Source organism: Tenrec ecaudatus, chromosome 3 (assembly GCF_050624435.1).
Source record: "Tenrec ecaudatus isolate mTenEca1 chromosome 3, mTenEca1.hap1, whole genome shotgun sequence".
NCBI classification, from domain to species: Eukaryota; Metazoa; Chordata; class Mammalia; order Afrosoricida; family Tenrecidae; genus Tenrec; species Tenrec ecaudatus.
Window position 1 is genome coordinate 76880086 of NC_134532.1, and position 288358 is coordinate 77168443.

Sequence of the window (288358 nt, forward strand, 5' to 3'; positions counted from 1 at the left end):
AGCAAGAAGCATATAAGGGGCAGAGTTGATTTTTGATAGGGCGGTGAGCGCCGCCTGCCTAAGAAAGGAACTCCCGGCTAAAGGACTGAGGACGTCCAGGAGTGCTCGTCTAGAGGGACTCAGAGGAGGGTTATTCCAGAGAAGTACAACAGAACAGGAGCTGAAGCAGGAGAGCGGAGGGGCTGGGAGTGGGGAGGTTCAAGAAATTGCAAGGTTATGGTAAAATAATGATTCATCTTATAAATGTAGAATTATTTTTATAAATTTCATTGTTGACAATGTTTTTAAATGACTAGGTTTTCCATTTGTTTTTTTAATCGTTTTATTAGGGGCTCATACAACTCTTATCACAATCCATACATACATCAATTGTGTAAAGCACATTTGTACATTCATTACCCTCATCATTCTCAAAACATTTGCTCTCCACCTAAGCCCCTGGCATCAGCTCCTCAATTTTTCCTTTCCCTCTCCACTCCCCCCTCTGACTAGGTTTTCCATTTAAATGATAGTAAGAGTAAAGTTTTTTTTCTGAATAGTGATACCATATTATTTTACTGAACTTTCTAGATAAAAGTTTAGAATTTTTTTAAAAAGAGACCGACACTGCAAGGTGAGCAGCATTGCTAGAGTGATGTAAGGCAGCGGGAGACGATAAAGATGGTCTCAGAGCAGATGGAGTGGTATGGAAAGACGGCCAGATCATCTAGATCAGCGGCTCACGACCCTCACAGAGGTCACCAAAGACCACCAAAAAACAAATATTCCACAATATGTAATTACATATTGTGTGATTAATCACTATGCTCTAATTATATTCAATTTATAACAAGGAAAATGCATCCTGTCCAAGATATGACAAAATAATGATTTGTCAATTATCAACAGTTCATGAGGGAGGGCGGAGCAGGGAGGGAAAGGAAAAAATGAGGAGCTGATGCCAGGGGCTTGTGCTTTACACAATTGATATGTATGGTTTGTGATAAGAGTTGTATGAGCCCCTAATTAAATGATTAAAAAAAGAAATAAGAATACAACACACACAGACATAAAAAAGAAAAGAAGATATATCCTGCATATCAGATATTTACATTATGATTCATAACAGTAGCAAAATTACAGTTATGACGTAGCAACAAAAATCATTTTATGGTTGGGGTCACCACAGCATGAAGAACTGTATCAAATGGTCACGGCATTAGGAAGGTCAAGAACCACTGAGCTAGATCATGTAGGCTCTTGTCAGATTTTAGCTCGTACTTGGAGTCAGTTGGGAAATGGTAGTGGACATGCTGATGCTCTGCCTAGATTCCCTTTACAGTTCATCTACCCCCAGCTGCTATGCGGGTTACACCCCTACTCTCATCCCCTCCCCCAGCCCCACCCCAACAGCCCAGAGTCCCGTATGACTGCTGCTGCTGTCGTGTATGCAAGAGGAGGACGGTGATGGCATTGGCTGGCTTGATGCCTCTGGTATTTGGAAAGTACACAGAACAAGGTCTGTGGCATTAGGAGGCCCCTGAGCACGACTGAAGACAAAAACGGACAGGCGCAGGCCTCTCCATGAGCTATATAAACAAAGTGTCAAAGACCCTCAGGTTCTTACAGCAAGACAGAAGGCAGAGCACAGGCAGGTACAGGACTGAATTGCACGGCTGGTGGAACGGAAGAGAGCCTCCTGTTGTCAACCTTGGCAAGATCCTGTTCCAAAGCAGGGTCTTTATGGGTGAGGAATGAGACCATACGATTTGAAATGGAGATATCTGGAGAGTTGAACTTATGTCTTGATCGCCTAGCTTTTTCTCAACCCCCAGTCCCTGCAGAAAAGCCCACTCTCCCTTGTTGGAGAATAAAAGCCCTCCTTGTAAGAAGACCTGGAAGTGCTTTTAAATGAGCAGGCACCATAGAAATGAATGCAGGCCTGTCTTGTTAGGTAGCTCGCATAGGGACAGGGGCATCCATTGTACATGCTCAGAGGTCTGAGCTTCTGAAGGTGTGGTACACCTAGGTGGGCGTTACACCTAGATTGGCCTATCTAAGCCAGGTGAATTTGATTCAGCCAATGGGGTCAACCAGTATTGTCGACCATGCCTCCTAACAGGGCCCCTGAAAAGCCAAAGGTTTTGCTCTGGGCTCTCTCTCTCTCTCTCCCAGCGGCTGCTACTGGTCAGGAGCGGCCAGGCCGCAGTCCCACAACCGTGCAACGGACTCTGTCTGGCTTGTGTTCCATTCACTGTAGAACCTGAGACTGCTTTTTTTTCTCTATAAACCCATGTGGATCGCAAGCCAGGCTTCAACGTTAATTCTTTCTCGCGTGGAGCCAAGGACCGAGGTGTAACTCTCCCCCGAGGGATCTAACAGTCTCAAGATCAGCCTCTGCTCCTCCTCACTGAGGTTAAGTTGCCGCCCAGTTTGGAAGGCCGTGCTTTGCAATTGATGAGGAATTATATATACAGTCAACTCCACAGAGGGTTCACAAAACAGAAGAAAAAGGAAAAGAGGCCAGAAGAGAGAAGAAACAGCAGAGAAAGAGAGACAGAGGGAGAGGGAGAAAGAGCTGTATCCTGAAAGAGCTGTAACTCTGAGGACAGCAACAGGCCTGGGAAGGGCCTGAGGTCCAGAAAAGACCAAGAGCCGGTGGTGGTGCTAAGAGCACCCAGGGAAATTGTTACACAGCCGTGTCAACTGGTGGGCAGACAGCTCTGTCCTGAAGGGGCCAAGGGGAGGTCTGTCTTCAGACATTCTGCACGGCTCAGAGGAGGTGTGCTATATCCTGCTTGCTGTAACGCCGAGGGATCTGTTCTGTAATCTGCTCTGCAATGAGGAAGGGAGCCTTCCAGACTCTGCCGACATGTTTCCTGATCCTGATCCGGATCCTTACCCTGAGTTGTAGCGTGTAGATCCTTATCCCAAGCTGTACTTTTGCTTTATCTGGACCACTCCTACTCCTTGGTAGTTACTGTGTTGGTTGTACTTTTGTCTGCAAAACTGTCCTAAAAAAAGGCCTATTTCATTTCCTTTTCAAAGAAATGCTTTAAGATCTTGATGACCTCACTTGTGTAAAATCTGCCTGGAAAGCTCTTCTCTTGTCTGCAGCTGATCTCGGGGCAGCAGTGTTGGTATCCATCGAGTGAAAAGTTCCCTCAGCTTTATTTTTTCAGTCAGAATTACGTACAATGAACCAAGCGAAATTTCCATGGTGTTGACTATTATTGCTCTTTCTAATCTTTAGTCCTCTTCATTCGACCATGAACAAGGTGAATTGTGTCTTTTAAAATCGATGTGGGTGGTGTGCTACTGAAGGCCTCCTCTTCAATCTCATCTCATCCCATCTTAAAATGAGGTAGCCATTTGTAAACTGGCGACTATTTGATGTATTGTCCCGATAAACTATTCTTAAAGCATAAATGATTTCACCATTCTGCCACTTACGTTTAGAAAATTTGATGTTCATTCTTCTTTTATGTTGCTTTGAGACGGGGTCTTTTCAAATTGGTTGCTGTCCTTCTTAATGCCTCTAACGGGATCTTGTTCAGACTTGTTCTAGTAGTTGAATAGGAGTTTATTTTGGTGGAAAACATTTTTTAAAGCCTATGTTTCTTTTTTCCCCATAATATAAAATTTCCATGAATTTTTGAAGACCTTTCATAATGAAAGGAGCCCTGGTGGAGAAGCGGTTATGTGATGGGCTGCCAATGGCAAGGTCTGCAGTTCTAAACCACCAGCGGCTCCTCTGGAGAAAGGCAGGGCTTTGTCTTTCTCTTTGTCTAACTTTCAGAGACAAGTCACCATTTCAGAAATCCACAGGGGCAAGTCTACTCTGTCCTATAGGGTCGCTATGAACCTAAATCGACTTGATGGTAGTGAGTTTGGTGTTTTTCATACTAAAAACCATTACATTGTGCAACTTAAAAGGTAAACAGGGTAGAATATGGATTACATTACAATAAAGCTGTAAAAGAAATTAAGTTCCTAGCTACTTTGACTAGCATGATACTATGATACTCCACAAGATATCATATAGTTAATGTATTAAGCCACACTACTTCCAATCCTGCTGAGAGACAGAAAATGTTAATTTAAGGCTTTTTCTTTTGAGCAACGTTAAAGTTCTTATTTGAATTCAGACATATATATGAGAAGATTTTTTAAAGTTCATGGAAAACTTGAATGAAAAGGTAATGGAAATTTTCAATGCACTTAAAAAAAGTATCCTCATATAACCCTATTAAAAGTGAATTACACATAAAACACTATTTTTCCCCAGTGTGATGGTTATGGATTAGGTCAACTAGACATTCCTGGATAAGGGTAGGGATAGAGTTCAACTTATTCATCGAACCAGTCTGATGACACTTTGGGGATGAGAAGAGACCGAGCAGAATCATATACACTTTGGCCCTTTGCCTTCTGCTGGAGCTGGATCTTGTCTCTGGTTCCGTCAATGGACTACTCACTGTGGATTCATTTCGCTGACTTTGGGCGCATTTACTTCTGCATCCACCATCCTGTGCTCCCAGCAACCTCTGTTTTGTTATCCTGCTTCCTGTTCATCAGTTTCCACAAGTCACGAGAAGCCTGACCGGACTGGACTTACCTATTTCTACCACTATTTAAGCCGTTTCTCTATAAATCTCTTCTTATATTCAAACACATACAAGCATCACTGGTCTTGCTTCTCTAGCAACCTAACACACCCACAAAAACCTTAAAGTGATTTGATCCGACAGAGAGAGAGAGAGAGAGAGAGAAAACACACATGTATTTTTTGCTGATTTGCCAAAACCAAGGTCAGAGTTACAAGCCATAAAAGCCACTTGTTTATTTTTCGCATTGTGCAGAACTGTGCACTGAGATTTGTTCTGAAAGAAGTGTTACAATGAACTGAGGAGAAGAAAGCACTACAGACTCTCGGGCTGCTTAGAATCCATACGACGGTTAGTACCTTCTGCTTACAGACTAGCAGACAACACAGTATTAGTATGGACAAAGATGAATTTTGATTGCATACAGTGGTAGCTAATCTTTGCTAATTCCGTGTGCCTTTCACAGACCAGCCTGGGCTGTGCACGAGATTTTTCATGTGATCTGAAACTGTGCTTCAGGAATTCCATAAAGTCTGGCCTTGCTGCTTATGATCGTCTTGCTTCCGGCTGAACTTTGTTTCGTTTTTAAAAAAATCATTTTATTGGGGGCTCTTACAGCTCTTATAAAAATCCATTCATTCATTGTGTCAAGCACATTTGTACATATGTTGCCATCATCCATTTTAAAACATTTATTTCTACTTGAGCCCTTGGTATTAGGTCCTCAATTTTTCCTCACTCCTCCACCCTCCCACCCTCATGAACCTTTGATAAATTACAAAGTATTATCATTTTCCTATCTTACACTCTCTGCTGTCTCGCTTCACACATGTTTCTGTTGTTCGCCACCTGGGTAGGGGTGGGTTATTCATTGATCATTGTAATCGGTTCCCCCATTCTCCCGCCACCTTCTCCCTACCCTGATGGAATCACTACTCCCATTATTCTTGAGGTGTTTATCTGTCTGGATTCCATGTGTCCAGAGCTCTTATCTGTACCAGTGTACATGCTCTGGTCTAGCCACTAAGGTAAAACTGGGGTCATAATAGTGGGGGGATGAAGCATTAAATAACTAGAGGAATGTTTTGTGTTTTGTCGGTGCTATACTGCACACTGGCTGGCCCATCCTTTCCTTGTGAGGCTTCTGTGAGGGGATGTCCAATTGTCTACAGATGGACTTTGGGTCTTCACTCTGACCCCCATCATTTTCATCAATATGATTGTTTGTTTGGGGTCATCTGATGCCTGATACCTGATCCTATTGACACCTCATGATCACGCAGGCTGGTGTGCTTCTTCCATGTGGGCTTTGTTGCTTCCCTGCTCAATGGCCGCTTATTTGTCTTCAACCCTTTAAGACTCCAGACTAAGGCTGAACTTTCAATAATGTTTCACTCCATGCCTATCATTTTTCTTCCTTATATCCAGCTATCTTTTGTAACAAGTCTCTCTTTGATGAACTTAAACTTTTTTTTTTAAGAGTCCTAGTGGTATAGTGGGTTACATATAGAATCACTAACTGCAAGGTTAGCAGTTCAAACCCACAAGTACCTTGTAAGGAGACACATCTGCTTCTGTTTCTGAGATTTACAATCTCAGAAACTCAAAAAAAGGCATTTATACTCTGTCCTATAGGGTCACTGTGCATTGGGATCAATCCAATGGCAGTGGCTGGGAATTTTATATGTGCTGGCTAGGGAATTCTGGGTGGCGAAATGGTTCAGTGTTTGACTATTAGCTGAAAGGCTGGCAATTAGAACAGAGACAGAGGGGCCTTGGAAGGAAGCCCCAACCATCTGCTTCTGAGAGATCACAGCCTTGAAAATCCTCTGGAGCAGCTCCACTCTCTATGCATGGGGTTGCTCTGAGGGGGAGCTGACTTGTCAGCCACCAACTGCTATGTTCTATGTAGGGATGCGTAAGGCATTGTGGGAGAATGCAATGATAAATGAAATCTAGTAGCTGCACTTAGAGAACAAATGACACACTCAGGGATTTTAAAAGTATATATATATATATATATATATATATATATATATATATATACACATATATATATATACATATATGTGTGTGTGTCTATTTAACAGGTGTGACAACTAGAACATTATCTGAGAACCAGACATGCTTGAACTGTACTGGTACTATGGAAACATTTGTACATATTAGGGATTAAAGAGATTCCTGAGGGGAAATATGTCCTATGGGTAGGGGGGAACATGCAGCCTGATAAACTTGATCTTAAAACTTAATCGTTGCAGAGCAAGGTGACCCTGAGGAGCAGGACAGTACCTTGGAATTTCTTGACTTTATCTCAATATCAGCTCTGCATCCAAGGCTAAAACCTTCAATGTGCCATTAAAAGCACATTGTCACAGCAATTTCAAAGATTATTTAAGAGCCTTGGGGGTCAGTGAACTTGTGTTAGTACCAACCAAGCCAATTCAAACTCACTGCCAACGATTCAAAATCATGGCAACCCCATAAGTGGATAGAGCAGGAAGCATTGAGACACTAAGGTTGAGATTGGTTGCATCACCAGAAGAGTGCTATCAATGTCTCTGGGAGGCACATGTGGAAACGGGTGAATTGGTGTCTGTTTTGCTGCGTACATTCTCAACAACAAAAAGGGGATGCTGTTTTACTAAACAGTGTCAGGGCAGCAACTCTAAGCCTCTCACAGATCTTACACACACACACAGACACACACACACACACGATATACTCTTCTTCAAGGTTCTCATTAGGATTGTTTTTACTGAAAGTAACAGAAACCAGCTTAAAATGGATCTTCTTTTTTATTTGATAATGTTTACTATTTACCATACATCCAGAGGTCAGGTGGCTCCAGGATTGTTTTCTCCCATGGCTGCGCTGTTATGAACCAGGTTGTTTCTATTATTCTGCTCTGTTATCAAGAATGTTTTGGCTTCATCTTGGCAGCCTTTTCTCATAACTGCAGGATGAATCATCACAATTGTGTGCATTTTATTTAACCACATTAATATCCATCAGAAAGAAGAGCTTCCTGATTAAAAAAAAGCATTGAAGAAAACCCCAACCTTTTAATGTGGAAAATTTCAAACAAAGGTAGCAAGAATAGTATAATGAATCTGCTCCTTGGGAGAAAGACAGGCTTTCTGCCTGTGTCAAGAGTTAGTCTCAGACATTGGTCAGAGTAAGTCATGAAAAAAGAGTAATTTATAAATTATCAAGGGTTCACATATGAGGGAAAAAATGAGGAGCTGATACCAAAGGCTCAAGTAGAAAGAAAATATTTTGAAAATGATGATGATGGCATATGCGCAAATGTGCTTGACACAATGGATGTATGTATGGATTGTGATAGAAGCTGTATAACCCCCAATAAAATGATTTTTTTTAAAGTCTCAAAAACTCACGTGGGCAGTTCTACCTTGTCCTATAGGGTTGATGAGTTGGCATTGATTGGATGCCAGTGTGTTTGTTCTTTTTGTTGTTGAAAAATTCCAGTTAGTGCAGTTATTATTCAAATTATATATATATTATTCAACTAAAGCTACTGATGAAGAAATTGAAGAATCCTACCAACTTCTTCAGTCTGAAATGGATCAAACATGTCACAAAGATACATTGATAATAACTGATGATTGGGATTCGAAAGTTGAAAACAAAGTGGAAGTCTCAGTGGTCATAAAAGATGATCTTGGTGATAGAGTCGACCCAGGATACTGTGTAATAAAATTTCACAACACTAGTAACTTAGCAGTCCAGTTCATGACCACTGTGCCACCCAGGCTTATGGGCTTCCTGGTAGGTATGTAGATCTTATCCGGTATCTATTGAGAAAATCTATGAAGATCACGCCTATGGAATCTCCCTGTCACCACACCGACCCCTTGAGAAAAAAAACCTACAACTCCTGGTTGCCCACAGGGTTAATTAAGTTGTGTTAGATCGGTCATTTCATGATACCCACCTTCCCGACATGATCGCTGAAGACAGATGTGTGCATAAGCAAACGAGGTGAAGAAAGCTGATGGTGCCCGGCTATCAAAAGATATAGCATCTGGGGTCTTAAAGGTTTGAAGACAAACAAGTGGCCATCTAGCTAAGAAGCAACAAAGCCCACAGAGAAGAAGCACACAAGTCTGTGTGATCACGAGGTGTTGAAGGGATCAGGTAGCAGACACCAAAGAACAAAAACCATCATTGTGTGATTACCTTCCTCACATAAACGCTGAAGACGAATGTGTGCATAAGTAAGTGTGGTGAAAGGCTGATGGTGGCAGGCTATCGAGAGATATAGCATCTGGGGACTTAAAGGCTTGAAAGTAAACAAGCAGCCATCTAGCCCAGAAGCAACAAAGCCCACATGGAAGCAGCACACCAACATGTGTGATCATGAAGGGCTGAGGGGACCAGGATTCAAGCACCAAAGGCGGGGGGTGGGGTGGTGGAAATCATATCATTGTGAATGAGGGGACCACATGATGGGAACCCAATGCCCATCTGTGGACAACTGGACATCCCTTGAAGAGGGGTAGTGGGGAGGAGAGAAGTCACTCAGGGTTCAGTGTAGCAACAATGAAACTCTCAAAACCTTCCTCTAGTTCTTAAATACTTCCTTCCCCCAACTACCATGATCCCAGTTTTACCTTGCAAACCTGGTTAGACCAGAGGATGGACAGCAGTACAGTTAGGATCTGGAAACACAGGAAATCTAGAACAGATGAACCCCTCAGGACCAACGGTGAGAGTGGTGATACTGGGGGGAAAGGGGGTGTAGAAAGTTGGGAACCGATCTCAGGGATCTACATATAACCTCCTCTCTGGGGCATGGGCAACAGGAAAGTGGGTGAAAGAGACTCCTAGCAGTGTGGGATAAGATAAAATATTATTTATAAATCATTAAGGGTTCATGAGGGTGGGGGAGTGGGGAGGGAGGGGAAGGGAAAAAAGGAAAATGAGCTCATTCCAAGAACTCAAGTGGAGGGCAAATTTTGAGAATGATGAGGGCAACGAATATATAAGTGTGCTTTACACAACTGATGTACGTGTGGATTGCATGAGCCCCAATAAAATGATTTTTTAAAAAGTTATGTTAGATCCCATTCTCATCACGGAGTTGATTACATTGTTTTTGATCACATCATGGGGGATTGTTGCCAAACATCTGAGAACCTTGGCCCAGTCAAGTTGACACAAAACCTCCTTATAACAGGAATTTTAAGTCAAGCATACATGTAATTTTGTTAGCTACTGCAACATTTCTACTTTAAAAATCATACAGTTTTGTAGACACAAAATAGCAGTGTATGAAAATGTCTGCTTCCTGGCAAAAATATTTTGTAGAGCATTTAGACATTTGTTCAAATGATATCTTACTGTTGTTTAAATTTTTTCTGCTTAAAGAGTGAAGTTGAATATCTTTCATGGTTAAAGATCTTTTGCATTTATTTTTCTATCGCTTGTTGTGATAGTTTTATTGTGCCAACTAGGTCTCCATAGGAACATGTGGGCAGAGTTTAATCAGGTCATGGCTTGATTGGAGGGCAACCTAGATAAATGCTTTCCAAGGCTGGCATCCTTCCTGTCTCTCTTTCTCCCAGGTGATTGAACCAACAATTGGATTTTTCCAATTTGTTATTTATTACTTTATGTATGGTATGTTTTAGGTTGTGTTTTATAGAGAAACAAAATAATTGACATATATATATATGTATTTAGAAAAAGACTTATGTCAAGAAATGGCTTACACCGATATAGAAGTAAGTACATCCAGGCCAGTTCAAGTCTGTAAGTGGAAGGCTTTCCTGACTAGAGTAGCTGCAAGAGGTAAAAAACAGGTAGCAGGAAGATTAAGCAGGAGAGTCACAGACTGGTGGATGCAGAACTGAATGAATCTGAAGTCCGACAAATGAATCCAAGGTTGGTAGTCTACTGATGGATCTTGGGGAGATACTAAGAGGCTGATAAATCAGATGTAGGATGCAATCTGGTAAAAGTGGGAGGGACAGTAAAAAGCTTGGTTTTGCTCAGAGTCTCTCATATAAAACCTCACACCTCCAAGGAAGATTCATCAGACTGTGACGTGATTGATACGTCACACTCCACCCATATCCTCAAGTAGACATAAAAATCTCACCATCACATGGTATTTTTTTGGTGGCCTAAGATATTAAAATTTTTATGAACTCAAATTATTCATCTCTTTTCTTATTATTTCTTAAATTTTTGGAGCTCTTTTTCGTGGTGTAGACAGGAAAAGGGCAGCACACTGGGCAAAGGGCAGGAAAAAGAAGACGGCCTTCAACCAGATGGATTGGCACAGTGGCTGCAACAATTGGTTCAGGCATAGACCCCATTGTCAGGAAGTCTCAGGACTGGGCAAGGTTTCACTCTTTTGTGTGTAGGGTTGCTGTGGGTGGGAGTCAACTCAATGGAACCTAACAGACTAGATAAAAATGAAACTCCAGTGCCCTCCCTGCCTGCATGGTCCCTAGCAGTGTGACAGCAGCTCTACTCATGAGCTGGCGTCCATGTCTACTTGCACTTGAGTCTGAGGTGGACTTTTACTCTGCTTTCACAAGTAGACTGTTGAATAAGTGACTTTTTTTCCCTGTTTAAATCATTTTATTGAGGGCTCTTACAGTTCTTATCACAATCCATCCATCGTGGCAAGCCCATTTGTACATATGTTGCCATCATCATTTTCAAAGCATGTTCTTTCTACTTGAGTCCTTGGTAACAGCTCATTCCCCACCCCCGCTTATGAACCCTTGATAATTTATCTTTTTTTTTTTTCATGTCTTACACCAACCACTGTCTCCCTTCACCCACTTTCATCCCCCTGGTAGGGGATTATATGTAGATCATTGTGATTGGTCCCCCCCTTCTCTCCCCATCTCCCCCTTAGCCTTCTGGTATGACTACTCTCGTTATTGGTCCTGAGGGGTTTAACTCTCCTGGATTCCCTCTGTTTTAAGTTCTTTTGCTGTTGTTTTGTTTTGAGTTCTTATCGACACCAGTGTATATGCTTTGGTCTAGCCGGATTTGTAAGACAGATTTGGGATCATGATATTGGGGGAAGGAAGCATTAAAGAGCTAGAGTAAGATTTATGTTTCTTTTCTTTTCTTTTTTTTTGAAAGCTGTATGTTTCATCAGTGCTATACTCCACCCTGATTGGCTTATCTCTTCCTTGTGACCCTTCTGTAAGGGAATGTTCAATTGTCTACAGATGGGCTTTGGGTCTCCACTCTGCCTTCCCCCTAATTCATATCTGTATGATTTTTTTTTGTTGTGGGTCTTTGATGCTTGATACCTGAACCCATCAACACCTCATAGTCACCTAGGCTGGTATGCTTCTTTCATGTGGGCTCTGTTACTTCTCAGCAAGATGACCACTTGTTTATCCTCAAACCTTTAAGACTCCAGATGCTTTATCTCTTTTTTCTTTTTTATTATTTAATCAATTTATTGGGGGCTTGTACACCTCTTATCACAATCCATCCATACATACATCAGATCAAGCACATTAGTATATTTGTTGCCATCATCGTTCTCAAAATGCTTTATCCCTTGACAGCTGGGGATCATCAGCTTTCTTCACCATATTTACTTATGCAACCATTCTATCTTCAGCAATCATGTCAGGGAAGGTGAGCACCACAGAATGCCAGGGTATTAGAACAAAGTGTTCTTGCTTTCAGGAGTACTTGAGTAGAGGCCCAAAGTCTGTCTGCTGGCTTAATACTTAGCATATAAATATATGTACATAGATCTATTTCCCTATCATGTATATAAATATATCTACATATGTACATGCCTATATTTGAACCTCTAAAAATGCCATTTGCCTCCTAATTCTTTCTTTTATTTACTTTTATATTCCTCTTGTCCCACTATCATGTTCGGCCTTCATATGGGTTTCAGTAATGCCTATTGGCTACATTACCCTTGATCAAGTCCCACCAGGCATCCTAAGCCCTCTTCACCACCAATTCTAGATCACTTGTTGTTCCCCTATCCCTGGGTTTGTTGGCATGAATAAATGACCTTGTGAGAGTTCTGACCTTTGTAGAATCCTGAGAGTATCATGTAAAGAAGTTGAGACCGGTCTCCTTAAGAATGGGAAACAATATAGAAAAAGAAGATCAACTTGCCAGTTGTATACACCTAGATATGTGAGGCCATCTGTCAGGGTAGCCAATCCCTAACAAATCATCATGGGTCCAGCAGGCACAATTGTACAGCTTTAATATATAAAGTCTTTAGTACAGTTATAGAGACTAAGATAGGAGAGAAAGTAAAATGAAGGAGTCAGACTCATTTCATGGTAGCATGCTCACCTCAGCCTTGATGGTCCATGTAGAGATCTGGAGACCAGAGAGGAGCATGAGGGAGAGGGGACTGGAGGAGATGGGACAGGGCTGGAGAGAGGACAGGAGGAGAGGGGACTGGAGACCGGAGGAGAGAGTATCTTTATTGTTTTGGGGCTATTTGTAGGTAGCGATAAGACATGCATATTCAGTAGTTACATATGCCACAAGGTGGGTGGTAATCACAGTAAAGTCTCTGAGTTCAGGTGAGGAAAACTGATACCTGCACTGTGGGGAGGCATGAGGTGGGGAAGGGTATCTCGGTGGGAGGAGACAATCAGGGAATGTTTGCCTCTACAGGGAGACAGAATCAACCATGTGCTCACTTTAAGGCAGCATAGCTGTGAGGGGAGAATCTGTGGGAAGACATTTGTTAGATTCCCACAGTTATCAGAGATCATTCAGCTCCCATCACTGTGCCAGCAAACTATATGCATAACCCATACAAAATTAGTAAAGGAATTACCCAACTGAATCCAGCTCAGACTGTTGACCCACAAAACTGTGAACAAATGCGTGTCTTAAGTCATACATTTGCGGGGTAGTTGGTGGCACAGTGGGCTGCTAACCTAAAGCTCAGCAGTCTGGACCCACCAGCTGCTTTCTAGGAGAAAGACGGAGCTGCCTGGCCCCAGATATATTTACTGTCACGAAAACACTAGGAATGGTTACTCTGAATTGCAGTCAACTCAATGGCAGAGAGTTTGTTTTTTTGGTTGGTTGTCAAGCAGCAATAGGGCATTAGTTAGGCAATTAAGGAACCACTGAGCAGTGCAAATGATTCAGTAGTTCAAATCCAGGCAGAGATGTCTCAGAAATAAAGCCTAGAGGTGTGCTTCTGAAAGAAAATCCTATGGGGCCGTTCTTCTCTGTGTGCGTAGGGTCATCATGAGTCGGAATTGGATTTACGGCAGATGGATTGACACATGGCTGCTACCTTGGACTCACACATGAAAACAAGCCTGGCGTGGCTCAGCCTGGGTGGTGCTTCTTTCTGCTGTCTGGAGGTCCCTGTGAGTTGGACCGGACTGGATGGCACCCACAGCAAACTCAGCAGCCTTCATGCTGTTGCTTTTCACATTACCCAGAAGAATTAAGAAAGAACTAGCTGGGCAACAGAGCCAGAGTGCATCTTACTGGTCAATTATAGTATTCTCTGTAATAACTTTCAAATCAACCAAGTACTTACAGAAAGGGTTCTTTTTCTTTAAAAATTCTATCCTTCATGGGAACCGGAGGACTCTGTGGATGAGAGGCTGAGGATTGGAAAGAGAGCTGGCTACTGGTGGAAGAGAGGTGTTTCTGTGCACCAGTGACTGTATCCTTAGTGTTTATTGCTTTTGCCTGATAATAATTTGTTAACTTCCTTAATAAACCCCCATAATTCTAAGTAACACCTGTGAGTTCATTGCCATTGCAATGAACCATCTCACCCAGCAGAAGAATCGACTGTCGTGGAAGGAATGGCTGGTGTCAGAATAGGGGAAAGATGGATAGAAGATGCCTGATATCTGTCTCAGGGCACTCAGCCTTAGGTTTGTGTGGAGTTGAATTATGCATCTCACTTGTGTAGTCAGAGGATGTCAGATGTGGCCTCTACGAGGTTTACTGAAAATCACTTTTGAAAAAACACGTCTAAAAAAACAAAACAAAAAACAGAAAGACGAGTTTGAAAGCAACTTTGGCTTTATCAGACTTTCTTTAATTTAGCATCCAGTATAATGAAAATTTAACATCTGTACTCAACAAGCAGCATTTTTATCATCAGGCCATTAACGGATTTTAATAATTCACATTCTGTGATTCTAATTCACATTAGAAAAGCCATAGTGGGATCAGTAGAGTTGGGGGGTCAGTGAGGAGTGCTTGAAGGGAACCAAATGCAAAAGACAAACATTGGTAGCAGAAACAGACAGCAGGTTTCTTCTCTTTGATGAGTCAAAGAATATAAAGGAAGACTAAGTCTAGAAAAAAAAATGCTGATAACATTTAAATGTTACTTTAATTATTAAAAGGAATGTAGTGAGTAGTTGTAAACTATGGATTTGAGACAACTATTCCTTTCCATTTTGAGATGTCTGTTTTAATATTACAAAGTACACTTTGTTTCATAGTCAGCATTTGAGAGTTTAAGCTGGATTCAGGGAAGATTAGTTTGTGCATGTACCAGTTATTTCTGTGCCAAGTATTTGTCCTGTCACACAGCATTCACTGACTAGAAGCAACACTACCTATTATAATAAAGCATATTATATAATGCTTTCCCTCAGTTTAATAAAAATCACTAAGGAAATTTTTTGGTTGTATTTTATTTTTTAAACATTTTATTAGGGGCTCATACAACTCTTATCACAATCCATACATATATATACATCAATTGTATAAAGCACATCTGTACATTCTTTGCCCTAATCATTTTCTTTTTTTTTTCTTTTTTTACATTTTATTAGGGGCTCAGACAACTCATCACAATCCATACATATACATACATCAATTGTATAAAGCACATCCATACATTCCCTGCCCCAATCATTCTCAAAGCATTTGCTCTCCACTTAAGCCCTTTGCATCAGGTCCTCTTTTTTTTCCCCTCCCTCCCCGCTCCCCCCTTCCACATGTGCTCTTGGTAATTTATACATTGTTATTTTGTCATATCTTGCCCTATCTGGAGTCTCCCTTCCCCCCTCTTCTCTGCCGTCCATCTACCAGGGAGGAGGTCACATGTGGATCCTTGTAATCAGTTCCCCCTTTCCAACCCACTCACCCTCCACTCTCCCAGCATCGTCCCTCACACCCTTGGTCCTGAAGGTATCATCCACACTGGATTCCTTGTGCCTCCAGCCCTCATATGTACCAGTGTACAACCTCTGTCCTATCCAGTCCTGCAAGGTAGAATTCGGATCATGGTAGTCGGGGGGGAGGAAGCATCCAGGATCTGGGGGAAAGCTGTGTTCTTCATCGGTACTACCTCGCAACCTGACTGACCCATCTCCTCTCCTAAACCCCTCTATGAGGGGATCACTAAGGAAATTTTTATGAAAAGATTTGTTTTATTTGAACTCTGAGGTAAATTTTTAGTGAAAAAAATGAGAGGAGTTTAGAAAGACTAGTATATTTATTTAAAATTTCATAGACACATTAATCTCAAATAAACCTGATCTAAATTAATAATTAAATATAAAAATTTAGCTTTCATTTTCTGAGATTATTTTCATGGCTCATGATTTCTAGTCACTAGTGGGAGGGGAGAAATGAAGAGAAAATTAGCTGTCTTCTTTTGCAAATCATGTGAAGATAAAATGACTCTGACATTATTTAACTCCACCTTTAAGATACCAGAGATGCTATCTTTCAAAACGAAGAAAAGGATCCTTCTTCAAAATGAAGACTGTGAAGAATATGGTTCCATTCATTATGTCTCAACTGACTTGCTTTAAAAAACTGCCAGGGGGCTCAGTGAGTTAAGTGTTGGGATGCTGATTGAACGGCAGCTGCTCAGCTAGGGAAAGAGGCAGTCTTCTTAGAAAAAAATGTATAGTCTCTCGTGATCAAGTAGGGCTCATACCAGCATGGTTTAATATTAGAAAAACAATGTACTCCACCATACAAACAAAGAAAATATAAGAACCATATGATTATATCAGTTGATGCAGAAATGATATTTTATAACATTCAATATCCATTCTTGATTTTTTAAAACATAGAACCCGGTCTTTATTTATTTATTTATTTTAAAAAATCATTTTATTGGGGCTCATACAACTCTTATCATAATCCATACATACATCAATCGAGTAAAGTTAGCTTCCTGCCTGAAAGCACTCTGATTCACTTGCTCTGTGGGTTGGGAAGTTCACTGCTATGTCTCATGCTCTGGCTCTTGGTTCTACTGCTGCTATTCTGCCATTCCTCTGTTATTTCTCTGATGTCACTGCTGTTTTCTGGATTAAGGAGCTTCAATGTGCAGGGACCTTAGGGTCCAAAACACACACTACCCTCCTGGCTCTTCTCTCTTGCTGGTGATGAGATTCCCTGCCTCTGAGATGGCTATTTTATATCCCTCTGGCAGGCGGGCAATCACAAGTAATTCTGTTAAAAGTAAATTATAATTGTATCTTATTATCAGTTTCTTCTTCCACTTCCCCTACCTATAGCCCAGAGGTAAAGGTCCTTTGGTGGGAGTAACCAAGATGATGATTACAAGGCCATATTGAATAATTCACTGCATGGCAAAGGCAAGTGATTGTATCAATCATGCAGTGGTTGTTTTCTTGAGAAGATGTTAGGGGTCTCTGGGTGGCACAAACAAGAAGTTTGGTGAGTTGAACCCATCCAGAAGTAGCTTACTTTGCATATGTGGGGCAGCTAATTAACAATAAGGAAGGTGTTCAGAATACCAATTTTATGAAGCCATAATCCAGTTATTTCATTCATATCGAACTTTCAATAATTAAAACACGTGACATTTCATTTATTTATTTATAAGAAAAGGCTTTATATCAAAGAGCAATTGTATATCAAGAAAACATCCCAGCCCAGTCCAGATCAAGTCCATAAGTCTGATATTAGCCCGTAAGTCCTATACTAGGCCATAAATCTCTCTTCATACTCACACAGCCACAGGCAATGACGTAGCATGTAGGAAGATCACAGATCAGTGGGTGAAAAGTCTTGTGGATCTTGTGGCGGTGGAAGCATCACTGAACTGGTGCAGGTCTCTGCTGCATGGCTAGATCAGGTCTCCGTGTGGTTCCACATGGCCTGTCAGCAGGAAGAGGATGGCAGAGAGAGAGGAAGTTCTCTGAATCCTCATGAGAAGGCATGCCCACAAGGAGGCATCATCAGGCCGGGACCTGATTGACTGGCTAGACTCTACCCCTTCACTTTTTAAAAATCATTTTTATTAGGGACTCGTACAACTCTTATCACAATCCATACATCCATCCATTGTGTCAACCACATTTGTACATTTGTTGCAATCATCATTCTCAAAACATTTGCTTTCTTCTTGAGCCCTTGGTATCAGCTCATTTCTCCCCTCCCCCACCCTCCCTTCCTCATGAACCCTTGATAATGTATAAAAAGATTTTTCCATGTCTTACACCGACTGATGTCTCCCTTTATCCACTTTTCTGTTATCTGTCACCCTGGGAGGGGGTTATATGTAGATCATTGCAATCGGTTCCGCCTTTCTCCCCACACCTTCCCCTTTCCTTCCTGGTATTTCCATTCTCATTATTGGTCCTGAGGGGTTTATCTGTTCTGGATACCCTGTGCTTCCAGCTCTTACCTGTAGCAGTGAACATGCTCTCGCCTAGCCAGATTTGTAAAGTAGAATTGGGGTCATGATAGTGGTGGCGGAGGGGAGGCACATGACATTTTAAATGTAGAACAAGACTCAAATCCCTTTAGCAAGACCAGAGTTCCTGGACTGGTAGAGACCAGAGAAATCCCTGAAGCTATCACCTCAGATTCTCTTTAAACTAATAAAAGAGAAGTCACCTGGAAGTCACCTTTCAGCCAAATGACAGATTGATTCAAAAATAAATCATCTCACTCGGAAGTATAGTGCTTCTCTAAATAATAGTCTAATGAAACCAAACAGTGCACATTTACCCTAGCTCAAAGGAAATCTAGGGGAGCTAAATTAATAGAAACTGAATAACCAGAATGGAAATAATCAGAGTGCTAACAAATCGTGAAAAATACATCAATTGATAATGAACAATGTGTATAGAACTTGGTAAGTGAGAACCTATTTCACTGTGTGAACTGTGTGAATATTTGTTGCTAAGTGCCCTTGAGCCAGTTCTGACTCACAGTGACCGTACATATTCATATTCCAGAATGAGGACAGTGACCGTACACATTCGTATTCCAGAATGAGGAACTGCTGGTCCTGCATTAGCCTCACGAGTGTCTCTGTATTTCAGTCCATTATTGCAGCCACTGTGTTAATCCAGCTCATTTCCACTTTACCAAGCAGGGCGTCCTTCTCCAGGGACTGGCCCCTCCTGATGACAGGTCCAAAATGTGTGAGACGAAGTCTTGCCATCTTCACTTCTCAGGGGCATTTTGGTTGTATTTCTTCTAAAGCAAACTCATTTGTTCTTCTGGAAGTCCCCAGTACTTTCAATATTCTTCTCCAACACCATAATTCTCCTTTTGTCTCCCTTATTCATTTTCCAGCTTCCATCTGCACATGAGGTGATTGAGGACAAGAAGAAGAAAAACTGCATTACATTAAAAAATGTATTACATTTCAGAAAAAAACTCAATCAATAGCAAAACTTTTCAGGAACTAGGCCCTGTTGAATTCACCTCGAGCACATCTCACTTGCTTCTATGTTGTCCATTCAAAAAACTATTATCTAAGTTAAATCTATTATACTTCTAGCCTCCAAGCAAGTCTTCTGCTATTCGGTTCACAGTTTTCTTTATAAAATGGTGATTTGATGAATATTACCTTCAAGCTTAAAACTTTCCATTAACTCTCTAAGTTTTAATGACATTTAAGTTGATATAATTCTGCAGTCAAAGTCTTCATTCTAAGACATCCAGGAGCTTGGGTGGTACAGAGGTTATGTGTTGGGTTGTTATCTGAAAGGTCAGCAGTTCAAAACCACCAGCAGCTCCTCAGGAGAAACAGGGGGCTGTCTACTCACGTAAACAGTTACCCATAGGGGCAGTTTCACCCTGTCCTATAGGGTCGCTATGGGTCAGCATCGACTCAATGGCAGTGAAAATTTTAAGACATCCAGGCAGCCAAAACATATGAAAAACATGATTATTAGTTATCAGGGAGATGCAAATTAAAACAATGATAAGACAGCAGCTGCATTGATAGAAAAGTTAAAGAACAAGAAACACACAGAAAAGAAACTGCTGGAGAGGGTGCAGAGAGATTGGAATCCTCCTCCACTGCTTGTGGGACTGTAAATCTATGAAACCACTATGGAAAATGGTATGGCAATCCTTGAACAACTGGAATAAAAATGCCATAGGACTCAGCACCTTGACTTGGTATATACCCTAAGGAAGGTAAGAGACATCTAGTACAAATGGATCTATGCACACCCATGTTCACAGCAGCACTGTTCACAACAGCAAGAAGATGGAAGCACCCTCAAAGCTCAATGGTGGAAGGATGGACCCACAAACACACAATAGTATAGTCTGCATCCCTGAAGACTAATGATGACACTCTGAAGCACCTCGTGACTAGAACAGATTTGGAAGACAGTAGACTGACTGAAGCCAATTGACCACAAAAGGACACATATTGTATGAGATCATTGTTATAAAAGAAAAAAAATCAAGATGAAGGTTTTTCATACCAAAAGAAACAGAGTTTGATGGTTACTAAAAAGTAAAAGCAAAAAACACTTTTATAATATGACATGCAAGATCCTTCACAATCTTGACTTGTCTGATCCCTTGTCTACTTCCTGTCCTTATTCTTCTTCTGCAGCTCCATCCTAGCCCCTTCCCCATGGTCCAGCCATCTCAAAGAATATAGCAGCATCCCTCCTTGAACTTATCTCCTTGGTTTACACCTCAGAGATCTTCTGTGTGTAGTTCATGCCCTTGGAAAGAGACTCTCAATTCCTCAGCCAGCTTCAACTCTTTCCTTTTAAATAATAAAAATAAATTGAGCTTTGGGTGAAAGCTCACACAGCAATTGAGGTTCCCACTTGACAGTTTCCACCATTGCATGACATTGGTGACATGTAACACAGTATGCCAACATTCTCTTGAATTGTGTGTGTCCTGTTTGCTCCCTTCCTGTACTCTAGTGTATCTGCCTCCTTACCTTCTCCTCTTTGCTTCTTACATATCGGTAACCTTTCGGTCTCATGCCGGTGGATTTTAAGAAGGGCACTGATCTTAAGGGTAATGACCTTTATTTTGTGTGCCACTCTGCTCTTGGGCTAAAGGGTGATTTCAGAGGACAGACTCAAGTTACAGGGTTAAAGAGTGATGCAAGACTATAGTCTCAGTGTTCTCTACTGTTTCAGTCAACTCCTTTTGAATCAGTCACTTGGAGCTTTATCTGTCAAAGCCTACCCTAAATGACTGAGCTGACTATCACATCATTCTTTACTCTGTATCTTATTGTGTGATTGCATTTCTCATTCTGTTTTACTGCTATTGGTCTATTTTACAGACTACCCCACTTGGATGGGAGTTGCCTGAGAACAATAGCTATGTTAACACCCTTGATAAATATTTGTAGCATGAAATTATGAGGCTCAGGGGGCTACAGCCTGTTTTGTAGTATTGAGTCCTGTGAAATTGCTGAAACTTAGCTATTTTGACCTACAAAAGCCAGCAATTTCATGGTATTCAAACTAATTATATCCTAAGAGTTAAAACCTTGAGAAAAGTTAAGATTGGCTAACCTAACCCAACTAAAATAATTAGAGATTTTAATATAAACACAAAATTATCCCAAATTATGTACAAACCCAATTAAAGAAACCCCCCCAAAATATATTTTTAATAAAGAAATATACCCTGATTTCACTTGTATTTTTTCCTTCTCTCAATACGAAGGTCCCTTGTTATTCTAAATAGAATGGGCAGTCATCTGTACATTTTGAATTGTTTGAAGACAGCTGTGGGATACAGAAGGATTTCTCCCAAGCTGTCTCCCCCAAATATATGCCAGGCAGTTGCTTGGGAATGACTATACTTGGAGGTCATCAGAAGTAGGTCAGGGGTTATTCTCCCTGAGAGCTATCAACCATCTAGAGCAAGTAGTCACCACTGTTTATCCCACAACAAACAGGGCCCACTCCCTTCTGATAAGGATGGTAGCAGTCTGTTTCCTTGTAGGAGACCCCAGAGAGGTCAAACCTGCCCAAAGATGATCAAGGTTAAGTCGCCATCTTGAATCTAGGGTCCGCCCATCTTGTCACATGTATACCCCCAATCCCTCTTCCTATTGCATGTATGCCCCTAGACCACCCCTTCTGATTACTGTATTACCTAGTATGCCCTCACCTGTAATTAGGGGGCTTGCATGTCCCCAGAGAAGATAAAAAGCCTGGGCTAGCATTAAATCTCTCTCCTTCCACGTGAACCATCTAGCAGGGCAGAGGTGAGCATGCTACCATGAATTGTGTCTGACTCCATTTATTTCAATACCTCACTTCTATCTCTCATGTTCCCTATAACTTTACTATGATCTTTACTTATTATCACTGTACAATTGTGCCTACCAGACCCGTAATGATGTGTTCGGGGCTGGCTTCCCCTGACAGACAGCCAAGAGATTTTAATAGACATTTCACCAAAAAAGATAATAACTTATCATTATCTATAAAGAAAGATGCTCAACATCACTAGTAACTAGGGAAATGCCGATTAAAACCACGTTGAGATAGCAGTACATATTCACTAGAATGGCTACCATTTTTTTAAAGAGAGAAAGTGGGGTTGGTGAGCATGTGCAGGAACCAGACCCTTCATACATTGCTGGTGAGAATGTAAAACAGTACAGCAGTTTCTAAGTTTTTTAATGAAACATTATATTTATTAATATCCTGCTCAGGTCTCTATCAGAATCACTGCCCTTCAAACCTTTGTTAATAATCCAGAGTGAGCAAACGTTTGATTCAAGAGTGCTTTGGGAAGCTTTTTCAGCTTCAGCACAAGCCTCACCCCACTGATCAGTCTACAGAAGGACTGCAGCTGCAGGCAGATTCCAGAGCAATTACATGTGCCGCCTCACATTATTCTAGCTTCACTGCTCCTGAAGAGGTGGTGACACAAATATTTGAACATGACTTTTCGCATCAAATGAGTGACTGTCTCCTACAGTTGAACAGCAACAGGCAGGGCCGCCTTCTTATTCCATAAAAGAATTCTCATTCAAGAATCAAGTCATTACATCAAAACATTTATGAGTGTGGGTATAGGTTTTCCCAGGTGCTGTCCAATCAGACTGCATCTCAAAAGACTTATTCAAGAAAACAACAGGAATGAAGTAGGATTCTAAGTGCAAGTGTACACCTCTTTTTTTTTTTAAATTAAACCTACAGTTGCTTTTGGTTCTAGTCGCATTTCCTGGTTCCCTCCTAAGTTCCATTTCCTGTTTCCTCAAACTCCCTATTAATTGGAAGCAGAGGTCTTCATGTTTCTGTCAGTGCACACAGTTGGCCATCATCTGGATGGTCTGGAATTTCATGGCATGAATAAATTTTGTTGAGTTTAGTCCACATGGTTTGCAGTCTAACATACATTTCTGGGTAAAAACATGAAGGAAAGCGAAAGGGACAATAGAAATACTTAAAAAGCTACAGTAATTAAAATGATTACTATAGGTGATGGTTTGGCAAGTCATTGATAATAAAGAATAAGGAGAGAGAAATCCGCACAGGCATGGAAAAGGGCACATGACTTACGAATCTGTGAGGCAATGGTAGACCCTTCAGTAAATGATGCTGGGACTCTTTGAGGCTCTGTGCTGAAAAATAAAACAAAGTCAGACACTTACCACACGATAAAGTCACAAAAAGATCCAAAAGTATTGCTCATTTAAAAGTGAGGAGAAAAATTCTAAACATTTTTTGAAGAAAATATTATAACTTCAGAATAAGCAAAGATATCTCAAGACACAACATGTAGCAGGGAAAGAAAGAAATGTGTTCACTTCAATATAGAAATTTTTTGTGACAAAATTGACTATAATAAAAGTGAATATACAGGGTTTTTTTTAAAAGCTTCAAAAATGGAATCAAAAGGTAATAGATATTTTCCCCACCAACTGTTTGAAGTCCCCTAATACCTAGTACCAGCCACTGGCAGAAGAGACTTGCAAGATGTAAAACCAGTGAGGGATTAGGATCTACATTAGTTAAACCATTTCTATCTATGAATAAGGGAAAGAGAAATAAACTGAAAAAAATAAAAACAAATTCACAAAGGAGAAGAATCCATGAAAAAAGAAGACAATTTAATAGTTCATAAATACATGAGGAGTGTCTCATTACCATTGAGAAGCAGAGAAATGCAAATAAAACAGTAATAAGCAAAAATTTCCTACCCATCAGATTTGCAAAACATAAAATAAAATGAAAACCGAACTGTACCAAGTAATGCACTGAAATAAAACACAAACCCAACCAGTTCTATCCAGTTCATTCTATCAGTAGTGACCTGGGTGGTGCCAGTTGTTTGCAATTACCTGATAACCTAAAGGCTGCCGATTCAGACTCACCCAGTGGTTCTGTGCCCGAATGCCTGGTGAATTGCTTCTGTAAAGATTACAGTCAAACTGAATGCAGGCATGTACATATGCAAATATACTTATATATAATGATAGGGAAATAGAGCTATATACATATATTTATATGTTAAGTATTAAAGCAGCAGATGGACATTGGGCCTCAACTAAAGTACTCCCTCAACGCAAGAACACTTTGTTCTAATAACCTGGCATTGTGATGCTCACCTTCCCTGAAATGATTGCTGAAAACAAAATGGTTGCATAAGCAAATGTGGTGAAGAAAGCTGAAGGTGCCTGGCTATCAAAAGATACAGTGTCTGGGGTTTTAAAGGTTTGAAGATAAACAAGCGGTCATCTAGCTGAGAAGCAACAAAGCCCACATGGAAGAAGCACACCAGCCTGTGTGATCATGAGGTGTCAATGGGATCAGGTATCAGGCATCAAAGACCCAGAACAAAAAGTAATTATCAATGTGAATGAGGGGGGAGGTGGAATAGAGACCCAAAGCCCATCTGTAGACATCCCCTTACAGAGCAGTCACAAGGTGGAGAGGAGTCAGTCAGGGTGCATTATAGTACCAATAAAACATACAACTTTGCTCTAGTTCTTTAATGCTTCCTCCCTCCCCCTATCATGTTCCCAGTTCTACCTTACAAATCTGGGTAGACCAGAACATGTACACTGCTACAGATAAGAACTGAAAAGATAGGGAATCCGGTACAGATAAACCTCTCAAGACCAACAATGAGAGTACAGATACCAGGAGGGTAAGGGGAAGGTGAGGGGAGAAAGGGGGAACTGGTCACAATGATGGACATATTACCCTCTCTCAGAGTGACAGGCAATAGAAAGGTGGGTCAAGGGGGACAGTGGATAGTGGAAGACATGAAAAAAATAATTTATAAATTATCAAGGGTTCATGAGGGAGGGAGGGTGGGGGAGGGGGAAAGCGAGCTGATAGCAAGGGCACAAGGAGAAAGGAAATGTTTTGAAAATGATGATGGCAGCATATGTACAATGAATGTATGTATGCATTGTGATACGAACTGTAAGAGCCCCCAATAAAATGATTTTTAAAAAAGAGCCTATGGAACAGTTTATCTCTGCTGCACATGGGGGTCACCACAATATATTGATATTGAGAACACTTACTGATAAGTCCCAGTTTGGAAAGGAATGTGACAACATCTGATAAAGTTGCAGATACTCATATCCTATAACCCAATAATTCTATTTCTAGTGTGTACCCAATCGGAACCCTCAAGTACAAGAGAGCTTCTAAAGGTCTGTGGAAAATTGAATTAAAAGACAATGAGAACAGTCCTTTCCTACGCTGAAGACTGCATGTTCTGAATGTCCACGGAAACATTGCTTGTGATAGTAAAAAATTAGAATTAACCTAAACAAAGATGAATAGAAACCAAACCAAAACCAAATCACTGCATCTCACTGATTCTGATTTCTGTGGTCCTGTGTTACAGGGTAGATAGAACTGCTTCATCAGGTTTTCTAAGCTGTAGTCTTTTTTGAAACATCAGGCTATTTTTCCACGGTGTTATTGGATGGTTAGGTTAGTAGGTGAGAGCAAATTGTTGGAGTCATAGAAGAATGAAGTAATGGTTCAAACCAGTGTCTTTAGTGTAATAGCGCTAACTATTTGTACCACCTAGATATTCTTATAGATTCTATAGATATAGAATTCTATAGATATTCTTGATGGAATATGATTGACAGACCTTTATTCCATAGTGTCATTGGGTGAGTTTGAACCACAAACCTTTTTTTTTGGTATTCTTTTTTCTGTTAATCATTTTATTGGGGGCTCATAAAACTCTGATCAAAATGCATGCATACATCAATTGTATACAGCCCATCTATACATACGCTACCCCCATCATTCCCAAAACACTTGCTCTCCACATAAGCACCTGGCATCAGCTCCTCATTTTCCCCCTCACTCCCCGCTCCACCATCCTTAATGAACCCTTGATAATTTATAAATTATTATTTTGTCATATCTTACACTGTCTGACATCTCCCTTCACCCGCTTTCCTGTCGTCCTTCCCTCAGGAAGGAGGTTATACGTAGATCCTTATAATCGGTTCCCCCTTTCCACCCCACCCTCCTGGTATCGCCACTCTGACCACTGATCCTAAAGGGATCATCCATCCTGGATTCCCTGTGTTTCCAGTTCCTATCTGTACTAGTGTACATCCTCTGGCTTAGTCATATTTGTAAGATAGAATTGGATCATGATAGTTGGTGGGGAGTAAGCATTCAGGAACTAGAGGAAAGTTGTATGTTTCATCATTGCTACACTACACCCTGACTGGCTTGTCTCCTCCCCACGACCCTAAGTAAGATGGGCTTTGGGTTCCCATTCTGCACTCCCCCTCATTCACAATAATATAATTTTTTGTTCTGATGATGCCTGATACCTCATCCCTTCGACACCTCATGATCACACAGGCTGGTCTCCTTCTTCCATGTGGACTTTGTTGCTCTCAGCTAGATGGCCGCTTGTTTACCTTCAAGTCTTTAAGACTCTAAATACTGTATCTTTTGATAGCCAGCCACCATCAGCTTTCTTCACCACATTTGCTTATGCACCCACTTTGTCTTCAGCAATCGTTTAGGGAAGGTAAGCATGATGTAATGCCAATTTAATAGAAGAAAGTATTCTTGCATTGAGGGAGTACTTGAGTGGAGGCCCAATGTCCTTCTGCCACCTTAATACTAAACCTATAAATATATGCACATAAGATCAATTTCAAAAAAAAAGATCGATTTCACCATCCTCATATATTTACATATGTACATGCCTTTATTTAGACTCTATAAATGCCCTTTGCCTCCTAGCTCTTTCCATTATTTCCTTTTTCTTTCCTCTTGTCCCACTATCATGCTCAGCCTTCATTTGGGTTACAGCAATTCCTCTTAGTTACATTACATTACATTATGACTAATCATGTCCTACCAGGCCTCCTACACCCTCCTCATCACTGATTTGGATCACTTGTTGTTCCCTTGTCCTTGGGTTTGTTAACATGACTTCCTTTCCCCCCACCATCCCCTCTCCCATGTTCCTCCTGAACTATCGGTCCCTTGTTTTCTCCTCCAGATAGTTCATCCAGCCTATCTTATTTAGACAGACCTGTGGAGATAATAACATGCACAAAAACAAGGCAGACTAAAACCAAGCAACAAAAGAAAACAAAACAACAACAAAAAGCCAATGACAAAGCAAAAAAATACAATACAAAAACAAACGCTTGCAATTAGTTCAAGTTTTTTGGCCTTTAGAAATGTTTTCTGGTCGAATCTGATGGGGTGCCAAGACCTGGCCCCAAAGTCTATTTTTGGTATACCCTGGGGACTTTGTTGCTCTGTTTTTCTTGCTGTTCTGTTGCATGCCCTTAGTGTTGTTCCTTGGTGTGTTGGAATCAGATCCGGCTCAATTCCCACACTGTGTCTCCAGTGTTTCCCCTACGGGTCAGTGAGGGATGTCATGTCTCATAGTGAGGCCAGCCAGATGATCCTCTCTGTGAAACACTAACCTTTAAGGTAGTAGTTGAGAGCAAATTATTTGAGTAAAAAAAAAAAAAGGAGTATTAAATTTTTTTGAGTATTAAATTATAGCTTAGTTATGGTTCGTTGTTAAAATTGTGTTTGACTCCCTTATTTGTTCTTCTTGGAAAACAACTCTATTTATACAGATGAATGCCCTTATATGCATTACATACCCTCATTCATTTTTTTAAAGTTTGATATTTAGATTATCATCAAAGTGATGGCAATTGGTAAACTTATCAAGGGAAATTAGCCTTTGACAAATGTAGCTTACAATTTAAAGTAAACAAACTTCACTTTCTATTGTAAATTCTTTAACAAATCTAATTACCTATAATTTAGAAAATTATATATCTGGATAGTGAAGTTTAAAATAAACCTTTCAATCTTATAGCAAAGGATGTTTTAGTATTTCTTACTAAAATAAACTTATGAAAGCAAATTTCTGCTGGTGAGATAATAAAAAATATGTATTAACTAAATTTTCTGATAATAGCTATACAAATATTATAGTCATTCTCTTTCTCTTTTTTCTAAGTCAAAATATCTGTTAATCTGGTCTATACACACTGATATTCAATTGTACAATTAAAAATTTCTTTCTGTACTTGATGCCTGTCTACATGTCTGTATGTCGATGCGTATATATATGTATGTGGGATTAGCAGTATAGAGGATGCTGAAAATCAAGCCGCTCTTGTGAGTTAAGCCTCCGTGTATTCTAGTTTTTGCTTCACCCCAGGAACAAAACACACACTCCCAACCAGAGAACTTCAAGAAAAATATTCAACTAGTCAAAGAAAGGGACACTTAGAGAAGGTGGCTGGTGCTGCATAAACCCATAATAGAATTGGGAGAAGTTTCTCCAAGGTCATGCCTGATTGGTGGTAGATAAATAATATAAATTAGATGTAGTTCTTTATCTGAATCTTTGAGTTTGAATTCCACAAGTCCAAAAAATATTTTAAAATCCTTCCTCCTCAGATACAGACCAATTCCCGGAAACATAAGCACTCAAGTTAAGGATACATAGTGTTATATTTATTTAGCGACTTGGACTTCAAAATGTATTCGCAATAACTGACGGTAAATTACAGTCACAGTCTATGAGAATAGACACAGGAAAAAGGTGAGCTAAGTAGAAGGGGGAACGGCCGATAGATTACTGTGTTAGTCTGGGTATTTTAGAGAAACAAATCCACAGAAAGCCATGTGTATAAGAGAGAGTTTTATGTAAAGGTTAAGTGAACATCAAGAAAACATCCCACGCCCACAAGTCCAACATTAACCCATATGTCTGACACCAATCCATGAAGTCCTCCTCCATCTCACAAAACACATCTCACTATGACACCAACTGCAGGAGAAAAGCCAAGTCAGTGAGCGTGTAAGCATCTCAGTGCTGGCAGGGGTCTCCACACGGTTGCTCCAGCACCCGGGCTGCATCGGGGTAGGTCCATGTGGCTTCTCCTCAGGGTTGTTTTTCAGGAAGTGAGTCTTTCCAGTGAAACAGGGTACTAGCACCCTGGTCCCACCATCACAAAGCAAAAGACCTGAGAACTCAAAAGGCGAGGCTCACTGAGTCAATTAATTCTCTGCCCTTCAATTAACCCCACATGTGTTTATTGGCCAGGTTGGCACAATAACAATTAGCTATCTCAATTCATGAATACTTTTATTAAATGTAAGCTGTTCTGTAACTCTAAACCTCCATTCAAGTCCATTCAGTGTCTACTACACCGATGCCAGTTGTCATTTTAGTTTTAAAGGAACATGAATGCTGTACTTCTTTTACCTGGGACTGAAAACACAGCACTGAGATTCAGTCAAGTAAGATAAGAGTCCTAGTTACTACACCTCGAAATCCTACAATATACATTCTATAAAATTCACAAAGAGGATCCTTTTCTGCTTCCCTGCAGCTCTTTAGGGAAGTCAGAAACCATGTACAAAAGGTATTTCCAAGCAGGTGTTTCAGGTTGTCTCTTACATCCTCTATGAGACTTTGCAGCCTATGGTTATGCGTTGGGCTGAGAAGATGGTGCTTTCTACTCTGCTCTTGGAAACTCACAGAGAACAGTTCTACTCTGGCCTATAGGGTCACTATGAGTCAGCATAAACACAATGGCAGTGAGTTTGCTTCTGGTTTGGAATTACATCCTCCAAACCCGGAAGAGATTTTTTAGATTAGCATGGTAGTTACATAATCTGGTGTCAATTTGTGACAGGATGGAGTCTAGCCTTCAGTCAGGTCGCAGGTTGATGCCCTCATTTGGAGGCATCACAGAGAAAAATAACTCACTGGAGGCCAGGTACACACAGACTCTCTGCTTCGTCTTCCTGCTGACAAGACACATGGAGGAGCCAAGTGGAGAGCCCTGCCAGCATTGAGATGCTTTCACTGCCACTGGATCCACAAGACTTTACAACCTTTGGCCTGGGATCTTCCTGCATTCGGTGTCATTGCATGTGTTTCCTGAGTCTGAAGAGGAATTTATAGATTGGCATCAGACATATGGGCTAATATCAGACTTATGAACTTGATCTGGACTGGGCTGGGATGTTTTCTCAATATACAATTACTCTTTTATTTAAAGCTCTTTCTTACATACATGAGTGTCTATGAATTTGTTTCTTTAGTCAACCCAGACTAACACAATTAGCTAGATCTTTTCCCAGTCCCTTCAGACTTGGGATAGGAGCCAGTTGGTGTAGTGGGTCCATGCCTTGGGTTTAGATCTGCATGGTAGGCAATTTGAAACCCAGCAGTGAGAGTTCAGACTTGGAAGCAGAGTTACAAGTCACAGCCTAAGCAATCTTCAGGGCCAGAAAATGCAGACATGAAAAAGAGGCGGACTTCCCCCCACCTCTTTAGACACCTAAGGGCCTATAAAGGCTTCAGAGGGTCCTATTGTATTTCTAAGCACGAATGATAACTAACTCAAATAAAGGGTTAAAAGGGTGTTGGGATACAACGACTTAGCTAGTGGAATCGTAGCTTTCCTTATTCTCATTGGAATTACAGGAATTAGACATTGCTTTTCCCCCTTGGGAAAATTTTAATTAAAACACATTCCTTTCTTCTGAAGAGGGAGAAGGTTTTATTTTCTTGCAGATATTTTCTTGAAGTAATTTCCTGTTTTAGCTCGAGAAATGTAAAATATGGGACAAGGATACATACCTACTTAGCTGAGGATAAACAGTAATTACATAAGTCCTATCTAAAGCATTCCAAAGAAAAGCCACACAATTGCCATATCAACTGGTTTTAACTTCATTTTGAGATTGCCTGGACTATAGGACCAAACACTTTCCTACAATTCCCTCTGATTTGCTAGGTGATTAAAGACCAGGTATTGTGGTGATCAGAGCCCTGGTTATATATTGGAAAGCTCACCACAAGGTCAGCAGTTTGAAATTACCAGCCACTCTGTGGGAGAAAGACTTAACTCCCATAAAGACTTACAGTCTTGGAAACCCACTTCTTTGAGTCAGAGTTGACTGGACTATGGCAGTGGGTTTGGTTTGGGGTTTAGTTGTGCTGCTTTGCATCTGTATTTTTCTGTCAAATGGAAATTTAAGAACATCTGGAGTTGAATTGAACACTAACTTCCTTAGCCATAAATCTTGGAGCTGGTGACCACTGGTGACCATGTGGAGGCTAGATTCTCTTTCGTGTGTGTGTGTGTGCTTGAAGAGGAAATTAGGAATTGCCATCCTGGAAACCTGTTCATGTTGGTGGATCCTGCTGGCACTGGAAATTCCAGTGACATCGCTTCCAGCCTCACAGCAACACAAAAAAACCCAGAGACGAGCGGTGGTCGAAGAGAACAGTTGTGTCTAAACTCCCCAGAGCAACCACTGTGGTTAGACACTGTCTGATCACCTGTGCAGAGTGCAGCTGCTCCACAATTTTCAAGGCTCTGACTTCAAAAGCAGATCCCCACGCCTGTAGTCTGAGGTGCCCCTGGGAGGCTTCAAACTATCAACCTTTTAGCTAGTCATCTATCGCTTAAGTATTTTCACAACCCGGGACTCTTTTCCAGGGCACTCAATAAATCCCAAATCACTGTCATCGAGTCAATTCTGACTCAAAATGATCGTGTAGGACATGGTAGAACTGCCCTTCTGGGTTTCTGAGACTCTCTACCAGAGCAGAAAGCCTCATCGCACTCCTGCAGAGTGACGGGGGATTGGACTTGCAGATCCTGCACTGCGCAGCCCAAACCCATAAGCCACAAATGACCTGCTTATCGTTTCTAGCTAGCGATCCTCCGGTTGATGCACTAAGAACGGTTGCTAAAAATAGAATCCCAAAGAGGCAGTTCTACTTGTCCTGTAGTGTGCCGAAGATGAATCCACATCAACTTGGCAGCAGTGAGCTTGGTTCACATTGTATGTTTTTATTGGTATGACCCAGGGACTGGGAAGCTTTTGCTGGTTTGGTGCCAGGCCTCTCTGAAGCTCTCGCATGGGTATAATAATCATACTAATTTGAGTAGAGGACCATAGCCTTTATGGCCCTGTTACATGGAGACTACAGCCTTCACACCTACAGTATTGTATGCTCGACTATTTCACATGCACTAGATTTCTTATTTTATCTTATTAATATTATTTTTAAAATCATTTCACTGAGAGCTCTTACAGCTAACATAACATTCCACAGTTCAATCACATCAAGCATTCTTGTACAATTGCTACCACCATCAGTTTCAAAACATTTTCTTTCTTCGTGAACTACTCCCACATCCTATGATTTCATTTTATTTTTTTAGGGAATCTCACCCAAGTTTTATTTATTTTAATCGTTTTATTAGGGGCTCATACAACTCTTATCATAATCTATACATACATCAATTGTGTAAAGCACATCTGTACATTCATTGCCCTCATCATTCTCAAAATATTTGCTCTCCACTTAAGCCCCTGGCAGCATCTCATTTTTCTCCTCCTTCCCCTCTCCCTCATAAGCCCTTGATAATTTATAAATTATTTTGTCATATCTTGTCCTGTCTGACATCTCCCTTCACCCACTTTTATGTTGTCTGTCCCCCAGGGAGGAGGTCACATGTAGATCCTTGTAATCGGTTCCCTCTTTCCAACCCATTGTCCCTCTACCCTCCCACTATCGCCACTCACACCACTGGTTCTAAAGGGATCATCTACCCTGGGTTCCCTGTGTTTCCAGTTCCTATCTGTACCAGTGTACATCCTCTGGTTTAGCCAGACTTTCAAGGTAGAATTCGGATCATGACAGTGGAGGGTGTGGAGGGAGCATTTAGGAACTAGAGGAAAGTTGTATTTTTCATCATTGCTACATCGCAACTTGACTGGATCATCTCCTCCCCTAGATTCCTCTCCAAGGGGATCTCCAGTGGTTGACAAATAGGCTTTGGGTCTCCACTCTGCACTACTCCCCTCATTCACTACGGTAAGATTTTTTTGTTCTGATGATGTCTTATACCTTATCCTTTCGACACCTCATGATCGCACAGGTTGGTGTGCTTCTTCCATGTGGGCTTTGTTGCTTCTGAGCTAGATTGCTGCTTGTTTACCTTAAATTAAGACTACAGATGATATACCTTTTGATAGACGCTATACCTTTTGATAACCAGGCACCATCAGCTTTCTTCGCCACATTTGCTTATGCACCCATTTGTCTTCAGTGATTGTATCATGGAGGTGCGCATCCAATGATATGATTTTTTTGGTCTTTGATGCCTGATAACTGATCCCTTCGACACCTCATGATCACACAGGCTGGTATGTTCTACCATGTGGACTTTGTTGCTTCTGAGCTAGATGCCGCTTGTTTACCCTCAAGTTTTAAGACTCCAAATGCTGCATCTTTTGATAGCCAGGCACCATCAGCTTTCTTCATCACATTTGCCCATTCACTAGCTTTGTCCTCAGAGGTTATGTTGGGAAGGTGAGCATCATAGAATGCCATTTAATAGAAGAAAATATTCTTGCATTGAGGGAGTACTTGAGTGGAGGCCCAATGTCCTTCTGTTACCTTAATACTAAACCTATAAATACAGGCACATAGATCTATTTCCCCATCCTCATAAATATATTTGCATATGTACATGTCTTTATCTAGACCTCTATAAATGCCCTTTTCCTCCTAGCTCTTTCCTCTATTTCCTTGACTTTCCTCCTGTCCCACTATCATGCTCCATTCCCACCTGGGTTTCAGCAATTCCTCTTGGTTACATTACCCTTGATCATGCCCTACCAGGCCTCCCACACCCACTCACCACCAATTTGGATAACTTGTTCCCTTGTCCCTGGGTTTATTAACACCACTTCCTTTCTCCCACCTCCCCCTAACCCATGTTCCCCCAGAACTGTTAGTCCCATTGTTTTCTCCTCCAGATTGTTCATCCAGCCTATCTTATTTAGACAGACCTGCCGAGATAACATGGGCAAAAACAAGACAGAGCAAAACCAAACAACAATATACAACAACAACAAACCATTGATAAAGAACAAAATAAAACACAACAAGAAAGAAAAGCTTGTAGTTAGTTCAAGGATTGTTTGTTGGTCTTTAGGAGTGTTTTCCAGTTCAGTCTGTTGGGGTACCACACCCTGGCCCCAAAGTACACCTTCAGCATTCCCTGGGGATCTTGCCGCTGCATTCCCTTGCTGTTCCGCTGCACTCCCCCAGTGCTTTGCCTCGGTGTGGTGGGATCAGATCTGGCTCAATTCCAGCACCTAGTGGCAGTCCTAGTATTTTATTAACTGTTCTTTGCTTCAATTCATCTGTCTAGATTGCATTGTATACTTTAAGGAAAAGTTGCCTTTTATTTCCAGGCAACAAAACATAATTTGATTATAACTTTCCTGGACATGTACTTGGTTCGGAGAAGGGAAATATAGAACAAGGGCATTTTATTAGATATTGTGTCTGAATCTTCATCTTTTTTTTCAGGGAGGATAATGTGCATACCTATAGCCTAAAAATCCCAATTAATATGGCCCAATTAATAAATAATTTAGAAGAAAATATCACTATTTTAAAGAACATTTTCTGACATTCCTCCCTACCATTTGAACCCCAACACCCCCCTGCTCCCAAACCAAAACAAAACATTTCTATGCAAATATATTTCTAGACTTGGATAAAGTGATTGCATTAGTCTGAGTACTTTAGAGAAGCAAATCCACAACAACTCATGTATAAGAGAGAGCTTTATATAAAGGTTAAGTGAGCATCAAGAAAACATCCAAACCCAGTGATGCGCAAGCCCACAAGTCCATTAACCCATTATGTCCAACACGAATCCAGAAAGTCCTCCTCTATCACACAAAGCAGACGCAATGACGCCAACTGCAGGAGGAAAGCCGAGTCAGTGAATGCATAAGCATCTCAGCACCGACAGGGGTCTCCACACAGCTGCTCCAGCACCCAGGGCTGCATCCGGGTAGGTCCATGTGCCTTCTCCTTGGGGATGTCTTGCAGGAAGTCAGCCTTGCAAGCTGAAGCTGGGAACTGCTAAGGCAGCTGCACCCTGGTCCGACCATCACAAAGCAAGAGACCCGAGAACTCGAAAGGCCAGGTCACCAAGCCATTTATCCCTCTGCCCTTCAATTAATCCCACATGTGTTTATCAGCCAGGTTGGCACAATAAACTAACTCAATCCACCCCTTGCCAACTTGTCATGTGTACATAATTCTTTAGCTTCACAATTGAAAATAAGTAACACCTATACCTTAACCCTATAATCCTGTGAATTTTTCCCCCACCTATGAAAGTTTGTAAGCCATCACTTCATACCTTTATCTCCCCCAATTTTGGGTATCCAATTAATATACTGCCCACTTACATCAACCCAGTTCTCTGAGAGGACAGTATTTTTCTATATGAAGGGTCTTCAGTCCAGTTGGAACCTTGTGAAGTGTGCATCCATGAGCAAAGTCAAATCCGGACAGGCCAGCCAAGAAGTCAGCAAAAATACGCACTAGTTCACAGGCTTAAAAATCTCCAGCTGTTCAGGTTCTGGTCACCTCAATATGGGCTGCCTCTCTCAGCCTCACAGGGTGCCCACTGGTCACCTTGCCTTTAGACCATGGGCTCTCACCAATACTCAACAAGCCTAACCCTCTCATACTAGGTCATGAACCTTAGACCAGTCAACTGACTCTCATCTTGTTTTCCCTGTAAACCAAGTTCACAGGTGTCAGTGGTCAAACTCCACCCATCTCTTTATTGCTGCATTTCTCCCACTTCCACTCAACAAGTAGATCCAGGTGGTCACCTAGCAAGCATCTTAGTCTGAGCTCAAGCTCCCTTTAACATTCAGTCCCAGAGGGGAGTTTTCTTCATGGCTCCAGATTTTTTCCAGCTTCTGACAAAGACCATTGGTTCCTGAGTACTCCAAAGCACTGGATGGGGCATATCTTTTCAAAGCTTTCTTTACAGGCATGGCCTAAACCCATCTAAAGATCAGATTTTAATGGCTGAAGCAAGTGGGCTTACAAACTTTCTAATTTCTACTTCTCATATTTTCCCCAGGAAACAAGCGAGTAAACAGTGTGGCTTTATCTGACTTCTGGCTAGACAAGAGAAACTACCATGAGGCAGAGGTCAAGCAAACACCTACTCGCCATCTTAAGATTTGTTTCTCCAGTACCCCACTCCAAGGTACCATAATGTATTAGTCTGAGTACTTTAGAGAAACAAATCCACAGCAACACATGTATAAGAGAGCGTTTTATATAAAGGTTAAGTGCGCATCAAGAAAACATCCCAACCCAGTGATGCCCAAGCCCACAGGTCCAACATTAGTCCATTAACCCATATGTCCAACACCAATCCAGAAAGTCCTCCTCCATCTCACAAAACAGACCCAATGACACCAACTGCAGGAGGAAAGCTGAGTCAGTGAGCGTGTAAGCATCTCAGTGCTGGCAGGGGTCTCCACACAGCGGCTCCAGCACCCAGGGCTGTATCGGGGTAGGTCCATGTGGCTTCTCCTTGGGGATGTCTTGTAGGAAGTCAGCCTTGCAAGCTGAAGTTGGGAACTGCTAAGGCAGCTGCACCTTGGTCCAACCATCACAAAGCAAGAGACCTGAGAACAACCAAGGTGAGGCTCACCAAGCCATTTATCCCTCTGCCCTTCAATTAATCCCACATGTATTTATCAGCCAGATTGGCACAATAAACTAACTCAGTGATTATTTCTGTTTCTGAAAGCGGGTTTTCTTTCTGTGTGGAACCCCTACTTTGGCCCAGTGTCATTCTCAGAAGCGGCCTTCTCAGTACCCATCTGTGTGTTTTTCTTCAGGTAGCATGGAAAGGAGAAACTCCTGGCGCAGTTTTACACTGTGCTCACGTCCACATGTGCTCTCAGGGCCCCAGGCCCTGCCAAGGCTCCCTTAAAGTCCTTCTCAAGGGTCACCCACCCACATGCCACGGAGGAGCTGTTTCTACTGGACTCTGCAATCATCTCTGCGCCTAGACGTGAGCTCCTAAAGCTGGGTCTAAAGGAAGGATCTAGACTCTGATTTTACTCTAACGAAGTATTTATCCCCACTTCCCATCTCCTATAAAATGGTAGACATGAATAAGCAAACACGGTAAATATCCTGTAGAGTACTTCGTGGAGCCCTGGTGGCGTAGCAGGTATGCGCCAGCAGTTCAAAGCTACCAGGAGGACTGTGGGAGGAAGACGGGCTTTCTACTCCTACAAAGAGTTACGGTCCCAGAAACTCACAGCGGCGGTTCTACCTTGTCCTGTCGGATCACTATGAGGACATCGACTCTATAGAAGTGAACTTTGCTTTTTTGAATACAGCATCACATACTAGTGGACGTTACTTTTTTTGGCAGAAGTATATAAACCTCAGGCCTTCATTGCACTATAAAATGTCCCAATACGAGACTCCGGATAGGGCAAGATATGACAAAACAACGATGTATAAATTACCAAGGGCATATGAGGGAGGGGGGAAGGGGGAGGGAGGAGGGGAAAAAAAAGAGGACCTGATGCAAGGGGCTTAAGTGGAGAGCAAATGCCTTGAGAATGATTGGGGCAGGGAATGTATGGATGTGCTTTATACAATTGATGTATGTATATGTATGGATTGTGGTAAGAGTTGTATGAGTCCCTAATAAAATGTAAAAGAAGAAAAGAGAAAAAAATGATTAGGGCAAAGACTGTACAGATGTGCTTTATACAATTGATGTATGTATATATATGAACTGTGAAAAGAATTGTATGAGCCCCAATAAATTGTTAAAATTAAAAAAAAAAAGTCCCAATACAGATTAAATATATCAGACACTGTTAAAGTTGACTTTTTAGACATTATATGATGTTTCCTAGCATTTATTTTAATTAATTCATTCATTTCTGTTTTTAATTGTAAAGATAACATCATATTTTTCTAATTGGAAAATAAAGACGTGTAGAAAGGAGACAAAAAAACAAGCTACAGTCTACTAGCCAATATACAAAATCCTTATCATTCCATTCCATTTCATCTATAGAACTTTTGAATTCTTAAGAATTAAATTATAAACTCAATTTTAAGTTCTCAGAACTAAGATTATAACTTATCTTAATTAGCTATTGAGGAAAAAATCATAAAGGAAGACAGAATACAAAGAGCTTCTGAAGGATATTTGGAAGCTGTGGTAGCAATTGTACAATTCTGCTTGACATGATTATGGAATGATATGGAATATAAATATTAACTCCCAGTTAATTAAACATTTTTACAAAGAGTTTCTAGTTTTCGCCAACACTAGTCTTTCTGAAAGCTTAAACCCCGATGCCCCAGAGCCCATTCCAACTCACAGAGCGCCCATAGAGCAGACTAGCACTGTCCCACAGGGTCTCCCAGGCTGTATAGCTGTATGGGAGGTCCACAGTGGGTTCGAACTGCGGCCCTTTTGCTGGCTTAACCCACTACACCACCAGGGCACCTCTTTGAGAGGTAATCACTATCAATAGGACAATCTGTCCAGCCATTTCTCTACATACCTATTTTTCATGTTTGGGAATGTATAGATTTCCTTGTGTTTGTTTGCCTTAAAAAATGTTACCTTTCTCCCCCCACCAACCCCCGCGCGCACCCCGCCAATAACTTTATTCAGGTGTATTTTGCATGTTTGTATAGCACACGCATCCCAAGTGTACAAGTCAATGATTTTCAGTAAATTGGCCAGATGTGCAATCACCCCACCAGTCTGAGAATATTTTCATCACTCCAATAAGATCACTCAGGCACACTAATGCTAACTCTGCTGTTGCCCTGTGCCTCACCCCAGGCAGCTATGAATCCATATTCTCTGTCTTTTTAGCTTTGTCTTTTCTGGCCACTTCATATAAGTGGACACACACAATCCCTGATCTCATCTGCTTAGCTGCCCTCCCTTAGTGGAATACATTTATGTTTACAAAGACACAGGAGAAAAATGTCAACGAGCTGTCTTGGAAAAGGATCTCTCACCAATAAATACAGAAGAACGCCGAGAGACTGCTCGTGTTGGGAGAAGAACTAACACCAGTTACCAGTCTCTTGAGAATCTGTGCAGGGTTTTATCCCCCCCCCCCCCCCCCGGCACTCTGCCCCCTAGTGGCCAGGACACCGAAAGCTACTGTGTCTTTTAGTTGAGAAAGGGATGGGATTCTTTAATGGTCCTAAACAAAAAAGGTCCTGCATGTGGTGTTTCATATGGGGGATATAGTTCCTTTTTGCTACTGGAGGGCCTTTGTGAAGCAAATTTCCTGGGACGCATAAGTAGCTATTTTTTGCAATTCTTCCCACTCCAAATCTACCAATTGACAAGTGTGGCGGGATTTACAACAGGCTTTAAGACATCAAGGCATGATGCCAAAAGTATAACATTGCCATGCCCTCCTTGGTACTAATGGGCAGGTGACCTACGCATGGCCCGAGTTCTCCTTCTGTAAAATGAGAATGTAATAATATCCGTGTCTCGGAGTCTATGAACTAAGGCATGTGGATCTCCCACAGCAGTCTGGTCTTGATTCAGATTAAGAGTTAAATGAATCTTAAATGTATCCTCTGTTCCCAGAGGTCAGTCATTGGGTGCTGTAGACTTGTTCAGTGTGCTTACCATTTAACCCAAAGGCCGGAGGCTAAGAGGTGCACTGGAAGAAGGTCCTGGTGATCTGAAATATCAGCAGAGAAAGCCTCATCAAGCACAGTTCTATTCGTGATAGCACCTGCTGCTGCTGCTGCTGGTGACCCACTGTTCCCACATTCCTCTCTTTTATTTTTCTCGCTCTCGCTCCCCCACATTCCTTTCTATGACAATGAAAAGGAGCCCTGTGCTGTGGAGGGTTGGTTACCCTTCGGGCCGCTAACCCCAAAGTCAGCCGTTTGAAACCACCAGCCACTCCACAGGACAAAGGTGAGGCTTTCTATTCCTGTAAATATTTACAGCCTTGGAAATCCACACCGGCAGTTCTACTCTGTCCCATAGGGTCACTAAGAATCAGAATTAACTCGACGGCAGTGAACTTGGGTTTGGCTATGACAATTCAAGCTCTGTGTAGTCATTTTCCACACCCTGTTTATCCTTGCTCTTCTCCCTAGAACTTGGCTTGGGTAATTTCCTCATTTCCCCCCTTCTTTTTGTGTGTGTAAATTTCTCCTCTTTCTTCTACTAGATCATCCACTTTCTTCCACCTCCACTACAGCTTCTCTAATGGAAGACATTACGATGCACTGGTCAAAACTGCTACTCAGTCAGACCACTCAATATTACTTTAGTCTTCTGACCAGGACCCTGCTCCCATCCCTTTAGATGAGGGTCACTCAGAAACTGAGCCACTGACCCCCTGAATGTGTGTGTGTGTGATCAATTTCAACTCCCGAGCAGCACCGGCCACATAGAGTTTTCTTGGCTGTGTGTTTTCTTGGCCATTCCCATGGGAGCAGATCATCTGGTGTTTTCCAAGCAGAACCCTGGATGCATTTAAAGGGCCAACCTTTCAGTTCATCTCCGAGCTCTTAACCCTTGCGCCACCCGGGCGCCTTCAGAATTACGATCACAAGAAGTTTATTGGTGGACCAAGCCTGCGAGAGATAAAAGAGGGAGGAAGCAGGATTGGGCAGGGATGGCTTTCAAATCATGATGTAGATGTAACCCTTGGAAACGGAGGTGGAAGCGGGATGGGGCACAGAGAGTCTCAGGTTACCGCAGATCCGATGGAGGCCGTGGAGAGAGCCCGAGGTGCTAGCACACCTGCCATGCGCAGTCATTGTGTGTGGACGGCCAGCAAGAGCGTGCTACAGCTTGAACGCTGAGAAACTCCTTGCAGCTGAAAAGAATATTCTTCCCTTGAAAGGCGGCACGCCAAGCCCTAACCCCGAGGCTGCCTGCCAAGGTGTGGAATTTCCTGTTTAACAGCTAACTTTCCATCCCGGGAGAAGATTAAGTGAACCTTCAAAAATGTTTCACTCATCACTTTAGCAACAGCGCCTTCCTGATTATTCTTTCTCCTTTGTGTTTTTCAGACCACCATGACCAGCGCTTCATTCCACTTTATCACCACTTTTCCTTTCTTCAAGCCATTATTTCTTTTGCTAGGCTGTTGCCATCATCCCTATTGGTCTCCCCTCTGGCTCCGCTGTCTCTTCTGCAGCCCTCACTCCAGTCGCAGCCATATTAGGGAGTGCAAGTTTCAGTAGAACTCCTCAGTAGCCCAGGTGAGCCCCCGAGTGGCACCAACCATTGGCACTTGGCTATTAACTTAAAAGGGAGCGGTTGGAAGCCACCCAGAAGTGCTGGGGGGCAGGGTGAGCCTGGTGATTTGCTTCTGGAAAGACTATAGTCTAGAAAACTCTCTGGACCAACCCTCCTGGCTATAGCACCTGAGTCACCATGTGTCAGAATTGCTTTCGCGGTAACAGGTTTGGTTGGTTTAGAAGCTTGCCGTTGGGGTTGCTAGGTGCCAGCAGGGCTGCTCCAACTCACAGCAGCGCTCGGTACAACAGAACGAAACACCGCTCGGTTCTCACCAGCTTCCCAATTACTCTTAGGGTGGAGCACATCGAGGTAGCCACAGTGTCAGTTCCTCTGGTCCAGGGCCTTCCTCTTTTCCCCTGTCCCTTTACTTTCCCAAGCATGATGTCCTTCTCCAAGGACTGCTCTCCCTTGATAACATGTCTAAAGTAAGTGAGACAAACGTCCCCATCCCTGCCTGTAAGGAGCACTCTGGCTGTACTTCTGCCAAGAGAGATTTGTTTGTCCTTTCAGCATTCTGTGGTGCTTTCAATACTTCTTTGGTCTTATTTAATGTTCAACTTTCACATGCATATGAGGTAATTGAAAATACCATGGCTTGGGTCAGCCGCACCTTAATCCTCAAAGTAACACCCTTGCTTTTCAGTACTCTGAAGAGGTGCAGTGGATTGACTCAAGGCAATGTTTATCTGATCTCATCTTTCTCCTGAGGGGGAGCTGGTAGTTTCAAGCTACTGACCTTGTGGATAGGAGCCCAATGCATAACCTCTATGCATCAGGGCTCCTTTCAATGCTAACCCTGTGGCTCACAGTGGCCTGACCTGTAACCCATCATTGGGATGGTGCATTCTGTTCTCTCTGGAGTTGCTGTGAAGGCCAGTTCAGCCACAGAGGCCAGCAACAACACACAGAAACTCTATTGTACTCTTTTTGTCTAGACGTTAGGGATTTATGAGCTATTGCTTTTAGGCAAGGGAGTCCACAGAAATAGGGGTGCTCATTTCCCTGTTCAGCTTGAGTGGGGGAAAAGGACTCTTTCAGGCTGAGCAGGCATTAGGGACAGGAAAGCAGCTGTGATCAAGGAAGACCCTAAGGCCATGGAACTCAATATCAAAGGATTACTCTCAATGCCAGGACTCAGGATGACTTGCCTTCACATTCTTGCAATATTCTTCTTAATATGTTTCTGTCCTCCTTCAGTGGTTTATTTCCATCTTTTCTAAAAGTTTCACCGAGGCACTGCTTCTATCCATAAGGGTTTAGGAGAGTATGTGCGTGCAGATGTAAACTTTTTCAGAAGTAGGAGAAGATACAAAAAACCATGAATTTTTTCTCCCCAAAGCTATGTACTGAATCCCCCCCCCCATAAAACAACCCTATCATGTTCAAAGTACTCTCCATTACATTTGTCAAATCTGAGATTCCATTCTTGGAGACATTTTTCTATTTTATCTGTTTAGGTGACTGACAGCACCTCCCTCATTTTTTTCTTCACCTCTTCTATGTAATCAAATCACTGTCCTTCCACGTTCCTGCTCACTTGCAAAAACAAAAAGAAGTTGCATAGAGCAAGGTCAGGTGAGTAAGGTGTGTGGGGCAAGAGAGGCATGCTGTTTTGTTTTTCTTGCCCAAAACTGGCACTCTGAGATGGCTGTGTGAGCAGGTGCATTGTTGTAGTGGAAAAAGCAAGTCCCCCATATGCCACAAATCTGACCTCTTTGATGCATGCACATGGTTACACTATCTTTTCAGAACCTTTAAACAGAAAGTTTGGTTAACAGTCTGACCTAGTAAAACGAACGTCAAATGCACTATTCCTCTCACACACGCAAAGAGCATCTTTTGGGGGGGTACCCCCCTCACAGAGGCATTATGTAACCCACAAGGGGTATGCATTGGACTGCTAAAAGCAAAGTCAGCAGTTCAAAACCACCAGCCACTCAGAAGGTCGATGAGGCTTGCTACACACACAAAAACTTACACTCTTAGAAATCCGCAAAGGTGATTCTACTCTGCCTTCAGGGTTGCTATTAGTAGGAGTCGATTGGATGCCTGTGAGTTTGGTTTTGTGTTTTGGATGTAACCCACAAACATGGAAATGAATTTGATGTTCTAGGGTGCATTTAACACTGAAAGGTGTGCCCAACCCAAGTTCCTTCATCAAGGCTCCTGTTTGTAGAGTTCTGAACATTTGTCCAAATCTGGAAGTTCTCAAAAAGCATGTTCAGCATGATCTCAATTTTAAAATGTTAAATTGCCGGGGAGTGTACAGGGCAGGCACTTAAACACTAGTAGTACAAGTATAACTTTGTTCTACCTTAAAGGCAAGTTGATAAAGTATATGAAAAAATATTTACATGCTTGTTCGTTTTTAAAAAATCATTTTATTGGGAACTCTTACAGCTCTTATAACAATCCATCCATCCATTGTGTCAAGCACACTTGTGCGTAGTTGCCATCATCCTTTTCAAAATATTTTCCTTCTACTTGAGCCCTTGGTATCAGCTCCTCATTTTTTTCCTCCCTCCCTTACCCTCCGTTCCTCAGGAACCCTTGATAATTTATAAATTATTATCATTTTCATATCTTAACCAAAATGTTTGTTCCTTTATGCACTATTACCGTGAGGAACAATTTCTCAGGAAGTGATCATGGGTGTGTACACAAATGTTAATACAAGGGTATTCTTTGCATTCCTGTATGTAATATGGAAACATAAACTCCCATCAGGTACATGTGGCTGAATAGAGAAATTAAGATAAATACACATGATGGAATATCTCTTAGCATTCTGGGGAGAATAATGAAAACATAAAAGGGTAAAATATATCCTTTAGTGAGAGAACTAGGATATAAAACAGTGTGTACACAATTATTAAATAAAATGTAGCTATGCATAGAGAAAAATTGGGGCCATATTTGTCATCATAACAAAATATTAATAGTAATTCCTGAGGGTAATGCGTTAATTGGCCATTTTTAGTTCCTTATTTTTGTTTATCTATCTGTGCTCTGCACAATTCCACAGTGAATATGCATGGACAGTTTTTAGGATGAGAAAGAAGCTTACAAAGTTTGTTTCAATCTTTAAACCTGACCTTGTTTGACAGCATCGAACACCCGTTTCTAATTACGACACTCAAGAAGATAGGATTACAAGGAAATTACCTCAATATAATAAAAGCTATAACTGAAAAACCAACAGTCAGCATTACAATCAATGAAGAAATGATGAAAACATTCCCACTGAAAAAAGGGACCAGACAAGGATGCCCCTTGTCCCAGCTTTTAGTCAACATCGTCCTGGAGCTCCTCGATAACATTATAAGGCAACAGAAGGATATCAAAGGTATACATCTGGGGAAAGAAGAAGTGAAATTATCATTATTTACAGATGTTATGATTTTATATATTGAGAACCCCAAAGGATCCACACTAGGAATGCTGGATGCAATAAAGGAATATAGTAAAGTGACAGATACAAGATCAACAAGCAAAACTCAATTGGATTACTATATACAATTGGTGGGATTACACAAAAAGATATCAAGAAGGTAGTACCCTTCACAATAACCAAGCATAAATTGAAATATCTAGGGATATACCTAACCAAAAAACAAAAAATCTGTATGGGGAAAACTACAGAGCATTATTACATGAAACCAAAAGTGACCTTCACAAATGGAAGAATATTCCATGCTCGTGGATCAGAAGATTCAATATTATAAAGATGTCAATCCTACCTAAGGCACTATGTAACTTTAATGCAATCCCTATACAAATAACAGCATCATTTTTCAAAGAAATGGAAAAACTGACTACCAACTTCTTATGGACAGGGAAGAAGCCAAGAATGGGCAAAGAGCTCCTTAAGAAGAAGAATAAAGTTGGTGGGATGACATTACCTGATTTTAACAAGTATACAGCCACCGTTGTCAAAACAGCATGGTATCACTTTTCAGCCTTTTGGCTAAGATCGAGTGCAAAACAGCATTGTACTGATATAATGATACACACTCAGACAAATGTGCAAGAACAAAAAATCCAGAAATAAAAAACAGCAGCACATAGACAACTGTACCTTTGATAAGTGCCCCCCCACCCCCAATCAAATGGGAAGCAATGCTCTTAACAAATAGTGCTGGAAAAACTGGATATCAACCTGCAGAAGAATGAATCAAGACCCTTACCTCACTCTTTACACAAGAACAAGTCCAAGGCAGATCACAGACCTCGAGGCAAACCCCAAACTATCAGTATCATCAATGAGAAAATTGGGACAAAGGTAAGAACCTTACCACAGGGTACACAGAAATGTGATGTGGTATCAGAAATAAGAAAGGATTCATACCCAGAGAAAGATAAGATAGACGAGTGGGACATACTAAAGATAAAACACTTGTGTACATTGAAAGCCGTCATCAAGAAAGTAAGAGAGCCCACAGACTGGGAAAAGAAATTTAGTAATGACATATAAGACAAAGGGCTTATTACTAAAATTGACAGAGTCCTGCAGGTTTACAACAAGAAAAAAAAATCCAAAAGACTTGAACAGAATATTCACAAAGGAGGAAACTCAAATGGCCAATAAACATAGGAGAAAATGTTCCTGATCCTGAACCATCTGGGAAATAAATAGTGATGAAATACCACCTACCACCCCAAAAGATAGCCCAATTCTAAAAACTAGAAAGCAACAAATGTTGGAGGGGGTGTGGTGAGATAGGAACTCTCATTTACTCCTGATGGTTTTGTAGATATGTACAGCTGCTGTGGAAAATGACTAGGCGATACCTAAAACAGATGGAAATCAAGTTACCTTAAGGCCCAGTAATTCCACTACCCAGAAGAACTAAGAACCAAACTACAACCAGACATCTGCTCTCCAATATTTGTCGTCGCACAAATTACAACTGCAAAAATTTAGAAACTGCCTAAATTTCCATCAATAGATGAATGGGTTAAAAATCTCTGGTATAGACATACAATGGAATACTATGGATCCCTAAAACATAGTGATGAGAAGATGAAACACCTAATTTTGTGTAAAAAGGATATTATGCTGAGTGAAGTTAGCCAAGCACAAAAAGTCAAGTACAACATCAGTCCACTGAGGTAAGTTCAAACAGCAGAATGGGCATAAGGGAAAATGCACACAACACACAATTCCTGGGCTGAGGACCAGATACTCTGGCATGAGCCAGACAAAACACAGTGATTCATATGTCAACCAAAAAAGATGCAGATACCTTCTGTCCTGAAAGACACCTTCCTACCGCCCCCCCCCCCCCACACCTCCATATACCTTTAAGGTCTACAGAGGGGGCGGGGGGAGGAAAACTATGGGAATGAGGGGTCAGAGCACTAACCTACCTAAGGGGAAGGTATTGTTTATATCTTCACAGGAAAGGGAGAACAAGAGTAGACCTCATTCTGGCGAGCCAATCCTTGAGGGCAATGATCCTGCTCAGAGCAGCTCATGACTGCAGGGTTGACCTCAGCTCGAGACATGACATCCTCTACTTAGATGACAGTGCTACAGAGGACAGCCCTGAAGACACAGTTCTGGGAGAGCAGCTGGTCTGAGCAGCCCACATGGGGGAAACCAAGAGCAGAGCACAACAGACCCGTGATGGGAGCTAAAAAACAAAGTCCCCGAGGAATCCCAATTATAGACTTCTGACTTGGCAGGCAGCACATGACACCTCATCTGAACTGGTTGGGCATTACTCACAAGGGGCCACACTGAGCCTAAAGGTGTAATGGGAGAGTAAGGGGTTGCACTAGACTGCTCCAACCCAGACTGCAGGAATAGCAGTGGGGATTGTTAGGATGATGTGCACCTTTCAGACATGAATGCTGAAGACTAATAGGGTGTATGTGTTGTTAGGTAAATGGGTCCTGGGATATGAAACCCTGAAAGAAAAGGGGAATGGGCTGATGGATTGTAACATGTCCTTTTTGCTATTTAACAGAGAGATATTCATCTGCTCTGTGTCAGGATGCCTGTTAGACTTGGAACTATTTATATGGTCTTTCTTTTTTGGTGTTTATCTATACAAGACAGGCAGGATAGGCAATCTTACTGAGACAGCCGTGACAGATTGACAGTTGGGGGTAGGGAAATGGGAGGGGGGAGGTGAGTGCAGAACCAATTAGGACGGATATAGGGGAATAGTAAGTGTTCTAAAATTGATGGCGAGGAGGATGTTGCTTCTTCTTCTTTTTTTTTTGCTTCATTAAAAAAATCATTTTATTGGGGGCTCTTACAGATCTTATAACAATCCATACGTCCATTGTGTCAAGCACATTTGTACATATGTTGCCATCATCATTTTGAAAACATTTTTTTTTCTACTTGAGTCCTTGGCATCAGCTCCTCTTTCCCCCCACCCTCCCACCCTCATGATCCCTTGATAAATTATTAATTATCATTATTTTCATATCTTACACCATCCGCTGTCTACCTTCAGCCACATTTCTGTTGTTCATCCCCCTCTGGGGGTGGTGGTATTATATGTCGATCATTATGACTGATTCCCCTTTCTCTCCCTTCTCGCTCCACTTTCATGGTATCATTACTCCCATTATTGTTCCTGAGGGGTTTATCTGTCCTGGATTCCATTTGTCAAGAGCTCTTATCTGTACCACTGTACATGCTCTGGTCTAGATAAATTTGTAAGGTAGAACTGGGAGGGTGGGGTGGGGAGGAAGCATTAAAGAACTAGAGGAATGTTGCGTGTTTTGGAGGTGCTATACTGCACGCTGACTGGCTGGTCCTTCCTTGTGACTCTTCTGTGAGGGGATGTCCAATTTTCTATAGATAGGCTTTGGGTCTCCACTCTGATTCCCCTCGTTTGCATCCATATGATTGCTTGTTTTGGATCTTCTGATGCCTGATACCTGTCCCATCAGCACCTTGTGATCACACAGGCTGTTGTGCTTCTTCCATGTGGGTTTTGTTGACTCCTTGCTTAGATGGCTGCTTGTTTGAATAAAAGCCTTTAAGACCCTGGACACTATTCTGACTGACAGCCAGGCACCATTTGCTCTCTTCTCCACATTTTGCTGTAGCACCCTTATCTTCAGTAATCATTTCATGAAGGTGAATATTGAGCAGGGCCATGTTATCAAAACTAACTGGTCTTGAGTTGGGGCTAGAGTTAAGTAGGAGCCCAGAATCCATCAACTTGTTCATGGAACATGCACGACTGAAGTTTACAGTCATCTTATGACAAAATCAAACCCTCCTATGACCCACCACCTTAACACCAACAGCAAACCAACCAGCAAACAAACAATGAAACCAACAAAGAAAAAAAAATCCATCTAGATTCCTTATCTCTCAGATCGAAACAGTGGTCTGAGTGGCCCCCCACCAAAAGAAGAGAGATAAAGAAAGTAAAACTTAAATGAATCTCTAGTGACAAATTCATCTCAAACATATGGGGAAAAAATCTCTTAGAAGTAACTCTTAGAGCTTTATTTTCCTCAAGAAACTGAAAATAATTATCTTTATGGATCAAGAAAACTATGTATCTAGATTTATTCTATACTTGTCTTTAATTGGGTATTTATCTCTAATGGGCAAGTATCCTAGAGTTTAAAAAATCCTAGAATTTCTAGACCAAATATCAAAATTATTTAGACATTTTTGATCTTCATATTTTTAATAATTTATTTTATTTCAATTTGCTTTGTAATATATATGTACTCAATTGAAATAAATATATAAATTTTAATATACAAAAAGGATGCTATGTTAGGCAGAGTTCTCTAGAGAATGAGATCAGGACACTTATGATTATCTATGTACATATATGGCTATATTATATGTATAAAACTATGAGGATAGGTTTCTACAGCGGGAAGGCATATAGAAGTTGATTAGTCCACACAGCAGTGCAGAGGGTTCAGTGATAAACTCAAGAAGAACCCCGCCTGTAGTGCAGCTGCTAAGAAAAGAACAGCAGTCCATGGCACTTTCAACAGTCTTCTCCAGCAGCACAATTCAAACACATCAATTCTTCTTTGGTCTTCCTTATTGAATGTTCAACTTTCACATGCATGTGAGGCAACTGAAAACACCATGGCTTGGGTCAGTAGCACCTTCATCCTCAAAGTAACATCCTTGCTCTTCAGTACTCTAAAGAAGTCTTGTGCAGCAGAATGACCCAATGAAAGGCATCTTTTGATCTCTTGACTGCTGCTTCCAGGAGCATTGGTTGTGGATCTAAGCAAGACATAATCCTTCAATTGTGTCATAACCCTTCATAAACCTTCCATCTTTTCTCTATTTATCATGAATGATGCCTAGTTGTGAGAATTTTGATCCTTACAAGAGCAAAAAACCTCATCTTTCTCCTACAGATTGACTGGTGGGTTTGTCCTTTTAGCAATCCTTTAGAGTACTGAAAAGCAGCCTGGTTCCACACAGATCTACAGCCTGGGGGACCTTATCATGCAGAACTTAAGCAGAAGGCTAGTGGACTTACTAGGGCAACAAGTTGGCTTGTTTCACTACAGGATGGATGGTGTAATCTAGCCTCTGGGTCTGCCTGCATTCAGGATGAGAGAGAAGAATCAGGATTCCCCAAAAGCTTCCTACGTTGGTGAAAGTCAGATATATCTCTACTTGCCAAAATATTCTCTCTTTTTGACCGTAGGTGTCTTCTCTACAGCACTCTCTGCTTCTCTGTTGCATTTCAGAATTTGTTGCAGTGGCTACATAGAACTCACAGATTGGGTTAGGTTGGGTTCTCTTGAGAAGCAAAAACAAGGATGCTTGGATGTGTTGGTATAGAGAAAGAGATTGATATCAAGAAATGACTTCCACGGTTGTAGCAATAGGTGAAGTCATGTCTGGTTCAAGTTAGATTTCTCCTGACTCCTGGAAGCTGACAAACAGGAAGTGGCATGATGAAGCAGAGGTGGTGGTGGGCACAGATTGGTGGATGAAAAGGTAAGTGAATTCAAAGTCGGCTGAATGAATCCACCATCGGTATCCACTGACAGCTTCTGGGATCTGAAGGGATTCAACAGGAGATCGAGGAACCAGGCTCAAGATTTAGCTCTAGAAGAAGGCAAAGCGCTAGAGATTTGACCCTGCTTCATCTCTCTCTTATACAAAAGGTCACACACCCAAGGAGGTGTTGCAGGCCAGTTGATAGGGTGGGCTCTGCCTCCACCCTTACCCAGGAATGTATAGTTGATATAATCTCTAATCATCACACAGGCCATGCTCACACTCCCGAAGGTCTTTTAGGGTGGTTTGGTAGGTGCTGTTCAGTCTGTTCTGACCCATAGCAATCCTGTGTACAACAGAAGGATAGACTGCCCAGGCTCGCACCATCCTCACAGGTTCTTATGTTTGAGCCCATTGCTGCAGCCACTGTGCCAATCCATCTCATCCAGGGCCTTCCTCTTCTTCTCTGACCCTCTCATTTACCCAGCATGATGTCCTCTTCAGGCACTGGTCTCTCCTGACAACATATCCAAAGTAGGTGACACCAAGCCTCCCATCCTTTTCTTTAGGAGCATGCTGACTGTATTTTAGGGTGGAACAGGCTACAATTTGGGATTCAAATGTACTTGAAATAATAGGATATAACTCAGGAGACAGAGGCAGTTCTTCAATTAGGTCAACTTTCAACCAACGTAGCCTTCAGTTCTCGTGTGTCTATAGGCAGGCCCTTCTCCAGCCTTGCCAGTTGACAGTCTCTACCTCCAGGCCTCTCCCAGCCCCCACCTTGCTCGGGTAGTGTTACTGCTCTTTCCATACACTAGCAAGCCTCCCGACCTGTCACTCAACTTGATCTCTGTGAGCCAACAGGCCAATGGCTCCCTCTTGTGCCAGTTTCCAGACTCAGTGTTGCAGCTCTCACTTCTCTCCCATCTTGAATATGAGATGCTCTCAGCACAGGGATTTCAGGTCCAAAAGATATTTATTGTCTGTCCTATACTCTTCTTAATGGTAGAGAGGCCCCCCACCCCAACTTCTATGGAACCAGCCCTTATATCAATTTTAAGGCATGGCCTTCCCATCCAAACACAAACTGACTAATCTCTACAAGGTCACTTAATACTTATTGGCTATTTTGATGTACCCTATTTGCATAATGTACTGACCAGTTCTTATAAGATACATAAAATATATCAATCACAGGGCAGGCTGCAGCTCAACGAATTATTTTTTGGCAGAATTGCAAACTCCAGGGCAGAAAGGCCATTTATAAGAGAAACCCACTGTATTGCAGATGAGAAGTGATTATATAAGGACTGAGAAAGTAGGTGTAGAGTGTCATGTCTGGCGGAAAGTTAGACCAGGTAACTAACTAGTATGGTATACTATAAAGTTAAGGGTTTCTTTTATTTTGGGGGTGTATCTCAGAACCCAGGGTTAATAGGTTGAATTATGTCCTCCAAAAATGTTTCCACTTGACCAGGCTGTAATTTCCAGTTTGTGTGGGTAGCCTCCATTTGGTGATCTGATATAATTATTCTCCTTGTTGTGATACATTAGAAATCTTAATATCTATATGTTCATGAGTTAGGATCAAGGTGGTTTGTATCTTAAGTCACAACTTTATAAGAGGACATGACTTAAGTCATACTCTTATTGAAGTCTCTTTCTTACATAAGTCACCCCTTTGTTTCAGTTGTACCTTTTATCTTACAAGAGATAAAAGGATGGAGAAGGGAGCAAAGTGGGAAGGGATCACACGATTACCAAGAAAGAAGAGCTGGGAGCAGAACCTTGGATTCACAGTTCCTGTGCTGAGAAACTCCTAAGCCCTGGGGAAGATGGATGGCAACACACATGGAGATCTTTAAGGAATGTGGGGCTCACAGCCATGGAAAGGAGAAAAGGACCTTCGCTTACAGTGGGTGCCCTGAATTCAGAGTCTAGCTTTCTAAACTGCAAGGAAATAAATTTCTGTTCGCTAAAGCCATCCGCTTGCGGCATCTCTGTAAGAGCAGCACCAAATAACTAAGAAACGACAGGACTGGTCTGTGCGGTCAATAAAGAAAGAGGTCTGGGAAGCATCAGTGAGGGCCAGTCAGGCCCCCCACGGAATGGAGCTTCAGGCTCTTCTAACTCCCAGATAGGAGCTCTGGTTTTGACGTACTGGTTTATTCTGTTCTCCTTCCACATCTCAATATAAATATCTTTCCAAAATTATGTGTTAAATAATATATTCATTGTAAACCATATAAGTAATACAAAAAATGTGTGAACTGAAAAGGACTGGCTGCCGCTCCCTCATGACAGTAGTGGGCCTTTTCTTCTGGAAGAGCAGCAGACGGAATAACACAGTAGCTACAACAATGACCTCAAACTTGAGAACAATTTTGAGGATGACACAGGATTGGGCAGTATTTCATTCTGTTGTGCTTGGGGTTGTTTGACTCAGAACTGATTTGACAGCACCTAACAACCCATATAAATGATACGCAGTGGAAGATTATGATTATTTACCCAATAGCATATACTAGATAGCTTTCAATGTTCTATTTTTGTTTTAAAAAAATAGGTACAACATTCCCTCACAGAAGGGTCCCACAGAAGGGACGATTCACCTAGGGTGCAGTATAGCACCGACAAAACTCACAATACTCCTCTATTTCTTTGATGCTTCCTTGACGAAAGTTCTACCTCACAAATCTGGCTAGACTGGAACATGTACATTGGTACAGATAAGAGCTTTCGATACACAGAATCTAGGACAGAAATAGTAACGGGTATAGGGGTACCATGAGGGTTTGGGGAGGGTGGGGAAGGGGAGGAAGGGGAATTGATAGCAATGATGGATATATAACTGCCCCAGAGGGGTATGAATGACAGGAATGTGGGTGAAGGGACACAGCAGACAGTATAAGATATGAAAATAAATCTAATTGATCAGGGGTTCACGAGGGTGGTAGGGTGGGGGAGGGAGGGGAAAAAAGAGGAGCTAATATCAAAGAACAATTGGTCATTCCTTTACAGAGGGGTCACAAGGAGGAGACAAGCCAGTCAAGGTGCAGTGTAGCACCAACGAAACATACAACTTTGCTCTAGTTCTTTAATGTTCCCTCCCCCCTACTATCATGACCCCAATTCTACCTTACAAATCCAGCTAGACCAGAGGACGCACACTGCTACAGATAAGAGCTGGAAACACAAGGAATTCAGGATAGATAAACCCGTCAGGGCCAATAATGAGAGGAGTGATACCAGGAGGATAAGAGAAAGGTGGGGGGGGAAAGGGGGATCCAGTCACAGTGATGGACATATTACTCCCTCCCAGAGTGAAGGCCAACAGAAAAGTGGGTGAAAGAAGACAACAGTCAGTGTAAGACATGAAAAAATAATAATTTATAAATTATCAAGGGTTCATGAGGGAGGGAGGGAGGGAAAAATGAGGAGCTGATACCAAGGGCTCAAGTAGAAAGAACATATTTTGAAAATGATGATGGCAACATATGTCCCAAAGTGCTTGACACAATGGATGGATGGATGGATTGATATAAGAACTGTAAGAGTCCCCAGGAAAATGATTTTCAAAAAGGATGATGGCAACATATGTACAGGTTGACTTGATGTAATTGAATTGTGGATTGTTATATCAGTAAGAGTCCCCCCCCCCATAAAAAAGTAGGTCCAAATGTCCATCAGAACATAATAAAAGAAGTAGGGAATTCCCGAGGTGTTTCCAAGTCTTTTGTGTACTTTGTAGAAGCTAGGCAGAGGATACATGGGAGTAACCAGGGGTTCCGTAGTGCTGGTTCGAACACAGCTGATCACATGAGCTTGTGCAAATTATTTGCACTCTTGGAATTCTACTTTTGTGTGACTCTTCTTTTTCCTCTATATTCTTGTGCTTTAAGAGAACTTTACTCCTTTCAATAGCTGCACGCAGAGGTTGAAAACACAGTTTTTAAAAGCGGGCTGAAAGAGACATGTCTAGAGAGATTAATCTGATGAAAGGCAAGAAGACTGCATGTGACCATCTTCTGACTCCCAGAATTCACAGAGAACTTACCAAACGTTCAGCTACCAATTTTTATTACCAGAAGAAGGAAGACACAAAGAGTGAGATTCAAGAGTCTCATAGCCTCAGGGACGCACAACTCCAGTGAATGCAGTTATCTTTCACCAAACAGAAAGCTCAAGGAACTTATATTTAGAACCTTGAATTTGCTTCATTGAATAGTCGTGATTGGGGCCTCATTGAATATGAATGACTGATCACTTCACAACTCTAGCTTCCTGAGGTTAGCTGATCAGGTGATCGTTGTAACCCAATCAGCTCCCCCCACCACACTCATTTGCATCAATTTTGAAATGTTCTCTGGTGATTTTAGATAGCAAAGACACCTCCCTCACCCAGGAAATGCCATGGGTCTTCTCTGAGAAATAAAAGACAAAAGGCAAGATAATTAAAGGCCACGGAGACCCTGGAGTTGCCTACTGAGAAAGTGAATGAGTTGGGAGCAACGGAGACACCAGGTACAAAGGGACTGGGGTAAGTCCTTGATATATCTTTGTTGAAAGGCGGAAAATAAATGAGCAAATGAATACATAAATGAGTGAATGAATACATAAATGAAGGGAAAAGACACTGTGGAGGGCACAGGTAACTCAAGTTCATAAGACATACATACCATATAAAGGCAAATAAAAAAAAGTATTGCTGGAGGGGGGAGCGGGGAGGGAGGGGGAGGGAAAAAAGGAAAACGAGCTGACTCCAGGAACCCAAGTGGAAGGCGAATTTTGAGAATGACGAGGGCAACGAATGTATAAGGGTGCTTTACTCAATTGATGCATGTATGGATTGTGATAAGAGTTGTATGAGCCCCAATAAAGTGATTTATTAAATTTAAAAAAGTATTGCTACTAGGATTCTAGTTCGTAAATGAACAGGTCTATTCCAAACACATTGTGTTTACGCAGGTCTCTGATCTTAGATGGCCGCAGACAAGTTCTCTCAGTAATAAACTCGGCTTAGTCTCATTAGGATGTCTTCAAAGAAGAGAATGTGTGTGTGTGTGTGTGTGTGTGCTATGATCAAGGGCAAGGTAACCAAGAGGAATTACTGAAACCCAAATGAAGGCTGAGCTTGATAGTGGGACAAGAAGAAAGGAAAAGGAAATAGAGGAAAGAGCTAGGAGGCAAAGGGCATTTATAGAGGTCTAAATACAGGCATGCACACATGTGAATATATTTATATATGACAATGGACAAATAGATCTTCGTGTTTAGTATATAGGTTTAGTATTAAGGTAGCAGATGGACATTGGGCCTCTAGTCAAGTACTCCATCAATGCAGGAACACTTTGTTCTATTAACCTGGCATTCCATGATGCTCACCTTCCCAACACAATCGCTGAAGACAGACGTGTGCATAAGCAAATGTGGTGAAGAAGCTGATAGTGCCCGACTATCAAAAGATAAAGCATCTGGGGTCTTAAAGGCTTGAAGATAAACAAGCAACCATATGGCTGAGAAGCAACAAAGCCCACACGGAAGAAGCACACCAGTCTGCATGATCACGAGGTGTCGATGGGATGAGGTATCAGGTATCAAAGGACAAAAAATATATATCATTGTGAATGAGGGGGAGTACGGAGTGGGGACCGAAAGCCCATCTGTAGGCAATTGGACATCCCCTTACAGAAGGGTCAAGGGGAGGAGATGAGCCAATCAGGGTGTAGTATAGCACCGATGAAACATACAACTTTTTTCTAGTTCTTTAATGCTTCCTCACCACCCTCCACTATCATGATCCCAATTCTACCTTACCAAACCAGCTGGACCAGAGGATGTACACTGGTACAGATAAGAACTGGAAACACAGGCAATCCAGCACAGATAAACCCCTCAGGACTAATAAAGAGAGTATTGCTACCAGGAAGGGAAATGGAAGGTGGGGGAGAAAAGGGGAACTGATAACAAAGGACTACGTATAACCCCCTTCCTGGGAGATGGACAACAGAAAAGTGGGTGAAGGGAGACACCAGACAGTGTAAGAAATGAAAAAATAATAATTTATAAATTATCAAGGGTTCATGAGGGAGTCGGGGTTGGGAGGGAGGGGAAAAAATGAGGAGCTGATACCAAGGGCTCAAGTAGAAAGAAAATGTTTTGAGAATGATGATGGCAAGAAACATACAAATGTGCTTGACACAATGGATGGATGCATGGATTGTGATAAGAGTTGTACCAGCCCCTAGTAAAATGATTAAAATAGATAGATAGATGATAGATAGACAGACAGACAGACAGACTTTGGGGGGGCCAAAGAAACATTTCTAAGTCAGGGCTAGATCAAAATTTTAAGTGGATATTTTCCCATATCACTGAAGCTGTTAGATTTCTGCAGGGAGAAATACCTCAGTTCTTGGCTTCCCATGAGAAAGAATTCATGCCAAAGCCTGGTTTGTGATCCAGGTGGGTTTTATAAAGGACGGAAGACGTTTCTTACAGGCACTGACCATGGGCAGCCTCCTGGGATTGCACGTTGTGAGGCCAGCGACAGGGACGGGCGCAGGACAGGAGTCAAAGGCGAAGGAGAAGAGGGGGCGGTCTTGCTGTAAAGGTATCTGAAGTAGGGCTGGGAGGCATGGCCCAAAGTATTGGTTGACTCCATTGGCTGGATGAAACCCACCTGGGCCTAGTTTGGGCCCTGTTAGTCTTTATGACTGGCCCAGGGCTCGCCTAATTCTCTTCCAACTACCAGTAGGGGGCCCTTCGGGCATGGAGAGGGACACCGCCCTGTCCCTGTCCTGCTACCTAACAAAGTTTCATAGCAAGTTTATGGGTGGTGTAGTAGCATACATATTGGGCTGCTAACCCTAAGGCCAGCAATTCGAACCCACTAGCAGCTTCTCCGGAGAAAGAAGAGACTTTCTACTGGAGTAAGAGTTACATTCTTAGAAACCCACAGGGGCAGTTCTTCCCTGCCCTACAGGGTTGCTATGAGTCAGTATTGACCCCCACGGCAGTGAGCGAATGCAGTTTGTGTTTTCCTGGTTGCATAAAGATTTACAGTCGTGGGAACTGATAGGGGCCGTTCTACCTGTCCTGTATGGTCTCTGTGAGTTGACATTAACTTGGTGACAGAGAATTTGGGGTTGGCCCCATATAAAACAACATAGTTTAGGATAGAGCTGCCTCTGTGGGTTTCAGAGACGCTAACTCCTTATGGGAGTAGAAAGCCTTGTCTCCTGCTGAGTGGTTGGCGGTTTCGAACTGCTGAGTTTATAGTTAGTAGCTTATAGTGTAACCACTGTGTCACCGAGGCTCCTTCAAAAACTTCTGAAGACATGTTAAAACAACAGAAAGCTGCAATGATAAGGATAGAAAAGTTGGCCCAAGGATTTTCTTTGCAATGCACCTGGCTCTTTCCCCGAGGGTACCAAGGGCTATCCTACGAGAAAGTTCTTGGAAAACCTTGCCCCAGCCACCCTCCAGTCCGCCTCTTGCCTTGTGAGATGACTTTTTGTTCCCCAAACTGAAAGAGCATTTAAAAGGAGCATCCCTGGAGGATGCTGAAGCTACTGTTTTGAAGTGGTATCAATTAAAAACAAAACTAAACCAAAAAAATCCCTTGTTACCACTGAGTCATTTCTGACTACTGTGACCCTATAGAGTAGGTTCACAGGTTCTATAGACCCTAGAGAAACTATATTTCCAAGAATGTAACTCTTTATAGGAATAGAAAGCCTTATCTTTCTCCCGCGGAGCAACCGATGGTTTCTAACGGCTGACATTGTGGTTAACAGTTCAATGCATACTCACTATGCCAAAATGAAAGAGCTCAAAATCTTTAGGGAAGGGTTATAGAGATGAAATACTGCCTTCAGAAGTATATAGACCTAGATGGAGGATACACCAAGAAACAATCGTTTCTCATTTTCATATAAAGGTTTCAGAGTTTTCTAGCAATATTTATTAATATACTGTGGTACACGTGTGTACACATTCTGCACAGCATAAAATTGTGCCTTCATCCCCAGATAAGCAAATGGTTCTTCTTATCGGAGCTGCTCTGGCTCACAGTAGTCCCTTTAGTGAAAGCAACCCCACTCTCTTGGTCACAGCAGACGGGACGGAGGAGTGGCACGCAGACAGAGCACATGGAGGGTGCCAGGGCACTTGACTCTGAGGTGGCCCCATGAGCACATTATCTGAGAATGACACTGCAAATAAAAGAGCTGCGAGATACAAGTGCTTGTTGTTGGTAGGTGCCATCAAGTTGGTGCCCAGGTAGAGCAACAGTAGAACGGACCCTGCCCGGTCCTGTGTCAGCCTCACAACTGTGATGTTTGAGTCCATGGTTAGAGACACTGTGTCCATCTATCTTGCCCAGAGTCTCCCTCTATTTCACTGACCTTCTGCTTCCAAGGACTGGTCTCTCTGATCTGTTCAAAGCACCGAAGATGCAGTCCCACCAGCCTAACTAAGGAGCATCCGGGCTGTACTTTTTCCGGGGCAGATGCGTGTGTTCTTCTGACAGTCCATGGTACTTTCTATGTTGTTCACTCACACTGTAATCCAAAGGCCTCACTTCTTCTGTGATCATCCGTATTTGTTGTCCACCTTTCCCATACACATGAGGTGATGGGAAACCCCCCCTGGTTGAGGCCAGAACATATCTTCATCCTCAAAGTGACATCCTTGCTTAAAAAAAGGTCACTGCCATCGAGTCGATGGCAACCATATAGGACAGCGTCGAACTGCCCCTGTGAGTTTCCAAGACTGTAACTGTTTACAGGAATAGAAAGCCCCGTTTTTCTCCTGAGGAGCTGACTGATGGTTTCGAACTGCTTGTCATTCGGATCACAGCCACCAGGGCTACTAGATCCTTGCTATAAGTGCTAGAAAGATAAGAGAGAAGGCCAGTCATTTTAGACGAACTTGCTGCTGTGAATAAAATGCCGTTTCCTGTTATACCTTTTACAAATCTCATGAAATATGGCGCAGTGACAGGAGGCACTTTTCTGAGCTTCTCTGACTAGTCCAGCTTCAAGGGCGAGCAGATCCTTGCAATATGCTTTTCTCATTGGAGGAGAGCTCTGCACATGCGCCTCTGATACTACACACGCTAACTCAGACTACAATATAGCAAAACAATGTAATAAAAGTCTCACATAGATCATTCAGACCCTCAGATTATTTGTTTTCCTGTAGCTGAAAATGTTCTTATGCTTCTCTCTCATGGGGATTTGTAAGGTCTCTCAGCCCTTGGAGGATCCCTGAGAGCACAGTGGGTTTTGTGTTGGGCTACTAATTGCAAGGTCAGCAGTTCAAAACCAATAGCTTCTCTTTGGGAGAAAGATGAGGCTTTCTACACCCATAAAGATGTCCAACCTCGGAAACCCACAGGGGCAGTGTGCTACTCTGTCCTGTAGGGTTGCTCCTGGTCAATAGCCCTGCGTTTGATTTTGAATCCTCTGAGAATAGTGTACTATGTCCCTGCTAAACTTTATAACAAACACAGCCCCTTTACCAGGCAAAACATCAAATTTGGTTCCTGGAAGGTTTTGTATTATTCTGAAAGTGTTTAATGTTATGCTTAGTAACTTCTGTGGAACTTTTGCCTGCTATCTCATTGTAGCCCCCCCAAAAAATGTTGAGGGAGCTGGGTTAGGCATCATACTTTTCATCTCACAGGTGAGAAAACGAAGGCTTCGAGGTTGTATGAGACTTGCAGAGTCAACATTCAGTTGGCAGCAAGTAAGTCCTTCATCCACCCCCTTCCAAAAGAGAGCTCTACCACTATAAAGTAATCAATAGAGCACATATTGATTAACATACATTTTAGCCACCTTACAGATTATACTTTGGTGTGAGAATCATCCTTTCACAAGGGAGCAAACATCTCTTCACCATGAACATCCTATCTATGATAACTCTCATTTATATGGGATGTAACCAAGACACCAGGCTCCAATGGTAAAGGTATGGTTTGAGTGTGTGGTCCAATTATCAAGAAGGCTGCTTATGAACTCAAATGGATAACCCCCAAACCAACCACAGCCACCGAGGCCCTTTGGACTAGCAATGCGCTAGGGAAGAGTAGAACTCTTCCAAGGATTTCTGAGGTTCAACAAAGGTTGAAAGAAGCAGACTGCCTGTCTTTCTCCTTCCTGCCAAGTAGCTGGCAAATTTGAACTGCCAATGTTGTGGTTAGCAGCTAAACTCAAAACCCACTGTGCCATCAAACATGCCAATTGCTGGCTAACTCACCCTCTCTTGTCATGTAGAGCATCGGTTCTGAGAGTCTGTGGCACCGGAGTTTGTGCCATGGAGGACCGGAGTGATGTCAGGGTCATACTAGAGAAGGAATCCGGTGTGCCATTCAGCATGGCCCCGAAGTTGCTCCCATTCTCTAGTCTATGAATGTCTCTGTCCAAAGGTCTTTCAATGGACATCCCCTCTCCCCCCTCAACACCTAGTGACATTTTGATTAGATGGGAGAATGCTGCCTTCAGATAACTGTCAGCACAATTCAAAAAACAAACATGTCAGCATTAGTATAGTGAGAGATGAGAAACCTGTTTAACGAGAACACAATCTTCTGTAGTTGGTTTCTAAATGGCCATTGCCATTTAGTAGGGCAGAGCCTTTGGGAGTTTAAAAGGTTTTCAGCTATAAGCATGGAAAAAGAAGGCAAGACCCTCTAATTTGGGGATATCCTGTTGTCACCTAATGAACCATAAGTTCTTTTGAATACCTTTGTTTTCCTCACGTTTGTCAGAAGCTTCCATGTATACATGTTCCAGCGTGCAGGCTAACCGAGGAGGGTGGCCCCCAAAACTTGGAAGCTCTTGTAGGCTCTTGGCGAGGGAGGACACCTGTGTGATTGTACGCTGGAACTTTTAAACAGAAGAGGGCGTTAAGTCAGAGAGCTTCCAATGTCTTGTTCACCAGAGGTTTAGACCTGGGGACAGGAAGGGGGGAGGGGGAGGGAGAGGCAAAGCGAGAGAGAACCTGGAGCAGAAGACTAGAGGGAGAATTGTTTGATAACGATGTGATTTAAAATTAAACCCAACTGCAGTTGCAAGTCAGGAAGGAGGTATTTATGCAATTGCTCTTTTGTGCTAGAAAGCAACTGAGATTTGGTGCGAAGCATAAAAAATTCACAGCCATGGAGTCAATTCTGACACATAGTATTCCCAGAGGACGGAGTGGAATTGCCCTGATGGGATTCCATGGCTTTGTATCTTTTGTGTTGTGTGGTTTAATGTCTTCATTATATATTATTAAATTTATTATTAATTGGGATTTAATACATATATCATATCATTCCATAGTTCGATTACATCGAGTGGAGTTATACCATTGCTACCACAATCTGTTTTCTTTTTTTTTTTTTTAAATATCATTTTATTGGGGCTCATACAACTCTTATCACAATCTATACATACATCAATTGAGTAAAGCACCCCAAACACTCTTATTCTTCCTGGACTCCTTGGCATCCTCTCTCTTGTACCTGCCACCCACACCCTTACTCGACTTGCTGTCCCTATAGGTTCCGCAATCCTGGGTTTCATTTACTGAAAAACATGTAATACAACGTCAAGAGGGTGACCTCCAATGACATAAAACCTCTGAGTTACACCCTAATATGAACAAAAACAAAACAAAAATACAGAAAATGTTGAAAATCAGATCAGGTCCAGCATGCAGAGGAGGGACCAACTGACCAGGTTTCAATTGCTCAAGTGAGATTTATGCAGCAGTGGCTCTTCATATGAGCGGCACGTCTCATCTTTCTCCTTCAGACCAGCTGGTGGTTCTGAAGGGGTAACTGTACTTTGTGGTTAGCAGCCCTGTGCATAACCCACTACGCCAGCAGGGCCCAGCACTTGTCTTGAGAGTTTGTGTGAGGCCCCAAAGACGAGGCTGAACTGAGAATGCTGAAAGACATAAGCTTCCTACTAACGGTGAATGCTATCTAGACGAAAATTAAAGAAATCGGAAGGACTCTTTCTTTATTTTTTTGGTTTCTCTTTTTTAAATAATTTTATTAGGGGCTCATACAACTCTTATCACAATCCATACATACATTAATTGTATAAAGAACTTTTGTGCATTAATTGCCCTCATCATTCTCAAAACATGTGCTCTCCACTTAAGCCCCTGGCATCAGCTCCTCATTTTCCCCCTCCCTTCCCACTTCCCCCTCCCTAATGAACCCTTGATAATTTATAAATTATTATTTTGTCATATCTTACACTGTCCGACGTCTCCCTTCACCCACTTTTCTGTTGTCCGTCCCCCAGGAAGGAGGTTATATATAGATCCTTGTAATGGGTTCCCTCTTGCCACCCCACCCTCCCCGGTATCACCACTCTCACCACTGGTCCTGAAGGGATCATGTGTCCTGGATTCCCTGTGTTTCTAGTACCTATCTGTACCAGTGTACATCTTCTGGTCTAGCCAGATTTTTAAGGTAGAATTGGGAACATGATAGTGGGGGGGGGGGAGCATTTAGGAACTAAAGGAAAGTTGTATATTTCATTGTTGCTACACTGCATCCTGACTGGCTCGTCTCCTCCCGTGACCCTTCTGTAAGGGGATGTCCAATTGCCTACACCTGGGCTTTGGGTCCCCACCCCACACCCCTCCTCATTCACAATGATATGATTTTTTGTTATGATGATGCCTGATACCTGATCCCTTCGACAACTCGTGATCACACAAGCTGGTGTGCTTCTTCCATGTGGGCTTTGTTGCTTCTCAGTTAGATGGCTGCTTATTTACCTTCAAGTCTTTAAGACCCCAGACGCTATATCTTTTGATAGCCGGGCACCATGAAGTTTCTTCACCACATTTGCTTATGCACCCACTTTGTCTTCAGCAATTGTGTTGGGAAGGTGAGCATCATGGAATGACAGTTTAATAGAACAAAGTATTCTTGTATTGAGGGAGTACTTGAGTGGAGGCCCAATGTGAAAGGACTCTTTCAATGTATGTTTATTTTCTCAATAAAAGCACAAAGGCTAGATTATTATATTTGATTTAAAAAGTACTTCTGATCTTATCACCACTTGTTCATTTTAAGTTTTTATACATCTAAGAGCTAAAATTTGACTCTAGAAAGGCAAGTATTATGCTTTACAGTTTTATTCCACACGGGAAGATTCCTTTTAAACGTATTTTGGGTAACCTATTAGGATGAAGACCAGAGGGATTAAATTTTCTAGCTAAACCTAAAAGTAAAACTTCATAAAATGATGGAACTTGAAAACACTTTTGGTTCACATAGTTTAAAAGGAATATTGCCACTTTCCATTGTAAGAGTAATATCTTGGTTCAAATTTGAAAGTTTCCTTTTCTGGCAAAACTGTTCCCCCCCCCCTTTTCCCAGGCTGGGTAGATAAAGGCCAACAACTTCCTGTTGTATGGAATTTTGTCCAGAACGACACTGTGCAGCAGAAATTTACTCAGCCACATGTCTGACTTTCAGTGTTTTAGAAACTCTATTAAAACAAACAAACAAAAAAAAACCAGTTAAGGTTAATTTTTTAAACATTTTATTAGGGGCTCATAATGGTTAATTTTATTAATATATTTTATGTAAGTCAATGTATCCAAAATATTTTCAAGTCAAAAAGTCATGAAAGCAAAAAGAATTAATGAATTACTTTTTATCCCTTTCTTAGTTCTAAGTTTCCTAAATCTGGTGCATTTTACCCTTCCAACCTATTTCAATTTGGATCAGATACATTTCTTTCTTTCTACCCCCCCAAAAACAGTTTCATTGTCATAAAATTCACATATCATACAATTCAGTAGTTCAATCCCATCAAGAAGAGTTGTACAATCGTCACCAACCACAACCAGTTTCAGCACATTTTCTTCAATCTTTTGCTCATCATTATGAGCTCGCCGTTCCCCCAACCACCCTTGCCACACCCTAAAAGAGCCATGAATCCAGCGACTGCCTCTATCGGCTGACTTATCCTGGATTTCATCGACAGAAAGACATTAAAAACCAACCAAGCAAGAATAACAAAGTAAAACAAGAAAAACTTCAATAACAAAGTAAAAAATACTAACAACTAGAACAAATCTAAATAGATCAGAAGAGAGATCAAATGATAAGGTGCTAAATTTTAATCTAACTGAATCTGCAACAATCCATTTTCCAAGGTATTCTGTATGCTAGTAAGAATTTTCCCATCCCTGGTCCATGGTCAGAGGGGATTTACTAGGGCCAGTCACATGTCAACTGCTAAAATTCATATGTCTCTTATGGCTGCCATATTGGACAGCAAAAGTCTAAACATATTGCTTGGACATAGAATAATATTCAAACAGCTGAATGATACATTTAAGATTACATATAAGATACACTGCTGCATATCCATCTATAATTTACCTTAATGTTTAAAATAATTTATTCAACAGGTACCAAGATCATTGAGTGTTTACACACTCACCCCCACACACAACTTTTAGATATAAAAACAAGAAGTAAAAGTTCCAAAGTTAGATTTTTTTAAAAATCCATGAAAATGTTAAACTACTTCTGAAGTATATATTTTGGGATCAAGAGAAACATTTGCTCACTGCCTTAGGTTAAGTTCTTTAGATGAGCAAATCAGTGTAATATATATACACACACACACATATATATGTATATATATATTTGATATGTATGTATGATAGATATATGAGAGGGTACCCAAAATAAGCCAGAGATTCCGCCTCCCAAAGCTATGTATTTAATTGTTTTTGTTTGTTTTTACAAAATAACCTTATCACCTTCAAAGTACTCTCCATTACACTTAATACATTTGTCAAATCTGCGATTCCATTCTTGGAAATATTTTTCAAACTCATCTGTTTGAATGGCTGACAGCAACTCCCTTGTTTTTTTCTTCACCTCTTCTATGTCATCAAATCAGGGTCCATTCATGTCCCTCTTCATTCGTGGAAACGACATGAAGTCGCACAGAGTCAGGTTAAGTGAGTCAGGTGCGTAGAGCAAGAGAGATATGCTGGTTTTTTTGTTTTTTGTTTTTTACAAAATCTGGCACACTGAGATGGTTGCATGAGCAGGTGCATTGTTATGGTGGCAAACCCAGTTCCCAGTATGCTATAAATCAGGCCTCTTTTGTCCCATGCACACTGTTACACAATCTTTTCAGGACCTATAAATAGAAAGCTTGATTAACATCCTGACCTTGTGGAACGCACTTCAAAAGCACTACCCCCTCACATCAGAACAACAAATGATCATTGATTTCACTTGATGAGCTTTCTGGGGGCGATGTGACAATGGCATCTTCCACTGGTTTGATTGATGTTTGCTTTTGAGGTCATAAGAATAGCAGCATGTCTTGCCACCAGTAATGACCTTGGGGGGAAAAGTATGGGTTGCTTTGGAGTTGTTCTTTCAAAGCACAGCAATGTTTCCACTCGATGCTGTTTTTGCTGGTCAGTCAGAACCTGAGGCACAAATTTCTTAGCGACCCTTCCAATTCCCAAATCATCTGTGAAAATTCGCTGAACCAAGCTCCAAATAGTCCAGACAACTTCCCCATCTCTTCATTGGTCCATCTTGGTCTTCAAGCACAAGTGCATGGATTTTGTCGACATTTTCATTCGTTTGGGAAGTTGATGGATGCTTAGAAACAGGTTTGTTATCAATTGACATTTCACCTTTTTTAAAATGAGAAAACCACTTGTACACTTGAGTATTTCCCATAGTGTTATCCTTCTAAGCTGTGTTCAACATTACAACAGTTTCTGTGGCATTTTTCCAGAGCAGGGGAAAAAATTTCACAGCCACACTGTTCTCTTAAATTGGCCATCACAAAAAAATGAGGTTCAAGTGAAACTGCTTTATGAAAAAATTCACTGTGACCAGAGAGAACCTTCCCAGGTGATGTCACTGGGTGCACTAACTCAGAGTGAATTGCTTGATGCTCGCCTAGCACAAAAAAAATATATACTACGATAGCTCCACTATCCGTATTTCTGTGTTTTTTTTGGTGTGTGTGTGGGGGGGGGGGGATCCCCTTATATATTGTCTATATATCAATCACGTAGTTCACATAGTTGTAGAAGCAAGAAAGTTCCAAGTCTGTGGGCCAGATGTCAAGCTGAAGGTTTCTCTTGACTCATGTAGCTGCAGTGGCTGATGAACCCAAACCTGCAGGCCAGAGAGATGGCTTCTAACTGTATAGGTGAATGGATCCAAAGTTGGGTAGGTAAGATGGCACGCAGTTGACAACTACCAGGATCAGCACCAAATGAGACAGGCTGCTGTCTGAAGTTTACGGAACCAGAGATTAGAGGATGAGTCAGGTGCAAAAAGCAAGTAAGTTTTCCCACAGAGTCCACTTACATTGGAAGCGGGGATGCAGGCTAAGTGCCACTCTTGCTTAGATGACATACGGTATGTTGCTTGTGTTAGTGAGTGACAACATTCGTCCTCTTGCCTTGTCCTGATGCTTTATTTGGGTAAAATATCACAACCATGGCTCCAAAGACAGTCAGTGACACCAGCAGAAGAGCGGAGAGGAAAACGGCGAGAGCCACAATAGAGTTAAAGAAAGAAATTGTTGCGGAACTGGAACCAGGTGGCCGGCACTTGTCTGACTTGGCAGCTGAGTACAACATGGCGAGGTTGACATTATCAATGTTTTTGGAGGGGAACTGTGATTAAAGCAGGTAATGTAACAAAAGGAGTGGAATCATGAACCACGAGACAAAGAACCCAGACCAGTGAATAGGTAAGAAAAGGCACATAGAGAGAAGACCTCAGAAAGTGTACAGCCAGTAGTTTTTCTGTAGACTCTTCTTCCAACTTCCAAAAAATTATAGTTCTCCTTCCCCTCCAATTTCTCCCCAGTTCCCAGTATGTCAGGAAACTTCCAAGTCAAGGTAAAATACATGTACCACCCCACAATTAAATAATTAATTATGTTTTCTGAATTGTGCTTTGATAGTTGATGCACTGTAATTGTTGGGTTTAAATGTTTTAGGGGGTATTTCCAAAGTCTAGGTTGTTAACTGTGTCAAAGTTCTGGAAGAAACGAATTTTAAGTGTAATTTCGGGACCTCAGAACCCATCATTTGGTTTCCCATTATTTCCTCTGGGGAAAATATGTTCCATTCTCAAACTCTTCCTTGTTCAAACGTGAACTTTGACAACCAAAGTATCACTGTATAACATGCTTGATCTTCATTGTCTCATGGAAGCCGTTTGGCGGTAGCCCATTTGTGTAGCGCTTGCAGAGTAAACGTAAAGAGTTTCAGGAACCCACGTGTTCTCTGTGTTTGGCTGAAACAGCAATAGGCAATCCTGGACCCTTGTTGATGGCAAACATTTCTGTGTGGCATGGATTCTGCTGCCTCAGCCACTTCTGCTTCCTTGAAAACACACTGACATTGAATCAGTGGGTGGGGTGTACGGTTTACTCCCTGTGGGTTTCTGAACCATCAACTCTTTGTGGAGTAGCGAGGCTCATCTTTCTGCTGGGAAGTGGCTGCTGACTTGTGGGTAGCAGCCACCCTTAAGCACCAGGGATCCTGCCCCTTCTGACCGGGATCTTGAAAGCACGGACACTGCTGGCACCTCTTCTTCCTTGTTGGCCTTGGAATTCCTTCTGTCCCTCCTTCTGGACAGGCTCTCTGATCCAAAGGGTAATGGCAACTAAAGCGGACCCACCCCCTCTCTTAGTGCTTCACAGCCCCTATTGGCCTAGCCCAGCAGTCCTCAATCTGTGGGTCTCAACCCCCTTGGGGGGATCAAATGACCTTTTTGTAGGGGTCGCCTAAGACTATCGGAAAACACATCTTTCCGATGGTGTTAGGAACCCAGACACCCTTCCTCTATCTGCCTCCAAGTGGATCAGCCCACATGCAGGTACACCCACATATGAGTATCCAGGATATTAAGACTGTTACCCATGTTACCCCATGCTTTGAGACAAAATTTCATTTATTTGTAATTAGAAATATATATTTCACAATATTTATTATATATTTGCTTTATGATTAATCACTATGCTTTAATTATGTTCAATTTATAACAATGAAATATATCCTGCACATCAGATATTTACATGACGATTCATAACAGTAGCAAAATTACAGTTATGAAGTAGCAACGAAAATAATTTTATGGTTGAGGGTCACCACAACATGAGGAACTGTATTAATGGGTGGCGGCAATAGGAAGGTTGAGATCCACTGCCCTTAGGAGGCAAAAGGCATTTATAGAGGTCTAAATAAAGGCATGTATATAGCAAATATATTTATATATGAGGATGTGGAAATAGATCTATGTGCATATATGTATAAGTTTAGTATTAATTTAGCAGATGGACATTGGGCCTCTACTCAAGCACTCCCTCAATGTAAGAATACTTTGTTCTATTAAACTAACATTCCATTTTGCCCACCTTCCCGACACAATCACTGAAGACAAATGGGTGCATAAGCAAATGCGGTGAAAAAAAGCTGATGGTGCCTGGCTATCAAAATATATAGCATCTGGGATCTTAAAGGCTTGAAGGTAAACAAGCAGCCATCTAGTTGAGAAGCAACAAAGCCCACATGGAAGAAGCACACCAGCCAGCATAATCACGAGTTGCCAAAGGGATCAGTTATCAGGCATCAATGAACAAAAAATCATCTCATTGTGAATAAGCAGGAGTGTGGAGTGGAGACCCAAAGCCCAGCTGTAGGCAATTGGACATCTCCTTACAGTAGGGTTGCAGGGAGGAGACGAGCCAGTGTAGCAATGATGAAACATACAACTTTCCTCTAGTTCCTAAATGCCCCCCCCCCCCCACATATGCACACACTATCATGAACCCAATTCTACCTTACAAATCTGACTAGACCAGAGGATGTGCACTGGTACAGATAGGAATTGGAAACACAGGGAACCCAGGGCAGATGATCCCTTCAGGACCAGTGGTGTGAGTGGCGATACTGGGAGGGTGGAGGGAGAGTGGGGTGGAAAGGGGGAATCAATTACTACACATACTACACTTGGTCTTAGCCAAAAGGCCGAGAAGCGATAGGGGGGAATCAATTACAAGGATCTACATATAACCTTTTCCCTGGGGGATGGACAACAGAAAAGTGGGTGAAGGGAGATGACGGACAGTGTAAGATATGACAAAATAATAATTTATAAATTATCAAAGGTTCGTGAGGGAGGAGGGAGTGGGGAGAGATGGGGGAAAAATGAGGAGCTGATGCCAGGGGCTTAAGTGGAGTGCAATTGTTTTGAGAATGATGAGGGCAATGAATGTACAAATATGCTTTACATAATTGATGTATGTATGGATTGTGATAAGAGTTGTATGAGCCCCTAATAAAATGATTAAAAAAAAAACAAACAAAAAAGAGAACCACTGCCTTAACCCCCTCCAGTCCTTTGGTGGAAGTTACAGAGACACAGACCAAAGAAGCAAATGAAGAACGTTCACTTCACCACACACAGCAACGACCTTTCCATTTCGTAATTCATTTTTGCTCTCGTGGTGAAGATGGTTCGTCTGGTTTCTTCAGATGAAACGTTCTCCTGCTTTCATTGCTCCCCAGAGAATGAGATCAACTTGGCACTCACACAATCTCATGGACTCTGAGAATCCAGATGCTGCTTTGAGGTTCCCATGTTTGTGCCTTAGTCCAGCAAGGTCAGGACATAAGGAGCTCCCTCTTCCTTGATTTTTATGGGAATGCCACAGCCAAGTTTTTTGTGAGGTTAATAACTTTACAAAGTTTGATGGTGTGGAAGGGTGAGCTGTACCTTACAGGCCCGGGGCCCAGTTAACTTACTATGACCTCACCGACTCCCCTCTACAGCCTCCCTGACCTTGGCAATCATGCATTTCTTTACATACTTTCAGCATGGCCCTTCTTCACATAGGCTCTCCTCTTCCACGGGGCTAATTGGGCATTATCCCAACCAAGGTGGAGTTCATTCCTAAGAGAAGTTATGGCATTAGCTGCTAGGAAATAACACTTCTCCCGCTTGTTAAGCCTCGAAAGAGCAGCAGTATCTCTCTAGCTGACATCTCCGTCATCTCACCGTTTCAGTGGCGGGGCTGTCGGACAGTCTCCCTGCCTCCATGCGGTCCCTTTGGAAGAGGGGAGCAGTGGAATAAGTACACGTGTAGAAAGCGGACAGTGAGGAAGAGGAAGGCCTTCAAGGAGATGGGCTGACAGCGACGGCAACAACGATCCTAAGCACAGGCACAGGTGTGCGGAGGGCGCAGGACCAGGCAGTGTTCCATTCTGTCTCCACAGGGTTGCTATGGGTTGGACCCAACTCAATGGCACCTAACAACAACAATGATGTCACTGCTGGCAATGGAGTCTTTTGAACAAATAGGGTGTAGTCATGCTGCGGGGGAATCATTGGGCTGCTAAGAGCAGTGTTCGTGGTTCAAACCCACCAGCTGCTCTACAGGTCTACTCTGTCCGAGCTGGGCCCTATGAGTCAGAGTCAACTGGATACAGTGGATTTTGTTTTCTCATTTTGCTATTTTTAAAGCCCTGTATTAATTATTCATCATCAAAATTTTGTAATCCCTTGGTATGATTATCTTTCTTTAAAAGATGGAAGAACCATAATACAGCTGAACATGGGCTCAGTTACTAATCTAGGATTATATTTTAGATTTCTTCGACTCCTGGCATCATTGCCCAGGTGCTTTCAAAACACATTACTTGCTAGTTTTACAGTTTCCATAGTCAAAGTGTCCTTGGTAAAAACAGGCAAGCAAAAATCAACCGTTATCTCCAAGGAGTTTGCATTCCAAATCTGGTACTTGGGTTTCTTATCCAGGAGGTTACTCAGCGCCACCTGGAGTTCTTGCAAAGAAGAAATTTGTAGAGGATGGTATAGAGAGGACAGGGACGTCACTCCGATACTTGTGTATACTTTTCTTTTATTTCTTTACTAAACTTATAAAAATTATTTGATGCAAGCCAATATTCTGGGGGTGGGGAGGACCATGATCTGATTTCATATCTAGTTATTAAGTGATTCCTATGTACAAGGCACCGTTTGAATCACTACAGTATATAAAGTTGTGTAAAATAATGTCATTTTCCCCGAGAAACTTGCAATAGGGAGGGCACAATCGTGGCAAGATAGTAGTAATAAAGGTCACCCTTTCAGAACGCTGTCTCTGAGTTAGGCACTGTTTTAAGTGCTTCTCATTTAATATTTAGAAGCCGTGAGAAAGGTACTATGATCTCCATTCCACAGATGACGAAAGTGAAACAAGTCATAAGAATAGCTATTCTTGATTGAGCTTAAATATATAGCAGGCATTATAGACATTTTCATATACATCGTCGGGAGTCTTGGCAGTGCTGTGGGCTAGGAACTGGGCTCTCAGTCACAGTCAGGTTGGTGTTTCAAACCACGGTGAGGAGTTCTAGTCTTGGAAACCCTCTTTCGAGTCACCATGAGTAAGAATGTATTAGATGGCAGTAAGTATGTGTGATATTAACTCATGTAATTACATGAAAAACCTAGACGGTAATGCACCGTCAAGTTGAGTGAGACTCACAGTGACCCTAAAGACAGAGTGGAACTGCCCCTGTGGGTTCCCAAGGCTGTGGATCTTCAGGGAAGAAGACGGCTTATTCTTTCTCCCGAGGAGTGACTGGTGGCTTCAGGTTGTGAAGCTTTAGGTGAGCAGCTTAGCTCGTTACCATGGTGCCACCAGATATCCTTACAACCAAACAACAAAAACACCCTCATTTACTAAAAGGTTAGTAATTTTATGATGATGTTTTAAAAATCTACCAATTTAATTCTCACAGCATTAATTAGGCCTTATCATTGCTCCTTTTGGAGACATAAACTGAAATGCAGAGAAAATAAAGGATTCAATAACTTGCTTACAGTTACCTATCTAGTAAGTGGTAGAGCCTGGACTTAAACAAACCTAGACTGTCGGTGGTGCGGGGGAAGAATATGGACAGTACCATGGAGTGCTCAAAGGGCAACAACTCTGTCTTGAAAGACGTAGGGCCAGAGTGCTCCTTAGAGGCGTGGATAGGGAAACTTCATCGCAACAACTTTGGTCATGTTGTTAGGAGAGACCAGCCCCTGGAAAAGAGCACCAGTCTTGCTAAAGTAGAGGGGCAGCAACAGAGAGAAAGGCCCTCAACACGAGGGATTGACAAACGGCTGCAGCAATGGGCTCAAGCATGGGAACCATTTTGACGGTGTGGCCGGCTCGGGCAGTGGTCCATTGTGCTGTGCACAGGGTTGCTATGGGCCGGAACTGACTCAATAGCATCTAATAGTAACAACACCAGACAGGGTACTGCCAGAGTCCGATGCTTAACCACTTGTACATGTACTTTCTTTATTATAAGATACTGTAATAAGCATGCTTGGCTTTCATTAATTCGGGCATATGCCCTGAGAGGACAGAAAGAATAATTTATGAGGGCGGGGCGGGGCTGCTCCCTTTCCCATTCAGGTTTATGAGTTTTCCATTTGTTGAAACATCACAACTGATATTCCATCGATTGTTGGAGACCTGTTTCCCTCAAGGCCTTCAGTGCAGTGTGGCCCATCAGTGCCTACCATGCCACCTTGGAAAATCAATGATCTCACCACTCTGAGCTTCAGTTTCAACTGTAAGGCAGAGGTCATACTGAATGCAGACGTTTAATGAACCCAAAGGGTCTCTCAAACGCAAACCCACTACCATCGAGTCGATTTACTTGATTCAAACTTATAGCGACCCTAAAGGACAGTCTAGAACTGCCCCTGTGGGTTTACAATACTGTAGCTCTTTCCAGGAATAGAAAGCTGTATCTTTCTTCCAGAGAGTGGCTGGGTTTCAAACTTCTGACCTTGTGGCTTGCAGCCCAATGCTAACCCACTATGCCACCAGGGCTCCCTACAAAGCACCTGGCAGTATGTGAATGGTGGTGACTATTACTGATTTTGTTATTTGCCAATACTATTAGTAGGAACCCTGTTGGCGCTGTCAGTTTGGACTGCTAACCACAAGGTTGGTGCTTCAAATCCACTTGCCATCCCAAGGGAGAAAGATGAGGCTGCCTGTTCCCATAAAGATTTACAGCTGTGGAAAACCTATAAAAGTTTGCTATGAATTAGAATGGACTTACTGGTAGCATTTAAAATTTAAATTTTTTATTACTATTACTAAAATAACACCCCATCCTAATTACATAACCAATAGGAAATAAAACCTAGAGAAGAAAGAAAAATAAATAAAATGCAGAAAACAAGTTTTATGGTTGGCTTTTTTTGTTTTGTGGGTCATCCAAGAAATGAATTGAAAGAATATTTTTTATTAACTCATTTCAATGTAATCACCCCTGATTTTGAGTCTGTACTGACTCACACTGACCCTCCAAGACTGAATGGAACAGCACCTTACGGTTTCTTGGGATTTTGTCAGAAGCAATGGGTTAAGTTGTTCTTGAAAACTATGCCGCTCACAAATGTGAAAATTTCTGCTTTTTCTCCATGGAAGATATTTTTCTTTGTGTTTTAATTGACTAGTAATAGCAGTTATTCTGAATGTTACCAAGAAAACTATTTTTAATCTGAAACTTTAAAGGTTAATATTAAATCACTAATAAAATGTCTTTATGTGCATTTCATTTGGACTTTTAATTTTATAAGAAGATAAGGAAGCAAAATCTGCTTATAAAATTGGTTTTAATATTGAAAATAGTAGGCATTCTAATTAGAATAAAATACAATCAATCTTACATGCTTTTAATATTTTAATAAAGAAATAAAATGTTATTTAAAAATAATTTATTTATGGATCGAATTAATAAAAAGCTTCTGCAGTGCTGTTAATTACTTTTCATAGCCTTTCTAGCTATAGTCTTTGTGACTCACATAATGATTGTAAGCACATAAGGTGCTTGTGGCCCACTAAAGGGATTAGGCAGCTTAGTGCTAATGAAAACAAGGTGTATAGAACCTATGATGGTTATGGTTACGGGTCAACTTGTCTGGGTCATCACTTTCAGTGGTTTGGCATTTCTGTAATGATATAATCTGGCAGTTGGGTGATGGGGCTTCAAAAAGTTTGTGGGAAAATTCCACTATTTTGTGATTCCATTTTTCTATGAACTTTTCCAAGACCTCCTCTTATAATGATATGTTTTCTGTTTTGTGATATGATGCAGTTATCCTCTATTCTGTGATGTGTTATAAATCCTATCTCTGTGCTTCTAGTTACTGTCATCTTTGGGAGTTATTCTTCCATTAGAGTATCGATGAAGGATTATGGTAGTGTGTGCTTGGAGTCACCACCTGCCTAGTTGGTGTGACTTTAGTCATCACGCTTACCAGCCTTACTCAAATCACACCCATGTAAGGGGGATTCCTTGAGGATGTGTATAAATTCTCTGGCAAAGTTCTCTCCGTTACTCTGGATTCTCTGACTGGCCTTCCATCTTCTGACCTCTGGTTCATAGACCTTGAGCCTGGGGCATATTGACTGGCCTGATTCAGTAGCTTGTGCAGCCTTGTGACCCAGCAGTCTGTCACCTGACTTTCTGATTAGAGGTTGTGAAGTCTGTGAATGAGGAGAAATCTCCAACCCGATGCCTGCTCCAACAACGTTGGGAGTCATTTCCTTTAAGGTCCATGAGTTTTGTGAGACACTGCAGTGGATTAGGGGACCCAAAGGTAGGAAGGAGGGTACAAAGGGGAGGGGCAGGAGTGGGTGTTATACATGATGGAGCTGCACAGCAATTTGAAAAAGCTGGACATTTGGGACATATCCAACATCTGCCTCACTTTGTGCTGATTTTTCTAAAAGAAATCACTCATTTAACTTCCAACCAAAGAACTATTCTCAAGGGAAGATTGCTTTGAAATATACTAAGAACTCAAAATATAAAATGATTTAAGTACTTATTTTTCTAGACATTACATGGTAACATTACACATAATTTATGACAATTTAACTTCTCTTTCATAAGAACAACTTCTCACTTTCTTCTTATTTTTATTTGGTTACATTTGAAGATACACTTTTCATTTTTTAAAACTTGCTTGAATAGTTTGGCTAAAATGTAATATGTTATCATCTGATCTCCCTTTTGACCCATTCTAAAGTTGTTTCATTAAAAAAAAGTGAAGGGGAAATATATGTGGATCAGCAATTTGACACCTTATCATTTGATCTTCTTTTGACCCATTTTAAATTTGTTCTAATTTTAATATTTTCTGCTGTCATTTTGATTGAGGTTTTTATCTGTTGTACTTTGTAATTATTGTTAGTTTAAAAAATATGTTTTACTGTATATATGCAATCCAGGATAGGTAAATCTCAGAGGCAGTAACAGATGAACAGTTTCTGGAGGGTATGACTGGGGAGGTTGTGGGGAAATGAGTACAAAGAGGAAGAAATGTTCTAAAATTCATTGTGATGATTGTAGAACTTATCTTAAGATAATTGAACTTCTGCATTATAAGATTTGTGAATTATATGTCAATAAAATTGTTAAATTAAAAATTGCTTAAGTACATTTGGGAAACTTAACATTAACACCCCCCCACCCACACACACTGAAAGCCCTCCTACCCAATGCTGCCAGTCCTCTCATATTATTTTATTTTTGGTTATTCTCTAATACTGGCCTCTTATACAATTTTTAACATGTATGCTGCTATGCTTAAAACATTCTGATTCATAAAACATAATACTTTGAAAGTGAGTTTAAGGATTGATTCCTTTGCAGACCCGGAGCATGGAAATATACAATACAGTAACTTTCTTTGTAGAAACTTAAGAGGGTAGTGGGAAAGATAGATGTAGTGGCTTTCAAGTTAGGTCCAGGTTAACACCAGAACACAACTGGATTGTTGCCCAGAAAGGCATGTTCTTTAAGAAACAAAAGAAGAGAATTTTTTCCTAGTTGTTTTTTTTTTGAAGTCTGCACACCACAGGCACACCAGTCTGTCTGATCGCAAGGTGTCGAAGAGACCAGGTTTCAGGCATCAAAGAAGGAAAAATCATATAATTGTGTGTGCGCCTTTCCGATATGATCGCTGAGGACAAATGGTGGCAAAAGCAAGTGTGGTGAAGAAAGCTGATGTTACCCAGCTATCTTAAAGGCTTGAGAGTAAACAAGCAGCCATCTAGCACAGAAACATCAAAGCCCACATAGAAGCAGCACACAATCCTGCATGTTCATGATGTGTCATAGAGATCAGGTATCAAGCATCAAGGAACAAAAATGCCATATCATTGCAAATGAAGGGGAATGCAGATTAGGGACCCAAAGGCCATTTGTGGGCAACTGGACATCCCCTTATGTAAGGGTCTCAGGGAGGAGATGAGCTGGTCATGGGGCAGTGTAACAACGATGAAACATACAATTTTTCTCTGGTTCCTAAATGCTTCCTCCCCCACGACTATCATGAGCTCAATTCTACCATACAAATCCAACTGGACAGGAGGATGTGCATTAGTACAGATAGGAATTGGAAACACAGGGAATCCAGGACAGATGATCCCTTCAGGACCAGTGGTGAGAGTGGCGATACCAGGAGAGTGGATGGAGGGTGGGGTAGAAAGGGGGAGCCAATTACAAGGATCTACATATAACTTCCTCCCTGGGGGACGGACAACAGAAAAGTGGGCGAAGGGAGATGTCGGGCAGTGTAAGATAGGACAAAATAATAATGACTTGTAAATTATCAAGGGTTCATAAGGAAGGGGGAAACGGGGAGGGAGGGGAAATATGAGTTGCTGATGAAGTGGAAAGCAGATGTTTTGAGAATGATGAGGGAAACAAATGTGCTTGACACAATGGATGTATGTGTGCGTTGTGATAAGCGTTGTAAGAGCCCCCAATAAAAAGATTTTTAAAAAAAGTCTGCACAGCTGTTGGCAGCCTGGGAATTGCCACACAGTTTAAAGATATGTTTAAAGATTGTGTCAGTCTACTATATGAGGGAATCCAACAAGTTTAACGATCGTGGCAGTCTACTTACGGAAACCTCTTGTGGTAGCCAGCCTCCAACGCAGGACTCAAACTTCCTCACCTCTTGGTATTCATGTCCTTGTGCAGCCTTGTGAATGGCTGGCTGGCCCAAAGACATACATAATCTGTGTAAGAAACAGAGGTATGTGACTTCTGAGGTGACAACCTTGCTCTCTTGAACGTTCGCTGTGAAATGTTATAATGGGACATGGCCTCAATCAAATAGAACTCCACCCTTGAAAGGATCCATTACACAATGTAAATTTCTGGGTGGGAGGAGCAACTGATTTACCTGCTCCCCGTTTGAGAGTTTATAGTCTTCCCTTGTGGTCCTCAGTTTGATTATCACCTCCCATACTGGTTAAAGAGGAGCCCCGATGAGTGGGCTATGCGTTGGGCTGTTAACCACAAGTTCAGTAGTTTGAAACCACCAGCTGCTCCCTGGGAGAAAGATGAGGCTTTTTGCTTTTGTAAAAAGATATAATCTCAGAAACCTACTGGACAGTTCTACCCTGTAGTAGGGGGGTCACTGTGAGTCAGAATCGACTTGATGGCAATTAATATTATTGGTTTTATACTGGGTGGTGAAGCCCTGTTGGTGCTGTGGGTTAGGCATTGGGCAAGGTCAGTGGTTCAAACCCACCAGTTGCTCTGTGGGAGAAAGATGAGGTCGTCTGCTCCTGAAAAGGTTTATAGTCTTGGAAACCCTACATAAGGTTGGTATGAGTTGGAAATGACTCAATGGCAGGGGGTAATAGTGGGTGATATCTCAATATAGTCCCCATGCTGGGACTGTACCTATGTTCCTCAGTTTTAACAGTGATATAAATGGAAGAACCTCTTCCCTTGGCGATACTAATGGCAGGATGAATTTTTTAAAAGGAGGCTTTATAAATAAAATAAACAAAAATAAATGCAATTAGGTGGAATGCTTTTATACTTCTTTCCCCTGCATTTAAAGCTATCGCCCCTTCTCTCTCTGAGAGAGAGAGAGAGAGAGAGAGAGAGAGAGAGAGAGAGAGAGAGAGAGAGAGAGAGAGCGCGAGAGAGGTAGTTTTAAATGCAGGGGAAAGATGTATAAAAGCATTCTACCTAATTGCATTTATAGTCAACAGATATAAACACAGATATATGCATATACTAGAAAATGACAGGGCTTTCTGTCTGTGAAGGGTCATGGTCTCAGAAGCTCACAGGTGCCAGTCCTATCCTGTCCTATAGGTTTGCTATGAGTTGGCATCCACTTGATGGCAGATTTGGCTTGTTTTTTTGCTTATATACATATAAATGCACAGAAAACCTCTGGGCGCTTACAGGTTAAGCTGTCATTGTGGTTACTTATGGAAAGGGAATGGGATAGCTGAGCAGATGTGAAAGTTTAAATGAGGAACAGAAAAATGAGATAGAGGAGAAATTGGATTTTAAAACATCTATTTCTTTATATTTTGAGTTGGTGAAACTAATAAATCCCTTGTGTAGTTGAAAAAACAAATTGGGTTAAAAAACAAACAAACCAAAAAACTTACAATATTGAGATCTTGGACTATATAATTAGCTTGTTTCTAGACCTCCTGAAGGAGTCCTGGTAGGGTAGTGGATTACCTTATGGACTACTAACCACAAGTCAGCAGTTTGGACCCAATCAGCCACTCTGAGGGAGAGAGGTTTCCTGCTCCTGTGTAATTTACAGTCTGGTAGTTACATAATCTGGTGCCAATTTGAGAGTGTTAAGAGTGAAGGGGTGGAGTTTAGCCTGTCAATCAAGTCGCTTTTTGACCTCATTTGGACATGCTACAGAGATAAATAGCTCACTGGAGGCAGGACACAGACACTCTCTGCTTGGTATTCCTGGTAATAAGACACATGGAGCTACACTAGAGCCCTGGGGCTGGAAGAGCCACGTGGACACCCACGCCAGTGCTGAGATGCTTACACCACCACTGGATCCACAAGACTTTCCACCCACTGCCTGTGATCTTTCTGCATTCGGCATCATTGCATGCGTTGCGTGAGTCTGAAGAGGAATTTGTAGATTGGTATCAGACATATGGGCTAATATCGGACTTATGACATATTCAACTGCTCTTGTATATAAAGCTCTTGCTTATACACATACGAGTGCTTATGGATTTGTTTCTCTAGTCACCCTAGACTCACACGCAATCTCAGAAACCTACAGGGGCAGTTCTACTTTGTCGGCTGGGTCTCTAGGGGTCAGAATTGACTCTAGCAGTGCATTTTTTTGGGGGGGGGGTTGCTCTTGACCATTTCAACCCTTTTCTATTACTTTGAGCGAGGCCTTCAGAAGATTGCACCACACTCTTGGAGTTTCTTCCGTGGCCTGCCTCCAAAGGAGTAAGGCTTCTTAAGGTGCACTACAAAGACCTCTCTCAGTGACATCATGATTGGCACCTTCAAAGCCAATACCAAGGGCGGGGATTGCTTCATCTGCTATCAGTCAGCTGTATTGCAACACAAAGTCTGCATAGCACACCATGCCAAAACACAGTGCCTTCAACAATAATCTTTTATTCTGCAGGTCAAGGGCTCCAAATTGGGAGTGTTTTGGGGTCTGCTCCTGGTGTCTCTCCTCCTTGGGCTGGTCCACCACCTCAGTAATTCTCTTCTCTGAAAGGCAGCCACAGGACAGAAGTAGAAAAACACAAGTCTCTTGAGGCTAAGTACAGCCACTTCCGCTCGCTCATATTCCTTTGACTGAAGGAAGTGTCATGATGAGGAAAACCCAGCATCAGTGGGGTGGGGAAACGACTGCAGAGGAACTTTCAGAGTGCGTGCCTGCACCCGTGAAGAAATGGGAACAATGCCATCTCCCACTGCTGGTCATCGGGGCTTTCCAGCTAACTTCCAATTGGCAGTGGGAGAGGGATATTCTTCTCAGAGTCCTTGACAAGAGAAATCGTTTGACCTTGACTTCTAATAGTCTTTGTCCCTGAATGCCCCTTAAGAGAACCAACTCTTTTGCAGTATGTTATGGAGACAAGGTGGAACTACTGATTGTTAATTAGCCCCTTAGAAATCTCAAAGTGATCAATGGTTACTGTATGCCAGACCTTATTTTACTGCCATAGAAAACGGGGCTGTTTGTGGTGTCATGTTTACTGTGTACTAAAATTTTGAATGTTTCAAGGCTTTACATATTTAATTCAAAAAGCTACCAATAATCACACAGAAATCCATCGCACTTTGTTAAAGTTCAGTGGTTGTCTTTGAATAATCCTTGTCTTCTCTTTTCCCCTGTTTAAGAATAAACATTCCTTTGATAAGAAATGAAGAATTATCTGAAGTAAACAGGCAACAGGAGTTTTAAACAGGTAATTAAAGTCTTAGGATCTTGAAGGACTTAATCAGCGACGACTCCAGTGCCTTTCTGATCATTTGAGCCCACCCCTGAGTTATTGGTATGATTCCCACGTTCTGTTTAAGAACTGCTACACGTAGATTTCTCAGGGTTTCTTCTCCGCAGAAGTCTGGTTGTGGAGCGGCAAAAAGTGTCTGGTTTGGGGTCCAGAAACGAACCTAATAAACACTCTGCCAGGTGCCAGACATTGGATCAGAACCAAATCCCGCGCGCACCGCGACAGTCAAGGTCTTTGTTAAAGAAACAAATTCAAGAACACGCGGCAGCGGGAAGAGGTAGGGGGCTCGATTGGGGAGTTTGTTTAGACCATTAATGAGAAGCTGCAAATACATGCAGGACACCCAGGGCTCCGTGTCATTGGCTTTTGTGTACTTGAAGGCGCGTGAGAGCGCTTAGCTCAGAGATGCCCCTTTGTGTGAAAGTGTGGAAACCAGAAGCTTCGGCTGCTGCTGGGTTTTCATTTTCGATTCCGCAGGCTCTGGGCTCCAACCGCTCCCGCACCCAAACACTCCCCGTAGTCCTCCCCCCGCCCCAACAATAGCCGGGCTTGAGTTACTTCTCGGTGCCCGGCCGAGAGAGGAGCGACAATGGCCCGGTGCTGGCGCCAGCAGCTCTCGGGGCAGCGTGGAGGGGTCGCCCGCCGCGCTCCGCAGCTGCGCGCTGGGCCCCGCCGTCCCGCCGCCAGCAGACGCGGGCGCTAACCGCCGCGCGACGGGGCCGTTGGGCGGGTGGTCATTTCTGGGAATGGGGCGGGGTCCGCGGGTGTTCAAGGCCCGGCGGCAGAGAGCGGGGAGGCGGAGCGGGCGGTGCCGCGGGGCGCCGGGCAGGGAGGGCGGAGCGCCACCGCGTCACCGGTGGGGCGTGTCCGGGGCGGGCCCGGGGGCGGGGCCGGCGTCGCGCTCCCGTCCGCCAGCGCCCCCGCCTTTTCCTCAGCGGCGGCTGGAGAGTGGAGAAACAAGGAGCTGGGCTAAGAGTTTTCCCAACCCCCGGCCCCGAGTTCCTGTCACCGCGCCCGAGTGCGGAGCCTTCCCTTGGGGAAGGTCGAGGCGGGCGGCCCGGGCTGGAGATGCGGAGGCCGGCGGGGGGCCGCGGGCGGCCGGAGGGTGTGTGCGGGCCGCCCCGGGGTGCTGCGAGCCGGGGGCTGGCGGGCGCTGCAGGTGCAGGCGCGGCCCCGCGGCCCCCACGCGTCCGTCCCGCGCGGCAGAGCGCCGCACCGGACCGGAGCCGGACCCGGCACGGGGGAGCCCCAGACCCGCAGCGGAACCGTGGCGAGTGTCTTTCCCTGCGAGGACCGGTTCGGGCGAAGTTGGGGAAAAGGGCGGGGGACGGCGTTCGAGAGATCCGAGGAGGCAGGTTCAGTGGGCGGGTGGGAGCGGAGGGCGGCGGGCCCCGCCGGGTATAAATAGCCGGCCCGCGTGTGACAGGCGCTGCGGGGACTGGCGGTGCCGCCCCCCCTCGCCGCTTGGGGCGGGGAGGAGCGCTGGGGGGTGAGGGGAGGCGGACTCGAGTGTCCTGGTGGCGGCGGCTGGAGGCCGAGGGGGAGGAGCCGAGGCGGGGGGTGAAGGGAGGGGGCCGGGAGTGGAGCGAGGGCGGGGGCCACCATTGCTCCCCGCGCCGGGCTCTGTGTCGCCGCCGTCGCCTCGGCGGTTGGGGGTCGGTGGGGCGGCGCGGGCGGGGGTCGCTGCGCGGGGCGGCGCGGCGCGGTTTTGTCTGCTCCTCTCCCCGTGGAGCGGCTGGGGCTGCCGGGGAGGCCCTGGCTCCCTCGGGACGCCCGGGCGACGGCGGCGGCGGCTAGTCCGCGGCCCTGCTGGGAGGGAAAGCGACGCCGCGGTCTTGCCCGGCGACGCGGCGGCGAGCAGGTAAGAGCGGGGGCGGCCGAGGGTGGTGCGAGGGAGCGCGGAGGGCGCGGCGAGAGAGCCTCCCCGTCCCGAGTGCCGCCGCCTCCCTCCGCTCCCCGCGCTCGGGTGTTTGCTCCGGGGGGTTCCCGAGGCTGGGGTGCTGACACTGGCTGCGGGTGGGGGAGAGGGACCAAGTGTTCCCGGGCAACGGTCGGGGCGGAGGACTTGGATAAAGGGGACGGCGCTCTGCTCGCTGGCCCTCGGGGACCCGGGGCGCGGGGCAGGACCGAGGGAAGAGGGTGCGGACCCCGGCGGGGGGATGGGCCGGGCGCAGCTGGGCTCGCTGTGTTTACATCGCGCCGCGAGTCACCTCTGCCGACAAGCGGACTGAACTGACCCGCCTCGTCCCGCGGAGGCCGGGGCCGGGGTCCGGCTCGGAGGAAGCGCGTCCTGGGAGGGTCTGCGTGGGGCGGGAGGCTGCGGCCGGCGCCGGGGCAGGGCGGCCGGCTCGGGGCGGGACCTGGGAGGCTCGGGCCGCTCGGGGTGGCGGGCGAGAGCCGAGCCCAGTTTCCTTCCCCGTCGGGCCTTGTCGCCGCCGCTTACCTTGCCTTGCCTCTGCTGCCAGCCCGCACGGCAGGTAGTGCGGGGTCGCTCTTTTATTCTCCAGCTCCACGCCGGCCTCCTGCTGCCTGCCTCCTCCTCCAATTCCCCAGGGGTCCCGAGGGCTGGCTCTGATCGGAATCTGTGTTGTTTTTTTTCCCTTCAAAACAAAACAAAACAAAAACAGGCTCAGTAACACGCACATCCAGTGACTGCCTGCTGGATCCCCTCTCCTTGAAGCGGGCCCTCGTGGACCTCGCTCCTGGATGTTCTTGGGGGCGAGGGAGGAGGATGGTGAGGGTTTTGCCCGGGCCCGTCACTGGCGTCCCGAACAGCTTTGCCAGGAGGGCAACCCAGCCTCGCCCCTGCTTCCACTGGGGACATTTTTATTCCTTGTCAATAAAGGACGGGAGGAAAATATCCCGTAACACCAAGAGTAAATCGGATCGCACCCTCTCTAGTGTTTCTCGTGCACCAGCATCCTGGACTTTTTCTCTGGGAGCAAGGTTCTCAGCAGAGCAGCCTTTCTTTAAGTTCTTAGTACTTCTCTAAAAAAGAGGGAGACGCTTCATTGTAAAACGGTAACGTTTCCTCCTTTTCTTGTCGCCATGGACATTTACTTCAGCTGTATGGTTTGCAGTTTAATCCAGGGACGAGAGCAGTAATCGTGTGTTTGGTAATCAGATTTGCTTTTTATCTGTGAGACTCCATTAAGAGGTAAATTGTGCTTTTTCTCTAGTTCTTGGCTCTCAAAATAACATGTAATTTTAAAGGTAGGATTGGATATTTGCGTTTCATGATTTCTTCTAAAGGTAGAATGATGTTTATATGAGTCTGGAATTAGAATAAAAGGAAGTTAGGAATTTTTACGGCATATGGAGTGCAATACTGTTTCCAGTGTGCGTTCACATTATTAAGTATTACTGAGACATCTAGTCGTGAAACACGTGAAGTAGAAAAGTGAAATATCTCCGGCATTTGAAACTTGGATATTATCCACCTGCTTTCAAGCATAGGGATTTTTTTTTCATTAGTCTTTGTCTCTTATTTCAGACATACTCATTTACAAAATAACTAGTTGGATTATGGTTGGAAAGTCTTAGTAGTTTTTGATTTAAAAAAGGAGTAAACGGACGGACGGTCATTTTTTGGGGGGCGATTGGTAACAGCCCCTGTAGGAGGTCTGCCACTATTGATGCCTGCACACAGGTTAACATGCATTGTCTGTGAGATGTGATGCAGACCCCATACAATTCACTAATCGAAAGTGTACCGTTCAGGGATTTTCAGTGGCATTACCACAATCAGTTTTAGAGTATTTTGCTCACCCCCAAAGGAGCTGCTTGCTACCGTTGGTAGTCAATCTCCATTTGCTCTCCTTGCCCCCAGCCTTCTGTAGCCACCAGTCTCATTTTACTGATTTGTCTATTCTGGACCTTTCCTGTCAATGCAACCATATGGGGGTCTTTTGTGATGGGATTTCTATCGTTTAGCATAGCATTTACAAAATCCATTCATAGAGCTGTGTCAGTACTTCCTTTATTGCTGAATGTTACTCCCGTGTATTTTTTAATGTATTTATGACTTGATAGATATTGGCACCACCTTTTGGCTACTATGAATAGTGCTGCTATGAACATTTTGTGGACCAGCTTGTATAGACATAACATATTCATTTCTCTTGGGTAGGCACAATTTAAATAAAACCCAACTTTTAAAAGTTGTAATTTGTATATAAAAAACTCATCCATTTTGAACATAGGATTTAATGCTTTTTAGTAACTAATAACTTATGAAACTGTTGCCACAATCAGTTTTTGTTTAAAGGTTTATTGTGAAGCAGGGGGAAGTTTACACAGCAGATCATGGGTTCTACATTCAGAAGTTCATACACATTTTGTTTTTTGAAACTCACCCATTGCAGTCACCTCAATGCACCATCACTTACCCACTTCCTCCCTGCTGCCTCCATTCCACCTCCTTTCCTCTCTGTCTGTACTTGGTCCTTGGGTGAATGCTGCCCTTGTGATCCAAACATGGGGAGGGTGAATTCAGTTCCAGACCTGAAGGATGACTAAGGGCCTTAGTCTTGGGGTCCTCCCAGTCCCTATCCCATTAGTAAGCCTGCTCGCTTTTATGATTGGGGGACTTACTCTGTATTTCTCCCACTTTAACTAGGACTTTTTTGAAGCAGTTGCTAGTGGTAGCCAGGCACCATCTAGTTCTTCTGGGTTTCAGGGTTATGGAGACTGAGGCACAAACCAGTTTTTTAAGCATTTCTATCCCCAAATATTTCCTCTAGTTCCCATACCAAATTCCAAGGCAACTGCTGATTTGCTTTCTGTCTCTCTTGATTTGACTTTTGTGCTATTTCATATAAATGGAATCATATGCCATGGTAATCTTTTGCATCTGGTTCCTTTCACTTAGCCCGATGCTTTGGGAATTTATCTACACTGTGGCATGTATCATGGAGCCCTGGTGGCACAGTGGCTAAAGCTCTCGATGACTACCTGAAAGTCAGCAGTCAGAAGGCACCAGCCGCTCTGCAGGGGAAAGGTGTGTTAGTCTGATGCCATAGATTTAGAACCTTGGAAATTCTATGGGGCCGTTCTACTGCCCTATAAAGTACTGATGAGTTGAAATCAACTCAAAATGGCCGTGTATTTATTTTCTATTTGTGTTTTTTTTTAAAAACATGGATCAATTTTGTTCCTTATTACTGAATAATACTCAGTTCTATAGATATTTGAAATTTTATTTAACAGTCAATGGACATTTGAATTGTTCCTAGTTGTTGAGTATTTTGAATAACGCTGTTGGAATATTGTGTGCAAGTCTTTATGTGGACTTCGGCTTTCATTTCCCTTGGGTCCCCAAAACCCATTGCCACAGTGAAATGGTACCAACTTACAGTGACTGTAAAAGATAACAGTAGAACTGTCCCATAGAGTTTCTGGATGTAGACTTTCCAATGTGATAATCTTTATTGTAAACAGACTGCCACATGGTGGATTCCAACCACTGGCTGCTCAGTTAGAAGCTAAGTGCTTAATCACTGGCTCCTCTGGGCTCCCATCTCTTGAGTACCATTGTGTTAGTCCAGGTAGACTAGAGAAACAAATTCATAAACACACATATGTGTATAAGAAAGAGCTTTATATACAAGAGCAATTGAATATTGAGAAAACATCCCAACCCAGTCCAGATCAAGTCCATAAATCCGATATTAGCCCATATGGCTGATACCAATCTAAATTCCTCTTCAGACTCAATACAACACATGCAATGATGCTGAATTCAGGAAGATCACAGGCCAGTGGGTGGAAAGTCTTGTGGCTCCAGTGGCAGTGGAAGCATCTCAGCGCTGCCAGGGGTCCCCGTGTGGCTCCTTCACCTCCAGGGCTCTAGCGTAGCTCCATGTGTCTCAGCAGAAATGTCTGGCAGGGAGTGAACCTGTGTGCCTCCAGCAAGCTGTTTAGCTCCTTGCGCCTCCAGATGCAGTCATCAAGCTGTGGCCTGATTGACAGGCTGGGCGCCACCCCTTCACTCTTAAGTCTCAAATTGACAACAAATTATGTAATCTCCACAACCACTTATTACTGTACCTTGTCTTGAGTCAATTCTGACTTAGAGTGACCCTATAGGACAGAGCAGAGCTGTTGTATAGGATTTCTAATCTCTAGGGCATTAGATTGCCGCATCTCCCACAGAGCAGTTGGAGGATTTGAACCACTGACATTTTGGTTACCAGCTGAGTGCTTAACTACAGTGTCACCAGAGTTCCTTATCTCTTTGATAATGCCTACAAATGGGATCACCAATTCAGTTGGTAAATATATGTTGAACAAAATTTTAATTTATGTTGTTTAGAATATATACATCAAAACTGACTAATTCAACCATTTCTAATTGTACAAGTAAGTGACTGATTACATTTTTCCAGTCTTGCAACCTTCGTCACCCCTCTTTTGTCATAGAGTACATTGAACTCCTAACTCAAAGGCCAGCAGTTGGGACCTGCCAACCACTCCTCAGAAGAAAGATGAGGCTGGCTGCTCCTTTGAAGATTTAAGGTCCAAGGGACAGTCTACTGTGTCCCAAAGGGTCACTGTGAGTCAGAATGGACCAGATAGCAGTGGATTTGGCTTTTGGTTTTCCTGAGGAGTTCGTCCTCTGTTAACATAAACTCGGCCCTAAAAATCCACTGCCAGTGAGTTAATTCTGAACTATTGAGCAGAATAGAGCTGTTTCTGTTTCGTCTCCCCCCCCCCCCCCCCGCCAATGGGTTCCTAGCCAATCTTTAATATTTCTTTTGTCAACTTGATCCCATATATAGTCCTTGGTGGTGAAGCTGGGTACAAGTTGAGCTGCTAACTGCAAGGCCAGTAGTTCAAAACCACCATCCATTCTGTGGAGAAAGACAAAGCTTTGGAGGACAGTGAAGGGTTTTTTTTGGTATAGTTCCTAATATAGGATAATGCTCAAGGAAGACATTTTTCATTAGCTAAGCCAAATGATTGTTTTTCATAGGGTTTCAGGGAATATTTTTAGTTTAAGGGTTAAAGACTATTGGAGAGGGTGGGGGGCGGAAAGAGGAGCTGTTACCAAGGGCTCAAATAGAAAGTAAATGTTTAGAAAATGATGATGGCAACATATGTACAAATATGCTGGATACAATTGATGTATGGAATATTCTAAGAGCTGTAAGAGCCCCCAATAAAATGATTAAAAACAAAAACACTATCTTAGTGTTACAGTTTCAAGGGTTCATCAAGCCTTCCTGGCTCCAGAAAGTCCGGGTTCCATGAGAATTTAAAATACAGTTCTGCATTTTCTTCATAACTTTTAAAGAAACTGCCAAACTCATTTACCTTCCTACTAGCAATGTATGAGGGGCCCAGTGTTTTCATACACTCGCCAGCACTTGTTATTGTATGTTTATTGGTAACAGTTCAGTTTCTAGCGTGGATATACGAATGTGTGGTTTTAATTTACATTTTCTCGATTCATAGTGTTGAGCCTCTTTTCCTGGGATTGTTAGCCATTTATCTATCTTTGGTGGAATAGCTATTCAAATTTTGGCCCTTGTATAACTGGGTTGATTGTCTTATTAGTGATATGGAAAGTTGTTTTTTTAAATTGGGATGTAAGTTTTGCCAAAAATTTCTGGTAGTCTTTGATTGGCTTTTTATTTATTTTTTTCAAATGAGATATTTTGAAGTGCAAGAGTTTTAAATTTCCAGTTAATCAAGTTTTTTCTTTTACAGATAATGCTTTTGTGGTTGTATATAAGGGCTCTGCTGAGTCCAAGGATTTTCTACCTGGTTTTCTTCTAGAAATTTTATAACTTATATTTAGATTTATTATCACTTTTGAGTTAATTTTTATGTGTGGTGTGTAAAGGGGTCTAAATGAATTCTTTGCATATAGAGTACCCTGGTACCATTTGCTGAAAAGACTTTTGTTTCTCCACTGAATTGCTTTTGTTAAAAAATCCACTGATTGCACATGTAAGGGCTTATTTCTGGATTCTTAGTTGTGTTCCATTCATCTTTATGTCTTGCTTTATGCCACTACAGACCTTTCTTGATCATTGTATTTTATGACACATTTTGAAACTGAATAATAAGAGTCCTCTGATTTTACTCTTGTGTTTAAAAATGATTTTGACTATTTTGGATCCTCCGTAAAATTTTGCCTGTTTTGAAAAGCTGGCTATATAGGACTCAGTTTGTCCGTTTCTGTGAGTCTCGGTGGTGCTGTGTGCAAAGTGCTCTGTAAGAACCTACCAGCTCCCCGGTGGGAGAGAGACATGGCTTCCAGACAGGTTTACAGCCTGGGAAACCCTACCGAGCAATTCTCTGTGGGACAGAGTCACTTTGAGTTGGAAAAGCCTCTATCTACAGTAGTGGAGTGTTTTTCTGTTTGCTTTTCGATTTCTATTAAAACAACAGCTGCTGTAATTTTAGTAAAGAGTGCATTGAATCTGTAAATCAGCTCAGGGGAAATTGCCATTTTAACAGTGCTGAGTTCTCAAATACTTGAACATGAATATTTCTCTCTGTTATTTAGATATTTACTTTTTTCCCCAGTGATATTTTAGGTGTTTCAGTCCGTGTACAAGTCTTATACTTCTTTTTGTTCAGGCCCTGTTTTACTATTTTTTTTCTTTCTTTTAGCTCTTTGCTCTCATCTCTTGTTCTCCTTCCAGTGCACTTTATTCTTTTTGATGGTATTCTGAATGGACATTTAAAACAATTTGATTTCAGAATTTTTTTTGCCATTCTGTAGTAATACAATTGATTTTTTTGTGTACTTATATTTTATTTTGTGATTGCTGAATTAGTTTTATTAGCTTTATTTTATTTTTTACTTTTTGGTTTCTGGGTATATTCTTTAGTATTTTCTACATAAACTATCATGTTATCTATGAATAAAGATAGTTATATACTTCTTCCTTTCCAACTCGAATGCCTTTATCTTTGCCCTCTCTACTTTTTTACTTTCTCTTTCCTTTCTCTCTGTGGCTAGAACTTTCAGTACAATGCTGATTAGAAGTGCTAAGAGCAGGCGTCTTTGCATTGTTAGGATGAAAGAACTCTTTCACCATTAAGTATAATATATTTCTATCTATCTATCTATCTATCTATCTATCTATCTATCTATCTATCTATCTATCTATCTATCTATCTACTGTGACGGAGTTAACGTCAACGTGTGGCAACCATATGTATAACAGACCCTATCCTCTGTCATTCTCGTGATCACCAACATGTTTGAGTTCACAGTGCAGTTAATTGTGTCTGTTGTTTCAGGTATCTAGTGCTACTGTAACAAACTCCTCAAATGGGTGGCTTTAACAAAGAAAATCTGTTTTCTTATCATTCAGGAGGCTAGAAATCCAAATGTAGAGAAAGGCTGCCTTTCTCTATTGGCTTTGGAGGGCTGTCTTTGTCTGCTTGCTCATATATAGGCTGTTCCTTGGAAATCTCCCTGTGTCCTGACATGATTCTTCCCCTGGGTCTAGGACAGTGGTTCTCAACCTCTGGGTTGTGACAACTTGTGGGAACGACCCTTTCATAGGGATCGTTGAAGACCATTGGAAAACACATAAATATTTCACAATATATAACTACATATTGTTTTGTGATTAATCACTATGCTTTAATTATGTTCAATTTGAAACAATGAAAATACATCCAGTATAGCAGATATTTATGTGACAATTCATCACAGTAGCAAAATAACAGTGATGAAGTAGCAATGAAAATAGTTTTATGGTTGTGGGTCCCCACAGCATGAGGAACTGGTGTATGAAAGGGTAGCGGCACTAGGAAGGTTGAGAACCACTGCTCTAGGAGGTTCTCAGCATCAGGACCCAAAGGACAATTCTGTGTTGTTGGCTGTTTTTTCTGGGTGGTAGTCCGGTCTACCACATTCTAGGAAACTACTCTTAATTACCAGCCACTCAGAAGCATGACCCAGCCAAATTGATGTATTTTGGGGACACACAATTCAGTCCATGATGACACATATTTTTTTTGTGTGCGGGGGTGGGTGGGGGGTTACCCAGTTCAGTCCATGTCCATCTCTCCAGGGAATCTCCCTGACACTTACTGATTCACTCCTTCACTTAGCATGATGTCCAAAGGAAATGAGTCAGCTAACATGTTGTTGTCCTGTGCAAGATTTCACTGGCTTATGTGCTTGGCTATAATCTTTACAAAAGCAGGTGTTTTTCCCCTGCGGAGCAGCAGGGTGGGTTCAAACTGGCTAGTAGCTAAATGCTTAACAGTTGTGCCAGCAGGGCCCCTTAGGTTTTTCTATGTGCAGTAGAGTGAGTTCCCATTTATTTCTAGTTTGTTCTTAGTTTTTATCATGAAAGGGTATTGGATTTTGTCAAGTGCTTTTTCTGCATCTATTAGCATGACCAGCTGCCCTACTTTTCCCAGGACTGTCCCAGTTTAACAATAAAAATTATGAGTCTTGGGAAACCCCTTAGTCCTGGACAAACCTGCTTGTTTTGTTTTTTACTATCTGTTGAGATGATCATGTGATTTTTGTCCTTTGTTCCTTTCATTGATACTGTGTTATTACATTGATTGGTTTTCAGATGTAAACCAGTCTTGTTTCCCTGAATAGATTCTACTTGGTTATGGTATACAATACTCATTATGTATTCGTGGATTTGGTTTGCTAATGTATCGCTGAGGGTTTTCTGTGTATATTCATGAGGGATATGGGTCTACAGTTTATTTATTGTGTATGCTTAGATTTGTTATTAGAGTCATGTTAACCTCATAAAATTAATTGAGCAGGATTTTTCCTCTTTTTTTCTGTAACAGTTTGTGAAGGATTGACGTTGTTATTTTAAATATGTATATTTGATAAAACTCACCAGTAAAAGCTTCCCCCAAACCAAAAACACTCGCTACCATCCTGTCTATTCCAACCAATAGTGACCCTTCAGCCCAGGATAGAACTCCCCCTGTGGTTTCCAAGAGTGCAGTTCTTTGTGGGAGTAGAAAGCTTAGTCCCGCGGAGCAGATGGTGGTTTTGAACTGCTGACCTTGTGGTTGGTAGCATAATGTGTAACTACTGTGCCATCAGGGCACCTCCTCAAAGCCTCTAGGCCTGGGTTTTTCTCTTATTTTAATTTTTTTAGGGAAAATTTTAAATTATTAATTACATTTCTTTATTTGTTATGATCAGTGTTTCTAAAGTGAGTGACACCACCCCTTTGGGGATACTGGAACAATTCTGGGGAGGGTGACTCGAATGATTCAGGGGGCTGCAAAAGTAGATTCGTACATTTTACCCTGGGTTATGGGTATAGTATAAAAGTTTTAATTGCCATGAAGTTACAGAGTTATTTTTTCCCTGAAAGGGTGCTAATAGGCTAAATAAGTTTGGAACCTATGCTATGGATCTTTTCAGATTTTTAATATGTTTTTAGACAGTTCTGATAATTCTAGGGAACTTGTCCACTTCATATAAGTTATCTACCTTTTTTTTGCATTCAGAATTTCCCTACAAACTTTTTATTTTATCAAGATTGATAGTAATGTTCACCCACATATTTTTAATTTTAGCAAGGAGTTGTATGGTTTTTCTGTTTTATTTCGTCTATAAGTGTGCCAATTCCATTGGTATTTAAAAGAAACCCAACAACTTGTGGTTTAATTGATTTTCTGTCTGTTTTTTGTTTTCTATCTCACTGATTTCTGCTTTTTTATCTAAAATTTATTTTAATTTTTATTCACTAGAAGTCCAATGCGCTAACCATTGCGCAACAGGGCCAATTTATTTTAAATTTTGTGAGAATATTCACAGCAAAAGATACTCCAGTTCAACAGTTTCTACATGCATAGTTCAGTGACATTGATGACATTCAAGTTGTATACACAACCTTTGCCACTCTCATTTCTGTGCATTGTACCTCCTTCCTGAGCCACCCGCTGAAGTTCCTAGCTCATCTGTCTAGTTGCTGTTATCAATTTAATTCCATATATAGTTAGTTCTTTTTTTTTTCCCCACCCCCCTATAGTTAGTTCTTAAGAGAGTATAATGCTCGAGGCAGACTTCATTTACTAGTTAAGCTAAATTATTATCTGGTTTTAAGATGACTTCAGGGGATATTTCTTGGTTTTAACTTTAAAGACTATCTCAGAGCAATAGTTTCATGGTTTTTATTCATTCACCATGGCTCCAGAAAGTCACGAGGATTTGAAGTTCACTGATACATTTCCCTCCTTTTGGTCAGGATTCTTCTGTGCAATCTTTGATCAAAATGTTTAATAATAGTAGTCTCAGGTTATTTGGTCTTATAGTAAAGGAGGCAGTTTTCTTTTAATTTTTAAATTAAAAAAATTTTTTTTGAGGCAGTTCATGGAGGCAGTTAGTCACACATTCCATAAAAATCAAAAGCACCAAACTCATTGCCATCGGGTCAATTCCAGCTCATTGTGACCTTCCAGGACAGGGTAGAGTTGCCTTTCTGGGTCTCTGAGACTGTAACTCCTCACAGGAGTGGAACGTGTTACCTTTCTCCTGGAAAGCTTTGTCTTGCTCCCTTGGAACAGCTAGTGGTTTTACACTGCTGAGCGTGGTTAGCAGCCTAGCGAGCGATACCATCGTGCCTTCAGTGCTCCCATTCCTGATTTCCTGAACCCTTCTGTTGCTTCAGGTGAACAGAGACCAATTGCTGTGTGTGGATGGCCACTTGCAAGCTTTTGGACCTCAGGCACTACACAGTTTACCAGGAGGTAGATCAGAAGTACTAAACAACTCATTAGACCAATTAACTGGGATGCCCTTTGAAACCAGGACCTTAAACCTCCAGACCAAAGGACCAACTCCCATGAGATATTTGATTATATGTAAATAGTCTTAGCAACTGCTCTTTTTGTTGTTATAAATATAACTATCACATAACTTTTGCCAGTTCAACTTTTTATAGCTATCTAACTTATTGTTGACAGCAATTTCGGTAATTGGCTGTGCAACTCACCCCCACTTTTTTTAGATGCCTTCTTTATTTTCAAAATTGAAATTCAATAACCATAGACATACAAATAGAATATTTATAAATGTTGGCACATTACCTGGAGTTCCTGGCCATCCTGTTTTTCTGAGGTGTCAGAACAGTTTCAGGGAGCACTTGTTAAGTTGTTGTAGGTGCCACTGGGTCAGTTCCAACCTGTACAGAACAGAAGAAACTGCCCAGTCCTGCACCATCCTCACAATTCTATGTATTCTGTTTTTTTAAATTAAAAGATCATTTTATTGAGGGCTCTGACAGGTCTTAAAACATTCTGTACATCAGTTGTATTAAGCATATTTGTATGTATGTTGCCATCATCATTTTCTAAACATTTACTTTCTATTAGAGAAAGATTGAGTCAATCTTACTGTGATTTTTCTGTCACTGTTAATCCCCCTTTTGCCTCTCCCTCCCATCCCTGATAACCACAAATACATTTTGGTCTCTATACATCTGCCCTTGTCTTTTTATATAAATGTTTATAACAATATTTATCCTTTTGTGATTGGCTTCTTTAGTTGAGCATATTACCAAGCTTCATCCATGTACCCAGATCATATTTTTTACTGTCTGAGCAGTATCCCATTGTATGTATCACCTGAGATTGATTTATTTATTCATCTATTGCTGGGCATGTAGGTTGTTCCATCATTTGGGTATTGTGACTAGTGCTGCAGTGAACATGAGTGTACAAGTCTTTGAGTTTCTGCTTTCAAGTCTTTAGGCTATATATCTAGGAGTGGAATTGATAGGCCATAGGGTGGCCCTAAAGGATTTCCGGTGGCACACTGTAAGTAGTTAAGCATTTGGCTACTAATCTCAAGGTTGATGGTTCAAATTCACTATCTGCTTTGAGTTTGAAAGATGAAGCTTTCTGCTCCCATAGAGATTTATACTCTCAGAAGCCCTAGGAAACACTTGTACCTTGTCCCGTAGGGTCACTATGAGACCAAATTGACTTGGTGGTAGTGGGCTATGGTAGACATATTTTTTTTTTTTTTGCTTTTTAGAGGAACCACTACCGTACTCTCTTCTATAAGAGCTGTATCATTTTGGTTCCCACATGGTAAGGGTTCCAGTTTCTCCAGACCTTTGATAATATTTGTTATTTTATTCTTGATCAAAAAAATTTTTTTCTTAATGTTTTTAATTTTTCCTCTCACTGCCACCAATCAATGCTGATACATATAGAAATCCAACTCATTTTTGTTTCTTGACTATATACCCTGTAATTTAGCTAAATTCCTCTATTAGCTCTAGAATCTTTCTTGGGTACCCTTTGAAGTTTTCTGTATAAGGACCATACAATTCACAAATAACGATCATTTTGTTTTCTAATCTGGATGCTGCATGTTTCTTGTCTTATTGCTCTTGCTAGAATCACTGATTTACATCTCAATATTTATAATTTCCTTATTTCTGGTTGCTTTGGGTTTCGTTTTTCTTTTGTTAGGTTTTTCAAATCAAGGTAGGTCATTGATTTGAGATCTTCCTTTCTGATGTAGGTGTTTAAAGCCTGTGCGCTTCCTGCAGATACTGCTTTAGCTATATCCCATAATGTTTGCTGTATGAGTGGGCACCCCCGAAACACGGGAAAGAGCTTCCCTGGGTGGAGCTTTGGCAGTAAGCATTTCCTGCTAGGTGAGCATCGAGCCACTCGTTCTGAGTTACCTGAGTTCCCTCTGCTCACAGTGAATTTTATTGTAAAAGCAGTTTCCCTCGAACCTCATTTTTGTGATGGCCAATTTAAGAGAACAACGTGCAGTTGTGAAATTTTCTTTCATGCTCGGGATAAATGCCACAGAAACTGTTGTGATGTTGAACACAGCTTACAAGGACAGCACTATGGGAAAAACTCAAGTGTATGAGTGATTTTCTCATTTCAAAAAATGTGACATGTTGATTAATGGCCAACCTCGTTCTGGTCATCTGGGAAAAAAATGTCCTGGAAGCAAATGTCTATTCATAGTACATTTTGAGTTCATTCTACCAGGTCAGACTGTTAATCAACCTTTCTACTTAGAGGTTCTGAAAAGGTTGCATGACAGTGTGTGACAAAAAGCCCTGATTTGTGGCAGATGGGGGATTGGTTTTGCCACCACGACAATGCACCTGCTCACACTGCCATCTCCGTGCACCAGTTTTTGGCCAAAAAGCATGCCTCTCTTACCCCACACACCTTGACTTGTGTGTGACTTCTTTTTGTTTCCACAAATAAAGGAGGACATGAAAGGACAGTGATTTGACTACAAGAAATGAGGGTGGTGTTGTGTTGTCAGCCATCCAAACAGAGAAGTTTGAAAAATGTTTCCAAGAATGGAATTGTAGATTTGACAAATGTATTAAGTGTAATGGAGAGTACATTGAAGGGGATAGGGTTGTTTTGTAAAAAACAAAAACAAACATAAATACATAGCTTTTGCGGGGGAAAATTTCATTTTTTGGGCACCCCCTCGAATTTGTCTTCATTCTTTTAAAAATACTTCCTAATTTCCTTCTTGATTTTTTCCCCCTTTGATCCATGGGTTATTTCATTTCCAGATATTTGAGTATTCTTCAAATTTCATTTTGTTTTTGATGTCTATACTTTAGATCCCTTGTGGTATGAGAACATACCTTGATTTTTCTCCTTTTGAAGTTAGATGTTTTTATGGACTGAGAAATGTTCCTGTGTGCTTGAAAGTAATATGTAATACACTGTTGGGCAGAACGATCCCGGGAGGCACAGTGGTTACGCACTTGGCTTTTAAACTGTGAACTCCGGGAGCCTCCCAGCTGTTCCAGATTTATATCTTTCATAAAGTTTTACTCTCTTAGAGACCCTATGGACCTTTTTTACTCTGCCCTCAAGTGTCCCCGAGTCAAAATTGACTGAGTGACAATGGGTTTTCATGGTGGAGTATTCTATAGATGTCAGTTAAATCACACTAGTTAATAGCATCCTAGTCTTAATAGGCACTCACCACCTGTCTGTCAGTGGTGGGTTGCTTGTTACTGCAATGCACAAGTTTGAGGGAGACAGATGGAGCTGACACAGTGGCTGCAACAATGCGCTTACACTTAGCAACAATCGACACTTAGCAACAGTTGTGAGGATGGCGTAACCAGTGTTTCCTTCCTTTGAATGTGGCATTCATATGGGTTGGAATGGACTCAATGGCACCGAGTTTGGTTTTGGCTTGACAACAGCATCCAGACTCAGACAGACTATGAAATCAACCCGTGAAAGCTCTGTGGATCACATGGTGTCCTCCATGTCCAGTCACGGGCTTAGTGTGGGATATGTCAGCATTTTGTTGTGCACAGGGTTGCCGAGAGTGTGGGGAGGGACAGTTTGGACACAGCTGCCACAGTGTTTTTGCTGAGTAGTGACTCTGTTAATTATTGAGAATGATGTAATGGAATCTATGGCCATTATTAGTGAATTTTTTTCCTTTCAGTTGGTTCAGTTTTTTGATTCTGGTCTTAGATGTGTATATATACCTAGTCATGTCTTTCTGATAAATTGACATTTTAATCATTATAGTACATCCCTCTTTGTCATTGATTATATTTTGTCTGATGCTAGTTTAACCACTCCAGCTCTTTTATACTTATTATTTGCATGTCATATCTGTGTCTATCCTTTTACTTTCAACCTATATTTTTATAAGTGTATATGTGCCTCATAGAGTTATGTTCCGTTTGAAAATAAAGTAGTCTGACAGTTTCTGCCTTTTGACAGGAAGATCTAATCTGATATTGGTAGATTTATGCCTGCTGTGTGGTGCCCCATAAGTCTCTTGAGTCTCTGCTCATTTCTTTTATATTTCTTCCTGTTCTTCAGATTTAGTAACCTCTGTTGACATATTTCCAAGCCTACTGATTCCTCTGACATTTTAGATCTGCTGTTGAGACTCAGTAGTGACTAAGTTTTTAGTTCCAGTTTTACTCCAACTCCAAGATTTGGCTCTTTGTATAGTTTCCATCTCTTTACTTAGGATCTCTTTTTAGGACTCATAGTTATTATACCCTTACTTAATTCTTTAGACATGGTTTCCTACTTAGAGATAATGAAATTTTATCTAAGTTAATATCTAATATATAATACCTAAACATAAATGTGTTAAATCCTAAAATGATCATTATTTTTATTCCAAAATTATATGAAATATCTTTAATTATTTGCATGTGTGTATTACTCATACATTTCATTTGACCATTTTAATTTAAACATAGTAAGTTGCTTATATATATAAGCAATAATATATATTGATTATGGGGGTCAGTGTACACTTTTTAGAATAGTTTTATTGATAGACCTTAAGCATTCCAACATATTCATTCACATAGAATTCTGCTCATTCCCATAGGATGGGGTTATTCTATCATCAGTGCTATTTGCTCCCCTTTCCCCCACCACCCCTTCCCTCCCTCCTCCCATGCCCTCAGGGCATCACCACTTCTATCAAGAGCTCAGTATATAATTTAAAGACATGTAATTTTGAAACCCTACTCTCATGAGTGATGGGGAGTCACATGCAGATGGAATATTATCTAGGGAAGGAAGCCACGAGGGAACGAACTCTTGGAAGGTGTGATGTTTGAAGTGAAATCTCAAAACAAAACCCAAACAAACAAAAAAAGAAGTGAGATCTCTATGTGGGTGAAGAGTACCCGGTTTGTTGGCCGTAAGGAAGAACATTGTAGGTGCGAGAATAGGAGGTTAAAAACCAATGATAAGCTTGTTGTGTTATGTGTGTTAAAGGAATAGGGCTGGTGCGACTGGAATTGCTAGCAAGAGAGAGAAGGAAAGATGAGGAATGAGGTCAGTGGGGTGGACTGGCTAGCTCTAGGCTGATCTTTATACAGACCGTGTTAAAGAGTTTGTTTTTTTGTTTTTTAATTTTACAAACCCTTGTGTCGAGGGCTGACTTTCAAGAGATTGCAGCAAGAGTTTGTTTTTTAAGTGCACTGGGGAAATATTGCAGTGACCGTCACTCTTGACTAAGAAGTTAATTTACAGCTCATTAACTTAATTTTAGATATTTTTCCATATAAGTTTCTAGTAGTTACTGGGTTTTAACATGGCTACATAATGTTTTTTCTACAAATGATTCTAGGTTTATAAAAAACATCAGGGAAATTAGCTTTTTTTCTCTAATATTTCTTCCTTGAAGTTATTATCTAAAGCAAAGTGTTAAAATCTATAAAATTTAAAAATAACTATGTAATTATAGAAATGGCAAAGATTCCTAACCATAACAACTTTAACCAGTTGAGTGTTAGTATTATAAAATTATACTAACATTCATGATCATGAGGTGTCAACCGAATCAGGTATCAGACACCAGAAGACCTAAAACAAACAGACATATTGATGCAAATGATGGGTGCTGGAAAAGAGACCCAACATCCAACTGTAAACAGTTGGACATTCCCTCACAGAAGGGTCACAAGGAAGGAACAAGCCTGCCAAGGTACATCACAGCACTGGCACATCATAGAACAAGGGTATGTCATAACACCGAGGGAGCACAGCATTCTCTCAGTTCTTGAATGCTTCTCCCACAAGGCCCTCCCCCTACTATCGTGACCACAGTTCTGCCGTACAAATCCGGCTAGACTGGAACATGTAAACTGGCTCTCAACACACGGGATCCAGGACAGATAAACCCCTCAGGAACAGAAATGGCAGTAGTGATACCAGGAAGGTTGGGGGAAAGTGGCAGAGAAGGGGAAGAAACAGGGAAACTGTCTACAGTGAATGACATATCACTCACCACCCAGGGGAATGAACAATAGAAATGTGAGTGAAGGGAGGCATTGAGTGGTGTAAGATATGAAAATAATAATTTATAACTTATCAGGGGTCCATGAAGGTGGGAAGGTGGGAGGGAAAAAAGAGGAGCTAATACTAAGGCCTTAAGCAGAAAGAAAATGTTTTGAAAATGATGGCAACATATGCACAAATATACTTGATACAATTGATGTATGGATTGTTATAAGAGCTGTAAGAGACTTCATTAAAATTATATTTTAATAAAAATGACTTACTAATAAATTATACTTTTTATAAATTATACTTTCAACTAGTTATAATTATGGATGAAATATACAGATAACTTGTCTCATAGTTGCATGATGACTTTCTAAATAATTTTTTTCTTTCACTATCTCATTGAAAAAAGTCCACTTGTTATGTGGTCTAACTATTATTAACAAAATGGTTTCTTGTATTTTCAGTGTGGAATATATTTGTGCAAAGCTATGTGTGAGTAGAAGAGTTAAAGATAAATTATATTTTCAAAGTACTAGTAACTCAAAAACCAAACCCATGACCATCAAGTTGATTCTGACGATAGTGGCCCTGCAGGGCAGAATAGAACTGCCCCATAAAGGTTAGCCCACAGAGCAGCTGGTAGGTTTGAACCACTAACCTTTCAGTTGTCAGCCAAATGCTTACCTGTTCCTCCACCAGGGCTGCTTCAACATAGTATTGGCTTTTAAAACCCAAACCTTAAGTGTTTACAGAGTAAACCATAATGTATTTGTTTTTATAATGTTGTTTATACATATGTAATACCTAAATACAATTTTCTGTATGAAAACCAGATTTCTCAAGCGTGACCTCAAATTAACTTACTATATAGATCAGGATTTATATGGTATTTTAAATTATTCTAATTCTGAATTAAGCTGGTTCTCATATTGACTTATTGTATGTTAATCTGAATATAACTCAAAAATCAACTGTCATCGAGTGGATTCTAACTCTTAGAGACCCTGTGGGTAGAACAGAGTAGAAAAGCCGCTGTGGGCTTCCGAGACTAGAGATTGGTGTGGAAAGCGTCCTCTCTTTGCTGCAGAGCGGCTGGTGATTTCACACTGCCGCCCAGTGGTGTGAACGATGAGCTCCTGACTACTAGCTGAAAAGTTGGCTGTTGGAACCTCCCCACCCCCAAGAGGTGCCTCAGAAGAAAGGCCTGGTGATCGGCTTCTGAAAGATCAGAGTCATAGAAAGTTTTGTTGAGTGCAGTTCTATTCTGACACACCTGGGGTTTCTGTAAGTCAGATTTGAATTGACAGCATCTGGTTTTTCAATTTTAATTTGTGTGCAGCTCTTAAGCTTTTATTCACTAGCCTATCTGTTCATTATATTTGCAAGGATGCTTCATAAAGTTCATGGGAAAAGTCCCATTATCTCTTAATTCCATTTCTCCACAAACGTTTTGAAGCATCTTTGTAGTTTTTACATGGTGCTTGCTTTTTCCTAAAGTGCTTTCAAGTGGTTTAAACCAAAGGGGGATCCATACATTAGTGATGATAATGGGGAGATTAGGAACAAGAAAAAATTCAGTCTGGCTGAGTTTTTTTAATATGCGAGACACCATTCTGAAAGCACTGACCAAGAGCTCTGGCTGTGCTCCAGTAGAGCTTATGCGCTGGTTTATTTGTGGCCAAGGTAAATCTTTCTTGGAAGTGGAGGTGCTTTTCCTACTGCACCATCCCTCAACATTCAAACTCAGTCATGATGGATGGTACTCTCTCATGATGAAGCCTTTCAACCTCCCTCTATACTTTGTGGAGGGGAGATATGAGGTCTTTGTCCCCTTCGTTTCAGGTTCCCATGAGTGTACCCTCCTTTAAGAGTCGCTGCTAAATTGAAATTAAATTTTTAAGTTGAAATTCAGTATTTGCATTTTCTGAAACTTTCTGTGCTCTTCCTGATCCATGTCAGCCACTCATCTTTAGGTTGTATTTTCTTCAAACTGGGTGAGACTCCCATGAGGATAACGTGTAATGATAGTCATAGCTGTGAAATCTTTAACATCCATGCTCCCTTTGTGCCGATGAGGGCTCTGAGATTTGGAGATGCTAATTAACTTGTGTAGTAGTAGAAGGGTTGCCAGTAGCCCTTAGCAGACCTTAGGGAATTTGTTCTTGGGGTGTTATTCCCAGCAAGCAGTTAACTGACTAGGGTGATTCACTGTGCCTAGCTGGTGCAGACTGTAGTTTATGTTGAACACCTGCTTCCTTCTGGAGTTTACAATTAGGGGATGTTAGGCAAGGGGTGCCTGTGTGCCTCTTCCACAGATTCTCTAATGGGCTTCTGTGGGCAGAAGCACTGCACAGATGTTGCTGCATTTTTATTACCCTGGGAAGAGTTTGCTCCGTGTGACCCCTCAAAGCAAGGAGAACACCTAAAGAAACTTAGATGCATTCCTCAGCTTTGCCTCTGTCCTTTTCCTTTAGGATTGATCCTCTGTCTATTTTAAAAATCATTTTATTGGGGGCTCATATAACTTTTATCACAAAAAACTTTTATCACATCCATCCATTGTGTCAAGGACATTTGTACCTTTGTTGCCATCATCATTCTCAAAACATTTGCCTTCTCCACTTGAACCCCTGGTATCAGCTCCTCATTTTTTCCCCACTGTCTATTTTTACTGTGCCACTGTGATACATCTTAGCTGAGGAGGAGGTACTTGTGGGAATACCCCCTCTTTTTCCTCCCACCCCCGCACCCCTTTCCTAACAGAGAGGAGCTTCTACCCTGCTGAGACCAAGACTTATGTTTTGATGTGGGAGAGTTCTTGTCTCCTTTGCTTGCTGATTTGAGTCCTAAGTAATTTGGAAAAGATGTTATGTAGTCCTTTAAAAAAAAGCCATGCATTTGTTTGTTCATTTATCCGTCCTAAGTGCCTATGTTCCAGGCCACGTGGAAGAAGCCTCAAATCTTAGCTCAATGAGAGAATCCTGTCACTAGTTTAAGTCTCAGAGTGGGAGACAGGTGCACTTTACCTCTACCTCCTTACTGTGTAGCACCATGAAAGTTTTGGCTGTTATCAGTTTCACTTGAAACATATGTAAACTTGAATGAGGGTGAAAGCACCATATCTGAGGATCATTTTTTCCTTAATTGTACAGAATTTTAGGCCAATGTTTCTTCCCTCTAGGATAAATTCACTTTAGTGGTTTCACATCTGATCAAACAAGCATTTTAAAACTAAAAGGATTTTTGTAAAGAGAAATTCTTCCGTACTTCCTTTGAAGTTTGGTTGAGGTTAGAATTACCCATTCTAGGGTCTTTAGCTTTGAGGTTACTGGACTGGCAATTAATTTTTCCCACAAAGTAAATTTTCTCTCAGTTTGCTTTGTTGAATAGAACTTAAGTAGATTCTAGGTTTCCTAAAAGAAGGTATCTGTCAAATATCCCAATTATTGCTAGCTCCAACCTCCTGTAAAGGAATGGCAGGTCACCTTAGTATAAACCTGTTGAAACCGTCTTCTTCTCTTTTTGCATGTGAACAAGGCTCTTGAGAGGAAACGAGCATTTTCAAACATCTGAGATATGCCATGGGTATAGGTCTTCATTCTGGTTATCTATCTATCTATCTATCTATCTATCTATCTATCTATCTATCTATCTATCTATTTATTTTTCTTAACTGGAACTCCCAGCCCATGTCCTTTTGTCTGGTTCTTACTTGATTTGGAAATAGTTTCATGGAGTAAATTTAGGAATGAAAATTCATTTGAGTCTAATCAGTAGATCAGGATTTTATTGATTAATATTCAGACCTTTGTTGCTTCTCTTTCACTTCAGGATAATTGAGTTTAAGAAGTGCTTAAGATAATTGCTCTTTCATTTATTATTACAGGTATGTATTTATTACAACCATTAAAATGCTTGGCTGCTAACTAAAAGCCACCATTTGAACCCACCCACTCCTCAGTAGGGAAGTGATGGCGATCTCCTTTCATAAGGATTATAGCTGTGGTAATTCTGCTGCATCGACAGGGCTTTGACTCCATTTTACACAGTTTAGCTATGTGGTCCATTCGTGTCATGTCCAGTCATGGCTGATGGAAACAGGAGCAGCTTCGGCATTGCATGGCAACCAAATCTCTTGTATGCCTATCCTGACCAGGAAGCAGGAAGAGGGCCCCACTCAAAGATGGTGACCCATGGTGCCACTTGGCATGTGTATGTGTGTTGCTCTCCATAGTCTTGCCCTCATCCATGACTAAACAATTTTGGAAGGGTTAAGAGCTCTACTTACAGGGTCCCTAATGAGTCACCTCTACTGGCAACAGGTAATGGAACACTAGGTATTGCTGGCTCCGAACAACATGTGAAATGGTAACAGATTAAAACAACAACAAAAAAATTCCACACCCACTACCACCGGGTCCATTCTGATTCACAGTGACCCTATAGACCAGTGGTTCTCAACCTGTGGGTTGTGACCCCTTTGGGGGTCGAATGACCCTTTCACAGGGGTCACCCTTTTCGTAACAGTAGCAAAATTACAGTTATGAAGTAGCAACAAAAATAATTTTATGGTTGGTGGGGGGGTGGTCACCACAACATGAGGAACTGTATTAATGAGTCACGGCACTAGGAAGATTGAGAACCACTGCTGTAGACAGAACTGCCCCTTTGGGTTTAAATGTTCATAGAAGCAGATATAATTTTTGTCCCAAAGATCATCTGGAGTGTTGAAACTGCCGACCTTGCGATTAGCAGGTCACTGGATAACCTACTATGCCACCAGGGCTCCTTGGTAATAGATTATGAAGATAAACTATTATGGGGGCATGGGTACCAGCAATAGTATTTTTAGGTCCATTGGTAATTGTGGGCAGCCAAGTTGGGTTGATTTTGTCTTGCTGTCTTTATGCCCACCAATTCTTTAAATAAGTAACATTTGATTATTCTGCGTATAGTTAGGTGAGATATCTCTGATAGATTTCCCCTCTTATAACACATGTTGCACAAGCCAACATTGATTAGGTTATGTTTGGAAGCTTACTTTTTGGTAGCCAACTTTTCATATGCATTTATATTTATAAAGTCTGCCTTGACTTTTCACAGACCTCTTCCCCGCCTCTCTCCTTTTTAACCACATGAATGGTTCCCCAAGGCCCAAGAATTGGGCAAGAGGAACCATTTGTAGGCTTGTGGTCAGAGTTTGGCCATCTGGGCTGGGCTGCCCACATTTGCATATGAGCTGCTTGTGCATAAGGTGGAAGAGTCAGGTGGCAGGCTATAGGCCAGGGGAGAGAGCTTGCCTTCCCATAGTCCCACAGATTATGAAGGGTCTGAGAAGTCATAACAAGAACTTGGCCTTTCAAGTTACTATGAAAGTGCATTTGTCTAAATAGGGGGACAAGATGAGACGGTGTATTTAATAGCCTGTTGGCTTGACATAACAACTTAAAACTACTTAGACATAAGATAAATAGGCTACCATTTGTACTCTTGCCTTCAAGCTCCATGAAACTTAGGGATTGGTCTTTAAGAGGGAATTGAAAATTAATATCGGGAAAGGGAAGGAGGTAAATCGGGATAAGAGTTTTAGTTTTAGGGAGTGAGTGATCAACATTCAGTGACCAGTGAATGCAGTACTTCAAGGAGGGGAGTTGACAACTAGAATTTAGTAAAAACATCATTTGAGTTAGATGGATGCCAGATTTTCTTAGATGTCGGAGTACCCGAGAAATTAGTATAAGGAGACATAGTTTGAAATATTTTTTTCTAACTGGAGAGATGTACTGCATAATGAAGGACTTTTTCATTTTTAAAATGAGGGAAAGGAGCTAATGTTAAGGGAGAGAAGGTTAATAATAAAGAGAAATAATTGATGAAGCAAGGCTTAAGAACCATATAGGTAAAAAATTAGGAGGGAAGGTTGCTTGAGGAACTTGGAAGTTGAAATCAAGTTTAGGATATTTGGATGTGCATGGATGTTTGGACACAAATGAACAGGAAAGACTTTAAATGGACACTAATATGAACATTGTTTTCTATAGTAATTTTGAGATTAGTTTTCTTTTTAAAAAGTTGATTAAACTTGATTTTAACCAAGGGTGTGAGGGACGATGCTGGGAGAGTGGAGGGTGAGTGGGTTGGAAAGGGGGAACTGATTACAAGGATCCACATGTGACCTCTTCCCTGGGAGAGGGACAGCAGAGAAGGGGGGAAGGGAGACTCCGGATAGGGCAAGATATGACAAAATAACGATGTATAAATTACCAAGGGCACATGAGGGAGTGGGGAAAGGGGAGGTAGGGGGAAAAAAAAAAGAGGACCTGATGCAAGGGGCTTAAGTGGAGAGCAAATGCCTTGAGAATGATTGGGGCAGAGAATGTATGGATGTGCTTTATACAATTGATGTATGTATATGTATGGATTGTGATAAGAGTTGTATGAGTCCCTAATAAAATGTAAAAAAAGAAAAAAAACAACTTGATTTTATAGTTCTGGGAAAGATATTATATTTACAGCAATTTTTTAGTAACAGTTTTATTGGCACATAATTTACATATAATTCAGTTCAATCATATCAAGGAGAATTGCTCAATCATTACCATATCAAATTTAGAACATACAGCGGTTTTTATAAACCGGTGGTCGCAACAATAGACTCAAACATCAGAACAGATATGGAAGGGCACAGGACCGGATGCTGTTACATTCTGTTGTGTGTGGGGTCACAGTGAGTCAGAATGTATTCCACAGCCCCCAACAGTGATGGGTCATGGGCAATGGATGTTGGGTTTGTTCCAATTAAGTAACATGAAATTTTAAACTTCTGATTCCTCAATAATCTAGAAATCTTGTTTTTGCTATGTTCATTATGTAAATAATTCTTTTAAAACTGTGCCACCAGACTGTGCAGGTAGTTTGTTGTAATGATTATATATTATCTGAATCATACTTATTACGGACAGAAGATCTTAAAAATCTAATTATATTAATGTTCTCTTTTTCTCCCTCTACTAGTTGTTCCCGAAAACTGGTTCGGATTTTAACTCTTGCCCAGTTGTGAAGGTAGTGGAGCATGCTTAGACTACTTAACATCCAAATTGTGAGTAAAATTTATTTCTGCTCTTTTTGCCCTATCCAACAAACAGCTTTATTGGCATATAACTCACATATCATGCAATTCAGTAGTTCAGTCACATCAAGAAGAGTTGTAGTCATCACCACTACTGGTTTTAGAACATTTTCTTCATTCTTGTATACATCGTTATTAGCTCCCCATTTTCCCCAACCTCCCCTGCCATACTCCTAAGGAACTTTTAATCTAATTACTGTCTGCATAGATTTGCCTATCCTGGATTTCATATACATAATAACTATAAAAATTGACAAGAATAACAAAGTAAAACATAAAAACCTCAATAGAAAAATATTTCTACTGTTCTTATCTATTTTGAAAACAGAAATAGGAAATTGTTGTTCCTTATATGATAAAAATGAGATTTAATCTGAGATTATGGATTTGTTTTAAGTTTGCATCATCATTTTCAGAACTTTTTCTTTCTATTTAAGCCCTTGGTAGCAGCTCATTTTGCCCCTTTCCCTTCCTCCCTCCCTCCCTCATGATCATGAACCTTAGATAACTTATACATTTTTTTTTATAATTCTTACATCGACTGCTGACTCCCTTCACATTTCTGTTGTCTGTCCCCCTTTTGAAAATACACATTTCTTCTTAGCCTATTTTTTTTGTTAGTATCAGACTAACAGGCCACTGACACTGAGTCACTTCAGACTGTAGCACCCTTATAGGGCAAGGTAGAATTGCCCCTTGAGGTTCCCGAGGCTGTAAAGCCTCGCGCACCATTCTTCCCAGAAAGCGGCTTGAGGCAGCCCAATGCATAACCCAGCACCACAAAGGCACCTTTGGGTCTTAGTAGTGAGGTGAAATGTCACATTTGTGTTTTTCCACCTTGTGTTTTCGTTGTTGAAGTTAGTGGAAATCTTTATTATTAATTTGTGCCTGTATCTGTGTGTCAGGAGCCAATACAAACACAGTGCTAGATGGAGTGACTTATTAGAAATAGTTTATGTATGCTTCGTTTATCTGCATTTAAAGTTTTTATATGAACAAATTTTGAGTTATGTGTTAGAAATAAATCTCTAACTTCTCTGTCTGAGAAAATAAAATGTAGTACTGTAATACATGAACCAACTCTTGACATCTCTACAAAGGAAAAACAGCTTGAGTTACACTTACTTGAATATATTTTTGGTAGGTTATTTTGAACCAGTAGCAAATTATTACTGCAAAAAGAATAGTAAACTCATGTCAGAGGCATTCCAAATGGTTTCATTACTTTGTTTTCAAACTGCTCTGTTTGCAATGATAAGCGCACATTAATTTTATCTTACAGTCTACAGAGTATTCAAAGTATGAATACCAAATGAGATTGCAGCCATAAGCAAAAGACTAGTGTAGTTGTATATTGTTTTAAAAAATCAAATGAGCCAAAGAAGAACAATGAAGTATTTACAAGCCAATAAATCTTGTAATTTTTTAGACAATGTGTTTAAGGACTTTTAATTAAGTACTTTTTGTGTTTTCAATGCCTAAAAGACAAAACACTTTTTATCAAACTATTTTACATAAAATTACATCTTCATAAAAAGGATAATGTTGTATTTTATGGTCTAGAATATAACTGTCAAACTTTCATCCACGTACTGTGACTTGGTAAGAATTGATTTCAGTATGCTTCCATGCTTGGATATGAACGTGAGACTTAGAATATTGATGGCCACCATCTTTTGACCCAGAGCTTTATAAGTATATCTTTTTTCTCAGTTTGAAGAAATAGTTAAGGTTGGGTCACACGTTTAAAATTTCATATCCTCAGTTTATTTTTAAATAACACCAAATTCTTCTTCTTTTTAGGCTGTCTGGTTAATCGTCTTGAGACGACTGGATTTTGGGATATGTACCCTACTCCATCACTACTGACTTTTAAAATTAATAATGCAAACCTGTACCACTGGCACGTGTCCATGAACTTTTAATTACATTGGTAAATAGCCGTGAAGCGTCCTCAGGGGATAAACAATGGCATCAGCGGTGCTTGACAGTGGAGGCCCTGCTGTGGAGCTTCCCAGCACTGGAGTAGAAAACCATGAGGTTAGACATTTAATTTATTACATTGCTGTTTTGTTCATAGAAATCATATGGATGAACTAAGTTTGGGATTAAAGGGAAACAGGTATTTGGGAGTAGAAATTCATAGTAGCTGGAACTGCACGTGTCCATCTCATAGACCTTTTATGATTTAAGGGCCAGAAGGTTGAGGAAGGTATCTTCAGGCCTCACCTAGATTGAGAGAACATGCATTTCACTAGAGTGAAAGTTGAAGGAAGAAATGGAAAGAAATAACATTAAAATACCAGTTGAGACATAGACTTAGATCCCAGGTAAGATTCATGGTTTTGAATTCTAGAGTTATGTAGCGAGGATACTGTATCTAAATAGCTACATTGGATGAATCTCAAATATAATTGTGTCTGCTTTGCTTGTCATCTGTTCTTGGTTCATTATATAATTCAGTCTGAGCAGCCATATTTTAATCCAATACATATAATTAATATAAGTATACTTGTAGACATTTGAATCATTAGCACATCTTGGTAGTCTCCTGTTATTGATAACAGTGGTGAATAAGAGATGAGAGTAGAAAATAACAGTAACAGAAAAAATGCTGTCACAATCATAGACAGATATTGACCTGGAAGTAAAGTGGGGAGAATGAGTTAAAAAAAAAAGAGGAAAATCTGTTTTCTCTATAGTTTCTATGAAATATGTGCCTGTTATTGATATGTAGTACTAATACAGTGGTCTAAACTAGCATAACTAAGGTATCAGGTTGTGATATTTTGGGCTCTGGGTTATTTTTCTTGTTTGCTGGATATCTGTTCAGTCTTCCTGATCAACTTACGAGCAGACATAATAACTGAATAAACAATTAAAAAATGTGATACTGAAAACCCATTGGCAAAACTGAACATACATTTGTTTTTCTAACTCCTTAAGTTAATAATAAAAGGCAACATCTTCTGCCTGAAGAAGCCATGTGAAAACCCCATCACCAATGTCTTGCTTGATGGTGAAGACTGGCTGCTTTCTTTTTATGGTTGATAACAGTGCATGGATACCTGCTCTGACCATTTCTCTTCAACATGATACTGACATACCTAGACATTGCAGCACAAATAAACAAAAGACCCATAGCCTTAAAGGAAAAAGTAAAACCTTTTTTTTTTTGGTGATATGATCATGTACATAGAAAATCTGAAGTGATCTGTTAGCTACTAGAACTAATAAATTTAGAAGTTAGAGTATCCATGATGAATACTAGGAGGTTTCACAAAGTTCATGGAATTCAAAGGTAATAGAATTCTTCCAGGAACTTTTGGAAGTCCCCTCATATTTAGAAGTCCATTGTATATATATATATACTAGCTACCTGCAATTAAAAACACCGTACTACTACTTAATAGAGCATCACAACATGTGAGGATAAGCTTAATAAAATGTGAAAGGCCTGAATACTTGTAAAAAATCATAAAACATTTTTGAGAGAAATTATAGAAGACCTAAATAAATGGAGGACTATATCATGTCCATAGATTAGAAACTTGTGGTTCAGTTCAAAGTTGGAAGGCTTACATACTTCATTAAGCATATAAAGCTTCAGCGATTCTGATAGTGTGGTATTGGCATACCAGTAGATATATACCATCCATCAGTAGAACATGATGGAGACCCGCATGTATATGCTGGGTTGTTAAACATTTTTACTGTGAATTGAGTGAAGGTTTACAGAACAAAGCAGAGTCCTGTTCAAATCATACATATTTTGTTTCATGTTACTGATTACAGTCTGCACAGTGTAACATGCTTTATTTTTATAATCCTGCAGAGGTGGATTAGTGGAGGAAGAATAGTCTTCAACACAGGATGTTGGAGTACCGGATATCCACACTTAAATAAATTAACCACAAGCCTCACATACACAGAACAACTACAAATTGACCAGAAGTTTAAGTTAAAGATATGATGTACAAATTTCTGGAAGAAAGCACAAAAGATTCTTAGTCTTATATGATTGAGCATGATTCTGATTGAACACAAACAAAATTTGAAAAGGAAAAAAAATTCATTGAAAAAATCTGCTCTTTGAAAAACTTTACAAAATCTTTTCTTGGAAGAAAATATTTGTAATACATATTTGGAAAGAGACATGCAATCAGACCTCATACAATTGTAAATTGAAGACAGTGCATTAAAATGGCCAAACAATTTAACAGATACTTAAATGGATGGCCAATAGGCACTTATTAAAAGGAGCAGTAGTATAGTCATCAGGAAATGCAAGTTAAACCCACAAGGAGATGCTAGTCTATACGCAGAATAGTGACAATAAGCATGTATTGGAAAAGGGGTGTGCAACCGGAACTCTTATATGTTCCTAATGGGAGTGTATAAGAAAAACAGTCTGACAGTTGTTTTAAGATTAAATATGCATTTACTATGTGACTGGTAATTTGATTCCTAGATAAGTCTGGAAGGGAAGGGAAGGGAAGAATGTTCACAAGAATGTTACAGCCAGGCAAAGATAAGTCAATGGATGTACAATTGGTATACAATGAAATTTTTAATCAGTATTCAGAAGAAGTGCTTGGCTGCAAACCAGTCAGCAGTTCAGACACACCACATCCTACATGGGGGACAGATGTGGCAGTATGCTTCCTTAAAGATTTATAACTGAGGACACCCTATGTATGGGACAGTTCTACAGGATTGCTATGAGCATGATTGACTTAATGCCATTGGGGTTGATTTTTCTGGTGAAGTACTAATAGATGTAACAAATAACTTAGAAATCTCCAAAATATTGTGCTCATTTATATGAAACTATATGTGTTAATCTGAGTTGACTAGGGAAACAAATTCATAGGTACTCGTGTAGAAAGAGCTTTATATAAGAGTCATTGTACATTAAGAAAACATCCCAGCCCAGTCCAGATCAAGTCCATAAGTCCCATATTAGCCCATATATCCACAACTAGTCCATAAATTCTCTTTTAGACTTATGCAGTCATGCAATAATGCTGAGTGCAGGAAGATCACAGGGCAGTGGTTGGAAAGTTTTGTGGATCCAGTGGCAGTAGAAGCATCACAGCGCTGCCCGGGGACTCCATGTGGCTCCTCCTGCTCCCAGGGCTCTAGCATAGCTCCATGTGCCTTGTCAGAAGGAGTGTCTCACAGGGAATGAGGCAGTGTCTTGCCTCCTACGAGCTGTTTCTCTCCTTAGGGCCTCCAAAGGAGGTCATCAAGCTGCGACCTGATTGACAGGCTACACTCCACCCCTTCACTCTTATGTCTAAAATCGACAACAGGCTATGTAACTACCACACTATAGGAAAGGCAAATCTATAATTACAGAAGCAAATCAGAGAGGGGTTTGTGTTTATGTGTGGTGGTGGGGCTGGGTGGTTAGGGAGGGTAGAGTGAGAAAGGGAGTATGAGGAAACTTTCTGGGCTGATAGAAGTGTTTTATTTCTTAATTGTGATGATAGGTAGCCAAACCCGATCCCAAACCCCAATCCGCTGCCTTTGAGTTGATTTCAAACCATGGTGACCCTGACAGGACTTTTGCGACTATAAGTCTTTATCAGAGCAATCAGCCTCATTTTCCCCCTGAGGAGTGGCTGATAGGTTTAAACTGTCAACCTTGTGGTTAGCAACCCAATGGTTATCCTAAAGCACCACCAGGGTTCCTTGTTGGGAGTTACAGTGATATTTAATTTTTGTGCAAACCTACAGAGCTGTACACATCAAATATGTGCATTTTGTGTATAAAAATTATACCTGAATAAAGTTGACTTTATTATATCTGTTGAAGGAGATTATCCCACAGATCTTATATTGAAATTTTCAGATTACCCCATATTAGCTTTAAAAATTTTGTTGCTGTTGTTTGTGTTTGATATGTCATTTTAAAAAGAAAGATATAATAGAGTTTTTGTTTGAGTTTTATTTTTAGTTATATAAGATTTTTGTAAAACAATAAAATCATAACTACTGAGAAAATGGAAAATTTCTCTTAAATCTATTCACTTCTCCCAGGTTGTTTATTAAACACTCTGAAAAACGAAACGCACTACCATCAAGTGAATACCAACTCACAGTGACCCTATAGGATAGGGAAGAAGTGCCCCTGTGGGTTTCTGAGACTGTAACTCTTATGGGAGTAGAAAGTCCCGTCTTTCTCCCTTTGGAGCAGCTGGTGGTTATAAATTGCTGACCTTGTAGTTAGCAGCCCATGTAAATGGAATCATATAATAAAATCATTTTGTAACCCATTTCCTCCTTATCTTTTAGGTTAGTGGTTCTCAACCTTCCTAATGCCGCAACCCTTCCTTTAATACAATTCCTCATGTTGTGGTGATGCCACCCCCCTCCCCCCAACCATAAAATTCTTTTTCTTTTTTTAAATCATTTTATTGGGGGCTTGTACAACCCCTTTTTTTTTGGGCCTGGCAATAAATAATTTAATTTCGTGTTTGTTTTGGGCTGATGATGTCAAATCATGTCCAAGTCTTTTCCTTTAAGTACAGAGTTAAGCCACAAACAGGTATAGCCAAGAAATTTCATCTCACACGTACACACAGCTGTGGTGCAACTGCTCCTTTTGTTTTCATGCCAGTCAGTCAAGGTGCAGACTTTAACCTGCTTCCACAGGAAGCCCACCTACTGCCCTGTGACACCTGGGGCCCTCCCTGAGGCTGGGAGAGGTGGCTTTAGGGTGGGCCCCATATGTCCAGACTAGTAGATTCACCTGTCAGTAGATGGCTGCTGCTTTGCAGGATGGCCACCAGGTGGTCTGCCACACACAAGGCCTCAGCAGCAGGTCTGGACCTTTCTACATGACACAGTCAGTGGGGGTGGGGAGGGAGTGGGGTGGAGAAGTCATTTCGGGGCCCAGAATGTTATTTTTGATTTAAATAGAGTACTATCTCAAATCTTTCCTAACCCCCCAAAATAAAATCCCCAGTTCCCCCCACCCCCACCCTCACAAGCTGCAATTTCACTCATTTCAAGACCTATATACATATAAATTGTGTTCCGTGATGTTTCCCATGCCCCTTGTCTATTTTTAAAATGATTTTTATTCATCTTTTTTCCTTTAAAATAAATTCAGTGTTCACATTTCTATAAAGAGTTAAACCTAGTTTCCAGAAACCTGCCCTGGATGGGGTGGGGTGGGAGGAGGCGAGAGCTGCTCCTGCCCTCCCTGGAGCTGGGGTTGGGGGGGCTCCTACAACTCTTATCACCAACCATACATCCATCCATTGTATGTCAGGCACATTTGTACATTTGTTGCCTTCATCATTCTCAAAACACATAAAAATCTTCATAACTGCAATTTTGCTACTGTTATGAATTAGGGAACCCTGTCAAAGGGCTGTTTGACCCCCAAAGGGGTTGCGACCTGCAGGTTGATAGGTGATAGTTATTTTTATATGCTAATATGTACATAATCCCGCCACTTTTACTTTGTCGCACTGGGGTAACTTGTGTGTGACTGTGATGCTTGGAGCTATGCCACCAGTATTTCACACAGCATCTGCGTCACCTGTGGTAACAGGTTTCAGTAGATCTTCCAAATGAAGACAGACTAGGAAGAAGGAATAGGTTATCCACTTCAGAGGGATTGAAAAAATCCAAAGAAAATAAACTCATTGCAATTGAGTTGATTCCAACTCATAGCGACTCTATAGGACAGAGCAGAACTATCCCTTTGAATTTCTGAGGCTGTAAATCTTCATGGAAGAAGAAAACCTCATCTTTCTCCCTAGGAGTGACTAATGGGTTTCAACTGCTGACCTTGTGGTTATCAGCTCAATGTATAGCCATGACACCACCAGGACTCCTTATTAGCCACTGAAAAACCTTATGAGTAGCAGTGTAACATGTGATACATTGGCAGAGGGTTAGCATCTCAGGTTTGAGGGTACTCAAAACATGACTGAGGAAGAGCTACTTTCTCAAATTAGAGTTGACCTTAACAAGGTGGATAGAGCAAAGCTTTGTTTGCCAATGGGCATGATTCCAAATGAGAAGAAACAGTTGCAAGTGCTCATTAATTGTTAAAATATGAATCTAGAAATATTGGAAGTCATCAAAAATAAAATGGAATGCATGAAGATCCTAGGCATTGATTAGATGAAGTGGACCAGAATAGGACAATCATGGGTTACTGTGCTGAGAATGACATATTGAAGAGGACTAGTGTCACATGTCTCATCCAAACAAAATCTCAAGATCTGTCATGAAGTACAATGCTGCCTGTGATAGCGTAATAAACATGCTTACAAGGAAGACCCACTGATATGACTGTTGTTCACATTTATGTACCAATCACTGAAGCCAGTGTAAACATTGAAGAAGTCTATCAACTTCTTCAGCCTGAAATGGAACAAACATGCAATCTTGATGCATTGCTATTACTAGTGATTGGAAGGGAAAAGTTGGAAACAAAGGACTAATTCACTGCATAGCGAGCCTGTAGGAAGGTCAGCAGTCTGAAACCCCTAGGCATGGGTAGAACTGCCTCTCAGTTTCTGAGACGTAAACTGTAGGGAGGTAGGCGGTTTCATCTTTCTCCTGCAGAGTGGCTGGTGGTTTTGAACTGACCTTGTGGTTAGCAGTGCAACCCGTAACCCACTACGCCACCAGGGGTCCAAAGAAGGATTAGTAGGTGGAAAATAAAGCCTGATGGTAGGAACAATGCTGGAGATCCCATGACAGAATTTTGCAAGACCAACAACTTCATTGCAAATACATTTTCCCCCAACAACACGAACAGTATATGTACTTCAACAGATGAAATACACAGAAATCAAAGGGACTACATCTGTGGAAGCAGACAAATGGAGAAGCCAGGGGCTCACTGGAACAGACCATCAATTGCTCCCATGTAATTTCATGTTGAAGCTGAAGAAAATGAAAATAAGTTCAAAAAGTCAAAATATAAATTTGAGTATATCCTACCTTAATTTAGAGACTATCTCAAGAACCGATTCGACTGCTGAACATGAGTGACTCTAAACAATATGGGTTGTGAGATGACATTAAGAACATGATAAGATGAAGAAGCAATGGGTCATTAAAAAGACATTCCAAACATAGAGTATCTGACAGTGGAAGAAATGATGAAGTAAAAGAACTCAACCAAAAATTCCAAAGTGCAGCTATAGAAGACAGTATTATAATGGAAACCCAGAGAATTGATGTATTTGAATTATGGTGCTGGTGAACAATATTAAAATTACCATGTACTGCGTGAAGAACAAACAAATTGACCTTGGAAGAAATACAGAGAGAATGTTGCTCAAAAGCAAGAATGGTGAAACTTGGTTTCATGTACTTTGGGCATGTTACCAGGAGGAACCAGTCATGCCATGGAAAAGGACATCATATTTAATAAAGTAGAGGATTAGCAAAAAGGAAGATCCTAAATGAGATGTATTCACACAGTGTTTGCAGCAATGGGCAGGCTCTAGCATAACAATTGTGAGGATGGTGCCTGACTCAGCAATGCTTTGTCCTTTTGTACATAGGTTCACAACTTATACATTTGAACCTTAACCTTTTAATTGTTGCATAGTACAATATATAATGATAGGTTGTGTTAGTCCGGTTGACTAGGGAAACAAATCCAGAGACACTCATATATGTATAAGAAAGAGTTTTACATCGATGAAACACACAACATTCCTCTGGTTCCTTGAGGCTTCCTCACCCCTCACTGTCTTGGCCCCAGTGCTTCTTCTCAATTCAGACTAGACTGAAGCATGTACACAGGTATAGATAAGAGATGGGGGCTCACGGCACACGTAATACAGGAACAGGAGTGGGAATCGCGATACCAGAAGGGTAGGGGGAAGCAGGGGAGAGGTAGGGAGAAAGGGGGAACCAATCTCACAGTGATCTACACATAACCATTCACCCCTCTCCAGGGGGAAGAACAACAGAAACCTTGGGGGAAGGGCGACAGCAGTGGGTGTAAATTAGGTGACCAGATTTTAACATTGTTAAAGCGGGACACCATTGATAAAACTCATATCCTGGCGAAATAGCCACATGGCAGCCGAAAACCGTATACCTTAGCTTGTCGTGCATTCTTTCCAAAAATTGGAACTTTTTAAAATGCCGCGGGACGTGGAAAAATTGTTAAAAATCGGGACTGTCATGCCAAAAGCGGGACGTCTGATCACCTTATGATATGAAAATAATAATTTATAATCTATCAAGGGAGTTTGGGGGAGGGGGGAAAGCTGATACCAAGGGGCTCCAAAGAAAGTAAATGTCTAGAAAAGAAATGAAGGCAACATAAGTACCAATATGCCTGATGCAATCGATGAATGGATTATAACAAGAGTTGTAAGAGCCCCCTATAAAATGATCTTTCAATTAAAAAAGAAAAAAGAAAACTCTATATCCAAGAGCAATATATTAAGAAAATGTCCAGTCCAGTCCAGATCAAGTCTATAAGCCAGCTATTAGCCCATGAGTCCGATACTAGCCCATAAACTACGCTTCAGACGCAGACAGCACACGCATGATACAAAATGCAGGAAGATCACAGGCTAGTGGGTGCCAAGTCTTGTGGATCCAGTGGTGGTGGAAACATCTCCAAGGTTTTCGTAGGTCTCAGTGTGCCTCTTGTAGCTCTCTTGAGTGACTTAACAGCAGGAAGGTGAAATAGAGGCTCTCCCAAGGCTCAACTAGTCTCCACTTGGCTTGTCAACAGGAAGAGGAAGGCAGAGAGAGAGAGGAAGTTCCCAGAATCCTCAGGAGAAGGCCACGTCCACAAGGAGGCGCCATCAGGGTGTGACCTGATTGACAGGCTAGACTTAACCCCCCTACACTTATTTATCAAGTTGCTAAGTACGTTTTCAATTTCATTGGTATTAGGAAGGTTTAGGTTAGCTGACTTGCCTTTAAACTTTATATGTGTGCCTTGCAAGCATACATTTTACTTTGGGATGTGTGTTATATTTAGGCTGTCCAGTGAACATTGGACTGCTCACTTCCAGACTGGTGGTTTAACCCTACCAGATGCTCTTTGGGAGAATGATGAACCTGTCTGGTTCCGTAAAAATGTGGGGGGGTTGCTGTGAGTTGGAATCTACTCTGTGGCAGTGGGTTCAGTGTTGTTGGAGGGGAGTAGCCCCCAAGCCTGCTACCTGTGATCTGTTTCAGCTTTGGGAAATCTTTCAGAGATAGTTTTATTATGGAAAAGAAAATGTGAAAACAAATGTATGTACTTTTAACATACTTCAGAATTTTGTCTTTCTGTTTCTATAGAATCCTAAAATATAATGTTGAAAGGATTGCAGTACTACTGCTCATACCCTTTTTATTGCATTTCTTTTGAAGGCATCTAGTAACTAGGTATATCACAAACAATTCCTACTATCAGTAGGTCCTAAATATCACTTGGGAAATATTTATAGTTGTTATTCATTGTCTATCTGAAATTTAAATTTAATTGTATGCCCTGTATTTTTATTTGCTATGTCTGGCTATCCTAGTTTATTAGGGAGCTAGGTAAACCAAAAATCAAACTCTCTGCTATCGAGTTGAATCGACTGATGGTGACCCTACTGGACATGGTACAACTGCCCCGTGAGTTTCTAAGGCTGTAACATTTTGCAGGAGTAGAAAGCCCCATCTTTCTCCCATAGAGTGGCTTGTGGTTGCAAACTGCTGACCTGCTGGATCACAACCCAGTGCAGAGCCACTACGCTGCTAGGGCTGCTCAGGGGCCTGGGTAGGTAGGGCCAACTAAGACCCACTGAATCTGGAGTTCACGTCTTTGACTATTGCATATTTTAGTGACTTCAGCATGATGATCATGATCCTAAGTAAAATAACCTCGTGGATGTGTTCTTTTTTCAGTATAATAAAGTGAAAGATATTAATATTTTCCTCTTTTTATCTCAGTAAGAATAGTTAACTCCTTTTTACAATACAAAGAAAGCACTCTGCTACTGACCTGGCATGTGTTTTCTATCATTTGGCAGAGAAAAAGTTCAGAAAGTTGCTTGCTAACATAAATTAGCAAATGTTGAGTCTGTGTTGTTAGCTGCTGTGGATTCTGACTTGGGTGACCCTTTGTGTTCAGAGTAAAACTGCCTCCTAGAGTTTCCAGGGTTGTGACCTTTTGGAAGCAGATCGCCACCCTTGTTTCCTGAGATACCTTTTGGTGGGCTCAAACTGCCAAACTTTAAAAAATAATCTAGTGCTTAATATGTATGCTACCCAGGAATTCTGAGGTACATCAACAAATACCCATTAATCTTAAAAATTTGCTGAGTTTTATCTTACTTTAGACCAAATTATAATTATTTAAGTGGTACTTTACATGAAGTTGAAAAGAACATAAAACTATTGGATTCTTATTCTCAAACATGTTACTATCAAGATGAGGAGTTGGATAAATAAACAGATAATTATAATACAGGACAATTAAAGTATAATATTAGGCAAACAACTTGTGGAAGTACTTGGAAAGGAAAAATTGATTCCATTGGGAGACGAGTGAACCTCTATAGATCCTTCAGTGGATGAGAATGTGTTGGGCAGATGTGGAAGGCCATAAACTAACAGTGAATGTCCTGGAAGTGTGCCTGTCTGGAAACTGGGGGCAAAGCAAGTAGTTAAGCTGCTTATTATGTTAAGTAATAAAAGGAAATAGGACTACAAAAGTTGGTCAGGTGTTGGTTATATTTACAAGAGCAGGCTTGTCCTAGACTTGTCTCAGCATAACCACAATACTGTTTTAGTAGTCAACATGCATGGAGGAAGTAACATTGTCTGAACTTATGACAGAACCCCAGTGTGCTGTTTTGGTTTCTGAGGGCATGGAAACACAACTCACTAAGAACCCTCTTGAACCCCATGCATCTCTTGGGTTGTAGCCTTTCTAGTTGCGGTAGACCAGCAACTGGAAGTATAGATTCCTGTGCTGTGAACTCTGTGATACCTTCCAGGGAATCATGGAACCCCCAGTGGCACTGAGTGTCGGCAGGGGCACTTAATCTGCGTATTTGGCTGTCTGCGGGGCTGTGTCCTTTTAACTTGTGTGTTCTGACCGGGCGCCAGGTGGCTGGGTGGAAGAATATCGCCTGGAATTGCTGGCTATGAGGATGGAGAATGGGAAAGCGAGAACTTGATAATTTTCTAGTTGAATTGAATTTAAGCTGATCCTTATCTCACTTTTAACAATGAAGGTAAGATTTACCCACAGTGCCCCTTGCTTATCACAGTTTTTATATTTTGTTGTTATTTGTTTCTGAGATCCTCGTAGTCTTCCTCCAACTTGTAGGGTTAAGTCAAAGTCAAAGTGTCTGACAAGCAAAATGAATATTCATCAGGGCACAGAAGACTCAGTAGAACATTCAGGGAAGCCAAATATAGATACAGATTTGCACCAGGCTTACCTGGGTATTCTGTCCTTAGGAACAGTGCCAGTGGTTGTCTTGGGGATGGCAGCTCATCATGTTTCATCGGAGTCACGTTGCTACAGTCTGGACTGGCTGCCCTTTAAATCTGCCGTAAGGCATTCTGAAACCTCCTTTCATGTGCTGGATCTCCTATCTCTGGTATTCAAAATCTTCCTCTTTTAACACTTTACTCTTACTGTTTCGCTGGAATACTTGCTGCTGCTTTAAATTTTTTTTCCAATTGATTTTTTGTTGAATATGCACATCTAAACAGGCACCAGTGTCCACATGCACCATCAAGTGACATTGATTCCTTTCTTTACGTTGTGCAACCTTTTCTACATCATTTCCCAGTACCGTAAACTCACTGCCGGCCCTGCTTCCGTCGAATATCTTAAGTTGCTGTTGTCAGTTTGATCTCATGTAGATAGTTCTTAAAAGAACGTAGTGTCCAAGACAGCCCGTTTTGATTTTCTTTTTACCAGTTAAGCAGCAAACTAAAACAATCATTTTGCTTTAAGATGACTTCAGGGGATAGTTTTGGTTTAAGATTTAAAATTTTTCTCAGGGAAGTAATTCCAGAGGCTCATTCACCTTACAGAGCGAATGTCTAGAATCCACGAGGAATGGGAAGTCTCTTTTGCATTTTTTCTCTTCTCATTACGATTCCTCTCTGGAATCGTTGAGCAGAATGCTTAGTAATGGTAGCCAGGCACCATTCAATTTTGGTCTCATGACAAAAGAGGCAGTTATTCATGGAGCCAGTTAACCACACATCATCCTCCAATTCATAGCTCCCCTTCCTCTGCTGTGCCAGGTGAACAGGTGAATTGTACCTCGGATGGAAAGCTTTTAGGAACCCAAGAACTACAGAGTAAAGTAGAAAGAAGACCTACACCAAACTCCCTTCCATCCAGTCTCTTCAGACTCACAGCAACTGTATGGAACTGCCTCTGGGGGTTTCTGAGACTCTACCTTTTTAAAAAATTTTTGAGATTGTAACTCTTTTTGTGAGTAGAAAGTATAATGTTTCTCCAGTGGAGTGGCTGGTAGTTTCAAACTCCTGACCTTGCTGCTAGCAGACCAACTCGTAACCCACTATGACACCAGGGCTCCTAGCAGGTAGAACAGAAACACTAAATAAACATATTATTAGAGCCATTTAATTGGGATGTCCCACGAAACCCTGACTTAACCTCCAAACCAAGGAGCCAAGTCCCTTGAGGTTCTTTATCATTTTGCTTAAGCAGCCGCTAAAGCTATTCTCTTATTTACCTCTTTTGGGCATTGGCATTACTATATTAGATCGCTTTTATATATTAGATTATCGCTTTTTATATTAGATGACTATATTAGATAAACTTTTTACAAGTGTATACTTATTGACAACAATTACACTGATTGGCTGTGCAACTCTACTCTTAATGTGACTTTTCCATCACCAGTAACCCCACTTCTACCACTCACCCTCCAGTAGTTCGAAACCATCCGTTGCTCAGTGGGAGAAAGACAAGGCTTTCTACTCTTGTCAAGAGTTACAGTCTCAGAAACCCACTGGAACAGTCCCACCTTGTTCTACAGGCTGCTCTGAGTAGAACCAATTCAATGGCAGTTAAGTTTTTTTGGGGGTTGTTGTTTATTAATTACCACCCCACCCCTCCCCCAACCACTAATAAGTTCTTGTCTATATATTTGCCTTTTCTTATGCTTTTACATGTGAGATTGTACATTATTTGCCCCTTTGTGAATGGATTATTTTGCTCAGCATCATGTCGTTTTCTCCCCATCCTGTATCAAGATTTCATTTCTGCTGGCTGAGTAGATTCCATTCCCACATTGTGTTTGTCGATTCATCTGCAGATGGACATTGAGGCTGTGGCTCCCACTGCAGTGAATATTGGCGTGTGATTCTCTTTCTGAGCCTCTGCTGTCAAGTCTTTTGGGTGCACGTCTTGGCATGAACTGACTGGATCATATTGTGGTCCTAATGTTACTTCTGGAGAAGCTGCAACTTGCTTTCTGTGATGGCTATTCAATTTTACACTCCCACTGGCAGTGGATAACCAGCAGCGGATAAAGACTCTAATTTACCTAGCTCCTTGCTCACATTTGTTTCTTTATTTTAAAACTCTGAGCCATGTTAGTTTGAGTAAAAGGGTGGTCAGTGTGGGTTTGGTTTGTATCTCTCTAAAGGCTAATGATGCTAAGCATCCTTCCATGGGTTTGAATGCCCTCTTTGGTAAGATGTCTGCTCAAGTCCTTTGCCTATTTCATCGTGGGATCATTCACTGCTTTAAAAAAAATAATTTTATTGGTGGCTCATATAACTCTTTTAAAAAAATTATAAATTCCATTTATTTGTTGGGTAAATATTTATTCAAAGATTCTAGTTTTTAAATAATTATATCTTTTTGAAATTGGTCCATTTTCATCTGAGTTTTCTTATTTGATGATGTTCAGTTATACTTGGTATTCAGCTTTAATCATTCTGGTTACTGTAGACAAATAAGCATGTCTCATTGTTAACTACTGATTTTGTTTGTTTGTTTTTTTTGTTTTAAACATTTTATTAGGGGCTCATACAACTCTTATCACAGTCCATACATATACATACATCAATTGTATAAAGCACATCTGTACTCATATAACTCTTATCACAATCCATACATACATCAATTGCATGAAGCACATTTGTACATTGATTACTCTCATCATCCTCAAAACATTTGCTCTCCATGTAAGCCCCTGGCATCAGCTCCTCATTTTTGCTCTCCCCCTCACCGCTTCCCCCTCCCTTGATAATGTATAAATTATTATTTTGTCATATCTTACAGTGTCCGACGTCTCCTTTCACCCGCTTTTCTGTTGTTTGTCCCCCAGGGAGGGGGTTATATGTAGAAACTTTAATCGGTTCCCCATCTCTACCCTACCCTCCCTTTACCCTCCAGGCATCGCCACTCTCACCACTGCTTCTGGAGGAGTCATCTGTCCTAGATTCCCTGTGTTTCCAGTTCCTATCTGTACCAGTGTACATCTCTGGTCTAGCCAGATTTGTAAGGTAGAATTGGGATCATGATAGTGGGAGGTAGGGGGAAGGGAAGAAGCATTTAGGAACTAGAGGAAAAGTTATGTTTCATATAACTGCACTCTGACTGTCTCGTCTCCTCCCTGAGACCCTTCCATAAGGGAATGTCCAGTTGCCTACAGCTGAGCTTTGTTTGGGTCTCCACTCCACACTCCTCCTTATCCACAATGACACGATGTTAGTCCCTCTTTAGAATGTGGCTCTTCAGTCTTCTGTTGAGGTAGGTGGTGGGCAGCTGTTGGCCTAGCATCATGGAGGAAGAAGGTGGCTACATGATAAAATGCTTTTCAAGCAGTTTTCATTTAATCATTTTTGGTTAACCTCTTCTTTCCCCGGCTTCTGCTGTTCCTTCAGTTCCAGAAGTAATTGGTGTTGCTTTCTGTGGATTCTCCAAAGTAAAGTCTGTTGTTTCTTAACATTTTCTGTTGTCAGGCAATGACTTGGTTTTCTTGGGTTGACTAACTCACATAATACCAATCTATTCAGTTGCACACTTCCAAGATTTTGTTACTCTGTGTCTTCTCCTGTACTTTTGTCCTTTTGGGTTTATGTGTAAAAAAGAGTCACTGTCATTTTCATTGACTTTCATGAAATAGTGAGATTATATCCATGTTTTAATTGGCCCTCTTACTCCTCAAGCCTTGATTGCTTAAAAATTTAAATCTATGTCTCATCTTGAAATTTGAAAAGATTTTTAAAGTTTGACTTTCCCACATCTTGTTTTGGTTTTCCCATTCACATTTGTAATGCATGAAACTGTTTGTGTGGACTGATGAAGACGGTATGAGCTCAAGGGTTTGTAATTGAATTGAGAATGTTTGAATAAAAAGGTTGATTGTTTCTTAAATTTGCTCTTGTAGGAAAGTGAAAAGGTTTCTGAATATCCAGCAGTGATTGTGGAGCCAGTTCCAAGTGCCAGATTAGAGCAGGGCTATGCAGCCCAGGTTCTGGTGTATGATGATGAAACTTATATGATGCAAGATGTGGCAGAAGAACAAGAAGTTGAGACCGAGAATGTGGAAACAGGTAGATATCTTATAAAATGTTCATTATTTGTACCTACGTCATCTTGTAAGTTTCTACATTCCCTATTGCCAAATGAATAATACACTGAAGAACTTCTTTGAATACTATTCAGTACAGCTTGGAAACCAGTGAAATGTCTCTTGTTTGAGGTAACTTATGTAGATAAAAGAGGTCGTACAGTTAGCTTCTTTGCTCTGTGGGAGACTTATATCATGGGCCTTAAGGACAAAATTACAACCCATATTAATAAAATTGTTTTAGTACTCTGGGCTTGCAAATACTCGATTATTATTTCCTTATAGAGGTCAACAGGGCAATATATGAGGGTAACTTTTTAAAATTAAAAAATTGATAAGGTGCTTTCACATCATAGCACATTAAAGGTTTCTTTGAAATGGTGTTGCTAGTCCAGGGTGCGTCCTTCTTGCTTAGGTGAGAGAAGCATCTTTGTCGGAATCTGTTAGATTCTTCTTCCCCTTTTGTTTTCTTCTAAATCTCGGTATTTCAGTCTGTCTCTGGTGAGATAGTTATGGGGGCTTGGGGATTGGTGTCTATAATTCTTAGAGAAATCTTCTCATTTTTGCCAGTGCTCATAAAGAAAACAACATTGTATTAGAGGGCTGTAGCCAGTGTTTTATAATCATAAACATTAAAACACTTTTAGAAAAAGGATCCATGACTTTCAAAAAGGACACTGGTTTTCAACCCTAGTACCATTTTTAAAACATGGAGATATTTGTCTATCAATGTAACAAGCCCTTTTGATTAAAAGTCTTGAGAAGGTGGTGTGTTTCTGCTCACTGAGGTCTGCTAGTTAGCCTTACGTGGAACTACTTACTGCTTCCAGTTTAAAGCTATTCTTCACCTAATTTTATTTTTTGTTGACCTGAAGAGAAAGGCCAACAAAAGGTACCTCACTCTTCAGAGCAGTTATGACAACTCTGCCAGTAAACCTAGGTGAATTTGCAAAATAAATAAATAAATTGTTTAATCGTTTTATTGGGAGCTCTTACAGATATCATACCATTCCATAGTTCAGTCACATCAAGCAATTTTGTACAATTGCTGCCATGATCAATCTCAAAACATATTCTTTTTTTCTTAAACTCCTTGATATCAGTGTCTCTTTGTCCCCACCCTACCCCCAAGGAACCCTTATTCCCCCCCCCATATCTTGCACAACCCAATATATCCATTCACATATAAGTCTGTTATTCAATCCAATCAAGTGGAATTTTATAATCATCAGTGCTATCAACTTCCCTCCCCACCCTCTCCTCCTGAACCATTATTCTTGTTACTTTTCTGAAGGGTTATCTCTCTTGATTTTCACATACACAAATCTAACATGAGTAATGATGTAAAACAAAAACCATCACAGTAAGGGGAAGAAATATTAAAGAACTAGAGGATAGTTATGTGGTTCATCAGTGCCATACTGTACCTTGGCTTTATCATCCTTTCCATGTGGCCCTTCTGAGAGGGACTATTCAGTTATCTTACAGGTGGGCTTTGGGTCTCCACTACATCCACACCTCTTCACATCAATTTGGTTGCTTGCTTTTGAACTTCTGATACCTCTTCCAATAGATACCTCATGATCACACAGGTTGGTGAGCTTCTTCCATGTGGGCTTTGTTGCTTCCCTGCTAGATGGCCACTTGTTTAACTCCAAGCCTTTAAGACCCCAGACATTATATCTTTTAATAGATAGGCATCATCAGCTTTCTTCACCACATTTGCTTATGCACCTGCTTTGTCTTCAGTGATCGTGTCGGGAATGTGAGTATCATACAATGCCATATTGTTAGAACAAACTGTTCTTATAGTGAAGTAAGATTTAAGTAGAGGCCGAAAGTCCATCTGTTTCCTTGTTGCATCTGCATATATATATATATATATACACACACACACAAATACCCATATGTGTAAACAATTTACTTTATCAAAATAGGGAGCCAAACATTAATAAAAGCTTCATGACAGTGGTCTGAAGTGTTATCTGATTTATAGTAGATGATGTAGGTGACCAGAAGATAAATGCTTTTCAGAATTTGCTGAAAATTTCAGAGATGAATTTTCATCTTGTGTAAAAGGGTGGAACAGTTAAATGTAATATGTATGGTAATATTTTGTGCTAGACATTGTAACTGATTTTATTAAAGGATGTAAATAAACAGAATGCTAGTAATACACACAGAATTCTGTTAGCTTAAATTAAAAGCAAAGACCCTTGCCGTTGAGTGGACTCTTAATTCATAGTGGCCCCATAGGATAGAGTAGAACTATCCCACAGGGTTTAAAAGGCTGTAGATCTTCATGGAAGCAGTCTGTCACCTCTTCCTCCCACAGAGGGGCTAGTGCATTTGAACCTGTAACTTTTCATTTAGGAGTCAGATGCTTAACTATTCTTGTGCTAGCTTAAATTGAAAAAACAAAACACATTTGAAATTTTTGGAAGAGGTTTTGATTTAAGAAAAAAAAAATCTTTTTAAAGTCATTCCACCCAATACCAGCACGGGGTGCATTCTTTCCCAGTCCATAAGGAGCATTCTCTAGAAGAGATCATATGTGCAAATACACAGTAAGCCCTTTGCGTTAGGACACAGATCAGCTTTAAAATACTGATATTTCCCCATCTGTCTTCTCAGACCACAGTGCTATAAAATAAGAAAACAACGATAGAAGAGCAAGGGCCAAAACGTAAATACATGGAAAGTTATCAGCACCCTGTTGTAGTCACTAAACTATAGTTAACTGATGAAATGAATGAAATTTTAGAATTCCTTAAAACAAGTGAGAGTGAAAGCACAACATTCCAAAACCTTTGGGACACAGGAAAAACAGGTACCCGAGGGCAATCTCTAGCAATTAGTGTACACACGAGAAAAGAGGAGGAAACTAAAATTAATACCTTAATCAGCATCGTCATCAACTAGAATAAGCAACAAAACATTGAGCCATCAAGAGAAAAGAAATAAAGATAAGAGTAGAAGTAAATGAACTGGAAAACAGAAAAAAAAAACAATGGAAGAAATTAGAGAAGAAATCCATCCATTGGAAGGATTAACAAAATTGTACATTTGTGAGCTTAAGGAAGGAAAAGGGAAGCTGCATATATTAAGAATTATAAATGGAAAGGGTGGCATCACAATAGATTCAAATGAAATAAAAAGAATAATAACATTACTGTGAAAGCCTGTACCCCCAAGAAATTTGAAAACCTACATGAAGTGGACAGGTTATTAGAAACACATCACCTACCCAAATGAACACAGATTGATATAGAAAACCTTACCACACCCATAACCTTCACAGAAAGGAGAGAAACCCTGATACCAAAACAGATGGGCACGGCAAAAATAAATACATGAGTAAGTAGGGGTTCCTGGGGGATGTGGTGTGGGAGAGGGGCTAAGGGGGATCTGATATCAAGGAGTTCAAGAAGAAAAAAGATGTTTTGAATCTGATTGTGGTAGCGATTATACAGTACTGCTCCATGTGATTGAACGATGGAATGTTATGATATCTGTAAGAGCTACCAATAAAATGATTAAATTAAAAAAAAAGAAAACTAGAAAACATAGGAACAAAACAAAACTCACTACCATTACAAACTCACTACTCATTACAAACAAACTCACTACCATAGAGTTCATTCTGACTCACAGCCACCCTCTCTGGTAAGGTAAAACTGCCGTGTGGGGTTCCCAGACTGTAACTCTTTACAGGAGTAGAAAGCCTTGTCTTTCTTGGAGCAAGGGGCTTATGGTTTTGAACTGCTGACCTGGGAGTTAGCAAACCAACAGGTAACCACTACCAGTTGCCAACACAATCTTGGCCAGTAGATTGGGACAATAGAGCTTCATAAGAGGGAAAGGAAAAACTAACGGAGAGAAGGTGGGATAGAATATGGATCAGGCAGAGGTTGGTTTGAGCTGTTGAATGCAGAGTTAATGGTCTGATAAATCATCCTACCTATTTCACAATTTAAAAGATCATAAAAACAGAGGGATCTTGGCTTTGATAACAAATTGGGACCTTTGAAATATTGAAAACTTTTCTCAAATTTCCAGAGTCAAATTAGGATTATTTTACATTAAAATGAGTTCCTCAGTCAAATCTTACTGCATACCCAACTGACTATAAACATTTTTATTTAAAGTAGCTCAGATAGAAACATAATTCTAAATAGGCAGCAAATGTACCACTTTAGGGATTTATTTTAGTCTTCCTGTATTCAAAGGGTGTGACTGTCATATGCAGGGCAGGGACATAAGCATAAATGAATAATGATGACCTTGAACAGATGATATGCATAGTCTAGGTGAAAAAAAGTTACATGATGCTTACAAAGAAGTTTTTGTATTAAAATTTTTTGTAGTATTTTTAAAATGTATACTTTGTTAACACTAAAAAGAAATACTGCTAGTAAATAACTTATTTTATTTTAAAGCACTATAAAAATTCCTTGGAAGTTCTTCTATGCCTCATTCCATGTTCACATGTAGATTCTAAATGGTAACTTTAAGGATTATTAGTTCTTATAGGTTAGTATTAAAATCCATTCATATCCATTAAAATGTATTTCTTTTCATAGAATTAATTTATACTTAAATGACTTAAGATCTGAAACAATTACTTTCATTCGCCTGACATCTTAAACATACACAAAGATTATTATGATTCATCCTACTACATGTAGGCAGCCTTTATGTGGGTATAGCATATAATACGTACAATGTGTGTTAATTGTTTGCTATTGGTATGGCTTGTAGTCAACAGTAGGCTGTTAGTAGTGAACAGTTTGGGTAGTCATAAATTATATGTGAACTATAGACTGTGTGTGTGTGGAGGGCTAGGGGAAGAGCTGGTACCCTTAACCCTACCATGTGGTTCAAGAGTCAGCTGTAGTAATGAAGTGCAGTGGTGACTCCAGCAAGGGCCTTCTGGATAGTCACTGGTGATTTGAAGGAGGAGGAGAGTCTCTTGTATTTCCTACCAAGAAAGAAACTGAAACTTCGAAAATGAAGTTTTTATGTTCACTTTAAAAAATATCTATAAATATGAAAAAGTTGTTATTTAAAATTAAGATTGTATCAGTGAGTCAATAATACAGTCTTATAGAAATCTTTGAGATTAAGCTGTCTAGAATGTGCTTCATCTTTAATCTTAATAGATATTTTTACTGTATCCTCTTAATCCTCTAGTTTACAAGAATATATCAGTAAATACTTAGCAAGGTGCTATTTTTTACACTTGATCTTAGCCAAAAGGCCGAGAGCGATTCGCAAGGTGGTATTTTTTAAACATATTTCTTTTCCTCAAGGAGTTAACAATTTAATTATAGAGACAAAACTTACCAAATATATTCAGGATGTGAAACAGTAAGAAGTGAAAAAAAAAAATAAACAGTAGAGTCTTATGAGTGTTATTTACAAGTTCAAAAACCTTTTCAAGAGAGTGAAGTTTAATTTATAGGATGAGAGACTCTTTAGAGAAAGAATTCACAATGAAGATAGACTTTGTTGGGCAGATAGAAGGTACTATTTAAAATGAGCTTCCAACTGAGGGAAATGCAAGTATAATTAATAAGTGAATAAAATAGTAAAGCTGAAAGTTTTTGTAGAAGGTGTTGAGTAAATAAGGTATTAGTAGAAGTTTCCATTAAAACTGTGACTAAGCAAGGATCTTGGGGGCCCACGACTTTATTTTGGGGGGATACTAAGGTTAACTGGAATAACACAGTCAACAAAGGCATTTTACATATTAATTTGGTAAGAACTGAATCAGTGGCACCAAACAACAACAATTTGGTGAGTAGTGTCTAGTGTCCTAAAAGCTTGTGACAAGCCATCTAAGATACAACTATTGGCCTCTCTGGGTATGGAGGGAAGAAGAGTGATGAAAATCAAAGACACAAGAGAAGAGACTAGTGAAGAGCAACTTCTAGGACCGAGACCAGACAAACTAGAACATTGGTTCCCAAGCTTACTTGGCTTACTGCCTCCTTTTCTTGGGAGGCGGGGAAAGCACCCCTTGGCAATGAAAACTCGTGTCCTGTAGATCACAATCCAGGATAAAGTGTAGGAATCTATTTTTGCAGACCCCCTGGAATGTTCCCATGCTCCCCTGGAGCAGTTTTGTCCATGTGGTAAACACTGAGCTAGACAGTGTCTGACTGGCTGCCAATGCCAACTGCTTTGCAAGGGATTACACTTGAAGAATAATCATTGAGATCAAAAGGGCAGCATTTAACCAAGGATAGAATTCAGAGGTTTAAGAAAGAAGGAAAAATGGAATCAGGAAGCACAAGGAAGAAGTTGAATAAGTGAGTAAATAAGTGGAATACATTGTAGGGATTACAATCAATGACATGAAACAAAATGCGTATGTGTCATTGATGGAAAATGGGTCATCTCTAAACCTCAACCAATTCACATTAAAAAACAAAAAACAGTTGTGACTAGATTGTGAATGAACTCCAGATTTAGTAATTAGGCATCTAGGAACTAGGAAGACCTGGAAGGTTTGAATTTAGTATTTCAATGTATGTAGGATGAATTGAAGGGGATAAGAAGAGGCAGGAAGACTGACTACCTCTTGTATGATGAGTGGAGGCATGATTTGAGAAATATTAAAACAGGTAATAGAAGTAGGAATAAAAGGACTTATATAAATAAGCAGTATTACTATGTAACATCTAACAGGACTTAAAACTTTTTTTAACTAGACCCCATTGCCTTGTCACTTGACAATTATAATTCATAGTGACTCCATCCCCTCCTTATTGGACAGAATAGAACTTCTAAGTATAGATACTTAGGTGAACTGTCACTCAGTTTTGTCCTTAGGTAGTGCCAATAGTTAAGTGTTTGACTCTTAGCTAAAAGAAAGCTAGGTTGGTGGTTCAGACCCATTTAGCGTTGTGGAAGACAGGCCTTCAAAAGGTCACAAAACTTTATGAAGCAGTTCTACGTTGCACATACATGAATTGGAATTGACGAGATGGCAACTAACAACATGTAAAGAAGATAGCAATTTGAGGGAGGCAAGACTGTTTGGAAAGTGGAAATGTTCATAAGACCCCCAAATCAAGCCCACTATTCTTAGCAACCCTATATTGGGTTCCTGAGACTGTAAATCTTTATGGGAGCAGACAGCCTCAACAATCTCCCACTGAGAAACTGGAGAGTTTGAACTACTGACCTTGTGGTTAGCAGCCCATCATTTAACTCACAGCACCAGGAATAGACAAGTTGACTTTTAGTTAAAACAGAGTACCTAAGGAGGAATGTTTAGGTTTACTACATGATGTATAAATGTATAGTCATTGTGTCACCACAGAAGAAATCACATAATTTTTTAAAAGTTTTAATAAAGTTACAAACATGCAAACAGGGTGTAGCAACAGCAAAGCTGTTTCTGGCATAGGTGAGTGTCACCTTGGGAGAATCTGAGACCTTGGGTCAAAGGATGCAGCTAGCTGGAGGACATTGCCACTAGGAGGCAGTAATTGCTCCCATCTCATTCTCCTCCAACCCTTTAATCTCCTGTAGAGTGCTCCCTTGGCCAAACCCAGTCTGAAACCAGGATGGCCCAGTTAACAAAGCCAGCCAGCCTCTTGGTACAGAGAACTGGATGAAGAGTAGAGAACAGACTGGGCGGGGGTCAGGGGGTGAGGATGGCAAATGGAAAGTATCTACCACACTGGAAGCTTGGTTTTAAAAAAAAGAGGAAAGACTGATTGGGGATTCATCCTTACTTGACTACAAAATTGTAATAAATGACATTTCATTGGGGAAGTATTTATATTTTGTATTTATCTCTCTAGGATACAGAACAAAGGGCACTGAAATTAATCTTAGGGTGTGCTTACATTTAGAGGAAAAGGAAGTAGAACACAGTGTGGCCAAATAGAATAGAATATTCTGTGTTGCCTACTCGGTGAGTTTAATATATATGCATTTTATATCTTTTAAGCGGCTGTCGGCAGTAGGTAAGGGAGAAAGTTGACTTGGGTTAGTTGGTCTTGGTAGTGTCTAACCTTTCTGAGTCTCACTTTCACTGGCCTAACTTAGGAATTCAGACTTGTCCTCACATAAATCACTATATAAAACCTTAGCACAGTGCTCAGGACACAATAGGTGTTTCATAACTCTTTCCTTTAACTTGAATAGCCCATTTCCTTGTGCCTTCAAATTTGGACAAGCATTGTATGTATCAAAAGAGAAAATAGAAGTTTAGTTCTCTCGTACTTTTTTCTTTCTTTTCAAATTTACACGAAGAAGAAAACCCGTGCCTTTGTGTCAATCTCAATTTATTAGGCTGTAAATCGTCATGAGAACCGATAGCCTCATCTTCCTCCCTCTGAGCAGTTGTGGTTAGTGTCCCAGTACCTAACCAACAGGGCCACCAGCCTCCTTTATACCTTTAGTCTATACTTTTTCTTTATTAATTCTTCCCTTGTTGCGTGCTCTGGCACCTCACTTACTCTTTTAAAGCGGTTTTTCAGGTTTCAAAAGCTACTAGTGACCTGTAGACTGATCCACAAGTAGATATGCCATAATCTGGATTTATCACCTGCTGAAATGCTATATTCCCTTATCTGTTTCTTTCTGCCTCCTGTGTGGACTGTGCTATGAATGTTTCTGAGCTTTTACTCAAGTACAGTTCCTTTTGTCTGGAATACGTATGGTTATCATTCATTCTCTAAGGTCCATCTCCAGGAAACTTTATGCAGAGGTTGAGCCTGCAGTTAATACTGTCTCCTTTGAGTTTCTGTTATGTCAGGGACCTGTTCATTCAATCCCCTGTACTGTTCTCTTGAGTATGTTACCTTTGATTTCCCCACGAGAGAACATAGTTTTTTCTTTTGCTCAGTGTTATGTTGAAACAACTGAAACAAATTGACACAGTGTTACACTGTAATCCAGAATTATTTATATGTAGATCTTCAACAAAAAAATTTTTAAAAAGGATTATAGAAAAGAAACACTTACATAAGATCATAAGACACACACAGCTCTACTTATTAGACGCTGTCTATATAGTGAACATCCACTGTGGGTGACTCGATTCTGACTCATCATAACCCTCTGTGACAAAGTAGAGCTAACTGCTCCCCAGGGATTCAGGAGGCTGTTGACCTGTATGCAAGTGGAGTGCCTCATCTTTCTCTCCTGCCCAGTGGCTGGATTCAAACCTCTGACTTTACAGTCACCAGCCCAGTATTTAACCTATTGATTATGTTTAAGTTATTGGAAATATGTTAGTCATCTAAAAACAAACATATTAAAACCAAAGTGATGTTATATTAAGATTAGATTCTAGATTTTTCTCTTAAAATCACAGTAAGCTTAAATAATGTTTGCTTATACTGAAATTTAATTTTTTTCTTATAATAAAAAGATTGTGATGTATTCATTGAAAAATTGGGAAGCATTATAAAAAATAAACAGTAAAAATGACTAGAACTGCCCCTGTTGGTTTCAGAGGCTGTGAATCTCTATGGGAGCAAAAAAGCCTCAACTTCTCCCGAGGAGCCGGTGATAGATCCTAACTGTCGCCTTTGCGGTTAGCAGCCCCACGGGTAACCTACCAGCGCTCCTAGTTCGAACACAAGTTGGTCATAATTGCTGCCTTTAAAAGTTATGACTGCTTTTTAAAACAATGTACCTGTAAGCATATTAATATGATCTGTAATATGGGCACATTGAGCTTTTTATTACTAACCATTGACTGCAAAATGCTCAGTAGTTTCCGGACTTTTTTCTTATGATCTTTGGGGGATAGACTTTGCTTCTTAACCAGGTCTGCACATAAAAAAAGTTGGTCCTGTTAATTATCTTAAAACAAAATAAAAACAAAAAAACCCTGGAAAACTTTTTTCTGGTGACCAGAACATTTTTAGTTTAAAAATTAGTTAAAAGGACAGGTGAATGATAAGGATTTTTACATAATTCAACAAGAATGCAGTGCTTTTTGTTTTTTTAAACCTAGTGAAGGTATAGGATTTAAAAAATGCAGCTAATAAAAATTAAACCAGGAGTCTCAAAAAATAAGATAAGGAGCTAGATTTCTTTTTGGCAGAATCTCAGACTAATTTGACTTCATGAGATGTGATAAATTTTGTATTTGTTGTACCATCAGAAACCCTCCCTGTGGCATAAGAAGGCTCTTTTAATTAGAAAATATTATTGCCACAGGGAGGTAGAAGATCGACATGAAAAACGGGGGATCTGAAAAGGAGCCCCTACCCTAGGATTACCTGAAGGGGAAACTGATTGAGCCAGGAGGAAGACAATGCTGGTAGGTTGGTTTTTAATATATTAAGAATGTTTACATTTTTACATGTAATTAAAACTATCGCATCTAGCTTTACCTTATTTTTGTTTAAAAGGTGACATTGTTTCTTATTTTAAGAAGGAGAAATAAAAAGTATTTCTTCTTCAACAATTAACTGAGTTACCACCACCATGCTCCAAATGTTACTCCTTTAAAAAAATATTTTCAACAGTTTTCTTGACTTAGAACTCACGTACTATACAATTCAGTTGTTTCCTTATATTTAAAAGTGTGCAGTATTTATTTTTATAGATAAAACTTTAGGGCCTCTGCTCTCTTGGAACCTACTAATGACTGACCATGTTCAGATTTTTTTTTAGTAATTTCTATTATTTCTGCTTTTATCTAAGTCTTTTTTTTAATGTTTAAGAAGTGTTTTCATCCAATGTTCTTTTTTTTACTTCTCTCTTTTTTTTTAACTTAAAAAATTGTTTTGGACTCTTACAACTCTTGTCACAATCCACATATTGCTTGAATCAGGTGAATTTGTACATATGCTGCTTCATTCTTTTCTAGACATTTACTTTTTATTGAGTCCTTGGTATCAGCCCCCCCCCCAACCCTTGATAGATTGTACATTGTTATTATTTCATATCTCACACTGACCGCTGTCTCCCTTACCCCATGTTTTCTTCTGGAGAGGGGTATATGAGGTTATGTGTCGATCGCTGTGATCTGTTCCCCCTTTCTCCCAAACTTGCTAAAGAGAAAATGTTTCCTCAATTAGTTTACTTTGATTTTAGAATTTTTTATAATTATAAAATTATAATTATACTATGATTTTTTCCCTTAAATCACTGGAATGTGTTTTTAGGAAAAAGTTTGATATTTAATAACCATATTTAAATTAGACTGTGATGCCATCAATTATAAGAAATATTTTTTATTTGTACCACTGAAGTTTGAGAAAAAGTCTGCCAATTATAAATTTTAAGAGACAATTATAAGATGCATCCCTTAGTTGTCTAAATGTCCTCTATTTTACCTCTCTAGTTTCTAATCTCCATTGCAACGGTTACACAGAAATCACAGACAACATTCATGATAAAAGGTTTATTAAGGAAATTAACAAACTGGAAGGTCAGTGAGAAATGCTCAGGATAGTGTTGTTTATAAGGACATGTTACAAAATTCTTTCAGGTATGCTAATAAATGTCCAAAGGGGCATACCACTCTGTTGTAGCCTCAAAGGCCTAACTAATCCAGCTCCCTGAATTACCTACCCAGAGGCAACTCACTCCAGTAAGCTCCCGCCTCAGAGCACTCAGCTTTATTTGCTCCGTGGGTTGTCAAGTCCATTGCTCTGTTCTGTGCTCTGGCTCCTGGTTCTGCGGCTGCTCCTTTGATATTAGAGTTGTCTTCTGGATCCAGGAGGTTCACTGTACTGCGATCTTGGGTCTAGAGGACTCACTTTACTTGGGGCTCTTGGCTGGTAATGAGATACAAACCCGTTTCTCAGAGGGCTCATTTTATACACTGCAAGATGGCACTCCAGAGGGTCCTGTTTGAAATTATTCACAGGTTCATATGAACAGAAGTATCTTCCCCCACCTTGTTACCAGAACCATGTGAGAAAAGGTCATTTGGTTGTTCAATTGTGTGAAATGTGGCTTAAGTGCCAATAAGACTATTTAAAAAAAGGGGGGGGGGATGAAATAAAGGTCATTTGGTGAGAGAGACTTTGGCTGGAAGAGCCACATTCAAACAGGTCAAAATATGAGTAAATGAATATCTTTGTTGTTGGTTACCACTGAATCTATTCTAACTGATAGCAACTCTGTGTACAGCGAAACAAAACACTTCCTTGTTCTGTGTCACCCTCTCACTTCTTATGTTTGAGCCTCTTGTTGTCGTCTATCTTGTTGAGGGACTTCCTCTTTTGAGCTGCCGCTCTACTTTACCAAGCTTGATGTCCTTCTCCAGGGCCTGATGACATGTCCAAAGTAGATGAGATGAAATTTGGTCATCCTTGGCTCTAAGGAGCATTCCTTACAAGACAGATTTTTTTGGTGGGGGGTTTTGTGGGGGGTAGAGCATTCCATGGTACTTTAAATGTTTTTCACCAGAAACATAATTCAAATGCATCAAGTCGTCTTCAGTCTCCAAATTTCACATGCATATGAGGCAATCAAAAATACTGTGACTTCGTTCAGACATACCTTAGCACTCAAAGTAATCTTGCTTTTTAAAACTTTAAAAGAGGTTTTAAATAGCAGATTCACCCAATGCAGTGTGTCATTTGATTTCTTGACTGTTGCTTTCCTAACCATTGATTATGGATCCCAGCAAGACGACATCCTTGAGAATTTCAGCCTTTTCTCCATTGATCAGGCTGTTACCTATTGGTCTAGCTGTGAGGGTTTTGATCTTCTTTAAACTGAGCTGTCATCCATACTGAAGTCTGCAATCCTTGATCTTCATCAGCAAGTGCTTCAAGTCCTCTCAATTTCAGCAAGCAAGGTCATATCATCTACACATTGCAGGTTGTTAATAAGCCTTCCTCCATTTCTGATGCCACATCCTTCATATTATCCAGCTTTTCAGATTATTTGTTCTGCTTACAAATTTTATTAAGTTTAGTGAGAGGATACAACCCTGACACACCCTTTACTGACTTTAAACCATGCAGGATTCCCTTATTCTGTTCACACAACTGCCTCTTGATCCATGCACGAGTTCCACAGGAGCATAATGAAGCGTTCGGAATTCCCATTCTCCTTAAGGCTATCCAGAGTTTGTTTTGGTCCGTACAGTTAAATGTCTTGGTATAGTCAATAAAACACAAGTAAACATCTTTCTGATATTCTCTACTTTCAGCCAAGATCCTTCTGAGGTCAGCAATAATATTCCTTGTTCCACATCCTCTTCTGAATTCAGCCTTACCCTCTGGCAACTCGCTGTCAGTGTATTACTGCAACTGATGTTGGATGATCTTCAGCAAAATTTTTCTTGCATACGATATCAATGATATTGTTCTATAATTTGAGCATTCTGATGGTCACCTTTCTTTGGAATGGATATAGATCTGCATCTATCCAGTTAATTGGCCGAGTAGATAAGTTCCACATTTCCTGACATAGGTGAGCTAGCACTTCCAGTGCTTCAACAACTTGCTTTAACATTTCAGTGTTCCATCAATTCCTGGACCATTGTGTCTGGCTAATGTCTTTAGTGAAGTTTGAACTCTTGAAATGGTAGAATGTCGACTAGTTATTTTTGGTACAGTGACCATGTATTCTTTCCATCTTCTTTTGATGTCTCCAGCATCATTCAATATTTTCCCCATAGAATCTTTCAATCTTGCAAGTTGAAACTTGATTTTTTTTTTCAGTTTAAAATATGCTAAGTATATTTTTCCTTTTAGGTTTTCTAACTTTAGGTCTTTTACATTTCACTATAATATTTGACTCTGTCTTCTTGACCTGCCCTTTGAAATGTTCTATTCTGCAATTTGACTTCATTTTTCCATTTGTCTTAGCTACTCTATGATTAAGAGCAAGTTTCAGAGTCTCTTTTGATACCCACTTTTATCTTTTCTTTCCTATCTTTTTAATGACCTTTTATTTTCTTCATGTATGATGTTCCTTGATGTTCTGCCACAGCTCATTAGATCGTCTGTCATTAGTGTTCAGTGAAGCAAATCTATACTTCAGATGTTCTCGAGTTTCAGGTGGAATAGACTCAAGGTTGTATTTCGGCTCTTATGGACTCTTTCATTTCCTTCAGTTTTAACCTCAACTTACATATGAGCAATTTGATGGTCTGTTCACAATCAGCTCCTAGCCTGGTTTTAGTTGCAGATATTGAGCATCTCCATTGTCTCTTCCCACAGATATAGTCAATTTGGTTTCTGTGTATTCCATCTTGGGAATTCCGTGTATATAGTTGTCTTGTGCGTTGTTGAAAAAGTGTATTTACTATGAACAAGTCATTGGTCTTGAAAAATTTTATAATACCATTTTCAGCTTCATTTATATCACCAAGGCTATACTTTCCAACTGTTCCTTCTTCTCTGTTTCCAACTTTTGCATTTGAATTGCCAATAATTATCATATAATAATGATTAATTATCAATTGCTTGTTTGATCACTTTCAGGCTGTAGAATTGTTCACTTTCATCACTAGCTTTAGTAGTTGGTGCATTCATTTGAGTAGTAGTTGCATTGATTGGATTATTTTGAATGTGGATGGATGTAACCTTACCACAGCATTATACTTCAAGATAGATCTTGAAATGTCCTTTTTGATGATGGATGCAATGCCATTTCTCTTGACTGTGTTATTCTTAGCATCCTAAGCCAGGATTTTCTCATTCCAAGTGGCCAATACCAGTCCAATTCAGCTTACTAAGCCCTAGGATATTGATCAATACACATCAATTGATTTTTGACAACTTCCAATTTTCCTAGATTCATATTTTATACCTTTCAAGTTCTGAGTGTTAGTAGATTACCTCAGCTGTTTCTTTTCATGTTGAGTCGTGCCCTATCAGCATGTGAAAATCTCAAAGGCTAATCCCACAGGGTTTACCCCACTCTTGCCATTATAGTCGATTTTCCCTTGAGAAGGCAGCTCTTCCTCATTCATCATCCCCGTCTCTTCTGGCCTGGGGACTCATCTTCTGGCACTATCTCTGACAATGTTCTGCTTCTATCCCTTAGGCCTTCAGTTTTTGACGCTGTTTCAGTGCTGTCTATAAGACTTTAGCAGCTAATTCCTCCTCAATGGATAGCCCATTTTGTCTTTGTCATCTGTTCTTAGTCTGGAAGCTCTGCTGAAACCTGTCTAGTTGGGTGACCCTGGTGGCATTGAAATACCAGAGACACAGCTTCTAGCATCACAACAACACACAGCCACCACAGTCACGACAAACTGACAGACAAGTGGTGGATGTATATATGTAAGAAGATGTATATCTTAGAATCATGAAATATTGTATCACATAATTATGAATCTTTCTAAAATTAGCCTTTACTAGGACTCAGATATTAAAATACTGGGCTTATAAAAACGAGGTGAGTTGTGGTTGAGGAAGTCTCTGTATATGCCGAGTATGATCTCTAAATTTTTCATTGCCTTTTAAAGAGAGAAGAGCCCTGGGGGCATGATGGTTACATGCTGGGTTGGTAACCACAAGGTCAGCAGTTAGAAACCACCAGCTGCTTGGAAAAAGACAGCTTCTAGAAAAAAAATTACTGTCTCAGAAACTCACTGGGGTCCTTCTCCTTTGTCAGTGTGAGTCAGAATTGACTCGGTGGCAGTGAATTTAGTTTCATTTATTTATTTACTTTTAAAATTTAAATCATTTTATTGGAGGCATGTACAACTCTTATCACAGTCCATACATCCATCCATTGTGTCAAGCACATTTGTTGCCCTCATCATTCTCAAAACATTTGCTTTCTACTTGAACCCTTGGTATCAGCTCTTCCTTCCACCCCCTCCTGTTTGCCCCTACTTCGTGAACCCCTAGTTTTATATTTTTTAAAAGAGATTTTCTGAAAAGGAAACAAATAGTTAACTATATTATTGGAAAGTATGCAAATGACCATATCATATTAGATAATGGTGACAATAGGAGATAAAAAAGTATTTCAGTGACTCATTTACATAAATCTAAAAATAATGGGTTTTATTTTAATTGAAAATCATTTTAAACAGTATTTTATTTTCTAAGAAGTAACAAAGGAAGCTTCTGTTTTAAAACTTTTGTTTTAGCACAGGGTCCTTTAAGGACTCTTTTAAGATTGCCACTGATTTTTTGAACACTGTAGTATTATTTTATAGATTACTAATTATGTGCACATGAAAATAGTGGCTAAAATCAATGAACTTATTATCGACAAGAAAGCAAACATAAGGAAATAGTTTTTGGTGGCATTCATATGCCTTTCAAGATACATCTGTTTTACATAAAAACAACAAAGATATATCAAAAATATCAGTCACTAACGGATTTTTGTTTTGACTTAGAAAATTGTAGGATTCTTTCTTTTTCACTCAGGAAGTTATTGATGTTTTTTAAATACCAGTTTACTGCCAAAGTGGCCCTGGTAGCATAGTAGGCAATGCGTTGGACTGCTAACCTAAAGTTCAGCCTTTCAAAACCACTAGCCACGACACAGTAGAAAAATAAGGCTTAAAAACCCAAAGGTGTTGTTCAACTCTATCCTATTGGTCATATCACTATGAGTCAGAATTGACTCCATAGCAGTTAGTGGCAGTTTACTAAATAATATGACTTTATTAGGCACACTGAGGAGAGGGCTAGTCTGAATGATATATTATTTAATATGAATAGCAAACAAGGTTACACATGTTGCTAAGTAGGCAGATACCTCAAGGTGCTCCTTTGACATACAAACACTAATGCTGTAAAATGTTAGGCAAATTCTCTAGAAAATTTATATATGCATTACAGTGTCTATCCAGCAGATACTCTCTGAGGACCTGTAATGTGCTCTGCTCAGAGGTGTATGTCTTTTGTTAACAAGATGTAATCATTCCTCTCCCTGCCAACTTTGGGGAGGTGAACAGTCACACATGGTACAATGGGACAAGTATGACAGGATCTATGAAAGATTCTTTGTACATAAACAGAGAAGGTTTGCCTTTGATTTCAGAGAAAGTGCCATTTACAGACTTGAAATGTTTGAAGTAATTAGCCAAGCAGAAAATGTGCCAGGAAGCAGGAATGGCATGACTGAAAGTTGGCACAAGGATCACATGGTCTGCTTTAGTCACTGAGAAGCATTCAGCATGGCTAAAATATGAATTGCGATGAAGGAAATTAAAATAAGCCTTGGCGAAAGTGGTAGTGCCATTAGGTCCATTTCAATTTCTTACCTGTCCCATAGGGGTGCCAAGGGTGTAATCTTTACTGAAGCAGATCACCAGGTGTGTCAGTCTCTGGTAGACTAGAGAAACAAATTCACAGACACTCATGTGTATAGGAAAGAGCTTTATATACAAGAGCAATTGAATATTGAGAAAACATCCCAGCCCAGTCCAGATCAAGTTCAATCCTTATTTAGCTTATTTTAATTTTTATCTAAACTATTCTGTTTATACAAAACATGGGATTAGGTCTCTGACAGCATTTCCTCAAGTTAGATCCAGGCCCTCTGTCAGCCATTTTGACCTCAATCAGCCATTTCTTCTAACTGGCATGGTCTGAGAAATTCAAGGGGCGATTTCTACACCTGAGCTCAAAGTATACATTAACAACATTCATTTTTCCCAATTCACACAGGAATAACCAAGGACTACAAACAAATTAATCAAAACTTTAACTTCCCATTCTTTCCAGAAAGCAACCTAGTAAACTTTATGGACTTATCTGACTTTCTGGCTAGCAAAAGAAGAAACACTACCATGAGGGAGAGATCAAATAAACATTCACTCTTCCATCTTTATGATTTTTTTCTTGAGTACCCCACTCCTGGTACCACAATGTATTAGTCTGGGTAGACCAGAGAAACAAATTCATAGATACTAATGTGCATAGCAAAGAGCAAGTGAAGACTGAGAAAACAGCCCAGCCTACTCCAGATCAAGTTCATAATTCCAATATTAGCCCATATGTCCGTTACCAATCTATAAAGTCCTCTTCAGATTCATGAAACACATACAATTATGCCGAATACAGGAAGTTCACAGGCCAGTGGGTGGGAAGTCTTGTGGATCCAGTGGCATTGTAAGCATCTCAGCACTGACAGGGTCTCCCCGTGGCTCCGCCAGCTCCCAGGGCTCTGGCTGTATCAGGATACCTTCATGTGGCTTCTTGTCAGAAATGTCTGGTAGGGAGTGAGTGAGTGTCCTGCCTCCAGTGAGCTATTTATCTTCTTAGTGCCTCCAAATGAGGTCATCAGGCTGTGACCTGGTTGACAGGTAAACCCCACCCCTTCACTCGTAAGTCTCAAATTGACAACAGATTATGCAACTACCATACCAAGTCTTTTCTCCTCCTGCAGAGTGATAGGTTCGAACCCATGACCTTTTTTTGGTAGCTGAGTATTAACCATTGTGCCACAAGGTTACTTTGAGATGAGACTAAAGGTAGAAAAGAATCTTACTTTTGAGGATTTTATAAATTTAATGGTAATGGGAAGCGTTTTAAGCAAAACATTTTAAATATAATATATATTAAAGCTTCAAAATATTGAATACTATAAAAGAAAATTTAAATAAAACTATCAAACTCACTGCCCTTGAGTCAGTGCTGACTCATAGTGACCCCTTGTGAGTTTCTGAGACTGTAACTTTACAGGAATAGAAAGCCCAGTCTTTCTTCCACAGAGCTGCTGGTGGGTTTGAACTTCTGGCCATGCGAATCACAGCCCAATGCGTAACCACTACACCACCAACGCTCCAAAAGTCCATCATCAAATTTACCTAAAAAAAAAGTCCAACCTCTTTAGCTTATCATTCACAGCTCTCTAGTACTGAGTGAACTGTTGCTATTCACGTTCCACTGTATTGTTTGTCTTTACAAATCTGGACTCTTAGGTATTTATGTTCATTGCCAATACCAAGCTGACATATTTGCACAGCTACCTTTGCTTTTTGAAATTACGCTGAATTTATTGGTACAATGGTATGTTTTGAGTGTAACAAGAGGTTTTGAAGTTCAACATGTCTCACAATGGAAAGGGAATGTATTAGGGGGTTACACATTTATCACAGTATTAAAAAGTGTCCAACTAATCTTTCATATGAAAATGTATATCCAACAGCAGTGAACATAAAGGTTTAAGGCAAGAGTAACATTGACTGTGATGATTAAGGGTTGGGCCATGAGTCTCAATGGTTTAGCAGTTATGTAATGACTTTGTGGTCCAATTTTTGGTGTAACGTGGTCACCTTCCATCTATGCATATACCAATTTTTGCATCACCACACTGGTCTTTAAAACTTAGCCATGCCAGTAAGTGATGAGAGAGAGTGTATAAGTGAAGAGTTCTTAAAATTATTGTTTAGAAATATTACTTTGAGCTAAGGTAAAATAATAAACTCGTAAATTGTTTAAAACGATGGAAATAGTATATAACTTCTCCCCTCTCCCTTAAAATATGGAAATTATTAAGCACAGTGGAGATACTGATCAACTTAACATTTATCATTTACAAACCTCTGCCTTCAATTTGATTCCAACTCATAACAATCCTATATCAGGTTTCTGAGACTGTTTAGCTTTATGAGAGCAGATAACCTCATCTTTCTCCTATGGATTAACTTGTGGATTCAAGCTGCTTACCATGTGATTAGGAGCCCAATGCCTAACTTGTAGCACCACCAGTGCTCCTTATCATGTACAAAGTTCCTGTTGTATATGAAATATTGTGATGCTCCAACACAGTACTGTATGCAGAACTGAATCAGACATGGCTCCTGGAAAAGAAGCTTAAGATTAAACTGACAAAAAGCACATTTGAGCCAAAAATGTTATAGAATGGTTGGGTTGGGGGAATATAGAATGGTTGGGTTGGCCTCTTTGCCAATCTAGATGAAGGTGTCTAGGTGTGGGGGCAGAGGATTAAGTCAAGTGGAATTAAGCATTCCTAAATTAATTACTGTAATTTAGAAATGCATTAAATCCTTCCTTTAGTACTTCTTCCGATAGTACAGTCAGATCTTGATCATATGTTAACTCCTGAAAGGGTTGAATGGAGACCATTTGCTACAGTGACTCTTTACCTTCCTTCCATCTATTCTTGATGCTTCCTGATTCAATCAAGATAGATCTATTTAATTTTTGCATGTGGAAATAATACCAAATAAGATGGTAGACTTTCCCCCTGCTGTTCCTAGAGAACTCAGTGCTAAAACTTAACCTGTTAATAACAATGGTCCCAATAAAATTATTAAAGAACAAACAAACAAACAAACAATGGTTAGTTACCCATTGGGAGTGGAGTTAGAACCTGAGATAGTATAAACTTTGACTTAAAACAGTTTTTTCATTCCTTTATTTACATTGAAATATGAATGGAAGGAAGAATAGATAGCCTTTCACCCCTCCTTTCATTAGACATTAGCAAAATAGAATAGCATTTTTTAGTAGAACTCTCATACTTTCCAAGAAATAATCATTGTTTAGTCATAACATTTGCTTGAATGTCAAAAAAGACGGTTAAACTTGCTTGTGTTAGTCCAGGATGACTACAGAAAAATTCATTGACACTCATATATGTATAGGGAAGAGCTTTATATCATAGAACGATTGTATGTTGAGAAACCTCCCAGCCCAGTCCAGATCAAGCCCTTGAGTCCAAACTTATCCCGTATGCCTGTGACTAGTTTGTAAATTCCTCTTTAGACTCACACAACATGTGTAATGAAGCCAAATGCAGGAAGATTACAAGCCAGTGGGTGAAAACCCGTGGATCCAATGGCCGTGGAAGCATCTCCAGGGCCGTGGCTGCCACCATCGTGGTTCCATGTGGCCTGTCAACAGGAAGGGGAAGCAGAGAAGGAGTTTGTTCTGCCTCCTAGGAGAAAAAGAGAGGAAGTTTCCAGAATCCCCATGAGAAGGCCATTCCTACCTTATTGACAGGCTAAACTCCACCCCTTCATTCTTTTATCAAGTTGATTTGAAATGGTGTAACTACCACATTGCTCATGGACTTAAGAGTAGCTAAAGCCAATGGGAAAAATTATGAAGTAAAAGAGCTGCACGAAAGATTTCAAAAGGTTCTTTGAGAAGACAAAGTGAAATATGAAGAAATGTGCAAAGACCTAGAGTTAGAAAACCAGAATGAAAGAAAACACTTGGTATTTCTAAGGCTAAAAGAACTCAAGAAGAAAAAGAATTGAAGCCTGGAAGTAAAATATTGAAGGATTCCAAAGGCCAAGTATTGAATGAAGCAGGAAGCACCAAGAGAAGATGGAAGGAATATAAAGTGTCACTGTGCCAAATGGTCTCCATTCAACCCTTTCAGGGGTTAACATATCATCAAGACCTGATTGTACTAAAGGAAGAAGTCCAGACTGCACGATCTCATAAATCTTCAGGAAGGGACAGAATGCAAATGGAGATGTTTCAGCAAATGGACGCTGCTCTGGAAGTGCAGGTGCTCACTAGTCTATGCCAGGAAATTTGGAAGATAACCATCTAGCCACCCTAGTAGAAGAGATTTGTATTTGTGCTCATTCCAAAGAATGATAATCCAACAGATTGTGGGAATTATCAAACAGTATCATTAGTGTCACGTACAATTGAAATTTTGCTGAAGATATTTTAAAAACTGTTGTAGCAGTAAATTGATGGGCAGCTGCCAGAAATTCGAGCCAAATTCAGAAGAGGATGGGCAAAGAGGAGTATCATTGCTAATGTCAGATAAATCTTAGCTGAATCCCAGAAAGATGTTTGCTTGTGTTTCTTTGATTGTGTTAGTCCAGGTAGACTAGAGAAACTCATAGGTATAAGACACTCATAGGTATAAGAACGAGCTTTATATAAAAGAGCAACTGTATATTAAGAAAACATCTCATCTCAGTCTAAATCTACTCTATAAGTCCGATACTAGCCCATATATTTGATACCGATCTATAAATTCCTATTCAGACTCATGCAACACATGCAATGATGCCGAATGCAGGAAGATCACAGGCTAGTGGGTGGAAAGTCTTAGGGATCCAGTGGTGGTGGAAGTGGGGCTCTCCACGTGGCTCTTCCAGCTCCAGGGCTCTAGCGTAGCTCCATGTGTCTTGTCAGCAGGAAGACGAAGCAGAGAGTCTGTGTGTATCTGGCCTGCACTGCGCCTATTTATCTCCGTGGCGCCTCCACGAGTTCATCACGCTGTGACCTGGTTAACAGGACAGACTCCACCCCTTCGCAAGTTGACATCAGATTCTGTAACTACCACATTGACTATGTAGTAGCGTGTGAATCATAACAAATTATAACATTACAAAGAATGCAAATTCCAGAGCACTTAATTGTGCTCATGTGGAACCTGCATATAGACCAACACTCAGTTGTTTGAGTAGAACAACAGGAAACTTAAATAGTTTAAAATCAAAAGTGTGTGTCATTGTTGTTTTCATTCACCGTGCTGTATGCTGAGCAAATAATCTGAGATGGTAAACTACTACCATCAGTCTGGAGAAAGATTCATTAGCAATGTGTTTATGCAGATGACACAGCCTTGATTGCTGAACGTGAAGAGGACTTAAATCCCTTACTAATAAAGATCAAAGACTACAGCCTTCACTGTGGATAGCACCTATCTATTAAGAAAGGAAAAATCCTCAAAACTGGACCAGTAAATAGCAGTCAGAAAAATATTCAAAGAAAAAATTTAAATTGTCAAGGATTTAAATTTATTTGGATCCACAAACAGTACCTATGGAAGTAGCAGCCAAGAAATTAAAAGATATATAAGGCTGGGAAAATTTATGATAGAAGACACTTTTAAAGTGTTAAAAAGTAAAGATGCTACTTTGAGGACTGAGATGTGCCTGATGCAATCCATGGGATTTTCAGTGGCCTCATATACATGCAAAATCTGGACAGGGAGTGTGGAAGACTGAAGAATAATGGATACATTTGAATTTTGGTGTTGGTTAGGAATACGGACTGAACTGTGGACTGCCAGAGAAGGAACAAATTGCTGTTGGAAGGTGGCCAGCCAGAAATGCTTCTTGGAAGCAAGGAAGTTGAAACTCATCTCACATACTTAGGACATGCTTTCAGGAGGAAGGTCCAATCCTTGGGGAAGGACATCATGCTTGGTAAAGTAGGCGGGAGGATTAGCAAAAACCAAAAAAGAGGAAAATCCTCAATGTCTCGAACAAAATGGATTTGAACATAGGAATGACTCTGAGGATGGTGCAGCACTGGGAAAACGATGAGATGGAACTGGCTCAACATCATACAACCATAACAGTTTCTTTTTGAGACATTTATTTTCCTTAGTAAACTTTGAACATCTCATTTTTCATCCAGACTGAGATTGGTCTACAGTTAGTGTCTACTTGGATTTACAACATTAAGCTCTAGCCATCTGGTTTGGAAAAAACAGATTTGGAGAATTACACTTGTTTTTAATTTCATTGCTGACAGTATTTTTCTAGTTAGGAAGTCGATAAAGGTGCCAGTAATGTACTTGAGACAAGAAAATACCAATTATTCTGTCTTGGCTTCGTCTGCTGGCTGGCCTGTATCCTGCAGAGAGGCCTCTAGGCGAAAAGGAAGAACTTGTGATGAACTTTAACTGCAGAAATGAAAATAAAGGGCAGAAGCTAAGGCGTTTGGTCTCCTCTCTGGCAGAGGGGTCGGGAACTGTAGATCAGAGAGCAAACTGTGTGGTCATTAGCCCTGTGTTTAATTTTATTAACCTTGTTTTTTTTACTCTTTTTGCAAAAAGACTCAACACGATATATGCCATCTCATCAATTTCTACAAGCACAATTCATTAACTTTGATTATATTCTTTTAAGTTTTGTAACCATTTTTTTACCTCCTTTTCTTTTGAACATTTTATTGTGGTTTTACGGTTCAATTTTGTTTCCCATTCATCAGTATGCACACATTTTTCGTGACATTAGTTGCAATCCCCTCAATATAACTAGCATTCTTCTGCTTCTTTAAAGTTGTAATAAGGTATTTACTTTTCGATGCTGCAGAAATAGGGAGGCTAGTTAATTCTGAAACTAGTCTTAAACACAACTACAAAAGGTAGAAGAGCTGGCAGGAGGGAGAAGCAAGCAGGCTGAATCAAAGGGAGGAAGAGAGCAGCAGGGGAGTGGCTTACCTGACACTGCCTGTGGCACTGTGTTCTTTTTGTGAGGACTGGAGTGCCAAGTGCCGTAAAGGCGCTTGCTCTCTGGTTGGGAAATGTTGTTTTTGTCCATCCCTTAATCTAAAGTCTACATAGGGTTTCATTCTGGAACAGATTTGCCATTTTCCAGTTTCTGATTCCTGGTTACCCTTTAGATTTGGTTTGATTGTCACTTTTCTCAAGAGCGACTAAGACAGGCCCTAGCGCTTTCTGCCGTCTCAATTAGGACTACCTTGTTACCTACTCTTATAACCTCCCTCCCAGTTTTTCTTATCCTTAGTGCCTATGACTTATGATACAATAAACTCCCACATAAGTGATAAATACATTTTAATAAATTGAAATAACTTAAATAGTGACATTAATGGGGACTTAATGAAATGACCTTGGTCAGCTTTCATGGAGAGAGAGGCAAGTGTGTGGAAGGGTTCAAGAGGTCAGAGGTCAGATCCAAATTAGTCTAAGGTCCCTACTATGGTTTGGTGCCACCTTGTGGTAGTTGTGTTACTGCTCTTTCAGGATAGGGGATGACTTACCTAAATTCCTTTATTCATAATGCTTTACTACATTTATCTCTGTTTATTTGTTGACTTTATGCCATAAAGTCAGAGATCATATCTGTTCTGTTTATTATGCTATTGAAAGCCAATCACAAAGTAGGCTTTCAATATTTTGAATTTTTAAAATGAATGTGTGAGTGAATAGAGACATCATAAACCAGAATGAGTGCCAGGAAGTGTACATTTTATTTCAGAGACTCATAGCAGTCAAGCTTTGTAGTGTTAAGGATTTGTAGAGGGTGATAGTTTAGAGATTAGGCTAGAAAGTACATTGGGGCCAAATTGTGGGGCCCTTAAATAAAATGAGATACAATCTTGGAAACTCTCAGCGGCAGTTCTACCCTGTCCTATAGGGTTGCTTGTGAGTCAGCATGGACTGGATGACAGTGAGTTTGGTGAGAGTTTATGGGAAACATAAGAAGCCCTGGCAGTGCAATGGTCAAGGGCTTGACTGCTAACCAAAAGGAACCCACCGCCTCTTCTGTAGGAGAAAGATGCCGCTTGCTTCGTCTGTAAAAATTGCTGCCTTGGATACCCTCTGAAGCACTTCTGAAGCCTTCCTACAGGGTTTCTATGAGTTGGAACAAATATGACCATAATGGATTTTAGGTGAAAAATGACTTACATTTAAAATCTATAGCAAATATCTTAGTCCATGCAGAAGCTTTAGGAATAAAAATATAAAAATATTCTTACGAATTAGCTGATTGGGGATCCTAGGCAATCTAACAAGACCAGGACTCCCCCCTCCCCACCTTGAAAAACAAAGACAGATACAGAAACTATGGAGATTAGAAAGGAAGAAACAAAATTATTTTCAGATAGTTTCATTAAAATATCAGAATATACAGATAATTTTAATTAATAGAAATTGATAATAGCAGTAATTAATTATTACAACAGCCAGGGAGAGTAATCTGAATTGGTTGTGTGTCATATGGCCAATAATTCATTAGAAAAGTGAAACCAAAATTATCTGATGCATACTAGCCCCCAAATTTTAATTGTCTAGGAATTAGTCTATCGGTAATATTATGCACTAACTTTATGAAGATAGTTGTTTAACTTTATTAATGGACAAAAAGAAAGCATAGACAGTTTATTCAAGAAGCAATTGAAAACCTAAACAGGCTATATTATGTTGCTAATCTCTAACCCACAGACCCAAAGAAGACTTAGTACATTAAAACTATTAATGTACTCCCCAGTGATCAACAAATTGATTAAAATTTCAGTTAAAATCCCAAGAGAACTTGCTTCTGGTGGAATCTGGCAAATCTTAGTTTGTATAGTAGTATAAGAGGGTGGGTTGAAAAGGGAGAAACAGATTACAAGGATCTACATGTGACCTCCTCCCTGGGGTACAGACAACAGAGAAGTGGGTGAAGGAGATGTCGGTTAGGGAAAGATATGACAAAATAATAATTTATAAATTATCAAGGGTTCATGAGGGAGCGGGAGCAGGGAGGGAAGGGAAAAATGAGCTGATGCCAGGGGCTTAGGTGGAGAGCAAATGTTTGAGAATGATGAGGGTAATGAATGTACAAATGTGCTTTACACAATTGATGTATGTATGGACTGTGATAAGAGTTGTATGAGCCCCTAATAAAATGATTTTAAAAAACACACCAAAAAACAAAAAAAGAAAAGAAAAACTACCACAGACACACACACACACACACACACACAAACATTAATAAGTAAACAATTCTGCAAAAGAATGAAGTATAGTTACTTGCCTTATTAGATATAAAAATTATCCTACAGCTATAGAATTTTTAAAGATGTGGGATTTTTCTTTTTTACCTATAGTGAAATAATTCAGTGGGATAGACCGGAAAGCCCAGAAACAGATACATGTGTAAAAATTTATGTAGTTTAGTGCTGTCAAATCCTTTCCACCCCCTGGTGACCCTGTGTACAAAAGAACAAAACTACCTAGTCCTGTACTATTCTTAGAATTGTCACCCTGTTGAAGCTGGCTGTTTTGACAGTCTTAGCTACTTGAGAGTCGTCTTCCTTTTCACTGACTCTGTTTTTTATAGAATGATGCCCTTTTCCAGAAACTGGTCCTTCCTGATAATGTAAGGTTTTCTCCATCCTTTTTTCTAAGGAGTATTCAGGTTGCATTTCTTCCTACACAGATTTAATAGACATTGACATCTTGTGAAGATAAATTGTTTTCTATGTGGGAAAATCATGATTTTTAGAGAGTCAGGGAAAAAGAGAAAGGCGTTCAATGAAGTGGGTTGACACAGTGGCTGCTGTAAGAATGGGTTCAAATGTAAGAACTACCATAAAGGCCAGGTAGGGTCTTGTTCTGTTGTACATGGTTTGATGTGAGTTGAAATCAACTTGATGCCCACTAAAACAGCAAAACAACACATGGGAAAAAGCAAAATTAGATTTTTATTCTACATCCTCTTTTTTATTTTATTTCTTTTTATCATATACAAACACCCCATCTCTTGTCCTCCCTTATAACCATGAACTTTAATTTGATTAATGTGTTTTGGCAAAATGTGTATTTTGTTGTATATGAAGCTTATATAAATGGGATTATATCTCCTACTTAGGAGTTCTAGTAGTGTAGTGGTCATGCACTGGGCTGCTAGCCACATGGTCAGCAGTTTGAAACCATCAGCTGCTTCTCTGGAGAAAGAGGAGGCTTTCTACTTCCATAAAGAGTTACAGTCTTGGAAACTCACAGGGGCAGTTTCTCCCTTGTCCTAGTGGGTTGCTATGAGTTGGAATTGACTCTGTGTCAGTGAACTTGGTTTTCTGGGTTAAATCTAATCTGTTGCATCTAACTGTTGCACAGTACTCCATGATATACATTCACCATATGAGGGGGTACAAAAAAAAAAAAAGGAACTGCGCTGGGTGGAGCTTTCGTAGTACACATTTTTCCTACTAGGCAAGCATCCAGCAACTGGCTCTGAGTTAGTGCACCCAGTGGCATCGCTGGGAAGGTTCTGTCTGGTCACAGTGAATTTTTTGGTAAAAGCAGTTTGGCTTGAACCTCATTTTGTTTATGTGATGGCCAATTTAAGAGAAGTGTGTCCTGCTTGGGATAATGCCCCGGAAACTGTTGAGATATTGAACACAGCTTACAAGGACAGCATTATGGGAAAGCTCAAGTGTATGAATGGTTTTCTCATTTCAAAAAGGTGAAATGTCAATTTATGACAAACCTCATTCTGGGTGTCTGTCAGCCTCCTGAAGGAACAAAAATGTCAACTCGTAATGCATTTGGAGTTTGTTCCACCAGTTATACTGTTAGCCTGATTTGTGGCAGACAGGGAGGGGGTGGGTGGGACTGGTTTTGTCACCACAACAACACACCTGCAAAAAAACCCAAACAAACCAACAGACGGAAAAAAAACAATGCATCTGCTTACTCAGCCATTTCCATGTGACAGTTTTTGACAAAAAAACAGCATGCCTCTCTTGCCCCACACACCTCACTCACCTCACTTCTTTCTGAAACTTCTTTGTGTTTCTGAGAATGAACGGGCACTTGAAAGGATATGTGCTTTCATGATGTAGAAGAGGTGAAAAAAACAAGGGAGGTGCTGTCAGCCATCCAAACAGATGAGTTTGAAAAATGTTTCCAAGAATTCAATTGTAGATTTGACAAGTGTATTAAGTGTAATGGAGAGTACTTTGAAAGGTAGTGCTAAGGCTGTTTTGTAAAAAAAATGGAAATCTATAGCTTTGGGGAAAAATTCCATTTTTTGAGGGGGGTACCCCCTCATATTTTACCCTTTCACTTGATTAGGAATAGACACCTTTGACTCCCTGATTCAACAGAATTTGATTTTTTGCTGTACTAAAAAAACACCCATAATGTATTTGGCTTAAAACAATCGAACCCCAAAACCAAACCCACTGCCATCTAGTGTATTCTGACTGATGGCCACCTGAAATGGGTTTTCTGAGACTGTAAGTCTTTATAGGTGCAAATAACCTCAACTTTCTCTCTTCAAGTGACTGGTGGATTTGAACCTTAGACATTGAAGTTCACAGTCTAGTGCTTACCCAGCAGTGCTACGAGTTCTTCTGGCTTAATATTAAGTAGTATTCATTTTTCTTGATCCCATGAGTTAGCGCTGTGATTTTGTTAATCTGCGCTGGGTTATTCCTGTGTCTTTGGACATCTAGTGGATCAACCTGGAGAGAGGGCCTCTGTTGGGACAGCTTAACTCTTCTCTTTTCTTTCCAGTCATCTCATCTTATTCACCTCTTATGAGTTTGGTCAAGAACTTCAGTATTTATGATGAGCTTGACTGTTTCATTCCTAATCTTAAATGGTATCTTTGAGGTTTCAGCTTTAAATGATAACATTTGATGGTACTGACTGTGTCAACCTATAACAGTTTTATTGGGAAAAAGAAAGATAACATAAATCAATGAAATTAAAAGGCAAGCAACAGACTGGCACAAAGCTATCTGAATATGTATCTGAACTGACAATTTCTACAATCAAGAAGACAAAAAGGGCTGTAGAAAATGACAAAGGATCTTTAGAAAGCACCTGGTGATAGCAAACCCAGGGACAAGGGAACAAGTGATCCAAATTGGTGGTGAGGAGGGTGCAGGAGGCCTGGTAGGACGTGATCAAGGGTAATGTAACCAAGAGGAATTACTGTAACCCAAATGAAGGCTGAGCATGATAAGTGTGACAAGAGGAAAGTAAAGGGAAATAGAGGAAAGAGCTAGGAGGCAAAGGGCATATATAGAGGTCTAAATAAAGGTATTTACATATGGAAATAAATATATGAGGATGAAGATATAGATTTATGCACATATATTTATAGGTTTAGTATTAAAGTAGCAGATAGACATTGGGCCTGTACTCAAGTACTCCCTCAATGCAAGAATACTTTGTTCTATTAAACTTGCAATCTATGATGCTCACCTTCCCAACACGATCGCTGAAGACAAAGCAGATACATAAACAAATGTGAAGAAAACTGATGGTTTCCAGCTATCAAAAAATTTAGCGTCTGGGGTCTTAACGGCTTGAAGGTAAATAAGTGGCCATCTAGCTCAGAAGCAACAAAGCCTACATGGAAGCAGCACAGCAGCCTGTGTGATCACGAGGTGTTGAAGGGATGAGGTTTAGGCATCAAAGAACAAAAAAATTCACATAATTGTTAATGAGGGGGAGTGCAGCCTGGGGATCCAAAACCCATCTGTACATCCCCTTACAGAAGGGTCATGGGGAGGAGACAAGCCAGTCAGGGTGCAGTGTAGCAACGGTGAAACATACAACTTTCCTCTAGGTCCTAAATGCTTCCTCCCACCCACTATCATGATCCCAATTCTACCTTACAAGTCTGGCTAGACCAGAGGATGTACACTGGTACAGATAGGAACTGGAAACACAAGGAATCCAGGACCGATGATCCCTTCAGGACCAGTGCTGAGAGTGGCGATACCGGGAGGGTGGAGGGAGGGTGGGGTAGAGAGGGGGAACCGGTTATAAGGATCTACATATAACCTCCTCCCTGGGGGACGGACAACAGAAAAGTGGGTGCAGGGAGAAGTTGGACAGTTTAAGACATGACAAAATAATAATTTATAAATTATCAAGGGTTCATGAGAGAGGGGGAAAGCAGGGAGCGGGAGGGGGAAAATGAGCTGATGCCAGGTGCTTACGTGGAGAGCAAATGTTTTAAGAATGATGAGGGTAATGAATGTACAAATGTGCTTTGTACAATTGATGTATGTATGGATTGTGATAAGAGTTGTATGAGCCAACAAAAAAATGATTTAAAAAAAAAGAACACACCTCATAGAAGTTGAAACTTTAATGGTTAAGAAGTATGTTACTACAATACATTAACAAGGAGGTTTTGAAAGGGAGCCAGAAGCCAGGAATGGGTTTTGGCTCACCCTAAATCTTAGCGCCAACTTAAGAACAATTAGTTCTTACATCATGGCCTTGCTCAATACTTGCCCTCAGTAAGGGAACACAGAAAATATGTGACCCAGAAGTTAAATTTATAGTTGTATAATGTGGAGAGAGTTAGCAGATGGGCTTACGAAAAATCGATGATTTTTTTTTGGGTAGCATTGTTAAAAAATTGAAACCACTTTATTTGCCTACCAGCAGATAATTGGATAAATAAAACAGGGTAAATTTATTGACTGGAATATTCTGTAGCATTTAAAAGGTAATAAACTACATTTACATATATTAATATGGATAGAGTTCAGATCTTGAATAAAAAATGTAGATTCTATGGAAACAAAGTTTGCAAAAGAATACCATATGTTTTGGGATATATGTATACATACATACATAGACAAATACATAAAGATACTACTTTATCTGCAATGTGTTATTTTTCAGGGGGGGAAAGATAAATAAAAACCAAAACTTTAAAGTACAAATGGCAGACTGCTGACAGTTTTTGAATATTAGTTATGGGAACATGGGTACTTGTTATATTATTTTCTATAATTTTTCATGTGTTGTAAATCTTTCTCAGAAAGTAGGGACCTAAAAGACTCCGATTTGTAACCTGGTAGAATGGTGTATGGTGGTATCTATTACAGGGAATGAAAGGAGGAATATGTAGGGAAAAGACCTTAAAATACTGTATATACTCATGTATAAGCCAAGTTTTTCAGCACATTTTTAATGCAGTTTTTGTAAAATCAGGTGCCTTGGCTGATATTCAGGTTGGCTTATACTTGAGTCTATATGGTACCAGTGGTCATCCAGATGGAGATGTTTACTAGACATTTAGAAATTAGTTTCTTGGGCTTTAAAAATATTAAGTCAAGACTGGCAATGTTGACTTTAGAATCAACGAAGAGATCATTTTTAAGTTTGGGTGATGGGGGTGGGGAGCGGAGAGAGAAGAGTTTTCAGGAGATAGTGGAGAATGAAGAGAGAAGGCAGCCAAGCGGCACGCACTGGGGAGAATGGTCACATTTAAGGGTTATCTAGAAGTTGGGGGTGGAGTCCCCGCACGGTGCCAAGTGTTAACGTGCTAGGCTGTCAACTGAAAGGTTGGAGATTCTAGTCCACAGCAACTAGTGTCAGTCTGGGAAAACAAACAAAACGGGAAACAGAACAAAACAAAAACAAAGCCAGACAATTCATCATGAAAATCAAACAGAGGGAAGAACTTTTATAAGAAATAGTGATGTCATGTGCCTGGAGAAGCAGAGTCAGATGAAGATGAGGTCACAACATTTGGCAATTAGAAGCTTGTTGATGACCCTTTAAAGAACTTTTCAGTGGGTGGGATATAGGAGCTATATTAGCAGTTAATCCCCCCCCCCCTTTAAAAATAGCCCATTTAGAGTTAATCAAAATTTGATTTTATTGCCTATTCTCTAATAATAATTGCTAAAGAACCCAATCCTTGAAATCAGTTGTCATAAGTGATAATTAAAATAGAGATTGGTAACTTTTTAAACTCACTTTACCCAGTGTCATGCGCAAGAGTGCTTCAAAAATGCTGTTTACAAAAGACTGTCTGCAATAATTAGGTGGCATGTGTTAGGATTGGAAGCAATGTTTTTTGTCTAGTACAAATCATGAAGTGAAAAATCAACAAGCTCAAAGAGAGGCTGGCCCAGATATACCATATATACTCGAATATAAGCCAACCCGAGTGTAAGCCAAGGTACCTAATTATTACCTGGGAAACCAGAAAAACTGATTGACTCGAGTATAAGCCTAGGGTGGGAAATGCAGGATGTGAATTAACAGAGATCAGAGGGGAGACACTTCCTTACCAGTTCAGCTGCCCGCATAAGTGAATCACTATGGGTGCTTCTGTGAATTGGAGCTGTCCATGTCATAGGACGGCTCTGATTGGTTAGATGTGAGTAAACAAACATTCAAAGCCCTGCAGTGTCAGCGGGACTTTGAATGAACAGCAGGGGGGTTGTGGGGGGGAAGGCAATCACCCTGGGAGATGTTACACCTTGCTGGGTTACCACTGACCCATGTATAAGCCGAACCCCAGTTGAATAACTCAGTTTATACATGAGTATATATGGTAAAATCCCAAAAAGCAGTTAACCAAACTGAACCAAACCTATTAAGCCCACCAGTGGAAGCCAAGTCATCATTCTTCAGAAGTGGTGTATACTAGGTCCTTACTCAGAATAGGCTATATTCATGGTCCTTATCCTGAAGTGTTATAATGCATATGATAAAATAACATACAAAATAATTTTTAGGGGTCATGGAACTCTTTGAGAATCTAAAATAGCATGATCTTTTTTTTTTTTTTCAGGAAAATGCACATTTTTTCCTAAAAAAATTTTGTCTTTGTGAAACCCCTATTGAAAAATTGATGCCTTATCAAGGTTTATTGTTGTTATTAGGTGCCATTGAGTTGGCTCCTATGCATAGTGGTCTTACTGAAGGAAATACTATACTCTCTTTTTTTTTATGTTTTATTAGGGACTCATACAACTCTTATCACAATCCATACATATACATACATCAGTTGTATAAAGCACATCTGTACATTCTGTGCCCTAATCATTTTCAAAGCATTTGCTCTCCACATACTATACTCTCTTATCCCTGTCCGATTCTGCACCTATGTGAGTTCATTGTTGGAGGTACTGTGTTAGTCCATCTGTGTGTGTGTGTGTGTGTGTGTTAGTCCATCTCGTTGAAAGTTTGTACATGAAAATAATTTGACTTTCTTAGATGGTAGTCAAATTGTAAAATGTACTCACTATTTAATTTCATGTTTAAGTAATTTTGCATGAGCATATCACATTATCTTTAATATTTTCTTATCTCTGATATTGGTTCTCAGGATGGAGAGATATTTTAATTTTTTTCTTGTTACCCATTCTACTGATAATTGTGATAGTAATTGTTACCTAGAAGTATGTTCTGCATAATGATTTGATTAATATATGAGTATAATTATAGCTTCAAACCGTCTTCATTAATATTTAGAAAACCTAGTAAGTAAAACAAATCAGTATAATAAAAAAGCTCGACTTAAAGAATTAAATGTAGAAAACATATGAGATAACTCTTCTTTTTTCAAATCTATGGACTTCACTTCTGTCTCCATTGTTTATTTTATTTTATTCTTTTAGAAACAGAAGGACACTTTGCTGTTGTTGTTGTTTTATTTAATCAGTTTATTGGGGGTTTGTACAACTCTTATCACAACCCATATATCCATCCATTGTGTCAAGCACATTTGTACATTTATTGCCCTCATCATTCTCAAAACATTTGCTTTCCACTTGAGCATCTCTGTTGTTTATTATCCAATATTGACATACCAAGCGTTACATAAACTTAAAAACAAAAAAGTCCTGGGGAAAAAAACCCACCAAAAAATTTCTGTCCAGTCATTTCTAGTTCATAGCTGTGACCCTTTAAGAGAGAGAAGCATTTCTCCATAGGTTTCCCAGGCTGTGAATCTGAATGGAGGCAGAATATAACAACTTCCTACTGCTGAGCTATTGGTGGGTGTGAACTGCCAACCTTTTGGGTAGCAGCCATGCATTTCAACACTATGCTACCAGGGTTGTTACCCAGCTTGTTGTCTCTCACAAACATATTTTTCTTTTAGATCAGTTTTATTGATACATCCAACACTTCTAAACATGTCCAAGATACCACACCCCAGGTCTGAATTTTACTTTGTCAGTCCCCTTATACCAGAAACACATAATTTAGGCTGTTTGGCTTTCTCTGACTGCTTGGAATGCTTCACACCTCTACCCCGCCCACCCCCATTTTTTTTTCTCAGAAAGACACTTGGCTTTAGTACTTAGCATTAAATAGCAAAACATGGACCATTTTTTAATTTGTTACACATAAATACAAACACAGAACTTTTCTTCCATTTTATAACTTCTGTGTCTTATAGTAGGAGATGGCTTTATAGAATTTTTGACTTGGAAACCTTAAGATATTCTGTGACTTAAGTCAAATTATTTAACTTTTTGATTCTTGATTCTCCCTTTGATGGTCAAAGGTGTTTTATTACTAAAATAGGTTATTGGTATCCTTCCAAATTACAGGGTGGTCACATTTATGAGGACAGTGTCCCTTTCATCCCTACCTGTATATATTTTAATAACTGTAAACTTGCTGCCTTTTGTTTGTGCTAGAGTCTCACATTAGATAGTATCTGATAGAGTCCATAACTGTGTATTTGTTTTTAAAGTCAAGTATATCTTATTCATCACAGTAGTTAGGGGAAAGAGATCATGCTGTTCAGATTCTTTATTTTTTTTATCACCATAGTATGCGGTCTCTAGTGAAGGATGTTGTGTCTCGTAGTGGGGCCAATCATACAGTCCTCTATGTGCATTGGCTGCTCTGAGCCACAGAACATCCAGTTGTACTATCTAAAGCAGAAGTTCTCAACCTGTGTGTCAGGTCACAACCCCGTTGAGGTCGACAACTGGATGTTCTGTGGCTTGCCAGCATTATCTGCTTTGGGTTACATTAGACTTTATTTTTAACATATTATTAAGACCTATTTTCAAGATAAAAGAGATTAGAGGATGAAATAGTTGATGCTCCAAGGGGCCGGCCCCAATCCCAACTATGTGGACAGCACCCCCCCCCTCCAGAAGAATTCACTTCAGAGGACTGCACTGAAGATACAGCTCAGGGGGAGGGACATGTCTGATCAGAGCACACAGCAGCAAATGAAGGGGGCGGAAGAGAGAGTGGAGCACATCCTGGCCCACCGAGCTTTGAGGATGCTATTCCTGCTCAGAGCAGCCAATGCATATAGAGGACTGTATGACTGGCCCCACTATGAGACACAACATCCTTCACTGACACATAGGCCCTACTGGGGATAACACTGGAGACACAGTGTGGGAATTGTGCCCGATCTGACCCCACCACACTAAGGCAAAACACTAAGGGCGTGCAACAGAACAGCAAAGGGAGCAGAGCAAGGAAAATAGACTTTGAGGTCAGGGTGTGGCACCCCATCGGTTTTGACTGGAAAATACTCCTAAAGGTCAACAAACAGACCTTGAATTATTTACAGACTTCTCTTTTTCTTGGTCATTGATTTTTGTTGTTGTTGTATTCTTTTGTTGCTTTGTTTTGTTCTGTCTTGTTTTTTTGTTCATATAATTACCTCTGCAAATCTATTTAGATAAGATTGGCAGGATAAACAACTTGGAGGAGAAAACAACTGGACCGATGGTTCTGGGGGGACATGGGAGACAGGAGGCAGGGGAAAGGAAGTGAGTGTTAACAAACCCAGGGACAAGAGAGCAATAAGTGAGCTAAAATCGATGGTGAGGAGGGTGTAGGAGGCCTGGTAGGGCTTGATCAAAGGCAATGTAACTGAGAGGAATTACTGAAACCCAAATGAATGCTGAGCATGATAGTGGGACAAGAGGAAAGTAAAAGGAAATAGAGGAAAGAACTAGGAAGCAAAGGGCATTTACAGAGGTCTACATACAGGCGTGTACATATGTAAATATATATATGATGATGGGGAAATAGAATTATGTGCATATATTTATAGGCTTAGTATTAAGGTTGCAGATGGACATTGGGCCTCCCTGAATGCGAGAACACTTTGTTCTATTAAACTGGCATTCCATGATGTTCACCTTTCTGACATGATCACGGAAGACAAAGTGGGTGCATAAGCAAATGTGAAGAAAGCTGTTGGTGCTTGGCTAGTGTCTGGGGTCTTAAAAGCTTGAAGGTAAACAAGCAGCCATCTAGCTGAGAAGCAACAATGCCCACAGGGAAGAAGTACACCAGCCTGTGTGATCACAAGGTGTTGAAGGGATCAGGTATCAGGCATAAAAGAACAAAAATCATATCATTGTGAATGAGGGCGAATGCCGAGTGGAGACCCAAAGCCCATCTGTAGACAACTGGATATGCCCTTACAGAAGGGTCGTGGGGAGGAGATGAGTTAGTCAGGGTGCAGTATAGCACCAATGCAACATACAACTTTCCTGTAGTTCTTTAATGCTTCCTCCCGCCACTATCATGATCCTAATTCTACCTTACAAATCCAGCTAGACCAGAGGATGTACACTGGTACAGATAGGAACTGGAAACACAGGAAATCCAGGGCAGATAAACCCCTCAGGACCAATAATGAGAGTAGTGATACCAGAAGGTTAAGGGAAAGTGGGGTAGACAGGAGGAACCTTTCACAAGGATCTACATATAACCCCCTCTCTGGGGGATGGACAACAGAAAAGTGGGTGAAGGGATATGTCGGACAGTTTAAGATATGACAAAATAATAATTTATAAATTATCAAGGGTTCGTGTGGGGGCAGGGAGGGAGAGGAAAATGAGGAGCTGATACCAAGGGCTCAAGTAGAAAGCAAATGTTTTGAGAATGATAATGGCAACAAATGTACAAATGTGCTTGACCCAATGGATGTATATATGGATGTGGTAAGAGTTGTATGAGCCCCCAATAAAATGATTTTTTTTAAAGGAAAGAAATAGTTGATACTCAGATTATAATGATTTAATAAATGAAAACAAAAACTCAGGACTGTAGTTCAATGTTAGAGGGCAATTGTAAACATTCACTCCCGGTTTCCTCTGAGCTGAGAAATGTTGTGACAAATTGGATGTTTATATTGTCCCTTTCTCCTGGGCACAGAGTTAAGTGCTCAGCTACTGACTGAAAGGTTGATGTGTCTCACTTGCCCCAAAAGATTGCTTTGAATAAAGGTCTGGTGATCTGCATCTGAAAGGTCATAGCATTGAAAACCAAATGGAGTGACCAGGAGTCAGAATCAGCTCAATGGAAATAGTTTTTGTTGTCCATTTGGCCCCCCAGAATTAATGATTGTTTGCTGGGTAGATCTAGTGGTTTCACGCAAGCATTGTGTCACAGTTTTTGTGACTTTGCTTGGTAGCTCAATAGTTCTGGCTCAGGGTCTTTCATGAGCTGTAGTCATAGAAAGGCTTGGTTGTGAGGGTGTTAATGTGGTGTTTCCAAGTTCAGTTGTTTACCTGGCTATTGATGGGATCCCAAAGTTCCTTGCTACCTGGGCCCCTCGATCTGTAATAGCAAGTGACTGTGACCAGAGAAGAAGAGAGGAAGGTAGGATGCCCCTGTGCCTATTACTACAGGGTTTCTGAAATCCAGCGCCATCACTTCAGTTTTATTGTGCCCAGCCCAAACTGAAGAGAGGCGGGAGTGAGGCTCATCCTCTTGAAAGGATGAATTTATGAAAGAATTTATGGACACCAATCTGTAGACACGAAATAAATCTTAGCAGATAATTAGGCATTGCTACTTTGGTACTTGGGAGTGTTTGAGAGTTAGGGTTCTAGAGTCAGAATGCTTGGAGTTCTCGGTGATAAAATGAGCACAACAGTAATATCTGTTTCATAGTATTGTAACCAGCTGTTGAGTCAACTCAGTCTAACTCATAGCAATCCCGTAAGACAGAACAAAACTGCTTGGTAGAGTTTCCAGGGCTGTAAATCTCTAAGGAAGCAGATAGCTTTGTTCTCCCATGGAGTGGCTTTGAATCTCGGACCTTTTGGTTAGCAGCCCAGCATTTAACCCACTGCACCACCAAGACTTCTTCATTGAAACGGAATTTTATTTGGTAAGCATTCAGTAAGCATTAGTTTTTAGGTATGTGTCCCCCAGTGTTGCCATCTCTGCCCCGCTCCTTCTTCCGTACTCCCTGTTGCTGGGACACAGTAATAACTTTGATATAGAGGATGCTGTTCTATATAGGAGTCCTGGTGGGCTACACATTGAGCTGTTAAACCACAATGTCAGAGGTTTGAACCCACCAGTCTCCCCCCAAAGGAAGAATGTATGATGAGGCTGTCTGCTCCTATGAAAATATGTAGTCTCAAAAACCCAAAGGAACAATTCTACTTGGTCCTATGGAAGCCTTATGAATCATTGATTGATGGTAGCGAGTTTTGTTTTTCTATATAATGTTATGAGCAGAATATGAATTAACTTTAATGTGTCTACATACTAGGCTAGCTATTCTATCTTTTAAACCCATGTTTATAAATACTAGCTTAATTTCAATGACTTAAAATTGCAGATAAGTACCCACAAACCCACTGCCATCAAGCTGATTCTGACTCATCTCAACTCTAGTAGGGCTTCCGAAGCTGTATGTCTGTACTGAAGCAGGCAGCCTCATCTTTCTCCCAGGGAGCAGCTGGTGTGTTTCAACTGCCGATGTTGTGGTTAGTGATCCGGTGCTTAACCAACAGTGCCATCAGGGCCCCGCACACAGATACCAAGCATGAAACTCACTGCTGTCGAGCTGGTCCCAACAGTGTGGAGCTGCCCCTGTGTGTTTACGAAATTATAGAACGATCTTTACTACAAGAGCAGAAAGCCTCATCTGTTTTTCTCAAAACACCTGGTGGGTTATGACCACTGACTTTGTGGTTAGCAGCCTAATATATAAACTGTGTGACCAGGGCTCTCGATGTGTATATGTATATGTGATTAACCGTTACCTTTGAGTTGACTTCATGAGGCATCAGATTAGAACTGCCCCATAGGCTTTTCAATGGCTGATTTTTTTGAAAGTATATTGCCAAACTTTTCTCTCTACAGTGTAGGGAGAACCTGTGGTTCTCAACCTGTGGGTGCAGCCCCTTTTGGGGTTGAACAACCCTTTCACAGGGGTTGCCTAAGACCATCAGAAAACACAGATTTCTGATGGTGTTAGGAACCGAGACACTGTTCCTATATCCATCTCCAGGTGGGTCTGCCCACATGCAGATATGGCCACATATGAGTATCCGAGTGAAGACCGTTAAACCATGCTACGCCATGCTTCAAAACAAAATTTCATTTATTTGTAATTAGAAATAAATATTTCAAAATATATAATTACATATTGTTTTTGTGATTAATCACCGTGCCTTAATTATGCTCAATTGATAACAATAAAAAGACATCCATCATATCATATATTTACATTGCAACATTACAGTTATGAAGTAGCAACGAAAATAATCTTATGGTTGGGGGCGGTCACCACAACATGAGGAACTGTATTAAAGGGTTGCGGCATGAGGAAGGTTGAGAACCACTGCTCTACATGCTTCTGGGTGGATTAGAACTTTCACTCTTTAAGTTAGTCATTGAGAATTTACACCACCTAGGGATAGATAGATGAGTTTATATACGAGGTATTAACAGTGTTCATGGCAAAATGGAATTAGAAGATTCTGTAATTCTTCCATGAACATTTTGAAGCTCTATATGAGGGTAATCAAAAAGTATTACTACTAGAGTTTTATTTCAGACATGCGTGAGTTTATTCTCAGTAATACACTTTACTTAGTTTTGTTAAAAACCAAAAACAAAAGTTGCCATTGAATCTATTCTTACTCAAAGTGACCCTTTAGGATATTTCTCTCTGCCATGGGAAAGAAATTATAAAAAAAACAAACCATTTTATTGTATCAAGCACATTTGTACATAGGATGCCATCATTAATTTCTAGACAGTTTTTTTCTATTGAGCCTTTGGTGTCAGCTCCTCTCCCCCCCTTGGGGCTCCTTGATAAATGATAAATTATTGTTATTTTCAGGGAAAGAAATGATTTTGAGGTTAAAGTTAATACCAATTTTTTTTTTTGCAAAACTCAAGTGAACATCATCCCCAATCAATCATTGATGATTTGTATCAAGTTTCAGGGTGCAACCCCACATAAAGCAACAATTTTCAGCTGGATCAAAGGCATAAGGTAGGGAAGACTTAAAAAGAGAGGTTATCAAAGTATACAAATCCAGATTGCAGTCTTCAGTGTGGATTGCAACTCAGTGTAAATAAAGTAAACAAAAATCCTCTTTAATTGATAAGAGAAATAATGTGATAAATGGAGAAAAGATTGAAGTTGTCAAGAATTCATTTTACTTGGATCCACAACCAATCCCCTTGGAAGCAGCAGTCAAGAGATCACAGAATGTGTCTTGCATTGGGCACATCTGGTGCACAAGACCTCTTTACTGTGTCACAGATAAGGTGTGCCTGCCCCACTCATGTTGTTTTTAGTTACTTCCTCTGCGTATGAAAGCTGGACAGCAGATAAAGAACACTGATGAAAAATGGATGCATTTGAATTACGGTGCTAGTGAAGAAGATTGGAAGTACTATGGATTTCCAGAACAACAAACAAATCCATTTTGGAAGAAGTACAGTCAGAATGCGCCTCTTAGAAGCAAGGATGGGGGGAAAAAAAGCAAGGATGGAGAGAGTTAGTCTCAAGTGCTTTGGGCATGTTATCAGGAGGGATCATTCCCTGGAAAAGGCAAAAGTGCTTGTTAGAAGGTTTGTGAAAAAGAGGAAGTTCCTCACGAGGTGAACTGACACAGTGGCTGCAAACATGAGCTCAAACATAGGAATGATGAGGATGGCACAGGATCATTTTGTTCTGTTGTCTTTCGGGTCACTATTTGTCAGAACCCACTGATGGCACTTACCAAACAATAGCATGCAGATTTAATACAGAGGAATTTTCAAAAAATTGAAAACTGCATTTATGAGAAAAAGGTCAGAAGAATTCCACAGAGGAATTAGCACTCCACCCTATCCTACCCCACTTTATAATGCCCCTGCTCATTCTTTCAAGGTCGCAAGGGCTGTTCTAAAAGAATTTCACTGGGAATCCTTACCTCATCTACCTTACAAGCCCTAGTGTCCTTAAGACTTCTTATTGATCCCAAGACTGACAGAACAGGTCAAAGAGGCCCAATGTGTATCTCTGGAACATACTAAAACTATTGTTTTGAGAGCGGTGTAAATCAAAGTGCAGAATTCTTTGGGGAAGGGTAGAGAAGGAAACACCTTGCCTTCAGAAAAGTATAGACTTAGATGGGGGGGATATGTCAAGAAACAATAGCTTCACATTTTGATATTTTTCTTTTTAAATCATTTTATTGGGGGCTCATACAATTCTTATCACAATCCATACATCCATCCTTTGTGTCAAGCGCATATGAACATTTGTTGCCATCATCATTCTCAAAACATTTGCCTTCTACTTGAGCCCTTAATATTGGCTGCTCGTTTCCCCCCTTCCTTCTTACTCCCCCCTCCCTCATGAACCCTTCATAATTCATAAATTATTATTTTTGTCATATATTACACTGTCTGATGTCCCCCCCCCGCCCTCTACTCTGCTGTCCCTCCCCCAGGGAGGAGGCTGTATATAGATTCCTGTAGTCAGTTCCCCCTTTCTACCCCACATTCCCTCCACCCTCCAGGCCTCGCCACTCTTACCACTGGTCCTGAAGGAGTCATGGTATTTTTAAAAATAAGTTTATGATTTTATAGCAATACTTTTTTCCCTTACATGTGTGTCATACACATACAAATGTACCTGCCCTTCACTTATTGACTACTGCATTACCTGACATTTCATATTTATGATAATTATAAAGAATCTGTTTTTGTATATTAACAATGCATATTTGATGGTGAGAAATGCCACGGCTTGAGTCTAGAGTAACAAGTAGCCCTGACTGGTGGGTAAGATTATGTTAGCTTGACTGGGCCATGGTTCTTGACTCTGACAGTTAAGTGATGTGATGATGTCATTTGGCAGTGATATAATGATAGAGGGATTCTCCAGAGGGCTCTGGTAGCATAATGGACTTCTGCTTGGGCTGTTAACCAAAAGTTGGTGGTTTAAACCCACCAGTCACTCCTTGGGATAAAGATGAGGTTTTCTGCTCCTGGAAGATTAGAATCTCAGAAACCCACAAGAGCAGTTCTACCCTGCCTTAGAATAATTCTATGAGTAAGAATTGATTAAATAATAGTTTTGTTTTATTTGAGCCATCCTCCATTTTATAATCTGATGTGATCATCATCCATTTTTTCATAAAGCTGATCTTTGCATGAGCTGATCTTTTTATGTTAGGTTCCAAAGGTTAGGCTTTGGAACCTAACCGTGTCAATGATTAAGGGGTGGGTGTAGACAGATATACACACATGCATTCACATGTATGTACATAGTTTGAGTTAGACACAATGGGGAAAATACAAGGGGGCTTCACAAACCTTTATCAAGGAAATGCCAGTATCGTTTAATTCAGTTTTTCCAAAAAGTTTGAAGCCCACTCATATATTTAAATCTTAGTACATTTACATTGTGAATATTTTCATGTGAATTCAGCATAGTTAAGTAGAAAAATCCATGTACTGTTTTATTTTGCCATGTCAGGTTTCAAAAATGAAATTCCTGGGTCAGAAATGTGAACCTCTTTTAGACTTATGAATATGTAATGCCAAATTGCTTTCCTAAAAGTTGACATCAATTTATTTTTTCAGCAGTAAGTTCCCCGTTTCTGATATTCCCAGTATAGTGTTATTGGTCTCTAAAAAAGCATTGGTAGCTTTTGAAAGCCCAGTTATGGTAGCAGGGCAGAATTGCATTAAAGCCCAGAAAATTGTTTTTACAATAACTTCAAATATCTAGATATATTTTCCAGTCTACCTGAATTAATTTCTGCTATAATATATATATATAATCACATATATATTACATACAAGGACCTTCAAAACTGAAAAAAAAAACCCATTACCTTTTAATTCCATTTTTTAACAAAATTTTGGAAGTTGCCTATATATAGAATAATGATTCAGTATTATGCAGGATATAACAGTTCAGTATTATACAAGGATAGATATAGCTTTTATTGTCTTGGAGCTTAAAATATAGAGCTGTCATGGAGACTTATAATTAGGTTGTCCAGAGAATAAAATGCACGCCACATACATACACTACATATTATTACTACCAATACTTAAGATCTATCTCAGGATGCAAATAGTAAAGTAAAAGTTTTTTTTCACATTGAGAACATTACTTCTCTTGAGCCCAGTTATCTGTCACCCTAGAATAAAGAAAACTTTAACTTATATTACACTTTTCTCTTGTAAACAGAATACATGAAACACTAATGAATGTAAGAGTGGAAGTTGAGATTTGTTATCAGATTGATCTGCCTGTAGCCCAGAATTATCCTCCACATGTTTACTGGGCTCTCTCAGTTTAAGATCATGCATATCAATGGATAGGCCTTATTTTAAATTGATTAGAAATAAGGAATACGAGCTAATATTTAAACAGCTCTATTCTCCTATACATGCCAAGTTTACTCATTTCAGAAATCATTGCTTTTATTAGGTGTAAGGGAAACCACTTTTGAAAGGTTAGGTGAGGGCTAGAGGTGGGTAGGGTTGGTGGCAGGACTTAGGGGACCAGAAAATAAGTATTAGAATAAATAAAGGTAATGGGCTATGTAAATCCATTCCAACTCTGTAATGACTTTGCAAATTTTTTGGTAAAATGATAATGTATTAATATTACCAGAGGAGAAATGCCTTTCTCTAGTTCATCAGTAGTTAACGTGGGTCATAGCATTTTGTCATTATTTTAAATTTGTGAGTGTCCAATCTTGTGTTCATTCTGCAAATACCTATTGAACACTGTTAGGAGGCAATGTTTTTACGTAAATTTTGTGTAGAAACAACATGTGTGTGGGTGATTCAGAAACTAGGCAGTACTTTTTTTTTAATGAAACCTCATCTGATCACATTCTCTTGGTTTGCTGTGGTATTTCCATAACTTTTTAACATGTATTTTATTTATAATAGTCTTTATCAAAACTGTTTTCCTCAAGTCGATAACGATAAAATGAACACATTTACTTGTTTTCAAATAAATAGAAATGAAGGGTCCGTAAATTTCACAACTGGCTATTTAGGAAAAGCCTAATGGAGGTATCCAGAGGTTGGGGTGTTCTATGTTTACGAACTAAAATATCTGTTTAGGACGCTCTTTGTCACTTTTGTGAAGGAGAAGGATGAAGTCAGAGTAGTTGGGAGCTCCTTACTTTCCAAATGAAGCTTTCAGACTCCCGCCTCCCCCGTAGGTAGACTTTTTGCTGTTGGTCCTGTTTTAAAGTGCTGCTCTTTAAAACAGACTGATTACCCTTAGCAGGAGCTTTGCAAAGGCCCAAAGTTAAAGAGCCAACTTTCTTTACAGCTGGGGGAGTGTTAGTCGAGCTCTTCCTGGAAGAACATTTGATTCGTGGCTCTTCTCCAGAGTGGGGACCACTGCAGACTTTTCTTCCGCGGAGCGTGACCTGTGCCGCTCCTGCGGCGGGGGCAGCGTCCGGGGCGCGGCGCGGGCGCGGCTCCCAGCCTCAGGTGTCTCCCCGCGGGGAGCCGAGGGCGCTCCGGGAGCGAGCGTCCGGGACTTCCTGTCTGCGCGCGGGGCGGAAGGATCGCGCTGCCAGTGCGGCCGCCGCCGCCGCCCCTGCCGTTAGGTGGTGGGGTTTCTCAGCCCGGCGGCGGGAGGCGGGCCCGCCTCGGCTTCCTGTTGGTGGACGCGCAAGGATCCGGGCGTCTGGGTGTGCGAGTGCGTGAGTGTGTCTGGAGCACGGCGTGTGTCTTCGGCCGCTGGTTCCGCCTCCTCGCCTGCCGCCGCTGCTCACGGTGTAAGTCAATGTGAAGCAGCAGCTCCAGCCCCGGGATAAACATGGCGACGTCTCTGCATGAGGGACCCACGAACCAGCTGGATCTGCTCATCCGGGCCGGTAAGGATCGGGGAACTTTTCTGCCGTGCATCGGTGCAGCAGGAGAGGGGGTGCACCAAAAGCGGGGTGTCTCCTCTGTCGCGGTCAGTGCAGGCGGGTACAGTGTCTACCTCACGGCCCCTGGGCGGCCGGGGGGAAGGGGGGAGTGAATGAAGTAATGGAGGCGACGAATCAGGAAGTGATCACCTTGGAGAGTAACCTGCCTCGAATCCGGCGCTGTCGCTTCTGGGCTGCTCCGGCCAGCGGCGGCGGCGGCCGCCGGGCTGAGCATTGGCAGCGTGTGCTGCGGGAGAGCGCCCCGGAGAAGTTGGGGACTCCGGGACCGACGAGTTGTGCGCTTCACCCCAGTTGCCCAGGAACCAGGAAGTGAGTGGGGCTGTTGTCTTTCGGCTGCGCCTGCCACGCTGTCTGGCCGGGAGGCCGCCCCTGTCTGCGCTCACCCCGCCGCCCGCACGGACCCCCGCCGGCGCCGCCCGCAGACCCGCCACTCTGCACGGACCCGGCAGCCCGACCGGGACCCGCCAAAAATGCAGGCGCCGACCCCTGCCATCCCCACCTGGTGCCGCCTTGTGCACGAGTAACGGTTCTGGGAAGGGCCACTTGGATTCTCCGTAACCGGGTGGTGGTCGTCTCGCGGGCCTGGTGTTCGGAAGAAACTAGGCTGAAGCCCCTTCCCTCCTGTTTCCCCCCCCTTTCCGAGGGGGTGGGTGGGAAGGACACCGGGCGCCTTTTGTACCCCTGACCTGGAGCTTTGGGGCATGCGAGGGTGCTTATTTTTGTAAACAGTGGGTGATCGCGAGGCGTGGGCCGGCGGGAAGGAGTCTTGGCCCTAAGGAAGTCTCGGCACGGAATTGCCCCCTCTCCCCTCCCCCCCACACCTCCCACCATAGCGGAAGCGCCGAGGAGAGGACAGAACGGGCGGGATTGACAGGCCGCGGGTTCCAATCTGCTCTCCGAGATGTTCCGGAGAAGAACGTTGATTTCTGGGGGCGGGACGAAGGGCCGCTGCTGGGCCAATGGCGCTCGGGCGGGAGTGAAGCTGACAATGTTCGCATGGAATTGGAGGGAAGAGGAGTGTAAACACGGAAGTGGCCGCCGCCGCGGTGGGGGATGTGCAGCGCCGCTGCTGCAGCGGAAGGGCACGGACTTATGTTACATGAAAAAGAAGCTTTACTAATAACAGCCTGCGCAGGGAGGGCCTTGAACTGATGAAGCGGGCGTAAATACGATTTACACTAATAATAAGCACATGTGTTCCACTCCTGGGTTCCATTTCATATCTCCATCGGTGAGAATTGGGAGACGAGGAATATTTTTGCCAACATTAATAGTGTTAAAGGTTTTATCCTGTTTCTCAACCGTGGTTTTTAGTCAGACAGCTTGTAATTAGGTAGATTGATTGGTGACGCTCCCTGATTCTCTTGGGTTGGGAGAAATCACAAAACAAGTTATGCATATCTTTAAATTTAACAGAACTTTAAGTTCAGTCTTGAGTGATACAACTGTATGTGTTGTATAACAACAAAAGATCAGCCTTTTTATTTTACAAAGTATAATGCTACACATTTCATAGGTTCTAGTGGAAGATCGCCGAAATGTGATTAAAACCACTTGTTTTCTTCTTTTTAGAGCAAGAACTTAGCTTTAGTGACTAGGAGGCAGAATTGAGTGAGAGTTTTGGGTTTTTTTTTGTTGAATAGTCAGTCCTTTGTTATATCAAAGGGTAGCATTTTTGACTTTCTATTACTGCTACTAATGATCCTTATAAATACTAGGGGCAGTGTTACATCTTTGAGCATTCAGGATGTCTAGTTCAAGGGATGGTGTTTCAGTGATTGTGACCATGCTTAGAGAATAGCCCCTGCACTCTCAGTTTTGAAAAAATCCTGTAAAAGATAAGGCCTTTGGAATTAACCAGCACAACAGAATGTGATCTGCAGATAAACTTGGCTTGGAGCACGTAGAGACAGCTTTCTGCTTGGAAGTTCAAAACATTTGTTTTAAAGAGAGTTTCTTTAAAGGCTAAATGCAATTCACTTTGCCCTATTCAGTTTCTCTATCATATAGAAAAAATTTTTCTTCTATGATCATACTGCTTTATAATTGTTTCCTCATTCATGTTCTTGTAACCTGAAGCTCCTTTACAAGCCCTATTTTAGAAGGAAACTTGAGACAAGTTTTCAGATTTACCCAAGGTTAATTCAGTGAGTCAAAAGTTGAGAAAAGGTGGCTCAGAAAATTAAGAAATGTTTATCATTTCTGTTTCTGTTAATTTCCAGTGCTATTGGAGAGTACTATTCTGTGTAAAAAGGACAGAATGATAGTTTTGAATCCCCTGATGGGGCTGTGGTAGGAGTGGGGGTGGAATAAGCAAGTGTTAGACATAATCCTTCTTCAGCAAACATTTTACTGTTGTAATTGAGAACACAGATGCAAACCTATGTAATATGTAAACACTAGCATAGCTACAGTGATTGCTGTAGTGTGTTGATGATTAGTACTAGATACTAAGGATTACTTCTATAAGGGATAAGCTTCGGTTGAATATTGTTAGTGTAAGTATTGTTTCTAAGCAGATAGAGAGGAACTTCTTATAACTGATACATGTTAAAGAAACTTCTTCCCTTTAAGAGGGTTGTGCCTCAGGATGGACAAGATGAACACTGCCCCCTCCCAGGCCTGCGCCACCCGCAAAGAATATCCTATGTGTACTCATTGAGTGCGCCACCCGCAAAGAATATCCTATGTGTACTCATTGAGTGAACAAGTCAAGGTTTGTTGCCAAAGGAGTTTATGTAAAAGGTAAAGCAAATAGTGCCTCTGTAGTGTTAACTATCCTTGTTTATTCAAACCACGGTCATTTTAACATACTGATTGTGTGTGTGTGTGGTTAAGATTTGATAACAATTCATAAAACTTTAATTGGCAACAAAGAGCCTTGACTCTGAAGTTAGGAAATGAGGTTCTAGATCTAGCTGTCCCATAACTTGTTGTAAGTTAATGGTTTAATCCTTTGGGATTTGTTTTCTAGAAATTGCTCAGAAATATTTAATGGAAAGTGAAAACAATTTGTATTCATGAATTTATTTTTTACATTGGATCATTTTATTTGAAGATAACTATAAGGTTGCAACATGACTGGGAAATAAGCTCATTCCTTTTAGTCAATCTTTGAAAATGTAAATGTGGGCAAAATTGGAATCATGAATCTATGATACAGTTAAGTTGAGGCTAATTTTTTGTATGGATGGCCTATTACGCTGAACCCTAATGTGACGCATGGGTTAAAGCACTCAAGTATGAATAGATCTGTGGTTTGAAGCCAGCAGCAGCACCACAGGAGAAAGATGTGGCTGTCTGTTTCCACACAGATTTACAGCCTTGAAAATTCAGTAGGACAGTTCTGTGCTGTGTCACATCATTTGCGCAAGTCAGAATTAACTTGGTGGTGGTGGGTTTGTTTTTCTCTGGGACGTAGCCTGTTACAGCAAAAATAAATGTCTTAGGATTGTTACTTTCCTAATACTTGTTAAAGTATCCTTAAGGGTTGGGTTTGCTGGTATATTTTCCATTTAAAATATTAGGCCTTGTTTTCATGTATGCTTACCTTGAGAGCTTTCCTTTTCTTAAATTTGAGAAAAAGTGTCACCAGTTTTGCTCAACTTTAATGTCAGGATTAAATGGGAGGGGGAAATTTTCTGGAAATCTAGCCTGTTTTCACTGACGAAACACATAGGCTGGTATGTCAAAGTTCGTCATGAAATACGTTGAACCCGAAAAATTCCTTTCTGTTTTACTCTAAATTGGATCTATAACTTCAATCTTGTAAAGACCATTAAAAAATAATCAAGTAGTAGGTGAAAAAAAAAAAAGAACAGTAGTTGAAAAAAAGTCAGTGGGGATAATTTAACATCACTGTGTACTTGAAATGTTTTATTGGTGGAGAAAGGGAGCTAAGAGTGTGCTCTTGATAACTATTAAACTCCTTGTGCATTGATAGCTGAAATGTGCAAAAGGATGCAAGGAGATACATTTGAAAAGCTTTTAAAAATTCCCTATGTGTAGGTAAGGGCAAAATATTGTTTTATTGTGGAAATGGAGTTACATAATTTTTGTTTACACAGTGATGTTTTAAGAGTTAAACAGGATGGAATTTGATTGTTATTAATTACAGTTCATAGCAAATTACAACTAAGGTTCTCAAAATAGGGTCAGGGGACCCACTCCAGGCAAAGGAGCTCCTCCTTTGGGTGGTGCAAACAGTTTAAGGCCCGTTGCTGCTAAATGAAAAGATTAGAGGTCTGGTTTACCCAGAGATGATGTGGAAGAAAGGCCTGGTGGTCCACTTCCAAAAAATTAGCCACTGAAAGCCACACAGGCACAACTGTACTCTGACAGACGGGAAATCATAATGAGTTCCGGTTGATTGATGATCACTCATTTTATGAAGTCAGACCTGATTTTCATATTAAGATACTGCCCTTTTCACTCATACTTACATGTATATATGGGGTGTTTTCTAGGGGCAATATGATGTGATAATCCAACAGATTGAATGAAAAAATAAGTATGACAATCCACAGTTTTGAGTGAGATCAAACAGAATTGCAAACAGGTCCATTCACATTTTTTTTGTTTGTTCTAGAAAAGTGGTTTTTTTGTAAAAGTGCTATTTATGTTTACAAGTAATGGGATTGATTTATTTATTGAAAAAGTTTATATTTAGCATTAGCCAGCTGGGCTCACTTTAGATGATTCCAATTTTGTTGGCAACATCTAAAACGTCATAGTCAGGAGCCAGTTGAACATATATGCCTTTTCACCTCAGGCCTGATCAAGGTGTTGACGCTACGTCAATGTCGTAGAGCTTCTTCACAGCCTGTTTGATCTGGTGTTTGTTGGCTTTGACATCCACAGTGAACACAAGTGTGTGGTTATCTTCGCTCTTCTTCATGACAGACTGTGTTCAAGGGGAACTTGATGATGGCATAATGGTCCAGCTTGTTTCTCCTGGGGGCGCTCTTCCCAGGGTATTTGGGCCGCTGTCTTAGTCTCAGGGTCTAGGGCCACCGAAGGTGGGTGATTTGCGGATCTTCGTGTGTGTGTGTGTGTGTGTGTGTGTGTGTGTGTATGTGGCTGGCTGTGGGTGCCTTGAGGATTTTTTTTTGGTGTGTGTGTGTGTGTGTGTGTGTGTGTGTGTGTGTGGCTGCCTTTCAACGTGGGCTTCTTGGCTTTTAAAGCCTTTGCTTTGGCTTCCGTTTTGGGAGGGGCAGGAGCTTCCTTCTTCACCTTCGGTGACATCTTCGTGAAAAGGTGATTTATTTATTTTTAAATGACTTGATAAAGGTTTTTGTTGTAAGTTATGATATAAGGAAGATACCTGTATAAAGAAAATATCTTCCTATTACGCAGTAATTTGAATGAAAAGGGTCCTTTTACCAAAAAAAGTTTGAGAAATAGCTGAATTTATTTTGGTTAGGACTCAGGTTCCCAAACTTGTTGGCCTACCACATCCTTTTCAGAAACAAACAACACAATACAACTCAGCATCTGCCTGGCAATGCAAAGCTTCTGTACTGCAGCCCATAATCCAGGATCCACCTGTCCTCTCCCCTGGATGGAGCCAATGGTCCCGCGCCCCCAGCGGGAGTCTCACCTAGGAAGGGAAACTGGTTTATGTCTATGCCACAGCTCCACTTGTGGCTATTTGGTACTTGAAATGGGGCTGAGAAATCAGTCGTTAAAATTTTACTTAAAAGTTAAAAACCAAAGAAAACACCTTTTGTTCATTATATGTCGAAAGGACAGAATTTTGGATAGATTTAAATAAAAATATTGATTTCACCTTTTTAAAAATGTGGTTCCTAGAACATTTTTTATTTTTTAGAAATTTTTATTGGCTAACTTTTCGTTCAGATAATTTCAGTTCTCTAGCCATTTAGAATTTGCAAAATAAACTGTTAAATGTATTTAGATGGCCAAGTCGCAGACATTCACCTTTTTTTGCCCCTTGGTCTGTCTACCTTTTGCGTATGTTCTTCACTCCTGTGGTACAGCCCAGGGCCGTGGAGGTTATGTGTGGGCAGTCAGGTTTGGGAGCTGGGTAGAACTAGCCTTGTTATAAGTGGCTTATGGCCTTGCTTGTAAGGGGTGGTGGACTCCTACCACCTATTGAAGTGTTCTCTCATTTCTTTTCCATTGCTTTCAAACTAAATTGTTACTAAATTTTATTTTTGTCCTGAGAACATTGTTATGAGCTAAAGCCACTGCCAGCATTCTCATCTGCAAAGCTGAGAGGTATGCTTCTTGTCAGACTTAATTACCAAGTTTGGTATTTTGTAACAGCTGTGGAGTGAGTCTGGAATAGTCTACCATACAAATACCATTTGATTAGAAAGACAGAAATGAAACAAAGTAAGCATAAGCAAATTTTATTTTGGGCACTGATTAAAATAAAAAATATTAGATGACTATATTTCTTAAAGAAGGATTGACCCTGAAGGATTGACAAGAAAATGGTATATTGTCATATTACTTTATGCTTCCTGTTTTTTTCTGTTTTTGAAATGAGTTCATTATTTTTTCTTTGCAAATATTGTATAATCCAAGAGTTTAAACAAGAGATAAACTAAATTTTTAACCCCTGCTTATTAAAGCTTGGATAACTTAAATTCAGTTATCCTCAAGAGTTGTACAAAAATTAAAATTTATTCAAGTATTGATCTCAGCAAACTTTAAATGTTTTAAAATATTAACAGGTGAATAGGAGAAATATGTCTTAAATTTTTGTTAAAAATTGTTCATTTATATAAAGTAAAAAGATTTCTACAACAAGTGAAATATTCTCAGAAGCCACATTATTCTAAATAGATCTGAGAATGGGTGCTCAGATTTTTGTGTGAATGTTTACTGTTATTTGATATAAAAGATAGGAAAAAGTGAAATGTAAGCATCAGAAAAAGAGAAGAAATGAGTGCCTTAAGTTAGTTACCGTGGACCTTTTTAAGTTTTAAAAATTGTAACTGACTATTTCCAATAGATTCTGAACTACTAGTGTATGCTTCATGAAGCTAGAACTTATTCACACTTGTATACCAGGATCATAATACATGGCCTGGCATACATAAATGGTCAAATCATTTGGTGATCTTTGAGTTGATAATATAGGAACTTTATATATTATATTGTCATCCATTTTTGCTTTAACTTACAAAGTATTTCTGGGACAATGTTAAATTTGGGGGGCGGGGTAGTAAGGATGAGGGTTGGAATATGAACAAGAAAATGTATTATTGAAAACACAATTTCCACTCATGTAAGTAACAATAGTTCACCAACCCATGGTTCTGCAAATAAGTTCTTTAAGCAACTTATAAATTCAGGCACATAATATGTGATATTATGTGCTTTTGGACAAATTCATCTTTAACATTTAAAACGCTCGAAAATCTGATAAAATTCTGTTGCTATATACGTGAAGATCTGATTTGCGTATAACAGTTTCTAGAGTGTATCTTAATACAATTATTTAAGGAATTACTTTACCCAGGATGGTTTATTAATAGCACGTAAGATAACAGCTAGATTGCAACCTAAGCTGACTTTAAAGAGCATGAAATTCCTAGTATAAAATTTCAAAACCTGAGCATTTGTTTGCAAAGGTTCTTAGGTGGATATGGGTATTGTAGGGAGGAGGAGGAGGAGGTCCTGTTGGGGGAAAATACTTGTAAGTAGTCATTTATTCTAAAGTTTTGCTAATAGGACTGATTGAGTCCTTTGCTTCGGCGAAGCTGCAGATAAAGAGTAAGCAGGGTCACCTAAAGATAGATTTACTTAGAGGTTTGGCTGCCTCTCTGGAACGATTTAGCTTTGAGCAGATGTCCATAAATGGAAAGAGCAACTGGAAAGAGACCCAGTACCTTGGTGAGTAGTGTGGATGATGTGCAACAGGTGGTAAAATAGTCACTGGATTTTTATAAATCCTTCAAATGACTGAAGTGTAAGAGTGAGGTTTTAGCGTTTGAGCATTTTGAGACTATAAGAGTGATTTTTTTTTCAAAGTTTTCCCTGAAGTACGTGAGAAGGATCCATATTTTTAATATGTTGAATTTGTGAGCCTGTAATAAAGTTTTATGAAATCCCTATAGATAACTTCCTTTAAGTTATTTTAGGGAAGTTTACTAGGCAAATTAATCAACTTGGAAATCATTGCCTATTTTTGTAAGAGACTTCATTATTTTAACTCTGGATATAGGACTTAATGTGTCATCAGGAATAGGAGGTTTTTTGCTCCGAGTGTTGATTTTCTTGAAAGGTCAGTGGGTTTTCCTTAAACTCAATACATAAAAAGAAAATTTTGTGTGTCTGTTGTTCATGTTAAGAATTATAGCATACATAAAGATGAGTTAAAATAGCTCCTTGGGGCTTACGGAATTTATAATTTTATAGGCGTATTAAAATAAATTGTTGGCATTTGTTGAGTTCTAATCTATATGCCAAACTAAACCAAATCTGCTGCCAAGTCAGTATAGACCTCACATACCGGATACTGATGAAATGTTTTCTGGGATCATTCGTTATACTTCTAATTCTCATGAGGATTCAAGACGTTTGTGGAAAAATTGAATTTAACGGTAATGCAGGCTTTTCCAATAACTTTTTGCATATAGTCTTATTTTGTTTTTGTTTTTAAGGAAATTAAGGCTTAAGCTTGATTTGCGATATGGCTAGAGCCCCAGTTTGGGCTTTGAAAGCCCAGACTACTGCTGTATGCACAGTGACTGTTTCACAAGTATCTTGATTAGCAAAGATCAGTGAGAAGAGATAAGAAGAGTAGTAAATTAGAAAAGGTTCCTTAAAGAAAAAGGCGTGGAAACTTAAAAAAATAAAATTCCTTGTGAGAAGGAAGACCAGGGAGGTCCTGAAGAAAAGAGAGACCCCGATGACTGTTGGGAAAGTTCCCCCGTGTTTGGGTGGTCAAGTTAATTAATACTCAGTGCCAGCAAGTCCGTTCCCACTCGTGACCCTGGAGGACACAGGAGAACTGCCCCTTTGCGTTTCCAAAGCACGGTAAGGAGAGCCTCATCATTGTTCCGCGAAGGGGTGCTAGGTTCAAACTGCTGGCCTCACAGTTAACAGCTCAACTACGCTGCCAGGACTCCTTGCTGTGGCTAACACACATACTGTTTGTTACCCCAGGGTGACTAGAGGAGGGTGTTCCCTCACCTGGGAACGTCTGCAAGAGTTTAACCAAAAGATGGACAAATTTACTTGGAAATACGACTCTACTAGGTACATAACACGATTTCAGAGGAGAGCCATGCTTGCACACCCCAAGTTAGTTTGGGCCTAAAATTGAGAACAGTTTAAATTTCAAGGGCTTCATTGTCTTCCTTTTAGATATGATTTAGAAACTTCTCAGGAGTTGCTAATTAATCACTGTTAGTTGTCCTATAAACCAACCTTGTTTTATAAAATGTAGGAATTAGCTTGTTTTGATTTTTCACTTGCTTCTGTAAATAACTTATATACTGACAGATATCAATAACTTAGAGTTGTCCGTATGGGTGTTAATTTATATTTCATTGTTGGTAATATGCTTTCTTTAGGAATGTGTTTAGTAGTGAATGCAAAGGTACTTACTGGTTCTTTTTTTAATTGAGTCGGAACTTTTTCTTCCCCAGTGGAAGCGTCAGTGCACAGCAGCAATGCACACTGCACGGACAAGACGATTGAAGCTGCGGAAGCCCTGCTTCATATGGAGTCTCCTACCTGCCTGAGGGATTCAAGAAGTCCTGGTATGTGAGCTTTGATTTTTATATTAAACATGTGACATAGCTTCCTATGTCAGGAACAAGTGTTGTTTTTAAATGAAAAGAAGGGCTTGGCAGAGTTCTCAAGTCTGTTATACGTGAAGATTTGAAAGCAGTAAAGATCTTTATTTGTTCGTTTTTAAAAAATATTTTTATAATAAATGATACAGAAAATGCCCCTATAGACAAATGATTGTTAAATTACTACTTAGAATATCATCTCATTTTCTCAGGTAAATTGTAAACCTCTGTCATCCTTGAGAGTAGGGCGGATTGGGCCAGTGGGCTCCCAGGGCCACGTTCAGCCATTCAGTCAGGGATAAATAAGTAGTAACTCAGGGAACCTGCCTATGGACGATTGGAGGACTTGGCTTCTACCATTTTCCTTACACACCATTCAACCTCAGAGAACACACACACACTCACACACTCTTTTATCTCCTTTTCTTTTTTTAAAAGTTTTAGTGGCACATATCACACAATTCAATAGTTTAATCATATCAAGAAGAGTTGTACAATCATTACCACAATCCATTTTAGAACATTTTCTCTATGACCCCCTTCCCATGGTTAAATCACTTTTAAAATGAGTTGTACAAAAACCTTCATTGTGTAATCAACTTCCCCACATAAACGCTGACGACGAATGTGTGCATCCGTAAGTGTAGTAAAGAAGGCTGATGGTGCCCGGCTATTGAGAGATATAGCGTCTGGGGACTTAAAGGCTTGAAAGTAAACAAGCGGCCATCTAGCCCAGAAGCAACAAAGCCCACATGGAAGCAGCACACCAACATGTATGATCATAAAGGGCCGAGGGGACCAGGTTTCAAGCAACAATGGCAGGGGGGGGGAGGGCGGAATCATATCATCATGAATGAGGGTAGTGAGTGATGGGGACCCAATGCCCATCTGTAAACAACTGGACACCCCTTGCAGAGGGGTAGTGGGGAGGAGATGAGTCACTAAGTGTTCAGTGTAGCAACAATGAAACTCACAACCTCCCTCTAGTTCTTAAAAGCTTCCCCCCCCCCCCCCAATTATCAGATCCCAATTCTACCTTGCAAACCTGGTTAGACCAGAGGATGCACAGCGGTACAGTTGGGATCTGGAAACACAGGGAATCTAGGACCTATGAACCCCTCAGGACCAATGGTGAGAGTGGCGACACCGGGAGGGAAGAGGGTGAAGAAAGGGGGAACCGATCTCAGGGATCTACATATAACCTCCTCTCTGGGGGATAGGCAATAGGAAAGTGGGTGAAGGGAGACTCCAGGCAGTGTAATATAAGATAAAATAATAATTTATAAATTATTAAGGGTTCATGAGGGGGAGGAGGGAGCGGGAAGGAAGGAGGAGGGAAAAAAGGAGAATGAATTGATTCCAGGAACCCAAGTGGAAGGCGAATTTTGAGAATGAGGGCAGTGAACGTACAAATATGCTTTACTCAATTGATATATGTATGGATTGTGATAAGAGTTGTATGAGCCCGAATAAAATGATTTATTTAAAAAAATGAGTTGTAATCACCAGTTTAATGAGTGATCCCTCCCACATACATTGCTTGCTCCCCCAAAGCCCTTCACCCTCCCTATCTCCCACCACCACTCTCTCCCCTAACTCCCCCTTGAATCAGTTCTTATCTCTATGCCTCTACTCCTGTGTTTTACAAACTGGAAAACCTAACACGGACAAAAAAAAAGTGGTAAGGTTAGAATAATAATAATAATACAGAGATAAAAGTAAAAACAGTGAGTAAGAAGGAAAAGGCCACTGAATATTTAAAGGCCAGGGGAGAAATTTTTGTCATGGAACATGCAAATTCTTGCATCCAGAAGAATTTCAGGTTGGGTCAAGAGGGAAGTCAACCAACTTAAGTGTCAAGTCTGTTCCAGTATAATCACGATTACAATGATAGTAACACTGTTTGAGACCCTTGCCTGTGATTAGAGGGCATCTCTCAGCGCCTTAATCAGGCTAGATACTCTGCCAGATGGGTTTTGGGCTCCCACTGACCTCCATAGCCTTCTACAAACTGGGCGTTCACAATTTAGGCTCTGATACTTTAACCTTTGCCATATTTGAATTTTGGATCACACAAGCTGCTGGTGTGCTTCTTCCATGTTGGCTTAGTTGACTTCCCCGCTTAGATGGCTGCTTGTTTGAATACAAGCTTTAAGACCCCAGATACTATCCCGATTGATAGCCAGGCACCATCTGCTTTTTTTTTTTTTAACCACATTTTGCTGTAGTACCCTTATCTTCAGTGATCATTTATTTCATGAAGGCGAGTGTCCCAGCAGGGCCATGTTATCAGAAGTAACTGTTCTTGGATTGGGGCTAGAGTTCAGTAGGTTTCCCATGACCCCTCTGCTTGGTCCTGGGATATACATGACTCAGGTTTACTTTGCCAGTTGTGCTGTAGCAAATTCAAAACCCCGTAAGACCACCTACCCCAATAACAACAAACCAACTAGCAGAAAACAAGAGAGAGACAAATACAAGCAAACTAAAGGCGAGGAAACAAAAACCCCAACTCCTTTTTCTTTGATGACCCTTGCTAGTCATTTTGCCATTTTTTACTTGTAATATTCAATGCTAATTTGACTTGCTACAGTGAGATTGGCCCACTTCTCACAAGGATTTCTAATAATTGCTAAGAGTAACCATGTTTTTTTTTTACTGGGAATAGGAATCTCATGAGAATAAAAATAGGACATTATTGATGAGTCTTTCAGTTGTAGCAAATTACATAAGCTGCTTCCAGGGAGAAAGATGAGGCGTTCTAATCCTGGAAGCCCCCAGGTGCAGCTAGTTCTCTTTTGCCCTGCAGGGTTGCTGTGAATCAGAATGGACTTGAAGGTGGTGGCAAATAACTATGTATTGACTGCACCTTATAATTGAACTAGAGTAGCCTATCCTGATTATTCAGACACACGGAAAGGAAGCTGTACCTTACTCTATGTGGTGGGCTCTCGTTAGCTGCCACTGAATCAAGTTGGCCCCTGATTCATGGTGACTCTGCACACCACACTGCTGGGGTCTGTGCCATCTCCATGATCAGTTGTAGATCTGAGAGTCTATAGGGGTCTTGTTGGCGGACTTTTAAAAGTAGTTTTTTGATGCCTTTCTTCTTGCCCATTTATGATACTATTGGTTTTTCTCCCTCATAATTTCCCAATTGTCAAAATTCTACGGTGATCTTTAAAGCAGGTAAAAGTGTGAATAAAGGTGGGCCTGGAGCCCCACTACTTGTGATCCTTGCCTTATTCAGAGGATCGTTTGCATCTATTTCCTTATCTTCTTTATATCATCTTCAGCAAGTTAATGCTTTTAGTTTTAAGTGCTTATCCGGCTTTGAGTAGTTCTTAATAATAAACTTTACCACTTGAACTGCCCACATAGGAAACAATTAATGGGGGTGGAAATTTTAATTTTTCAAAATTCTTAGAGTGGAAGTGTTTGTTCCTCCTTGTGTATCAACTCCAGAATTTATCCATGCTGCTATGAGGCCAGATGTCATTACAGAAACAGTAGTGGAGGTGTCAACGGAAGAGTCCGAACCAATGGATACCTCTCCTATTCCCACGTCACCGGACAGCCATGAGCCGATGAAGAAGAAAAAGGGTGAGTTAGAGTTTCATCTGTTTCCGAAGTGTTTACCTGCTTTTTGCCCCCATCAAGGGAAATAGAAATAATCTATGTAATACAGATTGAAGGGTGATTTCATCTTAACTAGATAGTCTCAAAGGAGCCACAGAAGTTTCTGTTTAATATGTTTCATATTGATTCAAGAAGTAATGTTTGAACACTTGAAGTGCTTGAATGAAAATGAGATTTTTGCAGATATTAGGCATACAAAAGGGAGATCCAGGATGGTCTGTACATTTGTCTTAGTGTTTCTTCATATCTTTGGAAAACTTTTATTTTTTTCAGTTTTTATAGCATCGTTTCTCCATCTTTGTGGGCATTTTAAAAGAGAGAGAGAGAAATAGACAAAACACAAGGTTATTTTTCAATGTATACCGTCCACTTTGAAATACCAGGATTGCCAAGAGACTGCTAAGTGGACTTCCCTGTCCAAGGTAGTTGTTGTTGTTTGGTGCCATCAAGTCAGTTTAAGTCCGTAGCAACCCTAAACGCAACAGAACGAAACACTGCCCGGTCCTGTGCTCTCCTCCCAATTGCACTATGTTTTGAGCCAGATGTTGGAGCCATGGTGCCAGTCTGTCTCCTTGAGGACAGAGAGTTGACTAACTCAGCTCCGCAGTGGAGAAGTAAGACACAACTCACATGCTAATCAATTGACTCCTGCTGAAACTTTGACCTGTGGGTTTCACATGAGACCCCAGCATATCTCTGAGGTCACTAGGAGATGGGTGGGCAGTAAGTAGGCCCTTTTCCTTAGAATTGAGGTAAAACTAGAAAGAACGGAAATCTTGAGTGTGTGTGTTTTGTGGGGGTGAGGGCAAAAATAAGAACTTCTGGGTGAGAAATACCATATTTTTCATCCATTCGACAGGGTTTGAATTCCTGTGGTATGTACGGTTTGGGGTGGGAGTGGTGGTGGATACAGTGAAGAGTAAGAGACGAATCCCTTCCCTCACATAATACCAAGGGTTTATCTGTATCTTGAGAGGCACTGAATGAAGGAATTTAGAAGGATTCATTCCTGCTGTAAAGGTGCCCCAGCTTGTGGTAGGTAGCCTGTGGCTGGGTGCATCCAGTGGGATAGTATACTTTTTATTTTTACATTTAAAGTAAGATGGAAATTGGTTTTTCTGTTTTACCTGTAAAATTCTTTGCTATTAAAAGAAAAAAAAATCTAAAAACAAAGTGGGGGGTGGTGGTGGGAAAGGGGAAACTTTGAAAAGCAAGAGTCAATTAGGGGATCAGACCCCTAGATAAGTGTCTGTGTGGTATAATATTAAAATGGAACAAAGATTTGCCCATTTAATGCTAATTTTATCCATTTGAAACTTCTTAATGATCTTAAAAGTTTCTAACACCATTATTTATATTAAAAAGACTTTCACAGAGAAATACATTAGGAAACATGAAGTTAAATAGGCTATCTTTAAATAGCAGAGCCTACATTGTTGGTCCTGATGATGCCATTGATTAGTTACCTTTGGACTGCTAACCACAAGGGTCAGCCATTCAAACCCACCTGCCACTCTGCAGGAGAAAGGAGGCCATTGGCTTCTGTAAAGATTTGCAGCCCTGGAAACCCTAGTTAGGTAGTAGTTCTAATCCACTCATTGGCAGTGGACTTTGGATAATATATATTGTGAATCTTCAAGAGAGGACAACATGCACAGTTCTTAAACTAATTTGACTATGGGTCATTTTCCTGTTGATCTATATTCTATAATTGTCTCAAGGGTCGTGATTTGGGAAATCCCCTTTTGAGAGGAAACTGGACTTTTTATTCTTTCTCAGAGCTAGTAAAGATGTCAGTCTCGCTACAGACCGAAGATCAATTTTCATATGAAGAGAAAAGTTTCAAAGTGTTTTGAAAATTATAAGTAAAGCTGTTCCTAATAATTTTGTAGGACAGAAACAAAAACTTCATAGTAGTATTTGTTAACATTGTTACATGAAGCAATTAATAGGTCAGTAGCATCTCACTAACTGTTGTGCTTTTAAGATTGGCAGAATCTTATTCTCCTTTAGAAGGCATTTTCAAACACACTGTATATTAATCCACAGATTAATGCTCAGTTCATGAGTGATGGAATATCAGTTTGTGTTTCATGCTTCTATTATTCTTGTTTTTAGTGTCTTTTTTTTTTTTTTCCCAGTTGGCCGTAAACCAAAGGCCCAGCCATCACCGATTTCCAACGGATCTCCTGAGTTGGGTATAAAGAAGAAACCCAGAGAAGGAAAAGGTAATTTGGTGGGGAGGGGTATTTTGGAGGTGGAATTTTCTTTTTCAGTCAGGTGACAGATGTAAGACAATAATTTCTAGTATATGGTAGTATTCTCTCTGTAAGTAGTTTTTAATCAGGAAAAGTATTTGCATTACTTGGGGGAACTTAAAAAAAAAACTATGACTAGGTCCTAACCCACAGAGATTCTATAAGTCATAGAAAAAGGAGGGCATGGGCATTTGTTTTTTTGAATTGGGTGAAGGTGTACAGAGCAAATCAGTTTTCCGTTCAACAACAGAGCATATACATTTTAGGCATTTGTATTTGGGAAAGGTCCTGACATTCTGAATGGGTGGTGTGTACAGCCCTTATCTCCACAGTCCCTTCCAATGAAAGGAGATTGACAACTGAGGTGTGTTTCTGATACTTCATCTCTTAATAGATTGAAACAGTGCAAGAGTAAAAGCAAGCTGAAGTTAATTCCCTGGTCAACAAATACCAATCAGAAGTCAGAACAAAATGTACACTATTTTGGCTTTAGGATTTATATATTCTATTTAAGCTATTTAAAACCAAAGCAGCAAGAAGCCTCCATCTCCCATTCTGTACTGTCTTCTTTGTTGAGTGAGTTGTCAAGTAACTCTTCAATCTATTTGATAATACAAATAACAACAAAAAGTCACTTCCATATCTTGAGATTAGCACTAAATGCTTAGATAAAAATACATGCTGTCATTACATGAAAAGCACACATTAAATCTCTAGTGAAAAACAAGTCTCTAATTAGCCCATCAAGGAACTTGGGATTGAGTTACACAACAAATTCAGTTACATTTAATTATTATTCAGGAACTGATGATTAGACTACTTTCCTTATTTCCTTGTTTGTCATACATAGCCTGCCTGTTTTGTCTATCGTAGGTGTTGTTTTTCAGCTTATATTGAGAATTTACATTGCAACGGAGTAGTAAATAATAGAAAGAGAAATTATAAATAAGTTAATTATTACTGTTATGGGTTTTATGTTTTAAGAATTTCTATCCCAGTGGTATCTCTTGTACTTAGGCCTGGCACTGAACGCTATGCTGTTAAACCCATCATAGTGTGAAGAGTAAACATACAAGGGGGTAGGTCCCACCCCACCCCCCAAAAAACACAACAATGGAAAAAGAATCTCTGCTGGGAGGAGATTTCATAGTGTGTATTTTTCCTGCTAGGTGATCATCCAGCAACTTGCTCTGAGTTAGTACACCCAGTGGCGTCACCTGGAAGGTTCTCTCTGGTCACAATGAGTTTTTTTGTAAAAGCAGTTTTGCTCTAACCTCATTTTTTGTGGTGGCATATGGCTATGAAATTTTATTTTCCTATTCAGGGAAAAATGCTGCAGAAACTGTTGTGATGTTGAACACAGCTTATAAGGGCAGTGCTTTGGGAAAAATTCAAGTTTATGAGTGGTTTTCTCGTTTCAAAAAGGGTAAAATGTTAATTGATGACAAGCCTAGTTCTGGACCCCCCATCAACTTCCCAACCAGACAAAAATGTCTACCTGTAGTGTGCATTTGGAGGTTGTTCCAGTAGGTCAGACTGCTAATCAAGTGTTCACTTAGAGGTTTTGAAAAGATTGCATAGCAGTGTGCAACAAAAAAGGATTTGCGGCAGATGTGAAACTGGCTTTGCCACTATGTCAATGCACCTGCTCACATAGTCATCTCAGTGCTCCATTTTTTGGGCAAAAAACCACCATGCGTCTCTTGCCCCCAAGCTCCTTACTCACCTGCACTCACTCCCTGCAACTTCTTGTTTCTGTAAATGAAGAGGGGCATGGAAGGACCAGTGAAGTGAAGAAAAACGAGGGAGATGCTCTCAGCCTCCAAACGATGGGTTTGAAAAATGTTTCCAAGAATGGAATCCCAGATTTGACAAATAACATTAAGTGTAATGGAGAGTACTGTGAAGGTGATAAGGCTGTTTTGTTACAAAGTTTAAATAGATAGTTGGGGGTAGGTGGGTGGGGGATTCCATTTATTTTGTTTTGTTTTTTTGGTACCCCTTGTATTACTGTAAGCTGGATTCAGAAGCAGCTTGTTCTGTAAAATCATGCTGTCTGTCAAAGGCTTAATGAACTATCTTGCCTGACAGACTTTCCCATTTGAATTCGGTGTCCTTAAAAACAGAAATAAAATTGCTAACCAACAATTAAATATTTAAGGATAACCTGAGGAATATCGACGACCAATTCAGCAAACACGGAAGTTAAGGATTCCTACTACATAGAAGAAAGACATTGTTTTAGGAGGTACAACATTTCTTCCACACAAGGTTCTCTACTCACCCTTTCTGTAGTCCCTTGTTAGTTTCCCTAGCGGTAGTCAATATTAGAAAGAAATGCCATCCACAGTCAATTACTACTACACTCCATAGGGCTTTCGAAAGCAAATTGCCAAACCCGAGTTTTGTGAGGGTCCTCTGAGTGGGGTTGAACCAGCCACCTTTCCACTCTTAGTCAAATGCTTAATCATTTGGGTCACCTGATTGTAAACAAAATAAAAATGCCCTCAGCTACACAGCTAGAGGAATTTGACGCTTGTGCGGTTTAATAGTTAAAAAGAGTTTCTAGGTTGTGATGGTGGAATGTAACAGTTGTGAAGTTGAAGATACTGCCTCTAGGTCACGAGATGCATCTTTCTTTTTACAACTTTGTGCCAGAGGAGGGATGTCAGCGTCTAGGGTGGAAGGGGACTGGAGGGACTTGATCTGGGAGCTTCCCGCCCAGAGTTCTTCTCACATAGTCTGCCCCTGGGATCTGGATTCGAGGCTAGTAATGGCATCACAGGAGTTTCTGGGTGACCTAGAGCCTCAGTGGTGGCATATACATTCTTTTTTCCACCAGGATTCGCTTCTTTCCTTCCATCTGCTCCTGGAGACTTCAGAGTAAATAAAAACCTAGCCATTTGAAAACCTGTTCTTCCCATAATGACTTTCCATTTACTCTTCCCCCTTCTGAAGGGGAGAAAAAAGTGATGCTTGCTTCCTTTTGGGATACAGCTCCTTATTTTCCCTGCCCAGATCCCTTCCTTTCTTTCTGTGTAACTCCTAACCACCTTCAAAGCCCATCAAGCCCGGTCATATGAGATTTTGACATTCTGTTCTGCATATCCCTCTATAGAATCGCTGATTAAAACGCTCAGTAGTGCAGCCTCAGTTCTTCGAGTCTTGTGGAAAAGTAGGTAGTTGCTCATGGAGGAAGTTAGGCACACGATTCCGTTTGCTCCTCCTCCTCTTGACTCTCCTAACTCTATTGATCCAGGTAAATAGAGATAATTTTTTTTGCCTTGGATGGATAAACTGCCAGCTTTTAAGACTTCAGCCTCACCCAGTGAACTAGGTGGTAGGACAGAAGCACTGAGTACGTTCTTAGGCCAGTAACTGGGATGTCCTATGAAACAGTGACTGATCTGCAACTCAACCAGATCCCATGAGGTATTTGGTTCTTATGTATGTCGTGTGTGTACCATAGTTGTAATTAAAGGTAAGTCAAAAAGTATTGCAACAAAACCATCACACTGATTGATAAGCTCTGTTGTTCATTGTAACCTCCATCTAGTAGTGCTTTCCTTTTGAATTAGAGGATAATGATAGACTATTTAAATAGTTATATGTTACTTACACTGTAAAGACATGTACTTCAGAACTCGTAGGTGAATCAGAAGTCTGAAGGGGGTGCTTCAAAATGTGTTCCAAAAAACTTCATTACCTTTCCATTTCGTTTTCCATGAACCCCTTTTATATAGACATAGCTTTAAAAAGCACACTTCTCAAAGCAGACAGCAGTTACTAGTTGAGTTAAATAATTGGGTTTAAGAATCCAGGTGGTAGGGGAAGGGAGGGATGGGGAAAAATGAGAAGCTGATAGCAAGGGCTCAAGTCCCCAATGACTGTTCTTTGTCCTATGGGAAAAAAATCTCGATTTTGGGAATCCCAGAACATAGTTGTTGCAACCTGAGCTGATCACTGCCTTGAATTTACCTGGCAAAGCAGATCCCTTTGGGAGTTGCTGCTCAGTTTGTTTATTTAAAAAACTTTATTGTTAATTAGTTGGAGTTTTACTTTTCAGATCATCATTTTTTGTATTCAACTTAAACTTATCACAATCTCCCAATAACTTCCTTTCCACTCCCTTCACCCCAATTTTTCCCCCTCTTCTCCCTCTTACAGGGTGGGAGTCACTGTTTTGATTGGAGGGAGGGAGTGTGTGTGTGTGTGTGTGTGTGTGTGTGTGTGTGTGAGAGAGAGAGAGAGAGAGAGAGAGAGATCTGAAGTGTCTCACTGAGAACACAGTGCAGTCGTCTATTGAGCGGCGGAGACTAAGTCATTGATTAGAATCATGCCTGTGCGTGTCTGCCACAGAACCCTCCTAATGCGTGTCGCGCCTTCCCCTTCGTACCGAGGGCTGCCAACGTTTTAGAAAACCTGTTGTCTGTAATTCTATTTTTCCATGTTCCTTCATATCTATCACAAAATTTTTGCCTGTTCCAACTACATTGGGATACTGTTTAATGAAAACTACAAACAAGTGTACTTAGAATTATATTAAAAGATACTTTGTCTTTTAGGAAGAGTGTATGCCAGACAGTACAAATGATTATGACACAGTGAAGTACTTAGCAAACCGCTTATTGTGTTTCACCAGTATGAAATGGATAGCTCTTAGCATAATTAAATGTTTGCTTTTAATCATGTTGGTAAATTTCTTTCATTGCGTTGTCTTTGTTTTTAAAGGAAACACAATCTATTTGTGGGAGTTTCTTTTAGATCTCCTTCAAGATAAAAATACTTGTCCTCGGTATATTAAGTGGACTCAGAGAGAAAAAGGCATATTCAAGCTTGTGGATTCAAAGGCTGTCTCCAAGCTTTGGGGAAAGCATAAGAACAAGCCAGACATGAACTATGAAACTATGGGGCGAGCTTTGAGGTAAGAACACAAACGCACTAGTAATCGAGCCAGACTTCCATAACCATAACACTTGGTATTTATTAGTCATTTGTATAGAAGCTATAAGAATCCCTATTTATTATAATCTCCAACTTTTCAAGAGGAGCCCTGGTGGTGGATTGGGGTTGCAAGGACAGAGGTTAAAACCCACCATCCGCTCCAAGGGAGAAAGGGGAAAGTGTCTGGTCCTGCAGTTCTGCTTTGTCCTTCAGGGTGGCTAGAAGTCAGAATTGACTCGATGGTAGTGAGTTGAGGGATGTTTGAGTTGCTTGTTGGGTTTGGAGGTAAAAAGTAGAGAGGAACTGGCCTAGATGTTTAAATTTCAATATCATTGCAAATATCTCCTTGTGCCACCCTACCCCACTCTCACCCCCATTTAGGACTAAGTCAGTTGTAGGCCTTTGAAAACAATCAAACTCAAACGGAAAAGTATTTGCAAATTTCTTATGTGCTTTATAGTTATTACAAGTTTAAGTGAATTTTAATTGATAGGAAATTTTTTAGTTTGAAAATGCACAAAATTCTTGTAATGTCTTTTCTTAAGAAAGATGTAAATGAACTCACTTTGTGTGACAGTATTCTCATAGTTCCATCATGTCTACTAAGTGTAGCTTGGGGTATTCATTCCATAAAGAAGCAGATTGTTTTATAATTGTGTGACTCAACTGATATTCTGCCAATGCCAGTAAAATACCATTAAATACTCTGATTAAATTACTTCCTTTAACAAAGAGGATGCACTTGTATAGATTCTTGGATTGAAAGCACCAGCTTCCAGTTTCATTTCTGTTCCAAATCTTCAGCCTTTCGAGCAGCTAACAATGTAAGAGCCCCTTTCTCATTCATTCTTTACAGGAATAAGTGAGTGTTTGTGAGTGTCGACATGGCCTTTTATTTGATAGGATAAGATCCATAATTCCAGATTTTGTTTGTTTCTTTCTTTAGGTTTATTTCATTTTTTTGTGCCCATTGTAAATGGTATTGTGTTTGTTTTCTTTTTAAATACTTTTATTGAGGGCTCTTACATCTCTTTAATCACAAGCCATACATTCCTCGAATGTGTCAAGCATATATTTACACATATGCCACCATCATAATTTTCAAAGCAGTTCCCCATTTCTTCCCCCTCCCTCACGAACCCTTGATAAGTTATAGATTATTTTTTCCACATCTTACATCGTCCTCTGTTGCCCTTCACCCACCTTTCTGTTATCCCTCCCCCTGGGAGGGAGTTCTTGGTTGATCCTTGTGATCGATTTCCCCTTTCTTCCCCCAGCCTCCCCTCATCCTCCTGGTGTCGCTACTCTCCTTTTTGGCCCTGAGGGGTTTATCTGTCCTGGATTCCCTGTGTTGCAGGCTCTTACCTGTAGCAGGGTGCATGCTCTCGTCTAATCTGATTTGTAAGGGAGAATTGAGGTCATGATAGCAGGGTGAAGGAAGCACTAATGAACTAGAGCAGGGGTCCTCAAACTTTTTAAACAGGGGGCCAGTTCACTGTCCCTCAGACCCTTTGGAGGACTGGACTATAGTTTAAAAACAAACCATGAACAAATTCCTATGCACACTGCACATATCTTATTTTGAAGTAAAAACACAGGGCAAAAATGCCCGGTGGGCCAAATAAATGTCCTCAGCAGGCCACATGTGGCCCGTGGGCCGTAGTTTGAGGGCGCCTGAACTAGAGGAAAGTTGTGTGTTTCATAGGTGCTATACTGCACCCTGACTGGCGCATCTCTTCCCTGTAACCCCTCTGTGAGGGGATGTCCAGTTGTCTACAGATGGGCATTAGGTCTGTACTTCATGCTCCCCCTCTTTGACATTGGGTATGCTTTTATTCTGGGTCTTCGAGGCCTGGTACCTGATTCCATCGACACCTCATGATCACACAGGCTGGTGTGCTTCTTCCCTGTGGGCTTTGTTGCTTCTGAGCTAGATGGTCGTTTGTTTATCTTCAAGCCTTTAAGACCCCAGATGCTGTATCTTTTAATAGCCGGGCACCATCAGCCTTCTTCACCCTATTTGCTCATGCACCCATCTTTCTTATTGCAGAAATATTTATAGAAATCATTTTTAAGCCTGGATTGAGCAACATACAATTTATTATTCTAAAGATGCGTTCACAATTCAATTTTCCCATGTAACTTGAGTAGTGGAAACATTTTTTTTTCCTTGACAGTTCATCCTAAAATTTCTAGAAAGTTGAGATGTGTGGCTGGACTAAAGGCCAGAGTCCACTGGACTTCAAGGATGTAAGGTTAAGACCAGTCCTTGTTTTTGCTCTTGTGCATGCTGGGTAGGTGCTCGTCTAGTAGTTTCCGACTCATTACAACTGCATGTACAGTAGAAACAAACAGTGCATCTTGTGCCAGCCTCACAGTTGTTCTTGTTTGAGCTCATTATTGCAACCATTATATCAATCCATAATGTCGAGGGTCTTCTCTTTTTCATTTCTTCTCTTTCCCAAGCATGATAGCCTTTTCCAGGGACTGGTCTCTCCTGACAACATGTCTAAAGTAACATGAGATAAAGAAGTCTTGCCATCCTTGTCTCAAAGGAGCATTCTGGCTGAACTTCTCCCAAGATAAGATTTGCTTATTGTATTTGTGGTACTTTCAATATCCAGCACCACAATTCAAGTGCATCGATCCTTTATGTATATGAAGCAGTTGAAAATAGTATGGCTTACTTAGGTCAGACGCACGTTGGTCCTCCAACATATTTAATACCTTTTGGCTTGGGTATCCAAATAAGAGTTGTAACATAAAAATTAACATTCTTGTATTCAAAACAAAACAAGAAAGTGGTTCATTTAGTAATGTTTCCCTTTGCAGATACTACTACCAAAGGGGAATTCTTGCAAAAGTTGAAGGACAGAGGCTTGTATATCAGTTCAAAGATATGCCCAAAAACATCGTGGTCATAGATGATGACAAAAGTGAAGCCTGTAATGAAGAGTTAACAGCAGCCACTGATGAGAAATCATTAGAACGAGTGTCGCTGTCTGCAGAAAGTCTCCTGAAAGCAGCAACCTCCGTACGTGGTGGGAAAAATTCATCTCCTCTAAACTGCTCCAGAGCAGAGAAGGGGGTAGCTAGAGTTGTGAACATGGCTTCCCCTGGTCCAGATGGTTCATCCAGGTCTCCTCCTACCACTGCCTCTGTACCAGCATCAGGAACTCCAAGGTGAGGCAAATCCACTAGTGGCAATATTGTCTTCACCGTCTGGAGTGTTCCTTGGGGGAAAATGTCTGCTTAAGAATTTGGTCGCATTTTAAGAATGCTGATAAATGTTTGGTGTTTAAAAGTGTGCATTTTGGTGCTGTGAAGGTAACACAAAGTTAACTAATCTGAATTGGTCTTCATGTTTTTTCAGAAAGCTTATAATGTATGTTTTTGTTTTTATACATTTCATGGTATAATGTAAATGTCAAGGATTATCAATATGTGTAAATTTTGGGAGCACTAGTTTTGCACATTTTGTAATTTTTTTTTTGCTCTAAGAGACTATAATTTCTAATATAGTTTTAAATATCAACTTACTATTTCCCCCGACTAGGACAGTTCGCGTGGCAATGCAAGTACCTGTCGTAATGACATCTCTGGGCCAGAAAATTTCAACTGTGGCTGTCCAGTCCGTCAATGCAGGTGCACCGCTGATAACCAGCCCCAGTCCAACAACAGCAACCTCTCCAAAGGTCGTCATTCAGACAATCCCTACTGTGATGCCAGCCTCTACTGAGAACGGAGACAAAATCACCATGCAGCCGGCCAAAATCATTACCATCCCAGCTACACAACTTGCGCAGTGTCAACTGCAGACAAAGTCCAATCTGACTGGGTCTGGGAGTATTAACATTGTCGGAACCCCTTTGGCTGTGAGAGCACTTACCCCTGTGTCACTGGCCCACGGTACGCCAGTCATGAGACTCTCTGTGCCTGCTCAGCAGGCATCTGGCCAGACTCCTCCCCGCGTTATCAGTGCTGTCATAAAAGGGCCGGAGGTGAAATCGGAAACCGTGGCAAAAAAGCAGGAGCATGATGTGAAAACTTTGCAGCTGGTACATGACGAAAAGCCAGCAGATGGAAACAAGACAGTGACCCACGTGGTGGTTGTCAGTGCGCCTTCAGCCATTGCCCTTCCTGTAACTATGAAAACAGAAGGACTTGTGACCTGTGAGAAATAGAGAAGCAGCTCTGCGTGGACTGTTGGTGGTTGGTTAAACAGTGCTGACATAAATGCTTGCAAGGAAGACATCAAGAAAAGTCGAAAGAAGACTTTAAAACATTTCTAATGCATATAACGAAAACAATCACACTTACTGGAAATTGCCTATCCCATGTTTCAGTGGGAAATGGACTACATACTGAGATGCTGACAGAAAACTGCCTCTTACTGTAGGAAACAACCGAATCTGCCAATAAGGAAGGATCTCAAGGGACCAAGCAGCTCACTACACTGTCAAGTTACACTAAGACTTGGAACACTACAAATCTTTAAGAGGCTACACAGTTTTCACCGGGGAGGGGTTGGGATGGGTGATCTCATTGTTACATATAGCAATTTTTGATGCATTTTATATGCATACCAGCATTTATTACTGTGCTCGCACAGTACTCAACTGGTGCTATGTGAAGACTCTGCTAATATAGGTATTTTAGAATGTGAATTGAATGGATCCAAAAGCTTTGGAAAGGATAGCAAAAAAGATCTAGTATGATTTTTTTATATCATATAGCTTAAGCTGATTTAAAACAAAGGCCTTAGACTAATTTTTGGTTTTCTTTCTTGAAATAAGCTAATGGCTTGTTTGTGTAAAGCATTTTTTATTAAAAGAAAAATTTTAAAAATCTTGTACCTAGCACAGTATTGTTATAGAATTTACATGTAACATTTTTATATGGTAGTTTAAGTCTGTCATTTTCTTAATTGTGGACAAATCTAACAGTTGGCTCTAGCCTTTTGCTGTTAACAGCCTGTGTCACTCACTCAGCCCTGCCATCTGTGCAGACAGCAGTTTCAGTCCCACTGTCACGTGGAAGTTCAGGCTCAGCATGGATTTTTGTCAGGTAACACTCAAACCTGGAGTTTTCTTTTTTCCTGTTTTTTTTTTTTTAGTTGAAGTTTAAGAGGGAAAAGTACCAGTGTTCAGATTTGAACTATAATAGTTTGTATATTCAACATTTGAAGTATATTCTATTTTGTTGTACTCTTGTTTCAAAGTGTATTCAAGTAGGTTTTCTGAAATATAGAAATGAAAATTTATCTGGCGTTTTGGTCTCTGGTGATATTTATAATGCTCAAAAGCCAGTATGGAGATACAATTTTAGGTAAGAAATAGCAGAAATCCTTTTTCTCCTCAGCTATGTGAAGAAATTGTATTTCTGTTGGTTCCTTTACATTAACACTTGCCAAATATCTGATGTGACCACATCCTAATTAATAATCATGTACTCTGTAACATTCTACTTACTATAATTAAGTGAGCAGGCCACACGTAATAATTGAAAGGAAAAGAACTGTATTTTTAGGCAAATGTGTGTATCACACTACTTGCCAGCTGCACAGTCCCACTCGTCCTGTCCCAATGTCTGTATGCAGACAATGGCTCCGTGGGTACACTGTTTGTGAAAAAAAAAAAAAGACTATTTTTACAAAAGAGGAATTTGAGGTACCAGATGGATTAATTTCCTAATTTTATGCAAAACATAGGCCCTTGGCTCCACATTTTACAGCTTTCTACTCCAAAGAGAAGTCTTTCTCACGTCTTTTAGAAATGTAGATAAACTGAAACTTACTATTTTCTTGCTATTAATGGTATATTTGGCCACATGCTCATTGTCATCAAGTTGATCCTCCATCCATCATCGGCTCATGGTGACAACACCGTGCAGAGTAAACGTGCGCTGAGGGTTTTACAGCCGTGCCCTATCGGGGAGAGGTCGTCAGGTAAGGAAGGGTCTCCCCTCGGCGCGGTGGCAGCCATCAGCCTCCAGCTTGTGCAGTGCTGAGCCGGCTGCCGCCGTGGGGCTCCAGGGTTGTACTATGACAGCAGTCCAATGTGGTCTGCTTATGATTTTTACAGCAGTGGTTATTATCTTTTGCCTTTCCATAAACTTACCTGGTATTGAAAAAAAATAAATTCTCAAAGAAAACTCAGCTTTCTTGAGCCCATTTGAGTTATGATTTCAAAATCCACACTATGTGCTTTGGCACTTTTTTTTTTATGTACTGGTTTCATTTGTGAGGTCTCCCACAATACTCCTTTTGGACAAAGAGTGCATTTTAAACCATATCTGTCTTTCTCCCCAAATTGAGTATCTTAGACACTCGGGTCTTTATTCATTTTGGTAGTGTAGTTAGCTAAGACTCTTCAACTCTCCTTTTGGTTTCCACCCTGAGAATTAGTTCCCTGCCTGATCACTCTTAGCTGGCTTTGCATTTCTTTAACAAAATCTGTTTAATGTTAAGACTTAGCAAGGTTCTGTGGGATACACCCCATCCTCACCCCTGCCCCAGGGTTGTGAGGATTAAATGATGGGAGAATTTATAGCCAGTCTCTGGCATAATAGCAAGAATTAACTTTTTTTTTAAATCACTTTAACAATTGTTAGATAATCTCATACATGCCTATAGTTATTAAAACCAAACGTGGTGTTCCAGTGTAGACTTTCTCTAGTTGCCTACTGGCCAACTAATGAATATCCAGCTGAATTTGCTTCTCTAAAGCCGCCTAATCACACACAGCACTGCCAAGGCCTTGGAAGTTGATTCATGTGTACGTAACTCGGCCCCTTTGTTAAAGTCATTGTCCCCAATGAGTAAATTGTTCCATTCTTTAGAAACTCAACACAGTGATTCCACTTTTAATGGGAGAAAAGCTGCTCACTCTGTGGAAGCTGTGAAGCCAAGATGAATGCTTTTAGAAACCCAAGTGCAGTTAACCTGCATCTACTTCAGGTTTTGAACACCCAAAACTATCCTTTTTGTGGTTAGAAGTCTAATCCTAACCAGCTCCGCCACCAGGGCTCATCCTAATTCTCTTCCTTAACCCTAACTTGGTAGGAACACCTCCTATGGGGTTACAACTTGAAAGTGTATCACAGTTTTCAAGACAGAAGCATAAAACCGTTTAAGAGCAAAATGTTAAAAAGCAAAACCATAGGTGGTAAGCTTCCCAGTAGTCTTCTCAGGATATTGACTCCTAATCCCTTCGTCCTTTTATTTAACGAAGATCTAAGCATCTTATCAATCATAAAAGTAGTGGTCACCAAATTGATATACTCTGCAAATTACATGGGTTGTAGAACATTGTTTCAGGAGCACTGTTGGCGTAGTGGGTTAAAAATTGGACTGCTAACGAGCTCAGCAATTCAAAACCACCAGCAGCGCCAGAGGGAAATGAGGCTATTTCCCTGAGATGCACATTAAGAGTCCTACTCTGCCCTGTAGGGTTCCCTATGAGTCAGAAGCAATGAGATGGGCGTGAATACACTCGATTTTTGAGCCATTGCTTCCGGTATGAGCCATCTGCTTCTCAAAGGTGGCTGCACACTACCATCACCTGGGCAGTTCTCCCCGGAGCACCCTCCACCTGAATCACACGAGGGAGTTGGGAGCCGGGTCCAGCTCTTTCCAAGCATCTCTAGGAGAATGCAAAGTTTGGAAACACTCGTGTTTGTACAAATCAAAGTTGGATTGACCTCGTGAAATGAAGGAACCGACAACTTCGGCTCTGCATGGAGAGGAACAGCTGGTGGAGGTGCTGGCCGGTTTCTCAGGCCTTCACCTATTGTGGGCACAATTTTCTGTTGAGACTGTTAGTTCCACCCTTTCAAACTGGTGAATTACTCTGGCTAAAAAAATTAGGAGTGAGCTGTCAAGACATCCATCAATATTTCAAGGTAGCCAGTCCAGTGTTCCTTCTCTTACTGTACTTACATGTATACATTCTGTGGTTTAGTTTACCGCACTATTTTATACATAGTTCACAGGTCTATGGGGTTGGCCGTGTAGGTGTGACAGCTTTGGAGACAACTGGTCCTGGAGAAGGAGGGACTATTTAATCTTCTATTGGTCACATCAGAGCCTTTTGTCTGACAAACCTGTGCCCTTCGACATATTATTTGCCATGCTATTGGGGTCTATTCTAGAGAAGTCTGCTTCTGTATTTTTCTACCAGCCATTACAAGAAGAAAATCTAGTTCCATAATAAGCACATTGATTTTTTTTTGGAGGGGGTGGGGTGCCTTCCCATTTTCTTAAGATTTCAAACTATGAGGGTATGTTTAAAAAAAACACAAAAACCTGGAAATGTCACATCATGTGTACCAGTCCCAGATTTTGGCGTGCTTTTACAAAGTTTGAGTGCAGAATATGCATGAATAGTTTGAATGCATCAATTATCCTTTGAGTTTGAAACAACACTAGACTAAGTCCCTTCCCTGTCGATGCCTTAAAGTCACATTGTTGTGGGCAGTTTTCTATTAGTACTGTTACTCCCACCCTTTCAAATGGCGAATTACTTTGGCTCAAAACAATTAGTATGGTTTCACTGTGTTCAGCTAACCAAAATGCTAATCATTCAGCCACTCTCGTCTTGATTCTATTTCCAACCCTGTGTGTGTGTGTGTGTGTCCGAAGAAAGTATCAGACAAGTCATAAATGTAATGTCCTTGACTTCAGCATTTATCCATGAGCACATCTCTTCGCCACAGGACAAAACTACCACTTTTCTTCCCATCTGTGCTCATGATGGTGGTGAAGCAGCACACACCTGGGGTCTATACATACCTAATTGAAGCCGGACTTCTGGAACAATTAGCTGTCACTTTAAGTCACACTAATTTGATTAAGCCACTACCTAGAATTTAAAAAGTAGTGCTAGAGCATAATAAATCTCCAGGAGTCAAAAATAAGGAATTCAAAACACTGCCCAGTCCTGCTCCCTCCTCACAATATTCTATCTGAGCCCACTGGGGTGGCCACTGTGAAGGCTAGCATACAGGAAGAGCAGGTCAATGGCGTCCTCACCCCCTCTTCCCATCAGCACGACACAAGCCTTCTCATTACATCAAAGTAAGGGAGAGGAACAGGAACAGCTGAGCCAAAATTACAGACAATAGGAAGTCCATGCATAGGCTGAGTCTGTATGTAGTCTCCGGTCGTACCAATCCGTTCTTCATGGATGCCTTCGGGTTACTGTTGATGGTCCATAAGGCAAAGCTAGCCACAGACTTCAGATACAGTAAAAGTAGGATGTGAAACCTAGCACTATTTATGTACGATTAAAAAAAATGTTTAAAGATGAGTGAAATGGTCTGTGGCAACTGAGGGCAGTGGGAGATCAGCGAGGGTAACCTGGCAGGTTCAGTTCTTGACTTCAAATGAAGCAGCCATCCATCCATTCATCAGTGGAGACTAAAGCTCAGGTAGGGACAGTCCTAGCAAGCTCCCAACATTGTCCAATCCCACTGTGCCTGGAACCCCCCTTGGATAGGTCACCCAATCAAAGGCAGCCAGCAGCACTCACGGAAAGTTCCACCGTGGATTTTTTTTTTTTAAGCCAAGGCTTACATTCTTCCTGCTTGCCAGTCCTTCCAGGTATTTACAAAACATCATGTAAACAATATACTGAAAACCACCTGTTTTCAAAGTGGTGTCTATGCATGACTTTGGTGCTGAGATCCTGTAAGATGCAGGATGGATTTCTCTGTGGTGTAGCTGTGGATCATTCCTCCTCTACTTGTTAAATGAAGGTTGTGTGTGTAATTGGAGTGTGGGCCACTAGAGACTAGTATCAAAAGATTCAGTCTACACCCAGATCTTTAGCCAGGAGGTGTGTGTTAGACAGGGTTCTCTAGAGAGACAAAACCAGATTGCTAGTAATTTTATACATATGTATTTATAAAGATAGATATATAACACAAGAAATGAACAGATAAATTATAAAGCAGTACAAATGGCTCAGTGCAACTCACTCCCCTGAGAGAGTTGGGGGACACTGGCAGTCCTCTAAGTCTTGAGGGCCGCCAGTTAGTCCCTAGAGAGAGCTAGGTTTTGTAAGCATAGGCGGCAAACAGCAAGGCAGGTCACCAACAGTCCCCAGCTCCAGAGATGCGCATTCCAATCGTGTGGTCTTAAAGAGACGGGACCTCAGCTTACAGCGACACAGTCCACCAGCTAGGCTTCCCACAGGTAGTGTAGCCTGTAAATTGAGGCACAGAACAAGCTAGGCAGCCACACACTGGTCCGATGATCAAAGAGCGAGAGACAAAGGCGAGGCTCAAGGAGGCATTTATCTCTCCGCCCTTCAATTAATCCCACTTGTGTTTATCGGCCAGGCTGGCACAGTAAACTATCTCAAGGTGCTAAAAAAGACAAAAATATTACATACATTAGCTTTAAAAGAGCCTTTATTAATCTTCAGTATTTACAATTCATGGATTCAAATGTTTATGAATTTATTATAAACCAGTAAGTTACTGGGAATTTTTTTAAAGGGGCTTTACCTTTGGTTGTCACTTTACCGATGAAATTCCACATTAGCTTACTTTACAACCCAACTCCTTCCTTCGTAGATGCCTAAACTGCATGACTTAGCTGTCATGCGACATCGCAGTGTCAGCCTTAGTAACAGGTGTTCTAGTCTCTCTTTTCTGAAGAGATGGTTCCCTCGGCATGCTAAGCTACTGCTACCTAATAGTTCCTCAATGACCTAGTGTGGAAAAGCACGTTCCGGAACAAATAACCGCACCGCCGTCCAACGCATACTAACCACTCCAGTGCAAAAGCAGAACCTTGATGTAACGAAGACCGGCTCACCCCGGAACTGCTAGGGGAACTAATAGTGGAGAAGCGGGATGGCGCCACTGCACGGATAATGGGTGAGGATTACGTCTGCCAGGGTTGGTCTTTCCCGCGAAAACCATACACAAAAACCCCTCTGAGAAACCGTCCCTCTGCAGACCCCGAAGGCAAATGTTTGAAAGCTTTAAGAAAGTCCCCATAGGTTACTCTCTAACTTGCATTTTGTATGGTTCTACATGGTTCAAAGTCATAATTTACTGGTTCTACATGGAGATATAAAGACATAAATATTGCCATGCATAACTTTTGTTGACATTAAAAAAAAATCCAAATAAATAAATTTGAAAGGCAGTCTAGGGCAATTGTTCTTGCCCCCTTCCCCTGTTAAACCCTGCAGGACTCGAATAAGTCAGAGATTTCAAAAGTGCCCTTAAGTGATCAAAGTGTGATCTTAAGGGAAAGAAAACAATATGAGCCAAAATAGGAGGGAAAACGCCTTTTTCCACAGAAGGTTTTAATGCAGAGTTCATGAACTAATTGATGGATGCCTTCCCAAGAGCATGCTGGAAACAGGAAGTCAGAGAAAGGAAATCCTTCCCTCAGGCAACTTCTTAGTGTACTTCAGTTTCCTGAAATATCCTTGCTTAAGACTTCGTGATTAGCAGGACACAGACAAGTACTTACAAAAGTCCTTCAGGTTCCTCATTAAAGCTGAAATCACACACTAGAGACAAGTGGTCGGAAGGATAATTGAAGGATGGTAGTCGGTTGGGGCCGATCTGTTCTTCAGTCAGTAAATCTAGGGCAGATGTCACACTCAGGGCGCGTTGGGAATACCAGATGTAGTCCAGGGTGTGCCGGCACTCCCCGGAGGTCCGGATCTTCCAGGTGGTGTAGGGAGGCTCCGACTGCCCGTCGGCACTCAGCAGCTTGTAGGCGCTGTTGAGGTTGAGGCTGGAGGAAGCGAAGTGTCTGTAGACCTCCTCTGTTGGCTCGGCATTGAAATCCCCACACACAATAAGGGGGACCTTGGCGCCTTGAGTGATGCTCTGTAGGTTCTGGAGAAGGTCACAGCCTTGGGCGGATCGAAACCGCTCCCAGCCAGTGCGTGCTTTTAAGTGAGTGACAGCGACACAGAACTGTCGTTCGGACTCCTTGCACTCCAGGGTCTGTGCAATGGCCACCTGGTTGGTCTTCACGGTCATGGCCGTCAGCCTAATATTGGCACTGTTGATGAGCTTGAACCTGTTCTGGAGAAAAAACAGCGCGCAGCCATCTGGCCCATTGTTGTGCTCCACGTCTAGGCAGGGGGACCAGGGCTTGGGGAAGAAGGTGCCTTGATAGCCCAGTCTACTGAGGAGCGGCTGGAAGGTGTCGAAGTAGTGGTCCACCTCTTGGAGGCACAGTATATCGGGCTCGTAGGCCAGGATTTCTTCTAAGATGAGGCATTTCCGTTCTTCCCACTTGAGTGCTTCAACAGGGCACTGTACAAAGTTGTCCTTGCCTTCTCCTAGAGCTGAAATAAGAGAGCCAGTCAGTGACAGCTGCTACAGAACAAGGGCATCATCAGGGTCCCTGGACGTCTCCTGAGGCCCGGCACTGTCAGGTAACCGTACCACGCACCCTTCACTTAAGGCATTTAGTGGCTCTTCTCTATCTCAGTGTCATTAACCCACCCAGATGTAGTAGCCGCTTACCTTCTGGCAAAAAGGCTACTTGTTATTAAAACTATTTCCTGCAACTATCTTCCAGACACCTTTAGTTTTTCACATCAATTAGGGAATTGGTATTCTTTGTAGTCTGAGGCCTAAATCATGTCAAATGAGGTACAGGGCTAACGCTGTATGATTTTAAAACATGGTAAGAAAGCCATTCAACTACAAGAGGTACTGCTACAAACCAACACCCCTGGACGAATGGAACCGACTTCAAACCACAAGTTTCTGGTAAAGGAACAGCTGGAAATAAGACAAAGGACCCTCGTTCTTTTGTAGGAATAAAAGAGGCCCTTGTTGCCTTTCAACCATCAACAGCTACTTGAAAGGCCGGGCGACAAAGCAGATTGGTAAATCTCTTTAATTCAGCAGACCCAGGAAAGGCGTCTTTTTGATGGTAATAGCCTGTGGAGCAGAATTGAAACATCTTACTTTTGGTTGTTTTACAAGGGAAGGCAGGGAGTTCTCACAGATTCCCCTACTTTAGAGAACAGTGACATCAAGCTATGTAGACAGACAGGGTGAAGAGTCTGGCTGTAGGAACAGACGGACGCCCCATGCCCGAAGCACAGCCCCCATTCCCTGGAGGGAGACTCCGTTCCACACCTACACCGGCAAAAATGCTATGGTTTTGCCGTGGACAAAGAGTTTGAGGTGGTTCCATTTAATTGATCAATAAGCACCCATTGAGTCCATCCCATCTCACAGTGAGCCTACAGGACAGGGTACAATGCCCCTGTGGGTTTCCAAGTATGGAGCTCTTCCCCCACCCCCTGCCCTCCCCTAGACTAATTCTTCACAGTAGAAAGCCTCTTCTTTCTCCTGAAGAGCAGCTGGTGGTTTCAAACCGCTGGCCTTGCAGTTAGCAGTCTCACTTATAACCCACTACGCCACCAGGGCTCCTCGATCCATGAAAGAAAGACAAGGCCATTTAAGTGAGGCTCTGTTGGCAAGTAGCATAGCAGACTTGCCTTGTACTTGAACAGCCTGCAAACATGGAAGGGAAAGAACACATCTTGAGTTGCTAGTTTTATTAATGAAAACCAGATGGAACCCTTTTCTAACCTCCCTTGTGAGCACTATTTCCTCCTATACCTATCCCTCTCCCTAACCTGTAGGCGGCATTGGACAGGTGCAAAAGCAGCAAGGATGTCAAGTAACAAAGCATCAGGCATACCTTGGGCAAGGATGTTCCACTGCATGACCCTGATAGGTGGGTGGCTAGTGGGGCAATCTGCCCTCAGATCCACAAAGTCTCTCTGGAACCGAGGAGGTCGAGTGTGCAGGACAGCCCTGCATTCTTCCAGAAGTTCCTTTGGGTCAATGGGTTCCAGATGTTCTGAGTCAGGTGATACCAAATACTCTGGGTGCTGGGAGGCAGTGCTGTTGTTCAGTGTCTTGGCGAGAGCGCTATAGAGTCTGCTCGTGCCGTTTCCCATGGAACACACTACAGGAAAGGAAAGCACAGTTACAGACTCGACGGCTCTTCCTGCCCTTTCGTCCCTTCTCACCCAACTGGACAGCAGTTTCCCCAGAAGCCAGGAATTCAAACTGGGGCAGTGTAGACAGCCATTTATACCGAGACAGATTAAAAGGGTTTGTAGGGTCAAGCATCCTACAATGACTGGCAATTTAAATACCAGTTACAACCAATCACTGATGAATTGAGAGAACTAGTTTTAAGAGAAGTACCTTGATCCTTAGGGCCTCTTTAAGAATGTCTTTATAACTCATAGACCTAGTCTTAAAAAAAACCAAGACCAAACGAAGTATGTAGGCTCTTCTATGTGTCTTAAGAACTTGAAGACTAACTTATGAAGGGCCAGGTTAATCCTGAAGCAGAGAGTACGTCGTCCTAGCAGACTAGTCGCTACTCTAGCTGCGCCATCGACACAGACCCTTCTGCTACGGGGATTAGGGCTGCACTGGGTCCACATTCCATTTCTTTGAGTTGTACACCTGGGAGCACATACCCTGTGGTCTTCCAGAGCATTTGTGGATGCTTTGCTGCTTGTCCCACCAGAGCACACACCCTTCAGCCAAGTCACGGAGGGGGAGTGCTCTTGGCAGTTCACGCTTGCGCGCAGTGCCAAGATCAAGCAGGCTTTCCCTGCCTCCCGACAGAACATGGGAAGCTGTCTGCGGTGCGGGGAGCAGCCTTCAGGTCTGGCCACGTCTGACACAGAACCCCCCTATTGCCAAGCAACCTGAATTTCCCGACCACGTCCTGGACTTTCCTTCTCTTGAAGTACACGTTTTCTTTATAAAATACGTTGACAGGGAAATGGCCAGCAAATTCACTGTGGCATTAAAGCTGTCCTCACCAACGTCCTTGAGTATCAACAAGTAGGCTTAAGTGTACTTTATATTCCTTCTCAACTCCGATTTGTTTCCTTTATTTTTCAATAAGGTAACAACTACAACAAAGTCATACATACCAGTTACATATTCAAATTTACATGTGCCTGCAAGCTCGCTTGTGCTCTCTCTCTCTCTCTCTGTCACATACACACACACACACACACACACACACACACACACACACACTTGCACAAGTTTCCAAACTCTGGAATTTCAATGTATTCAATTCAGTCTAACTGCTCTGCCTACCTGGATCTAGAGGAAGAAAGGATACTCCAGGCTGGGGACACAGCTTTGCGTCTCTCCCTGACATTGCCAGTGGGGACACTGTGGGGTTATCTGACATTTAAAAAGAGTTGACCCATGACATCTGGCAGGCTCTGGGTAAACTACCAGCTGAATGGAGTGATTCAGTAAGATCACCCTATATTTCTTAGGATGACTCCATCTTTTTCAAGCAAGGTTTTAGTATTGTTACCGGGACAAAAAGTACCATGTGAAAAATTCAAAGTGAAAACAAGGTTGGTAGAGTCTAATGGGATGCCAAGGATTTTAATCTAAGGTCATAAAACTACCCTGAACCACATTTCCTTCAAAACAAAAAATCCCAACTTCATTAAAACGGTGAAAAAGGAAAAAAAAAAAAAAAGCAGAGCAACATTTGTTCAAATAATGACAACATGACGAAGTCGAGCTCATAAAAACAAAAATTATACCCAATTTCAAAATAAGTCATTAAGACATACCTTTGCTTAACTACTTGGCACTCACAAGATTTTAGGCCCAATTTTTAATTTGTTTGGAGTATTCTTTATTTGGTTCCATATGTTTTCAGGAGACCTGGTAGTACTGTTGAGTAAGCATTGTCACTAAGCGCAGGGTCTGAGGTTCAAACCCACCAGCTGCCACTCAGCAGAAAGATGAGGCTGCCTGCTCCTGCAGAGATGGATAGCCTTGGAAACCCTAAATACAGTAGCTTTGAGTTGAGATGGATTCAACTGCAGTGGGTTTGGGGTTCTATATGTATGTGCTTTTCACCCTAAATATCTAGTACTTTTTCAGTACTAGAAAAAATATCACTATCAATCTCACTATAATGTATATGTTACTTATAATAATACTCTTTATTTAGCAGCCCCCCCCCGCCCCGACTCCTCCATCCTTGGCTACTCATCAATCCCTTCAGCATGTTTCCCTATACATTTTAACTAGCTGTCTGCATTCTTGAAACTAGTTTTACTTTAGAGCAATAGATATTAACTCTTCTTACCCTTAGAATAGTCTGTAAGGATTTGCTACAGAATGTAGAGTCTGTAAATTCCTGAAATACTATAATGCAAAACCCCCAACAAGTATAGTAGGGATATAAGCATGCCCACGCTCAGTCCCATTTCATTAAACGATTAGCTGGCAGTACAAAGTCCCAGAGGCTTCGAAGTGGGAAGAATGGGCTGTCTGCTTCCATACAGACTGACAACCTCAGAAATGCTACCCAGAGTCAGTATGAGGCATAATCGACTCCTTGGCAGAAGGTTTGATTTCTATGGGCTTTTGTCCTTTCTTTAAAAAGAAAGCAAGAGAGAAAGGAGCTAATTATTAAAATATTACCACACACATGGACCCTTAATACTTCCAATTATTACAAACTCCTAAAGCCACCGGCAACCCAAGAAGACAGAACTCCTAAATGTGCTGGGCAAACGATCTAGGTTTAAAGAACCCTCTTTCCATCAATAATTAGAACACTAGATGGGAACCCCAATGAGACTCACGACTGACTGTGCCTCACATGAAAGCAGTCCTCATGGTGCTCAGAAGTCACAAGATAGCTCTCCACAGAAGGCGTCTCCAGTTACCCAGCAGTTGCTTGTTCTGAGTCTGAATAACTTCCCTCACCACCAGTTCGAGCTTAGTCACTTGAACCAGTGGCTAGGAAAAACACCAGTCAAAAACAAAAGAATAAACAACGCCACAATTACCTTAGATACTCAACTGGGAAACTGCTCAAGCTGACCAATCTGGAGCCCACAAAAATAAAAGTCCGTACACACCCAGGTATGTTTCATTGAAACATCTAGCCAATGCTGCCATCTACTGGCCATGCACGGAGTCATTTCAAAACGTTGAAACCACCATGCTGTAGGTTTCATTCGGTTTCTTGTTCGGTATAAACGTGCCCATCTCCTCGAGCAGCCACCAACATAAAACAGCGTGGTAGGCCAACATGGCGGGATGGAGCACATGTTCAGCATTCATTGCTAGCCTCCATGCCGGCAGGGCTCCACACAACTGCAGCAGAACTGTGCCCCCGCCTCTTCTTCCTTCAAGCCCATCTGCACTTTCTATATGCCCGGTCTGTTTCTCTAAGGTTGCTCTCATCTTTCAGCTACCGCTTTTACCTATCACACTATTAAGCTCTGTGAGGGCAAGGTTTGTGTCTACCCTGCTCACTACTTCCTGGGCAGCCAGCTGGACGCATTAAAAAAAAAGTTAATAGAAGAATGGCAAGGGACAGCAATCTGCCAAACACACAGGAAGTGCCCTGGCAGGGGCTGAGTATTTCCTGTGATGCTCTCAGGCACTCCATGAGGACACTGAGGGCCTTAAGTTTACATGATTTTTCAATCAGCCTGTGTCCCAGGTTCTCTCTTTGTGGTGGATGGCACGCACTCTGCCACCTAGAAAACGCAAACAGTGACACAAGTCTCCACGCTCCACCCCGAAATCAATGTGGCCATCTTCAAATTTGCAAACTAGTATGAATATAGGTGGCGTAGTGGTTACATGTTGGGCTACTAACCACAAAATCAGCAGTTCAAAAGCACCAGCTGCTTCTCTGGAAAAAGACGAGGCCTTCTACTCTGGTAATAAGTTACAGTCGCAGAAACCCAAAGGAGTAGTTCTACCCTCTTCCACACATAAAGTCAGAATCAACTGAGATGCAGTTGCAGTGAGTTTAGTTTTGAAAGTATGGATAGGGACCATGCTTATACACTAACTCCCAGGTCTCACAAATTGGATTCTAAATGCCAAATTGGTTAGACACTACTTTTTGGTGACTGTTTCTTGAGTACTGACTGTGACAGGCATATGCCAGAGGACTCAGCAACCAGCTGAGGGTGTTAGTATGTGAATGTTGCATGGCAAAAGCTTTGCCCTTACACAGTATCATCAGGTGACGTGTCAGTAAAGAAAAAGAGTCTTATCAGGCTGCCTGGTTTCAAAGCCCACCTCCACCTTTTGCTACTGTGATAGGACAAATTATTTTACTGCTCTGGGACTCAAGTTTTTCACTGAAGATAACTGTTGGCTTTGCTGATTTAGTGTAAGGGAGGATTTCATTAGCTGTAATTAGCACACCCTTCATGATCCCCTAGGTCATAGGTTCCCAAGCTTTGTCCCTTTGCCCCCTTTTCAGGAAACGAATTTCCTCTGCACCCCTGGCAACGAAAACGTTTACTGTAGCCATACTCCAGGGTAAGTGGAAGGGCCTATTTTTGCAGGCCCCCTGGATCCTGCCAGAGTCCCTCCCACTCCCAGCCAAGGGCCGGAATTCTTCTCCTCTTTGGGAAACACTGCCCTCAATATTAAACTTCTTACAGTTCAGTAGCTTTTAAAGACAGGAAGGAGAGGTTTATAGAGAGGAGTATGAACATCGGAGAGGCTACCATATGTCATATGCTACGCCCATGGACTTTCACCCAGCCTTCCCAACAATCACTGAAGTAGGTGTTCTATCTGCTTTTTACAGACTCTGGCTCTTCATTTAGTTAAGGGACTAGACTAAATGGTTTTCTCAAGAGCACACCAGCATTCAGTAAGATTTGGGTCCTGCCCCGGGGACAGGTTCTCGTCTGCATCTCCCATGGTGCTGGGACCGACTCGGGGTGGCCAAGAGGCGTTGGCCAAGGGCACACACAACAGCACATTCTTCATGCCAGGAATCAACAGAGGTCAGGTTCCACCTCCTCTTTGTCACCGTCCCTGCCATCAGGGCACACGCCCTGGCACAGCACAGAGTGTACAAGCAATACATGACCTGCATGGCACTACCGGAGATATCAAGTGAAGGTCATGACTCTCAAACTAACATTTCTAAAAATACAAGCACCTAAACACAGCCTGACAATCCAACTGACCTTTCTTCCTTTTTTGAAGAATGTCCACGTTTCCCAGACAAGTCTGAATCGAACCTTGTCATGCCAGATTCATCTAGAAAATGTCTCCGGGGGGGGGGGGGGAATCGCTCCAGTATACAACGTCAATTATTGGTCACTGCCAAGTCATTTCTACAAGCAAGGCTTGTCTAGCATGAAACTCTCAACTGTGAAAAAGCAGAAACTAGCCTTTGTTCCCAAACAAGGCATACAAAACTAGAGGATGCTCTCTCCCCACACACAGGTCTTTGTCACTACTTAGGCCCATCACCAGCATTTCTGGGCCATGTCTTTGCAGTTATGAATGCAATGGTAGAGCCAGGAAGTATTACCCGGACGGATGCTTTGAGTTCTCTCTAGATCCGAGGCCTACCGCCTGCTTTTGGGGTGCCTTGTGAATCAGGGTTTTCATGTTTTCTAAGTGGCTGGGTGTGGGGGTGGGGTGGGGAGGGGAGGAGAGAGGAACGATATTTTATGGGGAAAAACAAAAAACCCACAAAGCAACAGCAAACTAAACCTGTTGCCATCAAGTCAATTCCAATGTATGACGGCCCTATGAGTTATAAGGAGCCCTGGAGGGGCTGTTGGTAAGCATTGGGCTGCCAGCCACAAGGCTGCTTATTTCTACCCAACAGTGACTCTGAGGGAGAAAGATGAGGGGGCTCCCCTAAAGATGCGTCCCCGGGACCTGGAATGGACTTGAAGGCAGTGGGCTCTGGGCTGCTCCACAGGGGCTTTCTGGCTGTCATCTTTGCAGCAGCACACCACCAGGTCTTTCTTCCACGGGACTGCTGAGCAGCTCAGCCACCCACCTTTACGCTATAGCAGTTGAGCACAAACCGCTTGTGCCACCCACTGTGTGATGTGACATTTTATGGTGTACAAATTGTATGAAATTCAGACCTCAGTGGCCACAAAATGTCCCAGAACATCACGGTACTCATTCACTTAGCTATCATCTGTGGCTGCTTTCACCCTACCAGGGCTGGCGGGAGTAGCTGCCACAGACACAGGCCGGCAGGAGCCTTCGTTCTTATGCTCTAGCTCTGTACAGAAAGTCACACACTGAATAGTCACTGTGTGCATGCATTAGGCACTGCAGACACAGGTCGTGTGATAAGACTGATGGGGGAACCAATCACAAGGATCTACATATAACCCCCTTCCTGGGGGACGGACAACAAAAAAGTGGGTGAAGGGAGACATTGGGCAGTGTAAGACATGACAAAATAATAATAATATAAATTATCAACGGCTTGTGAGGGAGGGGAAAAATGAGCTGATACCAAGAGCTCAAGTAGAAAATGTTTTGAGAATGATGATGGCAATAAATGTACAAATGTGCCTGACACAACAGATGTATGTACGGATTATGATGAGTTGTACGAGTCCTCAATAAAATTATTTTTAAAAAAAGATTGATGGGATAAGGATTCCACCCAGTGATACCCGTCAGTCCACTGGTGCTAAGTCCATTCAGTACAATCCAGTTGTACAGGAGACAGTGACATGGTACTGACATGTGGAAGTCGTTGTGATGACTCAGAGAGCAAACACTGAACAGGAACAGATAATGGTCCATCTTATTCCCTCCCCACTACCCTTCACTTACCCATGTAGTTCTCTTAGGGATCTGATTATCCTTGCCCCAAAACTGATGTTCATTCTTTTTTATTTTTTCACTCATGGAATTCTTTCTTAAAAAAAATTATATATACGGAGAGAGCTAGCTAGCTATAATCAACACCATACAATTCAAGAGTGCAATCAACTATGGAAATTTTTCTTCCGTCGTGTACCCACTGGTGGTGTGATGGCCACTGTTATGTATGTGTCACTGGCGCAGTCTGGTGTCAGCATGGGTGCCACAATTCAGGTGTTGGGCTCACCACCAGCTCAGGCCAGGTGTGGTATAGCTGACTAAGCCTGTTCTCTCTCTCCAAAGCTTCAGACTGGTCCAGCCCTCAATCAGCAATCTTGGGGCAGGTAGCCCCAAGCCTGTGTCCTGACAGCTACTGAAGCAGAGCTACTTTGCAGACAACTCCTGCACGGGGTATGCCCAAGCTGGTAGGCAAGCTCCCTGACACAGGGAGCTCTCAGTTCAGCCAGACCTTCTGTTGTCACCTTTTTGATGGGTGGGCCTGCTTCCCCCTTCATCAATGAAGTGGTTTGACCTTACATCCTGCATTATCTCTTGCTCTGGTCCCAGGTATCTTCTGCCTGCTGCTGAATCTCACATCCCCTGCCTGATTCCAACATGTCTGGTTAGCCCTGCTTCCACCATTTCCTTTATTTTTCAGTGTTACAGCCCTTTCACTTGGGTCTAGGAGGTTCTCAGCACAGGAACCCTGTGTCCTCAGGGCACACTGCTTTCCAATTTCTCGTCTGCCAGGTTGCCCACACTTTTGAGGGGCAGTCAGTGTGCAAAGGAAAACTCCTATGTTTTCCTTTCAAAGTTGGTGCTTTCCTACCAGGACTGCAAACCAACCAACCCTCCAGGGCAGATTCCATACCCTGGGCCAGAAAGGTCACATACGGAATCCATTGTCCCATTATAAAATCAATGACAGATTTTCAGTTACCTAAAAAGAGAGAAAATAGTGCCCATTAAAATTTTTAGAACATTGAAAAATTAAAGCCTATATACGAAAAGCCCCCTTTACAATCTGAAGTAAATTTGCCAGCAGTTTTTAAATTTCTATTCCAACAACTCATTTTAAAAAAGGGAAATTAGCATAGTGTGCACAATCAATTGTATAAAATTAAAATATGTTGGTTCCAAAAGACAGGGTAGTGAAACATGTATTTACCTTCCCTACTTTCTAAAGCCTTTCAGGAATAAAGTACATAAATTTAAAAAATGTTTAAAAGAATGAACATTGGAAAACAAGAGAAGATGCCACCAAAGAAGGGCTTGAACAAGCTATTGAGGGGGCCTCAAAAAGTTTGTGGGGAAATGCCATTATCTTTCCATTCCATTTTTCATTAAACTTCCGGAAGCCCTTCTGTGAACTGTCTTGCCCAAGAGCCTTGGGGAAACTCAGAATTCTGCATCAACAAATATATATGTACCAAGGGCCGACGAGGCTAAGGGGCAAATGCTGGGGTAATTCATGGAAGACGGGACCCTGAAGCAGCTGGCCCCTCTCCAACAGAGAAAAATACCTGGCATGGGTGGCTTTCACCTGCTGGATAGAAGCAGAGAATGACTTGAGATAAAGCGAGCGACATTTCTTGGAAAGGCTCTAAGGGCAATGGACCTGAAGGAGAAGCAGGAGCCCAGGAGCATATCTGAGCCCGTAAATGAGCTGGCAGCATTCTAAAGAGGGGGTGTGGGCAGACTGAAGGACACAGGGTGAAGCCTTTTACGCCGCCAAAGTGGCAGAGCCCGGCCCGCTGGCCCTCTCATGCCTTCTACAGGGAAGCCTGGCTGTCCACTCTCCATACAACCTTCCCACGCACGCTGCCTCCTCTTCTGTGGAGAAAGGGCCCTGGTGGTGAAGTGGGTCTCAGGTTGGGCTGCTAGCTGCAGATCAGTAGTTCGAGGCCACCACCCACTCCCCAGGAAAGATGGGGCTTTCTGCTCTCCCGACGATTCACAGGCTCAGAAACCCTGTCCTACAGGGATACTATGAGTCAGAATCGATGAGAAGGCAGTCAGTTTGGTTTGGGGCTGGGCTTTGAAGAGAGGACCGAGGGAGTAACAGCAATGCACATCTACCTATATGAAAGAATACTGTAGACATGAAACAAGAAGAGGCTTCGGTGAGAAGCCGAACAATCAGGGAACTAGAAAATGTCTGGAAATTTAAAATGACGGCAAAACAGAACCCTTCAGGAAGTCTCACACCATAAAGGAGAGGTAAGGGTGTCAAAGAATGGGAAGAGACATGAGGACAAATCCACACAGGCAACATCTGCTTAGCAGGAAGTAAAGAAGACGAGGCTAAGAAGGAGACACTGCAACAGTGTGAAGCACAGCAGAAAAAGCTCCCGTGCTCTCTAAGTAGGAACAGATTATGGGATGCTCAAACATTTATCCTAACACAATTTGGAACACCAAGGAAGAGGAAATCTCCTGAGTTTCATGTGCTCACAAAGACATCTAAAGTTCTGAGGAAAAGATGTTTATTATGGATATGTATTATTTCTGTAGTTCGAGATATTAAGTTGTGAAAATGAACGATCTGGGAGAGAAATTCTAGAAAGATGCCTCAGCCAATCTACTTGACCTGTAAGATTTGAGGGACAGATGTCTTCCCTCAGCAGATTCTCAATAACTGCTTAGTAACATCCATGATAGCAAAACACAAAAAGGAACTAGGAAAACAGCATGTTGAAGGTATTAGAACTCGCAGAGTAATCCGCCATACCTTGTACTGGACAAGGCTACTGCAGAACTGCAAGTCGGGACAGAAAGGCCGAAGGAAAGAAGGCAGTGAAAAATGGACCAACCCAGACTGAGGGGCCACCCACACTGGCAATTCGGCTGCGTGGTCATTTTTAAGCGCATACCGTGGTGACGTTCTCATACTACTCCAATTCTGGAAGACAGCTGCTGGATGGGCTCAAACCGCCCACCTTTAGGTTCGTAGTTGAGCACTGACTGGGTTGCCCAGCAACCTTCTAAAATCCCATACCAAAACTAAACCCAGTGCTATGGCGTCGGTGCTGACCCACAGCAACTCCTCAAAAGCTCTGGTGGTAGAGTGAGGCTACAGGTTTGGCTGCTAACTACAAAATCAGCAGTTTGAAACCACCAGCTGCTGTGTGGGAGAAAGATGAGACTTTCTACTCCTTCAAGAGCTAAGAGTCTTGGAAACCCGTTCTAGTTGGTCCTGTAGGGTTGCTATGAGTCGGACTGACTCAATGGCAGTGTTAGTTAGTTTAAATCCTTACAGGCGCAGCCAGCCTCATCCTACTCTTGCTGAGCGGTTGGTGGGTTTGAACTCCCAACTTTGTGATGAGTTAGCAATCCAACACGTACCGGGCAGCGCCACCAGGGCTCTCTTCCATAATCCCAAAGCAGTCTGATTTTTGGAAGTATGAGAAGCAACAGATGTATAACAAGTTTATGACAAGATTCCAAGCGTTTAGTAAAACATGTTTCCCCACTGACTCCTCACTTAATGTTATCACTAAGTGCTGTTCTCTCTGGCTAGATATGAGAATCATCTGATTCCCCAGATTTCACTTGCAATACTATAATTCAGAAGGTAAGTTGGATCTAAGCATTTTAGGAAAAATATTTTATAGAAATGTCTCAAACTGATGGTATTAACAAGAGGACAACTCAAGCTTCACTTGTTGTCGAACTCCTTCCTCTGGGGAGGCTGATCGCCCCCCTCTGCCAGTTTAAGAATGACAGATTCAAAATAGCTACTGTCATGGAAGTTCAAGTGGGTTTACTGTGAGGCCAAACACCATGCACATCATCCTTCAAATTTCTATGTATTTATTCTAGTATGCTATTAATTTTAAGTGGCCATCAAGGCTCTATAAATTCTGATTAGTCAGAGGGAGGCGTGATTGGGAGTAGTAAATGTAGATGCTGTGAGATGCTTTTCCTCCACCTTCTCCTAAGAAATTAGAATTGTCTTGTCTTCTAAAACTCACACACATACACACACACACACACACTCCCATCCCGTGTGTCTCCCATAGAACTGTTTCCATGGCTACCACCTGCCTGAAGCAGGTCCCCAGGCACACCTGGATACGTTTGAACCACTAACCTTTCCATTGGTTGCCCAGCATTCAATATTCAACAATTTGTGTCAGCCAATGGCCTAATAATTTCATAAACACTTCAACTCCTTTTCTTCCTTAAAGCTTTCTTTTGTTCAGGTAAATATTCTAGTCCAAATGTCTCCAGAATTGCCTGGGGTCCATGTCCAAACATGTTGATACTCTTCAGTCTTCTCAAGGATGCTCAAACTCTCCAGGAATCAGTATATTTGGAAAGGAGGCCAGCGCATGTAAGATGTCTTCCAGAAAGACTCACGTGGGGGCACTTGCTATACAATTTCTCAAGCTTTGCCTCAGAACATGAATTCAAGTAAATTTGTATTTTACAAGACCAGAAATCTGTACTTTAACAAATCCCAGGGGGATTCAGGGTAGCTGTTATCTCTGTGCCATACCCCCTTCTTCTTCCAGACTTTGCATGGTCTTCTCTCCCTGCGCCCCTATCAAGCATATTTCCTCCCATTGCTCAGAAAAGGAAACTCAGTCATCCTGTCAGACAGGGTAGAACAGCCCCTGTGAAGTACTCAGACTGTAAACCTTTAGGAGTGGAAAGTTTCATTTACCTCATGCGATGTGGCTGGTGGTTTCAAACTGCTGAACTTGTGGTTCGCAGTCCAACTTGTAACCACTACCCCGCCAGGAGTCCTCTCTTCCCGGCAATGCCAGCCATAAAGATTTCCTGTTCTGCTGGCTCCCTGCCACAATTACGGTCATGTGGCACAATTTAGCATTTGACCTTTTCAGGGTTCAATAAAACGTGTGCATCAATGGTTATCACCCTTATTTATTCTTTCGCTTTAGGTAAATAGTTCAATGTTGCTAACAGATAGCAAGCAAGGTTAAATGATTTGCAAATGTTCATATGTAAGTATGCTGAGTGTGATCCTAGAGACAGGGTTACTAACTCAAAGTCCCCAACGGTTTATGGTACTTCCCATTTAATTCTGCTGGCAAATGGCACCACAGTTTCTTGGTATTTACAAACTTCCCCATTTCTTCTCTCTCCTAAGCAGCTTACTCACATAGTTATAGAGAAATACTAAATAAAGCCACCTCCTCAAATGAACTGGTATTAGCCTTTACAAATCACATGTTCCAGCAGCGGAAAAGAGAAAAGAGCAATCCCATCAACTCTTCCTGATCTGAGGAGGGCTCTGGGGCAGCATTTACAAAGCCATCGGTGAGTCGACTCCTCACTGCCAGGACTGTAGGCAAAGGGCGGTTCTTGCTTCAGAAAACGGAGCCAAATGCTAAGTGAGATCACCTCCAAGGACCCTTCAACTTCTAACCACGGAAGATTTGAGGACTCCGAATGTACACATCTTCCCAGTCACCTGTGTTACCAAAGGGACCGACTTTAAGTCAGGCACTCTCAACTGATTAATGAAAAGGGGGTGAAGGGTCGGAACTCATCCATGCTCCTTTACTCCCCAAACAAGCTCTCTGGAGGACAGGCCTATTCTGGGGCACAGGAAGAGGCTCTAGAGGGTTTTGCTGCTATTTAACTTGGTAATGTGGGGCCTGGGGGCCCATCATTGGGACTCAGAATTAATACGTCTAAGGTATGCCTCAAGAACTTACGTTTTTAAAAAAGTACCCAGTGCTGGTCCTACCTTTTCTTCTGTCCTTCCTGACCCACGCGCACGCCTTCCCTTTTCCACTTGCGCTTTCCTTTAACATACTGCCACCAGTGGATCAGACTCACAATGACTCTCTCTATAGGGCAGGGTAGATGTGACCCTATGGGGTTTCTATAGGAGTAGAGAAAGCCCCCATCTTTCTCCTACAGACCAGACAGTGGATTTGAACTGCTGTCCTTACAGTGAATAGCTCAATGTGTAAGCACTCTACCACCTAGCTACACCTTCCCAAACATAAAACCAAATACCGTAACTGCCATCCAGTGGAATCCTGCTCCTTGCGACCCTATAGGGCAGGGTAGAACTACTTACCTCGGTGGGTTTCTGAGACTAACTCTTTACAGGAGTAGAGTCTCATCTTTCTCTTCCAGAGCCACTGGTAGTTTCAAACGGTTGACCTTGTCATTAGCAGTCCCCAAAAGCATAACTACTCCATCCCCAGGGCCCCTTGTTTCCCAAGTATCAGGGATTTGTCTATAAATGTTGCCTTCCCAACCAAGCTCCAAGGCCCTGTTCAAATGGCAACTACTTCTGGTAGCCTAAAAGGACTGTCCTTACCAAGAGCACTTTCTGCTCTTCACATCCAGGGAACATTTGCAAACCTTTAACTATAAAAGAATAAAAGGTGTGTCATTTCATTAAGCAGACAGTTCTTTGTGCAAATCTCATCTTTCTTACTGAGTGGTAAATTCCTTGAGACTAAAGCCCAAGTGCGTTTCTTTCTTAGAGTGAAGTACCTTCAGTGTGTGAGATACTCAAACCTCTCCAGGAAACAACAGATGAATGCATTCACACGTGCTTCTCCTAATAGGTGCTGAAGCTAAAAGTTGAGTAAACAGGAGAATTGGCCAGACTCTGAGAGCAGAGTCTATAGTAGTTCAGGCACCATAAAATCCTTCTTTCTGTATTTGCTGGAAAAAGGGTATAGAAAACTTAAAAAAACAACCCTCATTAAAAATAAATAAATAAAACAAGACTTTATTAGAACTTCCTATGTCAAAAGCCAAATGTTCCAGATGTCTGATTCGAGGGGCATTTTTACTCCTCAGCCAGATGGCACAGATATCCACATCCATGTTATACAAACCAAGCTTTTTGTATCACCCAACCTTTAATTACAGGGCAGTGTCCTGGTGGTATAGTGGTTACGCATGGGGCTATTAACCAAAGGTGAGTAGGTTGAAGCCACCAGCCTCTCCGAGAGAGCACGGAGAGGCTTCTGCTCCTAAGTGCGTCTCAGAAACTCAGAGGCAGTTCTGCCCCGTCCCTGAGGGTGGTTAGGAGTGGGAATGGCAGACTCTTGAAGGCAGTGGGTTTGGTTTTTAACCCTGCCTTTGCAGGGCTTGGAAGGAATTTATAATGTGAGCTAGTCCAAGAGATTTTATTTTTTGCCCTTCTCATCTTAAAAATAAAAACATCTTTCGTGAAAATGTCCTGCCCCCGCCCAAAAACAGTCCACACAAATTATGAGGTGGTCCTCATTCTCACAGTGATTTTACAGAGGTGAACTGCTACCATAGAACGGAGGGGGGGATAGTTCTAGGACAGCCAAGTTTGCTCTTTCTAAAGCAAACAAGAGTTCAGAATCTCCAGTAACCAGTTTAGCACCCAGGTTTTCAAAGAATAGCCTGGCCAAAATATCTACCAATATCTCAAAAGAATTTCATCTTGGCGTCAATCACATTGTGGATGATCGAGTCAGTCAATTAAAGTAAGCAACAATGAATTTTTATATATCCCTACGGCTCCATTAGTCCTTCTAAAATGCATGTAAAACTTTCTGAACAAAGTGTGTTTAGTCAAAGTCTACACTGGTTATGCAAACGTCAATAAGCAATAACAACCCGAGTACCAGTCGGTCTTGAGAGGGCAACGCCATCTCTCAATCTTAAAAGCATGGTTTATTTCTATGCAATCTGTGGCCACTGTAAGGTGTCGCCATGCAGAAACTAAAGTGGCCACACTGAGCAAGTCCAGCGTTTTAAATGATACCTAAAACTGGTTCTCAGCCAACAAAAGGCGTCACCTTTACAAAATCTCACCCCAGGTCATACAGGATACAGGACGACAGAAGTACGAGTAGAGGGCTGAAAAAAAAAAACCCAAAAAACCCCTAAAATCCAAATAAAGAGAAAATAAATCAATGTTAAAATATATTAACTAAAAAAAAGAAAAGGAAAAAGCCATTTAGGCCATGCGACCCACATGATCAAAGTTAGCGAGCGTTCGGGAAGCGGTGGCATCAAAATGTCCCTAAGCAGCATAATCAGAAGCACAGCCAACCGAACAGTTCGAGGCTTTGGAAAACGCTCATTTCACGAGCGAGAAGTCCTGGAGGCACTGCCTCCGAGGCTGACTCGGGAACTTGAACCCAGTGCTCCAGGTCTTACCCTTCGAGATGCAAACCCCAGGCCAGGGCGGGCAGGAGGGAAGCGAATAAAGGGAGAGGCGACCCCGGCTGCGCGGCTGCCACCCCGCCGCCCGCGGCGTCTCATTCATTCCGCCGCCCTCTCCGCCCGGGCCCGCCGCGCACTCACCTCGGCCGCAACCCGACTTCCCGGCGCCCGAGGCCGCCGAGGCCGCCGCCAGGAGCCGGGGGGACGCGGGCCGGGGGCCGGCGGCCGGCGGGGGCGGCCCGGGGGCGGGCAGGCGGCGTAGGCCGGGCGCGCTGCTCTGCAGCAGGGCCGAGCAGAGCCGCCGCGGGCTCTGGTACATGCCGGGCGCCGCCGTCCCCACGGCCGCCGCGGGAGCGGAACCCGGCCCGGCCGCCGAGTCGCGCGGGCCCGCGGGCCGTCGGGTGGCCGCTCCCAGGCTTCCTGTCACCCGGAGGCGGAGCCCGGGACTTCCGCAGCGGCAACGGCAGCGAGCCGGTCTGCCGCGGGCGAGCGGGCGCTGGGGGGTCACCCGGGAGCGCGAGGCGGCGACCCGACGGGCGCTCCACCCCGGGAGACTGCAGGGGGGGACCTGCGGAGCCGGGCCCGGCGCCACCGGACTGGAAGGCGGAGCCTCGGGGAATGCCGTTTGCGAAGGAGCGCTGTGGTGGTCGCTTACCTAGGGCGGCGTCACCGGGACGCTGGACGGGACGGGGCGCTGCAGGGCGCGCTTGGAAAGACGCGCACCCCCCTGCCGCCGCTGCATCTTGGACGCGCCCGCGGGGGCCGGGAGGCCGGCGGCGCCGCCCACGGGGCACGTGCGTGGCCCTGTGGGAGACCGTGCGCGTGTACGTGCGCGTGCGGCCGCCACTACGGCACGCCCCCTTCCCCCGGCCCCCGCCCCCGCCCCCACCCCTGACCCCGACCTTTCGGGCGGCCTGCGGTTCCGTTAGGGGAAATTAAACACGGCATCGCATCGAGGGCCGCGGTGACTGAGCCGGCTTCCCATTCCTCAGAAAGAGAGAGACAAAAGTCCTTTCCTCCGGCTAAGGGGGCAGACGGGGCAAATCAGTCCGTTCGTGAAGTCCCGCGAGGCAGATGACGAGATGGGAAACCACATGGCATTCGTTAGGCTGGCAACAGCGTTACAGAAGCCCCCGGGAAATGGTTCCGGACGAGGCTGGGCTGCGAGCTACCAGTCCCGGGAGGTCTGGATCCACACGCGAAGCGGAGCAGAGAGGCAGGAAGGAGAGCCCCGTTTGTGTGGAACTAAGGGGTGGGAGATGCGCCCGTAGGTTAGGTCCTGTCGTGCATTGTGGGCCATTCCTGTTTGGGGAGATGGGAAGAACTGTGGTCAAGGCTGTGCTTTAATTAAGGAACCTTATAGGAAGATACGTGGCATAGTGCCTTACTTGTTCTGCTGAGCCCCGCAGGGTCTGCAGTTCAAAACCACCAGCCACTCTGAGGGAGAAAGACGCACTCACGCAAAGATTCACCGTCTTGGAAACCAACAGAGGCGGTTCTGCCTTGTTCAACAGAGTGGCGGTCCGTGGGAATTGACTAGACGGCTGTTTGTTTGATGTGACAGAGGCTAAGCACTTGGCTAATTTAAAGCTCGGTGCTTTGAAGTCAGCCCTGAATCCACCAACGAAGAGGGCCTGATGCAAAGTGGAGAGCAAATACTTTGAAAACGATGAGGGCAAAGCATGTACAGATGTGCTTTACACAATTGATGTATGTATGGATTGTGATCAGAGTTGTATGAGTCCCTAATAAAATGTTTTAAAAAATCCACCAGCCGTCTGCTCCCAGGAAGATTACAGCTTTGGAAACCCTATGGAGCAGTTCTACTCAGTCCTGTAGGTCGCTGTGAGTCTGAATCCACTCACTGACAGGGGGTGGGTTTTTATTTTTTCTTTTGTAAAGATCATTTGGGGCTCTTACTGCTCTTATAACAATCTATACATCAATTGTATCAAGCATATTTGCACATATGTTGCTATCATTTTTTAGACATTTACTTTCTATTAAGCCCTTGGTATCAGCTCCTCTTTTTTTCCCTCCCTCTCCACTCCCACCCTTGTGACCCCTTGATAAATGATAAATTATTATTGTTTTATTATCTTACTCCAAATGCTGTCACCCTTCCCCTGTGGTTTCTGTTGTTTGTCCCCCTGGGAGGGGGTGTGGTTATATGTGGATCATAGTCTCCTCTCCCCACCTTTCCCCTACCCTTCTGGTATCGCTACTCCCGTTCCTGTTCCTGGATTCAGTGTGTCCTGAGCTCTTACCTCTACTCTGTACCTGTGCCCATGCTCTGGTCTAGCCTGTAGTGAAAGGCAGTACTGGGCTCATGATAGTGGGGGGTGAGGAAGCCTCAGGAAACTAGAGTATTGTGTGTTTCATCCGTGCTTTACTGCACCCTGATTGACTCATCCCTTCCCTGTGGCCCCTCTGTGAGGGGATGTCCCATGGACTGACAGTGTGTGGATGCTTTAATTGGATGTCATGTACCTCTAACACATGAAAAGGTAGATGAGAGGTGACCAGGTGAGATAAGAGCTATGCTGGACCTGCTTCAGGCTGATAGTGCAGTAAAAGAAGGAACGGAAGGGATAACTAAGCAACATGGGTCAGGAAATGATGAGTAATTTGGAATAGGAGTGGGGTGAGGGGGCGGAAGCACCTTAGACTGGATTCCTCTCTGTGTCAGACGGGAAGTAGTGCATGCCCAGTGATTGAGTTCATAGAATAAATAGTTCTTTGATTTGGAAATGTTTTCTATACATTTCCCCATGATTTTGTAGATTTTCTCTTAGCTTGTCCAACTGGGACTTTTTCATCACTGAAGATACGCAACACAGTTCTCGGACCTGAGTTTTGTAGCTGATGTCCAGAGGGTGTGGATGAGTCAGCTGGCTCACCCCGGTCACAATGGTTTTGCCACACCTCATAAGCAGAACACTAACCCTCTGCGTTTCAGCTTCCTTATCTACAAAACAGATAGGCTTATATTCTAGTCATGGCGAAATAAAAAGTCATAAAGTAATCCCATAAACATGCCTAGCAAATATGACGACATGTGACTGTACAATCCAGGAGGCGTCAGACAGATGGGTGTTTATGTAGCGTTCCTCTCCTCGTCTGTTGATTTGGAAATGCTCATCAGAGAATGATGGGAGAAAGTGCTTTGGAAAAAACCGTCATTATTAAAAGGACTTGGGTGCATGAGCTCCTAAAAATGGGCCAGTTCTATTATTTTGCTGTGTATTTATCCTAGGCAAAAAGCATTGCATAGTTGTAACAGTAAGGAAAAGCAATATTTTATTTGACATATGCTGTAAAGAGAGGTGGGGTTACTCAGGCACTAAGACTATTTCAAGGCTTATAGTGAAACTCTGTCAGGGTGCCTTTATTTCTAGGCACTAACAGATAGTTAACAATACTTTAAGCTAATGTATTGGAGCTTAAACTCTGAGGACTAGGTTTTCAAAAACTCCAATAAGCCAAACCAAACTCACAGCTTTTTAGTTGATTCTGGACTCACACTGGTCCCCTGTCGATTTTTCAAGGATGTAATTTTTTTCAGGGGGGGGGGGTAGGTAAAAAAAAAAAGAACTCTGTTTTAGAAAATAAACATGCCATAATCCCTAAGACGTGTTTGAACCATAGCAAAGTATGCCTATCCTTGAGAAGAATGGGAATCCCAGAACATTACATTGTGCTCATGCGGAACCTGTACTTAGACTAGAGGCAGCTATGTGAACAGAACAAGTGAAACACTGCATGGTCTAAAATCAAGAAAGGTGTGCATCTGACTGTACATATTCAGTCTGTAAGCCAAGCAAATCATCCGAGAAGGTGAATCATAGGAAGAAGGATGAGGTATCATATCAGGATTGAAGGAAGGCTTGTTAACAACGCATGATGTGGAGATGACACAAACTAGCTTGCTAAAAGTGAGGAGAACTTGAAGTATTTGCTGATGAGGATCAGGGACTGCAGCCTTCAGTATGAATTACAACTCAGTGTAAAGAAGACCCAAATCCTCACAACTGGACCAATGGGTAACATCATGAAAAATGGAGAAAAGATTGCAGTTGGTAAGGATGTCTCCTGCTTGGATCCACAGGGAATGCTCGTGTAAGCAGCAGTCAAGGGGTCAAAATGATGAATTGTGTCGCGTCAATCTGCTGCACAGACCTCTAAGGTGTTGAAAAACAAGCATGCTATTTTGAGGACTAAAGTGCACCTGACCCAAGTCATGGTATTTTCAATTTCCTCATAAATATATGAAAGTTGGACACTGAATAGTAAGGAAGTCTGAAGAAGAATCGATGCATTTGAATTGTGCTGGTGAAGAACATTGAAAAGCATGAACTTCCAAAAGAATAGACCTTTCTTGGAAGAAGTGGCAGGTGGCTAGAGGCAGAAACCACGGTTCGTCCTGCTGTAGGCCAGAGCCTCCCTTGTTCCCGTTACAGGCAGTTGGAAGCCAATAAAGACTAGAGGGCATGCACAAATTCAGGCCTCTGAGACAGGAAGTCAGTACACCAGGGTGAGCCCCAGTCGAGGCCATGTGGGCTTAATTCAGCCAATGGGGTCAACAAGTACTGTTGACCACGCTTCCCAACGGAGGGCCCAGGAAAGCCAGAATCCAAAGCCCATCTCCCTCTTTTCTCCAGCTGCTTCTCAGGCCAGCTGTGCTGCCGTTTTCTGTAGCCTCAGTTCTCCACATGTGGGTGTGAAGTGCCCTCAGGGTGCCTGTGTCCAAACCTGAAACTTCTATCCTGTATAAAACTCACTTGGATCAGAAACGAGGCTTTGGCGTGAATTCTTTGTCGTGCAAAGCCAAGGATGAGGTATTTCCACCCGAGGCACCTAACAGAATGACAGCCAGACTGCTCCTTGGAAGTAAGGATGCCGACGAGGCTTGTTCTTACTAACTTTGGGCATGGTATCAGGAGAGACTGTGGGAAACTGAGAACCGGGAAGAGAGTATATGGGGACAAATTCTCTGTGCTCATATTTAAGGAATCTGGGAGGCCGAGACTCCCATGAGTTGGAGGTAAATCCTAAATCCCAGTCACTTTCCAGACTTTAAAAGGTATTTCTCACAATGTCCCCTGTAATAACCCTAATTGTAAGATGCTGCTTGCAAGCCATGCTTGCTACTATATGCTTGAAGGTTGTCTGCCTGAAGATTGTCTGCTATTGGGAACAATCAAACCTAAGGAAGGCCCAGTCCCTTCTTATAAGGATCATGGATCACTTCCCTGGAGAACTGCTCAGGGACACTTAAGGTCAAACCAGCTCTGAGACGACCAGGATCAAGCCTCTATCTTAACTCTAGCACCCACCCATCTCATTTAATTTGTACCTTCCTGTCACATGTATGCCTCTAGTACAGGGGTCCTCCCCTTTTTAAACTAGGGGCCAGTAGACCCATTGGAGGGACGGACTATAGTTTTAAAAAAACTATGAACAAATTCCTATGCACACCCCACATATCTTATTTTGAAGTAAAAAAACAAATGGGGCAAAAACACCCAGCAGGCCGGATAAATGTCCTTGGTGGGCCGCATGTGGCCTGCGGGCTGTAGTTTGAGGACCCCTGCTAGTACCTCCTGTTTCTGTTACGTGATGCCTCTGGCACATCCCCTTTCCTGTTAGGTATGTGTATGACGTAAACCTATTGGAGAACACGTTAGCTCTCTCTCTTGATCCTGCCACCAGAAGACGTGAGCCCTTGTATGTCTTGTCTGATGTTTCTTTAATTTACCCTTCAATTGCATAACCGGCCCCGTAGGACACATTCGCTGGTGGAGGTTGGTCCCCCACAAGAGACCAGACCCTGGAAAAGGATATCATGCAGAGGGCATCAAAAGAATGGAAGATCCTTGACAAAATGGATTGTTGCTTTGAAAATGATGAGGGCAAAGGATGTACAGATGTGCTTTATACAATGATGTATGTGTATGTATGGATTGTGATAAGAGTTGTATGAGCCCCTAATTAAAAACAAAAACAAACAAACAAACAAAAAAGAAACTCATGTGTATGAGTTGACACAATGGTTGGATGTATGGATTGTGAGTTGTATGAACCCCCAATAAAATGATTAAAAAAATTTTTAAAAATGGATTGTTGCAGTGGGCTCAACCACATAAGCAGAACCATGAGGCTGGTGCAGGACTGGGAGGTGCTTCCTTCTCCGGTACATAGGAACACTGTGAGTTGGAACTGACTCGACAGCACCTATCAACAGCCAATCCAGGGTGACTCTCCATTCTGCCTTAATTGAGTTTGTTCTGACCACCGACCAGCAAATGAACACTTTGCCCTCAGGCAGAGTGTAGTTAAGCATGCGTGACTACCACTCCCCTGGCCAGCCCAGGGAGAGTCAGGGACTTGCCTGGGTATGCCCTTGATGGACCTTGGGGTACTATGGTCAAGTGGTTATGACTTATGCCTCAGAACCACTTCTGTGAATTTTTCTAATCTACAATAGTGTTTATATCCTAATCATAGTTTCCCAACCCTGCTCCTGTATTCCCACCTGCAACTGCCTATAACTGTGATTAGTTGATCTGCCACCAAACAAGATTTTATGGCAAATTTCTTTTGTTTCCATGCTTCCTAATTTAGTCATGTGACTGTGAAGTCTTAGACACCCTATGGCTTCAGGTTATTGGTCTTCCTCATTCGGATAATTTGTCTTTGTCCAGTTTAAGACTTAATAAATTACTTTTGACTTTGGGTTTTCTTTTTCTTTCACAAGCAAACTTAAAACCCACCACCATTGACTCTATATAAGATTTCTGATTATATGAATCTTCACAGGATCAAACAGCCTCATCTTTTCCCTAAGGAGTAGCTGGTTGGTTTGAACGGCCAACCTTGCAGTTGAAGCGGTCCAATGTGTACCTGACATAGCCACCAGAACTCTACAACAATGAACAGATAACGTCACCTAGAATTTACTCACTTCAAATATTCATTTGCTAGGCATTTGTTGAGTGAATATTATGTGCCATGCTCAGTATTAAGCTATGCAAAGATGAAGAACGTCTGTTCAGTTTAGTTGGTGAGGCATTGTATAAATACCAGGACTTATAATTATCTAAAAATGAAAAGAATCATGATGTGAACAACGTCTTATGCAAACACAGAAGAAGAAACACTTAATTTCCCAATGAAATCAGAAGACCCCTATTTGAACAAGATTCTCAAGCAGCTCGTAATCAGAGCAGCTATTGAGGAAAGAGTCAATGACAGTAAAAAAAAAAAAAAAAAAAGAGTCAAGGACAGTAAGGATGTCCCGGACCAGGACCCTGAAAGCCTGTACACGTGTGGTAGGTAGATGAGGGGGAAAGTGTCGGCAAGGATCAGTGCATAAAGGAGTTTGAACGTAGTTTGGATTTTTTCCCCTGAAGGTTCTGAAGACTAAGCTGATAGGATGTCTGTCAAGTGTGCTTTTGGGTTTTTTGAAAGATCATTCTCTCGGCAGTGTGGAAGATAGATTCGAGACTAGCATGAATCAGAGCAGGTGAAGTGGGGACGGGGTCTGAACAGCCTTGCTACATGCAGAATGCACTGGAAAGTGGGTTAGTGCAGGTGCAGTTGGGTTACAACTCAGTGCCTGAACACTTATTCTCACTCACGATCCATTTTGGAGCCCCGGTGGAGTAGTGTTGGGCTTCGATCCAAAGGTCTGAAGTTTGAAATCACCAGCTGCTCTGAGGGAGAAAGGGCCTTCTACTCTTGCAAAGAATTCGTCTCAGAAACGTACGGGGACAGTTCTACCCTGTGCTGGGGGGTTGCTATGAGTTAGCACCCACTAGATGACAGCGAGTTAGAGGTTATGGGTGGAGGCCAACCTACCATTCAGTCACAGCCTAATGATGCCTCCTTGGGGGTATAGCCTATATATGTAAACTCTGGACTCTCTCTCTTGCCCTTACCTTCCTGCTTGATTGCATCCTGTGTCCAATTTGGGGGCAGTGGACCACGTGGCCTGCAGACCCAGGGAGATGTTGGCATCATACCAACCTTGGATCCACATGACCGACTCTGTACCCACTGAACTGCGCTCTCCCTGCTTCCTGCTTTGCCTTTCTGCTTCATTGATTGGCAGCTCCGTGACTCTGAAGGGACCTCCAGCTAACATTCAACCCATGGACTGGTGTTGATCTGAGCCAGGCAGCTTCTTTGATATAAATGTCTCTCTTGATAAAGATTTTTCTCTTATATGTATGTGTTAGGCCAGGTTGACTAGAGAAACAAATCCAGAGACACCCATATATGTGTAAGAAAGAGCTTTATATCACAAAGGACTCGTATATCAAGAAAACATCCGGCCCAGTCCATATGTCCGAATCAAGTTCATAAGTCCCTCTTCAGATTCAGGCAGCCACATGCAATCATACAAAATTCAGGAAAGCCATAGGCTACTGGGTGCAAAGTCTGTGGATCCACTGGCAGTGTAACCATCCCAGTGGTCTCACAGTTCTCAGTGTGGCTCACCAACAGGAAGGGAAGGCAGGGAGAGTGGGGGAGGTTCTCCAGACCCCTCCGATAGAGAAGGTCATGTCCACAAGAAGGCATCATCAGGCTGTGACCTCACTGACAAGCTAACTAGACTCCATGCCCACACTTTAATATCTTCAAGTTGACATGAAATTATGTACCTATCACAGTATATATGAGTACCACTAGCTTTGTTTCTCTAGAAACCCAGCCTAATACAAGGACCATGATTGGGAAACATGCATTATGCTAGATAGTAAATTTAACAGAATTGGTTTGGGTGCTCTCCTACCAAGGCAGTCAGGGCACCCCAATTCCAGTCAGGCATGCCCAGGCAACCCCCTTAGGCTAGGCTGCCCCTCCCTGAACTCCACAGGTGAGTGGGAGTAATTCACATGGATGGTTAATAATCAGAAGGGATTCAGAGGAGGCTGAATCTATGTGGGCACCCAAAATGGATTTAGGGCTTCCACTGTAAACCTTAATACTCTGCAACCTTAGTGCTTAGAAGTTAAGCTCTGCCTTCGAGTTGATTTCAATTCATCGTGAGTCTATAGGACAGAGTAGAACTGCCCCTGGGGATTTCCAAGGCTGTGAATGTTTTATGGGAGCAGAAAGCCTCATATTTCTCCCCAAAGAGTAAACTGGTGGGTTTTAACTTCTGGCCTTGCAGTTAGCAGCCCATGCATAACCCACTACGCCAGGAGGATTCCCTTGACTAGAGATGGGTATGTGGGCTTATTTTAAAAGGATACTACTGGGGAGGTGATTCTGAGGCACATCCTCACCCACCCTCAAGACTACCTTCCAAACACATAAATTGGGTGTGATTTATTAATTGGAGGTAAGGAGATAGATTAAAGAGCTACAAAGGGCACATATGGTTGAGAGACAGATTGAATCTAGAATTTTATGGATTTATGGCCCCCCCCCCAGAATATACACCTTGAAATCCTAACCCCTGTACCTGTAAATATGACCCTATTTGGAAACAAGGGTTCTTTTGTTATGTTAATGAGGGCACACTTGAGTACTGAGGGTCCTAAACTTAATTGAATTATAAAAAGAGCAAGAGAGAGACACACACAATAATAGATGCCCCATAGGAACACACACACACACACACACACCAGTGTCAAGTGCCAAAAGTCAATGCCACTGTGCTTTTCCTTCTTGGAGAACAGCTTGCAAGTTCCACTTGAGCAGTTTTGCCACACCCACAAAAGGAACTACATACACAAGACATCAAGACAAGACAGTGCTACAAGACAGAAAGTGGAGCGGAGATTTATTAAAGTATGCTTCAATCGTGAGGCAGGTTGAGTCATGATTTCAGGAAGGCCTCAAGTCTGACATTGGATTTTATAGGGGTCGGGTGGTACGACCCCATTAGCTAATCTCAGTTCCCGTCCTTTCCCATTGGCCCTTATCTTGCATCTTGATTAGTCCTTATTCAGTGCAATGATTGGTTTTGTAATCTATGAGTTGTGTACCTTGCTGTCATGTGAAGTGGTATTGAGATGAGTCATTCAGACCTCTGTTGGAACGGATCGGATCGTGTGAGTCAGTTAGAGAGGCCATCAGACTTCTTGCTGACTCTGCCAAGCAGATACATTTACTATCCCCGGAGTTGCCGACGATGGCAGACAGCTACGACAATGAGCCGTGATCTCACTTTCTTTGGACATGTCAAGAGAGACCCATCCCTGAAAAGAGACATCACTCATGGTAGAATAGAAGGTCAGCAAAAAAAAAGGAAACCCTCCTGGAGATGGACTGATGCAGTGGCTGCAACAATTGACTTACAGATGACAGCTGTGAGGAAGACGCAAGACCAGTCAGTGTTCCGCGCTGCTGTAGATAGGGCTGGGTGGCAAGGGGCCAGAACCAAGCCAACGACATCTGACAGCAACAATAAAAATAAATATAGACAAAGAAGGATCTCCCTCTAGAGCCAGGCCCTGAATTCAAACTTCCAGTCTCCTAAACCGTTCGTTCAGGCATCTTTTGTTACAACAGCATTCAGCAACCCAGATCGGGGCAGGTGGGAAGAGTCTAAAGGTAACTTGGATGACTGGTGGGAAACGGACCAACTAGGGAAAACGGGTGAAGAGGCCACTCCCAGGGGAAGAGAAGGACTTTGGTTTTGAATATGTGAGTATGATGGGCCCTTACAATTCCAGGTGGAAACACTTTATAAGAAATGGAGTGGGGAGAGGGGAAATGAGCTGATACCAAGTGCTCAAGTAGAAAGAAAAGGTTTTGAAAATGATGATGGCAACATAAGTACAAATGTGCTTGGCACAATGGATGGATGGATGGATGGTGATAAAAGCTGTAAGAGCCCCCAATAAAATGATTTTTAAAAAAAGAAAGAAATTGAAACTGTTCTCACAAAGTGGGGGATTTGAGCAGCCTGTCATAAATAAGGCAACCCTCCTATGTGATGGACACAGGCAGATAAATAATACTTATTGCATACTAGTCCCCAGGAAAAGGAATTCTGGTGGCATAATGGTAACAAACTGAGCTGTTAACTGCAGGTCCACAGTTCGAAACCACCAGTCACTCCTCTGGAGAAAGGATTTTCTACTCCCGTAAAGAGTTACAATCTTGAAAACTCACAGGGGCAATCCTACCCTGTCCTGTAAGGTCACTGTGAGTCGGCATTGACTCTATGGTAATGAATGTGGTCATTTGATTTATTAACCAAGAGTATTGAAAAAAAATCATTGTTGGAGATATTAAAAGTATCCTGGACTGTCTAAAGAACAAAGTATGTCTTGGACGAAGTACAGCCAGAATGCTCCTTAGAGGATGCAGTGAAAACGAGGAAGGCCCTTAACAAGATGGGTTGACTCAGTGGCTGTAACAATGGGCACAAATAAGAGGATCGCTGTGAGGCTGGTGCAGGACGGGACAGTGTTTTGTTCTGTTGTACACGAATCAGAACTCACTCGATGAAACCTAGCAGCAGCAGCAGCAGCAGCAGCAGCAGCAACAGCGGCAGCACAGTTTGTCCTGAACACGCAACCATTCAGAATCTCATCCCAAATGGGAGTCTTGGGACAGTCTTTCTGAGAATTTGCCATAACCATCACTGTTTCTCATGCATTTCTCTCTCTCTCTCTCTCTCTCTCTCTCTGGTGTTTAAGTAATGTGTCCCTCAGTCCAGTCCGCATCTACCAGGCTCATCAGTTAGAGGATACATGGTGTTCCCCTGCATCATCAGTTCTAGAGTTGCTTTTCACATTTTACCACCTCAGAATTGTCTCTTCAATTCCCTAACATACCATAAATACATTCACCAGAGATCAAAATTGCAACCGATATTCTCCTAACGCTTCTGAAGAAATTTCATTTGTGTTGTTCAAAACGTGCATAACCAAATAAGCATCAGTCCAAACGCTTCTACAACATGCAACTATGTGCACTGGATTACATTCTTCAAGTTGTGCCACCAAGCTAACCCTCCTTTCTGAATTCTCCCCCATCACAACCCCAGCTCACGGCCTCCCACATGCCTTTCCTATGCTTTTGTCCATTTGGTCCCCTACAGATAGATCTTTTAGAGTACACAATTGCCCCCCCCCCGAAGAATTCACTTCTGAGGACAACACTGAAGCTACAGCTTAAGGAGAGGGACATGTCTGATCAGAGCACACAGGAGCAAACGAGGGGGAGGGAGGGAAAGTGGAGCACATCCTGGCCCACCAAGCCCTGAGGACAATATTCCTGCTCAGAGCAGCCAGTGTACAGAGAGGACCATAGGGCTGGCCCCACCACGAGACAAGACATCCCTCACTGACCCATAGCGCTATGGGGGAACAACACTGGAGACACCGTGGGGGAATTATTCCCAATCTGACGCAACCCAATGGGATGAAACACTAAGGCCTTGCAACAGAATAGCAAGGGGAGCAAAGCAATGAAGTCAGGGGATACCAAAAATGGACTGTGGGGCCAGGGTATGGCACCCCTTCAGACTCAACCAGAAAATACTCCTAAAGGTCAACAAACAGACCTTGACCTATTTGTAGCAGTGGTTCTCAACTTTCCTAATGCCAAGACCCTTTAATACAGTTCTTCATGTTGTGGTGACCCCCAACCATACAATTATTTCGTTGCTACTTCATGACTGTAATATTGCTACTGCTATTAATTTTAATGTAAATATCTGATATGCAGGATGTATTTTCATTGTTACAAATTGAACATAATTAAAGCATAGTGATTAATCACAAAAACAATATGTAATTATATATTATGAAATATTTATTTCTAATTACAAATAAATGAAATTTTGTCCTGAAGCGTGGTGTAGCACGGGTAGCAGTCTTAATATAACAACAATAAACTACATTGCTACATTTTGCAACAGTATGCATAAAAAGCCAATGTGTGAAGGTTGAGATAGCTTCTCTCTCACCAGATCAGACGTTTTCGGGGCAGTCTTTGCAAGAGCACAATGAAGATCATCTTCCACAACAAGTCTACTTGTGTATTTAGACTTGATAACCAACAAGCTGGAAAACCCTGTTTCACAAAGATTTGTTGTTGGAAATGGAAGAAGAAGGCGCAACACAGTCGCAGACAGAACAGAATTTGACTGCAAACACTTGATCCAGGATTTTGTAACTGGCATTGGAGGGAAATCAGTTCTTGCTGCATGTCTGTTTCTAAGTTCAATGAACTCCTCTTGTGCTGTCTCAGGAACATATTTATCTTTGACTGTGCACGGGCTTCTAGCAAGTGCAAATGGAGTGTCAGGTAGATTTGGGAAGTCCGATGAAATGTCGTCTGCAAGCATGTGCAAGTGTTCTTTCACAGAAATTATTATCATAATCTTTTGTCTGGCTCAATGTCCCCTAAGAAAGCAGATAAGGTAGGCAACATGTAAATTTTATTTCAATCCACTTTTTTTTGGGCCAAGTTGAAATTTCATTTGGAATGATTAGATCTTTTCAGACAAATCAAGGCTTGTTGCATTTGGTCCTTCCAGTGATATATTTAACTCATTCAAGATAGCAAAGATGTCAACCAAGTAAGCTATATTCTGAAGTTCACTTTTGTCACTGAAAAGTGCTTCAAACTGCTGTCTTGCTTTCTGATTAAAAAACTCTATCATTAGGTGCCGAAGGGATCAGGTATCAGGCATCAGAGAACAAAAAATCATATCCATTGTGAATGAGGGGGAGTGCAGAGTAGGGACCCAAAGTCCATCTGCAGGCAACTGGACATACCCTTCAGAAGGGCTTGGGAGAGGAGACGAGACAGGGTGCAGGGTAGCAATGATGAAACATACAACTTTCCTCTAGTTCTTAAATGCTTCCTCCCCTGCCAATATCATGATCCCACGTCTAGCTTACAAATCCGGCTAGACCAGAGGAGACAAGCCAGTCAGGGTGCAGTGTAGCAACGGTGAAACATACAACTTTCCTCTAGGTCCTAAATGCTTCCTCCCACCCACTATCATGATCCCAATTCTACCTTACAAGTCTGGCTAGACCAGAGGATGTACACTGGTCCAGATAGGAACTGGAAACACAGGGAATCCAGGACAGTTGAACCCTTCTGGACCAGTGGTGAGAGTGCCAATACTGGGAGGGTAGAAGGGAGGTGGGGTAGGAAGGGGGAACCTATTAAAAATATCTATATGTAACCCCCTCCCTGGGGGATGGACAACAGAAAAGTGGGTGAAAGGAAACGTCGGACAGTGCAATATATTACCAAAAAAAAATAATTTATCAATTATCAAGGGTTGATGAGAGAAGGGGGAGCAGGGAGGGAGGGGGAAAATGAGGAGCTGACACCAAGGGATCAAGTAGAAAGCAAATATTTTGAGACCAGTGAGGGCAACAAATATATTAATGTGCTTGACACAATGGATGGATGTATGGCTTATGATAAGAGTTGTAGGAGCCCCCAATGGAATGATTAAAATTTTTTTTTAAAAGAGGAGCTGATACAAAGGGCTCAAGTAGAAAGAAAACGTTTGGAAATGATGATGGCAACATATGTACAAATGTGCTTGATATAATGGATGTACGGATTGTTGTAAGAGCCCCCAATAAAATGATTTATTATAAAAAAAGAAAAAAGTAAGAAAAACAGAATATAGTCTACTCTGTGGGAGAAAGATAAGGCTTTCTACTCCCATAAAAAGTTACAGTTTCAGAAACTCACAAGGGAAGTTCTACCTTCTCTAATATATGAGTTAGAATCAACTTATGGCAATGGGTGAGGGAGGGAGTGACTTAGTTAAGGGTTGGAATTTACTTGACAATAACAAACAATTTTGCTCATCTATTTAAGACTAATGAATCAGTTGCTACATGTAAACTATTAAAACATTGAATAAGGGGAAAAATTCCTCACTATATTTTCTTAACATTCTTCTCTACACAATCCATTGTCATGGGATGGTTGGATAATGAAAATAATATATAACAATAGCTTTAATAATACAAAAGATGATACGTGGCATAGTTCACTCAATACAGTTCATTAAAGTTTCCTATGATTTACCATTCTGTGTGTTTTTTTTTACATACCTGTTAATATCACAAGGGAACAGTATTTACATCAACCACAGCTAAATATAAAAAGATTGATCAGTATCCAGATTAAGTTCCCATGGTACAGAAATATATGTACTTTTTGCAGTAGTTGATGATTTTACAGTACATGATTTTACATTTACCCAGTAATTACAATTCATGAAGTGTCATTTTACCTTCAATACTGCTGCTTTCAACACAGTGGTTGCTTTTAACAGAGTAGCTGCTTTCAACACAGCAGCTGCTTTCTACATAGTAGCTGCTCTCTACACATGTGTGATTGGTCTGCAAAAGTACATTATGGTGCCAACCCTGTTACATACACCTGTATTTGTATGGGGTGTATGTGATGGGTTTGGCATGATGACGTCATCACACCTGGTACTCCTATGTGGGCATATCTGCATCTGGGCTGACCCACCTGGAGATGGATAGAGGAGCGGTGTCTTGGTTCCTAAGACCATGGGAAATATGTGTTTTCTGATGGTCTTAGGTGACCGCTATGAAAGGGTTGTTCGACCCCCAGAGGGGTCTCACTGTTCTAGTAGGTAGGTGGTCCTCTTGTTTGGGGACAGAAGCGGCAGCAGTCCTCTTAGTTCAGGAAACCAAACGGGTCCTCCTTCTGTCTCTGCCTCCCAGACACCAAGTTGGAACACTCTCTCGCCAAGGTCACCCCCCACCCCCAAACTTCCCTCCATAGCTCCAACCCAATGGAGAAACTAGTAGCAACTGCATACAATTTCTAGTCCCCATTGTGAATATAACATTGCTAAGACACCCATAAACTCCATCTCTTCAACCAACTTCCATCCAACACCCTTATGGCCCAACCCCTCACATGGGCCTCTGCAGCAGGAACTTTTTCCTCTGAGCCTTCCCCTGAAAAATATTCAGGGACTGGGGGTTGGAATGATGACCCAAAGCCCATCTCTAGACAATTGGACATCCTCCCCAAAGCCCATCTCTAGACAATTGGTTACAAGGAAGGGATGATTCAACCAGGCTACAGTATGGCATTGATGAAACACATAGCATTCCTCTAGCTCCTGAATGCTTCCTTCCCCCACTATCCTGACCTAGTTCGTCCTTACAAATCCGACTAGACTGGAGTACACACATTGATACAGATAAGAGCTCTGGACACGTGGAATCCAGGACAGATTAACACCCTCAGGAATAGTAGTGGGAGCAGCAATATCATGAAGGGAGGGAGGTTAGGGGGAGAAAAGGGGAACCGATCACAAGGCTGGATATATAGTCCCCCCCATGCCCAGGGGGACAAATAACAGAAATGTGGGTGAAGGGAGACAACAGATGGTATAAGATATGAAATAACAATAATAATTAATATATAGTTGATCAAGGATCACAAGGATAGGAGGATGGGGGAGGGAGGGGAAAAATGGAACTGATACCAAGGGCTCAAGTAGAAAGAAAATGTTTTGGAAATGTTGATGGCAACATATGTACAAATGTGCTTGATACAATTGAATGATGGATGGTTGTAAGATTTCAAAGAGCCCCCCAGGGACTTCAGAATTTCTCATTTCTGTTAATTTTGTCACCTGCTTAGATCACACTGGCTTCCTCTTTCTGTGTCGGTTCTCCCCTCTATACCTACCTGCCAATTGGGCGGGAGTATGTACCTGCTCTTCCTTTCATCAGACATTGCCCTTATTTCAGGCAATTGCCCTGGCCCTGGTGCCTCTGCCAGTCCTTGTCTCGCAAACCTGATCTGTTCAACTCATCCCTCTCCACTTCAGCCTTGGTGTTACTGCCGAAGTAGGAACTGGTACGCAGGCACAGGCCTGGTTGGCATCTCACAGTCTCATGCTTCTTTCTCTTTGAAGAGCAGCCGTCATATATGACCGCCTAACACACGAGGCCACGTTGACTTTGCAGCCACTGTAGTCCAAAACCGACAGGGCTGGGGGGTGAGGTGGGAGTAGGGAGTGGGGTGGGAGAGGGTAGAGTGTCTCTCCATAGGAGAAGGAAGCATCTGTGATATTTTGACAGGAAAACTTACTGCTTTTCTAACAAGTCAGGTTGTGCACGAGAAGGAATTGCTCAACTTTGAGAACGAACCTGAGAACTCTTCGTGGGTCAGCTTCTCAAGGCGGATATTGGATGGCCCATCATTGCCCCTCTTGTAGTTAATTTTCTTTTCTCCTCCCTGCACCATGCAACTCCTCTTCCATAACCGCATAAAGGCACCGAGCTGCTTAAACTTCCCAAATGCTTCCACTCAATTCTTAGGGCCTGGTGGTTGGCACTCAGTACCTCTCCTACCCCCAGTGATGACGACACCCCGACTCAGCCTGAAGTAGCCAGAGCTAAATTCATGACTCTTTCCCTTTATACCGACAAGGGACAAGAGGGGGAAATCACAATCTGCTTTGCTCATGAATCTGGAACAAGCCAGACTCGTCCCTCCACTGCCCAGAACAGCCCAAAGAATCATCTGCTCCTGCCCAAAGCCCTGCCAGCACTACTTGCCACAAGACAAGACCCCCCCCCCCCCCAGAAAGCCCAGCCCGGCCTGACTGTGGGCATGCAGGCAGGCACATCTTGTGTGGTGACGTCACCAAGACCTTCACAAAGTCTTTCGCTTGAACTCAGCTATGTGTCTGAGGATCTCTGCCACCAAATCCCCTCTCAATATCTACTCACAATAAATAGATTCTGTTATGCAAATGTTTGGGGTTTCTCTAAGCGATGTAGGTTTCCGACACTGGCTTTCAAGCGACTGTCACTTGGGAAGACAAAAGTCATATGTTTTTATTGTTAATGATTTAAAAATTCGGTACAGTGGAAGTAATAGACAAACACAGTCTCGCTTGAAGACAGTCCATCACCGAAACAACACAGGCGTAGCCTCGCTCCAAATGTCTCTTCCTCCGGGTAACTCTTCCTGGCTGCTCCTTGGGATGGCAGCACCTGGCGTGAGGCTAAGGCCATGTGCCCAGACCCAGGCTGGCTGGGGAACAGGGAAGGTAAATACGGCGCCTGAGGAAGAGTAGCACTGGACAAGCAGGTCCTCTTTCACAAGGTCCCCGTGGCTTGTTAGCTGTGAAAGGATTGCTCTTCTGCCCTTTGGGAGTAATTATGTTTACAGAAGGGCTTGCTACTTAGAAACAGATAGGCTGTTTCACAAATGCTTGCTTTGGGTGCAAACCATATAAAAACAAGCTTCACTCTCTTTATTGCCTCGACATTCCTGTTGCGTCTTCCTGAGGATACATGCCCTAGATGGAGACATCTGAGTCTTTCCCGCAAAACCTGTAGCTATCTGCCACTATGTGTTCCGTTTCCAAAACAATAAATTCACCCCGATTTTATATATCTTAACTTTAATTGTCAGCGCATTGGAGATGTGCCTTTTAAAGACCAACCTCCTGTAAAGAGTTACAGTCTCAGAAGCTCACAGGGGCAGTTTTGCCCTCTCCCACACGGTTGCTGTGAGTTGGCATCCACTCCACAGCAGTGAGTTTGGTTTATTTTTCTCCTTGAACTATAAATTCCTAAACTTCAGGACACTTCCCCATCCACACAAGATGAGCAGTCAAGTTCCTGGCTATGATCGAGACCCTAAAGGTACAGAGCAGAGCTAACAACATAGGCTTTTCAAGGCTGCAAGCTTTTGGAAGGAGATCACCAGGCCCCTCTTCACAGGTGACTCAGGGTGTGTTTGAACCACCAAATCTCCAATCCTGGTGGGTTAGTGGGTTACACATTGGGCTGCTAACCATGAGCTCAGCAGTTCAAAGCCACCAGCCACTCAGTGAGAGACAGATGAAGCTTTCTACTCCCATAAAGAGTTACAGACTCAAAAACCCACAGGCGCAGTTCTCCCATGTCCTGTAGGGTTGCTATGAGTCAGAGTCCACTCGAGCAACAAAGTGCATGATAACATCTGATTTTTGTTTTAAAATATAAATCACAAGTTGCAAAACAGAAAACATTTGGTTTCTCAATGGAGAATGGGCTATCGGGGTGGGACCAAAATAGCCTCAGACTCCCATACTGCCCAGTGACCTCTTAGCTGAAGATTGTGGCTCCCCGCAGGCCCTAGAGCCTCTTCACCTAGTCCCCTGTCCCTCACTGTGGGCGTGTCTTTTCTCTTTGGATTTCAACACTGTGGGTGAAGAAACATAGGAGTCACAGCACACCTGGCACTCAGGGCCCAAAGTCTGGACACGGTTTTTCTCAGCTTCTCTTCCAGATCGGGGAATAGAGCAGCGGGGAGAGGCTCTACTTGACTGTAGACACCTGGGTCATTTGGAGCTCCTAGCTGTCCGCATGCTGACACGGGGATTACATCACAGGATCTGCCACCCGTTCATTTACTCTCCAACAGGACCTGGGACAACATCAGTATATGATCGTGAATATGACAATGAAACATGAAATGCAAGCAAAGTAGCTGTTTTTGAAAACTAGCGAGTAGCAGGAAGAGAACCCCTAAGCCCTTTGAACCCCAAAGAAAGTCACCATCAGGGAACATGAAGAGCTCATGAATTCCAGCCTTGATGGCTTAGTTTATGTTCTCAAATTTGAACTTAAATGTAAACTGGCTGTCTTCTCTGAAAGACATTAGATAGCTATATAAGGGAGCTCTGGTGGTGTAGTGGTTATGTATTGGGCTGCGAACAGCAATATAAGCAAGTCTTTAGTTAAAGGTGAAAGAGTTATAAAATTTATGAAGCTTTATTGAAGAGAAATCAGAGTGTAATAAGCAAAGTCTTTAAGAGGGGACTATAAATTTCCCATCCTTCTCAAATCTGTTCTAGATTTCTTCTAGAATCTACTCCTGGTATGATCAACTATTTTATTAAACATGCCAATATAAACAAGGGTAGATTTCACCTTTCTAAAAATATCTGATTCTTGGACTAGTGAAAACAAAAGATGGGATGTTACTCAGTCTTGTTGAGAGTGAAACTTGGCCCTGACTTGTTGCTAGTCAAACTTGTTAGGCTTGAGCTCATAATTCGAATGCATTGATTCTTGTTCAGTCTTCTGTATAAGTCCATGTCCAACCTTCACAAGTACAGGACACGTTTGGATATGCCATGGCTTGGGTCAGGTTCATCTTAGTCTTCAAAATGGTACCTTTGTTCTTCACACTTTCAAGAAGTCTTGTGCAACAGATTTATCCGATGCAAAGCGTCATTTGATTTCTGGACTGCTGCTTCCATGAGCATTGATTGTAGATCCAAGCAAGACAATATCCTTGACAATCTCAACCGCTTATCATCATGTTGGTTAAGTTGGGAGGATTTTGACTTGCCTTACATTGTGTTGTAATCCATATCAAAGGCTTCAGTACTTGGTCATCATCAGCAAGCGCTTCAAGTCGTCCTTGCTTTCAGCAAACAAAGTAGTGTCCTAAGTCTTCCTTCAATCCTGCTGCTGTGGTCTTCATGTAGGACAGCTTCTCTGATTATTTGCTCAGTATACAGATTGAATAAATATGGTGAGAGGATACAACCCTGACACGCATCATTCCTGATCTTAATCCCCATGCAGTGTTACCTTGTTTCATTCACACAACTGCCTCTTGATCCATGCATAGGCAGCATTAAGTGTTCTGGAATTCCCATTCTGCATGAACACAACGGAGTGTTCTGGAATTCCTGTTTTCTCTTGTCATGCAGAGTTTGTTATGATACATAGGGTTGGATGCTGGATGCCTTGGTATAGTCAATCAAACACAAGTCAACAGCTTTCTGGTATTTTCTACTTTCAGTCAAGATCCACTTGTTGTCAGCAATGATGTTCCTTGTTCCATATCCTCTTCTGAATTCAGCTTGACTTTCTGGCAGCTCCTTGTGAATGGACCGGTGCAGCTGTTGCTGGATGATATTCAGCAACATTTTATTTGCATGTGATATCAATGGCATTGCTCTATAATCTCTGCATTCTATTGGGTCACTTTTCTTTGGAATGGGTAAGAATATGGATTTCTTCTGGTAGGTTGACAAAGAAGCTGTCTGCCAGATTTCTTGACATGGGTGAGCGGGAGCTTCCAGAGCTTCATCAGCTTGTTGAAATGTTTCTGTTGGGATTGTCACTTTCTGGAGCCTTGTTTTTTGCCAATGACCCAGTGCAGCTTGGACTTGTTCCTTCAATACCATCACTTTTTGATCAGATGCTACCTCTTGAAATGATTCAATGTCGACTCAGTATTCTCTCCATCTTTTGATGCTTCCTGCATTCCTTAATATTTTGCTCATGGAATCTTTCCATATTGCACCTCAAAACTTGACTTTTTTTTTCTTCAGTCCTGTCAGCTTAAGATATACTGAGTACGTGCTTCCTTTTTGGTTTTCCAACTCCAGAGTTTTGCACATTTAATTACAATATTTTAGTTTAGCTTCCCGGGCTACTCTTTGAAGATTTATGTTCTGCTCTTTCGCTTCATCATTGCATTTGCATCTGAGGTGAATGGAAAGACCCCGTCTGCGGTCAAGTACACTTTAGTCCTCAAAGTGACGTCCTTGAATTTCAACATTTTCAAAGCGGTCTTTTGCAGCAGAATTGCCCAATGTAATATGTTTGATTCCTTGCTTACTGTTTCCATGGGTGCTGATTAGACCTAAGTCAAATGAAATTGTGGGCAATTGCAGCATTTTCTCTGTTTTCCATGATGTTGTTTATTGGCCCATTTGCGAGGATAATTGTTTTCTTTATTTTGACGTGTGTTTCAAACTGAGAGCTGTAGTTGTTCATCTTTATTGTTAGATAGGTTAGCACAGGGTTAGAAAATGTCCATTAATGCATGGCCAGAGAGCCAAGCCACGGGAACAAAGGAGTGGAGCACCGCACATGCTCAGAGGTTTAGGTTTCCCGCCGGTAGGCATGGGTGGGCGCTGAACCTGGATTGGCCCACCTATGCCAGGTGAATTCAATTCAGCAAGTGGGGTTGATCAGGGGTCGTCCACCATGTCTCCCCATGGAATCCTTAAAAAGGCAGGAGCTCAGAGTCAAGAGAAACCCTTTTGCGGATACTGCCAGTTTCCAGCCAGGCTGCATGGTTGGGAGGAGTCCTATGTGTGCCAAATAGACCTAAAACTTCTTATAACTCTCATAAAACTCACTTGGGTCACGAACCAGGCTTTGGCGTGAATTCTTTCTCGCACAGAGCCAAGGACCAAGGTATAATTCTTGCTCCAGAGAGATCTAACATAAGGGGTGCTACGTGACTCGGATCTTTAAGGTAAGCCAGCGCCAACCCTCCCATCCTGGTCTCACTGGTTTCGGGCACCTTCTGGGCTCTTTTCACCTCACCACCCTCGGGAGACGGCGTGTAGCTGGAAAGGAGCCAGGCTGAACTGCTCTGGCAACATCTGGGAGGTGGATGGCTCCCCGAAGCGACTCATGGGGACACTCGTAATGTACTGACGCAGCCCCATCCTTTTGTGTCTGTCTTCTTGCCTATTCTTGCTGGTGTTCGGGATTTTGCATCTGCCTCTCTGTGCTTGCTATCCCGGGAGCTTGCATGCCTTCCCCAGGCTGGATTCCTGGGAGGGGGCTGGGACGCTGTGGTCTGCAGGTTCGCAGAATTGCCATTCCCCAAACTGCTTTGCATCTCAATGGCCTGTTCTGTGCTCTGGTCAGCTGGATGGCTGGGTGCGACTGCGTAAACTCTGTTGGTTCCTGCAGGACTCTGGCTCCGGTGACTGGTCCCATGAGGGCTTTCCTCTAGGCCGCAAGTGGCAGCCACCATTTTCCGGACCAAGTGAGTCCCCGTGCCCTGGCAGCATGGCACCACCTGGTGTCTGCCATTTTGGCTATGGGGCAACGGAGCATGTGACCCTGCCAAGATGGTGCCCGCTGCTCCAACCACGTGGAGGGGCGGTGCGTAGGTAGCTAGCTGGTTGCTTAGGCCCGGGGGCTGAAAGTTTCCCTTTAGCTTTCTCCTGGTTGCTCAAACAAGCTGCGTTGGTGTTCTACCTGTGTGGGTTTGCTCCTTGCTACCGATTGACTCTCTGTTGCCCAGGCCTAGGCCAAAGTAACTGTTAACTTTCCCCTTCCAGTGATACTGCCTCCGGACTTTCTGGGACACCTCTTAATACAGCTCTGCCGCTAGGATGCTCCAGCCAGAAATTCCGATTCTTTAAAAGTTCCCTGAGCTGCCGGATAGACGTTCCTTCCCTTCAGAGATTTGAGAGTCTGCTCCTGCTGGCAGGCGTCTTTGAAGGCCGTGGGGTCATGCCATACAGTGGCCCTCCTAGCTTGTGGTCTAGAAAATGGTCTGTCCAAATGTGGGCTGCAGCAACTGGTCTTCAACCCCTCCCCTGTGCGGGGCCCCCTGCCTGAGACCTCAGATTCATGACACTCCAGACTTTCGAACTGAAGCTGCGGTTATTGACCTTGAGGCATCAAGCTCTCAATAGCCTTCCTTGTCTTGTGTTTTTTAGATGGGACTTACCAGCTCGATACCCAGGAATTGCCCCCTCGAATGTATCCTGTTCAATTGGGAAAGATTAGATCCGGAAAGGCTGGACCAACAGAAGCTGATTACACAGTGCAATTCTAGTAAGCACTTTAAGCCCTCTTCATTTTCAGAAGGCATGGTGGTGTTGTATTTAAGATCAATAAGGCCGTCTTGAATCCTGATTCTTGTTCTGCATTGTAGTTTGACTTCTCAGGTTATTTGCTCAGTATACAGATGGACTGAGTGCTCAGTACACAGATGGAAAGGATGCAACTCTGACATACACCTTTACTGATTTTAAACCAAGAAGTACCACTCAGACAGATGCCTCTTGGTCTTTGAGCAGGTTCCACATGGGCACAATGAAGTGGTCTCAAATTCCCATTCCTCCCAATACTTACTACAATTTTTATGGTCCACACAATCAAATGCCTTTGCATAGTCAATGAAGCATAGGCAAACATCTCCCCACTACCACCACCAGAGGTATGGCGGTTAGAATTTTCCATACATATTCAAGGGGTGAGGGAGCATAATTCAATCCATAATTCTTGTCAAGGGAGTTCAATTGTAACTATGAAGTGCTTAGCATTGTATATTGACACCCAATAAATGCAAGTTCTATTTGTTTACTGAAACAGTCATGTAGCTTTGGCTTTCAAAGGCTGTCTTCTGTCATCTTATATGTAATCTCTGGAAGCAGAACTGGGAAGAGAGTGTATGTGGGCAAACTCTCAGCATTCATAGGTTCAGGAGTCTGAGTGGCCAAGGAGGGAATCTTCACGTTCGTGGGTTGAAGACGCGTACCACTCTCATTCTCATAAGTAAAAGTTATTCCCCACGATGTCCCCCATAATAATGCCAATTTTAAAGTGCTGCTTGCAAGCACATGACTGTTACTATATATATGCCTGAAGGTCAACTGCTTACAGGCTATCTGCCTTAAGGTTATCTGCCATCAAAAGCAATCAGACCCTGTTGTCTGTCCCACCCTAAGTATCATCCACTCCCTTCTGATAAGGATAATGGATATTCCCCTGGAGAAGAGTTCAAAGACACTTAAGGTCAAGCCAACTCAGAGATGACCAAGGTTAGGCTGCCATCTTGACTCTAGAACCCGCCCATCTTATTACATGCATACCTTCCTGTCACAAGTATGCCTTTTGTAACTCCACTTCTTATTACATGTTCATCCCCCTCCTGTTACATCTATACCTATTGTACAACCCTACCTGTTATGTATGTACTTACTGAAGCTTGTATACCTGAGGTTAAATAAACTCATGAGATTACATTACTCCCTCTCTCTGTTCAAACCTGGCTTCCAAAGTCATGACTGAGGAGGTGAGCCCTTGCATGCTATATCTTGTCTTATGTCTCTTTAATTTATCTTTCAATTACACAACTGCCCCTTGGACCCATTTGGTTGTGGGAGGCTGGTCCCCCACAGATAATCTTTTGTTTATTGTTTTAGCATGTCAGGAGACTGGTTTCAGCTGCCTAGAATGCACCTGGGTTGTGAAGGAAACTTCAGGGCCTTGGAGAAGGTGACCAGATGTCCCACTTTTGGCGGGACAGTCCCGATTTGTAACAATTTGTCTCGTGTCCCGCGGCGTTTTACAAAATTCCCGATTTTTGGAAAGAATGTACGACAAGATAGGGAATGGTGCGAGAACAGGAAGGGAATATACGATTTTCTGCTGCCATGTGCCTATTTCACCAGAATACTGGTTTTATATTATTTTTGTTAATTTTATAGTTAAACTTTAATAATAACAAATAATTGTTGATAACTGCTTATCAAGAACTGCTTTTCAAAGTTCGCATTGTTGATCAGTTGTTAGAATTCGACCACCATTGTTTGGATTTAATGAACAATGACATTTTTGGGAATTGGCAACGACGAAAACATTTTGTAACTGTCTCTCAGACGATACACATCATACTGTGTGCTAGTGCTAGTTAAACAAGTGATGTCAACAAATCAGCTATTCAGATAATTTAGGTACATTATTTATTTATTTCATAAATACATAATTTTTCTGAATTTAGCAGACAGTACTCGTATTATTTATATTTTATAGTGGTGGCAAAAAGTATAGTGCCGGCCTTGAAAGTGACACTTATGACTTACGTTATGGCAAATTCAGAGAAAAAAAATACAAGTTAGTATTGTTATTATTTAGAAAGAAATATAGGATTAAAATTTAAATAATTAAAAATATATAGTTACAGAAAAAAATGATTAGGGCAAAGACTGTACAGATGTGCTTTATACAATTGATGTATGTATATATATGAACTGTGAAAAGAATTGTATGAGCCCCAATAAATTGTTAAAATTAAAAAAAAATATATATATATAGTTACTTTATAACAATCAAATTAATTTAATTTAGAAACTAACAATAAAATATGTTCATGTAATCATGTACCTATTTGCTATGTTTTGAAGCAATATGCAGATAATAATTTATAATATAATTTTAAATGATTTTTTAAAGTTTTTAACATAATGAGTAAGAAAAGAGGATACAAATTCAACGATGATCTAAGAAGTGAATTTCCTTTTATTAAAAAAACTCAAAAGTGATGACATGGTAAAATGTGAGAAATGTAATGGTGAATTTTCTATTTTACACGGTGGGAAGAATGATATTTCAAAGCACTTGGAGACACAGAAACATAAAAGATATTTATACTGCATCTTCCTTCAAAATATAGGAATTTTTTTCAGAAAACAACTTATGGAGATGAATAAAAGAAATTAACATTAGCAGAAGGACTTATGTCTTTTCATGCTATTAATCACAATCATTCCTTCAGATCTATGGACTGTACATCACAAGTTGTCAAAATGTTATTCAACCAAAAATTTGCCCGTGCTAGAACAAAATCCGAGGCAATTGTGTGTGATGTGCTTTTCCCATATGCATTTTCAGAATTAAACAAAAATCTAGAAAAATTAATTTTATATCCATATATTCGGATGCATCTAATCATAAGGATATAAAGTTGTTTCCAATCATTATTAGATTTTTTTGATTCAGAAACTGGAATAAAAATTAGAATTTTAGATTTTGTTTCTGTGCCTGGCGAAACTTCTGAAATAATTTTCAGTTCCATTATTAATATTTTGGAAAAAACAATTTAAAACATAAAATGATCGCATATTGTGCAGACAACATGAACGCAAATTTTGGAGGAAAAGTGAGAAGAGGTACAAATAATATATATATAAATATTTTAAATAAATTAAACAAAAACCTTAATCAAAACATTATTGATATTGGCTGTGCAGCGCACATAATACATAATGCCATTCAAACAGCTGCTGACTTGTTGCCCATAGATGTGGAAAATATTGTTATTAAAATATATTCTTATTTCTATATATACACTGTGTGCATTGAAATGCTTAAAGAGTTTTGTGAAACTGCAGAAGTTGAATATCAGAAAATACTTGGATACAGCAAAATGCGCTGGTTAGCTCTTTTGCCAGCTGTCAAAAGAATTTTGAAAATATACGATCCTTTGAAATCTTACTTTCTATCACAGGATATACATCCTAGAATTTTAGAAGAGTTTTTTGAAAAATAATCTTCAAAAATTTGGCTAGAGTTTGTACACCATCAAGCAGCTCTTTTTCAAAATGCTATAAAACTTACTGAAGGTGACAAAATGTCGGTAATCAAAGTAGCAAATGAAGTTAATAAATTTAAAATTTCAGTGTCAGGAGCGGTTACAAAATAATTTTCTTCCATTAACTATCCGTAATAGTATAAGCCAAGTAGAAGAACAAAGTGCAATAAATCGTGCAGATATCATGAATCATGTTAAAAAGTTCTATTGTAACTGCATAGATTATTTAGAAGAGTGGACGGTACATTACAATGATAGTGAACATTTCATTGGGTTACATTAAAACAAGAACAATTAGAATGATGTGCAAAAATCATTCAATTATATTACTCAAAATTTCCCATATAGTAATATTTCCAAAAATGATCTCTTCAATGAGGAATCATTATTAAAAATATATATTGATAAGGAAAAGGTTAAATCTTGGGTATCAGCAAAAATCACAATAGAGAACAAATGGTTAGAAATATTTCATCATTTTGAAACAAACCATGTTACATACAATAATGCACTAAAAATTGTGGAATACACGCTGTCCTTACCAGGAACTAATGCTGCGACTGAATGCATTTTTTCCTACGGTAAATAAAGTGTGGACTTCAGCAAAATCACAATTAAGTGTTGAGACTTTGAAAGTCATTTTATGTGTGAAATATAATTTAACAAATTCTTGTGAAAAGTTTCATGACTAGGGATCAGTTACCAGGCATCAAAGAACAAAAAATCATATCATTGACTGCACACCTCCATGATAGGATCGCTGAAGACAAATGGGTGCATAAGCAAATGTGGTGAAGAAAGCTGATGGTGCCCGGCTATCAAAAGAGATAGTGTCTGGGGTCTTAAAGGCTTGAAGGTGAACAAGCGGCCATCTAGCTCAGAAGCAAAAAAGCCCACATGGAAGAAGCACACCGGCCACTGCAATCACGAGGTGCCAAGGGACCAGGTATAAGGCATCATGCAAAAAAAAAAAGATATATGTGTGTGTATGTATATATATGTATATATACCATATTAAATGAAGGGGGAAGTGCAGAGTGGAGACCTAAGGCCCAAGTGTCGGCCAATGGAGATCCTCTCATAGAGGGGTTTAGGAGAGGAGATGGGTTAATTAGGGTGCGAGGTAGTACCGATGAAGAACACAGCTTTCCCCCAGATCCTGGATGCTTCCTCCCCCCAACTACCATGATCCGAATTCTACCTTGCAGGGCTGGATAGGGCAGAGGCTGTACACTGGTACATATGAGGGCTGGAGGCACAGGGAATCCAGGGTGGATGATACCTTCAGGACCAAGGGTGTGAGGGGCGATGCTGGGAGAGTGGAGGGTGAGTGGGTTGGAAAGGGGGAACTGATTACAAGGATCCACATGTGACCTCTTCCCTGGGAGAGGGATAGCAGAGAAGGTGGGGAAGGGAGACTCTGGATAGGGCAAGATATGACAAAATAACAATGTATAAATTACCAAGGGCACATGAGGGAGGGAGGGGAAAAAAAAAAGAGGACCTGATGCAAGGGGCTTAAGTGGAGAGCAAATGCTTTGAGAATGATTGGGGCAGGGAATGTATGGATGTGCTTTATACAATTGATGTATATATATGTATGGATTGTGATAAGAGTTGTATGAGTCCCTAATAAAATGTAAAAAAAGAAAAGAGGAGAAAAAAATGATTAGGGCAAAGACTGTACAGATGTGCTTTATACAATTGATCTATGTATATGTATGAACTGTGATAAGAGTTGTATGAGCCCCTAATAAATTGTTTAAAAAAAGTTTCATGACTTTTTAAATGACAGCAATCTACTAAAAGAAATTCACTCAAATGAGAAATATGCCAAAGAATAAAATAATACTATACATAATTTTTAATGTATTATATTTGTAAGTTGTACTTCTGTTGAAATTTTAAAAATATATCACAATACTATTTTTGCATTCCATGAAAATTTTTGTTGCTCCATATAAACCAAATTTATAATCAAGACAATCCACCCCACCCCCACCCCCAGGTTAATGGTGTCCCGCTTTACCAATGTTAAAATCTGGTCACCTTAGCCTTGGAACCATGAGACTTTGTTGAAATGCTAGATATTCTAGCTATCTGCTGAAACCTCATGTGACAGACTAGAACACCTCATAGTGTGTTTTTTACAGTAAGACAATGTAAAAAATTATTTAAAGAGAACATTTAGTAAGTCGTAAGCAGGACAGGGCAACTACAGAGACTTATGTGGATGAAGGAAAATATCCACATGAGGTAATCATGGTGTCCAAGGGACTGCTGAGATACAGAGCTTTAAAAAGGACACGAGTGGTCTGAGAAAGCTGTCACTGAAACCTGTTCTGAGGCAGGTCAGTGTATCACAGTTACTGAAGAGCGACCCGGAGCAGGACCAGGGCCATGACTGGGACACGCACACTAAGTTAGAAAGAGGAGCACACAATATTGGTCTCAGGGCTTCCCAGGGGCAGTCAGGCAATGACTCATGACCATGCACCCACCAGTTGGTATTCTCCACGAAGGACACATCAGGTAAGTCCCTGATGGAGACTGACCTTCTCAGGGTTGGTCAGGGGTGTGTGTGTAGGCCATCCACTTTCCAATGCTTTCTATCAGAGAGAAAGACTATTCTCATCCCTGGTCAATGGTTTGGAGGGAATTCAATGGAAATGAATCCATGTGGGGACCCTGCACATGGGGTGTGGGCTTTTACTGTCATCGGTAGCCTTCTGCAAACTAGGCGCTCAGACTTTAAGGTCCAATACAATTCTCCCCTCGGAGTGTGGATACCTCACAGGGTTTTCTAGGCTGTAATTGTTCAGGAACCCTGGTGGTAAGGTGGCTTGGCTAAGGTTCTTCTGCTAACCAGAAGATTGCTGTTTGAACCTACCAGCCATTCCTTGGGAGGAAGATGTGACCATCTGTTTCCATAAAGATGTACAACCTTGCCAACCCTGGAGAGCCTTTATCCTCTAGGGTCTTGATGAGTTAGAATTATGGGAGCAGATCACCAACCAGGTAGAATTGTTGAGTGGGTTTGAACTGACGACCTTTTGGTTCACAGCCAAGCACGTAGCTGTCTGTGCCACCAGTACTCCTTAGCTTCGTGCTCTGGGGCAGGTTTTCTAGAGTTGTTTGATTCGTTTGTTTTTGTTTCAGAAACGAGAAAGAAAGAAGCACAAAGGCACAGCCATTGAAGGGATTTTTGAGAGGACCAAGCTATATACAGTGATACCTCCTTTGTCGAATGGCTCCAACCTCGAACTTTCCACTGCTCTAACAGCAAAGTTTGGAAAACCTGCTAAGTGTTCCTCACTTTGCTCCATAGTCGAACTGAAAATCCGCGAGAGTGTGTCATGTGCTGTGTCTCAGGGCTGACACAGAGGCGTCACTTCAATCCAAGAGCCATTCCTGCTCAGACAACATGTGGCGCTTGTGTTAGTGCGTGCAAACGTTCGTCATTGTGCTTTTGTTGTTGAGGTTCATTTGCATAAATTATTATAACTGTGATGCAAAGAAAGTTAGGGACAGCAGCAGTAAAGCCGAGAGAGAAAAACTGAGAGCCACGTTAGAGTTAAAGAAAGAAATCAGAAAATTTGAATCAGGTCGCTGCTTGTCTGACTTGGCAGCTGAATATGACATGGCTAAGTCGACATTATCAACATTCTTGGTGTGAAATCTTTAACCATGAAACAACCCAGATCATTGAAGGGGTTGAAAAGCTACTGTCCATTTGGATAAATCAAACAACTCGATGGCAATAGTGTCCCCTACACGGTGGTATGTGAGAAGGCTGAATGCTTCCACAGTGAATCTGTACGTGTAATTTGTGGATCTCAGAAATGATTAGTTGGTTTTCCATGATTTCTTATGGAAAAAATGCTCATTTTTAAAGCTTCTTGGTGTTCAAATCTGAATTGGGATTGAATTGATTTCAACACCAAAGTATTGCTACATAATGTATGAAAGTCCTAATGCCTAATACTTACCCAGCATGCTTTTTGTGCCAAGCATTGCTTACATTAATGAATTAACTAATTATTACAACCACCCTATGAGTTCAACACAATCACCACAATTTTATGGATTAAAAACTCAAGACATTGTTCAATTAAATGAAGTCAGCATTTTCGTAAAAAAACAAAACAAAACTCAAGACATCAAGGATTTATGAAACTTGGATGGCAAAATCTTTGAACCAAGCAAGTGGAGAAGGTATGCCTGAAAAAATTAGAACAGATAACAAACAAACAACAACAAGCAAAAACAAAAACCAGGGGAAGGAATTAGCATTCATTGAGCCTCTGATACTATGCTGGATGATTTCTCAAAATCTTTATGAAGATTGTGTTTATTTTCACAGCTTGTCTGGGAAATAATTGTCCTGTGTTATGAATGAGGAAACTGGCGTGCACTAATGCTAAGGGATTTACCCAGGCCACACACCTGGTCATGAATGACAAGGCCCAGACTCAAGTCCAGGTGTGTTGGAGGCTGTCCATCCCATCCTTGCCTATTTCTGGAGACACACAGGCTGATTTATGATATTTCTGCCAGGAGTTGCAAATCAGAATGTATACTCAGCTGTATTTTTCAGTACTTGGGCGTGGGCCTGTCTGACACAGTTGCTCACCTCTGCCTTTGAAGGCTTGTAAGAACTAAAGGGCCCAATATCCTGGGTTAAAGCTCAGGTACGTGGGTGCGCAAACCCAACTACTAACCAGCAGGTTGTGGATTTGAACCCACAAAGCAGCACCGCAGCAGGAAGGCCTGCTTCTGTAAAGGTTACGGTCAGGACAACCTTTGTGGAGCTCAGCTCTACTCTGTAGCAGTGGGGTCGCCATCATCAGAATCAAGTCATAAGCAGCAGATTGGGTTTTTGGCTTCACGAAACACTGTCCGGTCCTGCATCCCCTCACAATTGTTCTGTGTGTGAGCCCATTGTTGCAGCCACTGGGTCAATGCATGCTGAGGGCCCTCATTTTCTTAACTGCCCCTCCATTTTACCAGCACGAGGTCCTTCTGCAGGGACTGGCGAACAGGACATCTAAGCCACTGACACGTTGCATAGCCTGCGCCGGATTTCATCACCGCCATTTTCCTAGGTGCAATGGAGGGCAAGGAACCTTGCTTGGCATTGTGAACACAAACAGGAGGGCAGAGGTAGGAGTGGAGGCTGCTAGGGGCCGGCTACAATTCCTTCTTCTTCTCCACTCCCTGACCCCACAAACCCCCAAATTAACAATAACTTTAAAAGAGCTCTCTTTCATTTGACTTTTGGAAAAAAATAAAAACCTCCTCCTTCTGACTTCAGAACCCCTCCAAGTGCCCGATGTTTAAGTGGACTCTCAGAGAAGGCTTTGGGAAAACAGAGCTTATTGGTTGTCATGTGAAGTCTCTATATTTTCTTGAACGCATTGAATTCATTAACCTGGGCCAAGTGCTGAGCATTCAAAGGAGAATGGAGTCTGCCAACCCCCCACCTCCCCACCTTATCTTCCCACCACAGTCCATTGTCAACATCGACTATATAGATTTATAATCAGGCAAGTACAATGCGAACTGTTAAATGCCTTGATAGAGATACTGAGAGTGTTAAGAGAGAACAGGGGGGCATCTTTTTCACAATACCCATATTTTAATATCTCCAATAGCAACAACCATCCTCCGCTCATTGATATTGGAGATATTAAGAAATGGTTACTGTGAAAGAGATGCAGGGACCATATCTGACCCACTCCGGCTACACAGGGGAGAAGGAGAATCCATCTCCACACCAGCCAATTGCCACATGAGAGAGGTCACACATGCCTCCACCTTCCATCTTTGTTTACCCTGTTTTGACGCCAACCTTTTTTTTCTTTTTTAAACATTTTATTAGGGGCTCATACAACTCTTATCACAATCCATGCATATACATACATCAATTGTGTAAAGCACATCTAATCACTCTCAAAGCATTTGCTCTCTACTTAAGCCCTCCGCATCAGGTCCTCTTTTTTTTCCCCCCTCCCTCCACCAACCTGCTTCTTATGAAGAAGAATGTTCTGCTTTTCTGCTGGGTTCAATAGCTTGTTCCCATAGCCACACAGAGCTCACATACAACGCTTTCAATGTGGGAGTTCATTAGGGCGGTTAATAGGTTCCCACAAAGCAGGAAGAGAAAACATTAAGGATAGTCATTGGGCCACAGCAGCACCTGTCATCGCCAGCAGCTGGGCCTCTCTCTGTGCTCCGTGTCTTCAGCCTTCCAGTCCTATGGTGCTTCTGTGGCCCAAGAAGCCGCCACTGTCTGTGCTGGTGCTGCCCCTCTGCTCTGTCTCATGGTTTCCTTGCAGCTGCCTCTGGTCTTGGCGTGGCATAGCTTCTGTGACCTCTGCCACGTCATGCAGGGTTTTAGAAAATGCTGCACTGGTGGCTCTTCTTCCTTGATGGTCCCAGGATCTCTCTCTGTCTGCTTCTGAGATGATTCTCTGATACAAAGAGGAATGGCGATCAAAAACGACCAATCCCTCTACTAGTGTTTCACCTGCTGTGGTAGTGACATAATCTGGTGTCAAGTTGGGTCTTGAGAGGATTAAGACGAGGGGGTGGAATCTAGTCTGTCAATCAGATCATAGTCAATGAGGCCTCTGTGTGGGCATGGATTTCTCCTGAGAATTCTGGGAAATCTGATTTTTCTTCTTTGGAGGTAGGAGACACTTTTTCTCTCTACTCACGCCCTGTGAGATATCCCTGAGGAGAAGCCGCATGGACCTACCCTGATACAGCCAGATCATTGGATCTGGAGAAGCCATGTGGACATTATAATGCCTCTGGATCTACAAGACTTCCCATCCACTGACCTGTGATCTTCCTGAATTTGGCCTCATTGCATGTGTTTTGTGAGTCTGAAGAGGACTTTATAGATTGGTGTCAGACATATGGGCGAATATTGAACTTATGAACTTGATCTGAACTGGACTGGGGTATTTTCTAAATATTCAACTGCTCTTGTATATAAACCTCTTTCTTATACACATATGAGTGTCTCTATGAATTTTTTTCTCTAGTCTATCCAGACTAATACACCTGCTCTATTTACAATGTCTCATCCAATCTTTTGGTGGGAGTTAGGAGACATGGATAATAGAGCCGTATTAAGACATTTCACCTGATCACATGTAAGTAAAGCATCACTCTTGTTGAGAGCTGGTGTATAACAGAATAAACCATTGCCCAGTTATGGGCCATGCACATGATACTTGGCGTGTCCGTGTGCACTGTTGTGGCAACTGTGTGAAGCATAGTCGTCACAGACAAAACAAATAGTCGACGTTGAGTCAATTCTGGCTCCGTATGTTCCAGAGTACAACTCTTGTTCCATAGGGTTTTCAGTGGCTGTGATTTTTCAGAACTAAATCTCCAGGCCTTTCTCCCAAGGCACCTCTGGGTGGACTTGATCAGCTAACCTTTTGACCAAGTAGCTGAGTGCTTCAGAAATGTATATAGCTGAATGAAGATTGAATTGTGTCGCTGTCATTAGAATTTCAAGTGACTCAATGGCACATTCCAAGCTCCTCATGGTGGTTCTTCCCTGCCACGCAAGAACAACCAAACAGTCTGATGATGGTGCGATGACTATGAGTCTCAAAAGCGACCAGGTGCTGTCCACACTCACCTGGGTCATGTTCACCTGAACTCGATTGTCCCTTAACATTGTTATTAGGTGGGTTGTTCTTGCCATTAATCTTTCCTCCTAGAGACTAGAGAGGCTGCTCAGGGCCATTTTCATTTCATGTGTTCCGTCTTGGAAAGGAATGAGTTCAATGGATGTAATACAGAGCTTGGCAGGGGTAGAGAAATTCAATAAAAGTTTGCTCCCTGAGGATGGACGAGCCTGGGGTGGCTGATCCAAATCTGTGAAGTGATTCAGCCACGACTGAGCCTGGGGAGAGCGAGGTGGAAGGCTGGGAGAGTTCTTCTCCCCCTTTAATTTGTGGTCAACACTTGCTGTAATTAAAAAAAGGGATTAGAAACCCTAAGCGCAAACCATCAAATTCCATAGAAAAATGTTACTTTATGCTGCCCATTAAAACACGTTCCTGCTCCATATGCGCCCGCACTTACCAGAGAAAGAGGAATTTGCCCAGTGACAATTGTGAGCACTTTGCTGAAAAAGTGTTTTCCATCCATCTTGTAAATCAAGGGGCTCAAAATATGCTAAGTTGTACTCAGGCCAATCTCGGGGGAGCGATTATCAGGGAAATCGCCAGGAACAGCAATTAGATCTTGCACGGGGCTGACCTTTCTGTGCTGGAGGCCCTCCGGTGGGCCCGCCTGACTTGCCAGCCCAGCTGTAATTAATAGGGCGCAGGAGAATCGCTTCACCTCCACGAGCTGCTAATTAGTCCGGCTGGAGGCCACGTCCAGGTTGTACCGTCCCCGATGGCTGCCTGCTGATCAGATCAGATGGCTCTGTAAGCGCTAAGCCCTTGACTACTAACCGGAAGGCTGGTGATTCGAACCCGCCCAGAGGTGCCTCAGAAATAAGGCCTGGCATTTTGCTTGCGAACCGGATCAGCCTTGAACCTCCTGCGGAGCAGTTCCACCCCGCATGCGTGGGGGTTGCCAAGAGTTGGAATCTACCCAGTGGCACAAACGACCACCCCAAGGGGGGTAAATCCCCGAACCACATGTTTGAAGCCCTTCTATTTCTTCCCAAAGGGATCCCACTGGAGAAAAACCAGGGTGAGTACAGCGTCTACAGTCTTATTTCCCACGAGGAGAGCTGGACGGCAGGATTATAGCCTTTCACCATACTTAAACAATCTGCATGCTGGACGAGTACTCCAAGCAGCAGACTCTATGAATAGGAATCTAGGAATTCACATAGCACGGGGATTGGAGGAAGGCCTAGTAACACGCTCCATAGTGGTTGGAACCATGGGTTTCAACATAATAATAATTGTGAGGCGGGGGCAGCACCGGGAAGTGTTCTGTTGTGTTCTGTATAAGGTCGCTATGAGCCAGAACCAACTTGACCGGTATCTAACTGCAAACAACCCTTTCTAACTAGAGGAGAAGCATGCTTTCATTACTCGCAGATTCTTTTACGGCCTTGTTGATGGGGGTGATGCTGACAGGGATGATGGTCAGTGACTGTGACCTGGGGGACATTAGCATCCATAATCCCAGGAGGCAGGGAGTGACTTGCAGTGCACAGTTGTCCAGGCTGTGCCCTGCACAAGGATGCTGGACTGCAGCCCACCGGCTTTCCATCCAGCCTATGTCTTTGTGCCCCTTCTGGCTCGAAAGTCTGTGTCTTGAACCCTACAGCATGACAGCGTTATAAAGTGATGCTTGCGCGGGTGTTCATAACTTGTAAACCAGCTCTATCTTTTACCAGCCAGCAGCCATTGAAGCCACTGGAGAATATGAAATTTGAAGGAAACCGAGAATTAATTGTTCAATATTAAAAGTTGTTATTTTTTTTTCTTTTGGAGAAAGATCCTTTAACTCAGGATCCCATACAGTGTTTTCCTTCTCTCGTTCAGTCTGAAAGTCTATAAATAAAGAGAGGGTGTGCTTTAGTGACAAACAGTTAAGTTTTGATTGACCACACGAGGCTTCCCTGGCTGTCGGGTGGTAAATCATCGAGCTGGGGAGCTATAAGCCGTACTTTGGAAGGCAAAGTTGTTGACATCTTTCGGTGAGACCGTGAAGATCTGGTTCAGCTGGGTAAAGGTTCCATGCTAACTAATGTTTAACAGCATGCACAAATCTGCCACATCCGTCTTCCCCAACTGACACAGTGTCCCTGGCGACAGTGCACTGAAGCGCCGTGGGCTTAAGAGGCAGAGCGTTTCCCTCAGCGTTTCCAACTGGAGGGGGCGGGGCTGATGCCTTAGCTTCTGCGCTTCGTTTTCCTCACGTGTGCCAGATGAGAAAATTAGATGAGATAGGCAAAGTACTTCTCCTGCGGGTCCACTGGAAAGAACTGCTCCTTACTTGCAGAAAAAGAACAGCTGTGACTAGCCGTCGCAAAACAAAGAGGAAGACCCTCGAGGAGGCGGATTGACGCAGAGGCTGCAACTACAGGCTCCAGCATAACGCTTGTGAGGGTGCCCTAGGACCGGGCAGTGTCTCATTCTGTTGCACACAGGATCGCTGTGAGTCACAACTGACTGGTTGGCACCTAACAAAGGTTGTGTTATATAAACAGAACATAGCTTTTTAATTTCTCCCACTCAGTATGAAAGTCTATACCTAAATAGATGGTTTCGATAATCTCAGCATTCCAGGTAGCTTTTGATTAAAAACACAAAGTTGCTAGATGGTAAATTATGACGCTTGGGTGCTATGAGCAACAATATTTGGAAGTCAAGAAATGCTGACATATCTTTTGGAGGACCATCGAGGTCTGGATCACCTGGGTAGGAAGGCCCTTGATGAGATAGATTACATATAATATAAAATCCATGCCTGTTTGGGTCTGTCCCCTGCCCAAGACCCTCAACCTTGTGAGGAACGGTGAGCCGGATCGAGTCACAGGGAAGACGAGGAAGGGTTCTTGAATTAGAAGGTATGTGAGTAAGATGGAAGGAGCCCGGATGTGGCAGACACCAACCACTAAAGGTCTTGAGTTCCAAGGGCAATGAGAGGTCACTGGAAGATTTCCTCCAAAGGGAGTGATTTACACATATTCGAATTAAAGCAAGAATTCTCTTTGCATCATAAATGGTGTAACTGTGACACTCTGGAGGCTGGGTAGGAGTAGATCAACTCCAGGGAGGGGATGTAATAGTCCTTTCTCAGCGTTCTTGGGGAGATTTCATGGTGGCCTCCCTGGGGGAGCGGCAGTGGGAGAAATAGGTCATTAAAAAGATGGTGGAGGTGGAAAGGACAGGGTTGGGTTTTGGTCGCTTTCTTCCTTAAAGTTGATGGCAAGGAAAAGAATGAACCATTTTAAAATTTGAAATAAACAGGGGTGCTATATATTGAAATACATTTGGACTGGATTATGTACGTAGAAGTTGTCGAATTGGAGAATGTTTTGTTGTATCTATTTTTACCAAAACTGAAAAAAAAAAAAAAGAAATCACACGAGTCACGGGACTACAAGGGAGAAGAAAATGGTCTAATATTGATTGTGGTACAGATTGTATCACTCCTCTTGATATGATTGGGCTACTGAATTGTATGATATAAAGATGAAGTGCTAATAAAACTGCTAAAATAATAAATTTGGCAGTGGGCCACGTTTGTGACAAGTTGTTGCTTGGTGGCGTAAGAGCAGTTCCGACTTGGAGGGACTCTGCACAACAGAACAGAGCATCCTCTGGTCGAGTGCAATTGTTCTTATGTTTGAGCCCATTGGTACAGCCACCGTGTCAAGCCATCCTGTCAAGGGCCTTCCTCTTTTTGGCTGCCTCTCTACCAAGGAGGATGTCTTTTACCGGGGACTGGTCTCTCCTGATAACATGTTGGACGTACATGAGACAAAGTTGTACCATCCTTGCTTCTGATGGGACTTCTGGCTGCACTTCTTCCCAGACAAACCTATTTGTTCTTTTGGCTGTCCTTGGCATTTTCAATATTCTTCTCCAGCACCATACTTCAAATGGATCAATTATTCTTTGGGCTTTCTTTCCCAATGTCCAACTTTGCCATGCATAAGAAATATCATGGTTTGGACCTGGCACATCTTAGTCGGCCTCACAGTTTGGGGCTAGGGGTTCGGAAGTCAAGGGTGGGAGAAACGAGGCTCTGTGTGGTAGGCTGAATAACACCTTCGCCAAAATGTTCATGTCCTAATCTCTGGACCTATGAATGCTACTGTATATGGCAAAAGACACTTTTGCAGATAAAATTAAGTTAAAGATCTTGAGATAGTCACATAGTCCTGGATTGTGGTCGATGCGGGGGTGGGGAGGTTGATGCAATCCCAAGCTCGCTGAAAGAGGGAGGGACAGAGGAAAGCGGAGTGGAAGAATGTGATGGTGGAATCAGAGACGGCAGTGAGGAAGAGCAGCTGCCTTTACGGCAGGCAAGGGATGGATTCTCCCCTGGAGCAGCCACAGGGGCCCGGCCCTGGTGATACCGTGATGGTAGCTCCCCAAGACTCATTTTGGAAATCTGGCCTTCAGAACAGAAAGAATAAATGTCGATTGTTTTCAGTCATGGAATTCATGATTATGTGCGAAGAGCAAATGTTACTGTGGCATCCGCTCTGATGTGTGGCACATTTATACGAGGGAGTACCCCGTCCTAAAAAAAAAAAGCAGATTTTTTTGCAAAGCAATGTATTTATTTTTTTAAAAAAAACCTATCACCTTCAAAGTACTCTCCATTATACTTAATGCATTTGCCAAATCAGCGATTCCATTATTGGAAACATTTTTCGTATTCATCTGTTTGGATGGCTGACAGCTCCTCCCTCGTTTTTTCTTCACCTCTTCAAAATTGTCATCAAATCACTGCCCTTTCATGTCCTTCTTCATTCATGGAAATGAAAAGAACTCACATGGAGTGAGGTCAGGTGAGTAGCGGAGTCGGGCAAGGGAGGCATGCTGTTTTTTGCTCAAAACCGGCATACTGAGATGGTTGTGTGAGCAGGTGCACTGTCGTGGTGACAAAACCAGTCTCCTATCTGCCACAAATCAGGCCTTTTTTGTCACACACTGTTACACTATCTTTTCAGAACCTCTAAATAGAAAACTTGATTAACAGTCTGACCTGGTGGAACAAACTCCAAATGTACTACGAGTCGACATTTTTGTCCATTCGGGAAGTTGGCAGAAGTCCAGAGTGAGGTTTGTCATTAATTGATATTTTAGTTTTTAAAATGAGAAAACTACTCAAACACTTGAGTTTTTCCCATAGAATTGTCCTTGTAAGCTCTGTTCAATATCACAACAGTTTCTGCATTTTTTCCTGAGCAGGAAACAAAATTTCACAGCCACACACTGTTGTTCTCTTACATCAGTCTTCACAAAAATCAAGGTTCAAGTGAAACGGCTTTTATGAAAAAATTCACTGTGACCAGAGAGAATCTTCCCAGGTGACACCACTGGGTGCACTAACTCAGAGCAAGGGGCTCCACCCAGCAGAGATTTTTTGCCGTTTCATTTGTGTGTGGGGGGGGGAGGGGGCGGGTGGCGGAGAGGTACTCTCTTGTATGTAACAGATGAAAGATTGCTAATTCTAACATCATTCCCATGGATGGTTGTAGGCTTGAGTTCACTGTATATTTTTAAGGTGCTCTGGTGGCATATGGGGTACATTTTGGGCCATAAGTTTGGCAGTTCAAAACTAGCAGCTGCTCTGAGGAAGAAAGATGAAGCTGGGTGCTTCTGTAAAGATGTATGGTCTGGGTAATCCTATGGAGCAGTTCTGCCCTGTCAGCATTACTGGGAGTGGGAGTTGGCTCCATGGCTGAGGGTTGATATTTGGTTTGTAGTGATGTATTTTATACTCAACTGATGTCTGGTAACCGTGCAAGACCACCCAACCAGTCTTCACAGACTGGTGCCATGCTCTTGGCAATTTCAATGGAAAAAAAGTAGGTTTTAAAGTCAGACTGTAGCTTCAGATCTTTCCAATTGTGTAAGCTTGAGAATCTTAAATATAAAATAGCAAGTTGTAGAACAGTATGTGATATTAATATATGTCATTTTGCATGGGTAAAATTATGTTTCTGTCTGTTCAGAAAATGATACAAAAGTAGCCAGACTACCATGCAGGATAATCCTTGAAATGTGGGAGTGGAAATGAGTGAGAAGGGTGGGGTGGAGATTCTCATACTACATGTACATTGGTGAAGCAAATATGTTTTTCTTTTTTTAAAAAAACATTTTATTAGGGGCTCATACAACTCTTATCACAATCCGTACATACATCAATTGTGTAAAGCACATCTGTCCATTCATTGCCCTCATCATTTTCAAAGCATTTGCTCTCCATTTAAGCCCTTTGCATCAAGTCCTCTTTTTCCCCTCCCTCCCCACTCCTCCCTACCTATGAGCCCCTGATAATTTATAAATTATTATTTTGTCGTATCTTGCCCTGTTCAGTGTCTCCCTTCACCCCCTTTTCTGTTGTCTGTCCCCCAGGGAGGAGGTCACATGTAGATTCTTGTAATCAGTTCCGTCTTTCAAACCCATTCTCCCTCTACCATCCCAGTATCGCCACTCATACCCCTAGTCCTGAAGCTATCATCCGCCCTGGATTTCCTCTGCCTCCAGCTCCTATCTGCACCAGTGTACTTCCTCTGGTCTATCCAGACTTGCAAGGTAGAATTAGGATCATGATAGTTTGGGTGTGTGGGGGTGTGTGAAGCATTTAGGACTAGAGGAAAGCTGTATTCTTCATTGGTGCTACATCACACCCTGACTGACTCATCTCCTCCCCTGGACCCCTCTGCAAGGGGATCTCCAGTGGCCGACAAATGGGCTGTGGGTCTCCACTCTGCACTTCCCCCTTCATTCACTATGGTAAGATTTTTTTTTTGTTCTGATGATGCCTTATATCTGATCCCTTCAACACCTCGTGATGGCACAGGCTGGTGTGTTCTTCCATGTGGGCGTTGTTGCTTCTGAGCTAGATGGCTGCTTGTTTACCTTCAAGCCTTTAAGAACCCAGACGCTATATCTTTTGATAGCCGGGCACCATCAGCTTTCTTCACCACATTTGCTTGTTCACCCGCTTTGTCTTCAGGGGTTGTGTTGGGACGGTGAGCATCATAGAATGCCAACTTAATAGAAGAAAGTATTCTTGCATTGAGGGAGTACTTGAGTGGAGGCCCAATGTCCTTCCACCGCCTTAATACTAAACCTATAAATATAGGTACATAGATCTATTTCCCCAACCTCATATATATATTTGCTTATGTACATGGTTTTGTCTAGACCTCTATAAATGCCCTTTGCCTCCCAGCTCTTTCCTTTATTTCCCTTGATTTTCCTCCTGTCCCACTATCATGCTCCGTTTCCACCTGGGTTTCAGCTATACCTCTTAGTTACATTACCCTTGATCATGCCCCACCAGGCCTGCCACACCCACCTCACGCCAAACAAATACGTTTTTCAACAAGCGTATGCTTCTTCTAATTTTTTATGTGCCAACTTAAAACAAACAAACAAAAAAAAACCCCTATTTTAAAAGTTTGGAAACTAGGAGACTCTGTCGTCTTGAATTTACATCTACCAGTTTTGACCCATTGTTTAGCACTTAGAAAAGATACTTATGATAGCAAGATAATCTGGCAAACAGAGAAGAGAAATCTTTATTTTCTTCCTATTATCTGTGACCATCATTCCTTGTAACGTACTAGTAGCTCACGTAGGTATGAGCTTGTTTCGAATATTAGAGAAAGAAGACGCTGGATAAAAGGCAAGCACAGCGTTTAGAGGGGTTCTAAGGGTGGCTGGGACTTGCTTTTGTTGTTATTTTTAATATGCTTTCTTTTTCAAAGGAAATCTCTCTTTTTTTTTAAACCAGAGACAAACATCCTTCTTTTTCTAGACAAAAGTTGGCTTAGGTTTAAAATCCTCTGCAAAGTATGTATGTGTTCAGTAAAAATTTCAAAATGGTTACAAGTCTCCAGGACACAGCAGTAATGGCTCTTTAATTATTTTCCCCAAGAAGTCTATTTTAAACCTTATTTTACAATCTCGCAACAGAATTTTTTTTGTCTCTCAAAATGTGCAAGTCAGCACAGCATATCATATATTAGCTTGGAGTGTCTGCTTCTGAAAATGCCATTGACAGTGGTTTGAAAAGATGCAGTGTCCCCCCCCCCCCCCCCCCCCCCCCCCCCCCCCGCCACTTAACTCCTTTTACTATTCTAACAATTCCTCACTGAAAAGCTGAGAAGCTATGCTTAGGAGGTGAAATAGCTTGTTAAAAATATAATTCCCTTAGTTTTTCTTCATGCTATTCTAATATCATTCATGTAATTTCCACATGCTTTATAGAAAATACCTTTCGAAGAGGTTATTTTTAATGTATACTTATCACAACGCTACCCAAAGTGTTCACAAATAACTGAGCCAAAAGCTACATTTGATTAACAAATTAGGCATTAATCCAAATTACTGGAATATGTTTCCAATAAATAAAGGAAGTTTCATTCTCAGACACTGGCAGATAGAAACATGCCGGTTAATAATATTTGACTACTTGAGAGGGAAAAAAACAACAACTGATGTGATTCTAATGAGTGAAAACAAGAACGAAGTTCAGGTGGAGGCCATTGAGACTATTTTGAAACGGTTCAAATGTCACTGGTAAGAACACAAATACGGGTTAAATGACCTTGTGTGCCTTGATTTATGTAATGCTTCTTGTGGCTGTGGTTCACCCTATTCTTTAACACAATAATCACCATCAAGTTTATTGTTAAAAATTATTAATCCTCTAACCCACTAATATGCTAGGCATAGAAGATACAACAAGAAGCGGTACAGCCAGAATGCTCCTTAAAAGCAAGGAAGGCGAGACTTCCTGTAGACTTTGGACATGCTATCAGGAGAGACCAGGTTTTTCTCATGGCTTTGCTGTGGCTGTGAGGTGCCATTGAATTGGTTTGACCCACAGTGGCCCTCTGCACAGCAGAACGAAGCACTGCCCGGTCCTGTGCCATCCTCACCGCTGTGCCCATTGTCTGTGCCCATTGTTGCAGCCACCCTGTCAATCCATCTCCTCAAAGGCCTTTCTCTTTTCCTCTGCCTCCACTTTCTTGATATTCATTTTCTGGTAGAATGGAAGGGGGTAAGGCAATCGTTTCAGGATCTAGTCATTTGTGACTCAGTAAGTGGTTTGGGGACAAATGACTTCTTTTGAAAGATACACTTGGATCTTGATTTCATGCCACACTCAGAGCACGCTGCAATTGACTTGAGATCCCAGTGTTGACAGCATTCCTCTAAAAACACTAGGCCGAAGTACAGGAGCCATTTTGGCTTTGTTTTCTTAAATCATCTTGAGAGTGAAGATGGTCTTTCCAATGAGTCAGAAACCTTAAAAGTCATAGCGGAAAGATGAACAGGTCTGTTTAACTGAGAACTCTGATGATCTGCTTTTTTCCTGATAGGTATATTTTATTGTCGGGGTAGCCAGCCCCTAACAAATCATCATAGGCCTGGCAGGTGCAATTGTATATCACTAATATGTAGAGATGATAGTAAAGTCACAGAGAAGAAGAGAGATAGGAGAGAAAGCAAATAAGGAGTCATACATTTCATGGTAGCAGGCCCACCTCAACCCCGCTTGATGGCCATGTGCAGATTCGGAGACCAGAGAGGAGCACGAGGGAGAGGGATGTTTTCTAACCAAAGCTTATATATACTTGGGGGTGTGCAAGCCCCCTAATAACAGGTGATGACCTACGTCACAGGAAGGGGTTGTAGCAAAGGCCAGACAGTAATGTGAGGGGAATGATCTAGGGGTCCATATGCAATAGGAAGAGGAGGGATTGGGGGTACACATGTGACAAGATGGGCAGATCCTAGATTCAAAATGAGCATAACCTTGATTGCCCTTGAGCTGGAGACTTGACCTATTCTAAGTTTTCTTAACAGCAGGGAGTGAGACCCACCTATGGTGGGATGAACAATAGTGTCTGATAGCTCTGGGTGGCTGAATGCCTACAGGGAGAAAATCTCTAAGCATCTGACCTCCCACCATGTGCTGGCAAACAACCTCTTAGATTAGGCATATATTTGAGGGAGACAACGCTGAGGGAAAGTCTTTTTATATCCCCCTTTAGTTTTATATGTTAAATTCAAAAGAACCACAGGGACAACATGGTTATTTTCTATACCTTGAAAGCTGTCAAGGCAAATTTAATGACCAAATTAATATAGCCAAGCCAAAAATTCAGGCTTATGGCAAATATATTGAATCCAGGCTTGGGGGATAAAGCCCTCTGTGCCTAACTACTACTGGGGGAAGGTATGAGAAGGGTTGGATGTAGCGGCGGGAAGAAATAGACCAAATAGGAATGTCTGCTTCAATAGGGAGACAGAATCAACCATGTGCTCACTTTAAGGCAGCACAGCTTTAAGGGGAGAATCTGTGGGAATGATAGATTAACGCAGGAAAACATACTTGGACTATATCTCTAACTTACCAGAGTGGTGGCTTTCCTACTGTGGAATACTAGCTTTCTAGATTCCCTCTGTAGCAGTCAGGGAATAAGTCTGAGATAGTTAAGGTTTATTGTGCCAACCTGGCCAATAAACACATGTGGGAGTAATTGAAGGGTGGAGATATAAATGGCTCCGTGACTAGTTCTGGGGTCTCTTGCTTTCTGATGGTTGGGCCAGGGTGCAGCTGTCTTAGCCAGTTCCCTATTTCAGCTGGCAAGACTCACTTCCTGCAAGACATCCCCAAGGGGAAGCCACATGAATCTACCCTGATGAAGCCCTAGGTGCTGGAGCAGCCGTGTAGCGACCCCTGTCAGTGCTGAGATGCTTACACGCTCACTGATTTGGCTTTCCTCCTGCAGTCAGTGTCATTGCATGTGTTTTGTGAGATTGAGGAAGAGTTTGTGGATTGGTGTCAGACATATGGGTTAATGCTGGACTTATGGGCTTGGGCAGCACTGGGTTGGGATGCTTTCTTAATGTAAACTTACGCTTTATATATAAAACTCTCTTATACACATGGGTTTCTGTGGATTTGTCTCCCTAGTTTCCCTACACTAACACAAAGACCCAGACATACTTCCCTCAGAGTTTGTTACCCGCATTTTATTATAAATATGGAGAAAATCCATATCCATTTAGAAAATAGCTCCATGGCCTTGTTGTCAGGGGCCATCAATAGCTCCAAACTCATAAAGAACCTTTGTCTGACAGAATCCACACTGCTCAGTCCTGGAGCGTCCTCAGAAGAGTCATTCTATTAGAGCCCCCTGTGGTAGCTATGGTGTCAGTCCATCCTCTAGGAGGTCTTCCTCCTTTTTGCCAACTTTCTACTTTGCCAATCATGATGTCCTTCTGCAAGGATTGGTCTCTCTGTGTGTAACATGTCCAATGTAAGTACGACAAAGTCTTGCCATCATTGCTTCTAAGGGACAGTCGAAGGAGTCTTCTTCCGAGGCAGATTTGTGTGTCCTTTTGGCACGCATGGCACTTTCACGATTCTTTACCAGCATCGTAATTCAGATGCCTGGTGATCTACTATGAAAAATCAGCCAGTGTGAAGCGAGGTTCTCTAACAGAGCAAAACCCCTTTAGTGTGTCTATACATCAGTGGAGATTTAGATCAAGTCAATGGTTCACACCTTGGTGGAGGCTGGCAAGTCCCAACTCTGTGGGTCAGATCTCAGACTGGAGGTATCTTCTGATTCATGTGGTTGAAGGGGGCTGATGAGCCTCACATCGGCAGGTTAGATAGCAGGGCTGCTGCCACCAAGAATCTGAGGTCAGATGATGATGAATTGAGTGAGTGAGAAAGAGAGAGAGAGAGAGAGAGAGAGAGAGAGAGAGAGAGAGAGAGAGTGTTGTGAGAACATCCCTATATATTAGATTCTGATCATACTCCCAGGGAAACTCCCGTTACATCAGATCACTAAATGGAGCACAATTACATCATAGTGAGAGTCCTAGCCTACCCAAGTTGATACATAGGAGTGACTATCACAGGCACTGCAAATCCTCCAGAGCATAGTTCCACTCTGCCCCACATGAAGTAGCCGTTCAGTCAGGGTGAAGTCCATGACAGCTGGCACTGGTAGACATCCTGACACATGTGGTGCTTTACATTCATGTTGCTCAAGCTTCAGAATAATGTGTCCAGTACAATCCAGTATAAGCGGAAAGACCCCACACAAAGCATTGCACCCTATATGTGTAAGAAGATTCATCCACAGTAAGTCCCTGGCTAAATTGATAAAAAAAGTTGTGCCCCCTTGTGAATCTATTTTGCTTTAGTGGACTGAGGTCAGAAGACTTGTATGTCCCCTTGAGCCCTATATCAATTTGCCTTCATTTTGAACTGACCTTGACTCACACCAAATCCTTTTCTGGAACTTAACCGAATGCACTGTCATCGAGTCAATTCTGACTCATCGTAGCTCTATCTATAGAAGGTTTCCCCGATTGTAAATCCTTACGGGAGTAGGCAGCCTTGTTTTTCCCTCTCTTGGGGTTTGAATCACCAACCTGTGGTTAGCAGTCTACAACTACAGCACCACCGGAGCTCCTTTTTTCTGGTACTAAATTACAGCTAAGCATCCCTGGTGGTGTCGTGGGTTACATGACGGGCTGCTAACCACAAAGTCAGCAGTTCGAAACCACCAGCAACTCCTCTGAGGGAAAACGAGTATTTCTACTTCCATAAAGAATTATAGTCTTAGAAACCCACAGGGGCTTTCCTATCCTGTCAGATAAGGTCACTGTGGGATACAGAATGGTTATTCCCCAGGTTGCCCCCATACATTATATGCCAAAGCTAATGTGTTAGTCTGGGTACTTTAGAGAAAAAAATCCACAGAAACTCATGCATAAGAGGGAGTTTTATATAAAGGTAGTGTGCATCAAGGAAACATCCCAACCCAGTGCTGCCCAAGCCCACAAGTCCAACATTAACCCATTAACCACATGTCCAACACCAATCCACAAAGTCCTCCTCCACCTCACAAAATAGACGGAATGATGCTGACTGCAGGAGGAAAGCTGAGTCAGTGAATGTGTTAGCATCTCAGCACTGGCAGGGTTCTCCACACGGATGCTCCAGCACCCAGGGCTGCGTCAGGTTAGGTCCATGTGCTTCTCCTCGGGTATGTCTTGCAGGAAGTGAGCCTTGCCAGCTGAAACAGGGAACTGCTAAGGCAAGAGTCCTGATAAAGCAAGAATCCTCACAAAGCAAGAGTCCTGAGAAATAGAAAGGCGAGGCTTCCTGAGCCATTTATCCCTCCACCTTTCAATTAACCCCACATGTGTTTATCGGCCAGGTTGGCACAACAAACTAACTCAATCCACCCCTTGCCAACCTGGCACCTGTACATCATTCTTTATCCTCACAACTGCAATTAAGTAACGCCTTAATCCTATAATCCTGTGCATATGTTCCCCAACCCATGAAAGTTTGTAAGCCAACCACTTCATGCCTTTATCCCTCCAATTTTGAGTATCCAGTTTCTGTACTGCCCTCTTACATCAAACCAGTTCTCTGAGAAGACAATCATATTTTTCGACACGAGTCTTTAGTCCAGTTGGAACCTTGTGAAGTCTACATCAATAAGCAAAGTCAAATCCGGACAGGCCATCCATAAAGTCTGCAACAATATACATCAGTTCACAGGCTCAAAAATCTCCAGCTGGTGGGGTTCTGGTCAACTCAATGTGGGCTGCCCACTCAGCATCCTCAGGGTGCCCATTGATCGCCTTGCCTTTAGACCATGGGTTCTCACCAATACAATAAACTAACGAACTCACCTAAGATGCTGCTTGCTAACATTAGGTCAGTGGCTATACACTTGGAAGTCAAAGACAAGGTCAAGCCAACTCAGGGAGGACCAAGGTAGGCTGCCCTCTTGACTTTGGAGTCCACCCATCTTGTCACACATGTACCTCTAGTGCCTCCCCTTCCTATTGTGTGAACACCCCTAGCTCATCCCCCGCCTGTTGCACGTACGCCTTTGTACAACCCCCTCCTGTTACGCATGTGCTTGCCTGTAATTAGGGGGGCTTGCGCATCCCCTAAGTTTATATAAGTCTTGGTTAGAAGTATATTCACTCTCTGCATGGACCTGGCTGCTGAGATCATGGCCGTCTCAGAGGTGAGCGATTGCATGATGCCTCTTTAATTTTACCCCTTAATTACACAACTTCCCCTTGAACCCATTCAATTGTGGGGACTGGTACACTACAGTCACTGTGAGTCAGAATCAACATAAGGACAGTGAGTTTGGTTTGGAACTTGACTAAGGAGCCCTGGTGGCGCAGGCCAGCCTTGCTGACCACAAAGTCAGCAGTTCAAAACCACCCTCCGTCGAACCCCACAGGGGCAGTCCCACTCTGTCCTCTAGGGTCACTGGGAGTCGGAATGGACTCAAGGGCAATACATTTGTTTTTTAAAATATGAGCTGGATGCATCTATTCTGAGTTACTCACTAATTGGACCTAAAAGCACATGTAAGAACCGCTCTCCTTTGTGCCCTGGGGCTGGCCGGCACATAGAAAGAGGCCTGGTCGCATGCCCACTAAGAGCAGGCGCTACCCTTTGTAGGTGGGATCTGCTGAGTCTTGTCTCCTTGGGGCCTAAGAAGAAATGGAAAAAAACCTTCACTTTTTCCACTTCACTGTTAGAACAATAATGCACTGTTAGAACAATAATGGGAGTAGTGATACCAGGAGGGGACGGTGGGGGCCGAAGGGGAGCACCGACCACAATGATCCACATCTAAGCCCCTCCCAGGGGGGTGGACAACAGAAAAGTGGGTGAAATGACATGGCAGTCTGTATAAGACATGAAAAAAAGTTATAAATTATCAAGGGCTCCTGAGAGGGAGGGAGGGTCAGGGAATATGGAAAATGAGCTGTTACCAAAGACTCAAATAGAAAGAAAATGTTTCAAAAATGACAGTGGCAACATATGAACAAATGTGGTTGACACGATGGATGCATGTATGGATTGTGATAAGAGCTGTATGAGCCCCCAATAAAATGATTAAAAATACTAAAACTTAAAAATGTAAACACAATAAATGTATATTTGTAGTGTAAAGAATTAATTAAAAAATGAAAACCCCATTCATCTAATGTGCAGATTGTTCATGTTGTTTTTCACAAGCAGCCGGGTTGTGGTCAAGTAAGAGGAAATTCAGAAGGGCTTTTTATCTGTCCGGCTGAAGTCCCTTGTTTTCAACCCTCAGAAGAGGGGATTGCTTTTTCACTGATAAAATAGTTATTTTCATTCAACATCAATTAGCACATTTTCTACTCTTTGCCTTGGAAAAGTTGCCTGCTGGGCCTTCATCCCTGGCTGTCTCAAGGGAAAAATTGAGCATAAGCAGAACCCAACGACATGCAGGATGTTCTCAGTGGCAACTTAGTACTGAAAGAGCAAGGTTGCTAGTTGGGGGAAGTCGGTTGGGAAATTGAAACCACCAACGTCTTCTGTCTTCTTTTTTTTTCTCTCTCCCTCCCCTCTCCTTTTCCCTCCCATCTCCTTTGGTACTCTATTTCGACGTTTGGTCTGGGGCAAGACAGGAAAGAGGGTGGGCTGGGAAACTGAAGTGTTGCAACTGACGTCCACATGCAAGAGACCACAGGCCAACCTTACCGTGTGCTCCCTATCCTGGAGTTCTTGTACCCTTCAGTGTGCTGTGTAATAACCTCCATCAGCCGCAAGGCAGTCAGCCAGGTGCTAAAGGGAAGCTGCTGGGATGGGTCAAGGAAAAGGGCTGGGATGGGACAAGGAAAGGGGCTGGCTAAAGGAATTCCCAGTCCCCCAGGGAAGGCCAGCTGGTCAAAGTATACAAGGTTCAGTTGTATGTGGCAACTGGAGACAAAGCAAAATTATATCTGCAAGCAGGGACCTTGCAGCATTGTCACAAAAGCATCACCGAGCAGCTCCCGGGAGTCATTAGTGGTTGGCACGTGATTAGGACATGAATGGATAGATTTGGTTCTAGGACAAGGGAACTGGAATTCATATGGGGAAGCTGAGGCAGGTCCCATCTGGAATTCATCTGGGAGAAATGGAAGGAGATACGTGGGCGACCAGGACCTTCTTTGAATATATCAGAAAGTAGGTGGGGAAATTCATCCCAGCAGCAGAAGTCTGAGCCTGGATGGCAGACAGCTTGCTTTGGACAAGACGGAGCAGCCTGCGCTTGGAAGGGGCGAAGGTGGGGCTGAGAAGGGCCGGAAGAAGCAACTTGTTGCCTCCAAGGCAGTTTTCCCCAAGGCAGAGTGCAAACATATTTTGTTGCCAGAAACCCCACTTGGGTCAATCCAAACAACTGGCTTACCATTGCTTTCGGAGTTTCTGATGTACTCTCTAGTGAGAGGCCCCTGGAATAAGCAGCCACCCAAGATACGATTGGTCTCCACTGTGGAAACAGCTGAAGGAAGAGAAGGCCCAGGAGTCGTTGCCAGAAGACACGGACAGTGTCCGGCTCCCATTACTGAGCATTTTGAGCCCAGACCCCACAGACGAGTCCTGATAGAAAGGAAGAAAAGCATTCAATAGAACTTCAAACACGCATGGAAACCAGATTTACCGGATCACAAAGACTGGAGGACCCCATGAAGCTGATGTCCAGGAAAAACCCATAAACCTTGAAATGAAACTATCTCCCAAAGAAGCCATCGTTAAACTGAATGAACGTTTGGCCCAATTAATAACGGGCACATCAAGTGTAGCACTCTTATAAAGAATTGCCTATAGTAGTTTCGACTGACAACGGTTAATCTCAAGCACAGTTGAAGATGCTTTAAAACAGTTTTATACACATGTAACTCACATACTTGATGATCCATTCGTTACGGTGATCAATTGTGAGTAGAGCTCGTGAGGATGTCAGGTATGTGGCCAAGGTTATTGGGCTAGTCATGTAGAAATGGTGACAAGATGTATGTTTGGTTGAGAAATAATAATATAATAATGAAAAATAGTAATATGTAAAGCTCAGATCTACACCAAATTCCACAGAAAGACCCGATTCTTATAAAACCTCCCAAAGAGGCATTTTGATTTTTTTTCTCCAGAAGATATTGTGGTTAATCAAAATTAGAGGATTTGGAAGCAAGAGAAAGGGCCAATCTGTCTTTTTTTTTAAACTCCATACAGTACAGTTTAGTGATTATTATTAGCAAGTGGGTTTAAATGGGCTTTGTTCCACAAGAGTTAAATCCTTATTTTCTTAAGGCAAGTAGTTCCAGTTGCTGGCTTCAAGTTACTTGTTACGTTTGATGTTTCCTTGTAGGTTACATGCTCCCAATAACAGGAAGACAGGCCATCATCTTGTGTTCCCCGGAATGCTTAGTTCTATAATACTGTAACATTAATCTCTTTCCTAACTCAAGTTTTATAACACCTCTCTCTCTCTCTCTGCCTGTTCCCCTGGCACCCTACTTCCCATACATAGAGGTTTCTGGGAGTAAGGTTATTACTCTCATGGAATCTATTTCTAATCACATAGGGCTGGCAGGGATGTTGAAATATTGTTGGAACTATATTGAGGTATAAATCTTGCTCCCTCCATTGTCAACTCTTCAGTATAGGTCAATCATTTACTATTGCTGATAGTGTTTGGTATTGATCAATAAGCTGGTTTGGACCAACCTAGCATTTTTAGTATCTTACAGGAGTTCTGGTGGCGCAGTAGGTTAAGCATCTTACTGCTTAGAGGACCGCCAGGCACACATCCACCAGCTGCTCTGTGGGAGAACGATGAGGCAGTCTGCTTCTGTGAAGATTTACAGCCCTAGAAACCCCATGGAGCAGTTCTAACTCTATCCTGCAGGGGCGCTGTGAGTCGGCATCAATTCGACACAGTAGGCGTTTTTCTTAGGTTACTATCACCTAGGGCTTAACTGCCTGCTGGGTAATGAAGGAAGAGGGGTATTCTGGAATTGAAAGGTGGACAGTGTTGATTCACAACTCTCTTTTACCCAAGTTGGGCTGCATTAAAAAAATGTTTCAAATGCTAATCTCTTTGACTTAGGATTCCTTTTCTAGCCTTCTGAGTCTTCACTGATTTTAAAAAATGCTCTTGACGTTCCATTTATTTGAACACAACAAACACCTGCACCTGTTAAACTGCTTCTTTCTTTCTTTTTTAATCATTTTAGTGGAGGTTCTTACAGCTCTTATCACAGTCCATCCATCCATTGGGTCAAGCACATATGTACATATGTCGCCATCATAATTTTCAAAAGATTTTCTTTCTACTTGAGCCCTTGGTATCAGCTCATTTCCCCCCTCCTCCACCCTCCCTCCCTCACTATCCCTTGATAATCTAGAATTTTTTTTTCAGGTCTTACACTGACCACTGTCATGTCTTACACCAACCAGTGTCTTCACCCACTTTTCTGTTGCCCATGCCCCTGGGGTGGGGGGAGGAGTTATATGACTATCATTGTGATCAGTTCCCCCTTTCTGCCCCCAACCTTCCCATTCCCCTCCTGGTATTGCTACTCTTATTATTGGTCTGGAGGATGTTTATCTGTCTTGGATTCTCTGTGTTGTGAATCCTATATGTTCTGATCTAGCTGGATTTGTAAGGTAGAATTGGGGTCATGAGAGTGGAGGGGAGAAAGCATTAAAGAACTCTGGGGAATATCGTGTGTTTCATTGGTGCTATACTGCACCTTGGCTGGCTCGTCTCTTCCTTGTGGCATAAGGGCATGTCCAATTGTCTACAGATGGGCTTTGGGTATCCACTATGCCCTCCTCCTCATTCACATCAATATGCTTTTTGTTCTGGATCTTCAATACCTGATACCTGATCCCTTCTACACCTCATGATCGCACAGGCTGGTGTGCCTCTTCCATGTGGCTTCGTTGCGTCCCACCTAGATGGCCGCTTGCTTATCTTCAAGCCTTTAAGACCCCAGACGCTCTGTCTTTAGATAGCCGGGCACCATGAGCTTTCCTCACCACACACGCTTTTGCATCCATTGTCTTCTATGTGTCCAAATTAGCAACGCCTGTTGCATTTTTGGATTTCTTACCCTGTTTTTCTGAGTTGTCGCACACCCTCATGTAACATTAATGACTGCCCTCGAAAGCGCCTATCTAGCCTTTCTAGTTATTTTTGTTGTTTATTTATAAAACATTATTGCTTAGGGGAAAAAACAACAACACTCAATGCCATAATTTGCATACATCTCCCAAACTCCCACCTGCTCTGTAATCCTGAGATTCCTCTTTAAGCAACGCTTGCCTCAGGAGACAGCAGGAGAGAGTTGTAGCAGAAGTTCTTTGATGGGATACAATCTGCTTTCAGACAGGATGCTTCTCATTCATGGCGACTTTACAAAGTGGTTGACGCTCCGGCAGCCTGCGGGTGGGAAACCATGACTTGCACAGTGACCGGATCTGCTTTTTTGAACCGGGCACATGAATTTGACGTCACACCGGTTTCCTTTGTGGCTTGGAGATTAAGTTAGTGCAGAGACTTCCGTAGACCAAGCCAAGCCAAACCAGAAAACAAACTCACTTCCACTGAGTCAGTTCTGACTCAGAGTGACCCTGTCAGGCAGGGCAGAACCGCCCCTGCGGGATTCCGAGATTGTAACTCTTTACTGGAGGAGGAAGCCTGTGTTCCCCGAGGGAGGGGCTGGTGGTTTCCAACTGCTGACCTTTTGATGCGCAGCTTAGCACATAACCTCCCAGGACTCCTCGGAGACTTCAGTGGTTGGGTGAAATTTAGAGTTCCACTGGGTAAGAAATCTGCCAATTTAAAAAACAAGCAGAAAGATTTTTTTGGAGATTGTGCAAAGGAATTGATTGAAATATAAAAGGAAGCAGTTTCGCTTTTAGGCACACAATTTCTTTTGGATATAAGAGAAAATGTTATGGGTTTGAATAAATGACAGCCACTAATGTCTTGATAATTTAGAAGAGTCTTTATTTGGTTATAGCTGGACTGCTAGAATCTTTTTTTTTTATAATTTTTTTACATGGACTGCTAGAATCTAAAAGCGATTATTTGATTACAGTCCCCGTTGACATTTCAGTCCATCTCTGAAGGCAAAAAACTCATTTATCCTCTGTCTAAGATTTAAGCCAGCGTGTACAGAAGCAGAAAACAAAATTAATGTTACTATTCTTTAGGGTTAGGGAGGGTTACAGGGTGCAGCATTGATGATAACATTCTGGTAACTTCAAGAAGAGCAAAAATGCATTGAAAGGTACATTCCTTATCATAAAAGAAACAATAAAAAACAAGGCAATAACATCCTGGTTATAATAATACGATTAACTACCCTATTCAGATTACAACATCAAAAGGAGCAATATTCAAAGAAATGATTTCTTGAAGAATAGTCTAAACTAATTGTAGTGTCCTGAACCTGAGTACATGAGAGTGCATCCTAAAACCAATCCCTAGTGGGACTGTCTGAGATGGGAGGGGGAAGGAGGCAGGTCACTCAGCAGCTAAAAAATGGAGTTTCTTTTGCTAGTCTGCCTCGAAATGAAAATCTTCCATAAGGGGGCTTTTTATATAAGGGGACTTTAGAAGGTTCATGGAAAAATGGCACTAAAATATAACAGGATTTCCCCACGAATCCTTTGAAAGCCCCTCATGATATTCATCTTGTTCCTTATAGTCTGAAAATAAAAACAGTCCAGATTTCCACCAACTGATGAATGAATAAATTAAATATGGCATCTTAATACAATGAAATATTATTCAGCAATAAAAAGACCAAGGACACTGGTATGAATGACCTGTGAAAATATGGGCCTAGATGAAAGACACAAAGGTCACTCATATTCTGAGTCCATTTGTATGGAATGTCCCTAGCAGGCAAATCCACATGAGATGCTTGGTTGTTTAGGGCCTGGGGGTGGGGCGGGGTACTAACACCAAGGTCAGTAGATCAAAACAACCAGCCGATTTGTGGGAGACAGGGGAGGCTTTCTGCTTCTACAGGGGAAGCTCTAAGTCTATTTTGCCCTCAGGGTCGCTGTGAGTCAGGACAGGGGAGGTGGCAGGGGATTTGGCGGCACCCGGGGCATGGTGAGAGCGGGCATGCGAGCACGCACAAGTTTATTTCATCAAAATGTTCTAAAGTGAGACTGTGGCGATTGTTGTCCAGCTCTATGAATCCAAGCAGATGCATTAAAAATTTGAATTCCGTATTTTCAATGGGTAACTTACATAGTATGTGAATTATATGTCAACAAAGCTTTTTTTTTTATTAATCAGTTTTTTAAAACATTTTATTAGGGGCTCATACAACTCTTATCACAATACATGCATATACATACATCAATTGTATAAAGCACATCCGCACATTCCCTGCCCCAATCATTCTCAAAGCATTTGCTCTCCACTTAAGCCCTCTGCATCAGGTCCTCTTTTTTTTTCTTTCCCCCTCCCTCCCCGCTCCCCCCTCCCCCATGTGCCCTTGGTAATTTATACATTGTTATTTTGTCATATCTTGCCCTATCCGGAGTCTCCCTCCCCCCCCCCCCCTTCTCTGCCGTCCATCTCCCAGGGAGGAGGTGCTTTTTTTTTTTAAGTGAAAAAAAAAATCAAGTTCAGAAGGAAGCACTGAGTGGAGCAGGAACTAGTGAAAACCCAGCACTGGCTACCACAGCTGGATGTCCCAGTGAGCAATTAGGAAGCCCTCCCCACCCAGTTCCTTCCGGGCAACGTCCTGGCCAACGCCCTGCAGCTGATCTTTCTACAGACCCGGGCTGCTTCCTCAGAACTATTGCTCAGAACTTGGAGACGTTCTCCAGGCTAAGGGATTCTTGGTTTCCGTCCACCTTTCTAACCTGGTTCCTGCATCAAGTCTGTGCCGTCACATCCCGGCTTTCCTCCCCTCCCCGCAGACACCCATTATTCGGCCCTGTTGGCTGCTACCCTTCTGTTAGCTTGCAACCTCACCCTTGCGTCCTGGCCTCTTTCTCTCCCTCAGAGATAAGCTAGTTCAAGAGTTACAGTTTTGGAAACCCACATGAGCAGCTCTATCCTGTCCTATAGAGTCACTGTGAGTCAGAATTCACTCGATGGCTGTGAGTTTGGTTTTTCTGGGGTTAGGCGCCAATACGAAAGTGCCATTTTCGGTGGGTGGGGTAGGGGGGGTAAGGAAGTGAAAAAAAAAAGAAAGTGCCATTTTCTCATATATATATTTCAACCTACCTCCTCGCCATTGCCTGTATGCATTTATTTTGGGGGTGCAATGAGATATTGAAACACCCATCATGCTGGGAGCCTAGTTTTGGGGTTCTGATCAGAGATGGGAGGAACCGGGTTGAAGCATCTGGACACTGTTATTCCCGTCCTCGGCTCACCCTCAACCAAAATAGAACTTCACTATAACGAGCTAATTAGAAAGGAAACAGCCTTACAATGTTCCCCACTTACTAAAAGACCCACATTTAAGTACTGGGTGACATATTTGGAAAAGGCATGAGGGAGGAGAGAAGAAAATTGAAACTGCCTACAGTCTCCCTAACCCCACAGAGCCAACATGAATGTTTTCTTACGTTCCATTGCATATGCATGCATGCACACATACGGGGCAGTCAGGAAATTCAGATGCTCAGAACTCTGTGTGTGTGTGTGTGTGTGTGTGCGCGCGCGCGCGCGCGCGCATAATGGAATCCCACTCGCTCATTTGTTCCCATTGCTACTGATGGAGGAAAAGCACCGTCTCTTGGTCAAATGCTAAAATTTAGGATCCCCCATCCTTTTCTCTTCCTTCCTTTCTTCCAAGCGCATTGCTGGCAGACTGGTGAAAGGATAATCTGTCTCAAACTCACATTTCACCATGATGGGACCTGCCCCTGTACTGAAAGACTCTCAGGCCCATCGTGGAAAAGCAAACCCAAACAAAAAAAATGCCTTGAATTCCTTCACAAGCCTCAGCAGACCTTCACAGACTAGCCCTGATCTCCGCACCTAGCCTTGGCTACCTTCATGAATGCGTCCTGCTCTGAGGCTCCAGAGGAACTGCTTTTTCCTGAATATAATAGATGCTTCCAAGCGTTCCGCTCATTGTGCGTAGTACAACCTTTGCAACTCTGCTCATCAGAGAAGTATCTTGCTCACGGTCTCTGGGCGGCCATCCTTGACTAATTGAAAAGGAGCTAGCACTTCTCTTGTTGTGCTCCTTAGCATCTTGTACCTGTTTAAGCTACCCAGGTAGATAAAACTCGTGGGTTTATTCTACGTTCTGGAACATGAATTTATCCAGGCTTAATCCTACTTGTTTACTCTGCCTGCCCGCTCCCCTTGATCCCTTAAGCCAAGTATCACACCCACAACAATTGATGCATTAAGTAAAATGTGAAAATAGGATGATATAATTTCTCTCAACGAGGAGGCAGCAATAGTTGTGTGGTAGGACTCTCGTCTTCCATGTGGGATATTAGGGCTCGATTCCCAGCCAATGCGCCTCAGTGGAGGCTTGCATGTTGCTATGCTGTAGGTTTCAGCGGAGCTTCCAAAATAAAACAGACTGGAATATCTACTTCTGAAAACCAGCTAGACATAAGGCCCCGGGGATCATGTCGGTCTGATTTGCAACCAGTCATGGGAGGAGGCAAGACTGAGCAATGTTCCCATTGTTCTGCTGTGCAGGCAGTTGCCAGAACTCAGAACAGATTTGAATGGCAGCTGAGAACAATAGGCACCGTGCAGAGGTAGCAGGTTACGTGTTGGGCTGCTAACTGCAAGGTCAGCCATTTAAACCCTCCAGCCACTCCGAAGGTGAAAGATGAGGCGTTCTGCTCCTTGACAGATGAAGAACCCACAGGGGCAGCTCAACGCTGTCCAAGAGAAGCACTATGAGTCAGAAGCAACTTGATGGCGGTGAATGAGTGAGAAAAACAGCAAACATCTCTTGAAAGATGATTATTGATTAGAGACTATCAATGTAAGAGATACAGGAAGATGAATGGGATGCTCAGGTGACGCTGCTGGAAGTTGTACCTTGATGAGGACATCACTGACCCTTCACACAGGCATGACCTACAAAGGGCAAGAACCTCATAATATTTGGAACCCATGAATCCTAAAGGAAGAACATAGCTTTCCAATGGTTACCTGCATTTACTTTTTTTTTTTTTTAATGGTCAGTACACGAGACTCCTTACATGTTATAAAGGAGAATCTAGATTTTGCGGGACTTGACTTATAGAATTTGGGGGGTTATTTTTCAGGGAAAAACAAAGGATTACCAATAGAAAAGAGGAAGGCCAATACTTATGTAGGATACAGGAAGGGACTGTGTAAGGGAGCCATACAGCCCAAGCGTCCTTAACTTCAAAGCCTGATTTGTCATCAGACTTTGATAGTGCTTCCTGAGTCACCTGTGTGGTTTGCACCAAGGACAGCGGAGGCTGCATGGGGGGGGGGGAGGGGGGCTGTTGCTACTGGGCATCTACCTGTGTTGTGGGACCCACCACCTTTTTTAGGGTGCTAATTAATGGCTAGATTTGGATTAGCTCCAGGATAATGCAGGAATCCGTTTCCTCTTTATTTTCCCGAGACAAGTAATTAAGCCTTGTGTCTGATCTAGGCACATTTCCTATCTGTCTCATGAGATGTTGTAGTATCCGCAGGAAGTATAGTTGGGCTACTTCTTGGCGGAGTAGGGGCTTAGGCCTTGGGCTGTGAACTACAAGGTCAGCTGCTGGAAACCACCAGCAACCGCAGGTGGAGTGTTGAAGATTTCCTGGCTGGGAAACACCCTGGGGCAGTTCGACTTTGTCTTGTTGTGAGCCAGCATCAAATCCAGGGCCATGAGGGCGTCAGACCCTGAAGGAGTCCTCCAGGTGTAGTGGGGAGAGAGGCTTGGCTCTCTGCTTCCATACAGCCTAGAAATGTCCAGCGGGAGTTCTCCTCTGCTCTGTAGGCTCGCTGTGAGGTGGGGTTGACTTTATGGTTGTGAGTTATTCCGTGTGGCACACTGGTGAAGCGCTCTTGGCTTTGTTCCCACTCACTGCTCTGCCGAAGAAAGGTGGCAATCTGCTTCCCTGAAGGTCGCAGCTGTAGACATCTTCCGCGACAGTTCTCACGACTGGTGTGTGAGGTTAATGCGTTGAGAGTGTGCTGGGCACACTCTGTGGGCTTACCTCGAAGGATGGTCAGTCTGGTGCCTCTCAGATGGAGCAGTAAGACGAACCGTGAAAACAAGAACAGCGGTGAGATGTTGGTCAACGTTCTTTCAGGAGCCAAAGCAGCACGCCTGGGCTACCTCTCAGCACCAAGGCTGCATCCTTCAGAGCTGCCCTCCATGCCCGCTGGGAGCCCGGGGCACCTGGGGCAGAGGGCTGGCGGCGCCCCTCAACACCTCCGAAGGAAGCTCCTCCCAAACTCGCCTCCACTTCAATCTGCCAGATTCGCCTTCAGTGTCGAAGCACGACTTCTGTGGATGGAATCGTGTTCCCCACGGCAGATCCAAGTCCGAAACCACGGTCCCTTGGAACGTGGCACCGCATGCATCTCTGAAGATGCTCGCAGTCAAGGTCATCCGCGGTCACGTGAGGCACAGAGTTCCCGAGGGGAAGACTGCCGCGTGCAGAGGAAAGCAGATCGGAGGGATGCTGACCAAGCCAGGGCTACCTGGCCTTCCAGAAGCTGCCAGAGAAGAGAAGGCAGCGTCTGCTGGGGGGGTACGCTGGGAGGGGGGGTGTTGGAAAGGGCACGAACTTTCTGGTGACCCGGAATTCGAACTTTCAGCCTTCAGAACCGGGAGCTAAGAACTGCTGCTGTTTTAAGGTGTGAGAGAGCAGCCCTGGGAAACCAGCATGCCCTGAAGCGACAGTGTCAACAATGCAGAAGGGGACTTTCTCCTGGTCTCCAGACCGAGTCGAACGAAACCTTCCCGCTTCCTACTTCCAGTTCCTCACACTTAATTGCACACGTAATGGCTGTTCTTCAGAAATGGCATCGGCCGGGTGACGTTCGTCCTCAGGTTCTGTTTAAACCATGAAGCCCGGTTGCAATAGCTCGAAAGGCCATAAGTTGAATGAGCTGGGAGGTGAAGCACTGCTTTCCGAATCGGATTCCCTAAACCAGCCCCTGGTCTCGGCCCCTCGTGCTGTGCATACAGACATCCCTTGATCACAAGTGATCCACCTATAGGAGGCTGGGCTCTTGGACATAAATTTCTGTCTTATCTATTTATAGAATTAATGTATATATGTTAAAGGAACTTGCTTTTCCTTACAGAAAAGAATAAAAAAGAAGGGAAATGTTCTCTGTAATTGTAGCCCGCGTACAAATACCTCACTTTTCAATGACTCTTTCTAGCCTCGATACTGTTCCTCCCACACAATAATTGGCTGCATCACAATCTTGGGAGAGATGGGCCAACTTAGTATGCAACTAGGGCTTGAGAAATGAAACAGTAGGATTGAACCCCTCTATGGGGATCAATAACTAATGAGGCTTTATAAAGCACCAGGTGGTCCATCTCAGGAACTGGCTAGTTTTGCCCTCCTGCCAGGGTTAAATAAAGGGCAGTGCCATTGAGGAATAAGGGTGGGGGTTTGGGGAGGTGGGGGATCTCAAAAGAGTCTGAGCTTGGCGGGTGACTGAGGACCATTGTGTTAGTCTTGGTTCATTAGAGAAACGAATCCATAGAAACTCAAAGGGTAAGTGCACCTCAAGAAAACATCCCAACCTAGTGTTGCCCAAGCCCACAAGTCCAGCATTAGCCCATTTGTCTGACACCAATCTACAAAGTCCTCCTCCATCTCACAAAGCAGATGCAATGACGCTGACTGCAGGAGGAAAGCTGAGTCAGTGAACATGTAAGTATCTCAGCACTGGCAGGGGTCTCCACACGACTGCTCCAGCACTCAGGGCTGCATCGGGGTAGGTCCATGTGGCTTCTCCTTGGGGATCTCTTACAGGAAGTCAGCCTTGCAAGCTGAAGCAGGGAACTGGCTATGGAAGCTGCACCCTAGTCCGACCATCACAAAGCAAGAGACCAGAGAACTAGAACGGCGAGGCTCACTGAGCCATTTATCCCTCCACCCTTCAATTAACCCCACATGTATTTATCTGCCAGGTTGGCACAACCACAGTCAGCTGACAGAACATAATTCACAAAAAAAGCAATGTTTTATGTGCTACTTTTGTGACTATTGACTGACTTCTTAAAATGTGTGAGTGGCCACTTAAGATGCAATCACCAGTCTCTCTTTGTCTGAAGGGATGAAAAGGGATGAAAATTGAAGCCACGTGGAAGCAATTAGTCCAAGGGGTTGACTAATGGGCCATGAGAACTCCAGTCTCCATGATGCTGAGACCAGAAGGACTAGAAGGTGTCTGGCTACCACTACCAACTGCTCTCAATGGGATCCTTTAGAAGGTCCTGGAGAGAATGGGGGTGGGGGGGGGTGGAACTAGAACAAAACTAAAAAAAAAGTTAAAAAAAAAAAAAAGAAGAAGACGAGGTTTACTGGTTGGCCAGCGTCTGGTTTTACTGGTTGGCCAGGTTTACTGGTTGGCCAGTCTCCTAGAAGACTATGATGCCTTAGTCACCCTTCGGGTCTGGAACGGAACTCACTCTTGTAGGTCAACTTTCAGGCAAACAATGGACAGGTCTGGAAGGGGAACAATAATGAATGAGGTACACACACCCACTGAGATCAGGGAGTAGCATTTGCCTAAGGCCACAGTTCAGGAGGGTTGGAGAGGAGTGGAGGTGGAAAACAAAGGGAGGAAGTGGTGCAACCAGGCTTACATTCTTTTTCAAAGAACCAGATGATGCAAAATGTGTGTGCATTGTTGAATGGAAAACGGATGACCTGCTCTGAAAACTTCACCCAATCACAACAGGGAGAAACATACAAGTAAAAAGAAGCATCCTTGGACAGGGTGTGTCCTTTAGACCCAGACTAGACCAGTGGTTCTCAACCTTCCTAATGCTGTGACCCTTTTAGATAGTTCCTTGTGTTGTGATGACCCCCAAACATAAAATTATTTTCATTGCTACTTCATAACTGTAATTTTGCTATTGTTATGAATTGGGCGATCCATGTGAAAGAGTCATTCGACCCCCAAAAGCGTCGTGACTCACAGGTTGGGAATCGCTGTTCTAGACCCATTAACACTGAGGACGCTTGGGCTGCTCCAGAGAGAGACAGCAATCAAGGGTGGTTTGCTGCCCATGAAGACAGAGCTGGGTGCCTCTGCGCAGGAGGTTTCCTTGCTGCTAACATTGCTGTGTGGCTGGGGTTGAACAGTCTTCTGGGAAGCATGAGGTTGGGCAATGTGGATGCAAAAGAGAGAGCATGCAGGCCTGGGCAGTGTGCCAGGATCCAGCAGCAGAGGCCTGAAAGGGCCCAGGGGCAGAGAGGCTGGCTGAAGGCCTTCCCACTGGCGAGGCAAGACAGACATCTTGGGAACCAGGCAGGTCCGCTGGGTAGTGTGGTGGCCGCCACAGCCAGCAGTGATGTGAAGATAGCATCTGACCTGAACCACCGTGTGCCCGCCCAGCTACAGAAGAATGCACATGGGTATTTGGAGAGGAGGAAGCAGTTCCCATTTTTAATCTAAGTTATGGTCATGGCTTTCACTTTGCCAGCACTGTTTAAGGGCCTCATGGATGCAGCTCAATCACAGGGGAACGGGTACTCTTAGAGTGGTTGAAGGTGGTGTGTGTGTACGTATCTCATTCTTCGCAGTCTTATGGCTGCTTGGAAATTTGAGGGACAGTCTGCACATGCAACATAGATCGATCGATAGATCGATAGATAGATAGGCAGGCCCTATCATTCTGCTACTCAGAAAGAATCCCTTTTACGTGCAAACTTTTACATGCATGGTCAAGTATGTTTACCTTCTGTGTTCAGTACAGATGTTTGTTTTAATGTAAAGCTTTGAACTCAAAGTCACTACCATAGAGTTGATTTCAGCTCATAGTGACCCTCCAGGACAGAATAGAACTGCCCCTGTGGGTTTCCAAGATGATAACTCTTTACAGGAGTCGAAAGCCTCATCTTTCTCCCAAGAAATGGCTGGTGATTTTGAACTTCTGACCTTGAGGGGAGCAGCCCAGATCATAACCACTATGCCACCAGGGCTTCTTAATGTAAAAGAGGTCATTTGAAAATTTAGAGTTGATGTCATGGTACAGGGCCTTCACATTCAAGGATTTAGCATTTGGAGTTGTGAATAATGCTAGCCACCTGGAAAGTAAGTCCTTGACTGTACTTTTTGTGGACAAGCTGGTGAGCAAAAGTGAGTCACTTGACCTGACTGGTCAATCTTAGGGAAGCTGCTATATGTCAGCACCTCACTTTAACTTCACCTTTCTCAGTGGAAAAATAATACTTGATTGTTATTTTGTGACCACGCCTCCTTAGTGCTTCCCCATACACATTCTCTTCTTCTTCCTTAGCATCGTGGGTTGGGAGTTGGGCTGTTCACTGCAAGGTGAGCAGTTCACCCGATCAGCCCCCTTAAAGATCTACAGCCTGTCAGAAAGAATAGCATATGGGGTCAAGGATTGTCTTAAGACAAGCAGTCATTTAAGGAAAGTATCAACTAGCCCATGCAGAATGAGTACTCTAACCTATGTGTGATCAAAGATTTTAAATAAAATCTATGATGAGAGGTGCAGGACTGTGCAGTGGTTCGTTCTGTTGTGCACAGGGTCGCTATGGGTCGGAACGAATTTGATGGCACCTACCAACAACACAGCATGATCAAAGGAAGGGATTGCATCAGAGTTTAAATTTCTGAGCACTTTGTAGAAGGCTATGGATTACCGTGGCTGTCCTAAATCCATTTATGAATCTCCATGTAAATTCAGACTCCCCTGAATTTTTTTCAGACTCCTTTTCCGGCAGTGTGAATGGCTTTGCCCTCAAGCAGAGTGCATTAGAGTGTGAATTGTTACCATTTCTCCTAGCCAGTACAGAGAGGAAGGGCCTAGCTCTTAGGGACTTGCTAGGGTGTGCCTTTGATGGAAACTAGGGTGCTGGAGTTGCATGCTAATGAGTCATACCCTGAGTGCCTTGGTCAGAGGGCCCTACATCACACTCGGAAGCAGTTCTCTCTAGCACATTGGATGTGTCCCCGTCATAGTCCCTTTCCTGCTTCTGTAGTCCTGCCCACAGCTGTGACCTCTTGATCTTTCACCAATCACATTTGTGTGACAGTTCCCCTTGCACGCCACGTCCCATTTAAGGAGCTGAGTGCCTTGTAAATCCTTGGACTCCATTATGATTTAGTGCCAATCATCTCTCTCCTCCGGATGATGTGTCTTTGTCCTTGTCTTGTCTTTGTCCTGTTTATGACTTAATACATGTTTTAAATTAAAAATAAAAAAAGATTTACAGCCTTGGGAACCCCAGGGAGCAGTTCTAGTCTGTCCTATAGGGACGGCAGTCAGCTTGGGGTCTTCTTTTTTGGGGTTTGTTTTAATTGACATCCAACCGAAGAATACATTCCTACTTTTCTTTGTAGGTAAATCTGTACTTTGTGTTGGCCAATGACCTGTAAGCCGAAGTATATCCAACTCCTATGGAATATCTCTTTCCCCTTTATCCCTCCTCCGGGGTAGGATATGATCGCCATGGCCGGAGCTCAGCAGCTATCTTGGACTTTGAAGAGGAACACCACAATGCAGGGGAGACAGTGCATTGGAAGGATGCTGGGCTGTGATAATTTGTGGAGCTATCATACCAGTCGTGAGCTGTCTATGTGAAAGAGAAGTAAAGTTTTATCTTGTTTAAGCCACAGTAAAAATAACCCCAAGTATCCTAATATCGAGCTCAACTTAATGTAAGGGCTTAACTGTCATAGACCTGCTCACGGATCCCATTGGCCAAATATGGAGAGCTGTTGCCTGAAGTGATCTCACTAGGGTGGCTGGGAGAGCCAAGAGGTTTCTGGTTTCTGTGTCTTCCTGCCCGTTCATGCTGTCTGGGCACTCTCTTGCAGGACCCAGCTTCTCATCTGTAAGCACAGCTCTGAGCAATCCTGCTCTCTCTTTTGGGCTGGGCTGAGGTGAAGACATTCCACCAGCCTCGCAGCAAAGGTTTCAGAGAGGATAAGAACACCACGGGGCAAAGTCAGTGTGAAACACCACCACATTAGCTAGAGGACCCAAGGCGAGGGCTCTCTTAGCCATAGAGGTCATGATCATAACCAACGGCTCCAGAGGAGGAACTAGATATTTCTGTGTCATCATGCCAAGTCATTGCATCACGATGGATACAGTTTTTTATTAGTGGAGAAAGTTCATTTGTTATCTTCATAAAATTCCAGCCTAAACTTCTGGGTATTGTCCTGTAAACTTGCTTGGACTGGGAAAATTCAGCCATAAGATTCTGAAACTCAAAGTGGGGGAAACCAGAAGAGAATGGTCCCTAATGGAAGGCTGCCTTCCTGAAGCTCCCGCACCTCCCCCCACCCCCCAGTCTTGATGTCACATGGCAGCAGAAGCTGAGGGACCAAGCCAAAGCAAAATGACTTCCCATTCCTCAAGAGGTTCTTCTCTTCCTCACCTGAAAATTATGATGCTACTTGGGAGACTTTTGAAATGGAGAATTCTTTAATAACTGTGTCGCTCACTCCACACCTGTTGTCATCAAGGGCCGTGGCGTCAGTTCCAACCCATAGTGACCATGTGCACCACAGAATGAAGCACTGCCCAGTGCTGCACCATCCACACAGTGCTTCCCATGCCTGCGCCCATTGGGGCAGCCATGGGGCATTCCGTTTGGGTGAGGGCCTTCCTCTTTTCTACTGCCCCTCCGTTGACCAAGCATGATGTCTTTACCCAGGCAATATGCCAGCACCTACTATAGCCTTATTCCAGTCTGTCTTCCTTACTGTAGAGATAGGACAGCTAAAAATGACACACCCCAGAGTCCTGCAACTTGTATGCCCAGTTCCACCGAACATAACCAGATGCCTGGTTGGCCCAGGGCAGTCTGATTAAAATTGACTCCCTTCTCTCTCCCAGTGACCTTGGGGACTTAGGGTTGGTTGGGGATGATGATTAGCTGTTTGGGTAGCATCCAGGCATTGTATTTTCTATGGCAGCTGCAGCAGTTTCTGATGTACTAGGCATTGAGTGGCAGGCAGGGAGTGGTGGTATGCTATTTCTGTTGGACTAGTCTCATGGAGTGGTTGGGCATTTTCTTGGCTCTGTGGCATTTAAACCTATTTCCCTGGTCCTATTGGGAAGTCTGTAAGTTTCCAGGTATATTTTACCACAGTCCATCAATTCTGAATAGGAGAAAGACCAGGTTTTCCACTCTGCTAAAGAGTTGAAACTTCCAGGGGGAGTCCAACCCAGTTCTCTAGGGTCCCAGGATCGGGACTTGACTCTATGAATGTGAGATCAATGCTAAGAGGTGCATTTTTCTTCTAATCTTTGAAGTAGGGAGACTTTTTATAATCAAGGTCATATAATAATATAATTAGCATTGTTCTTTCTTTCTTTTTAAAAAAAATCATTTTATTGGGGGCTCGTACGATTCTTATCACAATCCATCCATCCATCCATCCATCCATTGTGTCAAGAATATATGTACATTTGTTGCCATCATCATTCTCAAGACATTTGCCTTCTACTTGAGCCCTTAATATCGGCTGCTCATTTTCCCCCTCCCTCCCCACTTGCGCACTACCTCATGAACCCTTCATAATTCATAAATTATTATTTTGTCATATTCTTTCTTTCTTATTTGTTTATAAAATAAGAGTATGCCTTACAAATTATGGCATCTTAGTCTGAATGACAAACAGTAATAAACACCCACTGCCTACCTGAGTAAGGTGGATGGTATTATTTGCAAATGAGAACACTGACCCACATAGGATATAAACCCAAAAGGAACTCAAGGGGAGGAGGAATCACCTAAATAAGGTCTACCTGGTTCTTTAGCAAAGGGATTATATCAACCAGGGATTCCTGGCAAAGGATGTGGGGTATGCTGCAATTCTGAGCAGTCTCAGAAAAATGGGTTAGTGCTGGTTCTCCTGCAGAGTAGCCTCCATTCCCTGCACTTATTTCCCACTTTAGCTCTAGCTCAGAATTTCTTCTGAATTCCTACTTTTAAAATAATAACAACATTTTTTTGCAAGCTTAAATTTATAGGCAGCATTGCTTTTAAAGGATCCCTAGTAGCATAGTGGCTGCACATTGGGCCGCTAACTGCAAGGTCAGCAGTTTGAAACCACCGGCCACTCCTTGGAAGAAAGAGGAGGCTTTCTACTCCCATAAAGAATTTCAGTCTCAGAAACCCACAGGGGAAGTTCTATCCTGTCCTCTAGGTTGCTGAGTCGGCACCCACTTGATGGCAGTGAATATTGCTTTAAAAAAAAAAGCAGCTCGTTTCCCACAATGTATGCAAGAACAGGCAGATTTATATAAATCCAGCCGTTCCTTCTCCACTCTCACTGTCATCGTCATCAAAAGTACATCCATCCAGCGATGGTTACTGTGATCAATGTTCCACAGGACAGTCTGGCATCAAGTCCTGCTGGCCTTCTTTCTGACATGTCTCGAGTCCGATTTGTTCCCCTCCTTCTCAGCGACACTGTTCTGCCTGGGGTCTTGCCATCTCTCATCTGGACAATCGTCACATTCTAGCCCAGCTTCCCTTTCTCCACGTGTCCTCCTAACAGTGATCAGAGGGATGGTAGGAACCGTAGGGGTTTCCAGTTGTGGTGTAGCAGAATCAGGGTCGATGGTGCTTCCAGATGAGACGATGTCACAGGTTGAACTGTGTTACCAAAAGGATATGTTGAAGTCTTAACCCCTGAGAGCTGTGAATGGGATTTTATTTGGAAATAGGACCTCAGCCTATGTAATACTGCAAGTTAACATAAGGTTAGATCAGAAGCTACTCGACTATGTTTGCTGTTGGAATAAAAGGAGAAGAGACACAGTCAGCCAGCCACAGCAAGAAGACAGCTGAGAGTGGAGTTTTGCTGCCACAAAACCAGGAATGCGTTGGGCCAGCGGAGTCTAGAAGAGCCAAGAGAGGATTCCTCTTCCGAGAACACGATCTTGCTGACATTTGGATTTCAGACTTGTAGTCTGCAGCCCACAAAAGAATTCATTCCTGCTGTTTTAAGTCACCTAGGTTGTGGTTTGCTGTTACAATAGCCCTTGGTATTTAACACAGAGGTATCAGGCACTTCTCCCTAGGTATTTATTTATATTCATGAACATGCACAGAGGCTGGGAAAATTCCCATGGGATGGGGATGGGGTGGGGCAGAAGTCCAGTCCTGGGATACAAATACAGATAGGTTAGGCGGGCTTGTCAAGAAGTTCAGAGACCAGATTGTAGAAGTGATAGGAGTGGTGGTATGATGGTGGTGGTGGTGATGGTGGTGATGGTGGTGATGGTGGTGATGATGGTGGTGGTGGTGATGGTGGTGATGGTGGTGATGGTGATGGTGGTGGTGGTATGATAGTAGTGGTGGTATGAAAGTAGTGGTGGTGATGGTGGTGGTGGGGATGGTGGTGGTGGTATGATGGTGGTGGTGGTCATGTTGGTGGTGGTATGATAGTAGTGGTGTT

The 288358-nt window shown here is 42.0% G+C and overlaps 2 protein-coding genes, 2 long non-coding RNA genes and 1 other non-coding gene across 12 annotated transcripts; 1 reads left to right on the forward strand and 4 right to left on the reverse strand.

Moving 5' to 3' along the window:
• Positions 1–17953: 17953 nt before the first annotated feature.
• On the reverse strand, positions 17954–83648 carry LOC142442632 (uncharacterized). Its single transcript, XR_012783448.1, has 4 exons — positions 83288–83648; positions 77478–77592; positions 23357–23418; positions 17954–19143 (listed from the first exon to the last, which is right to left on the reverse strand). It is a non-coding gene; the product is annotated as an uncharacterized LOC142442632 (long non-coding RNA).
• LOC142443928 (U2 spliceosomal RNA) lies at positions 69326–69523 on the reverse strand. Its single transcript, XR_012783643.1, has one exon. It is a non-coding gene; the product is annotated as a U2 spliceosomal RNA (small nuclear RNA).
• On the forward strand, positions 82551–195466 carry ELF2 (E74 like ETS transcription factor 2). 4 transcript variants are annotated; one of them, XM_075543773.1, is made up of 10 exons: positions 82551–82705; positions 106606–106690; positions 108524–108760; positions 124099–124264; positions 179213–179326; positions 182828–182965; positions 185143–185229; positions 189991–190183; positions 193036–193386; positions 193760–195466. In XM_075543773.1, exons 3-10 carry the CDS (start codon positions 108689–108691, stop codon positions 194385–194387), a joined length of 1749 nt encoding a protein of 582 aa, XP_075399888.1. In that variant the 5' UTR covers positions 82551–82705; positions 106606–106690; positions 108524–108688; the 3' UTR covers positions 194388–195466. The 4 variants fall into 4 exon arrangements, with proteins under 4 accessions (XP_075399888.1, XP_075399891.1, XP_075399892.1 ...); XM_075543776.1 differs by lacking the exons at positions 82551–82705; positions 106606–106690; positions 108524–108760 and adding an exon at positions 134473–134575 and having other exon boundaries at positions 124125–124264; XM_075543777.1 differs by lacking the exons at positions 82551–82705; positions 106606–106690; positions 108524–108760; positions 124099–124264 and adding an exon at positions 134456–134575.
• A 4656-nt stretch (positions 195467–200122) lies between these two features.
• On the reverse strand, positions 200123–219792 carry NOCT (nocturnin). 4 transcript variants are annotated; one of them, XM_075543780.1, is made up of 4 exons: positions 219169–219206; positions 211757–211825; positions 203903–204172; positions 200123–202526 (listed from the first exon to the last, which is right to left on the reverse strand). In XM_075543780.1, exons 2-4 carry the CDS (start codon positions 211794–211796, stop codon positions 201691–201693), a joined length of 1146 nt encoding a protein of 381 aa, XP_075399895.1. In that variant the 5' UTR covers positions 211797–211825; positions 219169–219206; the 3' UTR covers positions 200123–201690. The 4 variants fall into 4 exon arrangements, with proteins under 4 accessions (XP_075399895.1, XP_075399896.1, XP_075399893.1 ...); XM_075543781.1 differs by lacking the exons at positions 211757–211825; positions 219169–219206 and adding an exon at positions 219683–219792; XM_075543778.1 differs by lacking the exon at positions 211757–211825 and having other exon boundaries at positions 219169–219494.
• Positions 219793–264957: 45165 nt separating this feature from the next.
• Positions 264958–273204, reverse strand: LOC142443444 (uncharacterized). Of its 2 annotated transcripts, none has more exons than XR_012783516.1 (3): positions 273018–273204; positions 270140–270330; positions 264958–265579 (listed from the first exon to the last, which is right to left on the reverse strand). It is a non-coding gene; the product is annotated as an uncharacterized LOC142443444 (long non-coding RNA). The 2 variants fall into 2 exon arrangements; XR_012783517.1 differs by lacking the exon at positions 264958–265579 and adding an exon at positions 266679–267035.
• Positions 273205–288358: the final 15154 nt, after the last annotated feature.

Coding starts and splice junctions, on each gene's coding strand:
- ELF2 (XM_075543773.1), top strand. CDS start 108,689: ATGGCATCAGCGGTGCTTGACAGTGGAGGCCCTGCTGTGGAGCTTCCC. Junction 182,966..185,142: donor GCCGATGAAGAAGAAAAAGG/GTGAGTTAGAGT, acceptor TTTTTTTCCCAG/TTGGCCGTAAACCAAAGGCC. Junction 193,387..193,759: donor CCAGCATCAGGAACTCCAAG/GTGAGGCAAATC, acceptor TCCCCCGACTAG/GACAGTTCGCGTGGCAATGC.
- NOCT (XM_075543778.1), bottom strand. CDS start 219,346: ATGTACCAGAGCCCGCGGCGGCTCTGCTCGGCCCTGCTGCAGAGCAGC. Junction 204,173..219,168: donor GAAGTCGGGTTGCGGCCGAG/GTGAGTGCGCGG, acceptor CCTTTCCTGTAG/TGTGTTCCATGGGAAACGGC. Junction 202,527..203,902: donor GTGGAACATCCTTGCCCAAG/GTATGCCTGATG, acceptor CTCTTATTTCAG/CTCTAGGAGAAGGCAAGGAC.